Source organism: Lethenteron reissneri, chromosome 64 (genome assembly GCF_015708825.2).
Source record: "Lethenteron reissneri isolate LAM-NWPU_2019-01 chromosome 64, ASM1570882v1, whole genome shotgun sequence".
Classification (NCBI taxonomy): Eukaryota; Metazoa; Chordata; class Hyperoartia; order Petromyzontiformes; family Petromyzontidae; genus Lethenteron; species Lethenteron reissneri.
Genome location: NC_083842.1, coordinates 1,457,420 through 1,745,777, shown reverse-complemented (window position 1 = coordinate 1,745,777; position 288,358 = coordinate 1,457,420). Strand labels below are relative to the sequence as shown.

Here is a 288,358-nt window from a genome sequence, read left to right as displayed (position 1 = left end):
CATCACCCCCTCCCACATAGCTTGCAGCCGGCCCGGCTGTTAACCAACAACACAACCTAACGTCAATGCAGTAACAAAGAAACTCCACCTCTCAGTGTGCCCCGTAACGCAACAACAACAACACAACACTTAAATATGAAGCAATATACAGCCCGACGAACAACACAATAAAAGCGAACACCGGAAACCGAACGCGCCAAGTGTCTCTGTGACTAAACGCAGTGCCGAGGCGCTCCGGCTGCCTCGACTCCTCACGTGGCAGGTCACACAAAGTAGCGCGACCTAGCGCGAGTCCGTCTGGCCGGTCCGTCGTATGGGACGGGACGTTGGCGACCGTCCGGTGGCTCCGGCCGCTCAAGATCCGGCCGCCGGTGGTCGGCAGCTGTCAGTTCCGAGACACCTGGGAGCGGATCAGGCGGAGACATGTGAGGAGCAGGCAAAGACAATTCCCCCTCAGGGTCGCTGGTCACGTCACATGCTCGGCCCTCATGACACAAGGGGAGGCCATACGGAGGCGAGAACGGTTTCAGTCGGGAGGGGTGGACGTACCAACGGCGTTTTCCCCATTTTATCTGAACGCACTGGGGGCGTGCAACCCGCACGACCTCCACGGGTCCCCGCCACGGCTTCAACAATTTAGGCGACGTAGCCAAAGGTGCCTGCGGGCAATGCAGCCAGGCCCTGTCACCTGGTTCCCAATTGTGCACGGACACCTTCCGTGCCCGCAACCGCTCGTTTGCAATTTGGCGAGCCCGTGAATTAAGCCGTGCGGCCTCCCTTGCCTCTGTCAGCTTATGAATATTAAATTTAATATGCTCTGCCAATTTCGAATTTGCTCGTGGTGCAGACAGACCCAGCTGCGTTTCCATGGGCGGGTCGGCTTCCCGACCGTACATCAGATAAAACGGGGAAAATCCCGTAGCTGCATGGGGGGCCATTCTATACGCGGCGAGGACCCCAGGGACCTGCAGGTCCCAATCAACATGCGCCTCACACACCTGCTGGCACAACATAGAAGTCAATGTCCTGTTAAGCCTCTCCACCATCCCGTCCGTCTGCGGGTGGTACGGGGAGGTACGCACCTTCTTGGTACCCAACAGGTCGCACACCTCTTGCAGTAATTTACTCGAAAAATTCTTCCCTTGGTCAGTCAGCAAGCGTTCGGGAGCCCCCTTGTCCAGGACGTAGCCCTGGACAAAGGCGTCCGTCACAGCCGCCGCCGACTGGTTGGCGAGTGGCCACGCCATAGGCCACCGGGTAAAATATTCGACCCCCACCAACAGGTACTTATTACCCCTAGGCGTGACCGGAAAAGGCCCCAGAATGTCGAGTGCAACGAGCTCGTTAGTGCGCGAGACCTGGATGGATTGCAGCGGTGGATTAGCTGGCACAGGCGGTGGTTTCCGTCTGGCGCACTCAACACAACCCTTCAGAATGTTCACCACGTCACCCCCCATTCCCGGCCAATAATAGTCACGCTGAAGCAGGGCAAGCGTTTTGTTAACTCCCAAATGCAAGAGGCGTTCGTGTGCGGCCAAGACAACCTTCCCCCTCACAGCAGCAGGCACCACAATCGCATGCCGCCGGGACAAACTGTCCCATCTCATCAATAGGCCTTGCTTAAGCTCGTAGGAGCCAGTTCGGTCGTGGTTACCTTCGGAACCCCCCGTCTTGCGGCGCAATGCCAGCAGGGAGCTGTCCGCCATTTGGAGACGGCCCCACTCAATCAATGACATTGAGAGCAGCGAGTCCTGACCCCCAGGGGTAGCGGGACCATCCCCAATTGGTGTGCTCGCGGCCGCAACCAACGCCTCCCTACCTTCCGTAACCGGCGGTTTACAGCGCGCCGATCCCGATAAGCACGCACATTTGTGACAAGGCAACAACCGCGACAGGGCATCGGCATTTGTGTGTCGCAAGCCTTTACGGTACGTAGTCGTGAACTGATAGTCCTGGAGGACTTCCAACCACCGCGACAATTGGCCCGAGGGCTGGGCGACCCGCAATGAATACTGGAGCGCCGCGTGGTCCGTCCGGACCGTGAAATGACGACCATAGAGATATGGCCTGAATTGTTGTACAAAAAAAACAATGGCAAGCAGTTCGCGACGGGTGACGCAGTAGCGCTGCTCTGCCGGCGACAACACCCTGCTACCATAGGCGACCACTCGTTCGACCCCTCCAACGACTTGGGACAGCACTCCCCCAATGCCCGTGTTGCTAGCGTCCGTGTCTAGCAAGAAGGGACTCGCGAAGTCCGGATAGCGCAAGGGTGGGGCCCTAACCAAGGCGTCCCGGAGGGAGCAGAATGCAGCCTCCTCCTCCGGTCCCCATCGGAACTTCACTCCTTTCGCCGTTAGAGCGTGCAAGGGTTTTGCAATGGTGGCAAAGTGCTCAACGAATCGGCGATAATACGAAGCAAAACCGATGAAACTGCGTACGTCTGACACTGACGTGGGCGTTGGCCACGAACTGACACAGTCCGTCTTCGCAGGATCGGTAGAAATCCCCGAAGAGTCGACAATGTGACCCAAGTACCTCACGGATTTACGAAAAAGGTGGCATTTGGCCGGTTTAAACTTTAATTTAGCCGATCGCATTCGCAAGAACACCCCCCTCAATCGCTGGAGGTGTTCTTCAAACGTTTTACCGAAAACAATGACATCGTCAAGGTAAATGAGGCACGTATCCCACTGCAAGCCCGACAAAACCAATTCCATAAGACGCTGAAACGTCGCCGGAGAGGAGTGAAGTCCCATGGGTAACCGGTTAAACTGAAACAGGCCCCCTGGAGTCCGAAATGCGGTCTTAGGCTTAGACTCTTCGTCGAGTGGCAACTGCCAGAATCCGGATAATAAATCAAGAGTCGAAAAGTATCGCGCACCAGACAATGCGTCGAGAGACTCGTCCATCCTGGGGAGCGGATACGCGTCGGCCACAGAGATCTTATTCAGGCGACGGAAATCGACGCAAAATCGCAGGGACCCGTCCTGCTTTTTAACGAGCACAATAGGCGCTCCCCAAGGACTGGAGGAAGGCGAAATAATGTCGGCTTCTAGCATATCGTTAACTGCCGACTGAACATGTTCCTTCTCAGCAGGACTCAGTCGGAAGGGATTTTGCCTGACCGGTGCCGCATCACCCGTTTCAATGTGGTGGCGTAGCAGGTCCGTGCACCCAATGTCATACTTATGTTTACTGAAGACATCCGAAAATTCAATGAGCAACCCGCGCAGCGCACCCAACTGTACCGCTGATAAATCGTCAGAGTCCGCGCACAGCGAATCAACCCAATCGAGGTCCTCCTTCAATGTAACGTTTTTCGTGGGACTCGGATCCGCCTGCGCAACCAGCCTCTCCTCCGCAGGGACCCGCGCCGCGTGAGCTAGCACGGTGCCCTGCTGAATGACGGCCGGCCGCGCCCCAGCGTTTAAAACCATCACAAACGGATCCCTGTCAGCCCCCACCAAAGTGTGAGCCACCGACAAATCGAGACCTCCAACAGCCCTATTAGAAGGACCCAAAAGCATGCCCTGTTCCGAGGCCTCCTTCACCCATGGCTTCCGCAACCGGAGGGGAATTAACATTTGTGAACCCGGGGGCACGTGCACGGTCTGTGTCGCTAACGCCTGTATGGTAGCGCACGCCGTCCGAATTTCATTAGGGCTCGTCAAAAATGAAATACGGCGACCCGATGGTAGTTCAATGCAACGCTGATCAATGAGAATTTTGATGGGCATTTTTGCCAAAAAATCAGTGCCCAATAGACAAGGGACCGCCAGGGAGGACGAAACAAAAACGGGTCCCGACAATTTGATATCACCAATGCAAATGGATGCCCTAATCTGACCGATAATGCCCAACGATCCCCCGTTAGCGGCGTAAAATGGCACATCCACCGGAAGAAGCGGACGACATTGTACAGGGAGAATATTATAAATGAGATCCGATATAATAGTCGCCGATGCCCCCGTGTCCACTAACACCCTGACCTCGACCCCATCAATAGATCCGGTAACTACGGATGAACCCGCTGAGGCAGCCACTATTCTGTGCCCCAACTCCGACCATTTAATGTCTCCCCGGTCCCGGCCGAATCGCCCTCTCTGAACCGAATCCCCGAACTCTACTCGGCTCTCCCCCGCCGCAACGCAACGACCCATATGTGCCGAGTATGCGGGCCGAGCATGTGAGGTGCCGCGACTTGCCGGGGTTTGCAGGGACGACTTGGGGCCTTGGTCGTCGTCCAGCCGAGGTCCCATGGCGCGCTGACGTGGGGCGCGGCAACCGGAGGCCACGTGGCCCCGGAGGCCGCAGTTATAGCAGGTGATGACAGTCGTCGGAGATCTCGGTTGCTCCAGCTTGCGGGCCGCTCGCAGAGGCGAACGACCCCCCGATCTCCAGTCCCCCGGTCGTCCCGCGATGAACGCCTCCTCTCGTGGGCTGACGACTTGGGGCACGGTGACAACTGGGCCCGGAGTTGAAGCCACGGCAGCGTTGCAGACGACTCCCTGTTTACGTTGAAGGACCTCGTGCGCTTGTATGCTTGTGGCGACCCGTAAGGATGAAATATCGGTCTCATCGGCCGTGTTGATGGGGACCCCCAGGTCCTGCGCCAACTTGAGCAGCTGCTCCAAAACCATGGCATCTTGGCCCTCCTCGTCCATACGAGGGAACGCGGCGTCGGCGAGAGCAAGCAACGCCGTGCGGTAGGTGAGCACGGTCTCCGTGTCCGCCTTCCGTCTTGCATAAAAATGATGGCGGCACGCGGAGGGAGGACCATAGACCTTGGCCATGAGAGCCAGCGCATCTTTGAGCGTGGAGCGGTCCGACCTGCGTGCGGACGTGAAGGCCGCGAGCGCGTTGTCATCCAGCATGGCAGGCAGTGCCCGCAGTGCCGTAGCGTCGGACCAGGCGGACATCTCCTGATGCGCCAAAAATCTGCGCCGAAATTGGCTCCAATCCCCGCCTTCCGCCTTGAAGGCTGACAACGTGGGAAGGCGCTGCTGAAAAATGAAGTCGTCCTCCTCCTCGTGCTTCCTCTCTGCCGCCCCGCCGGTGTGTAAGATGGCGGCCCCATCGGCGGGTGTGTGATGGCGGTCCGCCGCGCGCGTTGGTGACGTCAGCGGGCGCGCATGGAGAACCGCTGCCACGTGGTGATGGCCGTTCCCGCCAAAAGTCGGTGCAGATGAAATGGCGGCCATCGCCAAATCGTTTTGGCGGGAATCTGCAGGGCGACCCTGCAGAACGTCGGCCGCCGTTCCCGCTCCTCCCGACGAGCTGATCTCCGCCAAGATGGACGCGGCGGCGAGCAGCAGCTCCGCCAGACGGGAGTGCGCTTCGCGAAGCACGGCGTCAGTCCCCCGTGGCTCGTCCGGCGCCGTCGGCGGATCCTGCCCCGTGGGCAACTCCTCTTCCTCACCCCCCGATGCCAGTTGACCCGCGTCGTCGAGGTTGTCCCCGTGGTCAATCCCGTGGGTCCGACGGTTCCTCCTTGTATCCATGCTTGGAAGACCGTTTCACTTCTGACGCCAGTTGAAGTATGGGAATTGACGGCAGGAACTTCTTGACGGGAACACACTTTTATTAAATCTTTACGTATCAAAATACAACGTGTAGTCTCCTTTCTTCCGACTTCACACTCCACTACTCTCGTGTAAACTCTAGGCCTCTGGCTACACACGATACCCTTCACTCGTGTAGACCCTACGCCTCTGGCTACACAATACACTCGACTCGTGTAGACCCTATGTCCCTGGCTACACAATACACTCGACTCGTGTAGACCCTATGTCCCTGGCTACACAATACACTGCATTCGGCTCGTGTAGACCTTACGCCTATGGCTACACACACTACACTCGCCTCTGGGTTACACAGAGTCCCGGTCCCGTTAGGACAGCAGGACTAGGTACCGCAGGGCCCTAGGTCTTCATCCCCGTCTTCATTCTTCGCTGGTTACACACTGCCCTCACGCCTGTGTGCATCCCCTTTTATAGCCCCTGCTCACGAGAGGCGGAGCTGATGCGTACTTCAACGTGAGCATCGCTCCTTAATGAACCAATCACGACGCACTCTCTCTACGATCCGTTTTCCCCAGCGCTTGTTAACACTCCTCCACCAATCACACCGCGCTGCCACCCGATCACTCCCTCTCAGCACGTCACCCGTCCACAGCCAATCAGTACCCCGTAACCCACGACCCCGCGCTGACCCCTGATCCTCCACCGTCAGCGCACATCACCACCTACACAGCCAATCATTACGCGCTGGCATACGATCTCTAATCCCAGCGCGTATCACCTCTACATAAGTGTACAGCCCTAATGACAGCACCTGGGAATAAAAGGGAGGGGGGGGGGGATGCAGCATGCCTGCACGGTGAATTTCATCTACGCAGTCGTACATGGGAAAACTGTGATGCTGGTAATCTTACCGAGGGAAACATCATGGGATGTTTTCAAAATAATCGCATTAAGAAATAAACATGTTTTCTTTTCAAATCTGGACATATATACTTGTTTACTCTACTTTTTAGACCAAATTTAGGCATTTAATAATTAAAATACCCAACATCTTAGCGATAAATTGCATGGGGAATTTAGTTTTTTTGCACTTACCACGTATTCCTATTTTGGTGATACTGTACTTACAGAAATGGTGATCATATATCAGGAATGTTTCCACGGAGAGAGAAAGTGGACTGCACGCTGTCGTCGAAATCTAAAAAGGCAGCCTTCAAAAAGAAACGCTCTTTATCTCCAGAGAGGGATTATGGGCAAAACAGATGCCCCGCTGCTTCTAGCTGCTGCTGCTTTTGTTTGCTTCTCTGGCTATGTCAAATAGAGACTCGGCGTGTTCGTGGCAGATGTCGCGAGCAGCAGGCATCTAAAGACCGTGACTGGGTGAATGCAGTTGTGGAGTATGTTTATTGATTACCCTTGATTAACCTAAATTAATTATCTCAAGAGTATTTACTGAAAGATGTGCTCGCGATATTTTGGTGAAAGAAACTTAAAACGTTGCCTCATATCTCAACTCACCAACGACAAAAACACAATAGCACTATTTAAAGCATGTGAAATGAATGTGCTTATTTTAATGAATATATTTTAATGTAGTCAAATGCAGATAATGTAATGGTAGAACGACATTTTACTGTTCAAACTAAACATGATGACATTTATGAAATGTATATAAATCAATACTCTGGGTGCTGAGGTTGGCATGGCTGCATATTTGATTCCCCTGTGATTACAGCATACAGTAACATAATACATCAAACCTGTGTCACCGAGCTCGTGGAATTGTAGTGCTTCCCTAAAGGGCACAGTGTGCTGCCACACGCCACAGGACCAACCTGATGAGTCTGCACTGGAGCATATTTCCACGTGACCCTTGCCTCGAGGCCCATTTATCGCTGGCTCGTGAGAGGTGACAGAGGCTTGGCGAGGCTTTCGTCCAGAAATGGATTGATCCAGGATGTCGAAAATGAGTTTATTCCTAACCCTCAGGTTATTTACACATAATCATGGAGCTATTGACACGTGACTAACTCACTCTCAAAACACGTGTTGCCATTGGCATTCTGGCGGTACCATTCAGGGGTGATAATCTCGGAAAGCCTAATTTGTCAGCACTGTAAGGGGAGCCAATTTGTCTAATTATAAAAGTGAGGCAATTTGACTTATATATGAAAAGAAATGTGTAAGGATTCCCAGAAAAATGAAAACATCTCAAAAACGGAATTAGCCTCAAGTTCAAGAAAATCAAATGAGCCAGGAAATTCGTGTAAGACTTAATACTCATTTTAGGATGTGTCGGAGCTGTTTACAGGATGCAGTAGTTGACGCATTGTTCCTAATCGCGTTTGCTGGAAACCACCCCACGTAGATTGCGAAATATAGTAAAACCTTGCATTGCGAGCATAATTCGTTCCGGAAACGTGTTTGTAATCCAAAGCACTCGTACATCAAAGCGAATTTCCCAATAAGAAATCATGGAAACTCAGATGATTCGTTCCACAACCCAAAACACTGTATTCATATAAAAATGATTAATACAAAATACCTTTTTATATTTTTATTATTTAAATTTAATATAAAGTAATCACATTTATTCATGTTATTTAATCGTGGCTGGTGTGAGGGAGACGAGAGAGAGGAGAGGAGGGTTTTTGTGTAGGACGACTTTCACTTGCAGTACAGTTACTAAAGAACAGTCACTACACTTGGACACAAAATAAAAAAAATGCTTTACGCACACACGCGTGGTCACAACACTATATAGTAAACAGTGTACGCCCGCACGGATGTTGACTATACGAGTGAGGCACGTTGACTGAGACCGAGCACGTGAGACGATTACCCACAATCCCGCAGCAAGAGAGAGAGAGAAGAACCATGGGCTCAGTTGTGATCACGTGACGCTCGGCAGACAAAGCATATACTACACGTACTACAGTACTCGTATTGCAAGACCTCGCTCGTTTATCAAATTAATATTTATTTAAAAAATTTGCTCGTCTTGCAAAACACTCGCAGACCAAGTTACTCGCAATCCAATGTTTTACTGTAGTTGAATGAAACCTGTTGCACTATTAAGACAAGTACAGGAGTGATAAAACATCCTTCCTATGGATAATGTAAATGCAGAGCAACAACTACAATTTCACATTGAAGTGGTCAAGCCAGACAACTGTGACAGGAACAGCAGAGTGTATCGCTGCGATGTCTGTTTAGTATTTGTGGATCAAGCATTTCATCCTTACATGTTGTATGGTCCGTTCTGGATGACCAAAGTCACACACTGGAGATGTTTACATTCATCCATCAGATATGCGTATCTCCTGTGCATAAAAATATGATGATGGCATTCGTCACAGTATCCGGTGCGAACAACGGACCAGATAATCCAAAATACCGCAATAATCATTACACTATACTCTTTGGTTCTTTCGGAAAAGTCACGTAGGTAGAAAAAATAACAGATCACGGTGTTTTGATTGCCACACAAGCAATCGTCCTCAGGTGGGATAGAGAAACAGGCTGCTGAAGCAAGTCCTTATATATATAGAGCCGAGAGGGGGAGGGGGGTTGCCGCATCGGGCAAGATGATGGGGGCTAGAGATTGTGCCTAAGCGATTGGGAAATCCAAAGATGGGAACCGAGATGGGGAGAGGGAAGGGGGGGTTGATGCGATAGCTGCGAGAGCTGAGGGGGTGGCCATTGTATTGTGAGAGATTAGCATGTCAATGTAAACGAACCAACGCAACGGTGGCTGTGCAAGTGAAACATCCAGCTCGTTGAAAAACAAACGACACCACATCGAGGAAAGGAGAGAGAGACACACACACACAGAGGCACACCCACGCACAGAGAGAGACATACACACAGAGACACAGAGAGAGACACACACACAGAGAGACACACACAGAGAGAGAAACACACAACAACAACAACCGTCATTCGCCACTAAGTGGCAGTGACGTCACCACGACGCTTGTGCCAGGCCACACACACAAACACAGAGAGAGACACACATATAGAGAGAAACCTTATCGAGTCGCTCGCCTTTCTGAAGAGATGCCGCGACACCAGGGTAATACCGATCGCCTTTACACTCACATCTGCTGCTGTCACTTCTCCTAACGCTAAACGGATCTTTTTCCGGGCTAGCCTAGCTTTAATCTCAGAGAGAATAAGACTGCTCCCATTTGAACTTGATAATTTAGACAAGACTCTCTTACAATCACACTTAGCATTAACAGATAAAATGTCCACATCTGATTGGGACCATGTAGATAACATGACAGTTTCTTCAGCTACTTCAATGTCAACCAAATGTAAAGTTAACCTGATTGCTAAATTCAACCTCCTGTAAAAAAAGAAGCCAAAGCCACACCTTAAAAAGTTAGATGTTAATAAAATTGTTTTCAATCACAGTAACAGCCTAATTTCAGAACAGCCTAAAATCAGAACTCGCTAAAGGGTTGAATTTCGCAGTCACCCCTAAACACATCCCAGTCGATGATATCATTGCCCAAGTAGACATAGCCCTCAAAGGTTTGGGACACATCCCGGAAGACGTTGCAAGATCTAAAATCGCTGCCATCCTCAAAAACGCTAAGAAATCCATTAGCAATATCAGCAAGGATGAGCGTTTTGAACCCGCTCAATTGAAAACGAGAGATGACATTGTCATCCTCTCAACCGACAAGGGCAATGCAACTGTCATCATGGATTAAACCACTTGCAACAACAACATTTAGGACCTTCTTACTGATGGCAGCTATACCAAAATCAATAGAGATCATACCAACCACCTGGCCACGAAAACCAACAATATCATCACTAATTCGACTTCTCTAATCGAACCGACCAAGCAGCTCTCTCTAAAACCTTCGGCTGTTACACCACCCAGATTTTATGGCCTTCCAAAAATCCATAAAGAAGGTACACCGCTCCGTCCTATCGTCTCCACCATTAACTCACCCACCCACAAACTGGCCCGATTTCTGTCTGAAACCCTGATTCCTTTCACGGGCAAGACCACCTCAGCTGTACTTAACTCAGCTCACTTGGTTTCTCTAATCAAGGACATCTCAATGTCTCCAGATGATTTGCTTGTCAGTTTCGATGTAGTCTTTCTGTTCACCAAGGTACCTATGCGTGACACCATTGCAATCATTGAAGACTTGGTTCAACAGGGTCTGAATCCTGATATACCAACTATGGTGAAGCACTGCCTTACCAACACTTACTTCACCTGGAATGGTACATTCTACAAACAAAATGAAGGTACCTTAATGGGCTCTCCCTTATCGCCAGTGGTAGAAAATGTTTTCATGGAGAAATTTGAGACAGATGCCAGACATCCACACTACGTAACTCCTTGTGGAAGAGATACGTAGATGACACGTTCGTCATCTGGTCACATGGCCTGTCAGCACTGAACCAATTTTTCAACCACATCAATTCCATACACCCATCTATCAAATTCACCATGGAAGTGGAAAATGATGGCAAGTTACCATTCCTGGATGTTTTGATCGAGATGAGACCTGATGGCTCATTGGGACACTGTCTACAGGAAAGCCACCCAACACGGATTCCTATCTAAAGCTTGATTCCCACCACCATCCAGCCCAGAAGAATTCCCTCATCAAAACACTAACCCATAGGGCCCATTGCATTTCCAACCAGCACCACCTATCCAGTGAGCTTGAGCACGTACGCCAAGCCCTCAACATGAATGGATATTCAGACCGCACAATCCGCAAAGCTGTATCCCCAACCATGGGTAGAGAACCATCTGAGGAACCAATCAAAACCATCACTTTGCCATACATAGCAGGGGTTATCAAAAATATTTCCAAAATCTTGAACAAACACAAGATCCAGGTTCGATTCAACACAGTACACAAAATCCATGATTTGATCCCATCTGTGAAGGATGTGATTCCTGACATGCAATACCCTGGTGTCTACAAACTAAGTTGTGCCTGTGGTAGCAGTTATATTTGGGGAAACGAAACGACATGTCTCGTACCGTGTTTGTGAACACAAGGCAGATTTGAAACACGGCAAAACCAATACCTTTGCCGTAGCTGATCACTCCTTGAACGCTGTGGGCTCACATGACATTGTTTTTTCCGAGACCAAGGTACTCTGAAAACCTTCGGGCTACCATCAAAGATTTGTTCATGAAGCCATCCAGATATATAAACACAGACATAACTTCAACCGAGAAGGTGGGTACAAATTGAGCAATCATTTGAAGGACGTTATTAACCAGGTAAAGCCTTAACTGGTTGTTGATGTTTCCATCCTATATGCCATTCATTGTCAGTAGTTCTTTCCATCTCTCTGAGTTACATTACCAATTTACATTACCAAGTTAAATGTCTTTACATTAACGGGCTAAATGTCTCACTAACAAAGCCAACGTTGCCCCTTTCCCTCGATGTGGCGGTGGCTCTCGTTTTTTAGCAGACTATAACTGGCTGTGATGTTGTTGTGTGTGTGTCTCTCTGTGTGTGCGTCTCTTTGTGTGTATGTGTCTCTCTCTGTGTTTGTCTCCCTATATGTCTCTTTCTCTCTTGTGTTTCTTTGTGTGTATGTGTGTCTCTTTCTCTGTGTGTCACTTTGTGTGCATGTATCTGTGTGTGGGTGTGTCTTTCTGTGTGTGTGTCTCTCTCTTTTTTTTTACGATCAGTGGAAACAAGAAGATGCTCGGTGTATTCGGCACTTTGTTTCGTTCATCATTTCGTAATTTTTTTTTTAACGGGGCTTTATGTAGCCCTCGCTCTCTCGCTCACTCTCTCGCTCGCTCTCTTGCTCTCTCTCACTCGCTCTCTCTCTCGCTCATTCTCTCGCTCACTCTCTCTCTCTCTGGGTGTATCCCTCTGTGTGTGTCTCTGTGTGTTTCTTTCTGTGTGTGTGTCTCTCTCTCTCTGTCTCTCTCTCTCTGTGTGTCTCTCTCTCTATGTGTATCTCTCTGTGTGTCTCTCTGTCTGTGTGTGTTTCTTTCTATAGGTGTGTGGGGCCGTCCATATATGACGTTACGCACCGGGGGGGGGGGGGGGGGTGTCAGACATTTGTGACGATGTGTGACGAGGGGGGAGGGTTTGAGAAATGTGACGTCACATCAAAATGCGCAACTTTAAATAAATATAGACAACGCGTTCTACTTAAATTTAAATAGACTTTTTAATAAATGTTTTCTCCAACAACATCAGAGTGCAGCGCCACATTAAATACACACTACAATGACAATAGTTTAAAGCAATTTGAAGCATGTTTTTTATTTGGGGGGGGGGGGTCAGAGCTTTGTGACGTCATATTTGAGGGGGGGTCTGACTTTTTGTGACGCCGTGTGACGAGGGGGGGGGGGGGTCAAAATCGTCCAAAATCGCGTGACGTCATTTATGGACGGCCCGTGTGTCTCTCCCTGTGCGTGGGTGTGCCTCTTGGTGTGAGTCTCTCTCCTTCCCTCGATGTGGTGTCGTTTGTTTTCTAACGAGCTGGATGTCTCACTAGCGCAGCTATAGAACAAAGTACTCACCAAAGTCGGTATGCACTGCTGTAACCATAGCAGGTTCCACCACAGTCAGTATGTACTGCTGTAATCATAGCAGGTACCACCACAGTATGCACTGCTGTAATCATAGCAGGTTCCACCACAGTATGCACTGCTGTAATCATAGCAAGTACCACCACAGTCAGTATGCACTGCTGTAGTCATAGCACGTACCACCACAGTCAGTATGCACTGCTGTAGTCATAGCACGTACCACCACAGTCAGTATACACTGCTGTAATCATAGCAGATACCACTACAGTATACACTGCTGTAATCATAGCAGGTTCCACCACAGTCAGTATGTACTGCTGTAATCATAGCAGGTACCACCACAGTATGCACTGCTGTAATCATAGCAGGTTCCACCACAGTCAGTATGCACTGCTGTAATCATAGCAGGTACCACCACAGTCAGTATGCACTGATGTAATCATAGCAGGTTCCACCACAGTCAGTATGTACTGCTGTAATCATAGCAGGTACCACCACAGTCAGTATGCACTGCTGTAATCATAGCAGGTTCCACCACAGTCAGTATGTACTGCTGTAATCATAGCAGGTACCACCACAGTCAGTATGCACTGCTGTAATCATAGCAGGTACCACCACAGTCAGTATGCACTGCTGTAATCATAGCAGGTTCCACCACAGTCAGTATGTACTGCTGTAATCATAGCAGGTACCACCACAGTCAGTATGCACTGCTGTAATCATAGCAGGTTCCACCACAGTCAGTATGCACTGATGTAATCATAGCAGGTTCCACCACAGTCAGTATGTACTGCTGTAATCATAGCAGGTACCACCACAGTCAGTATGCACTGCTGTAATCATAGCAGGTTCCACCACAGTCAGTATGTACTGCTGTAATCATAGCAGGTACCACCACAGTCAGTATGCACTGCTGTAATCATAGCAGGTACCACCACAGTCAGTATGCACTGCTGTAATCATAGCAGGTACCACCACAGTCAGTATGCACTGCTGTAATCATAGCAGGTTCCACCACAGTCAGTATGCACTGATATAATCATAGCAGGTACCACCACAGTCAGTATGCACTGCTGTAATCATAGCAGGTTCCACCACAGTCAGTATGCACTGCTTTAATCATAGCAGGTACCACCACAGTCAGTATGTACTGCTGTAATCATAGCAGGTACCACCACAGTCAGTATGCACTGCTGTAATCATAGCAGGTACCACCACAGTCGGTATGCACTGCTGTAATCATATCAGGTACCACCACAGTCGGTATGCACTGCTGTAATCATAGCAGGTTCCACCACAGTCAGTATGCACTGCTGTAATCATAGCAGGTTCCACCACAGTCAGTATGCACTGCTGTAATCATAGCAAGTACCACCACAGTCAGTATGCACTGCTGTAATCATAGCAGGTTCCACCACAGTCAGTATGCACTGCTGTAATCATAGCAGGTTCCACCACAGTCAGTATGCACTGCTGTAATCATAGCAGGTTCCACCACAGTCAGTATGCACTGCTGTAATCATAGCAGGTTCCAACCCAGTCAGTATGCACTGCTGTAATCATAGCAGGTTCCACCACAGTCAGTATGCACTGCTGTAATCATAGCAAGTACCACCACAGTCAGTATGCACTGCTGTAATCATAGCAGGTTCCACCACAGTCAGTATGCACTGCTGTAATCATAGCAAGTACCACCACAGTCAGTATGTACTGCTGTAATCATAGCAGGTTCCACCACAGTCAGTATGCACTGCTGTAATCATAGCAAGTACCACCACAGTCAGTATGCACTGCTGTAATCATAGCAGGTACCACCACAGTCAGTATGCACTGCTGTAATCATAGCAGGTTCCACCACAGTCAGTATGCACTGCTGTAATCATAGCAAGTACCACCACAGTCAGTATGTACTGCTGTAATCATAGCAGGTTCCACCACAGTCAGTATGCACTGCTGTAATCATAGCAAGTACCACCACAGTCAGTATGCACTGCTGTAATCATAGCAGGTACCACCACAGTCAGTATGCACTGCTGTAATCATAGAAAGTACCACCACAGTCAGTATGCACTGCTGTAATCATAGAAAGTACCACCACAGTATTGACTGCTGTAATCATAGAAAGTACCACCACAGTATGCACTGCTGTAATCATAGAAAGTACCACCACAGTATGCACTGTTGTCATCGTAGCAGGTACCACCAGCACGCACTGCTGTTATATTTTTAAGAGTAGTTTTGAAATATTTAAAGACCCGGGCAACGCCGGGTACTTCCTGCTAGTAGTAGTATAAATACAATTTAAAAAATTGTAACAAATTTTATAACATCAAATTCTGACCAACAATTGTACATCTTATCTTCCAGAATTTTTTTGCATTGCTCGCAGGTGAAATGAGGTGCCCAGGGTTTGTCTTGATCCCCGACAGACATGCCGAAATATGCCTTGTAGGCCTCACACATCTTAGCAGATGCTTCCACAGAGTACTTTTTCGCTCTTGTCTTGATAAATTGGCCGCAGATATAGCAAAATGCGTCTACCGGATGCTTGCAGCCTCTTGATGACATCTCAGAAAAGTGCAGATATGTATCCACATAGGCAGCTGGAACAAAACTGAACTGGTGGGCTTAAGGCCTCTGTATTTATATTACTATTTATATTACTGGAAAGTTATAGAATGTTCTAGAAGTTACTCCAAGTTTACTCAGCACTGAATCTATCAGGAATGTTCTGGAAAATAATTAAATAAAACATATCACTGTCCTGGTCACAAAAGCAAAGTTTGTGGGAAATAATATCCATTTTCTGTACTTTTGAGGCATAAGCAATTAGGAAATAACATTTACTACCCAGGCACAAAAAAAATATTTGTTATACAGAGACAGAGGTTCTCTGCAAGCCATCTGGCTATCATGAGAGATTCGTTCATGAGGCGATCCACATATACAAACACAGAGACAATTTCAACCGAGAAGATGGATTCTGGCTTAGCAATCATTGGAAGGACGTAATAAACCATTTCGGATCTTAACTGATTGTGTTCACGTTAACGGTGACTTTCAGACCGCGTTCCACTCACTGGCATGGTGCAGTGTGCAGAGTAATGTGTGGTGTCGTAATTGTACAGTAAACATATAGCAGTATGATACACATTAGGGTGGGTAGAATAATACATAGTGTTATATTAAAATGGATAAGGCAGCAAGTGCAGCAGCAGCAGCAAGTGCAGCAGCAGCAGTAAGTGCAGCAGCAGCAGCAAGTGCAGCAGCAGCAGCAACTGCAGCAGCAGCAGCAACTGCAGCAGCAGCAGAAACTGCAGCAGCAGCAGCAACTACTGCAGCAGCAGTAACTGCAGCTCCCTTTGATGCTGTTAATCCTGCATAATGCACATGCATATGCAGTACTAATTACATTCCTGCATTTCCCATAAATATGCTAAATTCCTGTTGATATGCAAATTCCTTTGTTAATGCGCCCAGCTTATATATATGCTCCAAGCCGTGTGCTGTTTCATTCAGACTCTGTCGCCTCGACGGACCTGGTTTTCACCTGAGGACGGCTGCTTGCGTTGTGGCCGAAACGTCGTGAGAATTGTTTTATTATGTTTTATTTTTATTATTTTATTACTTCCCTTCTACGTGACTTTACCGAAAGAACCAAGAAGATGAATCCCTGCAGTCACGAAAGCTTTAAATCGAAATTTAACCGCCTCTACGGGGAGGGTTTCCACATAACTTTGAGATCCTTCAACAAGCTCCGGGATAAGAAGGCTCAGCTAATCGAGTCTCTCACCTTTCTGAAGAGATGCCGCGACTCTAAGGTAATACCAAACGCATTTACACTAACATCTGCTGCTGTAACTTCTTCTAATGCGAAACGAATTCTGTCTAGAACTAGTTTAGCTCTTATCTCAGAGAAAATCAGACGTACGCGCACCGAACTAGATCAGTTAGACAAGACACTCTACAAATCACACTTATCTTTGAGTGTAACAATGTCCACATCGGATTGGGAACATGTGGAAAAAATGACTGCCTCTTCAGCTGCCGCTATGTCGACTAAATGTAAGGACAACTTGATTTCCAAATTCAACCGCCTCTCAAACAAGAAACCGGACCCACACATTGAAAAGCTAGATGTTAACAAAGTCGTAATTAATCGCAGTAACAGTCCTATTTCTGAAGGTTTGAAATCCGTTTTAGCTAAAGGACTAAACTTTGCAGTCACACCTAGACACATACCAGTTAATGATATAATTGCTCGAGTAGATGTAGCTCTCAAGGGCTTGAGTCACATCGCTGCAGACGTAGCAAGATCTGAAATCTCTGTAACCCTCAAAAACGCTAAGATGCCAGCTAGCAACATTAGCAAAGATGAGCGTTTTGAATTAGCTCAATTAAAAAAGAGGGATGACATTGTCATCCTCTCAGCCGACAAAGGCAATGCCACTGTCATCATGGACAAAATAGAATACAACAACAAAATTCAAGAACTACTCAACGATGGCAGCTATACAAAAATAAAAAGAGACCCCACCAACAGCCTCGTCTCCAAAACCAACAACATCATTTCTGCTTCAACCGCATTAATTGATCAGACCAAACAGTTCTCGTTGAAACCTTCTGCAGCCAGGCCACCAAGATTGTACGGCTTGCCAAAGATACATAAAGAAGATACACCTCTTCGTCCCATTGTCTCTACTATCAACTCCCCCACTTACAAACTGGCTCGTTTTTTGTCCGAAATCCTACGGCCTTTCACTGGAAAAACCACCTCTGCAGTACTAAACTCTACTGACCTGGTATCGACAATCAAGGGGATTGCCCTGTCCCCAGACGACCTGCTTGTCAGTTTTGATGTGGTTTCCTTGTTCACCAAGGTGCCTGTGCCTGACACCATCGCAATCATTGAAGACTTGGTTCATCAAGGACTGAATGCTGGGGTACCCCCCCTGGTGAGACACTGCTTAACCAATACATACTTCACCTGGAATGGAACCTTCTACAAGCAAATTGAGGGCACCCCAATGGGCTCCCCCCTATCTCCGGTTGTAGCCAACATCTTCATGGAGAAATTTGAGACGGACGCCATCCAGACTGCCACTCTACGCCCGACCTTATGGAAGAGGTACGTAGACGACACTTTTGTCATCTGGCCACATGGCCGGCCTGCTCTAGACCAATTTCTCGACCACATCAATTCCATACACCCAGCCATCAGATTCACCATGGAAGTCGAAAATGATGGCAAGCTACCCTTTTTGGATGTCCTAATCAAAAGGAGACCTGATGGTTCAATGAGCCACTCTGTCTACAGGAAAGCCACCCACACCGATGCTTATCTAAAACCGGATTCCCACCACCATCCATCCCAGAAGAATTCCCTCATCAAGACTCTATATCATAGAGCCCAATGCATCTCCGACCATGAACACATTTCCAGTGAACTCAAACACGTACGCCAAGCTCTTAAGGCTAATGGTTACTCCGACTACACAATCCGCAAAGCCATCACTCCAACCATCAAGAAGGATCCTGTTGAGGAGCCTTTTAAGACCATCACCTTACCCTACATTGCTGGGGTCACAAAAAAGATCTCCAAAATCCTGATTAAACACAAGATCCAGGTCCGATTCAACACAGTACATAAAATCCGTGATCTGGTCCCGTCTGTAAAAGATGTGGTTCCAGACATACAGTACCCTGGCGTCTACAAACTAAGTTGCCTCTGTGGTAGCAGTTACATTGGAGAAACCAAACGACATGTCTCGGACCGCATCCGTGAACATAAGGCAGACCTGAAACACGGTAGGACAAACACCTCAGCCGTGGCAGATCACTGTTACAATTCAGTGGGCTCACATGACATTGACTTCTCCAAGACAGAGGTTCTCTGCAAGCCATCTGGCTATCATGAGAGATTCGTTCATGAGGCGATCCACATATACAAACACAGAGACAATTTCAACCGAGAAGATGGATTCTGGCTTAGCAATCATTGGAAGGACGTAATAAACCATTTCGGATCTTAACTGATTGTGTTCACGTTAACGGTGACTTTCAGACCGCGTTCCACTCACTGGCATGGTGCAGTGTGCAGAGTAATGTGTGGTGTCGTAATTGTACAGTAAACATATAGCAGTATGATACACATTAGGGTGGGTAGAATAATACATAGTGTTATATTAAAATGGATAAGGCAGCAAGTGCAGCAGCAGCAGCAAGTGCAGCAGCAGCAGTAAGTGCAGCAGCAGCAGCAAGTGCAGCAGCAGCAGCAACTGCAGCAGCAGCAGCAACTGCAGCAGCAGCAGAAACTGCAGCAGCAGCAGCAACTACTGCAGCAGCAGTAACTGCAGCTCCCTTTGATGCTGTTAATCCTGCATAATGCACATGCATATGCAGTACTAATTACATTCCTGCATTTCCCATAAATATGCTAAATTCCTGTTGATATGCAAATCCCTTTGTTAATGCGCCCAGCTTATATATATGCTCCAAGCCGTGTGCTGTTTCATTCAGACTCTGTCGCCTCGACGGACCTGGTTTTCACCTGAGGACGGCTGCTTGCGTTGTGGCCGAAACGTCGTGAGAATTGTTTTATTATGTTTTATTTTTATTATTTTATTACTTCCCTTCTACGTGACTTTACCGAAAGAACCAAGAAGATGAATCCCTGCAGTCACGAAAGCTTTAAATCGAAAAATTGTTATACAGTGTTATCCAAACTGGTCCTAGGCCTCCCCGAGGTCGACTCAGCCTAAAATGAGTACCTAGTGCAGTGTGCAGTAAAACATCGCTACTAGGGAGGCAAAGGCCGTCGGGCGTGGTGCTGGCCACCCCACCCCCTCTTGTGTGCCTTGTGTCGTCCTTCATTTGGTGCTGCTCGCTAACTGCACTTTCCTCAACAGTCTATTGAGACAACACGGGAGATCTGTTTGGCTTTGGCGTCAGGAGCGAAAGTGTAGCGGTGAGCACTGCGTTCCATTCCCACACACGGCCACCAACAGTGGCGAATATCTAAACCGGTCCTGGGTTTCCCCTAGGTCGACTGAGCCTCAAATAAGTACCTGGTGTGGTGTATAAACATCGCCACTAGGGAGACAAAGGCGGTCAGGCTTGGTGCTGGCCACCCACTCTGTTGTGTGCAAAGGGGTGAGTGGCCAGCACCACGCCTGGCCGCCTTTGTCTCCCTAGTGGTGATGTTTACACCGCACTAGGTACTCGTTTGAGGCTGACTCGACTGCACACGATCACACAAGCAGTCACAACCCATGAATTGGCTTAGCTCTGTGATCTGCACCAGCTGTTTGGCATTTACCTAAGCTGGCCTCAGCGGCTTAGCTTTGGTTTCTACACACGATGGGCTATTGGCATAAGTAGGACGTAGAGCACAGCTTAGTTATCGGGGGCCTTGGAAGAGTGAATGGTGTGGTCACAATCAGGGTAAATTGCAATCAGGGGTCACTTCCAGGGAATGAGACAAGGAGTCTGATTCATATATCAATTTTGGCCGTTATTCTGCCACTCTTTAGCAGAATGATGGTCGTTTTCACAGAAAATCAACACCCGAAGGAATTGGTTTGTGTTTGAGCTGTTGCAGAAAACACCGGGCAGTAACCAGCAGCAGAAATTGACGAGCAACAAGCAGGGATGGATCCATACATCCAGCAATGACGAATATTACAATTCCCCATTTCGAGTTCGATACCTGATGAAGCTCAACGCAGTTTGAGCGAAACGTGTTTTTTTTCGATGTTAATTTTATCCATGAAAAGTCTTAAGCTGCCGGTGATAAGCTCAATTGGTCAGAATTTGATACGTATAAAAAATATTGACAAGTATAAATTACACCGCCAATAAGCACGGTTACCGTGTGGCCTCACGTGATCTAACTAAAAACAAATATGGAGCATGAAATTGTCTACGAAAACCTACGTTTCAAGTGTCCAACAACACCGTTCCCTCAACAAGTTGGTCTCACAGCCATCAGCGAGCAACTGCAGCATCAGCAGCAATGCGACACCCAATTCTTTGAGGACTGCAGAAGCGGTGTTCAGGGAGGCCGTGTCCCATAACCTCTCCCTTTTATCAGCCTCACCAGATATAAAGGGCTCATCTCACACGTTAATTATTTTCAAAGAAAAAGCTGATATTGCTCTTTGTATATATTATAAATCATGCCACCGTGGTCATTTTGCTCTCTCGAAAAGTTATTGAATCTGAGCCACTTATGTATCCATATTGAAAATTATATTTTCATTTGAGATATTTTATGTATATTTCCTCAACATCCATGCAAGTGAAAAAGTGCTGTATATAACAATAGAAGGTAATAATGCTTTTTAGATATATTCCATGTTTTTCATGTGCAAAGTTGGCACCTTTGTATTGTATAAAATGTTTGGAATTAAAGGAAATATACGTTAAATACATGTACAACTTCATTAAACAAATACCATAAGTCATGACATTAATAATATAAACACCCAACTTCACCTATCTGTGATGAACATGATGAACGCTTGAGAGAGAGAGAGAACGAGGCGATTCGGTGTTGATTCCCAGAATCAATTCCCAGAATCGATGGTCAATCAATACGTTGTGCCATACAACCCCTACTTTATGCTCAAGTACAATGCGCACATCAACGTGGAAGTGTGCACTTCCCTTCAAGCCATCAAGTACATCTATAAATACATCTTCAAGGGATTCGATTGCACCAACATTGCTCTCACTTCGAACGAACAGCCGGAACTGCGCTACGATGAAATCACCAATTTCATCGATTGCCGGTACGTGAGCGCTTCAGAGGCGATATGGTGGCTCCTCGAGTCAAAGATGCATGATCGCTCGCACATGGTGATGAGACTGCCAGTCCATTTGCCCAACCAACAGACGATAATGTTTGAAGCTGGACACGAGGAGGAAGCTCTGCTAGTAGCACAGACCGGTCGCACAAAGCTGGAATCGTGGTTCTTGCTGAACGGAAGCGATCAAGACGCATGTCAGTTGCTCTACAGCAGGCATGTCCAAAGTCCGGCCCGCGGGCCAATCACGGCCCGCGGGCAGATTTAATCCGGCCCGCAGCTTCGGTCTTATGTGTTATTTATGGCTCGCCAGCTCTGTCAGAATAAATACATCATAAAACTTATGGAAATGTAAGGTATTCTATACAGTTTGTTCAATGTTATCTGACTGAATGAAAGGCAGAATTGCGTTTTTAGAGTTGTTCACGTCTGCCTGAGTGGCTTATATTTGGTTACATTGTCATTTGAAAAAGAAAGGTAATTGTGACAATGCAATTTTTTTTATAACAGTGTGTATTTCCACGTAACTTTTGTGGTTAAAACAATGTCAAAAGGAACTATTGGCCCCCGGGCATCTTCACTTTATCAAATGTGGCCCTCTTCGCAAAAAGTTTGGACACCCCTGTCCTACACGGACATCCCGCAGCAATACGTCTACGTTCGAGGCAACTGGCAGGAGCGGCAGAGAGGAGCTGACAAGATGATGTCCCGCATGTATACGGTCAGCATCAAAGACGAAGAACGTTTCTATCTTCGAATGCTGCTGTTGCATGTTCGAGGTACGACCAGCTTTGAGTCGTTGCGGACTGTCGACGGAGTGGTGTGCGAGAGCTTCAAGGCAACAGCTTCAGCGTGAGGTCTTCTTGATTCAGACAACGAGTGGGATCGCTGCTTGACGGATGCCGGCACCTACGTGATGCCGAAGCAAGTTGCGCGAGATGTTTGCTTTCATCTGCTGCTTCTCTCAGCCCGCATCACCTCTCAAGCTGTGGGAGGACCAAAAATTTTGACTTAACTCTCGACGACATATTGCACTGTGCAATAATCGTATTATACAAAACGCGAACGCTTGTCCACATCCAGTGTTCTGATTGGCTTGGAGTGCACGGGCCGCCCACTGCGAGTTCTGATTGGCTGGAGGCCACGCGCCGGTCAGTGGGGGGCGGGGCCGTATGGGCTGAACAGGATGGGGACGCGGGGAGTTGACGTAGGGACCTTGGCTCCTTCCATTGGTGGAAAGAGGGATTAGATGATAATATAATGCTGCTGCATTGGCAGTGGTGCACAAGGCATAATCCGTCAACAACACTGTGGGCTTAGAAGAATAGGCTTAAGATGGAACATCAGGAGGATTTCTCCACAATTCTGGCTATCGCCTGATGAGTCTGGTTGTAAATTACCGACGAAACGTCGTTCTCGAATTGTAAATGTTGTGGGTTTACTCTTCAACACACCGGTGTGCTGAACTAGTAATTGGCATGTTTTGATGAAGTGACAAACCTTATTAATTGGCTGTCGTGGGTTTAAAGACACATTCATATTTATGCGATCTAACCCAAAAAAACCTGCATGTTAAACTGGCGACGTTTGTGGCAGTGGCCTTTTTTAATAGCGCATACCTAGAGAGGCCAGCAAGACAGTTCATTAAGGGTTGGATACTGCACTTACCATTGTGGAAAATGCATGCTGAGAATTTGCATTTTAAAAAATGTTGTCTGGTGACCAGTTTTCTTTATAATGCCATATGAAGTTACATAATAGTAGCTATTTAGTAACAGACAAAGCTTTCATAATCAAAAATATTCCTAGATAAGCTCATGTGTATTAAATAAGCTCATTAAATGTAACACAACATGTCGCTGGCACATTTACAGCAACATGAAGGTCAATTGGCCAAAGCGTCGCCTATTATAGATTTGTTTATTTTAAGGCCACACGGTTATTGACGATGTGTTCAGTTGTTTTTCTTCAATGCACATAAATATCAAGTTTACCCTAATGTATCTAGATCACTTGGGAAACATATAATCGGCATTAAATAATTATACTCTGGACAAATATAATGTATAATTTTAATGTAACATTATTACATTCTACATATTTGTGTGTTCCCACTGGGTACTAAATATACAATTGTAAATGCAGAGTGGCTCATGGCTGGAACAGTGATTTTGAACGTCTGACTGCAGTGGTTGTGGTTATGCTCACAAGTTACATGCATGCCCTGCATGCATGCATGTCATGTGACCAGCACATTTCATGTGCAATGCTTTTAAGCTTGTCCAAGCCAAAATCTTGGAAACAGAACATGTTGCCATATTATTCTATTGTGGCTACCAACTCAAAAAAAATAGAAAAATGTGGTCATCTCCAATAATCGGCAGTGAAATATAGACAACTATCGACCAGTTTCATTCTCATTTATACAACCCAATCATCAACATTCACTGCTGCTTGAAGGCTCTGGAAGCCCTATATGGAGAGGTCTGTTATCATTTAACAACAGGAATCTCATTAGCACGTGCCTAAGGCAACAATAATTTTACACTTTTTAAAACGGTAAGAAAATGTAGCACTTTTTTAAAACGGTTAGAAACACCATCACAACAGGATATGACGTGCAGGCTGGAAACAATTAGAGTTAATTACACACTAAGGTGTGCTCACAAATTCTCATCATACCTTGCATGCATGTCATGTGACCACCACATTGCACGCACAGGGGGCTGTATCTCAATCATCAGTTGTCGATGGGAGGGCCTTCTGATGCGTTGGGATGTGGTCTCACAACGTGGATGCATACTCGTTTCCACTCTGTGGTGCACGAGGTTGGTAGAGGACATTCACACACAGCAGCTCATGCACTTGGGAGACAGAAAGACCAGTGCCGTCTTGAAAATGTACTATTCATGGCCGTGTAAATCGAGAGATGTCCATCGCTGGGTAGCAGCTTGTGAAGATTATACACGTGACACATCACCCTCTCGTACTCCAAACATTCTCTAGGGTACATTAAATAGTGACCCTAGATATCCTGGGACACCTTCCCCACAACTCCTTTGGGGAATCGCTATCTGCTGGTCAGGGCAGATGACCCGATCAGTTGGCCAATGGTGTGGCCTCTACGGGACCAGAGGGCACAATCCATCACGGAGGCTTTTGTGAATGGGCATGTTGTGGATAAGCCCCCCCCCCCCCCCCCGCAAGCACTTGCTGACTGATCAGCTTTTAATTTTAGGGATCAATGATAACTATTATGGCTGGGATTTCAAGTTAGGGTTCTGCTGAACATTAGTGTTTGCTTTATAACGTATTTCAGATGGCACTGGAAGCTTGGAAAGCATGAACAGAACTTTCGATGTTTTTACACATTAAACCAATTCAGTTATTTAACCTTAGTTGTAGAAGAACATATTCTCTATGTTGGGTACTAAACAGCTGCATACTTCGCCTTACCACCAGCAGATGGATGACGAGGTTGAAACGCGGAATTGGTCTATTTTGGCCACACTAGGACAGGTAGCCAATGAAAAACAAAACGATTGGAATTTACATATTCTGAGGGTTCTCACAGCCTATACCTATTGGCCCCGCATCATGATTTGGGACTCTCCCCATTCTACTTGATGTATAGCCAGGGACCAAATCCCCCGATTGAGATTCAGCTGGGTCAAACATCGTCTGCGCGAGCTCCTGGTCGCCATTATTTCACAACACCCTAACTTCACAGGTACCGGATGGCACATCTGCCAATTGCATAGACCATGGAAGGGACCTGTTAAGGTTATCCAGGTTATGCGGTCGCAATGTGTCCGTATGAAATTTGGTAAACCGCCGTTGGGTTAATTAATCTCTCTCGCTTGAAACCACACTGTATGTTTACAAAGTCAGATGTCTGTCACTCATCGTCACCTTCCTCTAGGACAGGGGTCGGCAACCTACGGCTCCGGAGCCGCATGCGGCTCTTTACGGGCTGCTTCTTGACGATGAGTACGTATGTACTCAGATTCATTGCGGCTCTTGAAATACTAAATTTTGTACCGAATTGGAAAGAAATGGCTCTTCTTGTTATTTTGGTTGCCGACCCCTGCTCTAGGACATCTGTAGCCTCTTCAGGTTCCGGGGTGTCGCGTATCGCGCATCCGTCTGCTGGCACGCCAAGTTCACCTGCACATGTTCCATCCACAGGTCCAACTGTGAGTGACTTCCGGTAATGATCCCCGCATAGGCCCAGGCAAGGGGGATCTACCACCCAGCAGAGTGGCGCCACGGACTCTGCCGGAGCGAAATAGCCTCCTTTGGACATCCTTAGAAACCACCTGCAGTTGAAAAAAACACCCACACTCAGCGAGACTCTGCTCGGAGTGTACTACTCTTACATTCTGAGTTTCCATCGTTTTGCACAGAGTATAAAACAACCTTTGGCTCATTATTGATCTGAATCTCAAATGATGTCGGACGTCCTACCTCCATCTGCAACACCAGCTGCAAATGAGACCATCATCTATGCCTTCATCACTTTTGGACACAACTGCAACCCTTCTCTAAGCCCTTGGTAAATTCCTCCCCTGCAAACTCTCCATGTAAAAACTGCACCGTCTCTTACGCGCACAAATATGACATCACGTAAAAATTCCAATCCTACTAATGGTTCCTAATGCAATCCCAGATCAACTAGAAGCTCAGCCTAAGCATCTCCAAAACCCTTCACGGATATACCCCTGCCTGCTTCTCCACTCTTACCTCACTATACTGCCATTCACTTGCTCTCGGCCCCAACAACCAAGAACTTTCCTTTAAACCTCTAATCGAACTCCGAATCAATATATTCTCAGTGGGAGGTCACTTCCTCTCCGCTGGCTCGTGTCGGCTCCCTACTGCTGTGCAAATCAAAGTTCTAAACATTCAGCTTCTCTGTTGTTTGCCTATTCTATTAAAATGTCAACTTAAGTTTTGTGCACATACGCCTTTATGTTCCCTGTGATGCATGTATTCCTGCATTGTGTACTGTCTGCGGATGGAGTTGCATTAAGATTATATATTTGTATAAAGCCAAACATCCCCCGTATAGCCTTTAATAGGCTTTTGGAGCAAGTGCTCTTAGCGAGCACCTATGAAAGCCGGCATGGCACACGATGGGGTGGATGGCCACGCATGGCTGCCTTTGTCTCCCTAGTGGCGAAGTTCACACACTGCATCGGGTACTCATTTGAGGCTGAGTAGAACTAGGGGGAGGGCCAAGACCGTTTCATATAATCATCATTGGTGTTGGCCATGAGCGGGAATCTAACTTCGGGTCAGCGAATTCATAGCGCTAACCGCTACACTACCGTGTGTGTATATATACACTAGCTTTACTACCCGGCTTCGCCCGGGACTTTGATTCACCACGCCCGGCCGCCTTCGTCTCCCCAGTGGCGATGTTCACACACCACACCAATTCCTCGTTTGAGGCTGAGTCGACCTAGGGGAGGCCCAGGAGCGGTTAAAATAATCGTCACCGGTGGTGGCCGTGAACGGGAATCGAACTCGGGTCGCCGGGTTCGTAGCGCAGCGCGCTAAGCACTGCGCATGCGCGGGTCACATGACAGAGATGTGACGTCACAGCTCACTTGCCGTGCAAAAAAATGCATTATTGCGCCCCTCCAATAAAACACAGAAGTCTATTTTTTATCATTTTTGCATGGTGGACAGTCTGGAAAGTACCCACATGGCAAATTTCAAGTTTGTTGCATGTCGGGAAGTACGCTAAACATTTTGAACAGACACAATCACAACTTTGCCTTTCATTTCTATGGAGATGATACATATACACACATGATGCATTGTATTGTGTGGCACATAGCTCCAAATCGTTCCCAAGCTGAGTGGAATCCAGGAAACCCCAAATCTCATAATTCACTTGACTGGTTACTTCGGGACTCATATTGAACATGTTCCCGGTGGCCAGTTCCACTCAGTATTCTATTCAGGAAATGTCTATCGTGTCTAGAACCCGTGGCTATAAATTATCAAGTCCTTCATATGGGGCTGAGCATAGGGCGAAGCCAATGCGGGGATTGTGGTCATGTGTGTGTGAGTGTGCATTCAGTTGTCACGAGTGGTGGTGTTCAGCTTCAGAGGTCCACAATACATCACCAATGCTCTCCTTCACTTCAACTCTTGTCCTGCCTCTACCACTTTAAGTTCTGGCCTTTGCAAAAGGAATAATGATGAATGGTGGCCATGCTTGGGAGCCACAACGTGGTTTTCTCGGCTGGGTTGGTGGTTGTAGGAACACAGGGCCGTAGGCCTATCATTGCATTTCATAATCACTTTCCTCTCCGAAGACATCAAATGCTGACACTGGGGCAAGGCGACGGATGGTGCCCGCTGAGTAGTTTCAAAAGTTTTAGGACAATCTGTGTGAGGTATTCTCTTCATTAGACCTCCTTTGCCAGTACGCCTTTTGGCGTCCTCTGGTCTAGCACCAATTGAGACGAGGCTCAAAAGAAAGCCGTCTCTGGTGTGGACCAATCAGTTTCAGGGACAATGTATATATATCAGTGTGGTTTTTTTTGCATTTTGACCACAAGTATTGTGGTTAATGCAGACATGATTCCTTGTAAAAGGTTTCAGTTTTGTTGCCAGAAAAAAGGGGAAAAACTCTATTATTATTATTATTTAGTTATCCCTTCTTAACAAGATACAGACTCAACCTTAACGTGACCAGAGGACTGAATACAAATAAATGGACCTAGGCCGCCCTAGCGTAATTCAATAGTTTTAACGAGGCATCCTCATTGACGTACATCAATTTGCTGTTGGTCTCCTCGGTCCTTTGCATGTGACATTAACTCCTACATCACAGATTCCCATATCCCACTCACGCCAGCCCAAAACGTCAAGAGATGCAGCCTGCTAAAAAAAGAGTGTGCTTGCCGCCCTGACAATCCATACTGCACGGACACCGCCCCATGCAATCAACACAACCCTAGCCTGCCATCACGAAATCTCCTGATGCACACAAGAATGTCAGATCAATATGTACGTGCGTTAATAAATCTGACATTAAAAAAAAAGAATGTACACTTTCATTTTTAAAATTCCGTTAACAGAACATTTTCAAATGTTGGCAAGTTTGATTTTGAGTTTAATTCACATATTAGACGGTAATTTACTCAGGGATTAGCCTCCTTATCACACGTGCATCAGTGCCCTCATATAGACTCTAATCCTAATGCTCTTAGCCAGGGTAGTAATCAGAGGCACGCTGTCCCCCACACTCTGCATACGATTGTCAGACAACACTTGATCTCGATCTACGCCACATATTTCCATCAGGTAAGGCTTATATTGTATATCTACGACTCTTTCTCTGTGTGTCTATTTGTATATATGCGTCCCCGTTTCTCTGCGGACATCTCCGTGTCTGTGAGTGTATCTGAGTCTTTGCGTTGTGCCTCAATGTCTGTGTGAGTCTCCCTGTCTGTCTCCGTTTCTCTCTCTCTCAATCTTTGTGTCTTTGTATCCGGTTCTCTCTGACTCTGTATCTGTGTGTGTATCCGTCAGTGTGTGTCTCCACGTCTCTGTGTATCCGTGTCACCGTGTCTCTGTGTGTCTGTCTGTGTTGTCTGGGTGCCGTTTTGATCAAAACAGATGCCGCCCGCGCATATTGTTTGATCACAGCGCTTTCCAGTGTCACTCTCTTTCTCTCTGAGCATTTTATGTATGTAACACAAATGTGCAGATAATCCGTAAGTAATATGAGTTTTTTTTTATCCTGCGACTCCTCCAAACTGCAAGAAATATCGTGTAATTCAACGCCGTTCATCAAAGGATTTTGGGTAAAGTCGCAGATGATGCCAGATAAGTATTTTGAAGAATAGTGCCGCCCGGTCGTAAGAGTTTTCATAGATCTTACAGCAGCGCCTGTAGGCGAAATGAGTCGCGGGCAATAGGATAAGAGGAGATCCACAAATCTGGCTGTCGCCCGATGAAGCTAGTTGTAATTACTGGCGAAACGTTGTACTCAGATTGTAGATGTTGTGGCTTGGCTCTCTAACTAGTGACGAATTGGCCACGTTATGTTTACGTGACAACCCTTACTAGTTGGCTGTGTCGGGTGGTAGCGGGTTTTAACGACACATTTATATATTTACGCGATCTAACCCAAATACCTCTATTATGAAAGAGATCTACTGTAAGAAGGTTCATCATCGTCAACCATGATCAATCCACTGCACTGATGACGGTTTCTCCAAGCCAACGTACCCTCTCACGACCCTGTGATGTAAAACATAATCATAATAATACACTAAATTTCCAATCCATCATCACCTGCACTTGAACTGATTTCATCGCTACATCTTCTCGGTCGATGTCCCCTTCGGAATGATTTCCATTCTCTGGCTGCCACCCCATTATTATTCTCGACGACCTGCCACCATCATTGCTGGTGACGTGTCCTACCAAAGCCCACAAACTCCTCTTCGTAGTTTGGACGATGTCGTAAATCTGCATATGTTCTGTGATCCATGTGTTTTTCTGTATGTCTCTCGTTGTAATTCCAAGCATGCATCTCCTCGTGTTTGCTTTGCACACTTTACAGTTATTGTTCTATATTTATCTTTAATGACCGTGCTTTTGAACTATATGCAGCAGCAGGTCGTACGCGTTGTTTATAACAGTTCTTCTTTAGGCGCATTGCTTTGTTACTTTTCAATATCAAGTTCAGCTTTCTTAAATCACTTAAACCCGCCTGTGATTTCTAGTTATATTCCTCTGACAGATATCTCAAATTGCTTCGTGAATTTGTTGTACGTGACATTCAGTTTTGCTTATGTCTATCCTGAGCCCAACTTTGCAGCCTTATCTATTAAGTTCTGCTAGCATTTTCTGCAGCTCATTTCCATTGGATGTTTGTAATGGCCGTGCCACCAGCAAATCATAAATATTGAGATCTGAATATGTATGCACGTATTTCTCCAATAAAAATTCTGTCAATACATTATTATGCCGCTGTGAATAATCCAAACTGCCAGGGTCATGTGAGGTAACGTTGCCAATAAAGGCCTCAAAGCCACCAAAGCCATTAGGGCTAGAACTGCGCACAAAAAAATCCACAGGCAGCTTGATCTTGTATTTTGGAATCTGTGGAGTGCCATTATAAGTGATTTATTCATTTAAGTATTTATTTTAGATGACTGAGTGAAAGCTTTAAGTATCATTGCCGTCATTACCATCACTGTCATGTCATTACCGTAATGACAGTTTTGCTAGTAAATACAACTGCGGCATCATTGGCGATAGCAGAAGTTATATTAGTTTAGGGTTCATATTAAAATAAATATTTTGGTATACTTTTAGCCTTGCTAGCGCATTTAAAATTTTTTAAACTATGAATAGAAAAATCTGATTATGGGTGTGCAAAAGCGTTGTAATGTCATGCAAAACAATTGTACATGGACATTTGACGTGTCTTTAGACTGAAGTTTTAATTGGGCTACGGTAAGGACTGATGTATGTGCAGAAAAACAAGAATACATTAACATGTCTACTCGGTTGAGTCATATATAGAAAAATTTAATGTTTTATTATTTCGGGTTGCTTCCCTCAAAATATTCATCACAACACTTTCTCAATTTCATCACCTTATGACTGTCACTATCCCGTTTGAGATTACGTTGATCATGCGTTATTGTGCTTTGTAAGTCTCGAAATTGTCTTATTAGAATGCGATGTTTTTTGCTGATAAACAAAATCAATTGGCATATTGGCCCACGTGACAACACAGAAGGTGGCGGGGATCCTTCTGTGGCTGGGACCGTCTCGCATTGACATGCTAATCTCTCACATTTACATTTACGTACAAATTCCCTTTCTAGCTCCGCCCACTTACCCTTGGGTTGAGCCCACCAAAATCCGATATAAACTCTTGTTGTCAGCAGCTCTTTCTCCTCTGTCAGCAGTTCTCCTTGCTGTATCTGTTCCACCTGATGACGGTCGCTTGTGTTGCGATCGAAACGTCGTGATTTATTTTATTTTATACCTACGTGACTTTACCGAGAGAACCAAGGGGTATGGATTCCTGCAGTCACGAAAGCTTCAAATCAAAATTAGTGAAGGATTATAGTTAAAATTGGCATTATACCTACACGATCGAACCAACAATAATTTATTACGAATCATATATGCATTAAATTGTGCTTAAAATGTATTATAACCTGTTATTTACATGGAATGGGTCAGTAATAAATTGTTACCAACGGAATTGCATGACATACATTGGGGTTCTTTAAAATATTGATCCATGAAACACGTTGGTGGTCCCATGAGTCTAGTCTCGCCATCTGGATTAAACGTGTCGCCAGTGCACGCCTACATGGTGAAGCCGAGCAAATATACAATATAGCGATGTGTTACAGCAGTGAGCAATCAATGCGTTTATCTTTGAACACTTAGTGACGCTGCTGTTGTTGGGAGTGGTGCACAAGCATAATCAACAAAACACTCAACACATTCGATCATAACATTACCTGATGCTTTTTTTTATTTTAAGGCCGTGTGATTGACAAATGTGTTTAAACTTTATCTCGGAGCGCTGTTCACACAATTATAGCAAAACGATGCATCCTTACGCTCGTTTCTTGTAATAAAACATGTCTCAATTCGGAAGACAGGTGGCAGCACTGCACGAGACGGTAGCTGCTGCATGTGAAGCTGAGTCATTCTTTAAGCGAGCTGATAGCCCGCATTACTCAACGTAATGTGAAGTAAAACAGAATAAATGGGTTTTACTCTCGAGCCTCGGGGTGCTCTTACGAATAGTGTTCTTTATCCATATGAGCCCACGCATGTTTATGTTGCAATGGGAACCTGGTGGGAAACATTTGACATTATACTCTGCCGATGAACACTTCGAGGATCATCTCAAAATGTGGAATATAATACACTGCGGGCAGCTCCTGCATTTAACTGAAATGCCATTTCACGGCAGATGGCGCGTTTTTCGTACATTTACCGCAATTCCGCTCGACTGCTGAAATTTATCTTAACCCAGTAGTGGCAGTGATATTGACGAGCGGCTTGAGGTTTTATCTAATTGTGTTTGTGCACCACGACTAATGCAGCAGCATCACTAAATAACCGCGTGATGACCTCTATGCTATTCTCCTTGAACCACGCCGCTGAACGTATTATTGTTATTAGTATTACGGTATCAAATCACGTGTTTGGCATGAACCCTTATGTGTATGTAAGATCATAAATACATTGATTTTGTTTTTACGTTGGTACCGCTTTGAAGTGATTCCTACATCTTGTGCTACAATGACCCGTGGAACTTTGGAATTCAATATTAACGGATAAATGTATGAAATAAGAGTAAGCTACGCAAGCCTTCATTCTCTCGAAACATTACGAGTGCTGTCTGTCCAGTGCATCCGTGTTTAAGTGTAGAAGCTAGCTATAGCCGAAAGGTGTTGGTGCACACCTGTAACCAAGCACCGTTGCTGGCCAGGATAAGGCGGTATAGCAAACATGTGGACTCCATCTGTTCCTTCTGTATGCGATAGAGTGTTTCCTCCTCACAAGCCTGGGTTTTCTCCAGGCGATCTGGCTTCCTCCCAAAATGTAAACACGAATTGATTAGCCGATCACACCTTAACATATAGAGGACTACAAAGCTCGGGCAACTGTTGGTGGCTGCCTGCACATCGCATGACTGCCTTCGCCTGTGGTTCCTCGCGCCTCTAAATACTGTGCGGCACATTCCAAGTTGAAATTAGAACATGTGGAATCACGCCAAAGGGAACGTTTGCTTTCATGAAAGTATTTCCCAGTTGCACCGTGCTAATGCTTCTAGATTTGAAGCTTTCGTGACTGCAAGGATTCATATTCTTAGGTTCCACCTGAAGACGGAAGCTTGTGTTGCCTCCAAAACGTCGTGATTTTTTATTTTTATTTTATTATACTTTCATTAATTTTAATTTTTTACCTACGTGACTTTACCGAAAAAAACCTAAGAATACGTGCTAATGCTCTTCGTCTCTCGGTTTTCACAGCGGAGATGTGTGACCAGACGTTCCTGGTCGTCTGCTTCGGGCAGTGCGATTTGTGCTGCAAAGAACGGCCGCTCCGTGGCGTCCTCATCAATGCACAGTCTCAGAATGTGTGCACAAGCTGCGCAGAGCTGGTGGGTATTGGGACGGGCTTGACAGTCTCGGGTGAGACTAAAGTCGTTGGGCTCTTAAGTTAAGGGGCAGATAGGCACGGAGATATCTCACGGAACAAAGTGCTTTGGGTTAAAATGAGGCTCATTGTAAAGGTGAAGGTATCGGGGAGTCATTTTTTATTACGCTCGTTGGACACTAGGCATAGAGTTGTTCTGGTTTAACACGGAACGTGGGTTATAGGCTGTGTTGACATCAAGTTTTCATTGAGAAAATACCAGTTCAATTAATCGCCACGTGCGTGAATGGTGTACACGCCTAACTTATATGTTTAGGATACTTTGGGCTAGATATTATAGAGTATTTAATTATGTTATGACTTTATAAATATAACTGGTTTGGAAGTTATTTTATACGGGTACTGTGATTCTATTTTGTATTCAAATGAACATATGGTAAATATGAATAGTATCGGTGGTGCCAGCGCTAAATTAATAGCCTTGTGAAATATTTGTATATGTTTAATCTGACAAGGTGTGTTTGGAGGTGTCGGTGGAGTGAATTCGCGTTATTATGCCTTGTTGTTTTAAATATAAATATCTCCCGTATACAAGTGGACATGAACTCGGAGAAGAGACCCAAGCAAGGGAAGATGCAGCACACTTCACAGAGAACTAAAGATGCACACCAATTACTCCAACGCATCTCAAAAGCTGCTTTGTTTAAAATAAAGTTATTTCTGTTAATATACAGACTGTAGTATGTCTACATCCTTCACCTTCAAATTGTTTAAAAGCAGTAAACTGACAAAAGCTATTACAGCAAAAGTTCGCTCATTGTACACATAAAAAACCCTGCGTGAGTGCTCTTTGCCAAAGAGTAATCGTCAATTCACATGTTAAAGGGGGGAAAAGGGAAAAAGTACAACGTGAAGTGAAAATGTTATAAATTGCTTATACCTGCAAAGATTGACTCAGTACGTTACAATATTCATGATAACTTTAAAAAATCTCGTTTAAATATTAAACTTGTTTTTATTTGGGCGTAGAAATCACAGTTATTAGTAATGTAGTTATGAAGTAAATGTATGATTACCTTAGCAAGTAAAAAATGCGGAGGGTGGCACGGATTGTTGCTTTTTGGGGTTTTTGTGCAAACGACATGCTTAGTGGGAACATTTGAAATGTACTGTAATGATATCATTATACACGCCTCAACATGAGAGTCCTTTGCGCCCCATCGTGGCACGTTGCGTACACGTTTTCCGTTATCGAATCATCGCGATGTTGACTTCCCCAATACATTTCTAACATAAACACACACGGTTAAAACAGTTGCATTATTCACACGACGGGGGCTTTTTGTAAATCAGTAATAGGTGGACGGATATCCAGAGGGAAGCCACAGCATTTGTAAAGTGTTCTCATTCCGTGAGCGACGCCCTTCTTAAAGTCCAGCGACAACCACGGTCTTAGGCGAGCGTAGTCACAGCGAGCGTAGCACCGCGAACCAGCGGGCGCCCCGTGGGACATCGTGCATCACCGTGCGTCCTTCAGCACCGCGGACAGCGACCGCCGCGTGGTGCGGTCGCGCATTGCAGCACAACCCATGGGCTGCCTCCAGTGCCTCTCGCTCTCACTGTATTACAGTGAGAGATGCGGGCGGCCCGCTAGCGTACACATTCGCCCAGCTCCGGTTACGCATCGCCAGAGCAGGCAAAGGCAAGATACCGGCAGGCGGTTAACAACTCGGAAATAATAGCGATCCCGAAAATCTCGTCAAGGCTTCGCCTATTAATCTGTGCCGTCCGTATACGGAGAGTGGCAACGCGAAGACGCACTCATTCATGTTCTACCTGCGGCGCTCGCCTGCCTCTGGCTGTGCTCCCTAGGGTCTCTCCGCGCCGGTCCGCATCTCTGGCCGTGTGTCCGCCGCGTTCGTGTGCGATCCTCGTGTTGCTGCGGTGCCGCATTTCGTCCGTCCATCGTTATCCTGGCAAGCGTCGACTGAGTGTAGTCACTGCGCCTCTCTTTGCGGCCTCTGCGTGCTCGTGGGTGCTCGTGCGCCGGAAAGATGGCCTCCGAAGGGCTGCAGGAGAATGAGACCATCGACGGACTGCAGGGAGAGGCGGAGAACCTCAAGATCAAACTGGAGGAGGAGAGGGCCAAGTTGCACGACGTGGAACGTGAGTCGCGCCCGGCAGCAGCACCACAACTGCAGGAGAGACGGCGGCGATGGTGCCGGCCGTGGGGAGGGTGGTGCCCGTGGCGCGCCCCGGGTCAGGGCCTACGATCCCTGCTCGCTCTCAGCGTTGCTCGTGTTCAGGACGCGACTTTAAATGGGCATTCTGCTGCCACAAGCCGCGATTGGTTGGTTGTGGTTCGCCACATCGCAGTTGTAAACAATTGAAAGTAACCGCGAGTAGCGTGCGTTTGAGATGACGGTACGTGCACTGGTTACACGAGTGCACTTGGGAGACTGTTTAGAACACGTGTGCAGTATATGTGTACGGCTGCGTAATCTGAGTGTCTAAAATTACAGCTGCCTTGCTGAAAGTGAGAACATTTCTAGCGTCTGACAGCATTCCCTCCAGCGTTTCACCCTTGGGTGTAGGTGGCGTGACCTTGACTGATTTGGGCGCTTGCTCCGCTGTGTGTTGCTATTTCATTAAAGGCTATTGTTCGTGTAAAGGGCTCCCCCTGTACTGAACGACACGGGTCTATAATGTGGAGCCAGGCTTTGGCAAAAAGCTAGGCGTGTGATTCTCCGAATGTAACCGTTAATGTAACGTGAAGAAGGGCCATTATTATTATAAGGCAGTGCTGTTAACAAATGCGTTGAGTTTTTTGTTTGTTAATTGTGCTTGTGCACCACTGCCAACGCAGTATCACATCAATAATACGTTTTTTTACTTGAGGAATGCTATACTTACACCCACTATGGGGGTTACAGATTAAAAGGAAGCAGATTGCACGCCACTGTTTACGTCACGTATAATGTAGTTTTGCCCCAGGGAGATTGTTTCAAATGTGTAGATAGGTTGATTCTTCTCTGGCAAGTGAAGATTCCGTGATCTCAAATGACAACAAAAGTCAGGCAAAGACGACGTAAAACTCCGCGTGTTGCCTTTCGCAGTGGCTGTCATCTGTGCTTAACTTCTCCTACCCCGCTGACCAAAGAAATCATTCACTTTGAACGAGCACAATGAAACAGCACATTGTCTGCAGAGCGCCGCGCGCCGTAACGAGGCTGTTTTCACTCGGCACGTTTTCATCACCGGTAACCAAATGAAAAACATCGGTGAATAACGAGTTATCGGTTCGCCACTTATATCGACAATGTTCAGCGTAAATGTTTCACAGCTTTAACTGCGAAACCGACTTGCAATCCAAAGTTCGCCCGTTGGATCCCATCTCCCGGGGGTGGCAATTTAAACAACGGGGAACCGCTTCTTAAATCTCCCCCCCCCCCACGCCACTGTCCATCCAGCAGCGTTATTGGGTGACGACGCCACAGTGAAGTCCGGCAAACGGGTGGCACTATTTGACCGATCCGACCCGAACCCACAAATTGTTAATTTCAAGTCGTGTACGTCTTTGTGGTAGATGATCTGTTATTCTCGCAAATGTCAAAGCGCTCGCCTCCATTACGTTTAGAAGGTCTCTGCTCCTAAATTCGAATTGAAAATATTTAACCGCATATGGCGAAATCGTTTACCCTTGCGAATAGCATGTCGGGATTGCTATGTGCATTTTTGTATGTGTGTGTAAATGTATCTGTATTTAAGTGTGTAAATGTATCTGTGTGTGTGTAAATGTATCTGTATGTGTGTGTAAATGTACCTGTATTTGTGTGTAAATGTATCGTCTTTAACAGACCATTCGGGAAAGTGCTCTTGGCAAGCACCTATGAATGCTGGCACGGCACACGATGTGGTGGGTCGCCAATACCACACTCGGCCACCTTTGTTTCCCCAGATTGCACACAGAGAACAATTTGAGGCCGAGTCGACCTATAAGTGGCCCAGAACCGGTTCAAATATTCGCCACTGTTATTGGTGGTGAGCGTGTTTGCCTAATATGTCGTGCAGCGTGCTAACTACAAGTGGGAGCGTTTTAAGTGTCTCTGTAGTGTGTGCGTGCGTGTGTATATAAGTGCGTAAGTGTTTGTATGCGTTATATATGTGCGTAGAAGTGTAGTGCGTGTTATACAACTGTATGGACTGTGTAATATTACGCAGCAGTGCCCGTTAACAGGTACTATGTACCCATTTGACATAGGATTGTTAGTACTTGTACTCATTGTAAATGTTGACCCACTGGGCCTTGCCTCGGTAGTTTCTTCATACTGAATTGCTGCCACTGCTGTGATCTCGCCGTTGCTATTCCTTGTCGAGTTTAAATACCAATTTGACGAACGGCCAAATTTACTGGGTCGGCCCGTTGCGTGTCGGACTCTGCGGCTTCCGCCGCCAAGTCGTGCACGGCTCGCGATCAACACCGCCGATTTGGGATTAGTCACGACACTCCCACTCGGCGTTTCTGGCACTTGGCTCTTCTCCGCGATGCCCAAGGCACTCGCGGCGAACACGCGGCGGCGCCCATGCCTCGCCACTGCTAACGACGAGCGTGTGTCCCAGTTGTGTGCACCCGTCGTTCGTGCGAATTGCGACTCTCACAGTCGCTGAGCAACGTCATGCAAGCTGGAAGGCGGCAGGGCGGTCGTCCGGTCGTCCACACATTGAACCTTATGGCGGGACCCCGGGGTCTCACAAGCCCCCGGCTCTCGCAGAAACTGCCTTGCGACGTCATTTTATTTCTGTCGAAGGCGAACGACACGACGATCTATTCCTCTCGACGAGCTCCGCACGCTGCGCCAATCAAAGTTTCAAAGTTGTGTTTCTGACCTACGGCAATTTTGGCAACGACTGGTGCTTGGTGAAGAACGAGAGGATTGAGTTCTGATGGGTCTCGGCGTTTATGTGCGTGGTGGGATAGAGTCGCCAAAAATAAATTAATTAATTACGATTTGGACTTCCGTTTATTCGGGACCCCGGGGTCCCGCCATAAGGTTCACATTAAGATGTGTCCAGCCACTTAATGAGCGTTTGTACATGTGGGAGGAAACCGGAGTGGCCGGAGAAAACCCAAACATGTGAGGGGGCAACACTTGATCCCCGTACAGAAGGGGCGGATGATACGAGATGCACATCAAGGTGCCAGAGTATGGCACCTTGATACCCGTGCGAAATTCGTTTGGCAATATTTGTGCGATCCACCAATTCTCGCTGTCTTTCGCGGCGCAGGGCTACAGGCCACGTGCAGCGTAGCCACCACCACCACCCAGTAGCAACAATCCCCTCTCCGTGCTGCTGTACACGTACTCTGTCAGAGTGCCTGGTGTACTCATGAAGCCTGGCCCCCAAGACGGTCAGTGCGTCGCAACAGAATAACGAACGATGTCAACACTACCTCCACTGCCGGTGGTCGAGACTAACAACGGAGTGGCAGCCGAAGGAGGCGAACACGTCTGAAGCGACGTTCGCCGGGGAGATTTGAGCGATGAAATCGGCTCACGTGCAGGCGCTAGATGGTTTATGGCACCTCAAGAACGTTGGGTCTCCCTTGACTCTATACAAGCGGTTCCGGTCCAGGGAGACACGAGGCTGCACGTGTCTGGGGCCTCAGGTGCGGATACGCGCCACGTGTTATTGTATTCTCACCCAGCTCACGTGGCATGCTGGTGAATACACATAACGGAACAGACAACGTACCCTCCACAAACTTGACTCTTGCTCTCCCAATGCATTTGTTGTGGTGCATTATGCATCAGTGTTTTGCTCAGTGATTTTGCAAGAGGTAAATGTGGAAGGACGCCTTGGCCAGTCGGGCTAATAGCAGGGAGCCCTTGTCCGGTTATCTGAATAATTCGCCTTGCCGCCAACCTTATGAAAACCTCCTGAAAAAAAACAGAAACCCTGTGCGTATGTGCGAATGTATTATAGATATCGGTCTGTAGGTATGCATTCACCTCTAGAAACCAAAAAAATGCAAGGTTTTTTTTGCTGGATGCATTGCACGTTACGTTGTGTAACTGTAGGTGTTCGTGGCACACACTCCTGTCCACAATCACACAGACGCAGACGCCCTGTGTAGCCTCCACATGTTGCTGAAACAAGTACTATTAGCGAGTGCCTATTACGGCCGACACGGCACATGAGAGGGTGTTTTAGCCAGCACCACGCCGTTGTCTCCTTAGTGGAGATGTTCACACACCGCACCAGGTGCTCGTTTATGGCTGAATCGACCTAGTGGAAGCCCATGACTAGTCCAGATAACCAACAATGATGTTGGCCGTGAGCGGTAAACTAAACTTGAGTCTCCGGATTCATCGCGCAGTCTGTGAACATCGTGGTCAATCCACTGCTGGATGAAGGCCTCCCCAAGCCATCTCCACCTCTCACGATCCTGCGATGCAACACTCCGTCCAGCCACTTGTACACGAGCTGATCTCAGCGTTCCATCTTCTCCGTGGACGCGCGTCACGTTCGTTGGCTGCCGTTATTGTAACAAAAATGATTGTAACAAAAATTAAAAAAAGTCCATCCCATGTGTTAGTGAATTTTTAAATATTTTAGGCAGGAAATGAGTTTTGAAATGTACTTTTTTTATGAGTTGGGACCCCCAGACACCCTGGAAGATTTGGTCCCCCCCGAATGCTGACTCCATGGCTACGGCCTTGGCTAGCACCACAAATGTCCCTATTTGTCTCTGCGGTTATTATGTTATTTTAGAACTTTAGGAATGTAAATTGAACATCGAATTTGCCTCTCCTGTATCCCAGTGTTACGCTTTAGGGACATGGCAGCAGCTCTGCCCGTGCGCAGCTTTGACCACAGATTTGGATTTGTTGAATCCTAGAAAAGCCCCAAATCTAGACTCGTCTCGAATAAACACTCTTGCCCGTGTAATTTGTCAATTTGTATCTGCCTGTATTTGTACAATTGCACCTTATGTAACTGATCTTCATACACGTACCCACATGTACGGCGTTAGGATATGTTTGTACAGCTTGGCAAGTCGACGATCTCGTGCACTACGGAACGCGTGGCCTCGAATACAGTGAGTTATTTCTTGTAGTTCAGCTTGTGGACGTGTTGAGCGCCGGCCCATGTCTGTCTGTGTCATCTTGCGCATGTTCACATGCTCACACGTTCTTCACTCCTTGCATCCACACCACGGCATTGTGCCCACGCGCGTGCAGTTCACCAGGTGGCCGAGCGAGTGGAGGCGCTGGGCCAGTTTGTCATGAAGACGCGTCGCACCCTCAAAGGGCACGGCAACAAAGTTCTGTGCATGGACTGGTGCAAGGACAAGCGGAGACTCGTCAGCTCCTCCCAGGTGAGGAACCATTCATTGGTCACCAGGGAGCGCCACAAAGACTCTGGTCACCCAAACACTTCACCATGTGAATGCCATATTCTTGGTTCTTTCGGTAAAGTCACGTAGAAGGGAAACAATAGAATAATAAAAATATAAAACAATACAATTCTCACGACGTTTCAACTGCAACACAAGCTTTTTGTGATTATTTTATTGTTTCCCTTATACGTGACTTGTTTCCATTCTCCGTGACTTTACCGAAAGAACCAAGAATATGAATCCCTGCAGTCACGAATGCTTTAAATCGTGTGACTGCCATCAATTCTCTTCGTTGTCTTCATTTTGGCTCACTTCCGTGACATGGATGTGCAATTAAAAAAAATGTGTTTTTTTTATTTGCACTGCCAGGGTTGGGCCAGGTTAGAATTAGAATGGGAGACTGCTCGGGAACAGTTGAGGTGCTGTAGGGTTGGGCCTTGCTGTGAGGTAGCCAGGAGATGGAAACACAGCAATGGATTCTTAAATCTGTCAGTGAATGTCACCTCCCCCCCCCTTTGTGGAGGGTTTGCTCCGAGTTTTCCGATTTCACCCATGAGGACGCTTAGCACTCATCATTATTGGAGTTTACCAAATGTCTCAATCTAACGAGGCCCTCTTCAAAAGTCTTGAAACTCAGTGAGGCTTCCAATGGATTTATTATTGTTATTTTAAAGTGCAAATGACACATTAAGGCAATGTGATTATTTATTATCATCATCATCGTGTTGTCACTTTTGTCGGAAGAAGCCTTGGGCACGGCGTGTTGGCCCCGTGAATTATTCAACCACACTGCATCGTGCCGATGAGTACGGGCTGGTGACAGCCTTGTCATGTACCACCCCACCTGGCAAATGGACAATTCCGCAAGACCTGTCGCTGAGCAAGGGCGAGTACTGACGCTACGAGCGCCGATTCGTGGCGTTTGTCACCTGTGCGGGACATGTGTTGACGCTTGTTTCTCTGCCTCCAGGATGGGAAGGTGATCGTGTGGGATGCGTTTACCACCAACAAGGTGAGAACATGAATATTGTTTGTATCTACAAAAATAATTAATCAGACTATATACACAGCAATACCCCGATTTGCAGCCTCCACGTTTTACGTTCTTTCGATGTAACGTCCTAAACTTATTGATGCCCAGTCCCGTTTTACGTACTGTGCACCTCACCACAGCGTACTCGAGATTTACGAACCTTACCACGAAGAGCCAAATTCTTTTATGCTGCACGGCAACGAGCGGGTGCCAGGTGGTGCCCCCAGCATGACCATCCCTTGACGAGAGTCGTTTCTTTCCTGTGTGCACATACTCGATTCGTATTATTTTCCCCGCACATACCGTATTTATGGCGACAAGCGTAAACTGTTTTTCACATGATAAACAACTAATAGTACGTACAGTATAATCGAAAAGGAAATATTTTAACATACCAATGATGGTTGTAATTAATCGATATGCAATGGGTTACTGAGCATCCTCTGTTTAGGTACTGTACCACGTTACGATCCGCCATCCGATGTCTTTGCTTGTATTTAAGTACTTTCCATTTACATTCTGGTCTTCGGGAACGCATCCTGGGCGTAAACCGGGATTATGCCTGTATACGGACAGCGTTCAGATATTATAATATTATTTTAAGCTTGAAAACAACAAGGATCTAACTAATTACAAAGTAGACTTGCAAAAACAATGCATCATTTGACGTAACATTAATATCTATAAATAAATCACACATTATCTTGTGGTTATGTGAATACTATATTTATCAAAGTTGTATTCATAAAATAAACAATCCATCCAGCACTTGCACATGAACTTATTTAATCACTCCATCTCCTCGCTGGCCGTGTCATGGACGTATTCCATCCCTTGGCTGTCAGTCCGTTGTTATTCTTGACCATCGTCCATCATCATGTCGAGCGACATGTCCTGTTCAAGCCGGCTTATTTTTCTTAATCGTTTGGATGATGTCAGTAACCTGCCGACTAATCCACGTGTTGCTCTCTCTCTGATTCTCAATGTAATCCCGTGGATGGATTTCTCCATGCCTCTTTGCACACTTTTCTTTCTTCTATATATGTGTGTGTTAACCATTGTGTTTCTGAGCCGTATGCCGTAGCAGGTAGTACGCACCGATCAACAACATTCTTCTTCCGGCTGGTTTGCTATGTTCCCTTTCATCATCAAGTTCAGTTTTCCTGCCTCTTTATCATATTATTTAGATTTTTGTCCACCTTCAATAGCTGCCCAACAGATGCTGCGTTTTTAGTTGTGTCCCTCTGTGGCCTCCTCTTGCGAATGACATCAGGGAACATTTAACGCCCGCGAATCTCTGCAGCAAGCGGCCACTGCGCTACCACTGGGCGATGTCAACGCCCTGTCACGTCGGCTTGCAAGACTTCTGCTAAAACTGTATTTTACAGAGAGCTAATGCATTGCTGCTGCAAGTTCAAGCAACCTGATTTCACGATCCTTCTTCTTGAGTCTTATTCTATGCTGTTCTGGTATATGCTCCAGCCACTCCGGAGCATGCATGTAAACAATGGCACGGGAATCTGGAGGTTTTGTTGTTGTGGGCATATATGTAAAGCGACTCTTTAACTTTCTATTTGCTGAGTGGTGTTGGTGGTGGCGCACGCCTGTAGTCTAGCACTGTGGAAGACATGGTTGGTGGATCGCACAGATGTTGTGAAACTCCCTTTCCACGGGCGACGAGGAAGGAGCCACAGCCATGGAATTACAGGCAAAGGCGGTGAAGCAAAATGTCGACTTCACCTGTTCCAGGCTGAGACTAACACATTCCCGCGGAGGGAGCTGGTAGGAACGTTGGGTTGCTCGGTCAATGGCCAGGGTCAACGGCGGCGTGGTGTATTCCGCAAATATGCCCGACTGTGAGGGCGGGCACAAGCCGGCGTGAGTAGGTTAAACGTTGAGTTTTATAAGGGCACCACGGGGTGACCAGCCCGAATCCCCACCCAGCCCCACCCCTCCCACCCCCACCCAGCCCCTCCCCACCCAGCCCCTCCCCACCCTCCCCACCCAGCCCCATCCTCCCCACCCAGCCCCTCCCCACCCTCCCCTCCCCTCCCCACCCAGCCCCTCTCTGCACGACGGACGGACACAATAATCTCATGTGGGCTGGTGTAATCAGGAGGTTCCTACTAGTATAAACCTGTCTTTTCCATTTCACAGTGCTTGTTAAAGATGCATTTTAAAGTGCTTCGTCATACGCGTCCAAGTATCGTAATATTGTAACCAATGCCGTGCCACTCGTTACTTGACATCGTGGTTATCTGCAGCTTCTCATTGGCTCTCTTTACTACCGACGGTAACATTAAGAGTTCTGTTTTTAGATACAATATTCAATGAGATTCGAGGTAGTGTGAATGAAAGAGGTCATTAGGATATAATTACACCGTTGTATAGCTTTGTCTTTGTCAGCGTAATCACGACGGCTGTGTGAACCGTGTGATTGGCTGCGTGGTAACCGTGGGCTGGGGATCATTTCCACGTGGTTGGGTGCCCTCTGAGTCCCCCATGTTGGGAGGGGATATCCTCACCAGCTCGTGTTGACCAGCGTGGTGAAGTATGGTCGCATGTTTTTTTCAGTTTTCAGTTTCATTTATTTGGTGTAGCCCTGTGAGCCATTCGGCTCTTGAATCGGGTGCAACCGCAACAAACAAAAGACAAAAACATGAACAAGAAAACATCTTAAAGTGATCTTCTTGGTTCTTTCGGTAAAGTCACGTAGAATGAATAATAATAAAATAATAAAAATAAAACATAATACAATAATTCTCACGACGTTTCGGCCACAACGCAAGCAGCCGTGACTTTACCGAAAGAACCAAGAAGATGAATCCCTGCAGTCACGAAAGCTTTAAATCGAAATCTTAAAGTGACTATGTGACTAAGTGCAAACAGAAAATCCAGGAAAAAAACAGCAAAATATTCCAGAAAAAAGCACCGTACACCAACGCTGTGTGCAAAAATCCCAGTGGGATGCAAGTCAAACAACAACCACAAGACAACTTAGATTAAGGCCATCAGTCTAACTCCGTACTCCAACAAACAAACATGGCCAAACCAAAAAACGCGTATCTCCCATTGGAAGTGCCGCTTGAAACGCCTTTCTTGAGTAACGTGCAACTCAATTTTGGAGCTTTCGTGACTGCAGGAATTATTCTTTGGTTCTTTCGGTTAAGTCACGTACAAAGATAAAATAATAAATTAAATAATAGCGTACTACGACGTTTCGATTGCAACACAAGCAATCATCATCAGGTATAAAAGAAATAGCAACAAAAATCTAACCAGAAAACTATAGACAGAAACACAAGTAGACAGACATCATAAGGACACACAGAGAGAGAGAACACGTATCGGCAGAAAGAGAGAGGTCGTCTCTGTGACGGGGCCTTAAATATAGAGAGGGGGGCGGGGGCGGAGAGAGGGAGGGGGCAGAGAAAAAATTTGCATGTTGTGTGTCTGTCTATAGTGTTTCTGGTTAGATTTTTGTTGCTATTTCTTTTATACCTGATGATGATTGCTTGTGTTGCAATCGAAACGTCGTAGTATGCTATTATTTAATTTATTATTTTATCTTTATACGTCACTTTACCGAAAGAACCAAAGAATAACGTGCAACTCTGCTGCGATGCCAACAGGGCGGCAGCATGGTAGGCAGTGAGGGATGTCACGAATCACTGGCTAAGAACAGGTCGCCTTCTCGAATGACCGTCGACTCTACCTGCTGAATCAAACTCTGTTGAACTGGAGACGGAATTGGAATAAATAAATTGGGTCTTAGTTGGCATTTGTAATGCGAGAGGCAATGGGGGAACTCCACACTCATACAGAGTGGGCTAATTCTAGATTTGAAGCTTTCGTGACTGCAAGGATTCATACTCTTAGGTTTTTTCCGGTAAAGTCACGTAGGTAAAAATAATAATAATAGAAATAAAATAATAAATCACGACGTTTCGGAGGCAGCACAAGTCTCCGTCATCAGGTGGGACCGTCACAGCCAAACTTCCTGCATCAAAAGTAGCCCCCCATGAGGAGAATTGACGGTAATTTTATATTGGGCAGTGAGTTTGATAGCATCGTTGTCAAATGTAAATAAAGTTGTCCGTCTCAAGAGTTGTTCGGACTCACACTAAGGCTCTCAAAAGACAACCATTATTCAAGTGTATGCTCCGACACAAAGCCATGATGAGGATGAGCGAGGAGATGAAATGCCTGAAATAACATCACTCAAATACTCAACGAGCTCACAATGCATTGCAGCATAGTCAGTCGGCTAGGGGAGATTATTTTTTACTGATCATAGTAAAATTACAATTATTTACAGACACATTCAACAGATATAGGGCAACTATTGACTTTAAAAGTAGCTCATGGTTCAGAGATGAAAGGATGGTTGACAATCTCAACATTGGAGTGAGGAATGAGAGAGGTTTGCATATTCTAGAATGTGTAGTCAGCAAAGACGTTAAACAAGGAATATTTTTTTTAAGAACGTTTCTCTGAAATGGACGTGGAACAAACAGATTTTCAGAGAAGTCTGTGTCTAAACAAATGTAACACATTTCCATGGGCTAGTGAGGTCCAAGGTGCGGTCCAAATTATACAGGGAGGGCAATGCTAATTACAGGCCAATTCGAGATATTTAACGTACCAATTGTAGGTCACGAGGTAACCGTTTTTAATCATTATAAGCAACAGATAAAAATTTCCTAGATCGGGAACGTGGACGTTGAGAGAGAAAGTTGCATGAAAGCTGAAAGTTGTGCAAATTTTATTTTAGACTGGAGGAATCCGATGAGTTATAAAGCTATTTAACAGATGTCACAAGGGGGGGACGAGGGGGGACGAGGGGGAGGGAGGACACGGGGGAGGGGGGGGCACAGGGACACATGGGGACTATGAGAGAGGGAGACATGGGGGGGGGGTCTTCCCACAATGCCTCACTTCACCACCCTCCCCCACACATTTTAAATTAAAGAAAACAGGCAAGTAAGAAATATATTGATTGTTAAGAAAAGTAAAAAAAAATCAACGCATTCGTTAATAAAACTGTGGCCTTAAAAGGGCAATGCAAATAATAGACGACGTTTCGGGCAACGTCTACTTCCCAGCACACCGCGAGGCCACGGAGAGCTTCGGATTTGGATTGCAATCTACACCAATGAGCCTCATGAATTTTTTTTTTTACAAAAAATCATCCGCGAGAAGGGATGATAACCAGCATTGGCAAGTAACAATGGAGTGGCAGCTACAGAAGGTACTCCGTCAAAGGCAATGCCCGCAGTGGAGACGGAGGCGATGATAGATGTGTGTGTATATACGGGGAGCGGTAGTGTGTATACGTGTGCGTGCAGCTAATGGGGAGCGGTAGTGTAGCGGTTAGCGCGCTGCGCTATGAACCCAACGACTCGGGTTCGATTCGCGCTCACGGCCAACACCCAGTGACGATTATCTAAACCGGTCCTGGGCCTCCCCTAAGTCGACTCAGCCTCAAATGACTACCTGGTGCGGTGTGCAAACATTGCCACTGGGGAGACAAAGGCGGTCGGGCGTGGTGCTGTTCACCCACCCCCTCGTGTACCGTTCAGGCCTTCATAGGTGCTCGCTAACAGCACTTGCCCCTACAGTCTGTTAAGGCTACGTTGCTTTCTTGTTTACCTGTGCCAGTGATAATGCACGCGTATTGATTTACGCGTATGGGTATGTGCACGCGTGATAATGTGTCTACGTGCTGTTTGTGCCAATGCCTACATGTGTATGTGCATGTGTGGGTGCCAACAGGAGCATGCAGTCACCATGCCATGCACGTGGGTCATGGCGTGCGCGTACGCTCCGTCTGGGTGCGCCATTGCCTGCGGGTGAGCATACTCAATATACACTCACACACACACGCACAATACACACAATACACACACACACACGTCCCATCACACACTCAATACACCCACACGTCTCATCACACACACCTGCCATCCCATCACACACACACACATCATCCCATCACACACACACACACACACCATCCCAACACACACACCATCTCATCACACACATCATCCCATCACACACACTCACACACCATCTCAACACACACACACACACACCATCCCATCACACACACACCATCCCATCACACACACACCATCCCAACACACACCATCCCATCACACACACACCATCCCATCACACACACAGACCATCCCATCACACACACAGACCATCCCATCCCATCACACACACACACCATCCCATCACACACACCATCCCATCACACACACACACCATCACACACACGCCATCCCATCACACACACACCATCCCATCACACACACACCATCCCACACACACACACCATCCCATCACACACACACCATCCCATCACACACACAGACCATCCCATCACACACACAGACCATCCCATCCCATCACACACACACACCATCCCATCACACACACCATCCCATCACACACACACACCATCACACACACACACACACCATCCCATCACACACACACTCCATACCTCTCCCTCGACACGACAAAGACCCTCCCCCCCCCAGAGCCCTTAGCAGGCTGTCTGGGCAAGTGCTGTTAGCAAGCGCCTATGAAACACGAGGGGGTGGGTGGCCAGCCCCATGCCTAGCCGCATTTGTCTCCCCAGGCCTGATGTTTACACACCACACCAGGCACTCAGATCCGGTTCAAATACTCGCCACTGTTATTGCTCGTGAGCAGAAATCGAAGTCGGGCCAGTGAATGTGTGATGTGAGTGCACTTCCCACTGGACTGCGTCTCCCTCCACCCCCACGCACGCTCACACACAAAAACATAGGAGTCTCATCTTCCCTTAAACGCAACGTGCCGTTCGCAATCGCCTATTCGGGCCAACGTGACGCCTAACAGCAGACTGTTGTGGCGAGCGCTGCTGTTAGCGAGCAGCACCTATGAAGGCCGACACGGCACACGAGGGGGTGGGTGGCCAGCACCGCACCCTCGTGGCGAGCTTTGCACGCCGTACCAGGTACTCATAGAGGCCGTGGCCGGTTCAGATGATTAATCGTCAACGGTGTTGGCCGTGAGCAGGGAATCGAACTCGGGCCGCTGGGTTTGTAGCACGGCGAGCGAGCCGCTACAAAGTGGAGAGGTACTCTTAGTTATTTCGGTAAAGTCACGTAGGTAAAAAATGAAATTAAAATTAATAAAAATAAAACAATAAAAATCACGACGTTTCGGAGGCAACACAAGTCTCCATCATCAGGTGGGACCGTCACAGCCAGATTTGCTGCATCAAGTGAAGGAGGGATTAAGGATGTAAGCTCTTAAGTACCAGTTACTTCACTTGATGCAGCAAATCTGGCTGTGACGGTCCCACCTGATGACGGAGACTTGTGTTGCCTCCGAAACGTCGTGATTTTAATTGTTTTATTTTTATTAATTTTAATTTCATTTTTTACCTACGTGACTTTACCGAAAGAACTAAGAGTATGCATCCTTGCAGTCACGAAAGTTTCAAATCTAGAATTAAAGTGGAGAGGTATGGACGGCGGCCTCGGCGGCCAACTTTACGCGTCGTGTTCGCATGCCTCACCTCGTACTTGTATGTAGCAAACGTACTGGATGGCCGGACTGGGTGCATTTACACTCCCCCCCTACCGCCCCATGATCTGCACTTCCACGAACTTTGCGATTCACCCCCCTCGATGCGTCACATGCGCAGTGTGGTCCGTGCCCGTCTTGTTCCATTGGGGGAACTAAGCGACATGTCTCGGACCGTGTTCGTGAACACAAGGCAGATCTGAAACACGGAAGGACCAATACCTGCGGCCGTGGCTGATCATTGTTTTAATGCGGTGGGCTCACACGAAATTGATTTCTCCACGACGAAGGTACTTTGCAAACCCACTGGCTATCAACAAAGATTCGTTCATGAAGCCATCCAGATATAAATAATACACAGACACAATTTCAACCGAGAGGATGGGTACAAACTGACAATCATTGGAAGGACGTTATTAACGAGTTTAAGTCATAACTGGCTGTGATGTTTCCATCCTGACCTTCCGATGTTAGTTGTTATTATCTACTCTCTGATTTTACATTATGGGGCCGTTCATAAATGACGTCACGCACCTAGGGGGGTGGGTCAGACATTTGTGACGATGTGTGACGAGGGGGGGGGGATTTGAGAAATGTGACGTCACATCAAAATGCGCAACTTTAAATAAAAATAGACAACACGTTCTACTTAATTAAATATACGTTTTAAGAAATGTTTTCTCCTACAACATCAGAGTGCAGCGCCACATTAAATACGCACTACAATGGCAATAGTTTAAAGCGATTTGAAGCAAGTTTTATTTGGGGGGGGGGGGGCAGAGCTTTGTGACGTCATATTTGAGGGGGCGTCTGACTTTTTGTGACGCCATGTGACGAAGGGGGGGGGGGGGGTCAAAAATCGTCCAAAATCGCGTGACGCCATTTATGGACGGCCCCTTAACAGGTAAAAAATCGGAGGGCGACTTCGATGTGGAAGTCGCCCTCCGATCTTACTAATTTATCACTTTAACATCACTAGCCCCGCCCACTTCGTTTATGATCCTTGGGCTACACCCATTTCAGACCTTTAAAACAGCCTGCCTCAGCAGCTTTCCCCTCCTTTTTTAAATCCTTTATAGTTAAGTTCGCTTGCTTGCTTGCGTGCTTGCATGCTTGCTTGCTTGCTTACGACCGTGCAAATCTTTCGGTCGTTTTTTAACCCACTTCCCGTGATCCAATCGAGCTGACATTTTGCACACAGACTCGTTGTGTGTGACAATTAATTTTCGTGAATTTTTTTCTCCAAAATTTTACACTGTTTAGGGAATTTTTTTAAAATATTTAATTACCAATTGCTTAATGCTGGCAGACAATCATCTGACCCATAGGTGGCAGCCATCTCAAGCCAGAGGACGAGAGGACTCTAGCCGCCAAGCATATAAAGGATTTAGAGTGAAAAACTTTGTTTTTACGGGTTAATTTTTTCTTCCTGAAGACGATTGCTTGCGTTGCAATCGAAACGTCGCGGTTTTTTGTAAAAAAAATTGCTCTACGTGACTTTACCGAAAAACCCAAAGAATACGAATTCCTGCAGTCACGAAATTTTTAAGTCAAAAATCTTTAAATCTTGACTTAGATTTTTGACTTAAAGCTTTCGTGACTGCAGGAATTCATATTCTTTGGTTCGTTCGTTAAAGTTATGTAGATGAAAAAAAATTAAGTTAACAAGTATAAAATAACAATATTAAATAAATAAATACCACTAATGTAGACTGTTGCATGGTTTTAATTCTGAGTGAGTGTACTGGCAGTCTATAATGTAGACTGTAGCCTGGTTATTAAGCTGGGTGAGTGTACTGGCAGTCTATGATGTAGACTGTAGCCATCGTTATTAAGTTGAGTGAGTGTACTGGCAGTCTATAATGTAGACTGTAGCCTGGTTATTAAGCTGGGTGAGTGTACTAACAGTCTATAATGTAGACTGTAGCCTGGTTCTTCACCTCGGTGAGCATATTGGCAGTCTATAATGTAGACTGTAGCAATCGTTATTAAACTGAGTGAGCGTACTGGCAGTCTATAGTGTATACAGTAGCCTGGTTCTTAACCAGACTGAGCGTACTGGCAGTCGAAAATGTAGACTTATTCTTGGTTCTTCATAACCATTGATACAGTCTACATTATAGACTGCCAGTACACTCACTCCCATTAATAACCAGGCTACAGTCTACATTAATTGTTATTTGTTTTTTAGTATTTAGATTTTATTATTCTTTTCGTTCACTTTTTAAAATGAGTTTTCTAACTACGTGACTTAACCGAAATAACCAAAGATGATTATTATAGAGTTAGTATAGCTACTACTACAGCTGTACACACTGCTATAGAGTTAGTATAGCTACTACTACAGCCAGTACACACTGCTGTAGAGTTAGTGTAGCTACTACTACATCAGTACACACTGCTATAGAGTTAGTATAGCTACTACTACAGCTGTACACACTGCTATAGAGTTAGTATAGCTACTACTACAGCTGTACACACTGCTATAGAGTTAGTATAGCTACTACTACAGCCAGTACACACTGCTGTAGAGTTAGTGTAGCTACTACATCAGTACACACTGCTATAGAGTTAGTATAGCTACTACTACAGCTGTACACACTGCTATAGAGTTAGTATAGCTACTACTACAGCTGTACACACTGCTATAGAGTTAGTATAGCTACTACAGCAAAAATGTGGACTCCACTAGTCCACTCTGTACGGGATTGAGTGTTCCCCCCTTGCACGTGCGGGTTTTCTCAGGTTCCTTCAGTTTCCTCCCACATGTAAACACTCACTACTTTCAGGGTTAACTGAAACGTATCAAAACTGTAGATGAATTGGGCCCAGAAATGGGCAAAGAAAAAGAGAGAGCCTTGTGTACGGATTTGAACAAGGGCAGGGAAGTTGACAGCATATGAGAGAAGCAGAGGCGAAACAGCGACCCGTCACTGAGTGAAAGTCGACTGAGGGCTTCTACAGAAGGCCTTGGTTGCTGGAGTATAGCTTGTGTGCAGGGGCGGTTTCTTCATTAGGGCGATTGGGCGACGCACCACCAATGTCATTCAACCACAGAGTCACGCTAGCCGTCACTCTCAGCCTCTGGATATAGTCCAATCAGCGTCATGTCACGTTCTGTGGAGTACCGCCTCTTTTGGGGCGATTTCACTCCGGCTAAGAATCGCCCAGAGTGGCCCCATAGACTTACATTGAAAGATGTTTTTTTTCGAACGGGGGCGCTCCAATGCATTCTCTATGGCTTCCGGGAGGGCTCGCACTAACGTGCTTACGTCATCATACGTGCTAACGTCATCATACGTAAGCACGTTTCATCCAACAATATAATTTATCGCTACCTAGTGGAATCTTTAATAAAATAAACTTGAGTGGTTTGTTTTAATAGTGAGTATATAAACAAACAAGATGTATTGTAAGAGTCACTTTATTTTTCATTAATATTAAAGAAGTGAAGTTGCCTTTACATGCTTAAGCTGTTAATTTATTCATTGCATGGGTGGACCTTATCCTTATCAATCATCCAGACATTTGCCCCCCCTGAGAGATTTTGCAGGAGCCGTCACTGCTTGTGTGGAAAGGAGTAGATTGAGATGGTGTGAGAGAGGTAGGCAGAGTCAAGTCGATGGATGATCTTGAAGATGGTCGTTTTGATATTGAACTTGATTCAAGTTTGGATTTAGGGCCAGTGGATATACTGGAGTGTTGAGGCGATGTGGCCATGTTTATGATTTCGATACAGTCTGCATACACGATGACGTGTCTTCTTATATTTTACAACTTCTAGATTTGAAGCTTTCGTGACTGCAATGATTCATATTCTTAGGTTTTTTCGGTAAAGTCACGTAGGTAAAACATCAAAATTAAAGAAAATAAAATAAAATAAAAATCACGACGTTTCGGAGGCAACACAAGTCTCCGTCATCAGGTCGTGATTTTTATTTTATTTTCATAAATTTGATGTTTTACCTACGTGACTTTATCGAAAAAAACCTAAGAATATTTTACAACTTCCTCATCTCCCACGTACAAATTCTGTGGTGGTTGTTGGTGGTGAATTGTTGCAGTAGTGGATGTGGATTGCGTTGATTGGTGTTTTTTTTATGGAGAACTATCTGTAGTACTACCCAGCTTCGCCCGGGATTTGGATTCACGACGCCCGGCCACCTTTGTCTCCCCAGTGGCGATGTTCACACACCACACCACTTACTCTTTTGAGGCTGAGTCGACCTAGGGGAGGCCCAGGACCGGTTAAAATTATCGTCACCAGTGGTGGCCGTGAACGGGAATCGAACTCGGGTCGCCGGGTTCGTAGCGCAGCGTAGCGCTAACCACTACGCCACAATGCGTTACGCTTCCACGTGCGCGGGTCACGTGACAGATTTGACGTCACAGCTCACTTGCCGTGCAAAACATTACCTGCATTATTGAGCTCCCCCCCCCCCCCCTCAAAAAAAGTATATTTTTATAATTTTTCCATGGTGTACAGTCTGGAAAGTACCCACATGGCAAATTTCCAGTTTGTTGCATGTCGGGAAGTACACTAAACATTTTGAACAGACACACATAATCACAACTTTGCCTTGTATACATATGTGGAGATAAGTAATTAATTCGAAGTAATATTGACTGAAATAGTTATGTATTCATTAGAGATTCAACCACAAAATGGACACGTTTGGAGACTTCACAGCTTCACATAAATAGAAGTGCACTGAATAGAACATCACTGTGTTGTATTATAATATCATCACAAGTCTATATTCCAATTATGAGGCACAAAAATAACCAGCCACACGTGGGACGAGTTGATTACCCCGTAAAACTGAATCCCAGAGCCGCTATGGTGTGCTGCCAACAGTATAATAGTTCAATACCTTTACAATTGTGCGGCTAATTATTAATATTGCTATAACATGTTCTGAAATCTAGAAGAAATTATTTCTTACAGAGATACTATCTCTAGCTTTTTATACCGGCAGCTCTTGATTATATTCGGGGTGCCAGTGGACAGCGATGGCCTGGTTAATGCAACACATTTACATTCGGATTAAATGCCCATAAAAATTGCGGACTAATGTAGCAAGGGGGTGGTGCGGACATAGACATTCATCTGGTTTTGTTTCTTCTACCGACCCACTTGTGGTCACGTGGGCACTGGATCGCGAGCAAGCAGCGGCTCGTAGTTAAACGAGTCCTGCTCAAGATGTCATGGTGGCCACAGCTGTTGACACCACCACACCTCGCCAGCGCAGTGGACACATAGCGACCTCCCCCAGAAAAAAAAAAAAATCTAAATTTGAAAACTCATTTCTTGCCTAAAATATTAAAGAATTCACTAACACATGGGATGGATTTTTTTTTTTACAATAATGTCTAATAGTGTATTGTATTACATTGCTCTGTTTTTACTTTTTTACCTTTTCTTGTTTCACTATATGTAATGGCAGAGATTAGGGATTCATAAAGTACAACCATAACCACAATCATATCAACAGAAATCTATGCATTGTAATATGAAGACAAGTCCAGATATTGTGGCCAAGGTTTAGCAAATTGTTGTTTTTATTTACATAGCATAGCAATTTTAAAACAAAATATTGTTTATAGCAATATATTGGGGGGGGGGGGGGGGGGAGAGATTTTGAGCATATTTGAATATATATATTATAATTACGGCCTTGATTTACGCGATCTAACTAAAAATAACCTTTATGGATTCTGAATGCTGCTTTTATTGTCATGCATTCGGGTTAATCTAATATAAAAAAAATTGTTACCACTTTTCAAATAAATGCACTCGTGTCGTGAAATTCGTTTTTACATCTTTAAACCTGGCCCACGTTTTAATTTGGACGTTACAGAATATAAAAATCATTAAAAGCATAACTTTAAATAAAGAATGAATTGTTATATTTGGTTTTTAATACAAAAAAAATCCTCTTCTTTAATGGCATTGTTTTATTTGATGATTAAGTCAGGTTGACACTGACAGCTATTGTAGCTGGATTGGTAGAGGGGTCTCCTCATGGCATAAGAGATCAACTGGCTCCAACTCAAACCCACAGACAATTACCCCTCAGAATCCACAAGCACGTCGGCAAAACCTTTTGACTTTCAAGTCTTTTTCAACAGAATGCGCAATCCTAATTGAGTAATTTGCCGGCAATATTTTTTCATCATTTGGATTTTTGGCCAATACCAGTTACATCAAATGCTTCTAATAGCTATGGCAGGAAACCAGAGAGCCTGGAGGGAACCCACACACACCAGGAGGAGAACATACAAACTCCATACAGAAAGGTGGCCCAATCGGAAATCCAACCCCAGACCTTGATGATGTGAAGTACAGCAGGAAGGGGCTGGGTTCCCCAAACCTATGCAGTGTTTTCGGCGAAGCTGTCAAGCATTGGAGGCAAACTGCAGGTGTCCAAATACAGTTGTTTGACAAATAAATCACACGCCAGTTGTATGGAAGACGATTTATCAGTGTTACGCAAATATAATTGAAACTGAATATCTAGCGATGCCGTTGATACTTCTTTAGCAAGTGTTTTCTTGTGGCTCTGTGTCTTTGTATGGACAGGGGCCTTGACAACAAGTGCTCTGTTTACCCACTGAGCATGGACAAGAATGAAAATCTCGCAGCTAAGAAGAAGTCCGTGGCCATGCATACAAACTACCTATCTGCCTGCTGCTTCACCAACTCCGACATGCAGGTGCTACGCGTGCAGTCACATCCAGTTGCGTACTCCGGGGTACCATAGCACCCCGGCTCTCGCGTAATGTCCGTGATGCAGTCTGATCGAGAGTGCTGAGAAAGGCAGAAAATGCCTGTGTTGCACACTCGAAATGAAGGACGTTAGGCAGGTGCTCCAAATTGAGGGCAAACACATTTATTGTGGTTAATCTATAGAATGCAACAGCACGTGTATCACACACAGCAATCCTCAGCCGAGTCGCCATTAACCACGTGACTGGTGTACACGTCCGGTTAATCATTAACCCTGGCAGCCCAACCCCCCACAGGCCCAACTCAGTCATCACATGCTGGTGTACACACGTGCATTTATGTACTGCACAGCATATATGGACTTATTAAAATAGTGGTCCTTTCCTAATGTGCCACACCTGGATTCCCAATCACCAAGATCCCACCCGATCAACTGGTGCATAGGAGCGTTCAGGGGTTCAGCGCAATCGTCCTCGCTGCATTTCGACATCGCGGAGTAGCACTGATTTCGGATTGATTGGTACCCCAGTCGCGAAGTTAAGTACACCCCTGGAAAAAAGTAGTGTCCCAGAAATAAAATAATTATTAATTGCCTCGGCCATTTTGTATTATTTGGTACATGGCCACCTAATGCTTCAAGTGCAGCCCAAGTGACTGTGGCTACCTCCAGCACGGGGATTTCCAGGATAATTGTCGTGATGGTGGTAGGCGCAACGCCTGTAATCCAGCACTGTGGAGGCCATGGTTGGTGGATCGCATAAATGTTTGGAAACTCCCTTCCTGAGGAGGCGCCTTAACCCTGGATTTCCAAAAGAATGCAGTGCAGGATAAATGTGAACTTCACTCGTCCCATCTGTATGGGATTGAGTATTTTCTCTGGGTTCCCACGTGTAAACAGCTTGATATATAGAGGACCGCAGAGCTAATTGTTGGTGCTGGCTCACCACGTGGTCACCTTTTCCTACTTGTCTGTGGCTGCTCGCGCCTCTGAGTCGTTCTCTCGATTGAAGAATGATCGACTACTGTGTGGGTTACAAGTTGAAATTGTATTACCATTACATTTGGCAAACAACACTTTCGACTTTACTCTTTGGTTCTTTTGGTAAAGTCACGTAGACAGAAAATAAATTAAATAATAGCATACGACGTTTCGATCGCAACACAAGCAATCGTCATCAGGTAGAAAACAAACCTAGCAAACTTAGAAATATAATGCAATACAACACAGAGAGCCGGCTAACACAACAGTCAACACCCTCTGTGTGTCTATGTGTGTGTCTCTTTCTGTGTGTCTTTGTGTTGTCTCTCTCTCTGCTTGTGTGTCTGTCTATGTGTCTCCGTGTCAGTGTTTTGTCTCTCTCTCAAATTTAGCAATCTTTGGAAGAACGTAATCAACCAGGTAGGGTGTTGACTGTTGTGTTAGCCGACTCTCTGTGTTGTATTGCATTGTTTTTTTTAAGTTTACTAGGTTTGTTTTCTACCTGATGACGATTGCTTGTGTTGCAATCGAAATGTCGTATTTATTTTATTTCTACGTGACTTTACCGACAGAACCAAAGAGTAATTCCCGCAGTCACGAAAGCTTCAAATCAACTTTCGACTTTATTTAACACTCGCATTGGAGCCATTGGAAACAGAATGAGCTCAGGCCAAGCAAAACATGACATGTTTGACGACGATGAAAATAAATATCACACTTGATACAACGCCTGCTGCAGGATGGAGATACTCATGACACTCACTTTCAACATGCAAAGTATGACGCAACACTCACAAGGCAGTGCTCAAACTAATGACAGCATATATACAACACGTGCGTAAGCTCGAAAGAGTGTAGGCATAGCATGAAATAAGCCTTCAAAAACACACACGAGTGATACGGCAGCTGCATTGCAGGTACAAACTCGAACAGGTGAGTTATTACACGACCTTTAGAAAACTCAAGACACTGGAGACAATGAAGACGTGACCCTCCTCAAGGTAACCATCACAGCACCAGACAGTCAAGGTCGCATAACCGCCTCAAGGCACTCAAAACACTAACGTCGGTCACTCTACATTCGTAGTGCCGAAACACTCGTGGCAATATATTGAAGCTAGAACAGAAGATGAATGTATGACACTTGGGATGCACTCGAAACGCTGGAGATGTTTGTGACACCCAGATGATAAATACACTTGGGACACCACACTCGAGGTGCCGCCACTTGATGCGTAGATTTGGGAGACTCGGTGCAGATCACTCACAGTATACAAGAGTCGGTGATGCTGGAGAAAACCGGGACGCAGGGGACATTTATGCTGCTAAATACACAACTGTGAGTCAGAACACGCTCCAGTCAGACTCCAGTCAGAGCTCAGACACTTCCGTGGTTGGTGACAGCTGAGGTTAGGGGTCAAATTCATGAATTGGTAGCTTGTGAAAAATCTGAGTGGAAACTTGAATTCACGTCGTCGGGGTTCTCCACAAAACGAATGCATTAGGGGCCGTCCATAAATGACGTCACGCGATTTTAGACGATGTTTGACCCCCCCCCCCTTCGTCACACGGCGTCACAAAAAGTCAGACGCCCCCCCCCTCAAATATGACGTCACAAAGCTCTGCCCCCCCCCCCCAAAAAAATAAAACATGCTTCAAATCGCTTTAAACTATTGTCATTGTAGTGCGTATTTAATGTGGCGCTGCACTCTGATGTTGTAGGAGAAGACATTTATTAAAAAGTCTATTTACTTAAGTAGAACGTGTTGTCTATATTTATTTAAAGTTGCGCATTTTGATGTGACGTCACATTTCTCACCCCCCCCCCTCCTCGTCACACATCGTCACAAATGTCTGACCCCCCCCCCACCCCCTAGGTGCGTGACGTCATTTATGGACGGCCCCTTATCTAACTGCTGCTTTGCAAAGGGGAGAACAATGCATAGTGGGGGGTGGGACTAGTGAAGAAGCCAGCGTAAGGGCTAGACAGTAGGGATCACACCACAACACATCTTGGTATGAGCGGTTGGGCAGTTTCGGTAGGTTTGTGCGGGTACGGAAGCGATGCCACAAGAGGCGTGGCGCGGGAGCGGACGTGGTGTCGGTAGTGCCGGTGTAACAGGCCGTAGTATACCCGGGGTTAAAACGGCCTAGGCCAATTTATACTCTGGGGTATATTATGGCCTCGGTCAAATTATGCCCCTCTAGGCCAATCATACCCCCATGATAGTAATAGGGTTGAGCGATATATACATGAATTACTAAATTTTTCCAACATTTTATTTAAAATAGACCTTGATTGCTTAAACCAGAAAAACTGTAATAATAACCCTATCCCGAAAAATGCTTCAATTGATCAAATTGAGATTCTTACTTCCATTTAAATGCTTTTTATATATTGATTGAAGTTCGTTGTCGGCTGTTCTCTGTATGGATAATTGCCTTTGAACTTTCACATGGGACATATTCTGGACTGGAGGGGGGGTATGGTCTGGCCCAGTCTAGTTTAACCCCCCGGGGGGTATAGTTTAGCCTAGGACACTTTATCTCCCCGGGTATACTCTGGCCTGGGCCAAACTATACCCGGGTTTAATCGGGGCAGGGGTTGTTTTAGCCTGTTACACTGGCGCTCTGCGTGATCGCTGAGTGCCACCACAACCGCTAAGTGGTGGGGACACTGGCAAAAAGAGAGCGGCAGATAATGTCTCTGTAAAAAAGTAATTGGTTATTATTTTCGAGGCTGCTTTTGCCTGGGTAAAGCTCAAAATGTTGCTGAAGTTCAAATGAGGATATTCATATTGCAGCAACAATAACAACGTGTGCTTTTCCCTGTTGTCACTCTACGTTTATTAATGATCAATGCGAGCATCATTGCTGTACCCCCTGAGTGCACTGACCACTGGGCTGTATCCTGACTGAGGCCATATATATATAAATAATATTACAAATATTACATAGAAACATAGGGGGAACATGGGCATGGAGTAGGGAGAGAGGGGGTAGAGAGAGGGGGGGGGGGTAGAGAGGGAAGGAGTAAGGAGAGCGGAGCGTGAAATCTTTTGTGATATATTTCATTTAACAAGGGGGGAGGGGGTTAACATAAAGCAAGCTTTAAAAAAATGAAATGATGAAAGAAGCAAAGTGCCGACTACACCGAGCATCTTCTTGTTTCCTCTGATCGTAAAACAAATAAGTATAACCCGTAAAAACAAAGTTTTTCATTCTAAATCCTTTATATGCGTGGCAGCTAGAGTCCTCTCGTCCTCTGGCTTGAGATGGCTGCCACCTATGGGTCAGATGATTGTCTGCCAGTATTAAGCAATTGGTAATTAAATATTTAATTTGTTTTCCCTAAACAGTGTAAAATTTAGGGAAAAAAATTTCACGAACATTAATTGTCTCGCACAACGAGTCTGTGTGCAAAATGTCAGCTCGATTGGATCACGGGAAGTGGGTTAAAAAACGAGCAAAAGATTTGCATGGTCCTAAGCAAGCAAGCGAACTTAATATAAAGGATTTAAAAATATATTCGCCTGTGGAGGACGCGGGGATCGATCCCGCAACCTTTGGCATGGGAAGCAAGGGCGCTACCAACTGCGCTACTCCGCCACGGCCTGTGGAGGGGTTACGCTCTGGGCTCTTACACTGTGACGTTCAGCCAAAGCCATGAATGAGTTCTATTTGAATATATGTAAAATAATTGTTTTTTGCCTAAAAAGTGTAAAATTTTGGGAATTTTTTTTCACGAACATTAATTGTCTGTCACAACGAGTCTGTGTGGAAAACGTCAGCTCGATTGGATCACGGGAAGTGGGTTAAAAAACGACCGAAAGATTTGCACGGTCGTAAGCAAGCAAGCAGGCACGCAAGCACGCAAGCAAGCAAGCACGCAAGCAAGCAAACTTAATATAAAGGATATAAAAAGAGGCTGTATCGCAACTGCAAACCTGTGTTGCAGCTGCGAGGTTGCGTCTAAGTGTTGTGGCTCCGTCGTGGACGTTGTGGAGCTCTCTTGCGATGGTTCTTCTTCGTGTGGCTGCGTTAGATTCTGACATCGAGTGGAGATGGCACTTGCGCACTGTGGGACGTGGAGAGTGGCCAGCTCCTGCAGAGCTTCCATGGGCATGGAGCTGATGTCCTGTGCCTCGACCTGGCTCCATCTGAGACTGGAAATACATTCGTGTCTGGGGTAATCACGACACCAACACAGCCAGCGACTTCCCGGGAAACGTGGGACGTTATTGGGCCAACATTGGCCAACGTTGCATGTTTACTGGCTTCTATGGAGGACCTGCATGCTTAAACGTACCACGAGTTATCAAACATAATTGTCAAACAACGACTTTGGTTCGATTTCTTTCTACAGAGATTCTCCATTTCAAGGGTTTCCAAAATCCATTCACTGCATTCCCTCTCATATCGCTCTCTGTTAAATCATTAAATGTATCTTCTTCTTCTGCATGAATTAGGTTTTTATTTAGCTTATTAAATGATACACATTTAAAATGTAACCATAAGAGGTTGCATGGACAACTAGCCTATACGATATACACGAGATGTGGTTACATTTGTTGTAAGACTATTACAAGTAGCATGACATAACGGTGATAAACGTTATTCAAAGAAACCCCCCGCGAGATCAAGACGGCCCTGTAACCAGCGCACGGTTATTTCACTTCTACTCAGTGTGCCTGGAGATTTGACAGCTTGAACCCCATAGTTTGGCAATATTAGACATTATTATAAAAAATGGGTATATTATACATTAAATATTACACGATATCATTCCAACCATGAACTAAATGTGCCCAAATTACATAGAAGTACTTAAGATTAAAATAGTTTCTTCAGTTTCAGTTTCATTTATTAGGTGTAGCCCTATGAGGCATTCGGCTCTTGAATCGGGTGCAACCGCAACAAACAAAAAACATGAACAAGAAACATCTTAAAGTGACGACGTGCAAACAGAAAATCCAGGAAAAAACAGCAAAAACTTCCAGAAAAAGCACCGTATACCAACGCTGTGCAAAAATCCCAGTGGGATGCAAGTCAAACAACAACCACAAGACAACTAGATTAAAGCCATCAGTCTAACTCTGTACTACAATAAACAAACATGGCCAAACGGTGGCTTCCCAGGATCTCTCGTTTGCAAGTACCATTGAGGTTGAATATGATTGCAGTGTTGTGTTCCGTTCGAAATTGGATGTAAATCTCAAGCTATTATCATGGTTAAATCAGATTTAAAAAAACATACCGATGTGCCTAAAGTAGAAATGCTTTAATGAGTGCAGTTTGTCTGTTATGACATGGATCAGAATAATAGGAGATTGGCAAAGATAGAAATGTGAAACATAAACTGAAATGCGTGCAAATAAGTATGGCGTGGTGCATACTAGAAATTGCACTGAGAATCAGAAAGAGGAGCGGATTGTATAACGCATCAAATTGACGTTTAAAGTAAGAGGAGTTGAGCCGGGCCTGTCGCTAGAAGGCATGGGGGGTCTGTGGTCGAGACGAATGACAGACTGGCAGCCAAGGGACGGAGCTGTGATGTTAGCTCGTGTGCAGGTGCTGTTACATCACAAACCATGATAGATAATGACAGTTTAAACTGGACTTTATCGAGCAGTGGATTGATCGTGGCCGAAGATGATGATGGTCATGACAAAGTAGTATATTGTGAATGACAGTGGTGTTAGCCCTAAACAAAATCAGTGGTTCTTCCCCATCCCCATCCAATGTATAAACTTCTAGAGAGATGGCAGCAGATAGGTAGACAAGAGATAGATACACAGATGGGAAGTCCAGTTGTAAGATGACAATATGCATTTTGATGAGATGTATTCAGGAGACTGAAGACAAATAGGAGAGCTTTTTCAGAAGGAGTAGAAAAAAAAGGAGAGAGATTATGTTTAGAAGAGACACAAATGAACGCAATGCTCCTTCTTCATAGCACTTAGACATAAAGAAGGGTCATTGCCCTTCTTACCCTTCATCGCCCATGTGGAAGCGCCAATAACCCAAAACGTCCCCCTGTTATATATATAGACTGTATACCACCAGGTGATTTGTTTCATTATCTGAGCAGCAGAGTTTGTGCGACTCCAATTTGCACTGGTGGATCTGTGTCCTTGGTTGCCCATGACCTGGCACTGTGCTTCACAGGGCTGCGACAAGAAGGCAATGGTGTGGGACATGCGCACAGGCCAGTGCGTGCAGTGCTTTGAAACGCACGAGTCTGACATCAACAGCGTAAGGTCAGAGCTGCGCGCTGCGCGGGGAAATCTACGCACCGCGCGGGGAAATCTACGCGCCCCACGTTGAGCCCTGTGACATACGGTATTCCCTCGTTACTCACGAGGGTGCTGTCCGCGATTTTGGCCATCCGCAAATCGCATCGGGAATTCTACGCGGCTGCATCGAGAATTAAAGTGGCGAGATAAAGTGATGCGATAAAGTGATCAGGTATATGATGATGTTTGTCATATTTTTTATAGCCTATTAGCATATTTATTTCAGGCAAAGAATTAAAATGATGGGTCTTCAAAGGCCAATATCATTATACGTCAAATTTGCTCTTCAAGAGCATCTCTGGAATGTGCCCCTCACGAATAATAAGGGAATGCTGTCAGCACTGCCCGGCCACTTGGGCAGGTCCAGTTTCAGGAGATGCTCTTTGCGGGTAAATTGCTTTGGTGGAAAAACATTTTATTTTAGTTAAGTACACAATTTCATTCATTTACAGGAAGAAAAATGCATCAATTTATTTTGTGTGGTTGTGCTGAATACACTGGCAGTCCGGGCCAAAACGTAAACCACATCTGGGCCTGCGCAGTACATTAATGGAACGTCCGTTTGTTAGAATGAGAGCCGATTGAGCCACAATGTTGCAATTTGGGAAATGTTTTCTACATCAGTTTTACTCCATAACTCTGATTCGCTACATTTGTGAGTAGCTGAATATCAAGGCCATGGCCTTGAGCAATCGTACGAATGCAATTGTCCAGAATTGGCAGAAAATATTTTTTGGGTGAACATTTTTTTAATCACTTGACCATCGGTTTCATTTTCTTAAATTTCCATCATTTACACCTAGCGATAGATGACAACATTCAAATACAAAATTTTGTGTTCACGTCCAGTGGTGTTTAGAAATATTATATAATCTCTTAAACTGTTCTTCTGAAGAATGTTATGCTGTTCTGCTTGTCCAATGGCCTTTTGGTGTCAGTCATCTATCATGTTGGGATTTGCCATTTCCTGATTGACTTAAATTGCCAAAAATGTTGGCGCTTGTTATAGATTCGTATTCTCAGTTATCTTAGTTCAGCGATTCTCAATCAATGGGAGTAAGGGTGTAGGCCGCAACATGGATACTGTGCAGGATAAATATTGAATGTGTGCTACGTATGTCAGCAACACGCTCCCACGACATAACACTCGAATACACAATGTGAAACACAAGCAAAGAATTACCAAAGCGCTAAACACTACCAAACAACGTGTTATAACTATCGATTTAAAGCTTTCGTGACTGCAGGGATTCATCTTCTTGGTTCTTTCGGTAAAGTCACGTAGAAGAAAAATAATAAATTAATATTGTGTTTTATTTTTATTATTTTCCTTCTACGTGACTTTACCAAAAGAACCAAGAAGATGTTATAACTAAACATACAAAAAACAGAACTCCTCAGAATACTAAACAACAAACAAACCTGCTAATCGTCTCAATAACAGCAGACCTCTTGCTGATGTGACCAACCAACACAGTAAATAGTTTGGGCATCACATCAAACATGAGGGTACATTTCTCAGAACACATCATCTCAAATCACAGAAACCAGACACTACTATCTACGCACCATCAAACGCATAGCTTCATACATCTCCATTAGCAACAGGCCATCCCTCATACATGCATCCGTGACATCTCGGCGAGATTATTGCAACTCACTATTGTTCGACATACCTCAAACACAGCTACAACGCCCACAAATCATCCGGAATAATGCCGCTAGACTAATTTTCAACCTCCCGAAATCATCCCACATCTAACAAACTGTAAAAAAAAAAATGTACACCGGTTCCTAATCTAACGTAGAATGCACTTCACAAATACATCCTCTTACCATGCAAAGTAACACACAAGCAAGCTCCACCTTGCACCACAAACCTCATGCAGATCAAGCGAAACAGCAGATCACTTCACCCCCCCCCCAACTCAAACACTCCCCCAGCCATGAACAACTTAACACACGGAACCATGGGGGACAGATCTTCCTCATTTGCAGCGCCACACCTTTGGAACAGCCTCCCTGAAGCAATCGGCACACTCGACTTCCATCACGACAACTCAACAACGCTTCTCTTCGCACTTGCATGCAACGACAAACTCACAACCACAACCTGCTTCATTGTTTTTATATTTTAAACAACCGCAGATAGTTTGTAAATAGAAATATATTTTTTCCCATCGTTGAGAATCTCTCTCATGTTACGTAGAGTTTGAGTTTTCACGTTGATGATGGCGATTTGAGTGGAAGATTTGTGCCAGCAAGGCACCATGCATGTAAACTAAAATAAAATTCACTTCACTTTACTTACTAACTCAAATTCATTTTAACACACAATATAAAACATATGCCTTACTAACACAAAATAATTTAACAGACAACATAAAACACATGGCTTACTAACACAAACCACTCTTATACACATCATGAAACACAACCCTGACTAACACAATCCTCTCTAGGGGGCCGTCCATAAATGACGTCACGCACCTAGGGGGGGGGGAGGGGGGTCAGACATTTGTGACGATGTGTGACGAGGGGGGGGGGGGTTTGAGAAATGTGACGTCACGTCAAAATACGCAACTTTAAATAAATATAAACAATATAATTGTTGTAACAACACACATTTTTGTACATTTTCATTATTAACTATTTGATTATTTAAATTTACTAAGGTCACCTTTTATTTATTCCATGAATGAGCATTTTGCTTCTCCATGGGAGAATGGAGAAGCATACATTTTGTACTTTTTTTGAATGATTGTTATTAAACATTTTGATTTTAATTATTCTACCAGGGCTTTTCATTCTGTGGAATGAATAAATGATAGTAAGAACTGTACTCTCCATTTTGCTTCGTTCTACTACAAAGTTTCAAGTATTGTTTTTATAGTTATAATTACTTTTAATATTTTATAATTATAAGAGAATTTCAATATAATATTCTGAACATCTGCAGTTTTAGTTAGACGTTGAATATTTTCAAGTGAATTTTATGCAAAATTTCACCTTTCCGATGCCTCCTTTTTAATACATGTTTTCTCCTACAACATCAGAGTGCAGCGCCACATTAAATACGCACTACAATGACAATAGTTTAAAGTAATTTGAAGCATGTTTTATTTTCAAAATGGAAATATGGTTTTGGGGGAGGGGGGCAGAGCTTTGTGACGTCATATTTGAGGGGGGTCTGACTTTTTGTGACGCCGTGTGACGAGGGGGGGAGGGGGGTAAAAAATCGGCCAAAATCACGTGACGTCATTTATGGACGGCCCCTTTTAAATACACATCATGAAACACAACCCATTTTAGGATCTGCTCCGTAGGCGATTTAAACACACAATGCGTTTTTTGTCCTTTTCTCTGTAAGAGGACTTGTTTATTATTTATTTAAAGCTATTTATTTATACGCGCCTGTGTTTAATCTGGACTGCATTCGAATGATCCCACTGAGACTGCCTATCCTGAACATGCCCAGTGACCTCCGACCTGACCTTGACCTCCTTAAAATATTTCATTTTTCGAATGTGTTTGTCGCCCATTTTTATGCTTATTTCTATAACGCAGTTGTTCAGAATCTGCTGATGTATTTATGCAAAATGCACCGAGGCTGAGATCTCTTTTTACACATGTTTTGTGTTGTTTGACACCTGCAGACAGAGAATATGATGTCAATGCCGCACCACCCCTGTTGGACTAACATTAGTGGCCCGTAAACCATTGTCTTCGTGTGTCTGGCAATGCAATGTTGAACAATCCTCGCCAGACTCTTTCCCAGTACAATGAGGATGGAAATGCCCCCCCCCCCCCCCCCCCACCATTTCTGCTACAATCAGTGTGGTTTGCCTTCTAAATAAAGACCACCAAAACGTCCCTCTCCATCCCTGCAAAACCTGTCCGGCGGTCCATGCATTTGTCAGAATGTGATGCGGGGCTGCCTGCGGCACGATCGCTCGCCCCACTCGGCTGTACGTGCGGGACGCCAACCCCTAACCCCGTACGCGTCACCATCTCTCCGGTTCCACATCACTCATCGGTTGGCAGATGGAAGATTTAGCCAATCACTTACAGTTGGAGGTTACTCTACGCTTACCTTCGAGGCTCCCGCCAGCCCCCGTGGGGCCAGGTCCAGCTCCCTGTGGCAGCAGACCGTAATGACGCGGAGTGTTGTGAGCGATGCTGTCAGGGGAAAGGCTTTCTTCGTTGGCTGATTATAACCTCACACCAACCACGGCGGTGGATGCCGGGGACTCTGGCCCGGTGCAAGGGTACTGGGAAAGTCTTCCCTTTAAAATAGTTAATTAGTTAAATCAAGTCACCAAATAACTTAGGTATATAACGTCTAAATGAGCATGTGCTCGAGGCGCCAAGTGGAGAGGCGTCTATGACATCCAGTACCTGCAATCAAACACACATTGACATTATACACACACACACATAATCATCAGGTATAGCATCATCAGCGTCATTAACATAAGCAGACGTAACGCTAATTGTATCGTCGTCATTCATCGTCATCCATCTGGGATGTGTACAAAAACCCTCAACTCTGTTTCACGACACGGACGTCCTGAAGGGAGATTGGTGCCCGGCACGAGAATGTGGAAATTAGCGCCGTGGCTCGGGCCCAGCGATGCCGATGAGTGCCAGCGGTTCACCAGAACTGTCATGGGACGTTCTGCTTCCTTGTGGGCTCCACCAGTAGTTTGCAAGGCCAACAGGCTAATGGACTAAAATCGTTGTTTTTCGTTAGTGTAAGTCTATTTTGTATATAAATATATATAGAGAAAGAACACATTGTCTTCGCCATCCCAGATAGGAAGGGTGTATTAGCAGGCTTGGGAAAGTGCAGCCCAAGCGATTGTGGCTACCTCCATCACGAGGATATCCAGGAGGATTATCGTGATGGTGGTAGGCGCAACGCTTGCAACCCAGCACTGTGGAGGTTAGGCCTTGTGGATCGCATACATTTTGGGAAACTCCCTTCCTGAGGAGGCGCCATAACCCTGGATTTCCAAAAGAATGCAGCGCAGGATAAATGTGGACTCCACTCGTCCCATCTGTATGAGATTGAGTCTTTTCTCTGGATTCTGCGGTTTGTTCCCACGTGTCAACAGCTTGTTTGTGGATTGCACAAATGTTGAGAATCTCCCTTGCCACGGGCATCGAGAAAAAAGTGAACTCCACCTGTTCCATCTGTATGGGATAGAGTGTTTCCCCCTTGCACACATGGGCTTTCTCCAGGTGATCCGGTTTCCTCCCCACATGTAAACACTCATTAATTGTTTAACACGTGTGAGGCTTTCGCGACCAATATTATTCATAATCAACGTTTTTGGGTCAGATCGCGTTATTTATAAATATGTCGTAACCCTCCACTCAAATATTGTAAATGTTGTGGTTTCACTCTTCAACACACCGGCGGGCTAAAGCAGTGAACTATTTGTCTTTTGTCAACGTGACACTTTTTTTGCTGATTGGCCGTGTCGGATGGTGGAGGGTTACGACACGTTTATAAATAACGCGATCTAACCCAAAAACGTTGATTATGAACTCATTAATTGGTTGATAACCCCGTGATAGGCATGGCTGCCGTTCCTGCTTTTCTGTGGTTCCTCCTCTAGCCTCTCAGTCGTGTTTTATCTCTCTACGAGAGTGAGCGAATATCGTAGGGCGCATTAACCAGTTCGAATTACGTCTCATTATACGATACCACACACAGAAAGAGAACGATGGGAGACATCCCCCACTTTCTTGCTTGATTAGCAATTATTCTGGCGTCGACAGGCAAGCGCGCTGTTCTTCGCTCGGTCGGTGTTCCACATTTCGCAAGATCGGGCTTGCCAGTTGTTTAGCAAGCCCTTAATTTTTGATGGAAAAAAAAGGTTTTTTAAAATCATTTTTATAGTCGTTGGAATGCAAACATTTCGTGGATGATGGACGCTTGTGTTGCGCCCGAAACGTCGTGATTTATTTTATTTCATACTTACGTGACTTTACCGAAAGAACCAAAGAGTATGCTGAAAGCGGTTGAACTATTGTCGCGTGTCACTGTATGACGGTCGTCATCACTATCAGCATTGCCATTGCCGTTGTCGGTACGTCATCGTCAACAGCAGTGGCTGCAGCAGCATTGTCATACTGCACGCTGCGCTTTGCCATGCGGTCTTATTCTGGCGGCGTTTCTTCCTGCAGGTACTACCCAAGTGGAGATGCGTTTGCCACAGGCTCGGACGACGCCACGGTAAGAATCAATAACCCGAGGCCATTAAACATTATATAATGCACTTTGGTTTTTTCGGTAAAGTCACGTAGGTATAAAATAAAATAAATTAAATCACGACGTTTTGGGCGCAACACAAGCGTCCCACCTGATGACGGATGCTTGTGTTGCGCCCGAAACGTCGTGATTTAATTTATTTTGTTTTATACCTACGTGACTTTACCGAAAGAACCAAAGAGTATGGATCCCTGAAGTCACAAAAACTTGAAATCTAGATTTACTAATGCGTCTTTTTTCCACTGGTTCGGGTGGTTGAAGGGAGTTTATATTCGCACGAAGCGAGAGTCCTGCCAATACATAGTGCACTTTGTAGACGAGGGTTTGAGAGCTGCTGTCGGTGAGGTGTAGCGTGCACAAAGTGGTCCTCTTGGCCCAGGGGGTTGTCTTCTCTGTTCTCGCTGCTGTGGTGTGAACACCAACAGGAGAGTTTGTCAGTTTCTATCAGACTGCCTTCCTTCTCTGTTTGAAAGGATAATTCGATTTTTTTTTATTATCACAGATACCAAATGCAGGCCTGAAGGCCTATAATTCAAAGTGGCCAGGATACACTGAGAGTATGAGTGATAGTGTATACAAATACAACAACATATTTATATTCTTGGTTCTTTCGGTAAAAAAATAAAACAATAAAATTCTCACGACGTTTCGACTGCAACACAAGCAATCATCATCAGGTGTGAAATCCCTTCTACGTGACTTTACCGAAAGAACCAAGAATATGAATACCTGCAGCCACGAAAGCTTTAAATCAAAACAACATTTATTTAATTGGTTATGAAAACCTGTGAAGGCCAGTTCACTTATTCAAATGTGGACGTTTGAAAAGCAGGCAAACCAGATGGTATAACTTTCGACCTCGTCAAAGGAGCGAGACCAATTATTGGATCAAAAATTAGTGCTCATGTTCAACTAAATGTTTACAGAGAAGTTAAATTATGTAATAATGGGTTGATGCCACATTCGTTATTCAATTAACAAGGGTATTGAAATTGACTTGAAGATCTTTGTGAACTCAGATTTATAAAAACCGTCGAGGCCGAAGAGGTGACAGCACAGGGTCGAGGAAGCATTTCTCTATCCTCGATCACAAAGACAAAAACCCCCCGTATAGCCTTAACAGACTGTAGGGGCAAGTGCTGTTAGCGAGCACCTATGAAGGACGGAACGGTACACGAGGGGGTGGGTGGCCAGCACCACGCCCGATCGCCTTTGTCTCCCCAGTGGCTATGTTTACGCACTGCACCAGGTGCTCATTTCAGGCTGAGTCGCCCTAGGGGAGGCCCAGGACCGGTTCAGATAATCGTCACTGGTGTTGGCCGTGAGCGGGAATCGAACCCGGGTCGCTAGGTTCATAGCGCAGCTCGCTAACCACGACACTACTGCTCTACCACGTACGCTCCTCCACGTACGCTCTACCACGTACAATCTGCCATGTACATGCAATGTGAAGACCATATGACATGCATGCAAGACCATATGACATGCATGCAAGGCATGGTGGGAATTTGTGCCTCCCTGCTGTTTGTGAGCACACCTCTGAGTGCTATTAAACATCATCGCTTCCATCCCTGTCGGCAGTTTGCTGTTGTGATGGGGTTTCTCACCATTTATCGAAAGTTTTGGATTGGAATATATATATACTTAGGGCAGTTGTTGAAGATGGAATGTGAACAAAACATGGACACTGTTGAGTGCCTATAAGTGTGGAGTGGTGCACATTTGGAGTTGCAACGAGAGAGAAAGAGGATCACGTGGCTGAGAGAAGAGACACAGTGAGTGGACTTGGGCCAGAGCGCGTCGCACAAAGGGTTGGATAGAATAACAACAGCGTGGCAGCCGAGGGAGGGAATGCTCCCGAGAGGGCATCCACCACGGAGATGGAGCGAAGAAACAAGCTGTTGGGCAGGTGCTCGTGCATTGTTACGTTGCAGCACCGTACGAGATGGTGATGGTTTGTAGAGTTCTTCTTCCGTCAGCGGATTGATCGTCGCCAACGATGATGATGATGATAGAAACTTGGGGCAAAGAGACGATGGGGGGGGGAGGTGTTGCAACGTTGAGAGTACAGGAAAGAGGATCATAATTCGTGTGTCCTACAGCATGGATGAAAACTCCATCTGGTAGAACACATCCTGATCCAGTGCCTCCAAAGCATTTGGCAGCTTCAGTGGCCAAGGGTGATGATCATGAGGTTGTCACACTCACACGCACGCATCCACTCTGACGCTCACAATACAAAAGTCACCCATGTAGCCATTAACAGGCGTTTGTGGTCATTGCTGTTAATGCATCCCCGGCACACGAGTGGGTGATGTGGTTAGAACCACACCCTTTGTCTCCCTAGTCCTGATATCCACACGCGATACTGCGTACTAGTTTAAGGCCGAGTTGACTTATAGGAGGCCCAGGACAGGTTCAGATACCCATGACCATTCACGTGTGCGTCTTCCACGTTATAGCAAGAGTGACATCACAATGACCTAATTCCTCTCTTTGAGCACACAGAAACGACATGCATCAGCAGCAGCATTGATTGTATAAGTATTTATACTGCACCTCCTATGCAGTAGATCTCAAGATGCCAGAGCAAAGCAGTATTTGAAAGAATCACTCATCAAGGAAGTGAACGCAGAGCAAATACAATGTTCAAACACAATACAATGTGTGCAATATACGCAACAAACAAGAGATGAACATACTAATAGGGGTTTTCTCCTTTTTTCTGGCAACAAAACTGACACCTTTTGCAAGGAGTCATGTTTACATTAACCACAATACTTGCAGTCAAAATGAAAACAAAAAACAATGCTCTGGTAAAAAAAGGGAAAAACCCTATTAGTATATTTTGGTACTGGCAAAGGAGGCCTCATGATGAAAGAGAAGAACACTTAAAAGGGAATGTACTCGTCACTGCTGGAACAAAAAAACTGGAATGATCGTAAATGATAAATCATTTTTTGGGGATATTTTTCAGTTGTCACGTATGTGATGTATTACAGTGGGACTCCTCAACCGTGCTCAATGGGGACTTCGGATGGGAAGAGGAAGAGGCACTTTACAAATTTCAATTAATTTAATTATCTGTATTTGTTTGTGGATTTGCCCCCTCCCCTCCATGTGACTAATAATCCGTGTGGATAACGGCGATGGCGCGTTTGTGGGAGACCACTTCAGGGTGGCTCACAGCCCTAGAAATTTTCGGGTCACAGGGAGTAATTTGCCACTCGGGTGGACTTCTCCACAAATCTGGCTGTCGCCTGATGAAGCTAGTTGTAATTACTGGCGAAACGTCGTACTCAGAGTGTAAATGTTGTGGCTTGGCTCTCCAACACACCGGTGTGGTGCTGTACAAGTGACGAATTGGCCACGTTCTTATTCTTGGTTCTTTCTGTGAGGTCACGTAGATATAAAACAAAAATCTAAATTAAAAGCAAAAAACCCACGACGTTTCGATCGCAACACAAGCGGTCTTCAGGTGGAGAGAAAAGAGGGGGCAAGCTTCCAAATGCAGCTGCCTATAAAGGGCTCCAGAGCGAGTGGGTGGGGGAAAGGGCTGGCACGTTCTGTTTACATGACAACCCTCACTAGTTGGCTGTGTCGGGTGGTGGCGGGTCTTAACGACACATTTATACATTTACGCGATCTAACCCAACAAAAAGCCTTCTACTCTGTCCTTCAGTCCGCGGTGTCATCATGAGCGGCGAGTCGGGGCAGTGGCAGAATGATCACCATCATCACCGCCACCATCGTAATTTGCCGCTCTGTGCTCACTGCTGAATGGAGGCAATTTGTGGCCGTCACCATCCCCGATTGTCTTGCACGGTCACAATCCATCTCTCGCGCACGATGAATGGGTCTCGGTGCTCCACATCTGCCGCGCGGTCGTCCTTTCCGGGGCACATTCTCGATGCGCCACGCTCTCGTCCGCGTGCAATGGGAACGATTTTCACTCGGCACGGCGGGGGAAGGCAGGGGACGAGTGCGACGGGAGGGCTGAGCGCGCGCCTCGTGGGAATGTTCCACAGCGATGTTAAAATAATACGACAACAATATTCGATTTTCTTTAGGTTTTTTTCGGTAAAGTCACGCAGGTAAAAAAAAAGATGAAAACAACTAAATTAAATCACGACGTTTCGGGCGCAACACAAGGACAACGTAGCGAAAGCACACACACTTAAGCGGCTGTGCTTTCACTACGTTGTCCCCACCTGAAGAAGGACGCTTGTGTTGCGCCCGAAACGTCGTGTTTTAATTTAGTTGTTTTCATTTATTTTGTTTTATTTTTTACCTACGTGACTTTACCGAAAAAAACAAACAAAGTATGAATCCTTGCAGTCACGAAAGCTTCAAATCTAGAAACAATATACGATCTTTTTCGTCGTCACCTTCCACCGACCCATTATTATCAGCAATCCGGTTGTCATATGACAGCACAATACCTAACAAAAATAACTAACAAAAATTATCAGACAAATGTTTCTCCTTCGCATATCCGTCCGTGTGAGCACAGCTTCTGGTGTGCGGCTCCGTGGATAATGGGAGGAATTTGCAGCGTGGCCACTGCTGAGTCTCTGCCCTGACTCACAATGTGTAAATGTGGGGCATGGACGTGCGGATCGGAGGATTTTCCCCAGATCAGTGGGTGCCCTGTATAATAGGAGTTGCAAGTAATACGAGCACGGATGAGAGGAGTTCTACTCTATTTGATACGTCTATTAGTTTAGGCCTGTGCGCTGCGATTGTATGGCGGTGTTATTTGCCAGGTTAAATCGATGAAATTGTTGTTAACTTCAAGAGAATTGACCATATTGCGGTGCCTTGAAAATACGTAACAGATGTATGTTACGTTAAATGATGAAAACGAGTCAGGCTCATTACTCTTTAAAAGCCCCGTTCCAACATTCACAGGTGCTGCTTTTAATAGCGACATTTACGGGGAGGTATTTTAAAATGAAGAATACGTTACTTTAAATGTTCATCGCAACTCTTGCTACGTTCGTGAGACGCATTTTAAATGTGATTACATTGCTTGGTTCGACTAGGCGAGGTCAAAATTCTTTTGAACAACGGACCCTATGAAACGAATTTAATGTGATATCGAGACAAAGCTTGTTTCAAACATTACTGCAGTAGTTTGAATATGGTACTAAATTCGGATTATTTTATTGAAAACTATATTTGACCCACATGATGCATTTATTTGTGTAAATACATTAACCGTTTAATTGCATTCAAAATATCGCCAAATCAAATGTTATTAACTGCCCGAATTGGCGTCTCTAGTTTTGGATCTCAGGAAGCTGGATCCATTAGTGGACTGAACCTTCGGGTAATATATTGAACATGTTCAAGAAAGCCAAATCCACTTCCATCCCAGTGTTGGCACAGGTCGATATCAAAGTCTTGAGCTACATGCCTTTTACTGGACATCAAAGACACCGCAATATCACTCAAAAATAGACAGTTGCGTTACAAATGTATGGTTCCAATGCACCTACATTTACAAACTATACACAACTTCTACAATTAAAATCAAGTCCATTTGCTCGGCTTGCCACGGCTCAATATTTCCTGCACAAGAAAGCAATGCGCGAACCTAAGAACATCCGACCCGAACGGAACTGTCGTACGGCAGATATGTGCGACGTGAATTATTTGAATTTTGATTTAAAGCTTTCGTGCCTGCAGGGATTCATATTCTTGGTTATTTCGGTAAAGTCACGTAGAAGGGAAATAATAAAATAATATATGTTTAATATAAATATTATTTTATTATTTCCCTTCTACGTGACTTTACTGAAAGAACCAAGAATGTGAATTATTTGGTCTTCTTTGCAAGAGCCTTGTCTCAATGGGCTTGCGTGCCTGGTTGTACTTGACTTGATTAATGGTCGTGCCAGTGTTGCGGTGAAGGGGCATGCGGTGCATGAATTGTCTTGTCACCGGTGCTCTGTGCGGGGCAGTGCCGGCTCTATGACCTGCGTGCGGACCGGGAGGTGGCCGTCTTCTCCAAGGAGAGCATCATCTTCGGAGCCTCCAGTGTCGACTTCTCACTGAGCGGTAAGCGTCTCCTTCAGCTCCACTGAATAAAATATAAAAAATACTTTTTTTAAAGACGCTTGAATGAAATGTACTGTCCGAGCTGCCCCTCCCCCTGCCCCCTTCCCCCATCGCCCCGCCCCCTCCTTCCACATCCCCCGCCCCTGGGCGTGGCTCCCCGTGGCTTGCCGTGACGTCAGGGACCACGTGGTGATTTACAGGCAACGTGAGTTAAGCGTCGACAATTAGAGCCGTAAAAAATAATTGTTTAAAATATATCTTTTTTATTTTCAATGATAGAATATAGTATTGTCATCAGTATGACACACCTATACCAAGTTTGCAGTCGATACGACATTGGGAATACGGTTGAAATTGAGTTACAAGATTTTTGAATACAACACATACAGTAAATTAAATAAAGTATATAAAAAGTTAAAAATATATGTTTTTGATTTTTTATGATAGAATATCGTGTTGTCATCAGTATGACATACCTATACGAAGTTTGCAGTCGATAGCACATTGGGAAGTGTGTAACAATTGAGTTATACGATTTCTTTTTTGAGGCTACAACAGAGTTAAATAAAAGCGTGTAATAATAAAAAGGGAAATCGGTGCATAATTCACGCCGTCGTTCACACATCAAGTTGCTCTTCCTATGACTACTTCTTATGCGTGTATGTATGTAGACCTTCTTTCGCACCGTACGTAGCCACCTGTGCTAATCGTAGGTGTCTGCTATGTCATTAACCAAATATTATGCAGCTGCATAATACTTAAACTAGTATATGCTTTAGAAATGTAATTCAATAACAAAACCCTTTGGATGTCATCATCAGCTCGGTGAGGGTCTCCCCACGCTGTTTCCATCCCAATTGGTTCTGTGATGTAAAATTCACCAAGAACCTGCGCTATCGCTGATTTCATCGCTCCATCTCCACGGTGGACGTGTATTGGGTGCTTTCCCTCCCTTGGTTGTCACTGTGTTGTCTCTTCTAGAATCGGATTGATGGTTATGCATGTGGCAATTGGTGGAAAAACCTTTCCAAAACCCGCTTGTTCATGTGTTTGGTTAGTCCCTAAATGATTTGTTATTCTGTTCACAATGGTCTTTGTGAACAACCTATCCACATATGATAGTTAATTTTATTTATTAGGTATAGCCCTGTGAGCCATGTGGCTCTTGACTCGGGTGCAACCGCAACAAACAAAGACATGAACAGAATATCTTAAAATGAAAACACGCAACAGAAACATCCAGGAAAACCAGCAAAATCTTCCAGAAAAAAACACAGTATAACAAGGCTTTGTGAAAAAAATCCCAATGGGATTTAAGTAAAAAAAATAACAACCAAAAGACAATTTAGATTAAAGTTATCAGGCTAATTCAGTACTTCAATAAACAAACATGGCTTAACCGTAACGTAATAGGCTGTTATAGAGCTAGCTGTACATTGCAATATTCCATTGCTGTCAAGTATTATGGTTCAATCTTTCTCCCTAGGGCCTAACAGTTGTGAATTGCCAATCATCAAGCCCCTTTTGTGCTGCTTTCATGCTCACATTTTCAATCACCTTTGTTTCGTAGTCTCTGATCTCTTATTCTATTACTTTCCTGATAATTTTGCAGAATTATTAGACCTCAGTGTTTTGTTCAGCATCTACATTTTTATAACGCTCCTCTTCCTGCAACTGCTGCCAAAGGTGCCGGGATGTGGTCGTCCTCGTTGTTAAAGAGCTGCTCAGCTCAACGCCAGCTGAACATCTATCACTATGTTAGTTAATATATGATTTAAATTAGTGACATCCATTTTGTCATTTTGATCCGCTAGGTGTTTAAATCTGTCGCTTTTAATTCGTCTAAAATAGGCCACCCGCTGACCTAGATTATTTTGCTATCACTACGCTAAAAGCTCTTGAACCTGGACGCGAGTAAGCTGGAATTTGGGGTCAGCCAGAAAGGTCGCTGCGGGAAATACAGTGAACTCCGTTAACCTGCGGTGGGGGTGGGGGCCTCCCCGCAGATCCTGCAATCTGTGGCGATATGCAAAATAAATCCAAAAATCCATGATGTCAGATATGTGTATTCTTTCGTGGATTTTAGTTTTGGGCTATGCGGCTCCGTTAATTTGCGGTGAAAATTTTACTTATAGGAGGAGGACGTGACCTGGGGACTCCATTGTTCATCGTAAAAAATTGTGGATCGTAGGAGCCCCGCCATTTTTTTTCCTGAAACCCAAATGGAGCATATGTACCACTTTGGTCTCTTGTCAATGTCTTTTGCATGATAAAAAAATAATATCCACGTCTAAAGCATGCACACATGATTAACTGCTCAAAATATCACGTCAGCATAGTTAGTTTGTGCTACATAAACCTAAATCATAAATATAATTTTAAACAAATACATTTTATATTCTTAGGTTTTTTCGGTAAAGTCACCTTAGTAAAAAATTAAAATTAATAAAAGTAAGATAAAATTAAAATAGAATAAAAATCACGACGTGCCTCCGAAACGTCGTGATTTTTATTTTATTTGACTTTTATTCATTTTATTTATTTTTACCTACGTGACTTTACCGAAAAAACCGAAGAATATGAATCCTTGCAGTCACGAAAGCTTCAAATCTAGAAAAAATACATTTCTTCTCTCTATTTACATCTCCGTTTATGTATCTCCATCTATATTTGTCTCTTTGCAGCACAGTTTGTCTTTTTCTATCACGGGCTAGCTACTTTGAACCCTGCAATGCCTATTTTACTGTGTGTAAATATATACATATATATAGTCCCTTCGTGGAGACTTGCAGATATTAGGAGAGAAAAAAACAGCTCCTGAAATTGTGTAGTTCTGTTTTGCATAAGTACATAGACTATTGAAAATAAACCAACAGAGAAACCTCTGACCTGAACACTTATCACGGTGCTAATTAAGCTGCACCCACGAGGAGATGACATGTGTATTTGCAAGAGCAATTCGAAAGCTGCTGATGGTACTTATGACGTGTACTAATTCACAGACACTAGTAGCAGGTACTCTTTTTTTAAATCCTTTATATTAAGCTCGCTTGCTTGCTTGCTTGCGTGCTTGCTTGCTTACGACCGTGCAAACCTTTCGGTCGTTTTTTAACCCACTTCCCGTGATCCAATCGAGCTGACATTTTGCACACAGACTCGTTGTGCGAGACAATTAATGTTCGTGAAAAAAAATTCCTAAATTTTACACTGTTTAGGGAAAACAAATTAAATATTTAATTACCAATTAGTTTAATACTGCAGACAATCATCTGACCCATATGTGGCAGCCATCTCAAGCCAGAGGACGAGAGGACTCTAGCCGCCACGCATATAAAGGATTTAGAGTAAAAAACTTAGTTTTTACGGGTTATACTTATATTCCGGTCTTAGCCCGACTGTGAGTCGGGGCTCGCCTTTTATCCTGCCCAGCGTGGCCAGGCTACACCCTCGGCCCCGCACCCTTCTGGATCCCCCAGGAGGCTCCTTGCCTTGCCCACAGGTGCAACTGGTAGAACATGCTGCAACCCCTAATTCCACTGTTTACCAATCTCCCAGCGGCACGCGCTGCAGTGATTCATTCAATGTCACTACACTTATTTGTACTTATCTATGGAATTCAGTGAAGCTGCGGCACATTGTGGAAGATGTGTTGACATATAGAAGAGCTTTGATAAAGCAGACCCAGGTGCTAAGTGTGCCATAGACACACAAGTAGCCATGGAGACGTTAAAGATACACAGAGGGATCTATGTTATAAAACATAGAATTGTGCACAAACACAAATAACAAAAAGTTCAACACACTCGTCAATAACAGTCTTTAAAGTGACACTATATAATAGGTGACATTTTTGGCAATGGTAAATTTGCATAGCACATAGAGAGCACAGAGAGGCAGAGTTAATCCATGAAGCTTGGATACTATACTTAACACTGTGGGGCCTGATCAACATTACATTTGAATTTTTTTCTGCTAAAGTATTTTCTTAATTGGAACGCGAATGTGTAGCTATTGAGTAACAAACATTTCATGAATTCAAATTTGTTACTAAATAAGCTCATGTGTCGGAAAAGGAAAATGATGAAGTGTTGTGAGCTGTATGAGCTGGAGTTAGAAGGATGCACGAGGAGAGAAAGCGATTGGGAGCAGGTAGCCGAACCATCTCGGGAGCGTGACCTTCGCTGAGTCTATTGGGTCATGGAAGCAAGGGAGGAAGAGGTGTTTGGAAAGGTGGCAGATGACCATTTGTAGAACTTCTCCAGGGAGGAGAGGTCAGTTTAAAATAGGGTGATACATTTTCAGGAATGTCGGGGTCCAGGTGTGTGTGTTTCTTTAGCATCGAATGTTCGGCAGCGGTCGTGATCCAGCGTTGGGGGAGACTTGTTTTTTGTTGGAGATATTTGGAGTCCCGTTTCTATCGTGACAGGCTGGGGGATGTTAATGGAAGGTGGTGAGGAGGTAATAGGATAAGCAAAAGGATGAGCGAACAGAGTCAGACATCACAAAGCTCTTGATAATTGTATTGCCCCTTTCAAAGAAATAGGCCAATTGTTCACACTTGGCAACGACTGGGGTAGTGGAGGAAGCCAGGTTCGGAGGGAGCAGGAGGGAGTGTGCAGTGCTACAAATACATTCAGTATTCCCAGCAACCTTCTTAATCAGGACAAAGCAGTACTGACCGACTGCTCGGTCTTGGTGTGGATTTTCCATCTCTGGTTTTGAATCTCAATGCCAGATTTCTTCCATTGCCTCTCAAGTCTCTTCTCGCGCATAATGGGCCAAGAAGCTTCTCTTGATTGTGTGTCTCTGTGTGGTTGAAGGTATGCATGCATCTGTGGTCTGAGTGTATGTGGTGTGGATTTCTGTGTGTCGGTGTGTTTGTGAGCGTGTGTGTCTTTCTGTTTGTACACGCTAATGGGAGTGACGGCAAAGTGGTTAGTGCGCTGCGCTACAAACCCGGCGACCCGATGTTCGATTCCCGCACACGGCCAGTGACGATTATTTGAACCAGTCCTGGGCCTCCCCTAGGTGGACTCAGCCTCGAATGAGTACCTGGTGCGTAAACATCGCCACTGGGGAGACAAAGGCGGCCGACCTTGGTGCTGGCCACCCAACCCCCTTGTTTGCCATTCCGGCCTTCATAGGTGCTTGCTGACAGGACTTGCCCCAACAGTCTGTTAAAGGCGAAACGGAGGATTTTTGTCTTTGTACACACTAACAGCGCTTGCTCCAACAGTCTGTAAAAGGCTATATGGGGATCTTTGTTTTTGTATCAATGTGCAAGGTTTGTGAGCTCTCTGTGGTCCCCAGTAGACACACACTGCCACCCTCCCCACCAAACTCGAGTGTGTGACCGCAGGGGAATTCAGCCGTGAAATATAATGCACTCTCTCTCTGGTTTCTAATATGTGTGGCAGAGTCCGTGTTAAAGAATGATCTGACATTTCCATCGTTCTCCGGGAAATGGGTATGTGGGGAATCTGAACACCCAGGTGCACCATGAGATTTGGTGTCAAGTTACTCCCCTGTCTATGCACACATGGGGTATTTATGTTCATTGCATAGACACACAATGTATGAATGCTGTGATAATGCATTTTACACGTTTATATGCTGGTACAGGTGTTAATATGGTAAAATAAACCCTCATATGCCATAGGGCTTGGGGAGGCCCTCATCCAGCAGTGGATGAACAAAACGGCCGTACATGCATGAATACGTTTCACACACACCGACGCCTCCTCTGCCACGTGCACGAAACTGCCGGAGTGGGGAAATACTTGTATTGTTTTTGGATACGGATGGACCAGACAATGATACCTAATTCACACCTGAGTGGAAGTCAGTCCATTATCTGAGTTTTGGCTCCCCCCCCCTCTCTGTGCATGTACGAGGGTTGGGGCTGGGTCCATTGAGGGAGCGAAGTGGGGTAGGGTTCGGCGTCGTTGTTACAGCAGTTTCATCCGCTCGAGTAAAGACCCGAGAGTGAGCGCACAGAACGGTGGGTCTGCAACAAGCCTCTCAAGTCAGCAGTCTGGAGTGGGCCAAATGAATGGGGCGGTCACAACGACCCAGCAGTAGCACATTCGCCACTCCGTTGCAGAGCTTTGTGGTTCGAATCCAGCAGCCGCCCTGTGTGGAAACCCCAATTGGGAACCCCAATAGGGGTTCCACATAGCGACTGCTGCCACCTACTGGGAGACTAATGCCCTCTTGCGGATCAGTGCTAAGTCACCTTGTACGACACAGGGAGAGAGGCCGTGAAGGCCCCCCATCCCCCTTAGGCGTTTGTGATGAGGTGCGAAGAAAGGCGCTTTGAGTGGCTTAGGCCATTAAGTGCCAAAAAACGCAAAGTAAAATACTAAATATTTCATGAGAGAAACGGCATTGGTTGGGCCAGGGCCTGATTAAGGTTCCTGTAGGCCCTAGGCATTTGTTTCGTAGGCCTTCGGTGATAATTTTCGACAGTTGGTTACTGCTGCCCCATGTTACTACCACCGCTGTCACTCGCGTGTTTCGTGCGGTACTTTATCCAGCCGCCGGACAAACGTCGTTTCTGATGCGTACATAATTTAGCCTGTGCCCAATTCGATGGGAGCGCGCTGTGTGCCGCAGATAAGCAGATTTTAATTTGGAGAGAAAAAAATGCAAGGGAAGCCTAAAAATATTGTAAGCGAACATTTCTTCAGCTATGTTTTGCTATGATTATCATATCGGATGCCGTTAATTTTCATCGATAACATATTCAGTGTTTTGACAGGACGATCGTATGGTGAGCGCCATATTGCTTTACTTTAGTTTAAACTTAAAAGATTTGTTTGACTGTTATTTTAGGTGTAATATGTACCATTTGAAGATGTTATTGCTAATTTTTCAGTGAAAAAAAATCTCGAAAAGTTCATCTCCGGTGTTCATTTCTCTCACTTTGTGAAAAAAAACATGGACATGTCTGCCTATTTGTATGCACACAGTGGCTATCCTTCCTATATAAATATATTTATTCAAGAAGATATGTTGGTTACATTTTTTATCAAACAAAAAAACACGGTCACATTTTTTTCGTAAGCCCCAGGGCACAGTGCTTAGGGTACTTCAGGCCTATGGACTGTATTTCAAGCCACACACGTGCACTATATACGCACATGTGTGTATAACTAAGGCTATTAATTGCTGATTCTGTATCGCCGCCCATCGTGGATTTCTAACTGTGCGGCTTTTTGCTCCGCTGGATTTGAAACTTCGCGTTACTCGGGAGAGGATGCGAGCCTGGCATGCACGCTCGTGTGTTTCTAGAGGCTTCAGTGTGGTGCACGCGTCCCCGATGTGGTCAAGTGGGGGGGTTGCTGGGTGACAGCGCCCTAGCTTGGCCCCCTGTGAGTTCACGCATGCACAGAGCCGTCCATCCTCTTCTGTGTCAAATCAGCCTCAAATTGGCTCAGTGGGAGCATGCCATTCTCTTGCTGGCACACGTTGCCCACAACATCCCGTTTGATTTGTGTGCGTTTTACACGTGGGTACTGTGTACGGTGACGAGCAGAGCCTGGGTGTCCATCTGGAGACCACCTGTCCATTGAGGGCTGTCGATCATACACTTTTACAATTATTCTAAAACGTTGTGAAAATTGTATTTAAAGAAAGTAACAATTTGGTATAAAATATTGCAATGATTCCCAACGATCTTGTCATATATGCGTACACTCATCAGAACATGTATTAAATAATTTTCATTCCTTCAATACGTGGATTATAATAAAACGTGCTAAACGAGAGAGGCAGCGATGTGCACGGCTTTGTCACGTTCCAGACAAACGGGTGAGTGTAAGGCTTTCGAATCGCAGGTGTACACACGCGTGATCATGACCCCGCGTGACCATGCCCCCTACGTAACCAAACTAAACAATGTTTTATTTCACCAGGTAAGGCCCACTGAGCCACATAGCTCTTTGTCAGAAGCAACTTGGTCACAAATGATAGCTCAACGAAGTGGCTTATCATGTGGACATTTATAGCAGATAAATAATCTAAACGCGTGTTGCTAAATGTGGAGGGAAAAACCGGAGGACCCAGAGAAAAATCGAAGCTACCACGGGGAGAACACGCAAACTCCAAATATACAGACGTCAGGGTCAGGATCGAGCCCACGACCTCCTGTAGACCAGGCGATGTAGTTAACATCTCGCCACCACGGCCGGCCGTGTCCCCGCGTGACACCACCACCATTGCGTGATTCGTCTTGCACAACCGCTTAGAGTTGCCGCACGTGGCCGCACGTGACGTCCTTGGGCCAGACCAGGTATCAGTACCACCCAAGATAGCCAAACTTCAATGGTGCCATTTTATTTGTTACACCAACAGAAGTAGAATAATACGTAATAACCTTTCAAAATGAAGAGCTGTTGAATTTTTCTCGCAGGAAACCTGTTTTTGCACCTATCACAATACAAATTAAACATTCCAACACCTCTGCTGTTAATTAAGACAATAAATAATTTACAAAATGGATGTTTGTCCCCAAGGCATGTATTTCATACATATTATTGCATTTATTCACGCTTGTTCTTCGATTTAAGTGACTTATTTAAGTCTGGAATAGATTGGAGCTATCTTGTTTTATTTCTGTTTCTAGCAGCTTGTTTGCTCATCATCATTTACTGGCTGGTGAGGCAAGTACTGGTGGTTCTGTATTATTTCTGTGCAGTAAAGATATCTAAAGTGCTAACTTTACCCTCAATGTATTGTTAATGTACCTGTTAAGATTATTGGTTAAGGTCAGGTACTACAGGCAAAAATAATTACATCTGTTCATTTTGTCATATTTTATATTTTTTTATTTTCTGCTTCTATAAATTGTAAACTTTCATAACATGCACATAATTTTGTACAAACTTCGCCAAGTAAACAAAGTCTTAAGTTAGCGTTTTTTAGCATCTTTCATCGCAATTTGTCTCCGCATTATAAGAAATAACCTCGTGAAATTGCATATCATTGACAAGCTTATTCTCTGGAGCAGACGTCTAGCTTAGTCACATATGGCTATTTACTTTGCTATGCATAAATTATTGGGGGGGAAGTCACAATACCAAAAATCTCCTAGATTTGTGTATATTCATCTGGTAATTTTTCATTCTGATAAAAGGACATTAATTTTTTGTTGCCTATTCACCTGTAGTACCTCCCCTTAATTTAGTTACGATTAGTTAAGATGAATTTTACCCTTCATCAATGTTAGTTTGGCTTTTGGGTTGTAACCCTCTGCTGCCGTCAATGTGTAACCAAAGTACTGACAGATGAATTCAGGTTTTGCATCAAAGTAATGATGATTTCTGATTGTGCTGTATGGTACAGGTGAAAACTGACTGAATATACTGCATAGACTACTATGCCCAGATGTCTCAGTTGCCCATCACATACCCAGATGTGTACACGGAATTCATGCAAGGAGGCTTCTCAGTTCAACTGGGCTCCACCAATCCCGTTGGCCGAATCCCTGTTGACCAAGCTATAGAAGAAACGGTGAACATAGACACCCAGACAGCCAGAGGGACAAGGGGATTCAGCTTGAAGCCAGGAGCCGTGACCAAATATTACCTAACAGCTGAGTACAGAAGCATGTACCTCAGACAGCTGAGAGACTTGATAGGTCAAGGCAGGTCCAAACTGACCCATTCAGATCTACAGGGTCCAAGGATCAAGAGAGATGAAGCAGATGTCCATTCTCTCATTGATCTTATGGAGAATAACTTGATCAAGCCTATGTCCCATGATGAGACAGATCTCGTTAGCCTCTCTACTGGCACTATGGCTCCACCTGATGTGACCAGGGATCTCTTGAGAGCTCTTGAGATGGGAGAAGAGGCCTACCAGGTTATTCAAGCAAACAAGGTTAGATGAGGACCCACCAACTTGTGAAATTCCACGACAAGATGACCAAGCAAAGTCTGAAGACATTCTCTAATATGAGCACAAAAAACAGCACATGGAAAGAAAGCACAGGATGTGGTTCTGAAGGCAGATAGAAATCTGTTCAGCCACATGATCACCTGTCCCATCTACCAGAAGTGTGGGACACAGAACCGCACACGGTTTGTCGATATCAGCAATCTGGCAAGGTCACTAGGAGACAGCATCTCTGACAGCCTAATTGACTTACACGCCTTCACAGGCTGCGACACTGTCAGTGCATTCGCCCGTCAAGGGAAGCTGAATGCCCTGAAGATGGTGAGAAAGGACGCTTCCTGCCAAGAGACTTTTAGTCGACTGGGGCAGTCATGGAATGTGAGTGACGAGCTGTTCCAGAAAATTGAGCCGTTCACCTGTCGCATGTACGTTGCTAACAGCAGCATTGGCGAGGTGAACGAACTGCGCTGCCAGCTCTTCTGCACCAAAAGGGGAGAAGTCGAGTCCAGCCAGCTGCCACCATGTAGAGACTGTCTCTTCGTGCGTGTTCAACAATCAGGCAGCAATCTGGAAGTGCTGTCTGCAGGCTAACCCTGTGGTGCCAAGCCCTACTGAGTATGGATGGACAGACGATGATGGCAAGCTGGCCATTTACTGGATGCGCTCCGCACCCGCACCAGATATGGTCTTGGAACTGCTAGCATGCAAGTGTTCATGCAAAATGCCAAGCTGCATGTGCCTGTCAAATTGACTGACATGCACAGGCATGTGCAGGTTACAGATGTGTAGTAACCAAAAACTGCAGGATGATCCAGAACCTGACTTTGAACTCGGGGAGTCAGATGACGAGATAGACGAGCAGTTTGAGTTACAGAGGGTGGTGATTCTGATGATATTACTGTGGTAGTAGTACATTGATGCACAGTGTGGTGATTCTGGACTTGGTTACCCTTGTTAACACCATCTAAGTACACACAGAGCTTGATAACAATAATGTAACCTTCTTCACATATACCCATCACTAACGATATATGGGGTTACATGTATCATTGACTAAGTATATGCGAATGTCAATGTTTATAGTATTCAAGTAGTTCCTTACCTCACTATGGTATTCCTTATTATCCTCTGTTTTTATCGTGTATTTAAACCAATAAAGTCCGATCTTGAAGATTTCGTGACTGTAGGAATCCATATTCTTTGGTTCTTTCGGTAAAGTCAAATAAAGACCAGTTTGTGACCTAACTGGCTTTGGTCGAGGTAGTCTTTCAATAATGCCCATTTCATCATTCCGGACGCCTGTCATAGGGTATGGGTATAAAAGTCATGGTAACTACAACTAAGCTGCCACTCCGCAAAGGTTATCATATCAGAATATGTCCCACACACGTGGACTAGACTTTGACACCTAAGGTGGTACCAATAAGTGATTGTTTTCGGTCTGGGCCCATAGACTAGTGGCCCCAGCGGTGCTGTGAACATAACTGCGGGAACCGGTAGGGTGGTGATTATCCTGGTCGCGTACATCGGTGGCATCTGGAATCTTAACCTGTGCTGAGCATACCCAAGGGTGCATGCATTCTTAAACAAGTGACTGTGCCAGATGCAAGGTGGTTCATGTCTTCAGTTTTAACACGTAGGCTTCCTGCGACCAATATCATCCATAATAGAGGTTGTTTTGGGTTCGATCGCGTAAATATATAAATGTGTCGTTTAACCCGCCACCACGCGACACAGCCAACTAGTAAGGGTTGTCACGTAAATAAAACATGACAATTCGTCACTAGTACAGCACACCGGTGTGTTGGAGAGCCAAGCCACAACATTTCGATGAAGCTAGTTGTAATTACTGGCGAAACGTCGCACTCAGATGAGGTCCCACATATAATAGGAGTTGCAGATAATAGGGCTGCAGGTTAGAGGAGTTCGGTAATACAGGTAGTCCTCTACTTACGATGAAGATGCGTTACGACGACCCCATCATGGTAAGTCAAAAATATCGTAAGTCGAAGATGGCCTAGCCTACCCAGGAGTCTTAAAGAATGGTTAGAATTTAGCACAACAGAGCAATTTACAGTACCGTACTGTCTAAGCTATATACTGTATGTATTAATTGATTACAATACTGTATTGCACAGTAAAATGTGAACCAAAAAAAACAAGATAAATTCTGAGCCTACCTATATGAACTGCAATTTAATAGAAAGTTTCTCAGGAAACAATCCTATCTGCATCACACAAGGCGGGAGATGCGTACATCCCGGCAGCGTCCCAACGCACAGTATCGTACCTCGTACGCTACTGCGTTTGCCTGCCGCGCGAAGTGTAAAATATTTAACAATTTTGTCGTATCGCTCTCGCCATCGTAAGATCGAAATATCGTAAGTCGGACCGTCGTAACTCGGGGACTCTCTGTAGTTCTGTCGATACTTACTGTGGCTTGACAGGCGACATGTTTACACCCTCAGGTGATGTTCCACCTCTAATAGCTGCTCACGAACAGTGTTTTGCCCAGGAAAATATGTATCTAGTCGGAACGCAATTATAAAAAGCAACCTTTGTATTTGTAAATTTGTATATGACGTTGTGTTGGTACGAGTATACAAGTCTTGAGATGTGCATTTGAACAACAAAACGCGTTCATACGCCTTCGAGAGCATGTGCTTGGATTCATGAATGCGTGAACGTTTGTGCTTGCATTATTATTATTATGTATCTGTGTTACGCGTGCACTGGCCTGAGCGTGTGTGTTTGCCTGTGGAATTGTAACCGTGGTGTTCGCTAACAGCACTTGCCCCAACAGTCTTTTACGGCTAATCGGGGGATCTTTGTTGTGATTGTGGTAGTGCAACAGTTAATGCGCTGTGCTACGAACCCAGCGACCCAAGTTCGATTCCCGTTCACGGCCAACACCAGTGACGATTATCTGAACCGGTCCTGGGCCTCCCCTAGGTCGACTCAGCCTCAAATGAGAACCTGGTGCCGGTGCATGAACATCGCCATTCGGGAGAGAAAGGACGGTCGGGTTCGTGGTGCTGGCCACCCAGTGCCGGATTAAGCTAGTGCTGGGCCTGCTAGCATATGTTATAAAGGGGCCCTAAATAAAAACACAAATATTAAAGCACAAATGTTTAACTTGCATAGTAAAGTAATTGTATTTTTTGATTTGCTAAACAGCCAGATAATACGATAAATCGCAAACCTTAAACACCCAGTCGTTCGTAAAAGTTGAAGGCGGTATAGTACTATAGTAATAGAGCACGTTCAGAATCACTGAACCGGAATTGATAGCTTGAAAGCATTTAGTGCGGGGCCCGTAGCATATGTATCTACTTTTGCTACTTCGATAATCTGGCACTGTGGCCACCCACCCCCTCGTGTGCCGTGCCGGCCTTCATAGGTGCTCACAAACAGCACTTGCCCCAACAATGTGTTAAGCCTATACGGGGGGGGGGGTGGGTTCTTTGTCTTTGTTGTGACTGTGTGGTTAGGCCGCCTGCTGTTTTCCGGCTATAACGACTACACAATCAACGTGTGGGATGTACTCAAGGGATCTCGCGTCTCCATCCTGTTCGGTCACGAGAACCGCGTGAGCACACTGCGCGTCTCCCCCGACGGAACCGCCTTCTGCACCGGCTCCTGGGACCACACGCTCAGGGTAAGCGGCCTCCCTTCGAACTCAGATCTCGCGGCCACTGACAGGTGATGCACAGGTAACTGCACGCGAGCACACAAAGACAAAGATCCCCTGTATAGCCTGTAACAGACTGTTGGCTCAAGTGCTGTTAGCGAGCACCTATAAAGGCCGGCACGGCACACGAGGGGGTGGGTGGCCAGCACCACCTCCGGCCGCCTTTGTCTCCCCAGTGGCGATGTTTACACACCGCACCAGGTACTCATTTGAGGCTGAGTCGACCTAGGGGAGGCCCAGTGTTGCACACTCGAAATGAAGGACGTGGGAAGGTGCTCCAAATCGAGGGCAAACACATTTATTGTGGTTAATCTGTAAAATGCAACAGCACGTGTGTCACACACAGCATTCCTCAACCGAGTCGCCATTAACCACGTGACTGGTGTACAAGTGCGGTTAATCAATAACCCTGCACAGCCCCCTACAGGCCCAACTCTGTTATCGCATGCTGGTGGACACACGTGCATAGATGTACTGCACAGCACATAAGGACTTTCACAAAACCACACTTTACTCTCTTGCTGCACGAGGAAATAATTAGAAGAGTGGTCCCATTCCTAATGTGCCGCACCAGAACCGATTCAAATAATCGTCACCGGTGTTGGCCGTGAGCGGGAATCGAACCCGGTTCACAAGGTTAGTAGCGCAGCACGTTAACCGCTACACTACCGCACACCAGATCTCGCCAGCCACCGACGGCGACTCACGGTGGTAATGCGCCCGAGCGCACGCACACACAGTCACACACATCCTGGGGCCAGCAGCCAACGGCCACTTGCGACAGCCTCGTCAAGAGTTGTACCAGTGACCGCGAGCATTGCTAAATGGGCTGCAGGGTGGCGCACTGGTAGCGCTCGTTTTCTCACAGCAAGGGCCACCTAGGTTCGATTCCCGACTCGTGGGATTTGTATGTACACCTCCCTCTGTTGTGCATGGGTTTTCTTCCGTCTTTCTCCCATAACTTGAGAAACACACGATGTTAACTGGTACTGGCCAAATGCCCCAATGATGAAAAATGATCTGCAAATTACTCAATTGGGATTACACACCGCAGCTACACCACCCCGTACTTCGAAAACAACTTGGCAGAAAAAGAGTCTTCAGACTCGGGGTTTCCTGGGTACACGAACATAATCATTTGTCTCAATGTAAACTGCACTGTAGCGAGGTTGCTTATCAAACTGAATTCAACTGGAAGGATTAACGTTCTTTTATGCAAAGGGCATTTAAAATTGTTCCAATTCTCCTCTTGGAGACATGGTTTGTATCCTGGTTATTTGCAATGCACATTTTCCCAGCTGACAAGAAAGATGCAATTGCTATTTCTGAGCTCTTGGTCCCACATACATTGTCCCATTAATATGAATTACGTTATTTAACTCATGTTTAGACAAAGTAGGGCACGAGCAACTTCAGAGCTTATGCGAGGTCCTCAGATGCAGCACTGAAGCGTAGACACGGCTACAGTTCGATATTTGCTCATCTAATACAGGGGCAGAGCCAGTGTTGCGCTTGTAAACGGTGTGAGCAAGAATCGTATTTGTGGAAGGGCCCATTTGTGCCTGACAGAGGGCTCCGCTTCAGCAGAGCTCCTGGAAATCCACTAGGTGAATTGCCTTTCCACGCGGAATGGCCGCCTTGACAGAGAATTAATCTTTACTCTTTGCTTCTTTCGGTAAAGTCACGTAGGTGAAAAAATAAAAAGAACCAAAGAGTATGGATCCTTGCAGTCACGAAAACTTCAAATCTAGAAAGAATGAATCTTGCCTCGTGCTCTTTTCTCACAGCTTCATTTATCACTCCCACGAGGTGGGAATAATTGAAGGTAACTAAAGACGACGTGAAATTAATGTTTTTTTTTCTTCCGAGATCACATTATCCACACCTGGTGGGAGCGATAATTAAACAGTGAACGGAACATCTTAACCTGACCTCCCATGTTCCCTCGTATCTGTTAATTTTGTCATGTCACAACTTCTTAAGAGTGGGTGGTAACGTGCTTTTAAGTACAAAATACGGTCACTTGCAGCCCATTTTGTGACGAGGCCCACAAATGCTCAAAAGACCTCAAGTGTCAACTGATTCGGGTCATAGGTCATCGGTGTGAACATCACGGGGCCTGATTTGTGCAGCACATTTGATGGTCTATCGTCAGTCACCGTTCAGAAAGCTTCAAGTAACTCTGTGTTTATACTGAAATCAGATGAAATAGGGAGTGAAACTCGTGTCGCTCTGCTTGCTGAATGCCTGCTCTACGTTCTGCCTGGACACTGACGGTGCTCGTAACGCAACGGAAAAACTCAAAACACAGCACCGCTTTGAAACAGCAGTGTTGTAGCCCATGATATCTATGTTCTAATAAATCACGGGTTTATATAACGCCTATTATTGCAAAATATAATAAAGGACCACGATGTCCGACCGGGGCATAAGTGACACGGCGGTATGATTGCAACCATGCCTTTTTCACTTTAAGGAGGGTTAGTGTTCAGTGATAAAAAAAAGCCGCCTGCAGCTAAGGTATGACTGAGCAGTGATGTCTTATATAAGAATCGGTCGGTGATAATAACTCTTAAGAACTGTTAAGATTGCACAAAAACTACTTGAATGTTGGGGGAGTAACTTTTTACTACATTGCTGTAGTTATATTGTGAGTAATGTCCTCCACTAAAGTGGTTAATTAAATCCATAGGACTTAACAACAATGTATGCAACTTGCCAAAACTTTCAACGAATGTGATGGCCTGTTAGATGAGTTGTTATTGACTAATTAAATATTTGCTGGTGCAGCATTGGCAGTAGTGCACAAGCACAAACCACACAATTCAATACATTCGTCAATACGACTGTGTTAAAAGGAAATGTATATAAGTATAACCCGTAAAAACAAAGTTTTTCACTATAAATCCTTTATATGCGTGGCGGCTAGAGTCCTCTCGTCCTCTGGCTTGAGATGGCTGCCACCTATGGGTCAGATGATTGCATTGCACCATTAAGCAATTGGTAATTAAATATAATATTTTTGTCCTAAAAAGTGTAAAATTTTGGAAAAAAAATGTCACGAACATTAATTGTCACGCACAACGAGTCTGTGTGGAAAATGTCGGCTCGATTGGATCACGGGAAGTGGGTTAAAAAACGACCGAAAGATTTGCACGGTCCTAAGCAATCAAGCGAACTTAATATAAAGGATTTAAAAATAGGCACTGTTTTCGGCAATGGCATTTATTCATAGCACATGAAGAAGGGTCATCTCCCAAAACGTCACCTATTATATACTGTATACAGGTAACGTTTCTTTACATTAAAAACTATCAATTTTAAGGCAGTGTTATTGATTAGTGTGTTGGGGTTTTATCGTTATTGTTGAACGGTTTGTATTTTAATAAAAATGCATTTCAAGGTCATAATGTATTACTATGTTACTTTAATTACTTCCTGTCTTGTCGGATCAGAAGGGAATCGGACACGAGTCTGGTTCGTACTTTGGTGAATTAGGCGTTCAGCTGTTGCGTAGCCAAGTGGTGGCAGTGTTGAGTGTCGCCCTTGGTATGCTTGGGCTTTCTCCTGTACTCAAGTTTCTTCCCACCCATGAATGTTATTGGTCAAACATCCCAATGTAGGACCCTTCCCGAAGAAGGGTAATGAGACTGGGTGAGACTTTCCTGGCTTAATAATTGGCATTGTTATCGTGCAAAAATCAAACATTCCTCGACTGTACTTTCAAAGTACACTAAATGAAAAAAATATCTTGATGGTGGAATGTTAGCTCGTTTTTGAACGTTGCTTTGCAGTATATATTGTGTCAGGTTTGTGGAGAGCATAAGCTGTTTACATACAGTGGCTCTTAGACTCTAGTGTTTTCATTTCACCTGTAGGAAGAGACAGCCATGCTTCTATGCATATACTTTTGCATGCTTTTGTTCTGTACATATGTACAACTCTTTTGCAATCCTATTGCCAAATGGGTCGTGGGGATTGTTTAGTTATACTTCACCATGCTACTCAGTGTGGGTTAGTACCGATTGTAAATGTTGTGGCTTGGCTCTCCAACACACCTGGTGTGCTGTACTAGTGTAGTGAGTCCAACTGAGTAGCAGACGTTGTCTTGGGATCAACACTATTTATTATTACACCAACTCAACACACAGCATCACGTGATCTACACTCGGGTGTTGAACGCCCATCTAACCACGCTACTACGGCAGAACTAGACACGGTCCCACTATCCCAGTCCGGACCACGAGCTGGGTCCCGGACCGCGTGGCTAGAGGCTTCTTCAACCCGACGTGGGTGTTCACTCACCAACAGTCAAGAAAACCCCGAGCCCTACACGGGGCCGCCATTATATCGGCCCGGGCTGGGGCTGGCTCCGCCTCTCGTCCCACCCACCTTCTCGATCTCTCTGGCCCTTTCCCGAAGGCTCCCGAGAGCTCTTCTATACCACGTGACCACCCAGCGACCCCCGTCCACTGGTGGTCCCCTCTCCAATATCATCCGGTCACGTGTCGGCAGGTCAACCAGCGTATCATGCCCCAACTTAACCCTGGCTGGCTGACTCTCTCGCTCCATCACCGGGAGCCCGCACCGCACACTGTACGTGGTGCCTCTGCGCTAAACAGCACTCACCCAAGCCCTGCTAGGACAGGTACTACGCCCAGTAACCAAGTTGCACATAATGACAACACAATATCCGCCGTGGCCTCGCAAGCCCGGCACCAGACAGTGACATTCACAGTCACTACACTAGTAACGAATTGGCCACGTTCTGTTTACGTGACAACCCTTACTAGTTGGCTGTGTCGGGTGGTGGCGGGTTTAACGACACATTTATATATGTACGCGATTTAACCTAAAAAACATGTATGATGGATGATATTGGTCGCGAAAGCCTCCTGCGTGTTAAACTTGGTAAAGATGGGGAAGCATAGTACTGTACAGCAATAGATATTGCTGCAATGCCCTTTGCTGACAGCAGCATGGTGTGTGGTGGTCACCAGGCTCGGAGCGCTGATGAGATGAGAGGCAGATTGGGTCGAACGAGATTCAATCATGTGTTTCTGGATCATGACCCGAATCCAGTTCCAACATGATACAATCTGATTCTCTGTTTCACAGATCTGACCACAGAGTCCTGATCAAGCAGTAGATTACTCTTCCGCGTCAACGAAGCAGATACATTTTAATTATTGTGTAATAATGCACAATGGTTGTTCAATTGTATAGTGTGTTAAGTATTCATAGCCTATTAAATTATCTAAACTCACATTACTGTCAATTCAGTCATTTCACAACACTGTAGATTCACACGGCTGCAGATTCTATCGTTTTACCACTGTTGATGCTGTATTTGCATTACTGTGTGTAAACAGAGCGATGCATTAAAACAAATGTTACCCAATGTGCCGATCCAAACATAACCAGGTGTTAATCAAGTCAGATTCTCATCGATGTTATGAAAGGACAGCTGAACACTTCTTCAAATCAGTAAATGCATTTTAAACACCTCCTCGAGGCGTATTCGTGCTCTTTGGCCTCTAAGACAACACTATCGGCAGGCAAGCTCACTCAGGCGTATGCCTGCACACCTGCCATGCTACCATTTGTGTGCTCTGAAGCAGGCCCATTGCCCAAAACGTCACCCATTATATATTTTCCCCTTAAAGTCCACAGTGTTATTGCCGAATTTGTTGAGTTTGTGTTTGTATGTAGCCCTATGGAGTGGGGTGTGAGACACTAACGTGAAGCACAAGCGCTTACGCGTGTGAGTGATGTCATGCACTCCACCTATGAACATGAACAAGATGCCATAACAAGGGCATTGCTTTTATATACTCCAAGTACAGAGAAGACCAAGTAAACTAGAATGTGTGGGAGAAAGCGCTTGCACCGGATTGCTTGGCCACCTTGTTAAGAAATCATTTCATGGCTCTGACATGAATGTATTTCAACATTATTCAACGTTCCAAAAATATTAAAATACGCACAGTATTACAATACTTTATACAAAGAGTAACAAAAAGTAATGTATCTCCTTACCCCACACCCCCCTCTCTATCTCTTCCTCCCCTATTTTTCCTCCCCCCTCTCTTACCTATATAGCCTCTTGTTACAGCAACCCTTTTGCCCGCTTCAGCAATTGTTTATTGCTGTGGTTGTCCCACCTGATGACGGACGCTTGTGTTGCGCCCGAAACGTCGTGATTTAATTTATTTTATTTTATACCTACGTGACTTTACCGAAAGAACCAAAGAGTATGGATCCCTGCAGTCACGAAAACTTCAAATCAAGATTGAAATATCTCTACAAGTCTTTTTTTCAGTGGGACTTTAATTAAAAACCGACTGGGGGTCAATAGTTTACTGTGTTCTACTGCTTCACACCGTCGCCTATTCACCACCGCGATGGGAGTCCCTGATGCGTATGTGTGCGTGTGTGCGTTTTTTTCTCCCCACAGGTTTGGGCCTGACGTTTGTTCAAGCGAGAATGGACAAGGTGCACCGTCTTTTTTTTTCTTTTCTCCAAAGTGTTTTTTTCCAGAGATTCATGTTTTGCATGTCTAGCTGTCAGTTTTCCCTTACCGGCACAACTGCTTTCTGTGGCTGTCGTGATGATCGTAACGGTGCAGTTATTATTTTATTTGGAACATCCGATTTTTAGGATGGCACCAAACAAATGTCAACGACTCATCCCTCCCGAATTTTAAGATTTCACCTTTCACGTTAATCTCAAATAACCCTGAATGTGCACCAACTCATAATGAAATAAATCCTTTCCGTGAGACTGTGACGTCTCCTGTTAATGTTATATCCAAACAATGTTCACTCTTTGGATAAAAAGAATCCAGCCTAGTTTACTTGCATCTATAAACCTGAGATGAACCTATCTCCAGGGCCGGACTGACACACGGGCTTTTATGGCCTGCAGCCTGGGGCCTCGAATATAGATGGGCTGCCCACACTATATATACCATGTAGAATACAATATATTGCATAAATAAGTAGCGTGTTACTGTGTGGAATCGGAACAGCTGTATTCAGCCGGAGCAGACTGCCTTAGCTGAAGAGGGGCTTCAAAACCAAATCGATTACAACCACGGGTTTTACCCCTCACACGGATCCCGGCAGGGCCCATCCATACATCTTCCCAGGAACAAGATCTATTCTAAGCATATTCCGGTAGGAAGAGGTAAATGTCTTCCTAAAACTGATGTTGTAACTCCGAAACTCTGAAAACTGCTCAAATGTAGCGATGTATCTGGAGTGAAGTCTTCCTCCATTGTGGCCAGTGTCTATCGTGCAATTAGAAACATGCTGAGCTCTAGTAGTTGCAGTAACGCCAAGAGCTCACTGAACCAGTCTCTGTTGTCTTTAATGTCATCACTGCTGCTTTATTCTGCTATCACTATAATGGCACAGCCATAACGAGTTTCATGGATATGTTCTGGAAAATCTAAAATTTACTCAATCAAAGTGCGACCAGGTGGAGGTCAGTTTCCGTGCAGTGAGGCAGTGGTGTTAAATCTCAGGGCACAGTCACACCTTGAGGTCGACACAGCAGTAAAGTAGCTAAATAGTGATGAGGCAGTAGGAGGAGAAATAGAAGTATGTGGCTTTGTTGCTGAGATGTTGACCAAAGCGGGGTGGGGGGTGGGAGATGAACTGCACAGATAACGATGCTAGGAGCAGGTAACAGTTCCCACATGACTGACAACAACTATGATACCATTAACAATAGGGATACATACTCTTTGTTCTTTCGGTAAAGTTACGTAGGTATAAAATAAAATAGATCTTTCCTGAAAATTTTGCAGAAGGAAAATCAAGCATATTTCTATAAGATACCAGTGCTTCAGGCAGACATATCTGCTGTCGGGCAGTTAATAGAGAAGAGCTGTGAGTGTGGAAATTCTATTTTTACTTATTTTGTAGGGATTAAACCGGCGTGTGATTCCATTGACAGAGATAAGCTATGGGAACGTATAGATTGCTACAACCACTCCATGCAAAATAAGCTGACCGCTGCAGAATGTGCACACCAGAACGAATGCCGAGTTTGTTGTTTGAAGGAAAGGCATGGATTGAGGAAAGGAACAGCTGTTTACCAGGTGCCTACTTTACCTCCATCTTCATCAGTGTCTTTACGGGGTGTGTATTCACGAAGACAACGGATAGGGCAGACACTGTAGACGGCCATCATTAAAAAAAATGCACTTCAAAGATTTGGGGCTCAATTGAGGTGTTTTTGACCATAATTCCACATTGTTTGCTTGAGTTACAGATGTTTTTATGGAAATATGTTTTGATTTCAACATTTGCTATTAATTCTGGGTAATTCCCATAATTAGTAAACCACATTCGCTCCACTTCAGTTTTCCTTGCGGATTGTGTTGAAGTGGCCATCGTGAAGCTAAATAATCGCAGGAACTTTTCACACCTTGTGTGCTGTGATTCCAGCTCCAAACTGGTGAAAGTGGCCACTCTGGGGCAAACAGTTTGGGCATGGTGGCTGACTCCCCTGTCTTCGTGTGTGGCTGTGGCGTGCACACATCCTGCAAACACATGCAGAAACCACAGCATTACACGAGCTAGAACCTCTCACAATGGCGTCAGAAGCAGATGAATTGTTGCAACCCAGTAAACCTGAAACGTTGGGATAACATTGGTCCAACGTTTCCTAGCACATGCCAACGTTGGCCCAACGCTGCATGTTTACTGGGAAGCACACACTGATGACGATGCTTGTGATGATGATAGGGATGAGAAGTATTGCCATGTATTTCTCAAGAAAAGCCTCTTTGATTCTCAAAACTTTTTTTAGGAGAGACCTGCATCGGGATGGTTGGCCAAATCCATTAAAAAGTGTTTTGCCTGTAGGAGGAATTCAGGTATTCAGAGAAAACTCGCGCATATAAGGGGATAACGCTGACATTTCCACAGATGGGTTCACTGACCCAATTGCTATTTTGTAATATCCTGGCAACCTTGTGAGTTTTACAAATCTGCACGACCCACCAATATGCTGGATTAGGCAGTCATGCACCACGAGGCTTGCTTGCTGTTGCTGTGCTGATGTCCGTTCATGTAATGACGACGATGACGCTGAGGATATAATACAATAACAAATGAAGGATTTTCAGTTTTTCATCGCTTAAAGACAAATAGTACCTCAACGTGCTTGGCTATACATTGATAAAATACAAAGCCCCGAGTGAAAATTTTGAAAAATACGGGAAAGATATAAAAATAACAATGAAAGATGACAATTTAGGATAAAACAATTGAGAATGAATTAGTTCTGAATGCAACCACATCTTAAAATGCTGTCGAGAAACAGTGGCTATTTAAAACAAAATTAGAGCGTCTAACACATCCAGCCAGCTTAAACCCGGGATGGATCGCAGGCAGGCCAGCATGAATGTTTAAAGACGGCGCGTGTATTTCTGTAAAGGGGTCCACTTTTCGTAAGCGGAGAGCAGGAGAGGGCATAACTGTGGCCGAGAAGACCTGAAGCTTCGTGTGGAGCGACGTGCCAGGCAGCTTCCACACAGCGTTAAGCAGCCGTTGTGGTGATTTTGTTGAGAACAGACACATCTCTGACAATGTAGGGGGTTGTCCATTCGAATCAACGCGGTCACCGTGTCTATTTACTTGATGCCTGATTTATATATATATTGAAAAAGGTATTTATTTTATATCTGTCTCTCCTCACTGTGAACTCTAGTTGATGCTCACCTCCCACGTTCCCTCTTCGAATGCCAAATTTACCAATCATGTTTTCGTCTTTATAACTTTCACCAGCTTTTACCATGACTGTCGCCCATTACGATGTTGTAATGCACTTCGCTCTCGTTTAGCAGTCGTTTCCTTATACATTTTTGTCTACATCCTAATCACGGTGGCTTTCTGTTGGAGCGTATGCATGATGAAGCTTTACCCGCAGTGTTTTGAGAGCCTTTTGTGTGGTGCGTTAAACAACTCCGGACGATTCGTGAGCTCTTAAACTAATTCCGAGTTGTAAGTAGGAATCCCTCTCCATAATTACGAGCATATCTCCCTCTTATAATATACAACGTCGCTACTGTTGGCTGAAACCGACCACGCCCCGGTTTGTTCCTTAATTTATCTTCCGTCCATACTCTTTGGTTGTCCCACCTGATGACGGACGCTTGTGTGTTGCGCCCGAAACGTCGTGATTTAATTTATTTTATTTTGTTATACCTACGTGACTTTACCGAAAGAACCAAAGAGTATGGATCCCTGCAGTCACGAAAACTTCAAATCTAGATTCTATTCTGTCTCCAATTGAACGAGACGTATTTTCCACACGCAGTCTCCAAAGTGTTTGCGGCAATGGTTAATCACCCAGTGATTCCTCGTGTTCCTTACGCGTACACATTTCCTATGCTATGCTGCCATTAAAGATGAGGTCGGAGTTGTTGTTGCCGGAGGCCCCGGGTTTCAGGCTGCACTCCACCCGTGGGACAACGTGTGACCTTACTTCACCACGCTGGTTCAGTGCGGGTTTGGTTCAGATCCTCGCCTGGCACGTGATCCAGTCACACGCGAGGCACAGCGTGACATAGGCGTACTTATTTTCTTGGTTCTTTCGGTAAAGTCACGTAGAAGGGAAATCACAAAATAATAAAAATAAAACAATAAAATTCACCTGATGATGATTGCTTGTGTTGCAATCGAAACGTCGTGAGAATTTAATTGGGTTTTTTATTTATTATTTTGTTATTTCCCTTCTACGTGACTTTACCGAAAGAACCAAGAATATGAATCCCTGCAGTCACGAAAGCTTTAAATAGGCGTACTTGTTGTGTATCCGTGACGGTATGTTATCATGTAAAGTTAATTTAATTGACTCATTGGTTATGTTAACTCTGTGCATGTGTCAACAAATTGTTTTTGTTGCATCATCATTATTTATGTTTGGGGAAAAATGAGTAGCACCACTTAGCGAGAAATCAGTCCGGATTTTTCCGTGAGAGTGGAAGCAGTGATGAGACCGTTTCACGCGTAGGCTTTCGCGACCAATATCATCCATAATAGATGTTTCTTTGGGTTAGATCGCGTAAATATATAAATGTGTTGTTAAAACCCGCCACTACCCGACACAGCCAACTAGTGAGGGTTGTCACGTAAACAGAACGTGGCCAATTCGTCACTAGTACAGCACCACACCGGTGTGTTGGAGAGCCAAGCCACAACATTTACAATCTGAGTACGACGTTTCGCCAGTAATTATAACTAGCTTCGTGGCCTGTCCAAATGAGGCTCAGTTTTACTTGAGGATCTGCAGTACAATCTTTCTACATCACGCAACGAAGTTGTTATTTTTAGACTTAAAGATGAACACAATTGTCTGCTATCTGACGTGCAGGGCCGAGATCTGTACAATTTTGTTTTTAATCTAAGCCTGTTCCAGTGGTCAAAGGAAAACAAAATGTGAAAGGTCAGTTCTGAAATGCTCTGCTATGAGTGCACACAGGGTAACTGGGATTATTGACATTCATGGCAACACGCCGAGGTACACCAGCCTCTGGGTAACATGCTTCACCTGCAGTATGGAAGATCAGCCATCAGCAGTGTGTCCCCGCCGTAGCAACAGAACCCAAGAGAGCCCGTCAAGGATAAATAACAAAAAATTCAACACATTTGTCAATAACACTGTGGCCTTAAGAGTATATAATAGGCGACATTTTGGGCAATGGGCCTTCTTCATAGCACACGTACACAGAGCCCAGAGAGGTTAGCTGATCAAGGATACGTCATCAAACACAGGTGTGGAACGGGGACAGCGGTTATATAAAGAGGTCAATGTCCGTACGGACCCAACAGACTCTGCATGGGGGAACATTGACGTCATGTCCCACTTAAAACAAGTGTCTACCCCAACCCTATCGTATGTTGTTCATAGGAAACCCCCACAGATTCAACAAGATGAGTTTGCATGATGAAAAGGATAGATTTGTTGCAGAATTCCTGATTCAACTGCTATTATTATGTATTTTTTTTATTCTAACAGCCAAAAATTGTGCAATGTATCTGCAATTGCAGCCTATCACGGATGCTCATTGCTCAGCGAATTTTACAATTACAAATGAATGTAGAATTTTAAACATGATCATGATACTATTAAAATGAGCACGTTAACATGTTTTACCTGTTAAAAGTCACCATTTGATGATCGACTGATCAGGTGTGATCCAGTCCAGTTGATCACTCTGTGATTAAATTCTCATCGGACCACCAATTATCGAATACGAGGTCAATTAATGTGAACCGAAGCGTTTTTTTTTTATCCAGATAAAAGATCCGTTCCAAAAACGGGTATTGGCATCACCAATTACGATGGGTTTTACCGATAAAGATGTATTTAAGAGATTCATGTCTCATCGGATTCTTCCGGTCTAAACAAAATATTGCGATGCTCTGCGTCAAAGTCACCCCCGCCACACGCTGCCGCTGCTGCCGCGTGCGTGACACCGTGTGGAGTGAACGCCGTGGTGCAGGTTTTACGGCCTTGGAGGGTCGTCCATAAATGACGTCACGCACCTAGGGGGAGAGGGGGGGGTCAGACATTTGTGACGATGTGTGACGATGGGGGGGGGGGGGTGTTTGAGAAATGTGACGTCACATCAAAATGCGCAACTTTGAATAAATATAGACAACACGTTCTACTTAATTAAAAAGACTTTTTTTATAAAAAATGTTTTCTCCTACAACATCAGAGTGCAGCGGCACATTAAATACGTACTACAATGACGATAGTTTAAAGCGATTTGAAGCATGTTTTATATTTTTTTTGGTGGGGGCAGAGCTTTGTGACGTCATTTGAGGGGGGGTCTGACTTTTTGTGACGCCGTGTGACGAGGGGGGGGGGGTCAAAAATCGTCCAAAATCGCCTGACGTCATTTATGGACGGCCTTTTGGCCGTGTTTGATTAATTATACAAAGACAGCTCCGATAAGCACGGTTGACTATGTACGGTGCGAAAAAAGTCAACATACTAAATGTAACATCGTTGCAATTTTGCACTTGAATGTCCATTGTGCTAAAGATATTTATGTTTGTTGTGATTAACATATTTTATCATTGACTACATTTGAACAATATTTGACAACTCGTTTCATGTAATCTTCTTTTAAGATGATTAACTATTAGTTTATTCCCCCACCACCTTTTACTAAAATTTTCTATGATCATAAAAAAAATCACGGAAATTGTATTACTAACCTGAACATATGGTCGTCGAAATAGCATCTACACTTGCCAGCAACAGCAGATCATTTCCAGTATAATTAGGGGACCAATTCACGACAGTAAAACACCATTTGTGTACATACTATATATGTGATTACATGTATATTATTGGTTTTTTCGGTAAATTCACGTAGACGGGAAATAATAAAATAATAACAATAAAAAGATAAAATTCTCACGACGTTGCGATTGCAACACAAGCAATCATCAGGTGTGACAATCACAGCAAGAAAAAACGTCGCGAGAATTTAATTGTTTTATTTGTATTATTTTATTATTTCCCTTCTACGTGACTTTACCGAAAGAACCAAGAATATGAATCCATGCAGTCACGAAAGCTGTAAATCGTGAAGCTATTTGGAGTTATAATTGAAGATAACCATTTATCCACATAAATTATAAATAAATGCAAATCCTGTATCCATTCCCTTGAATATATGGGTATCATTCCTGCAATGAAAATGTGAAGTAGAAAATGAGCAATTGATTGAAACTGAACTATAAAATAAAGTGCAAACTTGACTTTAAATGAAATTTGAATGTAAAAATAATCGACTTACACTGAATGTTTATAGAGTTACATATGTACACTCTTGTAACAGCAGCGTGAGAGCAGATGGGAATATTCATTTTCACCCCCCCACGTATCAAAGCATTGACAACAGGCTCTGTTCCCATGCAAGCAACGAGCTGATGTAACTGCAGGAACTGTTGTAGCGATGGATACATGCGTCGCTTGATGAGTGACCCAGTCATATATGGATGTAGTTGTGATATTGCTAATCAGCCGCATGATCAATTAGCCACTTAATATCATTGCTCTTAAGTTAATTATGGCTACGTGCACATTCTAACAGTCATGGTTCACTGCCATTACAATTCACCAACGTGTGAACTGGCTGAAATTCGTGAATTGGAGATAAAGGACTTTCAATGGAAACAAATATATACTGAAATTCATAAATATACTTACTTTAACAATTCAACAATTATACATGCTGGGTAAGTGCTCGGATAAATGACATTTGTTGTTGATGAGGTTTTTGCTACCAGTTACACCCGTAAAATTCCGTCTTGATAAGTGGATGTGCCGGGCGAGATGATGTGGTGCGGCGTTTTATGACCACTGGTTAGCCTGACACGGGCGAGGGGTCTTGAGTCGCATAATGCAAACGCTCTTTTGGCGATCTGCCTCTCATAGGCACACATCTCAGAAACATGGGTTCGGATTGGTCAATATGTAAAAATGGTCAATTATAAATTGAGAGGATGTTGAAAGTATAACAAAAATGTTGTGGATATTTTTAGTTGTGTGCCCATTGATGGTTGAACAAGAGGTTAGCGATGTTACCGCTCCGCTCGATGACAGTGGCTGTCTTGGTGAAGAGAATCATCAAAGGTGATAGCAATTTAGATTTGAAGTTTCCGTGACTACAGGGATCCATACTCTTTGGTTCTTTCGGTAAAGTCACGTAGGTATAAAATAAAATAAACCACGACGTTTCGGGCGCAACACAAGCGCCCGTCATCAGGATGGGACAACCACAGCAAGAAACAATTTGCTGTAGTGGGCAAAAGAGTAGCGTGTGACAAGAGGCTATGTAAGGCAAGAGAGGGGGGGAGGAGCCAGGCAATTGCAAGTGATAGCAATTGCACTTAGCCCAACACGATCCCCTTTACTAAGGCATAGCGATCTACTGGCCCAGTTACTATTGCCGTACAGACAAGGGTACTTATTATTGTCTGTCCATCACATTGGCTTTTGTCTATCACAGAGTTTCAGTCGTACACCCGCTCCGGTTTATCCCCAGCTGTATTTGCAACACAGCATACGAACACGTGCGCATGGTAGGCACTGGATGGAGTGGAGGAATTGTAGTATGCATGGTCACATTACATGGGGGTTACGATATATAGAGCTAGACGTTCATGTATACATGTAATTGTGCAGTTAATAAGGTCCTTTCGAGACGGAATCAATTGCAACTTAACTGTGATTCTAGTTATGAAAATCAAGATTATATGAGAAATACTAAATATGCATATACAATATGGTAGGTTGGCATGATAGCATTACCTACAAAGCTAATATATACAAATATATTGAAATTAGTTTAAATGTATTTAACCGTATATTTATAAATCATGCATATAATGCATTCTATGTAAGCAGTATTTTATAACAGGGACGTTTGGTCATGGATGGTGCTGCCACATGTTTAGTTTTACAATCACGAAAATTACTATCATCTAAAAGCATAGATTCATGGCTTTCTCACTAATAATAAGTAAACGTGTGCAGAGACTGAAGGTAGCCAGTCCGGTACCTTCACCACTAACTGGCGTTCCGAAAGGCTCTGCTTTGTCTCAATAAATGACTTCTCTTCCACTCACAATATGTTCCACTCATTTGCAGATGACAGTACCCTTCATGCATCACATTCATTTAAATCATTTACCTGAAAGTGAATAGGCATGCATCTGCCCAATGCTCATATACTTCACCATCAATCACCACCCACTTGGGAACAATTATTGATTGGGGTGACAAAAACCTGGTCACGTTAAACAACATAAACCTAATCACAGCTCCACCCCCCCCCCCCCCATCGTGTTCAACAAACGATATTCTGAGCCAGAGTAAGACATTTAATCAGCTTGGTACACAATCTCAACAGACCTGTCATGGAATATTAAAATCCCATCAGTCTATCAATCTCATCGGTCTTGTCATATGAAATAATAAAGCATGCATTTACCATGTTTGGTTTTCTTTTCCGTGCCAAAGCCTTATTTAAATATTTTTTTATATAAAAAATATGCACATACAATACTACGATTCAAAGCACAAATTTGGCCAAAGTTGGAATACTTTCGTCACATCTGGGGTGGAACATCCTATTCCCACCTCACTCGCACTTGATAGAATTCAACATAAATCAGTCACATTGATTGATTCGTGATCCAGCGCTCGCCCACTTACTGCAACAACAACAACAACCGCCATTCGCCACTAAGTGGCGGTGACGTCACCACGACGCTTGTGCCAGGCCATGTGCACCTTGAGGCCACGTGAAGTCACTCGCTCACCAGCAGCTGCCTCCTTCCGTCACTTGGCAAGTTCACCGTTCCCACGAACTTTGCGCCTTGATCATTCCGCCCATGTTGAGGACTGTCTACCAGGCTCACTGTTTCGTCTCATCCATCGCACCGCAGATCAGCGCGGTTGGCTACGTACGGTGAAAAAGAAGTTGCACACACATGCTGTGTTCAACCACCAACACCCCTCTTTCGGATTCTTACCTCGCACTGCACGATTGTGGAATTGCCTCCTCCCATGATGTATTCTCCCAAGTTCACATCACCTTATTCAACACGAGAAATGTGTTAACTCGTATGTTATATTTTTATTTAAAGCTTTCGTGACTGCAGGGATTCATATTCTTGGTTCTTTCGGTAAAGTCACGTAGAAGGGAAACAATAAAATAATAAAAATATAAAACAATTAAATTCTCACGACGTTTCGATTGCAACACAAGCAATCATCATCAGGTGTGAAAACCACAGCAAGAACATTTCTGTATTCACTTTTTTCAAATTTTCTTGCTGTGGTTTTCACACCTGATGATGATTGCTTGTGTTGCAATCGAAACGTCGTGAGAATTTTATTGTTTTATATTTTTATTATCATATATCACACTTTCAACAGTGCTGTTTTGTCACTGGCTACTTAGCATTTTTGGGCCTGTGCTCAGCAACCGTGACATATATAAAAATAAGAAACTCTCTGTTTTCAGCATTTACAAGTATGTTATGGGTAAACCCAAGAAGTTGTCTGTCGTCCATTCAATACGGGGAGAAATGTACGCCTTGAGTTGAGACACTGGTGAAAATTGCACGTGCAGTGCATGTCTGGCAAGATGAGTATAAAACGCAACTTTCACAAAGATAGGAATTATTTCTGCTCCTGAAAAGCGCCCAAGTCACCGCTGGTATGAATCAGATGTGAATGTCAGCCTGGCACCTTATCGCACTTTGGCCCCAACAGATTGCCGAAGAAAGCCTCTGTCCACCAGCATGAAAGAGGCTGAAAATTGCGATGTTTTATTATTATTTTAATGGGATTGATTAATGCACTTTCTTCTGTATTTACTTTGAACTTTTAGAACACTACATTAAAAGTTATGTTTATACGGTCTTATGTATGATTTTTTTTACGTTCCATAACTGGAAAAATTTTAGTTATCTGTGGAAAGGGGCCGTCCGTAAATGACGTCACGCACCTAGGGGGGGGGGTCAGACATTTGTGACGATGTGTAACAAGGGGGGGGGGGGGGGGTTGAGAAACTTTAAATAAATATAGACAACACTTAATTAAATATACTTTTAAATAAATGTTTTCTGCTACAACATCAGAGTGCAGCCACATTAAATACGCACTACAATGACAATAGTTGAAAGCGATTTGAAGCATGTTTTATTATTGGGGGGGGGGGGGGGGAGAGCTTCGTGACGTCATATTTGAGGGGGGGTCTGACTTTTTGTGACGCCGTGTGACGACGGGGGGGGGGGTCAAAAATCGTCCAAAATCACGTGACGTCATTGTAGTGCGTAATAATGTGGCGCTGCACTCTGATGTTGTAGGAGAAAACATTTATTAAAAAGTCGATTTAATTAAGTAAAACGTGTTGTCTATATTTATTTAAAGTTGTGCATTTTGATGTGACGCCACATTTCTCAACCCCCCCCCCCCTTGTCACACATCGTCACAAATGTCTGACCCCCCCCCCCCCCCTAGATGCGTGACGTCATTTATGGACGGCCCCTTAAAATAAATCTGTACAATTTTCTCATGAACTTTGGAGATGAATTGAAACGGAAATCTGCTCGCAAAGCCAAGAAAACTCAATCCTGAGGCTGACACCCTCTTGCAAATGCATCTGTGATTCCACAGGCGTGGAATCATGATAATTTGATTGACACTAAATAAATTATCAAAATACGTGTCATATTTTTGTGTCGACAATGCAGACTGTTTTTATCCAAGTGTTTAAAAGTGTGAAAGGTTTGGGGTGGGAGCTACGTTTATTTTTAAGGATTAACCTTCCTCGGTAATCGAGTGAAGGGTTAGCTTGTTATTGTTTTGTAAATGTACACTCAATATGATCATTCGTGGTAATAATTGCTATATTATCCGCGTACAATGCTCACCAGCAGGGTTTAAAATACTCTAAAATATTTAACTTTTTTTTTATTTGACCAGGTAAGGCCCACTGAGCTACATAGCTCTTTATCAGAAGCGACCTGGCCACAAATGATAGCTCAACGAAGTGGCTCATCACGTGGAAATGTATAGCAGCCAAATAACCTAAACCACGTGTTTCTAAATGTGGAGGGAAAAACCGGGGAATCCGGAGAAAAATCTACGCGACCACGGGGGAGAGAGAGAGAGACACGCAAACTCAAAATATGCAGGCGTCAGGGTCGGGATTGAACCCATATTTCCTGTGAACCAGGCGAGGTAGTTAACATTTCGCCACGATCATGCGGTAAAAGTCAAATTTAAGTCGTGGAAAATGCGTTGTTTTTTTAATTTCCTTCGCGGAGAGAGTTTTCATTTAGCTACAACGAATATCTACTATACTTGTAAAACCAGGTTCTGCTGAAGAGAAGTTAAACACATAAAAGGAGAATTCTCAATGATCACATGGCATCGGACTTAAATTCCCACGAAATTGAGTCGAAATGTTACACCCATGGCATTGTCTCTTCGCGTGATTGTGCATCACGTAAACCGCGTGTTCATAAAGTTGCACACGGCATCGACTCCAACGCATTTTGTCGATGTGACGACGTCGGTTTACGAACTCCCCTATACACGATGCAGTTCGCAGAAGGCGCGCAGACACATTTACAGACGCAATTTCTTCACCAGGAGACTGCCGCGTGTGCTTTCTGGTCTTCTGTAGCTCCGACTGGTTTTCTTTTCTGAGTCTTCTCCACTCAATGGCCTCTTTTGGTCTTTTTTTCTTTCAGTTTTTTTCTGTTTGATGCAGTTTTGGCCAAAATTTACGCTGCGGCATCGTTCCCACAAATGCTCGTCTTCTCCCCTGACAGTGCGCCGTCAAATTGTTTTGAGAATGAGCCCGAAAGGTTGCATCAACCGTGTTTCTTTTTCTATCCTGCAGTGCAGTGACGTCCATAGTCACTATCGAGAGGTGGGAAACCGCATTCAATTTACGATGTTTGACATCCCATGCTCAAAATGTGTTGACCACCAAAATGTAATTTATACACACATTACAATAATAGGCTGAATTACGAATGAACGATAATCACGTTTTGAGAAATGGCATTTTTAAAGTAATCATTCATTTAAAAATATACATCGTGATTATTAATGGAACGAACAAGTGTATGCCTAACAATTTGAGGTGAAAGCATCTAGAGAGACATTGAGCTTGCTGCAGGCCTCTATAGGGAGGTGCCAACACTGTTAACCCCACAGGGAACTGGCGTTCCGACTGCAGCTTTCATTGCGATATAAACGAACAGAATTATGGCATGCGTGTCGCCCCGCATCCGCACCTACAAAGCCATCTGGAATAGGTTCAATGTCGGATAATACATACAGAGTGTAACATACGACTCTTGCTGGCAATACAACTACCATTGTGCCTCTCGCAACATCTTGTTAGCAGCGTATATTTGAACGGTGTGGTCAATATGGATAGGTTTCCACTAATAATTCTTCACTCATGACAAAATATCTATTCAACTTTGGTGGAGGTATTTTTTCGTGAATGTACATTCTCAACAGCTAAATCGATGCTAACGTCAACTCTCTGTTGGTCTCGTGGTGTTTTGCATGTCCATTAAATATCCAACAACACTGAAACCCGAGACAATCATTGCTCCTTCAAAACCTTGATTTGTTTTATTAAAGGGCATGCACGCCGGTGAAGTGAACCATTTTATCAGAAGGATTCATGCTGGCTCATGTATGTTTAAACAGGGCTTTAGGACTGGAAACTGCAGCAACTATGTTCCTAGCTATTCCATTGATTTTATGAAGCAGATATATATTGTATGTAGCCCGTCCTAACTTTTTTCAAGAAAGAGGGTGTAATATATTGAATTTATATAATCATAAACAACTAAAATACTCGTGGGGAGGCATGCGAAGGCCGAAATGTATTTGAGAAGTGACGAACTGAAGCTTGTGTCGTCATGTCTGCTGCCAGTCAACGCTGTTTCCCACAATGTCCATGAAGTTTCTGAAATAACACGTTCCACTAACTCTCGTACAATCTTAAGAAATTGTTTGTCACAACGTGTGATGTCGTTGGCTGGGACATTTCCATGACTAACAAGTATCACGAAATGTCCGCATGTACATGCTGTATATATCTCTGCAAGGGGTTGTCAAACATTTTTGAGACTGAGATATTAAATTAACAAATTTTGCTTCCATACAAGATCCCCTCGTAAAGAATGCAGTCATTGTCCTCTGAGCACATCACGATGTAATTGTTAAACAAAAAGGCTAACATGAGGTTAGTTGGGGGTTTTTGTTGTTGTAGAAATCTTCATTTTTTTAATTGCTAGTATGTTGATACACATCTGGCAGTCTCTAAAATGTGACATTCTCAGTCAAACCGTGAGTTCTCTGAACAGCTCCTACATTAAACCGTATAAAAAATGTATTAAGATTCATATAAGGTTCGGTGCGTTCAATGTTCCCAAACATACATGCAGTTTAAATGTTTGCTCACTGTTTGTCGTTATACTCGCAAAGAAACTCAAACGTCACTTGACAATTAAAACACATTCCTGCGGAGGGAGCTGGTAGGAACGTTGGGTTGCTCGGTCAATGGCCAGGGTCAACTTGCGGCGTGGTGTATTCCGCAAATATGCCCGACTGTGAGGGCGGGCACAAGCCGGCGTGAGTAGGTTAAACGTTGAGTTTTATAAGGGCACCACGGGGTGACCAGCCCCTCCCCACCGAGCCCCACCTCTCCCCACCCAGCACGACGGACGGACGGACACAATAATCCCCTGTGGGCTGGTGGAACCAGGAGGTTCCTACCAGTAACACGTCGCATCTGTAGTGCATGCTAATTATTTCAGCCGATAGTTGTAATAACATTTTAAAAAACAATGCAAGTAATGGTTACGATGATGCTTTGCGTGCTGCGCCGGAGCAAGATTCTGGTTGTAGTTTTGTTGGATAATATTTACAGCAGATAAACCCATGAGTATCCATTTATGTTGATACTTTATACACAAACCATACATTATTTGAACGCTTTTGTCTTTCTGTTGTGTGATATTTGTCAGATACGTTATTTCACACTAATGCGAATTCCATTTGGAAGTAACTGTATGAACTTTGAATGTTATCCCCAAATTCAGTTCATGCAGGATTATCCAGTGTTACTTATACAGGGCTCACAAAGCCTCAACAGACACGCAGCATAGTGGCCGGAGAACAGCGAGTGATATATACACGTTACGTTGCTTTGTGTTTATTTTAAAGTCATAACAAAGTCCCTCTTTGTTTCTCATGGGCCTACGTGAGAAAGGTTGTAGCACAATGAATTACTACCAAATGCATCGTATATTAAATAAACACAATTATGTCATTAAATCGTGCATGTTGTGTAAATGTTATTTGTCGTCTCGTAGCAAAATGCACACGACAGCACCATTCAATAAGACATGGACATTCAACATCGGACACGAATCACAAATGTTGCCACTTTCCCATATCACCGGAATTCGTTGTTTTGCTATTAACGAACATTCAAGTGCCCAACCCTGGCACATGGGATGGATAAGGCGTGTGCTCGGGTTACGCCATCGTAGTTTTGCACTTTGGACAAGCTGCAACGTGATGTGGGAATTCCTACCCATAAACGAAATTTATCCGTTGACATTTCTCACTCACCGACACGTGTCCTCTTACCCCTTCATGAGACACTTCACTACGAAGTGAACCTGTGGCTCTCATCTCTCCGGGCGTTTCTGAGCAAGCAGTGGAAATTCCCATGGTGAGGGCAAATATCTCTGCAGGGCGATCACTGCTATAACCTTTTCATAGTGAGGCTCTCATTTTATCCATCACAGATTACGCTTATAAACTTATCAGATTTTAAATTGACCAAAAACATGGGACACCGATGGAAAAGCTCGCAGAAAAGCAGATGCGTGCTTAGGATTACACCGACATAAAATTGGACACATGGTTTCGAGAACATGCTGGTTAACTGTTCGAAATCAAGTGGTTGTGGGTAAGTATTGTGCAGTGGAAGTAAACGAAATGCATATCAGCTTGTGCACAGGTTGTTACATTACAGAATAACGGTGAATGGCAGCAGCAGCGGCCTTCATTCAGCAACGGATTGATCGTGGCCGCTATCGATTAGCTTTTTAAAAATTGAGGTAACGCTATTGCGAATGGAAAAATGATCAATGTGTACCTACGTGGCAAAGCAGTTTTCACACTGCGTTCCTACCTTGTGTAGCTTATCTAAAATCTTTTTCAGGAGGGTCAGGTACATTGGGATGCTTGGCTTCTTGTGCGATGAAACCAGGTGGCCAAAGCAAAGCCATCATGGGGCAAGCTCTGCCGATTTATTAATCTACTATACTTGTAGCTCCTGGCACTGGAGAAGCCAGCCACAACAGCTGGTGTTTCAAAGCACTCGTGCAATTTCGAGCCACTCAATCCTAGTATTATAAATTCTAAATATTTCCTGGTGGGTTATGAATGTATCCACTTTGGGGATGGCAACTGAAAGTGCAGCCTAAAGATGAGAGCCAGATACATTTCTTCTATCAAATCATATACAAATTGACAAAATTACAAATGTTATCGTTTGGGTTGTTTTGAAAGCTTCATATTTGACCGGCATCAAGCTATTCATAGCGGCGAGACGGTGAACACTAAACAAAATTTGACATTTTTCCTCACATTTACTTTCACTTCACACAAATGTGCAAAAGGTTTTTACTGGTAGGAACCTCCTGGTGACACCAGCCCACAGGGGATTATTATCCATCCAAAAATGGGAGGGGTGGGATTGGTCACCCTGTGGTGCCCTTATAAAACTCAACGTTTAATCTACTCACGCCGGCTTGTGCCCACCCTCAGTTGAGCATATTTGCAGAATACACCACGCCAGCCGTTGACCCTGGCCATTGACCAAGCAACCCAACGTTCCTACCAGCTCCCTCCGCAGGAATGTTTGTGCTGCATCTACCCATTACGGTCATGTAAACTGCAGGGGTCAGGGGTTCAATACTGCACACATGCTTTTATGCAAATAGCTATTTCTCTTCTTACACCTCATCTGAATGCATCTCCAATCCCCGCTTCCATCACGTACTAATACATTTATTATCAGAAAACATCCCCCTATTAGGCTAGTTCATTTGCAAAACCAAACCAGCTCAGTTCTCAGTTGTTATGAGCAGTGAGGGCACCAGGGTTTCCAATTGTACTGAAAACAGTTGGTCCCCAATCCGACTTGGTAATACTGTAGGGCCCAACTGCATGCAAATGTACAAAGCACTTTGGCTGAAAAACCACCACACCAAATGAGATTTTCATTGTTTTATTTTTCACAACATGAATGCGTTTTAGATCCGCGGTGACCGGAAGGCCATGCCCAGAATCGGCTGAGTGACCTGCAGGTTGGGCAGGTTTCCAAAGTCCTGCAGGGATAAAGTGGGGAAAAAATGGGCATGATCACCATTGGTGCAAATTCAATAATAAACGTGCAAAAATACACAATTACATTAAAATTCACTCAGCTGCACGAGTCATTAAAGATTCTTACCAGCACTTTCAACATCTCCTTGGTGTCCGGATCAACCTCAATCACTTCATGGTCGAGGGCCGATACCTGATGAGAAAGGAGCGGTACATTAGGTTAGAACATCGTAGCTGAATAACTCGGTGCCGGTGTTGCAACCTGTGAGACGCTGGGTTCAATCCAAGGTTTTCACCAGAATAGAAACTTGGTTCGTTTGAGGTCTCAGTGAATGACCATAAACCACATGGCTTCATATGCTTCAGACCTAAAAAGCATAGGTATTTGGCAAATCTTTTCAGTACTGAAATTATTGAAATCCAAACGTTTTTCACTTAATTAACTTGAATAGTCTATTTCTGATGTCTTCAGTTTGAAAGTTCACCCAATTATGAAAACATTACCAAGAGTACTATTAAACGCTTATGTTCATTTGGCAACGAGTCAGTCATTTAATGATGCCATTAAAGTCACAACCAAGAGCAAAAGCTTGCCCAAGAACCCATTAAAATGACCCCTTGACCTTCCATCCAACTACCATGAAGCTTCTTTGAAAAAAGCATCCATATGCAAACCACCACAAATGCACCATTGTCCAAGCAGCTACTACTGGTGCTGTGATGGTGCTCTTTCATTTTCTTGACGGCCATCTATATATTTATACACAATACTGAGTAGCTTCCAAACCGTTTTTTTAAAGGGTTTATCATTTTATTCTTCTTTGATAGTAGGATACACATTTTTGAAGGTATTATTTTTAATCCTACCAATTTTTAAAAATTTGTTTGCAATGCTAATCTGGCCAATAACTTTTTTAAGAACTGCGAAGGCTGCTGTGCTTTGAAAAATAAGAACCACGTCTTTGTGGTTGCAAGAGTTGGCGATAGATACAAAGACCCGCAGAGGCAAACTTAGACAAACAAATGGAGATCCATTCATACATTTTTGGTTAGAGTTTTTTGGGGTTTACATCACACAAACATTGCCAACATGATCTGGTAAGTAAATGATCTTTGCATTTTTGTATACTTTCATATTTATTATGGGGGGGGGGTGGTCCCCACATCACCATGGACAATTGGTGTTCTACTGTAGAGTAAAAATATACAGACATTGGCTTATATGACCTGTGTTGTAACCGATGTCAACAGTAGCAAGTTACTAAGTACAGAGATATGAGATTAAAGTTCTATATATCAAGGATAACACCCAAGTCACAGATATTATAAGGATCTAATAAGCAAATAGGAGGTTCATGATCAAAGGAAGACTTCTTTCCAAGGAAAATATTTTGAAAATACTCAGGTGTAATAATACAAACATATCCAAGTTGAGAAATAGAGGCATCAACAAAAAAAATCAGATGTGAAGCAGGAACAATGGAGTCAAAATGGCATTGGTAAAGAAACACGACGAGTTTGCTTAAGCTGGAAATCATTTTGCCCAGTGTTAAGAACTAAACACTGAACTTTATACGAATTGCAAAAACAAATCCAGTTTTATACATCAAAGATACTGAATGGAAAATAAAGGTTTACCCTGTCATAAACACAGGTGTTTAGATGGTCAAACAACCAATTGTATGTTTGTTGAACTTCTTTCGCACCGTACATAACTGTGCTAAGCATAGGTGGAGGAAGACACCAATGAATGACTTATTTTTTTATCATTCAATATCTTGATACTGGCAAAAAGGGTCACACGTAGCTATCACCTTGAAGAGCCGACAACTGCTGGATAAAAGCAATTCTTTATGCTCTTTTACACCTACTGAGTCATGGACACTCCATGGTAATGTCACTGTGAACAACACGAAAGTAGTCCATGCATGTACCTCGGGCACGTAGTTGTCACGTCGCTCCCTCTCTTCCTCCTGCAACTTGATGGAGATGCCACGGACAGGGCCGCGCTGGATACGCTTCATCAGATGGGTCACATACCTGGGCACAGAAACCCAGTTCACAAATGTAACTCAACATAATCATTGGAAGTTGTGAAGACTAAACCAACATTAGATTAGCAAAGTCTCCTTCATATCTACATTTCCACATTAAAAAATAAGTATTTTTACACATACCACCAACCACAAGGATTTCTAGGAGCACCCAATATTCTGACGCATTTGTTCAATACAAGCAAACTCTGGAACATTTGCATCAATTATCAGCCAATTCCAATAATGTCTCATAGAATAACATGATTAAGAATGAGTAGATGTTGGGCATGCAGAACTAAGACCACAATTTAAATACTGATTGCAAAAAGATATGACTGGGATAAGGCTTAAAATTACTGGTATTATTGTACAACCTCTTGTCAATCCAAGGTTTTCACCAGAATTTTCAATGCAATATACTAACGGTACAAAGCTAGACTTCATTTAAAGCAGTTTATTATGATCCTGACAATGCATATTGCGGATGCTGGCTGGACATACAAAGTTTGAACGTCACATTTAAATTTGACTTCAAGCAACAACATTGTTAATTAATACCTAGACTCTCAAAATCCCCATTTAGGAACCAAATACAGCTTTAAAGAACCGACATATGCCATTTTAGAGAAATCTGGTGGCCATCTTGGGATATGGTCATCAAGGATTATTTGCCCCCATTTTTTTGAGTCCCTTAGCACCATGCTTAAATTGGCTAGATTGCTATTGTTATCCCTTCAAGAACGTTATCTTTTATTTAGGGAATCTTGTTTACTTCCTTACGTTTGCAGCTATGTTGATGTGGTTTCAATGCCCCTTGATATGCAGCAAAAATATCAACATGTTTCCCCACAAACATTGTTAACCCTAAAAACCTCGATTATCCATCCATAGAAAATGCAGTTAACTATCTCAATTATTTAGCATTGGCGTATATGCAGTTTAAGTATTGGAGGAATTGTGGTGTGGTGCACGGCACTTCGAACTAGGCAACTAGATTTGAATAATTGGCCACGGCTAACATTAATGACATGTAATATCAGAACTGGCCCTGGCCTCACCAACCCGCATTTACGAGCATGAAGTACGGTAAAAAAAACCTTCAGATTGATAAAGGGGCTGTAAAAGTCCTTACTTTTAAAGAAGAACATATAAGGCGTAGACTTCCCTACTGAGATATCAAAGTATTATGGTGATTCCCTAGCATTAAAGAATGGAACCATTCAATTATTTGACAAGTAAATACCTAACTTTCTATTTTCCGAGTATTCCCAGTTGGACGTATTACGTATACCGCACTTTGATCTTAATGCCACACGGCCTATTGCATTATAGCACCATTACAATTTAAATACAAGCATTATAGGTTACATTTTTCATTCAAATCTTGCAATATATATGGTTCAACTTTAGTGTACCATTCTCTATACGAAACTGTTTCATATAAAGGACTGCCTGCTAGATTATCAACTAGGCAGCTCTGCCATTATAGAGAAGCACAGCAACTAATCTGGTTAGGACGGCCCAGGGTACTTCTACGCATCGCACTGCGGCGATTCAACCACTAAGGGAGCGGATGTTCATCACAACGAACCGACACTCACACACGTGGGAGCTCCTTGGGGCTGACCGCACATCATTCAAACATTACCACCACGTGGGAGGGTTGCTAGGAACATTACCTACTTCACTAAGACGGCGAGTTAAAGAAAAAGACTAATTTTGTCCATGCAAATACTTTTATAATCGGTTAAGCCACGTTACTTTGTACCGCCATGACGCCCGTTGTCCTTTGTGTGTTAAGCCGATACTCTTTGGTTCTTTCGGTTAAGTCAAGTAGGTAGAAATAAAATAACCACGGCAAGAAAAAATTGCTGAAGTAGGCGAGAAAGCTGCCGTGGAAAGAGGTTAAATAGGCAAGGGGGGAATGAGAGGCCGATGAAGATCGCTTGCGTTGCGATGTTCTATTTAATTTCTACCTGTGACTTTACCAAAATAACCAAAGAGTATGGATTCCTGCAGTCACGAAAGCTTAAAATCAAGATTATCAACCCGATACTATACGCTGCACTGCACTGTTGGTTATGAAACCCACATCACAATGTGAGAACGTAGACCACGAACATCCCCGTTCTCTCTAAAGACAACCGTGCTTGTAAAAAAATGCTGCCTTTGTAAGTTAAAGCCTTTTCTCTCAATCCGACTTCTTATTTTAGATTTTTAGAATTTTAAAAAATCTATTTTCCGCGCGCGTCTCGGGCTTTGCTTCCTTCATCAATCCGACGGCGCCTGGGCCTACCCCGCGATCTTGTTACGGAGCGGCTTGCTGGGGATGATGGCAATCTCCTCGCACACGCGCTTGTTCGTGTGGAAGTCATTGCCCAGGCGGGTGTAATACTTCTCGATTATCACCCGCGCCGCCTTCTTGATCGTCTTGGTACGTACGCGACCCTGCGGGGTGGGGAAGAAGCAGAGAAGGGGGTGAGGACGGCGAGAATGGGAGGCTCCGAGTAACAACTCAACACGGAGGCGTTCGCTACACGCGCCGCGATGAAATAATGGGGCGCGAAGTGTAGCACGGTTGTGTTGGTGGCCGCGCGGCCGCCGCTGCGGGGTTTGCGGCGAGAGGCAGGCGTGGATGGACGCGGATGGCGGAGTGTAAGGCCGGGAGCGCTGCGAGAGGAACCCACCATGTTGCCTGCGCGCCGAACGAGAGAAGGGGCCGAGGTGGGCGCGGCGCGTCACCCGCGGTACCGAGGACCCCTCCCGCGAGCTGCCCGCTGGCAGTGCCTGTTTAAACATAAATATATCGATTGCTTTACAGATTTATATAACGGTTCGCTTCTAAAAAATAAAAAAAATCTGCACGAGCGTTCAATATGTTTTGGGGTAATGTACTATTGAAAAATCTTGATTATTGTATGAATGAGCGAATAATTTGGCGTAAGCACAGGCATATATTGGGCGACTGTGGCGTGCCAGAGCCTCGTGAGGACCCAAGGGAAAGTGTGCTTGAGAATGGCTCCTAAGCGCATGCGCACAAACAACCTCCACAACTACTACAGCAGTCGCCACTGCACCCACCACCACCAATACAGCAACCACTAAGGGGCCGGACATAAATGACGTCACGCACCTATGGGGAGGGGGGGGTCAGACATTTGTGACGATGTGTGACTAGGGGGGGGGGGGTGAGAAATGTGACGTCACATCAAAATGCGCAACTTTAAATAAATATAGACAACACGTTCTACTTAATTAAATCGATGTTTTAATAAATGTTTTCTCCTACAACATCAGAGTGCAGCGGCACATTAAATACGCACTACAATCACAACAATAGTTTAAAGCAACGGTCGGGAACCTATGGCTCGCGAGCCATATATGGCTCTTCCAGTGACGGCATATGGCTCCCAGACAATTTTGAGTTGAAAAAAAAATTGTTTTGGAACTGATTTTAAAATACTTGTGATATTGCTTAATAATGCTGTGTCATTTTAAAGTAAACAGAAATTAGTTTTTAATATAAATTTCACGGGTCACGCCTGCATGAAGCTCAACCTCACCACGTATGAACCAGACTACAAGGCCATCAGCAAAACCATGCAGCACCAGAAGTCGCATTAAAAGTAAGACATTTAATTTATTATACGTTAAAAATACTATATGGCTCTCAATGAAATATATTTAGAAATATTTGGCTTTTATGGCTCTCCCAGTCAAAAAGGTTCCCGACCCCTGGTTTAAAGCGATTTGAAACATGTGTGTGTTTTGGGGGGGGGGGCAGAGCTTTGTGACGTCATATTGGAAGGGGGTCTGACTTTTTGTGACGCCGAGTGACGAGGGGGGGGTCAAAAATCGTTCAAAATCGCGTGACGTCATTTATGGACGGCCCCAAACTTCAACAGTCAACTGGTACAGCACTGGGGCGAGCGGCAGGGTTGCGAGGGAACGCAGCGAGGTCACTGCGATGTGGCGACGCCACGATAAGGGGCCGTCCATAAATGACGTCACGCGATTTTGGACGATTTTTGACCCCCCCTCGTCACACGGCGTCACAAAAAGTCAGACCCCCCCCTCAAATATGACGTCACAAAGCTTTGCCCCCCCCCCCCAAAACCATATTTTCATTTTGAAAATTTAAAATGCTTCAAATCTCTTTAAATTATTGTTATTGTAGTGCGTATTTAATGTGGCACTGCATTCTGATGTTGTAGGAGTGTTGTTGTAACAATTAGTGTTGTTATAACAATTCTATATTTATTTAAAGTTGCGCATTTTGATGTGACGTCACATTTCTCAAACCCACCCCCCTCGTCACACATCGTCACAAATGTCTGACCCCCCCCCCCACAGGTGCGTGACGTCATTTATGGACGGCCCCTAAGAGTGATACGAGACCCGTGATAATCGAGTCGTCCGTTTTGAAAAATGCTGTATCGTGATTGTGGTGGATCGTTTCATTATAAAAAAAATCCTTTAATAATTAATGTTAAAAGAAATAACTTCTAAGAGCACGCACTATTTTTTGTACACGCTTTATTTTAACTCACTCTGTCTGTTGTTGTCGTTGTGTCTTCAAATCTTGTAACTCAATTTTAACCCACTTCCCAATGTGGTATCGACTGCAAACTTGGTATAATTATGTCATACTGATGACAATACTGTATTCTATCATTTTAAACATTATTTGTATATGTTATGTTTCGGCTTGGGTCTAATTGTCCACGCTCAACTGACGTTAGCTGTAAATCACCACGGCCCCTTACGTTATGGCAAGCTTCGGGGCCACTTCCTGGAGTTGTGGAGTTCTGCCATTACTAGTACACTTCATAAAAGCGTGTTTTTAAAAAAGTTATTTTAAATATGACTTATTATTCCGTCGGCTTGCACCACCAACATGATTTCTAACTGCCTTCTTTTGGGTTAAGTCGCGTAAAAAGATGCCGTAATCCCTCCTCCACCCGACAACAGATATGAGCTGTTAACAACAACCTGATGGTGCTGGATGTAATTTACACCGGAATGTCGTACTTATTATAAATGGTGTGAAATTACTCTTCCAATACCGACAGTGCTGCTGCTGCTGAAGCGGTAATACGTTTTGCACGTTTGATTCGCGTGATACTTTTATTCATTGGTTGTGTTGGGTGGAGAAGGGTTTATGACATTTGAAGACGATTTAACCAAAATAAACCAATTAGGAATACAAAATTACGATTAAAAATACCAAATACAGTTACGTGACTTTAGCGAAAGAACCAAAGAGTATGATGGATTCTTGGGTCCATCCATAGTCTAAAGATCCTGCTCTGAGACAACATTAGCGTTGATCACCATTTGCAATCCTGAGCAACTGGTATATCTGGAACCAACGTCTCCTTAAACAGCAGAAACTCTAAACTGCACTGCGCTCAAAACTGATAGACTGATGGAAAGGTGCATTGGTTAGTGATGAGAGAGCGCAGATGTGTGACAAATGCGCTTTGAAGATCACAATAGAAATATGGAAAAACGCACGTGGCCTTTGTGCATTATGCAAAACCCCATCAAGAGTTCCTGAAGAATTGCATTGTGGTTGTCTGAGGTTACCAACAAACTATTTTGAGCAAATATGACCGACTGACACCAGCAATGAGAAAGACGACAGACGAGTTTCATCCATATTAAGACTCATCAGTACAGTATAGTCACCAATGCTAACTGCTGCAATGCTTCACGTCTGGAAACCAAATATGTAGTTTCAACTTCTGAATAAAGAGGCCCATTAGCCTGGCTAATACCAACAATAATCAAATCTGTAAATGATGAAAGATCAAACCGGTCTACAGGTTGTCTATCTCACGTCTGCCTCTCAGTTATATTTGCTTAAATGTAATTTTGTGGTGACCTAAGACGACAGCTAAAATGAAATGCTTCAGAAATGACTATTGGTTTGTACAAAGGTTGAGTGCTTTTTGTACGCGTTTTTGCATATTTGAAATTTATGCATTGCCAGCCTGCACGCTTTTCTCTGTTATAGGGTTTGTCATAGATTTGATCACGAGTGACCCAGGCACAGCTACGCTACATCAAAAGTCAACCTCCTGACATCTGAACACATTCCTGCGGAGGGAGCTGGTAGGAACGTTGGGTTGCTCGGTCAATGGCCAGGGTCAACGGCGGCGTGGTGTATTCCGCAAATATGCCCGACTGTGAGGGCGGGCACAAGCCGGCGTGAGTAGGTTAAACGTTGAGTTTTATAAGGGCACCACGGGGTGACCAGCCCCTCCCCACCCAGCCCCACCCCTCCCACCCCCCACCCAGCCCCGCCCTCCCCACCCAGCCCCTCCCCACCCTCCCCACCCAGCCCCTCCCCACCCAACCCCTACCCCCATCCCTCTCCACCCAGCCCCACCCCTCCTATTTTTGGATGCCACGACGGACGGACACAATAATCCCCTGTGGGCTGGTGTAACCAGGAGGTTCCTACCAGTATATTGCTGTGGCTGTGGAGGCAGGCCCATTGCCATGGCGGTGGCAACTCCAGTTCGGGACAACAGGTAGCAGAAGTGGGATGTGCACTGATGGACAAAGTCATCACGTGCTGCAGCCAAAGAGATTTGAATTGTCCCTATATTAAGTTGATTCGATTAATCAGGCGAGAACTCATTTGCAAGAGGTGACGTGGGCCATTAACATGACAAGGGCAACACAAAATACAGCAATACAGCATATGTAAGACATCGTAGCAGTGTGCACATATATGCAACGTCACACAATCAGTTGACAAAAAAACTCAGACATGTATGCGTGTATGTGGCATTGATTAAGGTATGATTAGTGACCCTCCAGGTGATATAGATTGTTCAGACACTTAGTCATGAATAGTGGGAAAACTCCATAAAGAGTCCACGTGGCACAATTTTGGTCAAGGCATCGCACGGCGTATGGTCACGCAAGGAAGTGTGAAGTGGGCTTTACAAACCACACCGCATTCTTGCAATTTCAGTATGCCATTCATCATTCTGCTTGATGAAGGCTTCTGCAACATGCCCATCTCTCATGGTCCTGGAATTCAACAATCGAAATAGTATCTGCACGTATGTTGATGTCATCAAGAATGGACATCTTCTCGAGTGTGCTACCTTCCTTTGGCTTCCACTGTTCGTTAAGTCTTGATCAACGGGAACCATCACTTGTAGCGATGTGTACTGCCCAAGTTAACTTACCTTTATTAATAGCCAACGTGTCTCTCTTACGTGTGTGTTCTAATTTCTGACTCTCTCCCCTCTCCCTGGACACGTTTGTAGTTCCAGGAAAATGTGTTCTCAGTTTTCCTTTTGACCCTTGCCCCCTCATTCAACGCATCGAACGATTACTATGCTAGGTAATGCATAGTAACTATCTTTATTTTACATTATTAGACCTCCTTTGCCAGTACCAGAATATAATAATAGGGGTTTTACCCTTTTTTTCTGGCAACAAAACTGAAACCTTTTTTTACAAGGATTCATGTCTGCATTAACCACAATACTTGCAGTCAAATGCAAACAAAAAACACAATATGATAATATATGCATTGTCCTTGAAACTGATTGGTCCACACCAAGGGACGGCTTTCTTTTGAGCCTCGACCCATTGGGTGCTCGACCAGAGGACGCCAAAAGGCAGTACGCCTGCAAGTATTGTGGTTAATGCAGACATGAATCCTTGTAAAAAGGTTTCAGTTTTGTTTCCAGAAATAAGGGGAAAAACCTTATTATATCTTTATTTTGCTTGTAATTCATCTTTTGTGTTTCTCCAAATGCATATCTTCATCACGTTCATATATTCGCAAGGTGGGCCACTCTACAAGACACCTTTCTCGTTACTCATTCCAAATGTGCCAATCATCTCGTTTATGCCCCAATAATTACCTGCTCTTGTGTGCAGGGCACCCATCGTGCTGTTGGTATTAATTGAATACATGCTCTTTGGTTCTTTCGGTAAAGTCACGTAGGTGAAAAAAAAAACAATAACAATAAAATAAAAATAACTAAACTAAAATAATGTCATTTTTATTTTTGTTTTTTATTATTATTTATATTTTCACCTACGTCACTTTACCAAAAGAACCAAAGAGTATGTATCCTTGCAGTCACGACAACTTCAAATCTAGAATTAATTTAATACAATTCCAGTATTTGTATTCAATTCAGTATTGTGGGAGCCTTAGTGTAAGCTGAACAACTCAATCTGAAGAACTGCAAGTGAATACTAGAACGCTATGTATAACTCCCTGAGAGATTATGATTGCCACTCCTTCATAATTACTATAACATTTTTCCTGTATAATACATTTCATTGTTGCCACTATTCAGAAGTAAGCAGTCATCCCCCTTCTCATCTCTCTGTATTTCAATATTTTTCTATCCATTCACTTTCCAGTTTAACAAGGTTTAATTCACCAGAGTCTTTGTGTTGTATGTAGAGATGATCGAATCCTGAAGGTGCCCTGCTTGACCCAGTGATTCTAAGCGTCCCTTGCTCGTTCACCTGCCAAGCTGGTGGATCCAGAGCTGCTTGGGATTGGGGGACATGTTTTTGATGTGTCGGTCATGGGGGATTTGGCCATACTTCACCACACTGGTCAGTGCAGCTTGACGAATGGAACACATTTTGTCTCGCCTCTCGCCGAGTACTTGCCTGATATGAGTGCCCCTATTCAATTTCGATTTAAAGCTTTCGTGACTGCAGGGATTCATCTTCTTGGTTCTTTCGGTAAAGTCACGTAGAAGGGAAGTAATAAAATAATAAAAATAAAACACAATAAAATAATTCTCACGACGTTTCGGCTACAACGCAAGCAGCCGTCTTCAGGTGAAGAATGAGACACTGCCAAGATAGGAGCTTATATATAAGCTGAGTTGGAGGTGTAAGAAGAGCGCCTTAACAAAGGAATGTGCATATCAAGAGGAATTCAGCATATTCATGGGAAATGCGTAGGAGGTGGGCGGGGGGGTTTCAAAGTCATATTATGCCCATGCATTATGCAGGATCAGCAGCACCAAAGGGAGGGGGCAGGGGGTAGCATTAACAAAGGGAGGGAATGTTAATAGTATGTATAAGCTCCTAGCTTGGCAGTGTCTCATTCTTCACCTGAAGACGGCTGCTTGCGTTGTAGCCGAAACGTCGTGAGAATTATTTTATTGTGTTTTATTTTTATTATTTTATTACTTCCCTTCTACGTGACTTTACCGAAAGAACCAAGAAGATGCCCCTATTCAGTAAAGATACTCCATTGCTGGATGGAAGCCTCCCCAAGTCATGTTAGTCGTGGGGAATATCTGTATTTCGCTACGCGTGTCAGTGCGGTTTGGTGAGGAATGGCCCAAGGAGGGAGCGTGCATGACTGGTTCAGATATCACTCACAACTGATGTTAGCCATGGCGAAGAATTGAACTTAGTTACTGGGTTCGTAGGGCAGTGCACTATCCATGCGCCACCACTACCCCTATCTTAAAGTTACTATATTTTAATATCACAATTATGACTTCAATTGTAATTTCACTCTAATAATTGTTTCTATTGGAAAAAAACAAAATTACATGAACATTTAATTATTCCCCACTGATGTACTAATTGGGCTGCTTTTAAGTTACCACTTTTGATTGTACTATATAATGTAATTGCAGGGCTGTTGACTTTTGCACGAATTGTACTCAACTGTAGAATGTCTTGTAACAGAAGGGTCTTCTAAAATATGACTCTATATAGACATTCATTTAATTGGGATTATAATACTGTATGCACATTTACAGTTTACAAACTGTTATTCCAGTATATGTATGTTCCACAAAACGTCGGGAGTTACACGATAACATTCCAAGATCTTAAACCTGCTGGAATGCGGTTATTTTGCATGTGCGAGGAAAGTCCGTGGAGAAAACCCAAGCATATGAGTGGTTAAAACTCAAAGTTGGGTTAATTAATCCACTTTCTGTACTGCGATCCAAGGCCGTAATCATAATATATATTGGGGGGGACACATCCCCCCCCCCCAATATTCAAATATGCTCAAAATGTCCCCCCAAAATAGTGCTATAAACAATATAAAAAAAACATTTCTATGCTATGTAAAACACATTCCTGCGGAGGGAGCTGGTAGAAACGTTGGGTTGCTCGGTCAATGGCCAGGGTCAACAGCGGCGTGGTGTATTCCGCAAATATGCCCGACTGTGAGGGCAGGCACAAGCCGGCGTGAGTGAGTTAAACGTTGAGTTTTATAAGGGCACCACGGGGTGACCAGCCCCTCCCCACCCAGTCCCACCCCTCCCACCCCCCACCCTGCCACACCCACCCCACCGAGCCCTTCCCCACCCTCCCCACCCAGTCCCTCCCCACCCTCCCCACCCAGCCCCTCCCCACCCTCCCCTCCCCACCCAGCCCCTCCCTGCACGACGGACGGACACAACAATCCCCTGTGGGCTGGTGTAACCAGGAGGTTCCTACCAGTATAAAAATAACAATTTGCTAGACCTTGGCCACAATATCAGGACTTGTCTTCATATAACAATGCATATGTTTATATGATTGTGGTTATGGTTGTACTTTATAAATCCCTAATCTCTGTCATTACATACAATGAAACAAGAAAAGGTAAAAACGTAAAAACAGAGCAATGTAATACAATACACTATTAGACATTATTGTAAAAAAAGAAATAAAAAGTCCATCCCATGTGTTAGTGAATTTTCAAATATTTTAGGCAGGAAATGGCAGGAAATTTATTTTCTAAATTTAGATTTTTTTTTCTGGGGGGGGGCCTAGACCCCCTGGAAGATTTGGTCCCCCCAAATGTTAACTCCATGGCTACGGCCTTGGTGTGATCTCATGATAGCCTCAAGCCACCAGAAGTGTCACGAATCTGCGTCATCCACCATCACTTGCCTCCAAAGTGCTCCATCATAAGCATGAACATGTTATTCCACGAATTCCCACCAACACGTGAATTGGACAGGAGTAGATAACTGATGCCTCTACATTATAGCAAGGCCGAAGCCATGGAGTCAACATTGCGGGGGACCAAATCTTCCAGGATGTCTGGGGGTCCCAACCCAGAAAAATATCTAAATTTGAAAACTGATTTCCTGCCTAAAATATTAAAAAAATCACTAACACATGGGATGGACTTTTTATTTATTTTTTACAATAATGTCTAATAGTGTATTGTATTATATTGCTCTGTTTTTACTTTTTTACCATTTCTTGTGTCATTGTATGTAATGGCAGAGATTATGGATGAATAAAGTACAACCATAAACACAATCATATAAACAGAAATCTATGCATTGATGTATATGAAGACAAGTCCGGATATTGTGGCCAAGGTTTAGCAAATTGTTGTTTCTATTTACATACCATAGCAATTTTTTTTACAGCAATATATTGGGGGGACATTTTGACCATATTTGAATATTATAATTACGGCTTTGTATTATAGTACTGTACTGCACTTGAGATTAACATTATAACAAAGTCTGCTATATAAAATAATAAACTGACATTCATTCTGCAGCTATACAAACATAGCATGTGTTAGTCCATCAGCCTGCTGGCCTTCAAAGTACCTTCCATGTAACTAAATACATAAGCAGAGAGTTTTAAACAAAAGTATTCTTTAAACAACCGATCGGCCACACGGAATTCGAGGAGTGCATAATTTCAGCAGCACTGATTCTAATCTATTCGTACCCTGGACTACTTTCGACACAGTGTCTTATCAGCAGTCAGGCTTGCTTTAATCACTGCTGGTAAACTTACCATCGACTCTCTCTTTACGATATGGGGAAGTCGACGCAAAACGATTTTAATACATCACACAAAATAGGCTGGAACAACACACGTGTGTGTTTATCATGAAGCTGGTCGGCTGCTGTGTGACCCCCCCAGAGTTGACTGCGCGTGGCGGGGTGAGGAGGGGGGAGGTGAGGCGGGTGGGAGGGGGTGCGGGGGGTGGGAGGGGGGGTGCGGGGGGTGGGAGGGGGGGTGCGGGGGGTGGGAGGGGGGGTGCGGGGGGTGGGGAGGGGGGGTGCGGGGTGTGAGAGGGGGGTGCGGGGGGTGGGAGGGGGGGTGCGGGGGGTGGGAGGGGGGTGCGGGGGGTGGGAGGGGGGTGCGGGGGGTGGGAGGGGGGGTGCGGGGGGTGAGAGGGGGTGCGGGGGGTGGGAGGGGGGGTGCGGGGGGTGGGAGGGGGGTGCGGGGGGTGGGAGGGGGGTGCGGGGGGTGATAGGGGGGTGCGAGGGGGTGGGAGGGGGTGTGGGGGGGTGGGATGGGGGGTCGAATCGCGAGCACTGCGAGGCGGAGGAACGCGGCTTGGGACGGAAAAAGAGGGGGAGGGAATAGACGGTGGGGGGGAGAAGGGGGGGATGGGGGAGAGAAGGGGGGTGGGGAGAAGGGGGAGGGGTAGCAGAGGGGAGGGGTAGCAGGGGGGGTGGGGGGGAGGGGGTAGCAGGGGGGAGGGGTAGCAGGGGGGGGGAGGGGTAGCAGGGGGAGGGGTAGCAGGGGGAGGGGGTAGCAGGGGGCGGGGTTAGCAGGGAGGGTGGGGGGAGGGGTAGCAGGGGGGTGGGGTAGCAGGGGGGAGGGGTAGCAGGGGGGGTGGGGGGAAGGGTAGCAGGGGGGTGGGTAGCAGGGGGAGGGGTAGCAGGGGGAGTGGGGGGAGGGGTAGCAGGGGGAGGGGTAGCAGGGGGAGGGGTAGCAGGGGGGAGGGGTAGCAGGGGGGGTGGGGGGGAGGTGTAGCAGGGGTGTGGGGTAGCAGGGGTGTGGGGTAGCAGGGGGGGTGGGGGGGAGGGGTAGCAGGGGGTGGGTTAGCAGGGGTGTGGGATAGCAGGGGGGAGGGGTAGCAGGGGGGTGGGGGGGAGGGGTAGCAGGGGGGTGGGTAGAAGGGGGGAGGGGGTAGCAGGGGGGAGGGGTAGCAGGGGGGGTGGGGGGGAGGGGTAGCAGGGGTGTGGGGTAGCAGGGGTGTGGGGTAGCAGGGGGGGTGGGGGGGAGGGGTAGCAGGGGGGTGGGTAGCAGGGGTGTGGGATAGCAGGGGGGAGGGGTAGCAGGGGGGGTGGGGGGGAGGGGTAGCAGGGGGGTGGGGTAGCAGGGGGGAGGGGGTAGCAGGGGGGAGGGGTAGCAGGGGGGGGTGGGGGGGAGGGGTAGCAGGGGGGTGGGTAGCAGGGGGGAGGGGTAGCAGGGGGGGTGGGGGGGAGGGGTAGCAGGGGGGTGGGTAGCAGGGGGGGTGGGGGGAGGGGTAGCAGGGGGGGGGGGGTAGCAGGGGGGGAGGGGTAGCAGGGGGGGTGGGGGGGAGGGGTAGCAGTGGGTGGGGTAGCAGGGGGAGGGGCAGCAGGGGGGGGTAGCGGGGGGGGTGGGGTAGCAGGGGGAGGGTAGCAGGGGGGAGGGGTAGCAGGGGGGGGTGGGGGGGAAGGGTAGCAGGGGGGAGGGGTAGCAGGGGGGAGGGGTAGCAGGGGGGTGGGGTAGCAGGGGGGGAGGGGTAGCAGGGGGGAGGGGTAGCAGGGGGTGAGGGTAGCAGGGGGGGGTGGGGAAGCAGGGGGTGGGGGGGTAGCAGGGGGAGGGGTAGCAGGGGGGTGGGTAGCAGGGGTGTGTGTGTGGAATAAGAGCGCGAGTAAGAGAAGCCAGAGTTGGGAGAACGAGAGAAGGGCGAGCGAAGGCAAAGACGAAGAGGAGAGGGAGCTTTATATAGATAGCGAGACAGAGAGAGGCGAGACGGGGAGCGGTGATAGAGAATAGGGGAGCGCAAACTAGAGAGACGAGGGAGGTGAGAAAGAGAAGAGAGAGAGGAAGAGGAACACGGCGGGAGTGACGGCTGAGTAGGAGGGAGGAGGAGTTGCCACGCTCCCAAGTTCCTCGCCTGGCAGAGGGGCCCCTCGGCCGTGGCATGGGAGCCCGGGGCGACCGCTGGGCCTAGAGATGGGGCCGGGCTCGCCGCTGCTGCTGCTGCTCCTGCTGCTGATGCTGTGCGCGTCCGTGGGCCGTGTCTCTGCAAGGTGAGCCGGGAGCCGTGCCCTGTGCCATGCCCCGTGCCCTGTGCCCTGTGCCATGCCCCGTGCCCTGTGCCCTGTGCCATGCCCCGTGCCCTGTGCCCTGTGCCATGCCCCGTGCCCTGTGCCCTGTGCCATGCCCCGTGCCCTGTGCCCTGTGCCATGCCCCGTGCCCTATGCCCTGTGCCCTGTGCCATGCCCCGTGCCCTGTGCCATGCCCCGTGCCCTGTGCCCTGTGCCATGCCCCGTGCCCTGTGCCATGCCCCGTGCCCCGTGCCCTGTGCCATGCCCCGTGCCCTGTGCCCTGTGCCATGCCTTGTGCCCTATGCCCTGTGCCATGAGCCATGAGCCGTGCCCTGTTGCCCTGTGCCATGAGCCATGAGCCGTGCCCTGTGCCCTGTGCCATGAGCCATGAGCCGTGCCCTGTGCCCTGAGCCATGCCCCGTGCCCTCTGCCATGAGCCATGAGCCGTGCCCTGTGCCATGAGCCGTGCCCTATGCCCTGTGCCATGAGCCATGCCCCGTGCCCTGTGCCATGAGCCGAGTGTGGGAGCCCCACCATGTTCACCCAACGCGACCCCTCTGCTGCTGCTGCTGCCCTAAACGCCTGAGAACGCAAGCCTCTGGGTCATGAGTTGCAAAGAATAAAAATAATAGTGGGGGGCAAAAAAACATCCCGCGTGATTGTGGCCAAGAATTATGCACAACTGCGATTAAGGCATTAATTATAATAAATATTGGGGGGGGGGGGCATATCCCCCCCTCCCCAATATTCAAATATGCTCAAAATGCCCCCCCCTCCCAATATATTGCTATAAAATCGATTTCTGTTTATATGATTGTGGTTTATGGTTGTACTTTATAAATCCCTAATCTCTGCCATTGCATACAACGAAACAAGAAAAAGTTAAAAAAGAAATAAAACAGAGCAATGTAATACAATACACTATTAGACATTATTGTAAAAAAAATAAAGTCCATCCCATGTGTTAGTGAATTTTTTAATATTTTAGGCAAGAAATTATTTTAAAATTTAGATTTTTTTCTAGGTTGGGACCCCCAGACCCCCTGGAAGCAGGGGGAGGGGCAGCAGGGGGGGGTAGCGGGGGGGGTGGGGTAGCAGGGGGAGGGGGTAGCAGGGGGGAGGGGGTAGCAGGGGGGGGTGGGGGGGAAGGGTAGCAGGGGGGAGGGGTAGCAGGGGGGAGGGGTAGCAGGGGGGTGGGGTAGCAGGGGGGAGGGGTAGCAGGGGGGAGGGGTAGCAGGGGGGAGGGTAGCAGGGGGGGGTGGGGAAGCAGGGGGGGGGGGGGTAGCAGGGGGAGGGGTAGCAGGGGGGTGGGTAGCAGGGGTGTGTGTGTGGAATAAGAGCGCGAGTAAGAGAAGCCAGAGTTGGGAGAACGAGAGAAGGGCGAGCGAAGGCAAAGACGAAGAGGAGAGGGAGCTTTATATAGATAGCGAGACAGAGAGAGGCGAGACGGGGAGCGGTGATAGAGAATAGGGGAGCGCAAACTAGAGAGACGAGGGAGGTGAGAAAGAGAAGAGAGAGAGGAAGAGGAACACGGCGGGAGTGACGGCTGAGTAGGAGGGAGGAGGAGTTGCCACGCTCCCAAGTTCCTCGCCTGGCAGAGGGGCCCCTCGGCCGTGGCATGGGAGCCCGGGGCGACCGCTGGGCCTAGAGATGGGGCCGGGCTCGCCGCTGCTGCTGCTGCTCCTGCTGCTGATGCTGTGCGCGTCCGTGGCCGTGTCTCTGCAAGGTGAGCCGGGAGCCGTGCCCTGTGCCATGCCCCGTGCCCTGTGCCCTGTGCCATGCCCCGTGCCCTGTGCCCTGTGCCATGCCCCGTGCCCTGTGCCATGCCCCGTGCCCTGTGCCCTGTGCCATGCCCCGTGCCCTGTGCCCTGTGCCATGCCCCGTGCCCTATGCCCTGTGCCCTGTGCCATGCCCCGTGCCCTGTGCCATGCCCCGTGCCCTGTGCCCTGTGCCATGCCCCGTGCCCTGTGCCATGCCCCGTGCCCCGTGCCCTGTGCCATGCCCCGTGCCCTGTGCCCTGTGCCATGCCTTGTGCCCTATGTCCTGTGCCATGAGCCATGAGCCGTGCCCTGTGCCCTGTGCCATGAGCCATGAGCCGTGCCCTGTGCCCTGTGCCATGAGCCATGAGCCGTGCCCTGTGCCCTGAGCCATGCCCCGTGCCCTCTGCCATGAGCCATGAGCCGTGCCCTGTGCCATGAGCCGTGCCCTATGCCCTGTGCCATGAGCCATGCCCCGTGCCCTGTGCCATGAGCCGAGTGTGGGAGCCCCACCATGTTCACCCAACGCGACCCCTCTGCTGCTGCTGCTGCCCTAAACGCCTGAGAACGCAAGCCTCTGGGTCATGAGTTGCAAAGAATAAAAATAATAGTGGGGGGCAAAAAAACATCCCGCGTGATTGTGGCCAAGAATTATGCACAACTGCGATTAAGGCATTAATTATAATAAATATTGGGGGGGGGGGGGCATATCCCCCCCTCCCCAATATTCAAATATGCTCAAAATGCCCCCCCCTCCCAATATATTGCTATAAAATCGATTTCTGTTTATATGATTGTGGTTTATGGTTGTACTTTATAAATCCCTAATCTCTGCCATTGCATACAACGAAACAAGAAAAAGTTAAAAAAGAAATAAAACAGAGCAATGTAATACAATACACTATTAGACATTATTGTAAAAAAAATAAAGTCCATCCCATGTGTTAGTGAATTTTTTAATATTTTAGGCAAGAAATTATTTTAAAATTTAGATTTTTTTCTAGGTTGGGACCCCCAGACCCCCTGGAAGATTTGGTCCCCCCCAATGTTGACTCGATGGCTACGGCCTTGACTGGGATCTTGAATCTTAACCACCTCGTAACACATGCAATGCAGCTTATAAACTCGTGGAACTTATTGTACAACTAGCTTGTTTGCCCGTCCTAGGACGGAAGCTGTAATATTTACGACAACATTGAGCGGAGTATAATTGCGTCTTGTGGAAATTTAATGGCAGTGAATCTTGCACGAAAGTATGTCATCAAACACCTCGCTTCATGTCACTGTAGCACTGTATATAACTGACCTTCAATTAGTTGAAATTCACTGCTCTGATACTTTATTTTCTTATGCTTTCGGTCGCTGGGGTTGAAATAAATTGGAATTCGATACAATATCTGGAGAATCACCGAGAAATGTCTATATTACCATAATGTAGAAGCATAAATGAGACTTACCTTTTGCCTCGAGTGCTGAAGAATTAAATACACCAAATCTACTTTTTTGCTTCGTAGAATTATTTATTAGAGTCCCTTTCAATGAAGAAACGTCAAACTTTAAGCAAATTTGCGTGAGTGTAAAATCCACCCGCTCATGAATATTAATGAAGGGGGTGCGGCATGTGGAGTGACGTCACGCGCGGGACACACAGACATTCTTGGCCATTATAGTAGTAATACATCAATACAAATGGTGGCACTACTAAAATAGTGCCATGCGTCACCAACATTATCGTGATGGGATTACTATAATAAGCCATTCCAAAAAAGAACTTAACACATTCGTCAATAACACCGACTTTTAAACGGAAAAAAATGTACACGGTAATAGTCAACGTTTCGGGCAATATCCCTTCTGCACAGCACGTAGAGAGCGGTCAGAGAGGTTTGAGTCTGGATCTCTCTTGTGAAGAATGTCTGTGTCCAAAACGTCGCTTGTAGAATTTGTTTTCTTTTCAAGGCCGCTGTGATTGACAAATGTGTTGGGTTGTTGTTTTTCGTGCGTGTGCACCACTGCCAAGTCGGTGTCAACAAATAATGATCGGAATGAGCCATGACCTGTTGTCTACTGTTGGATGGAGGCACCCCAATTACGTCGCGATCCATCACGGTCTTGTCACGCAACAATCCGTCTCCTGTGCACGAGCTGATTTCATCGCTCCATCTCCGCGGCGGCGGTGGACGTACCCTCTGGGACGTGTTTTCTCACTTGTCTGCCACCGTGTCGTTAGCCTTGACCACCAGCCATCGTTTCTTCTCGCGATGTGCCTGGCCCATGTCCACGAACATGTGTTTTTCTCATTCATGCGTTCCTCTTCCTGTCTTTCGGCCTAATTCCAAGCATGTGTCTCTCTACGCTTATTTCAACTTTTGTTTTCCCCGTTTCTTTGGAATTGCTCATGTTTCTGATCGATATATTAGCAGATAATACAACAGTTATACACTTATCACCATGCTGTTTTTAAGCACACTGTTATTAATTTCATTAAGGTATTTTTTTTTATCCCAAAATCAATTTAACCTGAACTTGTCCACCTCTTTATGTCATTACTTTGATCCTAGTCCACATTTAGTAATTGCCCTATGTGTGCATACTCTGGTGTTTGTGTTCCGATTGTATCACTCGCATAATACTCTGCAATTATGTAGTGAACATGTACGTATGTACATCAAACTTCTTTCGCACCGCGCTAATCGGAGGTGCGGGGAAGGTTTTTATGAATATTTTTGAGACGACTTTGCAGCCTTCCCGATGACATTCTTCGATGATTTTGATGTAGTTGATTTACATTAGTTGTTATATTGACTGTCGTCAGCAAATATGAGATGGTTAATGTATTTTTACATTTCTTTTTGTGCGTGAATTATTCCAATCCAAACTCTCTGAAATCATCTTCTCAAGTCACTGTGAAAAACAATGTTGCTAGCATGTCTCCTTGTCTGTTTTTATGGAATGCCAGTGTCGCTGTTGCCTTTATGTAAATGTTGTGCATTAACAACAGATTTACACCTTAGGTTTTTGAGAGCTTGGATGACTGCATCAATGTACACGGAGTCTAGTGCCTGTTAAGTCTACAGAGGCTAGGCATAATGGTAATTGTTATTTATTAGTGAAATTAGAATCCTAATTGTCATTGTAAGATATGATTGATAACAAAAATCAACACAGGAAGAAATTGCAGGCTGGTGCCATGAAAATTGCACTTCATTATCGCCACATGTCAGGAAAAAACGATAGTTAACATTGAAAACCTATTCCAGGAGGTAGCTGATTGTTGCTTAGACTAACTCTAGACTCACTCTAAGCAACAATTAAATAACTATGGGGACAATATTTATGAAATAGATGTCACCACTGTAAATAATGCAATGACCACCATCGTTATGGTGGATAGTGTCTTGTAAGTGGACAGATGGTAATGCACCCGGATAACATGTGAAATCTCCAAAAAAATGTTGAAGAAGACATTTCGACAGGTGTTAAACTAACATTTGAATATGCAAAACTGTAAAATTATTTGTAAGAGAATGAGAGGCAAATAGAGAACCAAGCCTAGCAATGATTTAAGACTGTCATAAGCAACAGGAGCATGAAAGCAGCAACATGGATGTTGATGATTGACAATTAGAAATGGTCACTCTTTGTGGAAGATATGGAACCATGACACATTTAAAACGATTTAAGTAGAATTTATTATTTTATCTTTATACGTGACTTTACCGAAAAAACCAAAGAATAATTCCTGCAGTCACGAAAGCTCCAAAATTAAGATAGAATTAGTGGATTAGATATACGCATATTCTAGGAAAAAGACCACTTTTCATATGAAGAGTAAAACGTTCAAGATGTGACACTTTGAATTCATGAAATGTGCCCTTTACAGTGTGCTCTAATTATAATTAGACCACGTGGTTCAGGAGATTTGTCTTATAATTAGACCGTCTGGTTCAGGAGATTTGTCTTTTTTTATCGACGTTATCCACAGCATAAAAGAAGCGTGACCAGTTTGTGTTGTTTAAACAAAATTAATAAACGTTTACCACATTGTGAAAAATACATGAAATACTTGATTAATGAAATAGCACTTCCTTAATTCTTCTATTCCAAAAGGGTGAAAAAATTGTCTCACAATTATATACCCACTTTAGCAATTGTTTCTTGCTGTGGTTGTCCCACCTGATGACGGACGCTTGTGTTGCGCCCGAAACGTCGTGGTTTATTCTATTTTATTGTCTACCTACGTGACTTTACCGAAAAAACCAAAGAGTATGGATCCCTGTAGTCACGAAAACTTCAAATCTAAATTATATACCGATTAGCCTGCTAATCTACCACATTTATAGTATACAAATTGTTCACTAACATAAAAGATAACCAAATAGTTTAAATGTTTTGGGTCAACTATGATACATTTATATGCCTGTAATTCTATGATAGTTATAGCAATATTATGCAATAAACTTTTATAATTACACTTTTATTTGCCAAGTAGTCTAGGGATACACTGAGTGCTTTATATGAATCATTATGTTAGTTAAAAGTTAAATCTACATGGCACAAGGCACAATCACTCAAGAAACACAGAAGTCAGAACTGCGCCTATAGAGCTGCAAAGGCAAACTCCTTCCTGCGAATCACATTATTATAAGCGGAGAGGAGTTAACACTTTATGGGCACGTACTGTTTAAAAATAAAACGTTAAAGATCTCCTCGCTATTTCTATCTTGAAGACTGTTCTGCGGTGTGCTGATAATATTTGTTGGCCTTGCCTACAGGGAGTCGCCCTCCAGGATTTGGTTGCCAGCTATTAAGGGTGGTCAAAAGGCTCGCTGACTGAAATGTAACTATACTGTATAATAGGGTTAAGTTGCCAGCTTAATCTCACATTTTATATTACAAATTGGTACTTAGGGGTGAGTGGAATATGTGGAACTCTTTTTTTTCTCTCCATCTCACATCATTCATCGAGAGATGTTTGTCATTCCGTCGACAATTTTATAACCAAAAGTGGTATTAAGAATAACATAGGTCAAAATCAGCAACGAAGCAGGTTTACCTGTAGAGCGGTTGGAACGTTCAGTGGAGTATTTGGTGTTATTATTGTGGTGACCCAAGTTGGTCTTGCAAAGGAGACTATCCTGGCCTGTTGAGCTCTCACCTTGATAAACAAATACACGAGACTTGGTGGTACAGTCATCTATTTGTAATTCTATGCAGTACGACTGCTGTATATTTAACGAGAGGAACGCCCATTAAGACATATTACTACGAGGTATGTATTTAAAGTTCTGAGTAAAGTACTTCATGCCGAGACATGCACATAGAGTACAACTGCAGGACATTATTCAGTTGGTTGTTATACTGCAGCAGATCATCGGTGTCGCTCAGCCACCGAAGGCACTGCAGTGGCGGAGTTTTAAACAGAAAAGTTGAAGTGGACGTTATTCAAGCGGAAAGCCTTGATTGAATTTTCAGTGGATGTGTTGTGAGGCTGCCTATATTTATGGCAGATTGCGTGCTGTATTAGAGGTGAACACCTGCATGTATGCCTCTTTTTTTATATCAGTACGCAGGTCAAGCTATTCAAGGTCGGTGAAATGTACGTAAGATAAGCCATAAATGCATGGAAAGTGGAGCAAATTAAGGAATAGTTAATTGAATTGTTGTTGAATTGTACATGCTGTGCAGAACAAAAGTTTAAATAGTGAAATGTTTTTTAAACGTTAAATGTTCTATTTATCAGGGACTTTTGCTATACAAAACATGGCCCTTGGGACAACAGGTGCCATGGGTTGACTGACAGTTATGACTGGCAGATGCACCACCTGTGGCCCTTACTGTGCTAACTTGCCACGTTTTAGCCGCCTGGTGCTCCGCTCGTTGTTGTGAGCATCGCTGCTCTGCCCTCCGCTGTTGTTGGAAAGCGACTGCCTCCAACTGCCCAGTAACCTCCTCCACAGAGGCCGATCTTGACACCGCTGGTACTAGTCATTGCCAAGTCCACTCAGCTCCATATCTTCTCGTACCACATCAGTCCATCTCTATGCATTGGCTGGGCATGTTGTCTACATGACCTAGCCAAATGTGACTTTGCCTGTCGGAGGAGCTAGCCAATGGGACTGTGTCCATATCTTTCAGGATTTGTGAGCTCCTCACGCAATCCAGCCTTGTTAAACCCAGGATGGATTGGAGGCATGCTAGCCTGAATGTTTCTAACTGGCAAAGATGTTCCATTAGGTGAGTCTATGTTTCGCAAGAAATAAGTAATGTAGGCACCAGAGGACATCTCTGTCGCATCCAAGGTGAACAGGGAATGGCTCTAACTCTCGGCCACGTAGCTTTACTTGGCTTGCCCACCATCCTAAAGGTCTGTAATGATTGTGAGCAGAGATTGATACCATGAATAGGCCTTGACCAGGTCAATAAAGCAGAGATGTAGGTCCTTTTGGAATTCCCTATACCTCTGCTGTAGCAGATGGACAGAGAATATGGTATCTGTGTAGACCCACCCTGGCCTCTTTGAGTGTCTCCTCAGCATGCCTGGCAAGGCGATGCTCAATAATCCTTGCCAGCACATTTTTCGGCACACTCAGGAGGGAGATGCCCCTGCAGATGTTACAGTCTGTGTGTCTCCCTTGGAGGGGGCATCCTTCCAATCTTGTGGAACCCATCCAGTCGTCCAGACTGTTATAATGATGTCATATAGGGCAGTCTGCACACAAAAACCACTCTCCCTCAGCAATTCACTTGGAAGATCATCTTTGCCCAGTGCTTTTCCTGGTCTCAAACTGTGGATCGTCTTCCGTACTTCAACAGATGGCACCTCAGCCAGCCACTCGCAGGGAGCGACTATTTCTTAAAAAAATTGAGGCACCGCAGCCTCAGCAGGGTCATCCCCCCTTTGCCCAGCGATGTTTTCTTGGCTGAGGGATTTCCCCTCCCCCAAAACCTCACAGAAATGCTCTGCAAACCTGCAAACCTGCAAACCTGTTCCTGGAGGTTGGAGATCACATTATATTTCTTTCTCCTAAGAAAGGTGATTGGTGTGATGCTGCAAATGACGGATTCCATCTCCTCAATAACCCGCGACCACCGCTCATCCTTGCAGTGCCGTACGGCTCTCCAAACCTCTGAACGAAGGTTGCGGTAAACCTCCTCATTCTCCGACATGGGATGCTGTAGCCGGTTAGAGTGGGCCTGTCGCTTCTTCTCAGCCAGTTTGAACACCTCCTGTCAGCCAGGGTGTCTGGGGAGGTTTGGACCATGTACCGAAAGCAGCCATTGCAGCTGCATGAGCCACAGACCTAAACGTCACCCATTTCCCCATTGGCATCGGGATGAGGGGGGGGGGGGCTATGCAAACCCTTGTTGCAAGTGATTAAATTCTCGCTTGTAACTTTCATCGGCTAGCTGAGACCAGGCCACTGGGGGTCCGAATTGGGTCCTAGATGGACATCCATCAGTGCAGTGCATTTTACAGATAAGTCAATAGTAGGTAGATCCGCTCCATGCTAGGACGTGGTGTCAAAGACATGGGCCCGTATCCACTGTTCCATCACTATATAGTCCAGAAGATTTTCGAGGTTAGACCCGCTGTAATTCTATGATGTGTGGATACGCCGATGCCGGATCAGCGTGTCGGTAATTAAAAAACCCAAAGACTGCACAGAAATATAACAGCCTTCTATCGTTGTTATTGAGCTGATGTGGCTTACTCCAGCCCAGGTGCCAGCGTCATGACCCACTCGGTGATTACAGTCACCCAACAGGATGACTCTATCCCGAGGGGCCACTTTAGCTAGTACATGTGACAGAAGTCATAGAAGGTATTTGACAGCCTTGCCTGCATCCCTCCACTGATGTTCATCTTCGGTGGGAGCGTAAGCCACCACCAAAGTTGATGGGGAGGCGAGCCCACAGTAGCCTGAGACGTACAGCTTCCCACACCTCACCGCCACGCTCCCACACTCCCTTCATTCTGTTGTTCAGAAGAAGAGCCACTCCCTCTTGTTTGATAGTCTCCTGCCAGAACCAGGCCACCAGGCCTCCTGAATACTACAGAAATCCAGGCAGCACCGTTTCAGCTCCTGACAGAGCAGTGGCAGCCTCTCATCCGCAGTGAGCGTTCGAACATTTCACACGGCCACTCAGTGGCTTTTTGACATTTCTGGAGGAACCCCGAGGGTTAAGGATTCAGTCTCCTGCCTCTGCTAAATGGGGGTTGGCCAGGAGAAGTCCTAGATGCCTGTCCCCCCCCCCCCCTCGGCCTCTGGCACAAGCTTTGTTTGATATTTCTCACGTGGTTTTGTGGTAATTGAATTGAAGGTGTAGGAAGGGGATATACCAGCCCCTCGCACCTGCCCAGAGCCCCATTGGAACGCTGTGGTGGCAACGAGCGGAATGTGGAGAACAGCCGATTTGGTATTGGCCACCTTCCCACATGGCGTTGCTCACAACCACCACGGCGTTACCATCCGGCAACCACCCGATGAGGTAGGGGGGGGGTTGTTTTTGTCGGAAAGTGCAAATAGCGTCGCTTTCGTTTCGACATTTATATCGTTGTAGTTTTTGTTTAGAAATGAATCAACAGTGCGTGCATCTTTGAATTAAGTCATATAAAAATCACGTGATCATTCCTCTTACCAGTGGTATTGTCACTCTAATCACTGTGCACTACATATATATATTTATACACACACCCATGTGTTGCGCTTGCATGCTTAGAGCATATAATTCAACATATGCTGTACATCAATAATGTGTTGCCTGTACATATTTATACTTTACATATGTGAAATTAGCACACACACTAGAACTTGCGGAATGGGTTCTTCATATTGCGTAATCTGTCCAAAACATGTGGAATGAGGTAGTTTTGCTGGCTTTGACCAAATTCTGGGAGAGAAACGCATAACAAAGAACCATTGTGGAATTTTTACCAATGTTATGTACAGTAATCATAGCGAATGACAGTGTGAATAGAGTCTGACGGTTGCCAACTCTCCCAGTCCGCGCAGTCCTATCCACCACCCCGCTGATCGCGGTTCTTCCACATTAAGTTTGGATTGCGTATTGCAGGGACATTACACATCCTTTCGGGCATTGCCCTGATTCTGCCCTATGTCCAATGTGACCATTCTGCCATACGGCAGTTATCTTTGACCGGGCCGAGACCTGTAACGTTTAATGCTCGTGCATTTCTGTTTATTTCAAGCGAGTGCCTCGTGATTAAATCCAGGGTCCTCGGTGTTGCTGGCTGTGTTGTGTGACGTGCCACGAGCAGTATTGTCCTCGAGCTCGGCAGGCCACCTCTCCTGACAGGTTATATTTGGATGTTCCATTTTAATAACAGTCTGCACACGTCCAGTTTCTGGATCCGCACAGATTATCGTGAGCTAAAGCAGTAAGCGCGATTTTAACTTTGCCACTGAGAGTGGGAATGGTAACGTGATCTTGTTAAGGGGTTTTCCAGGTGTGAGCGATGGTGAGGCACAATGCGTTGAGCCGAGTAATTCTGTATCTATACTACAAAATAAACTGCTGTCATAGTCTATGCAATGAGCTTGTGTTCATTCTGTTTCGAAATTAGTTGCGTTTAATGTTGTATGCGTTCCTCGGTAATGATGTGTGGTCTTTGCAAGGCCATAATATATTCAAATATGCTCAAAATGTCCCCCCCAAATATATTGCTATAAAATATAAAAACAATTATATGCTATGTAAATAAAAACAACAGTTTGCTAAACCGTGGCCACAATATCTGGACTTGTCTTCATATAACAATGCATAGATTTATGTTTATATGATTGTGGTCATGGTTGTACTTTATTAATAGCTAATCTCTGCCATTGCATACAATGAAACAAGAAAAGGTAAAAAAAGAAAAACAGCGCAATGTAATACAATACACTATTATTGTAAAAAATAAATTAAAAGTCCATCCCATGTGTTAGTGAATTTTTTATATATTTTAGGCAGGAAATTAGTTTTCAAGTTTAGATATTTTTCCTGGGGGAGGGACCCCCAGACCCCCTGGAAGATTTGGTCCCCCCCAATTTTGACTCCATGGCTACGGCCTTGGGTCTTTGAACACTAACTTGATCGCATACATAGCCAGTAGTGGGATAATTAAGACAATGGTGGTACGTGGTTACCATCGTCCGTAATATACAATGTAATCAAACAAAGCCATCATCGTCGTGTCAAGTTTACACTTCACCAGAATCGGAGGCATAGACTGAGATGTAGAAAATGAGAGTGCAAATAGTTTTGTTTTTAATCTATATTTGAAGTTTTCATGACTGCAGGGATCCATACTCTTTGGTTCTTTCGGTAAACTCACGTAGGTAGAAAATATATAATAAATTGCTGCGGTTGTCCCACCTGATGACGGACGCTTGTGTTGCGCCCAAAACGTCGTGATTTAATTTATTTTATGCCTACGTGCTTTTATTTCAGCTTTTATATTGTTATAGTTTTAAGTTAATTTACAATGCATACGTCTGAATTCAGTCACATACAAATCATGTGATTATCTCTCAATTACCAGTGGTATTATCACTTACTATCCTTGCTAATAGGTAATTTGTAATATAAAAAATAGTCAAAGTGGTATTCCAATCAAATGAACATGAGCCAATGGTCATCTGGTTTATAGCTCTTGAGCCAGTGGCTTAAATTCCACATTCTTATGCCGAGGGGAATTAAAGCTATCGGAACAACCACATCTAGATTTCCCACAAAGTGGGATTTGATCAAACCCAGAGGAATGAATGGCTGAGTCTACCCCTGAATATGACTTGAACTTGCAACCTCCTGATGTATAATTGTACACTGTATCCTCTGTGTTAGCAGTCTCAAACTGGTTTCTTGTTAAGCACCACACAACCGTCTGTGCAAAGAAGTATATAATTTTTTTAAATGTCTGCATAAGAAATTCAACATTTTAAGCTGGCATTTTGTTTGACTGATGTCGTGATTTGTTCAGCTGCTGACCGCAAGGCTCTAGAGTAAGGATTCCTGTAAACGAACTGCAGATTTGAAAGAAGGGCACCCAATGCCCGTCCACATGCGCTCCGATCGCTTTCATCGGAGCCTGGGGCACAGAGTGAACTCGAGTTGCTGTGTTCATGATCCATCGGCAAAATCACAATCTTGCTTGCGTATTATTAGTACAGTAACCCTCTCTATTCTCGCGAATGCAGAATTCGCGAATGCAGAAACCTCGTTTCAAATGGGAAAAATGGGCTTACGAGTGAACATAGGGTGGGAAATGTTAAATGTTTAATAACAAATTACTACAATAAATAATACATTATTAAGATTTTTTTAAATAATTCCCTTTGATGACGATGATTTGACAACGATACAGGTGGTGGTGATGGTGATGAATTCAGGAGGATGACTCCTCGGGGGATGCAGGTGTTTTATAAAACAACGCACAGTTGTTATCATTTTTAGCACTCTGAGGGAGCGCTAAGCTGCAACACTTTCCCCGATTCGCATTCACGTTCTTTTTTGAATGGACCTCAAAGTCGACTCGCTTGAACCACAATGTCGGCCTAACGCTTTTGCTTTTTCACTCAAACGCATCACTTTCTTCTGCCTTTGTTTTCAGCATGACGCACTTTTCCTCTCGTTTGGACGCTTGGGAACCACGATCAAGGGCAATTAACGTATCGAGTAAAAATGCACAATAGCGAGTTCAGAGCGGGATTACTGTGAGACTGAGGACTAAGCGGGCAGCAGCCGTGGGGGCGAAGCTGCATCTTCCGAGATGGTTTCAGATGTCACCTCCCTTGTGTCGGTGATCTGACCCGTACGCTCGCGAATACTGGAGTCCAGCGAGTCACGGTTGGTGCATTGGTGTACATTTAGTAACTTGCGAATATGCAAAACTCGTGAATCCAGAACTTGAGCATAGCGAGGATTTTATTGTACTCTCATTAGCTCAACACAAATCAAGACTCTCAGTATGAAACAGATCTGATAAAGATATACATGAATGTGTTCCTGCCTAGCTTGTGTCTCCTATCCACCATCAATCGTCCTGTCAGGTGTAGAACAGTTGTAGGGGACCCATTTATATTAACATGGATGTAATGAAAATATTTAAAAATACTTTTAAAAAAAACACGCTTTAATTAAATGTACCGTACGAGGAATGGCAGAACTCCACGACTCCAGTAAGTGGCCCGAAGCTTGCCACAGCGTAAGGGAGCGTGGTGATTTACAGGCAACGTGAGTTTAGCATGGACAATTAGACCCGTATCTTATTTTATTTAAAAATATATAATTTAAATTTTCAATGATAGAATATAATATTGTCATCAGTATGACGTACCTATACCAAGTTTGCAGTCGATTCCACATTGTGAAGTTGGTAAAAATTGAGTTACAAGATGTTTTGAGGATACGACAACAGACGGAGTGAGTGAAATAAAAGCGTGTAAAAAATAAATATTACCTTAAGGTAATATTTTAATATTACCTTCAACTTGGTTCTGCTCTTCGCGCATACTTGTAACAAAATGAGATTGCTAGCTGGGCATGGTTTCCCAGATCATGCTGCACCTTAAAAAGTGGTACATGTTGCTGATCGTCCATTTGACGACATCGCTTTGTCCCTGTGAAGATGTGGCCTTGTGGTTTTATTTTTATCGTCGTTTTTGTTCTCAAGGTTTCTGCCAACATAATAAAACACATTTAATGAAACCTATCAAGGCTTGTGCTACATTCATGGCTTCATTTCTCACGCAAATATTTTCTAGAACGCTGCCAGGCTTGGCTTGGAGTTTGGGTTACCGACGTCCGGCACTTTCACGAGTCGAATTTATTTCGGTTAGTCACTAGTCAGTCTCATCCATTGGCCATCATCTAATCTAGCGATTCTGTTCTTCCCAAGTAAATTATTTGTATAAGTCAATATGTCTCTAGTTTCAATTTTCTCTCTTGTTTGTTGTGGTATAACAATTTAGATTTGCTCAGGTGTTGCGTCTTTTGATTTTTTCTTTTCTTCATAATACATTTCCTCGTGGTTTACAAAATTATGTTTGGTCTTTTCATCGTCTTTTTACACATCTTTTTCTTAATCTAGTTTTTTTTCTTCGTATCACTTCATGAACTAATGAAAATGATCGTGTATATTGCACTTAAAGTTTGGACAAAGTAACACACACTGAAAACAAGCTATCTTATGTGATTAATAACGGTAGCTTCAGCTTTTGGTGAAATGTGCATGAAGGCTGCCGTGGTCTTACCCAGATTTGGAGCAACGGTCAGTCTGCAATTAGCAAAGAATGTGTTAAACATGTGCCGTCCTTCTCCACCCACAATAATCATTTATAATACGTTTCAAAGTGATACTGGTAGGAACCACCTGGTTCCACCAGCCCACAGGGGATTATTGTGTCCGTCTGTCCGTCGTGCAGGGAGGGGCTGGGTGGGGAGGGAGGGGCTGGGTGGGGAGGGAGGGGAGGGTGGGGAGGGGCTGGGTGGGGAGGGAAGGGAGGGTGGGGAGGGGCTGGGTGGGGAGGGGCTGGGTGGGGAGGGGCTGGGTGGGGAGGGTGGGGAGGGGCTGGGTGGGGAGGGGCTGGGTGGGGAGGGTGGGGAGGGGCTGGTCACCCCGTGGTGCCCTTATAAAACTCAACGTTTAACCTACTCACACCGGCTTGTGCCCGCCCTCGCAGTCGGGCATATTCGCGGAATACACCACGCCGCCGTTGACCCTGGCCATTGATCGAGCAACCCAACGTTCCTACCAGCTCCCTCCGCAGGAATGTGTTCGCACAGAGCACAGCATTCGCTCCCACTCTTGGTAGAGAGAGAGAGTGAGCAGCTCGGAGGAGCAAGGAACCACAAACGAGCGTGAAGGCGGCCAGGCAGTGAGCCTGGCCCAAAAGCCCCAGGACACATCGGGTTATTGAATTTATTTTGACACCTTGTGTTTAAACATTTTAATTGTTTATTCTATAATTTGCTATTTTAGCTTTCATGATTAATATCTATTTTTCTTCCTGTGTGGTCACCTAAAATTAAACCGCGCAGTTTAGAACGCTCGACTAAGAACCCTGAATGAATTGAGACATAATTGATGAATGATAATTGATTATCATGTTTTGCTACTGGCAAATGAGGTTCCAATGGTGGTATAATTGATGAATGTTCAAAGATTAAACCTGGTAATTAATTAAAAAAGAAAATCCATGCATGCCTTTACGTTAATAGAAGTGAACGTCGAAAAAAAAACATAACCCTTTGTAATTTGTCTAAAATCAATATAATAAACCCTAATGTGTCCTGACTTTTGGGCCAACCTTTATATTTATGTGTTTTCAGCCAATTAATATCCGAGGAAACCGAAGCACTCCGAGACAACCCACGTGCGTCAGGGGGGTAACACTGCATCTCATCCAAATGGAACAGACGCAGCCCACTTTTTCTGTACCAGCTCCTCTCCTCGCAAGGCAGGATAAGGACGTTTCCACAACTTGTGCGATCCACGAACCCTCGCCTCCACAGTTCTGGATTACAGGCAGTGCATAGCCACCACCCCCTGACAATGGCTAGCTAATGTGTGGGCATTGACGACCTCTGACCCACCTGCAACATCTTCTTGGTTCTTTCGGTAAAGTCACGTAGAAGGGAAATAATAAAAAAATAAAACAATAAAATACAATTCTCACGACGTTTCGGCCACAATGCAAGCAGCTGTCCTCAGGTGAAGAACAGGGCTGTCGGAAAGACAGCGTCTGAGGACGGCTGCTTGCGTTGTGGCCGAAATGTCGTGAGAATTGTATTTTATTATTTTTATTTTTATTATTTTATTATTTCCCTTCTACGTGACTTTACCGAAAGAACCAAGAAGATGAATCCCTGCAGTCACGAAAGCTTTAATACGAAATTCCACCTGCAAAAGTTGTGTACATCCAGCTACTGTACAGTCACCAGAGGCCTTGCACTTGAGTTATGAGCGTCGTTGCACATTGTGCCATTGGGTTCTAAATGAAGGATACATGTACTTGATAATTGGTTCTTTACCCTTCTATCTGGCAACAAAACTGACACCTTTTGTTGCCAGATAGAAGGGTAAAGAACCAATTATCATATTTTTACTGGCAAATGAGGTCCCCATAGTATACATGTACTTCTTCCTAGCGTTGTTCCCGCTGTGGCGCAGGGTCCGCTTTTCGGCATTGTCTTCTCCATTTGGCTCGGTCCAGGGCATCTTCAGGGGATGCGTTGACCGTCTTTATGTCTTGCTTTATTCGATCCATCCATCGCTTCTTCGGACGTCCGCGTGGACGGCGGCCCTCTGGCTCAATACGCACGGCAGTCTTGGCCACTGATGACTCTTCACTTCGCATCACGTGGCCGTACCACCGAAGCCTTGCCTCAAGCATCTTGTCCGCAATGGAGGCCACACCAAGTCGCTTCCGAACGTCTTCGTTCATGACACGATCCCATCGAGTCAGTCCAAGGCTCCATCTGAGCATCCTCATCTCCATGGTATGGAGGGCTTGTTCGTGTACAGTTGTGGCTGGCCAGCACTCGGATCCATAGAGTGCCACCGGTCGGACGATGGTCTTGTAAATTTTTCCCTTCAGCCTATCCGGCATTTTCCGATCACAGAGGACTCCGGTGACTTGCCTCCACTTCATCCATGCCGTATTGACTCGTGACCTCACATCAGTCGTGATGCTACCATCTGAGCTGATGGTGGAGCCCAGGTACTTAAAGTCCGTCACTTTCTTCAGATACTGATAAATGGGAGAAACGGTTTCTTTGCTGTGCTAAAATCTCATTTTGTGAGCATGCAGGAATGGGCCTGCCTTCATCACAAACACTGCCAGCTGCTTGGCAACTGTTTTCCAACACAGGAAAGACAGCCTCTTGCGTTCCACATCAGGATAAATAAGCAACACTCCTTACACGGAGCACAATTTTGTTCGACAAGGAATGTATTTAATGAAGCATCAACTTCTTTCATAATTTAGGTAACATGTATAGACTCGTGTTCCAGTTTCCATAGCATGGCGATGCACTTTTCAGCATTTGACTTGTTGATGTAAACAGACTGTTTGAATATACAACATGGACATTATTTCGTGGCATATATCTTACAGGAGAAGGGCTAATGGAATCGGCAGCAGCCGTGCTTGCCAGAGAACATTCCCTGCAGCGTGCAAAGGCCAACTGTGCATGCAGATGAGTGTTCGATGCCAGCCCCCTCGTCCCGCACGCATTCCGCACCGATCCGCGAGCTGTCGCGTAGCCGAACTCGCCCTGGAATTATCAGCACACGTGTGCTTTAGAGCAGCTGCGGAGACGATCGCTAATGGACCGTCCGCTAGCAATAACAGAGCAGAGGAGTAGGTGGGGATCTGTGGTGATGACAAATGATGGTTGGGGGGAAAAGTAGTTGTCGATCAATGTTCCTGGTTTGTATCCTCTAATTGCCTCGTGCTGAACACAGACATCGATTCACTCTTGCGGTCTGGTGCATTCGCAGATTATGGCGACGATGAAGATTGTGGGATAGAATTATAGTGTATTGCGTTAGAAACCTTCCACAATATATGTACGAGCGGACTAGTCTTTTTTAAATACTGAAGGGCAGTCTTTACGCCTTCAAATGTGACGTTTGGAACGTCTTTCTCTACATCTGAGAGCCTGTTTGATTCCTGGCATACCCTCGCTACACGTGAGACCACACGTTTCATCGTTACCGGTGCCCGTGAACCAAGCGCTCACTGCATGTGTGTTCCACCAACACAAGCCTGTATTTATTCACACAGCTGTGTGCGTAAAACCACGGGGGTTTCGATCTTTGTTACTTTGTTACCGTTTTTATATTTTTGGCCTTCAGCGTTTTTCAGTATTTTTTGAGGCACCTGCAGGAGCCACGTGGTGCCAGTAAAAGAAAGTCACAGCTAAACTGTGCTGCCGTGTGTTGCCTTTCCACCATTAAAAAAATATATTTGTTTAAAACCGAGCAGCTACACGTGCCAATAACAGCATCCTTGTGTTCCTAAATACTACATTGTGCATGTACTGTGTACAGTGCCGGATTAAGCTAGTGCGGGGCATGTAGCATCTGTTATGAAGAGGCCCGAAATTAAAAAACACATCAATATTAAAACACACATTTTTAACTTGCATCGTAAAGTAATTGTATTTTTTCATTTGCTATACAGCCAGATAATACGACGAATCGCTAATCTTAAACACCCAGTCGTTCATAAAGTTGAAGGCGGTATAGTACTATAGTAATAGAGCAAGTGCAGAATCACTGAATTGGAATTGATAGCTTGAAAGCATTTAGCGCGGGGCCCTTGAAAGTGCGGGGCCCGTAACATGTGCTCCTTTTGCTATTTGGATAATCTAGCACTGACAGTGTACCACGTTTCTTCAAAGATTTTGACATTATTTTGAACTTCCTCAGCCATGCCTCCTCAAATTTTAAACAACGGTTCAATGTAAAATACAGTTTTCGCAGTCATCCATTATAGTACATCAATTTACATACCACAAACATTCGTGAATTGCACAAATTCCATCTGTTCACTTTTGGAATAACTGCTACATTTTGAACCAAGTGATAATATTAGGCATAGTGCATTGTGTCGTAACATGCCAGATGTCCTGGAATACCATTTTCATAATGACAGATGGACAGCTCACCAAAACTGACCTTATCACATTTGAGAATTGGCAAAACAAACATATTTTAGAAAATACAAATCATGCTGGTGTTTATAGTTTAAGTTGGTATCGTTTACAGCTTCCCTGCAGATTCTTTATCTAGAACTTTACTCGGTTTGTTAAAATCATGTTGTTTTTCATGACTGGTAATCATCACGTGAAGAACCGGTAAGAACGGTCACGTATTTGCTGCAACATACAGAAATGTCTCGAGCCATGATAATACCGTGCTTTTTCACATTTTAACTGAGAAACGAAGTGAGCTGCCGTAATGTAAAGGTAACACACAGCAGGGTCACCGGTTCGGTCGCCTGCCGTGGCAGGGAAACACCGGCATAAGTTGCTTAAATCTCCCACCTCTGTCCATTCGGCAGAATAAATGGGTATAGCGCAGTTAGTCGGTCGACAGGTCACATGCGGCGAGGTCAAATGTGGGTACGCCAACCTATTCAAATACATGCGGTCGGCATGGAAGACGAGTCTAACTACCCCTCGAATCTCCCTCTCGTGGAGGCCCTAGTACCAGTTGTGGTGTGAGCAAGCCATTGTCTGGCTGCACCTTTTCACCGAGAGGGCAAATACACCATGCGGTGACTTAGGCCTGCCGCTGGTGCCTCATGGCGGCTTGCCGCTGACACATCAGAGTCGAATCCATAAGGCAGATTGCTGGTTGATAAACACAAGTGCCACTTTTAATAACTCGAATCTTTAGTTGTGCTTCACAGCCCAAATGTGGCATGTGGAAGCAGTGATTGGGGGTAATGGAATGGTTACTCATGGTAATATACACGGTATACAGTGGTACCTCGGTATACGTCGTTAATTCGTTCCAGAAGGTAGGACTTATACCGAAAATGACGTCTACCAAACTAATTTTACCCATAAGAAATAAAGGGAAAGAAAATAATCCGTTCCAGAGTATAAGAAATTATATTTTATATGGCATGTCATACATTAATGGGGTTGTATAAAATAATTTAGAAGCTACTTATTACTAAAATGCATACATAAATTAAAATAAATGCATAAATAAATTGTAATAAATTGAAATAAAATGTAACATCACTTTACCTTGCTGAGAGGAGTTGATAGCCTACGAGGATGGTGGTGAGGAAGGGGAGGAGGAGGAGATGGTATTTTTTGGAAGGAGAGTCCCCTTCCATTAAAACTTCAGGAAGCTGAAATTCTGGGGTTTTTTCTCTTTTTCTTTTCTGTCTCTTTTTCTTGACTTGGACCTGGTTGAGGCTCACCAGGTTTGAGTTTTACTAAAAACCTGTCCATTGAAGTTTGTTTTTGCCTTCTTCTAAGAATGTTCCTGAAGTGTGACATTGTCTGGTCATTCCACACGATACAGTATTGTGTACGCGGGTACTGTACGCGGTGACTCATCCCGACCCATACAAGTTCTAGCAAGCGCGTCGTATCCCAAGCAAGACGTCGTATCCCAAGACATTTTTTTGTCGTCAAAACACGACATATACCAAACTCTACGTATTCCGAAGCGGTCGTATACCGAGGTATGACTGTATGTTACTCTTTTGGTACAAAATACTGGGACAAACTGTGCTGCTGGAATGAAGTATTGTATAAGAACAACGCGTACCATGATACTTGTTTTTGTACCCTTCTATCTGGCAACAAAACTGACACCTTTTTACAAGGAGTCATGTTTGCATAGACCACAATACCTGCAGCCATAATGCAAACAAAAAACACAACTCTGATAATGTGCACATTGATAATGTGGGATGAGGTATTGTATAAGATAATGTGCACATTATCAGAGTTGTGTTTTTTGTTTGCATTATGACTGCAGGTATTGTGGTCTATGCAAACATGACTCCTTGTAAAAAGGTGTCAGTTTTGTTGCCAGATAGAAGGGTAAAAAAACAATTATATTTTTACTGGCAAATGAGGTTCCAATGGTGAACGCGTACAATTTTCATTGCTTTTAATACGAATAAGATGATTTTTATTCAGAGTAAGGTAAAACAAACCCACCGTGAGTATTCCTAATGAGCGTATTTATCTGTTGGCCGCTTCTATTGTCATGGGGAATTTTTTTTCCACTGGCTCAAGGTAAAAAAATTAAGATGGACAACATCCAACACATATGGCGACAGAGCGTTCGAATGTGTATATTTGAACTTAGATGTTTATGATTCTTTGGATTATTATAATCCTTATTGTGTAAACACAGTCGCAGGCTTTCTTGAGTTACTCATAAAAGAAATGTGAGCCAAATCCACCCGAGTAAAATGTCAACACATTCATCACGAACACTGGCCTCTGGCCTCTCTCTGTTCATGTGCTATTAAGAAGGGCCATTGCCAGAAATGTCACCTATTATATATTTTTTCCTTTTAAGGCCACGGTGTTATTGATGAATGTGTTTGAGTGTTTTTGTGATTTGTGCCGGTGCACCACTGCAACCTCTAGCATCATCTAATAATTAGTTTAATACAGTGAAATGTACTCTTTGGTTTTTTCGGTAAAGTCATGTAGGTGAAACTTTTTTTTATAAAAAAAAAATTCGCCTACGTAAATTTACCGAAAGATTCTTGCAGTCACGAAAACTTCAAATCTACAGTTAAATGTATTTTCTTATACAAACCTGGGGCAGTATTTGTCCTTACTGCTGCGGTTTGTTATTGTTATTTTAGAGTTGTTGCACTGTTGTGGTAGTGGTGACACACACGAACAGGTGATGGTATGCATTGATCTCTTGTGCTGCGTTATTCATAGCCACAATGAATACCCAACGCTGAGACGTGGTGTGAAGTTTGCATTCCTCGTCCTGTGTGATCTAAAGTCCCATTTCTCATCTGATAAAATAGAAATTATATACAGGACTATGTTTGTGAAGTTAAAATCTTTGCCCTGCAAGTAATGTAGTCAACACACTCTCTCGTGCTTCCAAAAAGAGTTGGGAGCAGTGCCGCGAGACGTCCAGAATTTGACTGACTGCAGTGGTTGGCCTGTATAGATGTTTTATGGATCTTTTGTGTGGATACGAATCAGGAAAACACCTTCCATGAGAATATCCATGCATGTAAGCAGACACAACCGCAAGAGTCTGCAAAGGAAGATTGCGACTTGCCGTGCTGACGTCTACTATTTCATGGTAGGGTTGAATAGTTAATCGGATAGAGTTGTCCGGCTTGTACTAAGTCTCTCAAAACACGACAAATTGAAGATCATCCAGGTACATACGCTCCAAAAACAAGCCACGATAATGTAGTAGTCGAACAAATTTGTAAGCATAAGTAATATAAAAAAACACTTTTTTTAAAACACGCTTTTATGAAATGTACTAGTAATGGCAGAACTCCACGACTCCAGGAAGTGGCCCCGAAGCTTGCCATAACGTAAAGGAGCGTGGCCAATTACAGTCAGTTGACCGTGGACAATTAGACCCAAGCCGAACCATAACATATATAAAAAAAATTAAGTTTAAAAATATAATTTTTTTATGATAGAATATAGTATTGTCACAAGTATGACATAAGTATACCAAGTTTGCAGTCGATACCACATTTGGAAGTGGGTTCAAATTGAGTTACAAGATTTGAGGATACAACAACAGACAGTGAGTTAAAAGAAATCGTGCCTGAGAGTAAAACACCTTACTACACCATAATGGGTAACTGTAATAATGTACAAGTAGGTAAAAGGTGCACAGGCCATAAGTTTGGCATTTAGGTGAGGAATGAAAGATGCGAGCGTCTATTAGGGTTCGCAACCAGCATAGGCATGAAAATATTGGGCACCTTTTTTTGAAAAGAAGGGATGTATGATATTGATGTGAACGATATTGACTTGATTTTAACGGGAAATCCCCAGATTGTCATCAATCTCTTTGAGCTCAACAAATTCAACACAGCAAGTCATCACACACTGGTGCTATTATGCAAGTTGTCTTTCAACATAGCCAAGGATAGAGCAGAGCTAGTTACAGTCAAAACCGAGATTGTCAACATCTAAACTCGAGGCTAATATTAGATAAACGCTTAGCAATACAATAAAATGCGTAGAGGAGCAAAATTATTAAATAGATGTCACCGCTTTAGATAAAACATTATTGAGCATAGTCCTGAATAGTGCATGCAAAGTGGGGGGAGATTAGAGAGCATACAGAGGCAAATTGCCTAAGACCACAAGAGACATATTTAGCAATAGGAGATATTTAGACTTGCATCCCACTGGGATTTTTGCACACAGCATTGATATACGGTGCTTTTTTTCTGGAAGACTTTGCTGTTTTTTTCCTGGATTTTTCTGTTGTGTGTAGTCACTTTAAGATGTTTATTGTTCATGTTTTTGTTGTGGTTGCACCCGATTCAAGAGTCGAATGGCTCACAGGGCTATACCAAATAAATGAACTGAAATATAAAAAATTAAATGCTAAAATAAAGATTTAATATACAGAACTCTGGCAATCAATCAGGAAAAGAATGAGAATTTTAAATCAGGGAATATAATACAAGCATGGTATACTGGACATGTGTGTGAAAAGAGCTTCATAGCTCATTCGATTTGACCAGGATAAATGAAGATTCTGATTCTGAAATTAAAATAAAGATTCTGATTTTGATGACATCATTGCAAGCAATGGGAGCATGAAAGCATGAAAAGGGAAGGCAGCAGACATCGCGGCTGTCGCGATTTTCACCTGAAGACGATGGCTTGTGTTGCTATCGAAACGTCGTGATTTATTGTGTTTTATTTCTATCTACGTGACTTACCGAAAGAAACCAAAGAGTATGAGTAAAGGGGAGGTTGTTGATTGGTCGGAGGCCCTGGAGAAAAATATACGCGGCCACGGGGAGAACATGCAAACTCCTGTATGCCACGGTGGCGCTAGCGCAGGTTAGAGACATGTTGACTGTCCAAGAAAGCCTTAACTGTTGTGGTTGTTTCCGTCATACCTGCTGGGTACTAGTCTATTTCTCCAAGTTCCCCCCCCCCCCGTTCCCCAGCTTTCCACTTCAAGCCCCGCCTACTTCCTCCCCCAGCCTCACTTCTTCTCCCCCTAGCGCTCACGCAGCCCACCTCCTTCACCTACCCTCCCTCTCCCCCCTTGCTCCTCCCCCCCTTTCTTACCTATATAACCTCTTGCCATGGCAGCTCTCTCGCCCACTTCAGCATTTTTTCTTGCTGTGGTGTTCCCACCTGATGAGGATCGCTTGTACTCTTTGGTTCTTTCGGTAAAGTCACGTAGGTAGAAATAAAATAAAACAAATCACGACGTTTCGATCGCAACACAAGCGAACTTCATCAGGTGGGACAACCACAGCAAGAAAATGCTGAAGTTGTCCCACCTGATGAGGATTGCTTGTGTGGCGATCGAAACGTCGCGATTTGTTTTATTCTAGTTTATTTCTACCTACGTGACTTTACCGGAAGAACCAAAGAGTCAACTGACTGGGCTTTTGCCTTACACATCGCTCGAAGCGATGATGGCCAGTCGGCGAGAATGATGATGGATTGGCAACCAATAGATTGAACGCCTTCAAAGGAAGGGGCCGCTGTGGAGATGGAATGACATAATCGGATAATTTGCAGGTGCTAGGTAGATTGCTACATCACAGGACCATGAGTGATGGTGATGGCTTGGGGAGGCCATGATCCAGCAGTGGATTTGTTATGACTGATGATAAACATCTGAACAAGTCACAATGTGATTAAGCACTATATGGCATCAACTTGATTTGAAGCTTTCGTGACTGCAGGAATCCATACTCTTTGGTTCTTTCGGTAAAGTCACGTAGGTATAAAATTAAATAAATCACGACGTTTCGATCGCAACACAATAGCGGTTGTACTCGGGCGGAAAAAATATAATCCAGCAGTGAAACTGCTGAACTACCGAGCAGAGGTGGGACAAAGTCATTGTTATGCAAGTCCAAGTCGAGTCTGAAGTCATCAAATTCATGACTCGAGTCTGACTCGAGTCCAAGTCACATGACTCGAGTCCACACCTCTGCTACCGAGAGAGCTGCTACAACAAGGTTACAGTATATACGTGGCGATGGGCAAGCAAGCGGGGTCTGAGCTGGAAAGAAATTCCACCCGCGGACGCAAGCAATCCGTTCTGTTGGAATGAATGAATGAATGTGATTTTCGTTATTTTTCGAGGTGCATGAGCATTGCACAGAAAGGAAAAGTTTACCTCTGTCCATTCCAATAATTGTTGCGTGTGCATGTTCCTGTTTCATTGTAGCTGGATTAAAGCATGCACTCTATGTCCGTGTATCCTTTGGTTGTAACAGTGACTACACGGTGTAATAGATTATCATAGAAATGATTGCTTTTGTTAAGTGTCCTAGCGGCTTGCCAGCCGTGAGATTGTCCCTGGTTTTCTCATGTCACTTAAAGCTCATTCAGCATTGAGCACAAGGCTGCTACTGTGAGTCCGAGGAAAGTGCTTGCACTGCTGGCAAATCTCCTAGCAACAAAGCACAATCAGTGGCGCTCTTTGTAATCCTCATAGCAGATGTTGAATGGGCACCAACGTTTATTGTGGTCTGCAGTTGCCACGAAGTGGTTTTCACAAGCTGTAAATTTGTATTAAATTTGTATTTAAATTAAAGCTTTGTGTTTTAAAGAATGCAACTGCCAAGAATATACACCAGTGGCCTCAAGTATAACAATTACCTGGAAGGCACACATAACCCCAAGCATGATGATTATGGTAATTGACTTTGATACACCAATGCATCCCCTGACACTGCAGGCCTGGCAGAGTAATGCTTATTCATACCGAGGCAAAGAACAAGCACATACACATGTTATAGAATAATAATATATTGCTCGGTCCACTTTGTAACCCCACCACCCCTCATGCTCCCATGATGCAACAACGATCCACTCAACGTCTGCAAACTTGCAAATCTCATAGCGCCATCTCTGCGGTCGACGTGTCTCTCGGTGCGTTCACCCATTTGGCTGCCACTCGGTAGTCTGTGTCGCCCAGCGGCACATCATCACTTCTCGTGACGTGTCCTGCCAAAAGCCCACTTGCTCTTCTTCATATGTAACCCAGTGCCGGATTATCGTAGTAGCAAAGTAGCGTATGCTACATGCTTTTAAAGCTATCAATTCCGTACTTAATTTGGAGCTTTCGTGACTGCAGGAATTACTCTTTGGTTCTTTCGGTAAAGTCACGTATAAAGAGAATTTAATTTATTATTTTAATTTATTATTTTCTCTTTATACGTGACTTTACCGAAAGAACCAAAGAGCTATCAATTCCGGTTCAGTGATTCTGCACTTGCTCTATTTCTATAGTACTATACCGCCTTCAACTTTTATGAACGACTGGGTGTTTAAGGTTAGCGATGTGTCATATTATCTGGCTGCATAGCAAATGAAAAAAATACAATTACTGTGTTTTAATATTTATGTGTTTTTATAATTTAGGACCCCTTTATAACATATGCTACAGGCCCACACTAGTTTAATCCGGCACTGATATAACCTGTGTGTTCTGGAATCCATCGTGGTCCTCTTTCCCTATCTCCCAGTATAATCCTAATAATCCATCTTTTCCATCCTGCTTTGCACATGTGTTTGCTTCCGATCCTGTCTTCAATAGCTGCCTTGGGTAGCCATGTTGTGCTGTATTTTCTAGTTGTCGATCGGATAATATCTCTGATGAACTTGTTGCAGCTGATTTTGTTTGTTTTTATTTATCCTGGGTTTAACTGTGAAGCATTGTTTCAATACGTTCCAACATTTCCTGTTGTTCATTCCCTTAGCATTCATATGTTTATGATATCATCATATGCTGCCTGTATACGATACATCATTGGGTGGCGTCTCCTCCTAATAACTTGGGGGCTTTGTGACGCCGCGGTGCACGCTGGGAACACGAGGGTGGTACAGCGGCGTGGCCGTGTGTTTGTCAGCCCCTCGGTTAATAAGTAATATTTAGAAATACTTTTTTTTAAACACTCTTTAATGAAATATACCGTACGAGTAATGGCAGAACTCCACGACTCCAGGAAGTGGCCCCGAAGCTTGCCATAACGTAAGTGACGGTGGTGATTTGTAGCCAACGTGAGTTGATCGTGGACAGTTAGACCCAAGCCGAAACATAACATATAAAAAGATGGTTAAAATTTTTATTTTTATGATAGAATATAGTATTGTCATCAGTAAGACATAAATATACGAAGTTTGCAGTCGGTACCACATTGGGAAGTGGGTTAAAATTGAGTTACAAGATTTGAAGATACGACAACAGACAAAGTGAGTTTATCAAAAGTGTGTAAAATAATGTTTTAAAATATATGTTTTAGATGTTTTTATGATAGAATATAGTCTTGTCATCAGTGTGACATAAGTATACCAAGTTTGCAGTCGATAGTACATTGGGAAGTGGGTACAAATTGAGTTACAAGATTGTTTGAGGATATGACAACAGAAGGAGTGAGTTAAATAAAAGCGTGTAAAAATAAAAATAAAAAACGGCGTCTCTCAGCAAGGTAAGGACGGGAGGTATCACCGCATTTATAGCAATGGAGACTGCTTCCATTCCTGGGTTTAGTATATAATTAGTTTGTATTTGCAGTTAAAGTTCTTTTTTTTACTTGCAATTAATACCAATTGCCGTGCTGTAATACGTTTTCGTCATCTAAGTTTTTTTTTATTAACTGGCAAATATACCGACATTATTTCCCCAAACATGTTCCGATTGTATATTCTTCATTTGTCGTTATGCGAAGACCCCTTTTGCCCAATCCCCTCTGTGTGGGTTTCACCACCCTGAGTTTACATGCCCCCACAAAACCACGTCGCATCAAAGGAATGCTCTCAAAGGTTATGCCATTTCATCCTCTCAAACATGATCCATTCCTCAAAACACGTTTAGACTCGGACTCGTAGCTTAGGATGCCTATGAAAGGCCACCTTGTTGGGCTTCTGAGACTGGGAAGAACACATCGAGTCAAAGGAACACTGCACAATACTCTGTTACCTTTTGTGAGAAGGACACATTACAACAATGGCTTGCTTATTCACCAACATCAGAGTTGCTATTGTTACAAAATGTGTTTTTACTGGCAGTTCAGTTCGGGGAACTGTAAGCTACAGGGAAATGCAAAGACTCCCAATGTAAATAAATACGAAGTTGTTTTGTACAAGTACGTGTATTGATAGATATGAACTGTGGTTTACATTGTGTGCAGTGTATGCTGTGTTACTGTGTACATGCCGATTATACTGGTAGGAACCTCCTGGTTACACCAACCCACAGGGGATTATTGTGTCCGTCCGTCGTACATCCAAAAATGGGAGGGGTGGGGCTGGGTGGAGAGAGTGGGGCTGGGTGGGGAGGGTGGGGCTGGGTGGGGAGGGTGGGGCTGGGTGGGGGGTGGGAGGAGTGGGGCTGGGTGGGGAGGGGCTGGTCACCCCGTGGGTGCCCTTATAAAACTCAACGTTTAACCTACTCACGCCGGCTTGTGCCCGCCCTCACAGTCGGGCATATTTGCGGAATACACCACGCCGCCGTTGACCCTGGCCATTGACCGAGCAACCCAACGTTCCTACCAGCTCCCTCCACAGGAATGTTATGTAGTAACCCACTTGCATTGCTATGCATCTCTCACAGACTTGGGTTTGGAACAAGGTGGAAGAATTTCGAGCGAGACTTTTTTTTATACGAATGTAATCCATCAATTGCAGTGAAACTCGATAATTATGCGGTGATATGGCCAAGAAGTTTTCATGGATCCAAATGTTTGCGACTTACGCAGTGATAATTTCAAAATGTAGCTTTACAACGACAATAATCCAAGCAAATGATGCATATTGCATGAGTATCTTGTCACGTAACAAAAATAAAAATAAATCGTACACTTTAGTGGTTTTGACATTTTTATTGGCAACTGAAATGGAGCAAGTGTGTGCTTATGTGTTTACGATGGTAATTACATTCACTTATGAATCCATACCGAGTGCAGGCAGTCTCCAACTCTTATCCTCTCTACCTCTGTGGCCTCTCTCTTTATGTGCAATGAATAAGGACCATTTTCCTTTTAAAGACTGCAATGTTATTTGCCGAAAATATTTTTGTTATTTAGGCAGTGTTTTCGCCAAATGTGTTGCTTTTTCTTTTAGTAAGTACTCGTGACATCGTCTCGTTCGTGAGGCCGCGTCTGACGCGTGCATGCCCATGCAGCACATGGACGCGGATGGATGAGCTAAAACTGGAGCATGATTTACTCCAAGGCGTTGTCTGCGTGAGCCACTGGGTGCCTTTTGAAAGTTACCCTCCAGTAGCGATTCTCTAGTGTCCAATCTGCATGTCAATACGACTGGCAAAGAGAGCAACTGCATTTTTCAATCCCTCATCACTTTTTCCAATAATGGATCCACATCCAGTCCTATAGCAGCCTGGCACTGAGGTGTCATGTGCAAAACACTCATTATTGGCCAAATGTTCAAGTGCTGAAGAGCCCTGAGAAATGTCTTGAGGCTCGGGGAGGCATTTGTGAATGCGGAAAACTGTTTATTATTATTAATGGAAAGTTTGAAACCAATGAAGAATATATTTATCTACTCACAAAATAGCTCTTTAAAAAATAGTACACTGGTATAATTCAAGATGTGTGTCTCAGTCATTAAATCCTTTATATTAAGTTCGCTTGCTTGCTTGCGCGCTTACGACCGTGCAAATCTTTCGGTCGTTTTTAACCCACTTTGTGATCCAATCGAGCTGACATTTTGCACACAGACTCGTTGTGCGTGACAATTTATTTTCGTAACATTTTTTTCCAAAATTTTAAACATTTTAGGAATTTTTTTAAAATATTTAATTACCAATTGCTTAATGGTGGCAGGCAATCATCTGACCCATAGGTGGCAGCCATCTCAAGCGAGAGGACGAGAAGACTCTAGCCGCCCGTTTCAAAGACCAATGTGGGCTGGGTTGTGGCCCATTGAAAACGTACTGTAATTTATTTGCCACGCATATAAAGGATTTATAGTGAAAAACTTTGTTTTTACGGGTTAATTTTTTTTCTGTAAACCAGTCTCTCTTTTTATTATTATTACTACACGCTTTTATTTAACTCACTCTGTCTGTTGTTGTCGTTGTTGTATCCTCAAATCTTGTAGCTCAATTTTAACCCACTTCCCAATGTGGTATCCACTGCAAACTTATGTCTTACTGATGACAATACTATATTCTATCATTAAAAATAAAATACATATTTTTAAACCATCTTTTTTACATGTTATGTTTCGCCTTGGGTCTAATTGTCCACGCTCAACTCACGTTGGCTGTAAATCATCACGGCCCCTTACATTATGGCAAGCCACGGGAACACTTCCTGGAGTCGTGGAGTTCTGCCATTACTCGTACGGTACATTTAATGAAAGTGTGTTTAAAAAAAAGTATTTTTAAATATTACTTATTATAAGCAGTTTGCAGGCATATATATTTTCACCTGCTGGACTTCTCAGGGCTTCCATCTGCCTGGAAACCACTGCATTCACACTTTCTACAGACATATGCCATATATGCCAAACTACATGCCTGAATAATGACAATTTTTCTCTTGATAGTCTCCTTGAACACTCACTTGATATTCATAACTGCAAAAGCCCCATGCTATTGTCCCAAATCCAGTTGACTTTTAACATATAAATAAATAACGTCTGTGTCGCCTCATTTAGAAAATGGAAATAACTTTAAGGTGATGTTATCTTCTATCATGAGGAAAAGTGGGCCAATGCCTGACCTCGTTTTCTTTGACTCGGTGATATAAAAAAACAAGTACAAGCCTTTTAGGAGCATGGGGAAATATTACTGGTAGGAACCTCCTGGTTACACCAGCCCACAGGGGATTATTGTGTCCGGCCGTTCGTCGTGCAGGGAGGGGCTGGGTGGGGAGGGGCTGGGTGGGGAGGGTGGGGAGGGGCTGGGTGGGGAGGGTGGGGAGGGGCTGGGTGGGGAGGGTGGGGAGGGGCTGGGTGGGGAGGGTGGGGATGGGCTGGGTGGGGAGGGGTGGGGAGGGGCTGGGTGGGGAGGGTGGGGAGGGGCTGGGTGGGGAGGGTGGGGAGGGGCTGGGTGGGGAGGGTGGGGAGGGTGGGGGGTGGGGAGGGGAGGGGCTGGTTACCCCGTGGTGCCCTTATAAAACTCAACGTTTAACCTACTCACGCCGGCTTGTGCCCGCCCTCAGTCGGGCATATTTGCGGAATACACCACGCCGCCGTTGACCCTGGCCATTGACCGAGCAACCCAACAATAATCCCCTGTGGGCTGGTGTAACCTGGAGGTTCCTACCAGTATAACTCTCCAGATTGGCCATGGCTTATTGGTAGATCCCCTGTAATTGTAAATTCATCACAAATGTATCTGATTATCTGCATAATAATTATTTTATCTCGGTGATATGTTTGTGAATTCATTTAAAAATTGACAGCTTGCAGCTCAGCACACGGCAGATGCCTGCGCAGGGCGACTCACGACCTCCTCTTGATACCAAGATCCAGGATGGTCACGTCTATGCGCCGCTTCTCGGTGGCAGCCCCAACAGTCTGGAACGATATCCCTCTGCACATTCGCAGCATCACCTCAATCGCCTCCTTCAAGAGAGACTTAAAAACTCACCTCTACAATCATGCTTTTGAGCGACTCTGAGCTTGGCTCCGCGCCTCTGAGTTGCGGCCACTACGTCTGCAAATTTGCGCGCGTTACAAATTGAACTATTATTGTTGGTTACAAAGATAGTTATTATTTTTACATTTTAGTTGTGAGTAAATTTGAATACTAGTCCTTAAATGTTGTTAAATATAAACGAAAATTACCGGGTGGCTGTAGGAATCATACTTTCAACATTCTGTGTAGTGTATTTGCTGAGTATAGGACATGCTGACCAAGTCACGAATCTGGTCATATGACCATGAAGAGCCATTTATGAGGCTGTTACCCTCTGGGAAATGTATCTCATATCCAAACAACTGGAACCATAGCCAGAACAATCAGGCAACAGAGGTTTGTCCTTAGAATTATTTACCTGCGGTTAAAGAATACTGCAGTTAAATAATACTGTCGTCATTTTCATGCAGGTTTGTGTCTGCATAGTTTAGATCAATTCGGCCACTTTTTCAATTGGTGAAATCCCTAATCGTAACAACTTTATAGTAAAGTATTGTTCATATTGGATCATTTTGATGTGTTGTCATCCACAGACCGTGATGAGACGGTGGGGCCAGACTAAGGCTCTAATAGGGTTCGGTGTTAATCCCCGAGGCTCAAGGAGCCAGAGTGAGACTAACATTGGGTTCAGTTTTCATCACTGATGCTCATCGAGTCAGGCTCAGGCTGCAATGGGGGTATATGTTAATCACTGACGCTCAGAGATCTAAACGAAGGTTTCCACAGGGTTCAGTGTTAATCACCGAGGCTCGTAGTCCCAGACTAAGGCACCCATCGTATCAGTGTTAATCCTCGAGGCTTAGGGGCCGTCCATAAATGACGTCACGCACCTGGGGGGGGGGGGTCAGACATTTGTGACGATGTGTGACGACGGGGGGGGGGGGGCAATGTGACGTCACATCAAAATGCGCAACTTTAAATAAATATAGACAACACGTTACTTCATTAAATAGACTTGTTAATAAACGTTTTCTCCTACAACATCAGAGTGCAGCGGCACATTAAATACGCACTACAATGACAATACTGTAGTTTAAAGCGATTTGAAGCATGTTTTATATTTTTTTGGAGGGGGGGGCAGAGCTTTGTGACGTCATATTTGAGGGGGGGGGGTCTGACTTTTTGTGACGCCGTGTGACGGGGGGGGGGGGGGGGTAAAAAAATCGTCCAAAATCGCGTGACGTCATTTATGGACGGCCCATTACGGAGCCAGACTAAGGGATTCATATAGTTCAGTGTTAATCACCGAACCCCGAGTTAACCGAGGTGAGGCCCAGGACAAAATTCAGTGGTGCTACATTCTGCCCATTACTGAAGTGGATCATCTTTTACACTGGTTTCTGCAAATTTTGGGCACCCATTTGATTTAAAGTGGCTGGTTTTTTCATGAGGACAAGTCCCAATTATCCACAAATCTTCACGTGAAATTGTATTTGTATTGCATCGTCTTTAGGAGCGTTATCATTACCCTCCGTTACCGACAGATGGACGGACAGACGGACGGACAGACGGCCAGAGATCATTGCTTTTATGGCTTTAGTTTGGCGATTTCGAAAACGTTTTTTGGTTTGGCCATGCTTGTTTGTTGTAGTACGGAGTTAGACTGATGACCTTAATCTAACTTGTCTTGCGGTTGTGTTGTTTGACTTGCATCCCACTGGGATTTATGCACACAGCGTTGGTGTACGGTGCTTTTCCTGCAATATTTTGCTGTCTTTTCTTGGATTTTCTGTTTGCACACAGTCACATAGTCACTTTAAGATGTTTTCTTGTTCATGTTTTTTGTTTGTTGCGGTTGCACCCGATTTCAAGAGCCGAATGGCTCACAGGGCTATACCAAATAAATGAAAATAAATGAAAAAAATTACAAAAATTGCCAAACCATTTCATAGCCCCGCACCTCGTCCAATGCTGTCTACCCTTCGCCAATCCAACACCAGCTGCTGCTGCACGGTAAACACCTCACTTCAATACTTGCCCCAACAGTATCTCACGATCTTCCCTTTAGTCTCCAGACTTTTGGAGACCACTCCAGTGCCTTGGTTACCAAACCTCCTTCATCCTACGCACAAACTGTGTGTTCAATCTGTGTGTTACCGATAATTCATCGAATTACCTATTCCATACCACCCTAATACATGCCTCTACTCATCCTACTTGCTTCCCACTAGGACATTGAAGTCCCCAATAGTAGGAGATCATCACACTTAGGCAACCATGCCCAAAACACCATACTGTAGTCTATTGTATAAGTGCTCTTTGATATCGCTAAGCTACTGTCTCTGCATAAGCTTCCACCACTGACATGTCGTAATGTATAATCCATAGCATGTCTAAATAAACTGCTCGTCCACTGGCACAAGATTGGTCACGCACTTCGCTATCCAGTTACTGATGGCAATCCCTGCTCCTGCCTAATGCTTTCCAGCCTCTCGCTATACCATGTAGAATCATCCCCAATGCCGATCTGACCAAAGTCAATCCGAGATTCACTTGTGCCACGAATTATAATGCATCATTTTTGCTCCCCAGCAAGCATCTTCTGGCCTTTTTGGCTGACATACAGTACTGTCCTGATATTCCAATGCCCTCTCCTGGGTTTTGCCTTGCCGTTGATTGCTAGCCTTCCCCTTGGATTTCCTCACTTGCTTGCCTCATCTGCGTTCGTTTCAGTAGCCGCACTGTCGCCACCCAGACCTGGTTCCACAGCTGGGAACGCAGGGCCCGGCTAAGCCAACTTTGCCAAGCAGCCACCGCGTGGTGCCGCCTGAGTGTGCTGCACAAACCTTGCTGCTCATCTGTAATACCTTGCTCATCGCGAAAGGCCTACGTGTTAAACTTGCTCATCTGAGCGAAGTTTGAGCCAGCATGGAAAACTCTGCTGTCATTTTATAAAGGTTGTGTAGAGGTGATACGCGCTGGGATTAAGGATCGTATGCACAGTGCGTGATGATTGGCTGTGTAGGTGGTGACGCGCGCTGACGGTGGAGGATCAGGGGTCAGCGCGGGGTCGTGGGTTACGGGGTACCGATTGGCTGTGGGCGGTGACGCGCTGAGAGAGAGTGCGTCGTGATTGGGTCATTAAGGAACGACGCTCACGTCGACGCCGCATCAGCTCCGTCCCTCGTGAGCAGGGGCTATAAAAGGGGATGCACACAGGCGTAAGGGCAGTGTGTAACCAGCGAAGAAGGAAGACGGGGATGAAGACCTAGAGCCCTGCGGTACCTAGCCCCGCTGTCCTAAGGGGACCGGGACTCTGTGTAACCCAGAGGCGAGTGTAGTGGGTGTAGCCATAGGTCTACACGAGCCGAATGTACTATGTGTAGCCAGGTCATAGGGCTTACACGAGTCGAGTGTATTGTGTAGCCAGAGGCATAGGGCTTACACGAGTCGAGTATATTGTGTGTAGCCAGAGGCATAGGGTCTACACGAGTCGAGTATATTGTGTGTAGCCAGAGGCATAGGGTCTACACGAGTCCAGTGTATCGGGTGTAGCCAGAGGCCTAGAGCTTACACGAGATTAGTGGAGTGTGTCGGAGGAAGAAGAGAGACCACACGGTGTATTGTGATACCTAAAGGATTTAATAAAAGTGTGTTACCCGTCAAGAAGTTCCTGCCGTCAATTCCCATACTTCAACTGGCGTCAGAAGTGAAACGGTCCTCCAAGCATGGATACAAGGAGGAACCGTCGGACCCACGGGATTGACCACGAGGACAACCTCGACGACGCGGGCCAGCGGGCATCAGGGGGTGAGGAAGAGGAGCTGCCCACGGGGCAGGATCCACCGACGGCGCCGGTCGAGCGACGGGGGACTGACACCGTGCTTCGCGAGGCACACTCCCGTCTGGCGGAGCTGCTGCTCGCCGCCGCGTCCATCTTGGCGGAGATCAGCTCGTCGGGAGGAGCGGGGACGGCGGCCGACGTGCTACAGGATCGCCCTGCAGATTCCCGCCAAAACGATTTGGCGATTCCCGCCATTTCATCCGCTCCAACTTTTGGCGGGAACGGCCATCACCACGTGGCAGCGGTTCTCCATGCGCGGCCGCTGACGTCACCAACGCGCGCGGCGGACCGCCATCACACACCCGCCACTGGGGCCGCCATCTTACACACCGACGGGGGGGCAGAGAGGAAGCACGAGGAGGAGGACGACTTTATCTTTCAGCAGCGCCTTCCCACGTTGTCAACATTCAAGGCGGAAGGCGGGGATTGGAGCCAATTTCAGCGCAGATTTTTGGCGCATCAAGAGATGTCCGCCTGGTCCGACGCTACGGCACTGCGGGCACTGCCTGCCATGCTGGACGACAACGCGCTCGCGGCCTTCACGTCCGCACGTAGGTCGGACCGCTCCACGCTCAAGGATGCGCTGGCTCTCATGGCCAAAGTCTACGGTCCTCCCTCGGCGTGCCGCCATCATTTCTACGCAAGACGGAAGGCGGACACGGAGACCGTGCTCGCCTACCGCACGGCGTTGCTCGCTCTCGCTGACGCCGCGTTCCCTCGTATGGACGAGGAGGGCCAAGATGCGATGGTTTTGGAGCAGCTGCTCAAGTTGGCGCAGGACCTGGGGGTCCCCATCAACACGGCCGACGACACCGATATTTCTTCATTACGGGTCGCCACGAGCATGCAAGCGCACGAGGTCCTTCAACGAAAGCAGGGGGTCGTCTGCAACGCTGCCGTGGCCTCAACTCCGGGTCCGGTTGACACCGTGCCCCAAGTCGTCAGCCCACGAGAGGACGCGTTCATCGCGGGACGAGCGGGGGACTGGAGGTCGGGGGGTCGTTCGCCTCTGCGAGCGGCCCGCAAGCTGGAGCAACCGAGATCTCCGACTACTGTCATCACCTGCTATAACTGCGGCCTTCGTGGCCACGTGGCCTCCGGTTGCCGCGCCCCACGTCAGCGCGCCATGGGACCTCGGCTGGACGACGACCAAGGCCCCAAGTCATCACTGCAAACCCCGGCAAGTCGCGGCACCTCACATGCTTGGCCCGCATACTCGACACGTATGGGTCGTCGCGTTGCGACGAGGGAGAGCCGAGTAGAGTTCGGGGATTCGGTTCGGAGAGGGGGGTTCGGCCGGGACCGGGGAGACATTAAATGGTCGGAATTGGGGCACAGAATAGTGGCTGCCTCAGCGGGTTCATCCGTCGTTACCGGATCGATTGATGGGGTCGAGGTCAGGGTGTTAGTGGACACGGGGGCATCGGCGACTATTATTTCGGATCTCATTTATAATATTCTCCCGGTACAATGTCGTCCGCTTCTTCCGGTGGATGTGCCATTTTACGCCGCAAACGGGGGATCGTTGGGCATTATCGGTCAGATTAGGGCGTCCATTTGCATTGGTGATATCAAATTGTCGGGACCCGTTTTCGTTTCATCTTCCCTGGCGGTTCCTTGCCTATTGGGCACTGATTTTTTGGCGAAAATGCCCATCAAAATTCTCATTGATCAGCGTTGCATTGAACTACCATCGGGTCGCCGTATTTCATTTTTGACGAGCCCTAATGTAATTCGGACGGCGTGCGCTACCATTCAGGCGTTAGCAACACAGACCGTGCACGTGCCCCCGGGTTCACAAATGTTGATTCCCCTCCGGTTACGGAAGCCATGGGGGAAGGGGGCCTCGGAACAGGCCATGCTTTTGGGTCCTTCTAATAGGGCTGTTGGAGGTCTCGATTTATCGGTGGCTCACACTTTGGTTGGGGCAGACAGGGATCCGTTTGTCATGGTTTTAAACGCTGGGGCGCGGCCGGCCGTCATTCAGCAGGGCACCGTGCTGGCTCACGCGGCACGGGTCCCTGCGGAGGAGAGGCTGGTTGCGCAGGCTGATCCGAGCCCCACGAATAGCGTACCATCAAAGGAGGACCTAGATTGGATTGATATGCTGTGCGCGGACTCTGACGATTTGTCAGCGCTACAGTTGGGTGCGTTGCGCGGGTTGCTGATTGAATTTTCGGATGTCTTCAGTAAACATAAGTATGATATCGGATGCACGGACCTGCTACGCCACCACATTGAAACGGGCGATGCGGCACCGGTCAGGCAAAATCCCTTCCGACTGAGTCCTGCCGAGAAGGAACATGTTCAGTCGGCAGTTAACGATATGCTGGAAGCCGACATTATTTCGCCTTCTTCCAGTCCTTGGGGAGCACCTATTGTGCTCGTTAAAAAGCAGGACGGGTCCCTGCGATTTTGCGTCGATTTCCGCCGCCTGAATAAGATCTCGGTGGCCGACGCGTATCCGCTCCCCAGGATGGACGAGTCTCTCGACGCATTGTCCGGTGCGCGATACTTTTCGACTCTTGATTTATTGTCCGGATTTTGGCAGTTGCCACTCGACGAGGAGTCTAAGCCTAAGACTGCATTCCGGACTCCAGGGGGCCTGTTTCAATTTAACCGGTTACCCATGGGACTTCACTCCTCTCCTGCGACGTTTCAGCGTCTTATGGAATTGGTTTTGTCGGGCTTGCAGTGGGAGACGTGCCTCATTTACCTTGACGATGTCATTGTTTTCGGTAAAACGTTCGAAGAACACCTCCAGCGATTGAGAGGGGTGTTCTTGCGAATGCGATCGGCTAAATTAAAGTTTAAACCGGCCAAATGCCATCTTTTTCGTAAATCCGTGAGGTACTTGGGTCACATTGTCGACTCTTCGGGGATTTCTACCGATCCTGCGAAGACGGACTGTGTCAGTTCGTGGCCGACGCCCACGTCAGTGTCAGACGTGCGCAGTTTCATCGGTTTTGCTTCGTATTATCGCCGATTCGTTGAGCACTTCGCCACCATTGCAAAGCCCTTGCACGCTCTAACGGCAAAAGGAGTGAAGTTCCGGTGGGGACCGGAGGAGGAGGGTGCATTCTGCTCCCTCCGGGACGCCTTGGTAAGGGCCCCACCCTTGTGCTATCCAGACTTTGAGAGTCCCTTCTTGCTAGACACGGATGCTAGCAACACGGGCATTGGGGGAGTGCTGTCCCAAGTCGTTGGAGGGGTCGAACGGGTGGTCGCCTATGATAGCAGGGTGTTGTCGCCGGCAGAGCAGCGCTACTGCGTCACCCGTCGTGAACTACTTGCCATTGTTTTTTTTGTACAACAATTCAGGCCATATCTCTATGGTCGTCATTTCACGGTCCGGACGGACCATGCGGCGCTCCAGTATTCATTACGGGTTGCCCAGCCCTCGGGCCAATTGTCGCGGTGGTTGGAAGTCCTCCAGGACTATCAGTTCACGACTACGTACCGTAAAGGGTTGCGACACACGAATGCCGATGCCCTGTCGCGGTTGTTGCCTTGTCACAAATGTGCGTGCTTATCGGGATCGGCGCGCTGTAAACCTCCGGTTACGGAAGGTAGGGAGGCGTTGGTTGCGACCGCGAGCACACCAATTGGGGATGGTCCCGCTACCCCAGGGGGTCAGGACTCGCTGCTCTCACTGTCGTTGATTGAGTGGGGCCGTCTCCAAATGGCGGACAGCTCCCTGCTGGCATTGCGCCGAAAGACGGAGGGTTCCGAAGGTAGGACGGGATGGTGAAGAGGCTTAACAGGACATTGACCTCTATGCTGTGCCAGCAGGTGTGTGAGTCGCATGTTGATTGGGACCTGCAGGTCCCTGGGGTCCTTGCCGCGTATAGAATGGCCCCCCATGCAGCTACGGGGTTTTCCCCGTTTTTTCTAATGTACGGTCGGGAAGCCGACCCGCCCATGGAAACGCAGCTGGGTCTGCCCGCACCACGAACTAATTCTAAATTGGCAGAGCATATTAAATTTAATATTCATAAACTGACAGAGGCAAGGGAGGCCGCACGGCTTAATTCGCGGGCTCGCCAAATTGCGAACGAGCGGTTGCGGGCACGGAAGGTGTCCGTGCACAATTGGGAACCAGGTGACAAGGCCTGGCTGCATTGCCCTCAGGCACCTTTGGCCACGTCGCCTAAATTGTTGAAGCCGTGGCGGGGACCCGTGGAGGTCGTGCGGGTGGCACGCCCCCAGTGCGTTCAGATAAAATGGGGGAAACGCCGTTGGTACGTCCACCCCTCCCGACTGAAACCGTTCTCGCCTCCGTATGGCCTCCCCTTGTGTCGTGAGGGCCGAGCATGTGACGTGACCGACGACCCTGAGGGGGAATTGTCCTTGCCTGCTCCTCACATGTCTCCGCCTGATCCGCTCCCAGGTGTCTCGGAACTGACTGCTGCCGACCACCGGCGGCCGGATCTTCACGGCGGGGCCGGTCCTTCCAGGCCCGACCCGTGCCGTCTAGAGCTGCCGGAGACACCGGACGGTCGCCAACGTCCCGTTCCATACGACGGACCGGCCAGACGGACTCGCGCTAGGTCGCGCTACTTTGTGTAACCTACCACGTGCGGAGTCGAGGCAGCCGGAGCGCCTCGGCACTGCGTGGGTCACAGTGACACTTGGCGCGTTCGTTTTACGGTGTTCGCTTTTATTGTGTTGTTCGTCGGGCTGTATATTGCTTCATATTTAAGGTTGTGTTATGTTGTTGTTGTTGTGTTACGGGGCACACTGGGATGTGGAGTTCTTTATTACTGCGTTGCGTTATGTTGTGTTGTAGGTTAACAGCCGGGCCGGCTGCAAGCTATGTGGGAGGGGGTGATGTAGAGGTGATACGCGCTGGGATTAAGGATCGTATGCACAGTGCGTGATGATTGGCTGTGTAGGTGGTGACGCGCGCTGACGGTGGAGGATCAGGGGTCAGCGCGGGGTCGTGGGTTACGGGGTACCGATTGGCTGTGGGCGGTGACGCGCTGAGAGAGAGTGCGTCGTGATTGGGTCATTAAGGAACGACGCTCACGTCGACGCCGCATCAGCTCCGTCCCTCGTGAGCAGGGGCTATAAAAGGGGATGCACACAGGCGTAAGGGCAGTGTGTAACCAGCGAAGAAGGAAGACGGGGATGAAGACCTAGAGCCCTGCGGTACCTAGCCCCGCTGTCCTAAGGGGACCGGGACTCTGTGTAACCCAGAGGCGAGTGTAGTGGGTGTAGCCATAGGTCTACACGAGCCGAATGTACTATGTGTAGCCAGGGCATAGGGCTTACACGAGTCGAGTGTATTGTGTAGCCAGAGGCATAGGGCTTACACGAGTCGAGTGTATTGTGTAGCCAGAGGCATAGGGCTTACACGAGTCGAGTATATTGTGTGTAGCCAGAGGCATAGGGTCTACACGAGTCCAGTGTATCGGGTGTAGCCAGAGGCCTAGAGCTTACACGAGATTAGTGGAGTGTGTCGGAGGAAGAAGAGAGACCACACGGTGTATTGTGATACCTAAAGGATTTAATAAAAGTGTGTTACCCGTCAAGAAGTTCCTGCCGTCAATTCCCATACTTCAGTTGTGGTGGTTTGTGGCCAGAGCAAGACTACTAATAAACAGATTACCCAGGGTCCCACGAGTCTGTCGTGAGTGCTGCTGCGTTATCACTTTCAACCTTTGTTGCATAGCGTACAAAATTATTATGAGCTGCAAAGTGTGATGGATTCAAAGTACACCTTGAACCCCTTTTCACGAAAAAAATTTAGGTTCTCAGCAAGAAAGCGTGCAACTGTACGTGATTTATAAACTGAACGTGCTTGGTCTTCTGCGGACATCGTGAACTGCAGCATTCCCATCACTTGGCACCCTGTCAAGTGTTTAACCTGAACGCACTTACAATGTGGAGAGAGCTTGCGGCTCTGCCTAGTTACAGATGTGTGTGTGTGTGTGGTGATGCTCCAGTGAGCAGTGAAATGCAACACTCAGCATTGTCGGAGCGCTACGTGATCTTGCTCAGAAATACTGCCTCGTGTGCGTGACCTATCCTTGCGAAACACATGAGGCGTGCAATCTGTGTAAACTCTATGCTTGTTAAAAAAAGGGCTTTAATGTTTGAGGTGTCAGGATATAAAGAATTGTTTTGAGTTAAAGTTGCATGCACGCTAAACATTTTGAACATACACACATGATCACAACTTTTCCTTTTATATATATGGAGATGTGGCGATTGTCAAACACCTAGATACGTAAATTGTGACGGCAATGGCGCTTCCAAACCGAGGGTTCACATCGCCCGTGCCGAGTCGTCAGAAGTGAAGCCGTCAGCACAGCTTGGTGATGCACTGCTGCTGAGAGAGGCTGCTGTGGGTTATCGCGCGTGACGATTATGAAGTGTGCCCACAGTTCAGTGGGCTTCAATTGCCAAATGCGGGACTGGCGATGCACTGCGAGTTACTCGGAGTGCCTTCATTTTTATATTTTAAAACGTGTCGCCGAAATGTAACGGGAAACGTTGAAGTAACTACGTGTGAAATCCAAATAAATTATCTTTCGAGCTGCGTTGTAGGAACTGTGTACACATTTTAAATCCCACGCTCAAGTGCGCTGGGCATTTGTAGCGCGTGGAACGTCGCGGTGTTGACGGAACGTTCGTGGCCTGTCCCGGCCCCTCCTACCACGTGTGTGTCAACTTGTGCTGTTGATAGATGAAGGTGGCAGCTGGAGGAGCCCCGAGTGTTGTATTCGAAGGCGTGACTTGGAAGATAGCGCGGCCTCCAGTGAAGCATGCTCTGTTTTCGTATCTCTAAGGCATTTTGTTTGAAAGTAAGGAAATGCATTTAATTTCTTGGTTCAAGGAATAAAATAAGCATCAACAAAACAAACAATGTGTGTAGATACCTAACAAACATACGGTGCAAGACATTATTAAATGGTATATTGGAGGATATGAGCGAGGGTTTGTTTTAATCAACTTTATAACGTGAGTAGTTAAACAGATAAGTGATTTCGATTTAAAGCTTTCGTGACTGCAGGAATTCATCTTCTTGGTTCTTTCGGTAAAGTCACGTAGAAGGGAAGTAATAAAATAATAAAAATAAAACATAATAAAAAATTAAATAATATAATAAAATAATATAATATAATAATAATATAATAATATATTTTATTATGTTTTATTTTTATTATTTTATTACTTCCCTTCTACGTGACTTTACCGAAAGAACCAAGAAGATAAGTGATTCTTACCGCTTGCCAAGTTGGCCCACTAAGACATGCAACACATCCTCCACTGCCTCCCTTCTCTGCAGCATCATTTTATGGGGCCAGCTACGTAGAGCTGCCACTGGCAGATGCAACGAACAACAATGAGATCTACATCCGCTTCAAGACCGCCAGGCGCAATGGGCTGCTGCTTGCAATCGGCGGGCAGACTGACTACATCCTGGTGGAGCTGCGGTCGGCCCGCCTGCAGGTATCTCCTGACGGAAATCCCATCCCCCAGTACGATAAGCCTGCTTCGGCAGTAGCGTGAAGGGGAATGGCTGTCAAGGAAAATACTTTGCCTCTCCCAGCTTCTTTCAAGGATTTTGGGAAAAACTTGATTTGGAGCTTTCGTGACTGCAGGAATTATGCTTTTGGTTCTTTCGGTAAAGTCTCGTAGAAAGAAAAATAAATTAAATGATAGCATGCGACGTTTCGATTGCAACACAAACAATCATCATCAGGTACAAATGAAAGAGAAAACAAACCTAGTAAACTTAGAAATATAATGCGATACATCACAGAGAGTCGGCTAACATAACAGTCAACACCTTATCTGGTTGATTATGTAATCAACCAGGTAAGGTGTTGATTATGTTAATCAACCAGGTTGTCCAGACAAACTAAACCTTCACCAAGCCAGCAGCTGATTCAAGTGGCGTTGAGCGTGGGACAGCCAAGCTCCGTGAGCGGCTTGCCATGCATATACCGAAGCTACCGGTGCCACGGCCCAACTATGAGAGGGAATGTGATATGGATATAGGCAGAGTTATCTGGAGTAGTGGGAAGGCCCCATGATTACACTGGGCTAAATGAGCCCCTGTTCCATTATAATCAGATATTTTCTCACAGCTGCCTCGCTCTAAAAATAGCAATCACTGAATACGCTGCCTCGTGCCACGGCGTTTAATGGGGAACCAGCGCGTGGAATGCTAGCAACAGCGTCCTGCTTGTGAAATTATACTCCTTAAGTTTGCTTGAAAAATCTATGCTCGGTTTCACGGTGGCAGTTTATCTACCATCAGTGTTACATGGAAAACCTTTGGCCAGATCTATTTTGTCGCGAGGATTTGGCTCATGCTAAACTTGTGAAGCATTTCTGTGGTAAATTTGAGTGAATATTCGTTGGATCTATTTCTCTTCCCTGTGGCATTGTGGGAGATGCGCACTAATGGGGGATCCTCAGGAATCCATCTCCAGTTTCAAAGCCTCAGAACCAGCTGTAACTGCTAACGAGGTTTCCCTTTGGTGCGCAGTGCGCTTGAGTTAAAGAGAATGAGACCATCAATCATCCAAACAGTAAAGCACTTTTATTTTTACTTTATAACCCTCTCTTGCCTGCATTAAAAGTGCCCGCATTGTTATATTTTCGTATTTAGTTTGTGTTCGTATTTGGATTGGGGATATGCCAACACTACACGATGTCCAGCTTTCCTAAATGATACCACAGAGTTTTTGGCATCCATAAAATGCCTAAAAAATAAACACCTGTTGGCTGCAGGAGATGAGCTGAAGACTTTATAAAAAACTGTCTCCGTTGCAAGTGCATTCACTCCTTGGAGTTTCAGTCACCTTAAAATACAGCTGAAAAAACATATAAATGATAGCTAGGATAATGCAACTCAAGGGACCATGATTCCCTATTTTAACAAAATTCTCTTTCCAACGAACTAGAGATAACGGTCCCACTCTCCCTTGTAAGCGGCCACTGTTCCACCAGACATTGTTTGTGTAGTTAATTCCCCGTCTCTCCTTCAGGTTCGGATGGATTTGGGTTCCGGGGAGGTGATCCTGCTTTCTCAGCCAGGCCTACGTCTCAACAACTTCCTGTGGCATGACCTGCAACTCACCCAGGAACGCGAGAGGCTCGTCCTCACCATTGACGAGCTCTTTCCGCTGTCGCTGCGCTTGCCAGGAACTCGTTTCGAGCTCAACGTGCATCACGGAGTCTTCCTGGGGGGGGGCGCGGCCCGGCTGGAGCAGCACCCCTACATGGCGGGGGTCTCTCCCGGGTTTCGTGGATGCATTTCTGATGCGGTCTATAACCAACACGACCTCCTTTCGGTGCTCGCCGGTGAGGCTGAAGAGACGGACCTGGTCCACGAGGTCACGCAGGGCTGCAGCGATGAATTTTCTGCCTTTGAAGAGGATCCCATTCACTTCCTGAATCCTAGGTCATATGTGGCATTTGATACATGGTCAGCCCGGGAGGTGGGGGTATTTGAATGTGTGCTGCAAACTGTGCATCCGCAAGGAGTGCTGCTCTACCACAGCAACAGGCAGACTGACTTCATTGCCATGGAGATAGTGGATGGCTATGTCCAAGCCCTCATTGACAAAGGAAATAGAATTAGGAAAGTTACATCAAGCGTGAAGGTTGACGATGGACAGTGGTATAAAATTAAACTAAACTTGACAATAGCTGAATTGCAACTCACCGTTGGAGCTGAAACTGTAAAGACCTCCCTTGGTCACAAACGGAAATATTTGGACCTCACTGGTCTAATGTTTGTAGGAGGAGTGGAGGATATCAACATGGAGGAAATTTTGACTCGGGGAATTGTGTCTCTGTCAAGGCCGGGCGGACATGGAAGCTCCTTTCAGGGTTGTATGCGAGATGTGAGGATCAACCTACAGAAGCAGAGTCTCCAGGATGCTTTAGTCACTCGAGAAATATCTATAACTTGTGGAGAAGAGCTGGACGAAGAGGATCTTTCAATAGACACCCCAGATTTATTGTTGATTAGTCCGTCTCCTGCAGCTAATCTGCATGGAAATGATGACGATGATGAGGATGATGAAGTTGATGAAATGAATGAGATGCAGAACAGTGATGCCATAATAGTCTTACAAACATTAGTAGTGCAGGAAGGTGGAGAAAACATATTGAATCCAGACAATATGAACATCACTGTGGACTTAAACAATGTGGGACTCCGACAGTCCCAGATATTGTTCAGGATCACCAAAGAGCCACGGCACGGTCTCCTTAAACTCGATATCCCAGGAGCCAATGAGAGGAGGGCATTCACTCTTCTTGATATTGGACACAGACACGTCATTTACGTCCACGATGGCTCCGAATCCCATTCGGACAGATTTAAATTCCGTATCCTCATCCACAACAAAAAGGAGCTGCCTATGTTGACGACGAAGGAAAAGGAGTACACCTTTAGGATTTCCATAATGCCAGTCAATGATCCTCCAAAGTTGAACTTTCCAAATGGTGACTTGTTCATGTTGTTAGAAAACACAAGACGTCAGATCACAGAGAATATCATGGAAGTGTCTGATGTGGATTCCGATGCGAGTAATTCCTTTATCCACGTGACCGATGGCTTGAGCTCAAGCACTGGCTTCTTCTCGTATCGGGACTCCCCTCGTATAAATATCACGACGTTCCGCTACTCGGAGGTTCAGAAGGGCGTCGTTTATTACGCGCACCGAGGGGAGCGCAGCACCCGGTTGGAGCTGCAGGCCAGCGATAGAGATCGCCGGAGGGGGAAGCCCATCTGGCTCAGGGTTATGGCCGTTCCTGTTGAGCTCAGCGTTGTGAACAACACAGGTCTGCTGGTAAACCAGGGCGACGCAGCCATTCTGACGGCCGCAAACCTCTCGGTGCACACAAACGCTGACAAACAGCTGGTTGATATTTGGTTTACAGTTACCGAAGGGTGTCGTTACGGGAGACTACAAAAGCGGTATTTGGGCAGAGAATGGAGACCATCTCACAATTTCACTCAACACGATCTGCAGCAAGCACAAATTCGATACGAGAGCACGGACACATCATACCACTTTCAAAACATTACAGACAGCTTTAAATTTACTGTTACCATTGGAGAGTTCACAACAGACGAACACGAATTTATATTAAATATTTCATGTGGCACCATCAAACTGATTAGACACGAGACTCTAACTATTGCAAGCGATAGGAGAGGAGACATCACAAATGATCACGTTCTGGCGGCAGTAGGCGATGGGCGTCCTCCAGCCTCCCTGTTTGTGTACACAGTTCTTACTCTGCCGACGAGGGGCCGATTGCTTTCCTCTCGAAACGGCCTCGAGCTCGATTCCACTTTCACTCAGCTGGACGTTGAGCTGAACAGAGTTTCCTATGAACTTTTTGGTAGAGCGAGGAGCGATCAGGAGGATAGCTTTCAGTTTAAAGTTAGTGCCGGTCATAATCGGTCCCCACGATATACGTTTCGTATTAAAATTGAGCGGGATCCTTTGAGTGTCATTTTGACGAATGTGGGTCTAAGCGTCGAGGAAGGACGGAGCGTGCCGATTACCAGCCAAGGGCTCTTTGCTCGATCCAAGGTCACCGACGTGTACCGCTTCCATGTCGTGGGCGGTCCACACCATGGGGCGCTGCTGAGAAACGACACTGCTGCCTCCACTCGGCTGGAGAATGTCACACACTTTACAAACCAAGACATACTGAACAAGCGGGTTGTCTATGTGCACGACGACTCGGAAACTGAAAAAGATCAGTTTGTAATCGTAGCATCTCCAATGGGCAACAAACGTGTTTCTGACGCATTGCTAGTGTACAATGATTCGGATGTCGCTCAGCTCCGTAGCGAGGTTGATATCAACGTAAGGCCTATAAATGATCAAAGGCCGGTGCGTGTTGTGGACAAGGCTTTCCACGTAGTGAGGAGTGGGAAAAGATTGCTAACAACAGCAGATGTGTGTTACCATGACCCCGACTGGGATTTTCAAGACTCGAACCTGGTCTACAAACAGCAGGGCACATTCAGTGGGCAACTTGTTTCTGTGAATGACTCGGCTCACAACCTTACGGAATTCAAACAACAAGACCTTGAGAATGGCCTCGTTTTATTCGTACACCACGGAGGAGACGCTAGTCATCTTGCACTGATGGTTTCTGATGGACTTCATCGAGTGTCCGGTCTGCTGGAGATCCGAGCTTCAGAAGCCTTCCTCAGAGTGACGAGTCCCATTAGTGTACTTGTAACACAGGGGCAGAGCTGCACTCTCACCGCACTTCACCTCGGCGTCTTCACAAACATGGACATCAGGCACGAGAACGAAATCCAGTATCGCGTGGCGACTCCGCCGATGCACGGCCAGTTGATCATCGGAGAGGTCGCCAGCGACTTCTTCACCCAGAGCGACGTCACCCGGGGCAGGGTGGTGTACGAGCACGCCAACGGCTCTGTGCCCAGGGACGTGATCGGCCTGCACGTGGCGGCGCACGGCCTGGAGACGCGGGCGGAGCTGGCGGTGCGCGTGCGGTTGGCGGCGCACGGCACCGCCCCGGTGCTCGTGCACAACAGCAGCAGCGGCGGCGGCGTGCTGGTGGAGAGAGGCGGGGTGGTGAGGATCACCGACAGCGCGCTGCTGGTGGGTGGTGCAGTCCTGCGGGGGGGCATGAGTGCCACAATCGCACCCCTCATCAGTCTTTGCTGTTTATTAAACTTGGCCAGAAGCAGAGGTTGCAACCGGGTACCCGATACCCGTACCCTACCCGATACCCGGCTACCCGTACCCGGCCGGGTACGGGTACCCGTTTGCGACCCTGGTGCGGCCGTGTACGGGTACGGGTAGGCCGTGAGTCACTGGTGAGTAACCGTTTGTCACTCATTTCGGGTAGGGTACGGGTACGGGTAGAGAACGGGTACCCGTATCCGGCCGGGTACGGGTACCCATTTGCGACCCTGGTGCGGCCGGGTACAGGGTAAGGAATCAAACCCCGTTTGTGACCTCTGGCCAGAAGCATTTGAGATTCTGGGTATATGTTGTATACATATATATTCTAGATTTGAAGCTTTCATGACTGCAAGGATTCATACTCTTTGGTTTTTTCGGTAAAGTCACGTAGGTAAAAAGTAAAATAAAATAAATGCAAACAACTAAATAACGTTTCGGAGGCAACACAAGCTTCCGTCTTCAGGTGGAACCGTTGCGGCCAAAGTCACTACTTGGCTGTAACGGTTCCACCTGAAGACGGAAGCTTGTGTTGCCTCCGAAACGTCATGATTTTATTTAGTTGTTTTCATTTATTTTATTTTACTTTTTACCTACGTGACTTTACCGAAAAAACCAAAGAGTATACATATATATTTTGCAAGCTATATCTTAGTGAATAATTATAGCAAATTACGTCGTGAATTTTTCGCAAGTGAGTTGAAAGTAGTGTTGTTATTATTAGGAACCTTGGCAGTGACACTCACGCGTAGTGATCTAAATTTACCCACGGATTGTGGGTAACGTTGAGCCCATAGTACCCTGACAAACATACACCGGCCCACTCTCATCTGTTTCACAAGCAAGCTCTTTAACAAACAACATGGCACCGTTTGTTAATACTCCACACAAATTACAGTAAAACTCTTATCCCAGGCCCGATGCCTCCCGCTTTCCACGCACACCACAAGCACCGCGCACTTTCCTGTCATCTGTGTGCGCTGCATTCTTGCTGTTATCCTAGTCTTTCGTGGACAAGAGTAGGGAGCTTAGGAGTCGCACCAATATCTTCTTGCTATCCGAGCCCTTGTGCAGATTGGAGGAAGTGAATCTGGAAGTAATGGCAATGTAATTCTATTACCCGAGCCGTTTTCCCTGGGTGAATCGCCTAGAAGGGTCTCTTTGAAGCAGCCACTCTTTCCATTACCCCAGAGCCTTTGAGAGTCGGGTATTACTTATGCAGGATTCTGCCAACTGAGTCTTCAGAATTTGTTTCTGAAGGTCCAGTTTTTAGGATTTGGAGCTGTTTCCTTTAGTATTCTACACAAGAGATAATGCAAAAGTAGGAATAGATAGAGCAGCAGTTGGCTGTTATGCCTAATTTAAGGCAGTGCAGTACAGCCCCCCCATTTGAGCCCCCCATACTGAGGGGTGAGTTAACATGCCCTTGGAGAAGAGCTGGAAAGCTCTACAGAAATGTATCACGGTACCCGTTTAATGGGAAGTTACTTGTAAATAAAATATTTAAAAATTCTTTTTAAAAACACACTTTAATGAAATGTACCCTACTCGTAATGGCAGAACTCCACGACTCCAGGAAGTGGCCCCGCAGCTTGGCACAGCGTAAGGGACCGTGGTGATTTACAGGCAACGTGAGTTGAGCGTGAACAGTTAGACCCGTAAAAAATATTGTTTAAAAATATATCTTTTACATTTTTTCAATGATAGAATATAGTATTGTCATCAATTTGACATACCTATACCAAGTTTGCAGTCGATACGACATTGGGAAGACGGTTGAAATTGAGTTACAAGATTTGAGGATACGACAACAGACAGTGAGTTAAATAAAAGCATGTAAAATGTTTAAAAATATATATTTTTTAAACATTATAAAATAAAAGCGTGTAAAATGTTTAAAAATATATTTTTTAAACATTTTACACGCTTTTATTTAACTCAGCGTGTAAAAGAATGTTTTAAAATGTGTTTTAGATTTTTTTTTATGCGAGAATATAGTCTTGTCATCAGTATGACATAAGTATACCAAATTTGCAGTCGATGGCACATTGGGAAGTGGGTAAAAATTTAGTTACAATATTTTTTTCAAGGATACGACAACAGACGGAGTGATTTAAATAAAAAGTGTGTAAAAATGCTCCTGCGGTGGCCTTGCTACCATGAATATTTGTGATCTGGAGGTCAAATTATCCAAGGAAATCCTCGTTTAGCATTATCATCCTGTGTGGTACTGATAAGCCATGCTCGGCGCAATGTCTCAAGGACCAACAATAAATTGGATGTCCCTTTTTCTACGTCCATTTGATCGTTATGCCCATCACGTTGTTATACGTCACCCATTCCTGCTACGTCTTCACTTGTTAATTTTTTGTAAGGTGACGAGTTTCTCTTCAGGTTAAAAATAATACAAAAAAATACAATAATGTGTCTAAAACTGCATGTTATGTAAAGGGTTACATAACACATAACCTTTCTAAATGTTGTAATGAGGGCTAAATAACTGCTCCAAAATAACATGTAATTAACTTGCCCATTGAGTTTATTTTCTTATGGTCACAGTGCATTAACTGTTTACACTGAAGCTAATGGATTGTAACCCACGCTTGGGAACTAATGGCACTCTCTCTCCCTAGCCACCATTGTCTCGTGTAATCACGTTCACCCTTTACTGGGTACAACTGTACACATGTGTTGCTTTACACTTTCCCCCCTTGTTGAATTTGTCTAAGGTCTCGCATGAAGCCAGTCTCCCTTCCGAAATCACGTTCACCGTCATAAGACCTCCGAAGCATGGATTTTTGAAGAAGCGAGATGTGACCGTCCCAAAGTCACCAACGCGGAAGGCCGAGGGCCTCGTCTCCTTCACCCAGCAGGAGATCAACGAGGAAATGATCGAGTATCTGCACACCGAGCTGCCCGCGACAGAGGATAGCTTCACAGTGGATTCGTCCAATGGCTTCATGGAATTGCGTGGGGTGGACATGTGTATCAGTGTTATTCCATCGGAGATTGAGCTGACCATTCAGAACCTGACCGTCGCCGAGGGAGGGCTGGCGGTGCTGACGCAAGACGACATATCCAGCACGAATCCCTTGTTTGACCGTCTGAGGTTGCACTACGTCATAGTGGAGCAACCCAAGCACGGACACATTCAGAACGCTCGCAAACCGGACATGCGCCTCGCCGGATTCTACGGGTGGGAGGTAACGCATCGCAGGATCGTTTTCCTCTCGCGTGCGGGGTGGAATGTTCCGTGCGGCATTGAGAGCGCAGAATCAGGTGGCAGGGTGTCACGGAGGCCTTGAATGCCCTTTGGATTGCGTTTACTGCTGCGTGGACGAATGGGTTTAATAACCTTCAAGCTACCACTCTTAACATATTCGTACTAATAAAAGCTTGTAACATTCCCTAGACACAAGTTCAGATTAACATATATATGGAATTCATTATAAGTGTGTATAATCATGTTAAGTCAATTCGTTGCTCGTGTTTATCCAGTTAAGAGACCATTAGATTCTTCACCCGTTTTGTGAACGAGCCCAACGTTATAAAAATTACGTCGAGATAATTATTTCTGTTTATTTATTTTACATTACAGTTGTTTAAAGCAGTTTTAAATGCGATGTGGCCTATGAGACCCAAACGTTATCATGCTCTTGCAACATATTTCGGTCTCGTTATGTCCGCGTTACAGGAGATGTCATGCTTTCCTAATTACCTCTACCAATGGTGTTAGGGTTAGGGGCCGTCCATAAATGACGTCACGCACCTGGGGGGGGGGGGTCAGACATTTGTGACGATGTGTGACGAGGGGGGGAGGGGTTTGAGAAATGTGACGTCACATCAAAATGCGCAACTTTAAATACATATAGACAACACGTTCTATTTAATTAAATGGACTTTGTAATAAGTGTTTTCTCCTACAACATTAGAGTGCAGTGCCACATTAAATATGCACTACAATGACAATAGTTTAAAGCGATTTGAAGCATGTTTTATATTTGGGGAGGGGGGGGCTGAGCTTTGTGACGTCATATTTAAGGGGGGGTCTGACCTTTTGTGACGAGGGGGGGGTCAAAAATCGTCCAAAATCGCGTGACGTCATTTATGGACGGCCCCTTATGCGAATCATACAGTCTATGTGAACTGGCTCAATTACGACTGATTGCAAATCCATCCATCTTCCCGTGTACCTGTACTCCACACATCTCCCGCACTGCGTGCTGCACGCTTCTGTGTGCCAAGTCTCTGCTTGCGCCACTCCCCACATCTCCCACTGTTCTCATCTACACCTTTCTCGCTCCACACATCCCCCCCCTGCTCCTTGACACGTCTACCATCTCTTACTCGTGCGACTATCACTCTCGCCGCTCCGCACATATCCTGCGTCTCGCAACGGTCGTCTCCCGCTTCTCGCTGCATGCAAACGCTACCCCTCGATATCCGATTTCTCCACGCATCCCGCCACCGCTCGCTCCACGCGTCACCGTAACGCCTGGGCGGCTCTACGCGCTACCGCAAAGCGGCTGCTGCAGCGCGTCGTCTGTGATCACCAGGCTAAGCGGAGTCGGAGACTTGTTGTGTGCGAGCGGAGAGAGGTGTGGAGTGAGGCAGGGATGGACAACGGCGCAGGAGATGCACGGAGCGGGGAAAGCGGCACCACTGACATGTGACCGATGCGCAATGTCTGCCGCCAATGTGGCAAAGATTTGGACGTTTAATGTAATAAGTAATATTTAAAAAAACTTTTTTTTAAACACGCTTTAATGAAATGTACCGTACGAGTAATGGCAGAACTCCACGACTCCTGGAAGTGGCTGCAAAGCTTACCATAATGTAAAAGACCGTGGTGATTTACAGCCAACGTGAGTTGAGCGTGGACAATTAGACCCAAGCCGAAACATAACATATGAAAATGAATGTTTAAAAATACTTTTTTTTATTTTTTATGATAGAATATAGTCTTGTCATCAGTATGACATAAGTATACGAAGTTTGCAGTCGATACGACATTTGAAAGTGGGTTAAAATTTAGTTACAAGATTTGAGGATACGACAATAACAACAACAGACCGAGTGAGTTAAATAACAGCATGTAAAATGGGTCGGAGGGACATTATTGTTTCATGATACATGTGGGAAATCGGGGGGGATAATTGAATTGAGGAATGTAACGTTGAGTTCGTGGGGATTTTTGGGGGGTCTAAAAAAGTTGATGGATGTGGGAGAACGTGAGAAACGGAAACTTAACACTGAAGTTTCGCTCCGCTTCTGTACTTTTACATTGATGGAAAGAATTGCTGATGTCACAGAGGACGGTCACACTTGTCCAGTTAATTGCATGAATGTCTCCACATTGTGTTTTACTTTGCAGATACTGAGCGCCAATGTGTCGGTCCCACTCGCTGTGTGGCAGTTACTATTTGTTGACGGTGCGGGGTGAACTCAAGGGAATCCCCGAATGCTTTTCCTCTGCAGGTGGCACAGGGACTGATGGAGTACGCGCACGATGGCAGCGAGACCGCCGGTGACAGCCTCGTGCTGATGGCCAATGACTCGCACCTGCACAAGCACAGCCGGCCACTCACCCTGCCCATTCTCGTGGTGCCCGTCAACGACGAGGCGCCTGCCATCATCGTCAACAATGTGCTCAAGGTGAGGGCTTGGCCGGTGGGTCGGGTAGCTGGTGGCACAACACAGAGAGCCACCGATTATCCTGGCTTACAATCCTGGGTGGCTGCTTTGCGGTAAATGCAAGTGCTTGGCTTTTTGATAATTCATTACATTCGCTCCGTCAGCAGTGAATGCTCAAAAATATATTTTAAATGGTATTGCATCTTTGAGAGGTAATGAATAATAACGCCGTATCTTATTTATCCCGGGGAGCCTCTGCACTGAGTGCCAAGGGTCTTTATTAGGGAGCTTGTGCATTGCAACGTTGGATCAATGCCAGCATTGACGAGTTTTGCATATGGGAGGAAACCACAGTGCCTGAGAGAGACCCACACGTGTGCAGTAGGGCTACAGTCAAGGGTCTGCGAGGACAGGTTCGTGACCTGATTTGCTGTACAGGTTTGGAATTTCACAAATTGACTCGATATTTATTTTGAATATGGCCCATCTTGGGGATATATTTGTTTATAGTCAGCAAACATTCCATGACAGGTCAGTTGAGATTGTTGTGCCAAACAGGATAATGGTTTTACTATGATAAGAATATCTTTGTTAAATATGATGGGACACGCTGTGGAAATTGCCAGCCGTATGTGATATCAATCATCGACTGAGTTTTTTTTAGTTGAATGTGGCCAGGTTTCTGCCACAGCAATCAAGGATTGTGCTCAAACCAGCGGTGATTGATGGTGAAGCATCTGCACCTTGGGCAGCTCATTGTCAACGACTTTCAGCCTGTGATTTAAATAGGTATGACGCATGACGTTTGCTGTCATCTGCAAAGGAGTCGATCGTTTTGTGAGTGGAAGATAATACGTCCCTTAAGAAGATAATAAATAATGGAAGAAATTATATTGTATAAATGCAATTGGAGCGCTACTCCCGCTGGTAGAAAGCTATAAATATAAGCTTGCAGATTAGATCGGATTCCAAATGATGGTGTAGCTGGGAATATGATGTAGGATGCCAGACAGTCAGGTGCTTTAGAAATGTTAAGGTCTTTGGTCGTAGATTTGTCAAGGCTTTAACCCGCAATACGAGTCATATAGACCGGTAACTTGTAGATCACGCTTGACGGAATCCGGTGTTGATGACCGCTGTGATGGTATAATAGCTTCAAGTGGTGGAGGAGCCGATTGTTGATGATCGATGTTATTACTTTGCAAAGTAATGAGATCAAGGCAACAGGACCATAGTTACTCATATGAGACGTATTTTCCTGTTTTACCTATTTACTGGATTTCGCACAGAAATTAATACCTCAATTACGGAGTGGTATCTTAATCGCTACTCTATTCAAAGAGGAGATAAAAACAGATTTGAATAATTACAGCTCGAGTCTCCTCCTATCACGCACAAAGACAAAGATCCCCCGTATAGCCTTAACAGACTGTAGGGGCAAGTGCTGTTAGTGAGCACCTATGAAGGCCGGAACGGTATACGAGAGGGTGGGTGGCCAGCACCACGCCCGACCACCTTTGTCTCCCCAGTGGCGATGTTTACACACCACACCAGGTACTCATTTAAGGCTGAGTCGACCTAAGGGAGGCCCAGGACCGGTTCAGATAATCGTCACTGGTGTTGGCCGTGAGCGGGAATCGAACCCGGGTCGCTAGGTTCATAGCGCAGCGCGCTAACCGCTACACTATCGCTCCCCACGCACACACGCACACAAACACACATTATTCTTGAAACTCTTAGGGAACTCAATTACGCAACATTTAAAGGGCCAACCAACTATGCAAGCAATCTGGCTCAAGGACGCATTCTTCACCATCGATCACGTACGTACATACGTACAATCGCACATCATTATGCCTATGTTATCAAAAGGAATTTAATTTCGTGAAGATGATTGCATTCATGAAAGTGCTCAGCAATTCAAGGCCTAAATATAAAACGTATTCCTGCAATGCTCCCACCCCCTCGTGTGCTCGGAGCTGTGGCCCAGCCAGGGCTGACAAGTTCTCTGATGATGATGATGATCATGCTGATCATGCTGATACGAGTACTGCTTATAATGTTAGTGTTCACGATGATAATGGGGAGGCTATCCCTGCAAGACAGTGTGTTATCCACTTCTTCTATGCATGGGTTTTCTCCAGGTATGCTGAGTTATTTTCATTTGTAACATATTCGGTCATAAATTGGCCAAACATTCCTTATGAAAAAGTTTAGAGATTCAGTGGGGCTTCCAGAATAAAAGGACATCTTTAATATTAATAGTGCATATAATGGATTATTGATTTAATTCATTAACATTGAGCTTCGACTTTATAATACATACATCAAATCTTCGGTGTGAGAATGCATTATTTATAGGAGATATAATGGCCAAGACTTGTCTTGAGAAAGTAATGCCCGTTTTTTATTTGAATATGACATAGTCATTATAATAACAAATGAAAATTATCATTGGGAAATTATCTAAGAACTTTATAAAAAAAAAGGCTGAAAAGTTGGCCTCAATTCAGTTAAGTTCATTATTAGTTTCAAGGACAATGAATATTTTATGATAGTTTTTTTGCATGCTGACCTCAAGCATTGTGGTTAATGCAGACATGATTCCTTGTAAAATGTTTCAGTTTGGTGTTTTAACATCTTAACACCTGTTTTGTTGCCAGAAAAAAGGGGAAAAACCTATTATCATATTTTGGTACTGGCAAAGGAGGTCCCATGATGAAAGAGCAGGATGGCGCTCCTTTATAAAACCGAACTTGATTATTAAAATCAGCTGAGCAATGGGCCCAGAAAAAAAAACGCTTTGAATCGGCGCAGATTATTATTGCTGTGGGTCACAAAATCCCACAACCATTTGAGCAAAATCTGCAAGGTACACAAAGAGTGCATGGGGATGGGTGCATGCTTGGGTGTATACGGAGAGACAGAGAGAGGAGCACATGGAGCCAAGGAACCCATGGAAAAATACCTACGTGACTTTACTGAAAGAACCAAAGAGTATGGATTCCTGCAGTCACCATAGCTTCAAATCAGCGAATAAAGTTGACTGTTCAAAAAAGTAATTGGGCTTGAGAAGGGCATTGTCGATTTAAAGCTTACGTGACTGCAGGGATTCATATTCTTGGTTCTTTCGGCAAAGTCGCGTAGAAGGGAAATAATAATAAAATAAAACAATAAAATTATCACGACGTTTCGATTACAACACAAGCAATCATCACCACAGCAAGGAACATTATATCATCATCAGGTGTGAAAACCACAGCAAGCAAATTTTCTTGCTGTGGTTTTCACACCTGATTGCTTGTTGCAATCGAAACGTCGCTGAGAATTTTATTGTTCAATATGTATTATTATATTATTTCTCTTCTACGTGACTTTACCGAAAGAACCAAGAATATGAATAAGGGCATTTTCGCTAAAAGGGCTGATGGATGAGACTGGTGACAGAACGGCAGCCGATGACGATATTAAGTGTACCGTGTCGCCCATTTGTGTCGTGCAGGTGTGGTTTGGCTCCGTGACCCCCATCACGACAGCAGAGCTGAGCGCCCAGGACCTCGACTCGCTACCCGAGGACGTGCTCTTCACCATCTCGCCCCCCAGCAGTGGATACGTGGCGCTGGCCGCCTCGCCCAGCAGGCCAGTGCTGAACTTCACGCAGGCGGACGTGCTTCGTGGGCGTGTGCTGTATGCACATAGAGGTGGGTGGTGGTGTGTGGTGGTGTGTGGTGATGTGTGGTGGTGTGTGGAGGTGGGTGGTGGTGTGTGGGGTGGGTGTTTGTGTGTGGAGGTGGGTAGTGGTGTGTGGTGATGTGTGGTGGTGTGTGGTGGTGGGTGGTGGTGTGTGGTGATATGTGGTGGTGTGTGGAGGTGGGTGGTGGTGTGTGGGGTGGGTGTTTGTGTGTGGAGGTGGTTGGTGGTGTGTGGGGTGGGTGTTTGTGTGTGGAGGTGGGTAGTGGTGTGTGGTGATGTGTGGTGGTGGGTGGTGGTGGGTGGTGGTGTGTGGGGTGGGTGTTTGTGTGTGGAGGTGTGGAGGTGAGTGGTGGGGAGTGGTGGGTGGAGGGGAGCGGTGGTGTTTAGGATTGGTGTTTGTGTATGGAGGTGGGTGGTGGTGTGTGGTGGTGTGTGGTGGTGTGTGGAGGTGGGTGGTGGTGTGTGGGGTGGGTGTTTGTGGGTGTGTGTGGAGGTGAGCGGTGGTGTGTAGGGTGGATGTTTGTGTGTGGAGGTGAGTGGTGGTGAGTGGTACGTGGAGGTGAGTGGTGGTGTGTGGGGTGGATGTTGATGGGTGGTGTGTGGAGGTGAGTGATGTTGGTAGAGTGAGTGGTGGTATGTGGGGTGGGTGTTAGTGAGTGGTGCGTGGAGGTGAGTGATGGGGATGGAGTGAGCGGTGGTGGTGTAGGGGCTAGCGGAGATTGCTGGGCTGCTGTATTGGGTGAGTGGTAATAAGGAGTCACTGGTGTGGCGTTGAGGTGTGCGGATGGTGTGGGGTATAGGGGGAGGATGTTGGGGATTGTTGGGGGCTGTTTGGGGAGTGGGGGTAGGGGGGGTTATCTCGGGTAGCTGGCACTCATGTCCACTGCTGATCCTGAGCAAGTGGTGGATATTCCACATTGCCATGGTAGGGGCAAGTCTGCTCAGGACAACCAACATTGAATGCCCACAGTGGCACTCATTATACCCGAGCGGGCTGATGGGCTGACTTCACCAGGGTTTTCAGTTTTACTCTATTCAATGACAAGTCAAATACTCTAGATCTACATAACTATGGTTTATATTATTGGTTCTTTCAGTAAAGTCACGTAGAAGGGAAATAATAAAATATATTAATATTAAACAATACAAATTCTTTTTTGAGAATTTTTATTGTTTTATATTGTTTTATATTTTTATTAATTCTTTTTTGATAATTTGTTGTTTTTTATTAATATTATTTTATTGTTTCCCTTCTATGTGACTTTACCGAAAGAACCAAGAATATGAATCCCTGCAGTCACGAAAGCTTTAAATCAAAATATAACTATGGTTGTTTACAAATGAGTAGCGGTATATTAATTGCCTTTGTTTTTTCTACCAGATTAAGGTTTCACATTACCTAGCTATATGCAATAATAGCATCCACTTCAGTGGCATTTTTTCTGTTTAACGCGTAGGCTTTCACTGACCAATATCATCCATAATAGAGGTTTTTGGGTTGGATCGCGTAAATATATAGATGTGTCGTTAAAACCCGCCACCACCCGACACAGCCAACTAGTAAGGGTTGTCACGTAAACAGAACGTGGCCAATTCGTCACTAGTACAGCACACCGGTGTGTTTGGAGAGCCAAGCCACAACATTTACAATCTGAGTACGACGTTTCGCCAGTAATTACAACTAGCTTCATCAGGCGACAGCCAGATTTGTGGAGAAGTCCACCTGTTTCGTTCCTTATATAGAGGCATAGATGTGGTGACCACGCTTCTGCTGCTCTTACACAATGTTGGGGGGGGGGGGGGATTACTGACGCAGCGCACATTATGCATGTGCATTATGCGAGCCCTTTGATCTTGTCCTTCCTGTCTATTGTGTTTATTAAAATAGCCGTGTCAACGGTAATCCCTATTGAAGTACGCTGCCCTTTGTAGGCATGCATTTAAATAATTGTATTATTTGATGATTCGCTTCCACGCAGCACTAAGGCAATAGCTATTCGTACGGTTAAAAATATTTTGATTTCTTTAAATTTCGTTAGATTATCTAATTAGTCTCGGCCAGTAGTAGCTAGTTTTGCACAAAACTTCAACATTATCAAGATGAATTGAGTGTCCTTGTTGGCACGCGTGTTCTGCTACTGCTGACAGTTGTATTTGGGATAATTTAATATTTCTCTGATGTTCTTTTAGTCTCGTGCTGATCATTCGTCATGTTTGCCCAACATAGCATTTGCCACACGTGCAGTTAATGCCTGTACACACCTTCTGTTGATAGCTTCGGTAATACATCTTTCGTACCAGATATTAATTTCTGTATTTTATGTACCGTGCCAAATCTGACTCGGATGTTTTGTTTTACCAAACATCTGGCTAGTTTATCAGCGACTACCGCAATCTACTATATTTTGATCATTTTAATTACTTGAGCAGTTTCAGTGCTCTTGTTATTTGATTTGGTTTTGGTATTCAATGCCCTGTTGATTTGTGCATCATTCTAACTGTTCATTTGCAGCGCTTCTTTAACATGTTGAATTTCACTTCTCAGACTGTCACCATCTGACACTTTCTTAGCTCGATGAATGAGCGTCTTGATAAGAGCAGATTTCTGTGCGGGGTGATGGTGTGACTCTGCATTCAGATCGTTCTCGTTTCAAACTCTGCTGGGCCCGTAGGACCTCACACCTGTGTCCTGGCAACATCTGCCACACCCGCTATCTCCTTACATCAGCTGCCACAAAACGCCAAATAGTTACTACTTCAGCCCACAGGGGTGTTGGAGAGTAAATCCACAACAGTTTCAATTTGAGTAGTACGACGTTTCGCTGGTAATTGCATTCATTTGGCGTTTTGTTTACGTGACAAATCCCTTACTAATTGGCTGTGTCGGATGGTGGAGGGTTACGAAACATTTATACTTACAAGATCTAACCCAAAACACCTTTATTATGAATAATATTGGTCGCGAAAGCCTACGTGTTTAAACTATACTGAAACGTCGTGATTTTTATTTTATTTTACTTTTATTAATTTTAATTTTTTTACCTACGTGACTTTACCGAAAAAACCTAAGAATGTGTTAAACTCTATTCAAGCCTTTAGCACATGTTGACTGCACGACTACAACTTTCTCAAATTCCTCACTGACACACTTCAGATGAACCCAAGTGCCACGGCCCATAACCTTAAATCTGAACCACATCATCCCAACACTGATCCCTCGGTCCAATCCTTGAACAACGTCGGTCTTGGCCTGGCTGTCTCTAAAGTCCTCAGTTGCTTTCTCTCTTGCTCTACACCCCAGCTCTTAACTTCAGCAACCAGTGTATTCTATTGAAGGAACCTTCAGTAAGTGGGAGGTCTGTCTCCTTTGATGCATTCAGTGGATAGCTGTATAGCCAAGTGGGCTAAGACCACAGCACCTCTGTGACCAAAGATATGAGCCCTAGGAATTCCACCAACATAAATAGGATCTCATAGTCAGTGATCCTGGCCGTCTTCACTTATTCACTTATTCACTCATGACTTCACCCAATATACGAAGGTTAATAAGGTAAAGTTCAGTCCTTGTCATAATATCCATTGAGGTTTTAGTAAAGGGCCGTGGGTAGATCTGTAGGAGAGTCTTTTTTATGGGGGCGTCTGAATTTCAGAAGATGTAGCTCTCTGCCGAAGTGCTGCGCGTTAAGTGCACTCACCTCGCCATTACATATAAGCACAGCTGCACTCACCCGGTCATTTATTCGTAACCAAAAAAAAAACATTCCCTCTCTCCGTCCGTGTGGAAATCTTGCGGACAGATTCCATGGAGGTGGAGTTTGCTTTCCACGTGTCGGATGGGCAGCACAGGAGCCCGACGGAGGTGTTCCTCATCGCGGCGCAGCGCCTGATCATCACGCTGCACGGAAGCCGTGTCCTGCAGCTCTACCCTGGTATCGTAAACCCGCGATCACCATCCCCCATTGCAGCAGTGGCATTCTGCAGCATTCGGATATCGATGTGATGAACCATTCAAAGGGCTCGACATATTCGTCATTAAGACTGCCTTAAAAATAGTATATTATGAACGACATTTCGGGCTCATTATATATACTTTTTCAGGCAGCCTTATTGACAAATGTGATGCAGTAATTTTAGCTGTGACGGTCCCACCTGATGACGGAGACTTGTGTTGCCTCCGAAACGTCGTGATTTATTATTTTATTTTATTTCCATTATTACTTTAATTAACTTTTAATTTTATTTTTTACCTACGTGACTTTACCGAAAAAACCTAACAGTATAAATGTGTTGAGGTTTTTACATTGTTTGTGCTTGTGCATCGCTGCCAATGCAGTTTCGCCAAATATCCAGAGTAGTGCAATGTCGTCCCGGTGCGCGTGGCAATTGCACCCCGCCACGCTTCTCCTCTATGTCACGAGGTTGCACTTTCTATCTGTCAGTACTCTCTCTCTGTTCTCTTGCCCGTCACGTTGTGTTTTCCAGTTGTGTTCCTGTGACAGTTGCAGTGAAATGTATTATAATGTATTATAAATATGCAACAGCTTAAAGAATCGTGAATTATATTTCAAGATAATTTGGCACGAAATACAAATTTAACGCAATTACAGGTCGCGTCCAAAATCGCGACATAATGATGTAGATATTACATGGCAAACCATCTCAAAAATACCTGGCGGCTAATAATTAAATATTATCACGACATAGCCGTAACATCAGGATACAGCAGATGCCAATCTAATCTCGTGACATTTCAATAGCAGACAGAAAAACAATTCCAGTGATTTATATTTGTGGCTTTACAAGTAATACGTGAGTCGAGGTGTGATTATGGAATTGAAGGGCAGCTCCCTTGTGAGTGGAAGGTATCTACCGCTGAATTTTAAAACATTTCCTAGCGGGGTGCATTCACATTACTGTGCAATATTGTGTAAGCTGTGTTTTGTGCAATAAGTACAGCGTGGTTTTTGATGTGCATTATTTGATGCATATTGTGGTACATGCAGTGCAATTTATTGTCTGCATAGCGTCGTGTAAAGCTCTTCGTTGTGGAGCGTGCACAGAGTAAGTGGCATTGCAATGTCTAATGTTGCGGAGTTTATTTTGTTGTTTGTCGTTCGCGATGCAAGGTGTGTGTTGTGAGGCCGTGTGCCATGTAATGTGTGTGGAGCAGAGTGAGCTGCATGCGCTGTGGCCTATGTGGTGCATCGTGCGCTCTGTATCGCGGCCTCTGAGACATATCCCCCGCACCATGTGTGGTCTGCACTGCACGCCGTCGCCCCTCCTTAGGTGCCACGCGGACCATTGGCAGCCAAGAGCTACGGGCGTCAACAAACGACGAAGACCCATTACGCCACCGCCGCGTATTGTACTCCGTCAGCCGGGGACCTCGGATGGGAGCACTCGTACGCGCAGATGCCCCCCACAACCCCATCTACAACTTCACGCAGGAGGAGGTATGATTCCTCGCTTGCTTTTGCCCATGCGGAGAGCACAGAATCCAACATGACTACAGCAGAATTCTCCTCATCCAAGGAGACATGGAGGACGAAGATCACGGGTCTCATTAGCGTGGTTGTCCGCAAATTTATGGAAATCATGGCCAAGGCACGGCTTTGCCACAAGGCTCCACTTAGCCCTGAAAATGTGTGCAGAGTAGTAACGATGTTGTTTTCCCGAAGTGAATTCCAGGAAAAAGGGACACTTCAAGACCTGCGAATAGGATGAACTCCACTTATCTGCAAAGAAAAAAAATGGCAGCTACTTGGTTAGTGAAATGTTTCATTGCTGCTGTTGTGACATGATGCAGCAGCAATGTAATTCGCAGCAGCAATGTAATTTTTATTTAAACTTTGACCTGTCCGGTGACAACAAATTGACAGACCATCACAGCACAGCCACCAGATCCAAACAACAAGAACACAACACTAGCAAGAGCATTGCGTACGTGAATTAGTTTTGTCCAATTAGACAAATAAGTGAGCATATCCATCCTCCAATGAAAGTACAAACTACAAATGTGATTGACCTGATTTTAACAGACACATTCCAGATCGTCATCGGTATCTCTGTCCGTCCACAAAATAAGCACAGCAAGAGACCGTTGACCGGTGCTGTGATGCAAAATGCACTTTGTCGGAAGACCCCAAAGCAAGATTCCCCGACCTGCACTAACACGTCCCCGAACGAGGAGAAAAGGTGGGGATCGGCCATCATTGTTTGTGCCCTGTGGGCCGAGCGCTCCCGCTGGGCTACAGCTTACACGAGTCGTGGGTCGACGCGTGGAGACATGGGCAGGCTGCACTGGAGGAGGCTCGGGACTCCTCGAGTAGGTCCCCTCGCTCCACCTGGGGACCGCACGAGAGGCACGGGCTGCTGTGTGAAGACGCCGGTTGAGCAGAGAGGGGCCCTCCTCCGCTCCACAACGCCAGCTGTGAGAGATTATTCATCGGGGGAATAATTATTGGACGTGATGGATTTTCCTGCAGTGCAAAATGTAATCAGCAGAAAATCATTCCAACCGGTGATTTGTTACGTGTGTGCTTACTGGGCGCAGTGAAGTGCGATCATTGCCCCCGGAACGGGCGAGACGCGAGCTCCGTTTTGCTTGAACGAATCAAGCCGAAGTGAGAGAATCCATCATCGTGGCATTCGCGCAAAATCGCCGTCTCCACGTAGGGGATGTCCAGTCAGGCTCCGGTCTGTGCCACACAGATATTGGACCCATCCTGCAAAGAGCGGAGTGGGCAACGGGTCACATGGTGTCCGCATTTGTTCATTCTGAGGGAGTTAAAAAAAACGGTTTTTCAAAGAGACCGAGGCCACCGAGTGATATTAAAATGAGAAGCTGCACTGAAGGGCCCTTTATTTAAATCAAGAAAGGGAACCTTTTCTCTACAGAGCAGAGCCTGCGTCATCTCAGAATGTTCATACAATAGCTGGGTGTGTATTGACACTGAGAGCACATTATACTGTTGCCTTCCTGAAGTTAAGTTAATTTGAAATTATTATTACAATTTGTGTAACCAGGTGAACATGCAATAGACCAGGATATTGAATGAAATAAGTAATATTTTAAAATACTTTTTTAAAAACATGCTTTAATGAAATGTACCCTACTCGTAATGGCAGAACTCCATGAACCCAGGAAGTGGACCCGAGGTTTGCCACAACGTAAGGGACCGTGGTCATTTACAGCCAACGTCAGTTGAGCGTGGACAATTAGACCCAAGCCGAAACATCACATATAAAAATGAATGTTTAAAAACAATTATTGTATTTTTTTATAGAATATAGTATTGTCATCAGTATGACATAAGCATACCAAGTTTGCAGTCGATACCACATTGGGAAGTGGGTTAAAACCGAGTTACAAGATTTGAAGATATGACAACAACAACAACAGACAGAGTGAGTTAAATAAAAGCGTGTTTAAAAAGGCTATACGTTTTCTGGAGTAAATACAGGTGTTACGAGGCTCAATTACCAAATAGACACCGATTGTATATCAGTCACCATGTGTGCGTAAAGACACATGGGACCAGGATAGACGTGGAAACGGACCGTACGTTGCGGCCTGTGTTGATGCCCGCAGGTCGACTCAGGGGCTGGTTGCCTACAAGCACGGCGGCTTTTCGGATCCGCGCTGGGAAGCCGAGGATGACTTTGAGTTCACGGCGCTGTCACCCCCTGCACGGCCGGAGAAGCAGAACCTTCACTTCTCCATCTCCTACCGGCACACGGACTCCGAGCACCGCAGCAGGCTGCTCGCCAACACAGGTTCGTTCCCCCCGTCGCACCGTATCGCCCTGTGCCTGCTCAGGACACCGAGTGGTTACTCGTAGAACCGTTATCTTAGCTTATGACCAGATTCATAGGCCATCTATGGACAAATGGATAAAGTTAAATGGTAAAAGTAGAGGTTTTCCAAAAGTCGATATCAAGCTGCAGTTTGCTGTGTTACAGACCGTATTCATACGTAAACAGTTTTATGACCCACATCTGTTTGTGGGTCGTATTTTTTACGCCAAATTTTTTGTCAAGAACCCTCCACCGCCTGATACGATTGTCACGTTTACAAAGACGCTATTCGCACGTGGCCAATGTATGGATCGCATTCTGAGAAATACATCTCCGCACAGGTGGCTTCAGCCTTTTCATGACTGAATTTAACACGGAATTTGGGGGGGGTGGGGGTGGCATTGGATAGATGAAGCTCGTAAAATAAGAATTATCCAATAATTAAATATTTATGTATTCAATTGGTATTACATGAAGCAACATTGCCTCCTACTGAGAAAACTTGGCAGGAGCCTCCTGAAAATGAGTCTTAAGGCTCAGGTGAGGCTTCCCTGGCTAAACAAGCCATGATAGTGATGATGCTGATGTTCAGGCTGCAGCGCAGTGCCACGGGGTTTGGGAGTTTCACCAATCTGCTCGAGCCAACGACCCTTTCATTCAAAGTGCTAGATTACAGCCGTGTGACAATGTGCCTGGAATCAATTTATTGTTATCACTTTGTCAAAATATTGACACTTCTTCAATCTACAATACATTTGGTTCAACTCTCTAACGTAAAAACAAAAGTAAGATATACAATAATTCTAGATTTGAAGTTTTCGTGACTGCAAGGATTCATACTCTTTGGTTTTTTCGGTAAAGTCATGTAGGTAAAAAATTCTAATAAATTAATTCACAACGTTTTGGGCGCAACATAAGCGTCCTTCTTCAGGTGGGGACAACTTAAGTGTGTCTAGACACACTTAAGCGGGTGTGCTTTCGCTAAGTTGTAAGTGTGGAGACACTTAAGCGGTGTTGTGCTTTCACTAAGTTGTCCCCCACCTGAAGAAGGACGCTTGTGTTGCGCTCGAAACGTCGTGATTTAATTTATAAAAAATAATGTACCTACGTGATATACAAATTTAGACTTGTGTATGTGAACAATTGTCACGACGATTGTCTTCCCATTGCAGGAGCAAATGTGACGCAAGGGGGAAGCGTCACGATCGACAAGACGAACCTGGACGCATCAAACGTCCTGACCAAGTTTCCACCCGACGAGCGATTGGATTACGAGGTCACCTTCTACGTGACGCGGTTGCCAAAGTTTGGCCAGCTCTCCGTCGGCGCCAGAAACATCTCTCAAAGTCGACCGTCCTTTTCCCAGCTGGATGTGGAGAGGCATGGTCTCCGGTACACGCAGGACACGCGCGCGCTGTTGGGAGACGGAGGAGCTGCAGCGTCATTGAATTTTAAACGGAAGGAGCCCGGTGCTGTAGCCTTTAGAGGAAACGCTCGCATAGCAGGTGACAGCGCAGCAAACACGGGAAGTGATTTACGTCACGCTAAAATGCACAAGGAGATGGAGCTGAAGTTTTGGACCGACAGCTTCAACTTCAGTGTGCGGTTGACGCCACGTGATGACCAGGCAAAAGAATCTGAGGACATCAGTGTGATCGCGGGAGAGACCTTTATTGTTCGCATTTTCCCATTGAACATTCACCCTCCGGTGTTCCAGATGCAGCAGCCCACTCTCCAGGTGGTGTTGGGACAAGCAACGCTGATTACATCGTCGCATTTGCTGACTACAGATAAAGACAACCACGCACAGGACCTCGTGTACACGCTGATCACTCCTCCCACCAATGGATGGCTGGCCTTTGCAGACAACGCCACTGCCTCCGTCCAACAGTTTACTCAGGAGGACATCGACACCATGCAGCTTGTGTTCGTGCAGAGCGGCGGCTTGAGATCACCGGGTGGATTTGACGTGAGCATCAGTGATGGGAAGCACCCTCCGCTCACGCAACGCATTGTGGTCGAAGTGGTTTTACCGTCCATATCTCTCTCGAACAACACGAACATCACGATCCTTCAGGGTCAAACATCGGTAAACGTCACCAATGCAATGCTCGCTGCAGTTACAAACGTGAGAAATGTGGCACTGCGCTACCACATTACAAAACCGCCAACGCACGGCATTTTAATGAAACGCGGAAAATCCGTCGATACCTTTGAACAGGAAGACATCGATGGAATGCATCTGATGTACACCATGGTAGACTTAACATCTCCTAATGATAGCTTTGTGTTTGACGTTCATTCCAACAACGTGAGCATTTCTGGACAGGCAGTGAACATCTTGGTCCATCCCTTGGTTAAGATCGGGCAAAGGCTGCAAATCAGTCCAGGCAGTGAGGTGCAGCTCGGAGAGGATCACTTGGACTGCAGCCCCCTTGCGCTCTTGACTCAAAGTTCGCCCACATTTCGCATTATTAAACACCCGCAGCATGGCCAGCTACTGTGGAAAAACACGACGCTCAGAGCACCTAGGGAAACGGACATCTCCCCGGTTGCCTCGGGAGATCGGCGTGCGAGGTCGCGTACGGCTGGGACGAGGATGAACAGACGCGCTGAGCAGGTCTCGACTGTTCACGCAAGACGACCTGCATCGTGGACGAGTTCTCCTGAAGGTGGCAGAGAGTAATGTAATTTTGATTGACAATATGACAGTGGACTACTTTCAGTACGAGCTTTCGGCACAAGGAGTGCAGCCTGCCATTGGGCAATTTGTGTACGAGATTTTATTCCCGAATCGCGATCCGTTTTCCAGCGTGCTGACAGCGCAGATGTTTTTCCCTTTCAACGATTCAAACTCAGCCGAAATTAATATAACACATTTAGTTGAAGGGTACATAATGAACGGAGTTGCAACAGAACAAGATCTAACCATGCCTACATTTAGTGTGGATTTAGAGAACCCAGTTCCAGGAACATTTCACAATTACTATGGGATTTCAGAGAAGACTCTGTATTACATAATTCTTCCCACTTTAATTGTAATTGCCATGCTGGTCATTGCTATCATCGTCATGATCACATACAAGAAGAAGAGAGCAAAGGGCCTGGGTCAGAACTTCTCTTGCGGTTTCAAGGTGGGGAGGATGGAGCGCTCCCCGGCCGTGCCGTCGGTGACCGTGACCCCCCTAGACCCGGGGCCCGCCGAGGTCTACCTCTACGAGCCGGTCCCCGACTCGTGCATCGACGACGCGGCACTCCGCGCGCACAGCCCAGAGGCGACGCAGGGTCCGGCGCCGGGCGACGACGACTCGCCAGAGGACGGGGACACCGACATCTCTGCCGCTCCATGCGACTGGAGCCTCATGGACCCGGAGCTGCTGCAGCACTACCGCACGAGCAGTCCCGTGCTGAAGGAGAACCAGTACTGGGTGTGAGACAGACTGCGCGTGGTTTCGCCCGCACGGAGCGGCCGACCGACCGACCGATCTATGTTCGATGGCTCTTTATTGGGGGAACGCATGCGACCGGTCTTCTTGACGAGAACACAACGCTTTGCCAGGTGTGTGTGGCATACACCTGCAGTCTAGCAACAAGGATCGGTGGTTGGTAGATCGTGCTCATAACGTGCGCATGAAGTGTTCCCCTAAAACGGCTGTAAGATGGCCATAGAAGGCAACTTTGCAAAGTTTGAGTGTTATTTTCTGCGTGCATTTGTCATGTCTGGTTTCCTCACACATGCAAAGATTACTCAAAGGGATCACCCAAGCATTCCAAAATGAAAAAGAGTCTCCGACAGATATGAATTAATCTGACAGTTTAGATCACGTATCCACCGTGGCTACAACTGGAGTTGTGGAGTTAACCCCCCTAGTGCACCGTAGATGCGTGTTTTGTTACAAACGTAATTTGGGTCATTTTAAGAATGCTCATTTAAGACCAATGATAATAATGTTTGGAAATTGAAATCAAACGCAAGTAGAAAATATGGCAAAGAAAGGTGAACTACATCAAATTCTAAAAACAAGCAGAGATTGTGTGTGTGATGTTTGGTGCGTTGGGGAGTGGTAATGGTAGCGGTTAGCGCTACGCTGCTCTACGAACCTGGTGACCCGTGTTCGGCCAACACCAGTGACGATTATTTGAACCGGTCCCGGGCCTCCCCTAGGTCTACTCGGTCTCAAATGAGTACCTGTTGCCGTGTGTAAACATCGCCACTAGGGAGACAAAGGCGGCCGGGCGTGGTGCTGGCCACCCACCCCCTCGTGTGCCGTGCCGGCCTTCATAGGTGCTTGCTAACAGCACTTGCCTCAACAGTCTGTTACAGGCTATACGGGGGTCTTTGTCTTTGTTTGGTGCGTACAAACGAGAGGCGTGTTGGGGGGGGAGCAGTGATTGGGGGAAGGATCGCCACGCCGTGAAACACACAGGAAACACCCCACATTTGAGATATAGTTTTTTTTGTAATGATTGTATGAACTTAAACAATTACGACAGTGTCATTTTGTGCCTCGTTGCTTTTAAAGTAATTGTAATAAAAGGTTTCTGAATGTTTTCCTCCAGTTGAAATCAGACTTTTTTAAGAAGCCGTTTTATATTAAAATGGCAACTGAATGTAAAGGTACAGTGCAATGTTATGAATTGCATTTTAACTCTTATTCAGGACTGTTCTATTTTTGTTACGTAATGGTACATCATATTTATGGAATATATTGAACATTAAATGCTAACACAGTTTACGAGATATAAATGTAACGATTTGGTACGAATTTCAAAATGTTTTCCATGCTAGTTTTTGAATTCCACTTTGTGCTTTGACATGCATTATATTAAATTAATCCTTGCCACCTTGTTCATTTATTGTTGAATTTTCCCAACATTTCCAATAAAAAGTACAATATATTCACAATTACATGTTTCCTATTGTGTGTGATTGCATGTCTGAGTAAGAGTACATTCAAGATAACGATGCCACCGCACCATCTGCCAGATCTTGCAGCTGCTGCACAGGAGACCAGGTGACCTCCTAAGATCTGCCGTAACAGTTTCAGTTTTCAGTTTCATTTATTAGGTATAGCCCTGTGAGCCATTCGGCTCTTGAATCGGGTCCAACCGCAACAAACAAAACACATGAACAAGAAAACATCTTAAAGTGACTATTCGCAAACAGAAAAATCCAGGAAAAACTGCAAAGTCTTCCAGAAAAAAAAGCAACGTACACCAACGCTGTGCAAAAATCCCAGTGGGATGCAAGTTAAACAACAACAACAACCACAAGACAACTTGGATAAAAGCCATCATTCTAACTCCGTACTCCAACAAACAAACATGGCCAAACCAAAAAACTTTTCGAAATCACCCAAATAAAGCCATAGGCAATGTACTGCGATCATAGGAACTGTGACCGAAATTTCACAATAAACGGTCTCCCACCATCGGTATGAGGTGTCTCCCTTGGTCACTAGAATCATGGAGACCGTTCTACTTGCCGATTGTGATTAGGGGGCCCTCCTCCATGCAGCGCACGTTCCACCCAGAGCAACCATATTTGCATATTAATATCGACAACCTGTGTTTAAATGGCAGCAACTGCGTATTTCTGAATGTTTTGTCTAGTTCTAACGCTACTATGATAATCCGATTTTTATTTGACCAGGTTAGGCCCACTGAGCTATATAGCTCAAGTGATAGCTCAACAAAGTAGCTTATCACGTGGGAATGTATAGCAGCCAAATGCTCTAAAACGCACGTTTCTAAATGTGGAGGGGAAAAAACCAGAGGACCCAGAGAGAAATCCATGTGATCCCGGGGAGAACACGCAAACGCCAAAAATACAGCAGGCGTCAAGGTTGGGATCGAACCCGCGACCTCCTGTATACCAGGTGAGGTAGTTAACATCTCCTAGCCATCGTGGTGCCCCATCAGTTCTCTGGTTCAGACAGGCTAGACGGCACTCCTGCCTCAATCACCCTTTTCACTGAACTTGGACTTATCACTCTTCTCTTCTCTTTGAAGTGTTATCGACAGTCCACCAAAGCCCTGTCCTGTTCTCCAGCTTTGTACCTCTCGACTACCTCCTCACAGCCGTCTCAGCTGCCCAAGTACACAGTCCTCATGCGGCCCAACCTTCTACTGGGACTTGTGATCCTACTACATTGATGCATTACTAGTAGCGAAGCTTATTTTATGAACACTGTGTTCAGCCTCACTCTCTTAAGTCTGCCAACAGCCGCATGGCTACGGCCAAGGTCCTAACAAACAAACCTGCATCATTGCTTATTCCTCGTCCCACACATTCATATTACCTGTATTTATTCCAGAGTCTTCTGCTGAGTTAACACCTTTCGTGATTTTAGGGAATAGTCAAGCGTAACATCACATGACGTGTGAGACGACACAACGCATCAAACCACTCAAGAGGTGTCGCCAATTCATCATAAGCCGGAGTCTCAACTGAGTTTTTTTAAGCGGCCGACTTATCTCACCTTGGATGCCATAGCAGCCTGGCAGTTCCTACAATCTCCCACCACAGTCGCCCTCCATCCGTGTTGGCTTCACAAGAACTCCAAACCTGTTCTTAAAGTTTCCCTGAAATTGTTGTCACACCTCGAGGATCTTTAGCTTGGCCGTGAGCTTTGCTTCTGGGAGGTGTTACAATGCACCCAATATGAAGCCAACTCACTTCGCAGTGTGACCACGAGGTGTACCACAGCTTTCACCAAATACGCAAAAATCATCTAAGCATTCATTCTAGATTTAAAGCTTTTGTGACTGCAAGGATTAATACTTTGTTTTTTTTTCCGGTAAAGTCACGTAGGTAAAAAATTTAATAAAATAAATGAAAACAACTAGATTAAATCACGACGTTTCGGGCGCAACACAAGCGTCCTTCTTCAGGTGGGGACAACGTAGCGAAGGCACAACCGCTTAAGTGTGTCTAAGAGATGGCTGTGACGAGGAATTATATAGTTGCGGGGGATGGAGGGAGGGGAGATGCCATGGTGAGTGTGTGGGCGGAGCTGTGGACTGGGAGGCAACGTTGTGAAAGCAACAGACGCTGGGAGGCAACGCATGTAGTTCAAACTGAAGCTTTGTGATGCATGGGGCAGAAGTAGATAAGAAAGCTAAGATTAAGCATTGCATCACACCACGTTTCAGCAAAGTGGTTACCGTGTATAATGTACTGCTGTAACCACAAACCTGTCCCCAGCCACGCGATCGAGGTCGCTGTCGAAACAGCCGGATCCCGAGACGAGTACTGCTGCAGATGGAACAGATGCGGTCACCGCCGTCTTTAAAAACCCTTCCCCATCATTGAAGTGCAATAACTCTCACAAAACTTCAATCCACAGGGTTAAAATAATAACAGCGAAAAGCCGAGGGTTGAGATTTATCATAGCACGAGGAGCTACATTTCCCTGATTTCAAAACGTATGAAAGCTCAGATGTGTGCATTGGGAAATGCGGCTTTGCAATTTTATTTTCGTCCAGCCAACGCCGGACATTTACGTGACCGTGTTTTAAATCGAGGAACAGAAAGCACGAGTGCGATAAATCATGCTTAATAATGAATGCTGCAGGCTGCCAAGCGTTATAATTTGACACGAGCAGTCGCGCAGCCCCTTCACATGCCCGCGGCAATGCACGCGACGGGCGCCTTTCCATCAGTCGCGCTCCCCGCCAGCCTCGGACACCGTGGCCCGGCAGGCCCCCTCGGGGGCTGCGAGGATGACGCCCAATCAGGTCTGGTGGTGGCCCTCGAGGGTGGCTTGAAGAGTCCCGATTCTGGATCCGCACACCTGATGGGCATTGGGGGGGCACGCGGGTCCCAGACGCAAGTTGGCTTCCTCGTCCACCACCACCATCATCATCACGCACGCACGGGTGTGCTGCCGCTTCAGCTGGGCCAGGAACACCAACACACACATTTCTCTTCGGATATATTCCCATCGTTTGCCTACCTTTCTCTCTTCGTCGGCACAAGCCGGCGTGAGTAGGTTAAACGTTGAGTTTTATAAGGGCACCACGGGGTGACCAGCCCCTCCCCACCCAGCCCCACCCCTCCCACCCCCCACCCAGCCCCACCCTCCCCACCCAGCCCCTCCCTGCACGACGGACGGACGGCCACAATAATCCCCTGTGGGCTGATGTAACCAGGAGGTTCCTACCAGTATTACTCCAGCTTAAGTGGATATACAGAATTCAGATTACCGTTACCTATCATGCATGAATTGATTACTTTTTTATCATGACACTCGGGTTTTTATTGTACTTTAAATGATCCCAATTCGTATCAGCAGCATGCAACGTTGCTGGGAGTCGTAGCAATCAATGCAATATTATGCCACAAAGCCCAGGTGCTATGGGAGCCGTTATTTCCGAGTTTAATTCCACCAAGTACTATTTTACATAAAGTAATAATGGGGGAATAATCTCAGCTCATGAATCACGGAGCAGTAATGCAATTTTTGGGATTATACCCAAATCCCTTTCCGAGCCCACGATCCCTCTGGTCGATTCTGCCCCGCAGAACGAGGCACAGCGGAATGTCTCCACGGAACGGAGGAGTGAGTCTGGCGAGCTGGCATCGACCACCTGGACTGGAATGATGGCTCAAGCGTGACGTGAATCGAACTTGAGTGAGACGTTCAAGCAATGGTGGAAATTGAGATGTCAGTGGTTGATGCATGCCGAGTACTCGAATTGTAAATCTTGTGGGTTTATTCTCCAGCACACGTGTGTTGCTGAACTAGTAACGAATTGGCTCGTTTTATTTACGTGACGAACCTTGCTAATTGGTTGTGTCCGGTAGTGGCGGGTTTAACGACACGTTTATATTTACACGATCTAAACAACAACATAAAAGCCCTCTCATGGATCAAATACACTTTGTACTGAGGCCACCTTGACTCTGGCTTTGTGATTGCAACACAAAAGCCGCTATCTCACGTGTTCTACCGTTTCACAAGAAACCACTCAATGCAGTTTTACGACGTGAAAATGGGGCACACAATGACTTGTGATACTTTAAACATAAATATTTCAAGTGCATGGAAAAGTTCGGTTTAATCTCACCACTGCGCACTGTATCCAATTGTAAATACTGTGCTCTGCAGTGTGTGATCCGGAAATGATCGACGAACACACTCACAACGCATTTATTTAAGTTGTTAAAAGGCACACGAAATAATCTGCAAGAGGCCGATCCAGTGGGAATTCATATCCGCTCAATCATTTCCCAAAATGCCTTGTGAAATGCGGACACATTTCTAATTCTGTCTGGATTTGTGACGGTCTTATAAACAATCTTTCACTCGAGCTGTTTACCGTCCACAATCAATCTGCACTTGAATAAGATTTGATTATCTCCATTGGTGGGCAGAAACCAGAGGTCATAGTTTCCGTGCTGTTGACAGATCCATATCATCCACCGTCAATCTTCTTCAAAGCAGGATGCACCGGACGTAAGAATGTCCAGCAATTAAAACAGCTCTCCTACACCACGTACCCAAATATTTCACACGCAGGCTTTTGCAGCAAATGTCACGATAAATAAATGATGTTTTCGTCGGCCAAATTAGTAAAGCTGTCACGTGAAAACATGCACCAATCTATTCCTTGCTTCAGCAAACTGTGATGTGGAACAGCACTCCACACACAGTTGACAATTAGGTACGATGCTTCGCTGGGAGTTGCAACCAGCATAATCAGGTGATTGCCACAACTGTGTTGTCATCCATTATTAACGAATTCAAATTCGACAGCGGTTTGAGCCTGGTGTGTATGACTATACATACACACTCGGTAGAGATCTCGAGAGAGAGTGGATCCAGAGAGAGGGATAGTGGATCCGAGAGAGAGTGGATTTAGACTCTCTCTCGAGAGAGTGGGAGATTGGGGTCTCATCCCTTTAAAAGTGCACGTGCCCACCAGGGGGCGATGGCACCACAAGACGTATTGAAGTTGGCACGTCATCAAGGTGTGCACCAGCTTCTGCCAAGATCACCCAATATTTTTAGGTTAGTAACAAGTATTACCCGTAAAAACAAAGTTTTTCACTATAAATCCTTTATATGCGTGGCGGCTAGAGTCCTCTCGTCCTCTGGCTTGAGATGGCTGTCACCTATGGGTCAGATGATTGCATGGCAGCATTAAGCCATTGGTAATTATATATAATATTTTTGTCCTAAAAAGTGTAAAATTTTGGAAAATGTCAGCTCGATTGGATCACGGGAAGTGGGTTAAAAAACGACCGAAAGATTTGCACGGTCCTAAGCAAGCAAGCAAGTGAACTTAATATAAAGGATTAAAAAAAACAACCTTCAAACTAATTATAATAGTTTTATAAAGACACCTTAATATACACCCGAGAAAGTGTACAATGCTTGCAGTGTCATGCCAATTGCTTTACATACCCTGGTTTCAGACGGGTTAGTCTCTGGGAGACCCGCTTGTATTTTGATGTCACCACTTAAACACATTTCGATTTAAAGCTTTCGTGACTGCAGGGATTCATCTTCTTGGTTCTTTCGGTAAAGTCACGTAGAAGAGAAATAATAAAATAATAAAAATAAAACATAATCAAATTTAATTCTCACGACGTTTCGGCCACAACACAAGCAGCCGTCCTCAGGTGAAGACAGAGCCGTCTGAAAGAGAGCGCTCCAATGAACACTGCTAAGCTTGGCAGCGTATTTTAAGCTACTCCCATCCAGCTTAAAATACGCTGCCAAGCTTAGCAGTGTTCATTGGAGCGCTGTCTTTCAGACAGCTCTGTCTTCACTTCAACACAGTTACGTTGCCTTGGGTGCACTGTCAGGCATGCTCAGTGTTTCAGCACACGTCCTAAAAAAATCACATCTGAAATATTCACCAACAGACATTGAGTTTCAATGTGATTTCTATCGGGTCTGGTTCAAGGCCGTAGCCATGGAGTCAATATTGGTGGGGACCAAATCTTCCAGAAAAAAAATATAAATTTGAAAACTCATTTCCTGCCTAAAATATAAAAAAATTCACTAACACAGGATGGATTATAATAATGTCTAATAGTGTATTGTATTACATTGCTCTGTTTTTTTACCTTTGCTTGTTTCATTGTATGTAATGGCAGAGGTTAGGGATTAATAAAGTACAACCATAACCACAATCATATAAACAAAAATCTATTTTATAGCAATATATTGGGGGGGGGGGCATTTTGAGCATATTTGAATATTGGGGGGGGGGGGGGTGTCCCAATATATATTGTAATTACGGCCTTGGTCTGGTTAAACAATTGTTTTTCATAACCGGTAACCACATTGTAAAAAAAAAATGTCAATGAACCTGTTAACAGTTTACCGCACGTGCAATAATGAATAACAAACATGAAAATTCAGCCCCGTGTGCGTTCGTCATCGTCCGTGTGGGTGTCCTGGTCGACACACTCGACTTGCAACCCCGAGATCGTGGTTCGACGCAGCCTCGCGGCTCTGCAGCCGAAACGGTGGAGCGAGTTCCTGAAATCCACCACTGCCCTCGTCCACCCATCAATACAAAGGGCACTGCAGTCAACTGGCAGGTTTCGTGTCGTGGGGTAAAGTGTGGATTCACACGAGTACCTGGTGCCATGTGTAAACATCGCCACTAGGGGAGACAAAAGCGGTCAGGCGTGGTGCTGGCCACCCACCCCCTCACGTGCCGTGCCGGCCTTCGTAGGTGCTCGCTAACAGCACTTGCCACAAGTCTTTTCAGGCTATACGGGGGATCTTTGTCTATGGTGCTGGCCACCAACCCCTCGTGTGCCGTGCCAGCCTTCATAGGTGCTCGCTAACAGCACTTACCCCAACAGTCTGTCCAGGCGAAACTAAGCAGATCTTAGCTTTTTTTTCAATGGTTTTACTTAACTTGATTCCTTTGTTTGTCGTGGTCAAATCTTGTCATCAAAAGTTTGTCCACTTACCGTTGTCCAAGCAATTCCACATTTTGCACACGTGCTCATATCCGGTGACAATACATGCCTGTATCAAAATCGGCATCAATTAATTCGCTACTTTAAAGCAATGTATGGACGGCTTATTAATAATATTTTTTTGTTGTCAAAAACGCCGCGGTCATTAAACTGTGGAATCGGCTCGCACAAAACGCAGTCGCCGCGTGTCTCAGGCACCAATGACGCACTTCTCGACCGTGAGTCAAACGAAGTAGTTAATAAAACCGTTGTTGTAAAAAAAAAAACTTTTTTTAAGGAGTTTATTTGTCATGGGACGAAATGTGCCAAGGGCAGAACTCCTCATTCTGCTGCAGCGGCCGCAGAGAGAAGCAGCAGCATCAGCTCACGGTCTACCCCAGGCGACGCTGCTGCTGCTGGGACGACAGAAAGAGGCCAGATACGTGGCCCCTCCAGCTGCGCACGAGGGAGGAGCACTGCACAGGAGAGCTGCGAGCGCTGGGGGGGGGGGGGCATCTTGACTTTGGTGGGAGGGACAGGGAGAGAAAATAGCCGCCAGAGTCAGTCGGGTTAGCTTGGGGGAAAAATGCTCTCCGCTGGTGGTGCGTTTTTGATTGCTTGTGAGCATCAATTTGGCACAATTTTATTTCACTAAATTGGTTTGGCGAAAAAGTGGATGGAAAAATAAACCACGCATCGACATTAGACCAGAAGTTGTTTTTTTATTGGGCAGATGTAAATCCACCGAGCCTGCATTATTCAACAGTTGTATTCGTGCAACCACCCAGTGGATAATGCAAGGGGCAAGACACGCGCTTGAAAGTCGACATCGCAAACCTTCTCACATTGCCCATGGTTTACGGTGCAGTGCAGGGAAAAATGGGTCATACGCTCATTTGCTGGGCAATGGAATCCAGGCACTTAGGGAAATTGTGGGAAGTGGTCAACAGAGATAACAAGACGTACATTGTGCCCCTCCCCAAAACCCTTGTGGGCCCTCAAATATTACTGGCCCATGTCTATTCACCTCCCAAATATCAATATCGTTCTCAGGCCCATAATAAACTAGCACGGCCACATCAGGTATTCTTTTGGCAACTGGAAATTATTAAAAGGCATCAATCATGTGGAGTGGTACACTGCCAAACCCACACATTGCCTGCAATAACTGCAAATGCATTTCAGTTTAAAACACTGTATTTATCTGGTTACTTAACAAATAAAAAGTGAGAATTCTTAAAGATTGCTTATTTTTCTAAAGTAAAACATACTGATGACCGTGACCTATTGCTCTCACCCACCCATGCACTATCACATGCACATTATGATATGAACTCATGTCTAACATGACACTGGCCATTCTGTAAGGTTTTTACTCTTTGTATGTACTCTACATCCCTTTAATTAGCTCTCACATCATGCAAATCATTTGTATGCAAAAGCCGCGAAAACACATAACTGGCGTTTATATAAACATTTAATTTCCCCTGAATATTCACCACATTTTACAGACCTGTTAGGATCCAAGCAGAGAGGCCCTATTCCATCTGGCATGGCTGTGGGATCAGGTGGTCGTGCACTCAATCTTACTTTATCCACCCACCAGCACACGACAGCAGCGTAGAGAAGCGTGCGAATTGCCGTTTGATGCCACTTACTCCTCAGAAGCTACACTTTTAGAAGACAGCGGCAACCAAGAGTGCATTATTTAATCCCCCGGACTCTAGTTTTTAAAGCGGTAATGATGTGAAGGTCATGAATAATACTGCACTGATATACCCACACGTAGAATACGCGTGGTACAAATGACACCGCACGATGGCAGATAAAAGTAATATTTATGCAGCGCTGCTAAAAAAAGGCGTTTTGCTTAATGAAGGAAATTCCATCTGCAGCTTTGTGCCATCCAACGTGAGTTATAGTAAACAGTGGCTGCGCGATTTCCCTGTCGTGGAAGGTGCCATGCAGTGAGTGGAAGGTGCCATGCAGTGAGTGACACGCTGGACGTTGGTGCGTCTTGACGAGTGACGCTCCCCCACCACCACCACCACTTCTTTCACTGCCGGGTGGAGCTACGTGTGCCCGCGAGTCTCAGCAGCGGGTAGTCTGTGCTGCCCCCAGCCGACATCCTCCTGCACAGCAGTCACACAGGTTTTTTTCATTAAATTTCATTTATTTTGTATAGCCATGTGAGCCATTCGGCTCTTGAATCGGGTGCAACCGCAACAAACAAAAACAAACATGAACAATAAAACATCTTAAAGTCACTATGCGCAAACAGAAAAATCCAGGAAAAGACTGCAAAGTCTTCCAGAAAAAGCACCGTCCACCAACGCTGAGTGCAAAAATCCCAGTGGGATGCAAGTCAAACAACAACAACAACAACCACAAGACAACTTAGATTAAAGCCATCAGTCTAACTCCGTACTACAACAAACAAACATGGCCAAACCAAAAAACGTTTCGAAATCACCAAAATAAAGCCATAAAAGCAATGTAACAGCGATCATAGGAACTGTGACCGAAATTTCACAATAAACGACATAAATAACATGTACCACCAAGCACAGGGGGCCACACGACAGACGCGACACACGCACAGAGTTCCTCCTCTCTTCACTCCTTCAGATCACAAGTGGCCGATCACAGCACACATTGAAATCAGAACGGCGCATGTATGTTGAATTTCTTTCGCGCCGTACATAGCCAACCGTGCGAACATTTACAGAATCGGCACGAATTGTTTATTAGCAGAGACTGTATGCCCGTGTATGTTTTGTTTTTAAATGTTGGGTTATTGAGGTTAGGAATTGAGGTTATGGATCTGTGTTTGGATAAAAAAAAATCATAGTTGTTGGGAAGAGACCCAATGGCTCAAACTGCCAAGTGGATAGCAGGAAACAGCACTGTTTGAGGTGGTAGTGGGGGAAGAACAACAAACTAAACACAAAAGGCAGTTTTACAGAAATTTGTTTTCAATCTAGCTTTAAAAGTGCCATAGCTCCAGTCGCATCCTAACATCGGAAGAACATTCCAGACGGCCACAGAAGCACATCTGCAAGCACGCGATGCAGTGTCCATCTCTGCTCGACGACTAGCCAAAAGCCGCTGTGAGGATGACCGGAGTCCGCGTGACGGTTGATGTTCCTTGATGACAAGAAGAGGTATGAAGAGGTGGTTATGAGTGACCAGCATAATAGACCCACTGCTGATAAACGCAGACTGCACCAGCGACTCATTTAAAGCCGAGTGTTCAACCCAGGGGAGGCCCAGAATACATTCAGACCCCGATGGCCAATTACCTTGCTCATGGTTAAGTGGCCCAACGCGGTGCCCTTTGCTTGTCGTGTACCCCCCCCCAACTCGACCCATCAACTGTCCATGTAGCCCAACCAGCATATAGGCTTCATATGTTTTTTTATTAAATAATTGAATGGTTACTATACTCTTTGCGTCTTTCGGTAAAGTCACGTAGGTAGAAAAATAAAATAAAAAATAATAAATCACGACGTTTCGATCGCAGCACAATCGGTCGTCCTCAGGCGGAAAAAATAATCCAGCAGTGGAACTGTTGATCCAGCGAGAGAGCTGTTACAACAAGAGGTTATATATGTGGTGATGGGCAAGCCAGCGGGGTCTGAGCTGGAAAGGAATTCCATCCCCGGACGCAAGCACGTCAGTTGTGTTAATGGGGGAGATTAGGGAGAGAGAGATTAGGGAGAGAGATTAGGGAGAGAGATTAGCATGAAATAAGCTTCCGTCGCCACATAAGAGTATCATGCCCACATATGCGCACAACAGCAGTGTTAATGGGAGACTAGCACTATATTGATGGGAGAGATTAGGGGGATTAGCAAGTTAATGTCATGTCTATGTGTAACACAAGCTGCGGCGCTGCCAACTGCGCTGTGAGAGGCAAGCGCGTCCACGCAAGAGAACCACCGTAAGTAACCATGGTCACGCCAGTGAGACACACAGCCCATCACACAGCCAGAACATCGAGGCTAAGGGAGCAGAGGTGGCCATGTTAGTGAGACCCCAGCCCGTTAATGCAGAGGCACCTAACAGGGCAATGCTAAATATTTTAAATAGTTCGTTTATTTTTGACTAGATCGAGTAGGTAGAATGTAATTTGTAAACTAAAACCTTCCACCAGTTGATGGAGCCGATCAAATGAAGTTGTCGCGTGCGCTATAACACCAATTGATTTCCCGTTTTAATGTCGGTCAAACAACGGTGTCTCAGGGTAGGCAATCTTGATTTGAAGCTTTCGTGACTGCAGGAATCCATACTCTTTGGTTCTTTCGGTAAAGTCATGGAGGTAGAAAATAAAATATACCTACGTGACTTTATCGAAAGAACCAAAGAGTATGTGTTGTCTATATTTATTTAAAGTTGTGCATTTTGATGCGACGTCACATTTCTCACCCCCCCTCCCCCATCGTCACAAATGTCTGACCCTCCCCCTAGGTGCGTGACGTCATTTATGGACGGCCCCTATTTTCAAACGACACTTTTGTTTTGCCTCGTCGCACAAGTGGGTGGGGAACCGGAGCCACCCGGAGAGAGAAACCTCCCCAACACGAACGAGGGGCCAACACTCCATCCCTGTACGTGTGGAAACAAAATGGCGCTTTAGTCCACCTGCCTCCTCCTGGCGAGCCACGGCAATGGCTCCTCCTTGACAGCCACGGGGAAGGGAGTTCCACATTGGTGCGATCCACAAAACCCTCGCTGCCTCGGCAGTGCTGGGTTGCAGGCCACGTCGAGAACGACCAGTTGATTTGCCTCCAGCAGAGCCAACTTACATCCGATTTTCTGTCCCTTTTTCTCGTGCACAGCTTTTCTCATGCAGCGCTATCAACTCAGCACTCTCATCATTAGACCTCCTTTGCCAGTAGCAAAATATAATAATAGGGATTTCCCCTTTTTTCTGGTAACAAAACTGAAACCTTTTTACGAGGAATCATGTGTGCATTAACCACAATACTTGCGGTCAAAATGCAAACAGAAAACACTCTCTGATAATATATGCATTGTCCTTGAAACTGGTGTGGACCAATTAGTTTCAAGGACAATGCATATGTTATACTGGTAGGAACGAAGTGGACCAGCCTACAATAGATTATATCGTCCGTCCGTTTGTCCGTCCATCCGTCCGTCCGTCCGTGTAGCAACATCGCCCCCTACTGCAAACACTTGGCATGACCCTACAAAAACCTTTAGACTCGGTGACGCTTTCCTGGCTAAACAAGTGTAACATACCCTTATAATTCCCTCAGATAGCTTTTAATTAAAACATTTAAATTAATGAGGCTTTCCTGGCTAAACAAGTGTAACATTCCCTTATAATTCCCTGAGATAGCTTTTAATTAAAACTATTAAATTAAAATTTAACTCACAGCGGCCTAAAGCCTACAGCTAGGCCTAAAGCCTCAAACTACGCCTCAAACTCTCCCTTCGTATCGTTCCCCCGCATGTGTGCAAGGGAGTTAATGTTTAACAATGTTACATTCCCTGATGCTTTTAAATAGAAACAATTAAATTTAAAGCTTTTACATAAATAATAAAAACATTTAAATTTAAAATTAACTCACGGCGGCCTAAAGCTTACAGCTAGGCCTAAAGCCTAGAACTAGGCCTCAAACTCTCCCTTCGTATCGTACCCCCGTGTGTGTGAAAGGGAGTTAATGTTTAACAATGTTACATTCCCTGATGTTTTTAAATAGAAACATTTACATTTAAAGCTTTTACATAAATAATTAAAACATTTAAATGAAAAATTAACTCACAGCGGCCTAACGCCTACAGCTAGGCCTAAAGCCTAGAACTAGGCCTCACACTCTCCCTTCGTATCGTCCGATTCGGTGTAGCAACATCGCCCCCTACTGCAAACACTTGGCAGGACCCTACAAAAACCTTTAGACTCAGTGGGGCTTTCCTGGCTAAACAAGTGTAATGTTTATATTCTTTGGTTATTCGTTCCTACCAGCCCACCCCGCAGGGTCCTGTTCAGTGTTTTTTGTTTTCATTTTGACCACACGTATTGTGGTTAATGCACACGTGATTCATCGTAAAAAGATTTCAGTTTTGTTGCCAGAAAAAAGGGGAAAACCCCCTGTTATCTCAACACTCTCACTTTATTATCTCTGTCAATCACCACGCGACCCCCCGAGGGTTATGCACGCACACACGGCAATGTCTGTTTTCATTTCATGCTGTGACAGGTAACACAAGTCGTGTATTGAACAGAACATCAAAGCATTAATCAATGCATGTCGTGCCCTCTTGCCTAACAACATTAACAATCTCTAATTGTGCGTGCACAATCCGTCCCCTGTTAACGTTGCCGTGGCGCTTACGAACCTTGCCCAAGCTACAGATGCATAGCCAGGAGATATTTTGACTGCCATCTGTGCTCGGTGGTAGATTTAAAGGAGTTCCATGGGGGGGAACAGGCTCCCTCCGAAGACGCCCAGCCAAACAATCCCGCATCTGCCGGTGTCTGTACCTCCTCTCTCTTGTCACGCTTGGGAAGCGGGCAAATGCGACGGGACTGTCTGATGCTACGCTCAAGAAAGCACAGCGCAAGCTGAGCACAGCACAGCGCGGTACATTGTGCAGAGACACGAGGGTCAGAGGTGGAGCCGGCACCGTGCAGAGACATGCGTTGGACGGGCGGCATGGGGTCAATGCCCTGTCCTTTGAGCAATTTCCAGGAACAACAAAAAAATAATGGCAAATGTTCTTCCCCGGGAATAATTACACCCGCATTGAGTTCCTTTTATTTATTTTTATTTCAACACGTATTCTAAATGTTATTTTAGTGATGCTATCAAATAAAACCCATTCGAATTTATAACCTGGAAATTATCGAATGTCGACCGTAATCATGCAATTCCATCGCCATGCCGGGCCGTGGACTTTCTCCCTCGGCGACATCGCATTCATCACAGCAGAGGCGGTGTCAACCTTCATTGTCCCTACAATTATACTATTAGCGTTTATCGCCGATTCCATCTCAATGTTGCTCGCGGCTTTTAGCTTACAGAGCAACACAGAAAGCAACCTTCATGGATCCACCGAATCACATCGCAAATATGTGCACGACTGGCTTGCTGTTTGCACATACACGCCGAATAATCCTTCACAACCGACATAGTTGAATTACGTGTAAGAGCACAATTTTGCAATGTTCTGCGTGTAGTATTGCGGACTGGGCTGAGACTATAGACTATGAACCAAGGCCGTAGCCATGGAGTCAACATTGGGGGGGACCAAACGAATTTCCTGCCTAAAATAGAAAAAAATTCACTAACACATGGGATGGACTTTTTATTTATTTTTTACAATAATGTCTAATAGCGTATTGTATTTACATTGCTCTGTTTTTTCTTCTATACCTTTTCTTGTTTCATTGTATGCAATTGCAGAGATTAGGGATTCATAAAGTACAACCATAATCACAATCATATAAACAGAAATCTATTTTATAGGAATATATTGGGGGGGACATTTTGAGCATATTTGAATATAATTCAAGCCTTGCTATGAACCACAGGCAAGCTGCCTGGGATATAACGCTAAGATGCGATCGTGTGGAACGTGGGAAGCGCTGTAGCCTGAGACTGGGATCCAACGCTAAAAATGCGACTGAGCTTCGAGAATCACTTTTACTCCGGACAAAAATCTCTCTCATCTGAGATGGATACAATCGGAGCTAAAACCATGGCTCTGTACTCATTTAGCCGTCAGCCTCTGAGTCCCCTCCACTTGGCTGGCCATCGATCAATGACGGCCACTGCATCGTGCGCTTTCAGATGCGCTTCTGCGGCCGTCTGGAACGCTCTTCCTCCCTATATTAGGAAGCCACTGGAGCTATGCACCTTTAAATCATCTAGATTGAAAACTCATTTCTTTAGAACAGCTTTTTGTGTTTAGTTTGTTGTCCTTCGTCCGCACCTCCGATTATCACGGTTGGCTGTGTATGGTGCGAAAGAAGTTCAACATACGTACCATTTAATATCCATAAGAGGTTTTTTGGGTGAGATCGCGTTAATATAAATATGTCGTTAAGCCCGCCACCACCCGACACAGCAACTTAGTAAGGTTTGCCACGTAAACAAAAAATGCCAACAACTCGTTGCTAGTCCAGCACACCGGTGTGTAAATCCACGACATTTACAATTCGGTCACGGAAGCCTACGTGTTAAACCGTACCCTTTCAAAGTCAAACCGTGCGACTAAATGAGCCAGAATTCGTACCATCTTTTGATTTCCTCTGTTACTCTGCCATGGAGCTCAGCATTGGGCGAGGACGTGAAACAGCGCCGCTCCCAACCGCACGCAAACTAAAGAGACAGCCAGAGTAGCGTGCACGCACCTCGTGTGTTACATTCCCAAAGGGTGCATCTGGAGAGAATTACACTCCTCGTATCTGCAACCCTCTTAACTGCATATTTTATCTTATTTAGAAAACCTCCTCTGTTACCAATGATTATTCACAGTTAACAGCGGTCATGAGGAGCGCTCGTGGCGGGTTCGACGATAAGAGTCGTGTGGAATGTATGCAATGTCACATGTCTGAGAGGAGAGAGAGATGGTGATGCCACCAACGTGAAGACGATCATCGTTACTCTTGCTGCTACTGAGTGATGATACTACGCTTGCTGATAATGTGATGTATTTATCCATACAAGCGTATCCGAGTCTCAAGATTATTTTTCAGCAGGATCCTACATTAAAAAGTTTGATCAATGCCACTTTAAATTATTTGCATGTGGTAAGAAACAGGGATGCCGTGCACAAAGCAACTAATACAAGATGATATCACTCAAATGTACGCACAGATGGGTTCAGGTATCCGCTTGCTCAACTGCCATTTCCTTGACATTTTTTTGCAGCGAAATAAGTTTTGATGTTTCGCCAATATATATCATTCACCAACGCCCGCTTGGACTCCCACACATAGGCACGAATGAGACACCGCAATCCTTTTGAATGCACACGTGTCGAGGCTGTGTGGGAAACGTGGCCAGGATTGAGTGTGGGGGTCATGTAAGGGACAAGGGTACCACGCCCAGTGAAATCATTAAAGAAGGGCGCAATAAAAACCACAAAAAGGTATAGATTGGCGGGAAAGAGGAGTGGAGGAGAGGGGAGGTGTAAGGAAGGGGGTGTGAGGCAAAGGCTCGGGGCACCGGGGATGAAAATGCTGGCCGTCAACAACAGTACTCTTAGGTTTTTTTTCGGTATAGTCACGTAGGTAAAAAATTATAAAAATAAAATAATAATAAATGAAAATAGATCAATTAAATCACGACGTTTCGGAGGCAACACAAGTCTCCGTCTTCAACAACAGTGTTCGTTCTCTGCAAGTGTTGGTGTTGATGGACCAACGACTCCTACACGAGTGCTTACTCTCTCATACACGCGCTCAATCTCTCATAGATATGCACGCTCACTCTCTCATACACACGCTCGCTCGCTCTCTCATACACGTGCTCACTCAGTGGTGTAACCCAATGTGTGATACTTGAGGCTGACCATGATTGGGCAAATATCTCATGCAGAGGCTGATGGGGCAAAAAGGAACGTCTCACCTGCATGAGGCAGGTAGCTGCTGTTACAGCCCCTTGCGGGAACTCGGCGGAATACACGTGGCTTGCATTGCTGCTTACGAATCACACCTTTTCGCGTGTATCTGAAGCGCTGCGTACAAATCTGGTTCCATAACGACTTTATCTCTTGCGATAATTCATAATTACATTGGTACATATTGCATCGATTCAGACTTTCTCGTTCCATGTTATCTGGCCAGCTGGTGGATATCAGGTCTGGGGCACTAGGGTGTTGATATGACTACCTCGCCTGGTATGCAGGAGGTCGTGGGTTTGATACCAGCCCTCAAACTTGTTGTATATTTATAATTTGCAGGGATTTTTCTCCGGGTCTTCCAGTTTTTCCCTCCACATTTAGAAACATGTATTTAGAGTATTTGGCTGCTATAAATGTCCACATGATAAGCCACTTCCGTTGAGCTATCATTTGTGGCCAGGTCGCTTCTGAAAAAAGAGCAATACAGCTCAGTGGGCCTTACCTGGCAAAATAAAAGAAAAGTTTTTTTCGTGATAGTTTTCGTGAGAACAATTGAGGAGTCTCTCACCGCATGGATGTGGAGTGGCCAGAACTCCACGATGAGGACTGCTCCCGCCATGACACCAGCGGGTGGAGAAGAGAGAGAAGACACGCGCGCCACCGCCATTAGCAACGTCGTGACAACAGGCGAAGCGCAGCTCCCTCACGTTGCGTTCACAGCACCGTGATCAACGTTGACGTCAAGGCACGGCGTGACAGTGAATTAATCACAAAGGGCATAGGCTCACATCGAGTAAATCGAAACAGGACAAACGACACTTCTTCATTCTGTGTAATTCTACTGAAATGAGCCACATTAAATGCAACACTGAATTTATACATTGGGGTTTTTTTTTAAAAACGCTTTCAACCAATATAGAAGGTGTTGTCCGTAAACGAATGACTTCCGTATAAAGTTCTAATGCTATAAGGGATTTATATGCCTTCAGTGTAAAGCTGTAGTGCCATTAGGGACTTGCCCGACTGAAAACTGGCCAAATCGATCTAAAGGTTGCCCAAAGCTTGCGAGACACGAAAAGGCCCCTTCGCTCGATGGCAACGCGTTACCACTCGACGCCACCATCGGCTTGGCATCTCTCTCCCGCACAGGAACCACCCTCGCCTCTCCATCTCCTTTGAGGTCACCCTCCTCCCAGGTGCATTCTCTCTCCCTCCGGCGGCCAGTCCATCAGCAGACTTGTCCATCCGTCATCATTCCCTTCTCGCAGTGTGTTCTGCCCAAGCCCATTTTGCTTCCATCGACCATCAATTTGATGACACTAAATTTCGATTTAAATTTCGATTTTATTTCATTCACCTGAGGAAGGCTGCTTGCATTGTGGCCGAAAGGTCGTGAGAATTTTATTGAATGTTTAATTATTATTTTATTATTTCCCTTCTACGTGACTTGACCGAAAGAACCAAGAATTTGATGCCACTAATTTGCCCTTCCATTGTAATGGTCAGCGTCGATGTTTCCGATCCGTGCTGTGATGGTGGTTGATGTGCAACGCTTGAAAACCGTCTTCGTTGGGCACATTCGTATGTTGTCGTTTTTAAATCGAATTGAGCTTGGTATAATCAATCCATCTTGCCGTTGTCTATTAATGGTGTTGTTTTCAAAGGGGGGCCACTGCCTGCTGGTGGCAAAGAATCTTGAGAGCCTTGAAGACTCAAGCAGCTGTGGCAGTATAAATTTCGATTTAAAGCTTTCGTGACTGCAGGGATTCATCTTCTTGGTTCTTTCGGTAAAGTCACGTAGAAGGGAAATAATAAAAATAAACATAATAAAATACAATTCTCACGACGTTTCGGCAACAACGCAAGCAGCCGTCCTCAGGTGAAGAACAAGTCTGTCGGAAAGACAGCGTCTGAATGACGTCTGTCGGAAAGACAGCGTCTGAATGACGCGATCTAACCCAAAAAAAACTATTATGGATGATATTGTAGCTTGTCAATTGTACAATGATATTGGTCGTGAAACCCTACGTGTTAAACCTGTCCATAGTCTGCTTGTCCTGAAACAATGCTGTTAAAACACTCCCACAAGGCCACGCGGCTGATGGCTGGTGGAATAAATACTTTCAATGGATTTATGTGGAGATGGATATGTGGAGGAGACACGCCGTTTATTTATGAAACTCCACTTCCAGTTAGGTGATCATCGGTAATTCAGTGGTTCAGGAGAGAGCTGGTGCAATGCGTGTACTGTGAAAGAACTGGGATTGATGAAATTGGAGCTCGCAAATTACAGTTAAATCGAGCTTTGGTGATGCTAAGGGTGAGGAATTTGCCTTTCAAAATGTGTTTGGTCGAAGAGACCGATGCAAAGTCACGGCCATCATTCCCCACCATCATTCCCCACCTCACCTGCGCCTGCAGCTTTTGCAGCTGAGCCCGAAGTTCCACGCTCTCCTGCTCCTTCTCATCCAGCTGATGGGGCAGATGAACAGTCCTCAGTTTATACCCTCAGCACATGCTTCGAAAATAGCAATACAATCATTATCAGCTTGCGGCCTTGCACGCACAACATATGCCGCCTTCTATTATCAGCAGAGGCACGGGATAACGCTTAAGGAACTGTGTTGGCACTCGGAGATAATTTTAACCGTGACTTTGTCCATTGGCAATGGCGGAGCCAGGATTTTCAAGTAGGGGGGCAACCCCTCTAGCAATGAAAAATGATAGGAGTTGTTAGTAAGTAAGGACTTGTCCCTTGCTTTTTGTTCGACGCGTGTGCGGCGATGGCGCAGCCATCGATCGAGGGTCGAATTCGAACCGTGAGTGATCGGCATCGCGCTCGCTGAAGGTGAATGCCTTCAGGGAAGTCGTGTACTGTAAACGGAACTGCGTACAATTCTGTGAGTCACTTATAACTGCTTTGCCGTCACTTATTGCCAATTATGGACTCAGACTATTGTCCAATCATCTCATAGAGTCCCTGGCACGTAATAATATGCTACACAGTGGCAGTGGGGGTCGCAAAATGCCGATTTACTACTAATAAACCCCAATGATCCGATCGAAATTAGGGATTTTGATCAGATTATTAGAGGGGCACGTGCCACCCCACCCTGATGGCATCATCCGTCCACACCTTCTCATTCGCTATCAACACTGACTGCTGTATTCACTAATAGATGACGAGTATCTGTTACAAGAGACGAATACCCTTCCTGGACCACCTGGTTGTCCATGCAAGCCAGGTGTTGTAGTCTGTCAATGTTACATTGAATGAAGTGCAGTCCGCATCGGGTGCATGTCGATTGGGCGTGCGCGAGAGCACATCCTGCACGGATTCTGCTCAAGCAAATAAATCCAAGTGATGTTTGGATCAATAACAATCTTGGCTTTGCTTTGTATTCGACATTTGCTGCAACGTCAGCGATGATATATTCAAGCGTGTTTAACAGTACTTCTATATGTATAAGAAGTAGCACTACAGTAAAAAGTATATAATATACAGAAGTATATTATATATTATAAAAGTACAATATTACTTCTAGATATAGCTTTGTATAAATACACACTTGCAAGCAGGCATCCTAACCCATCTGTAACGTAGTCACATTTGCAACGTAGTGACACTTGGGGCGGTCTGCAGGTGGGACGCACAGCTGCTTGCTGAACGAGCCGAGGTCCGCCCCCGCACACTTTGCACGTCAAACACAAGCGCAGCGCGCCCCGTGTCGTTTGCGTCCGCGGTGACGATCCACACCTACGCTCAGCATGGTCGCCACCGGTCTGTGGAACTTCAGGGTCGGAGGCCACAGCCATATATGTCCCGGCTAAACAAGCACTCCTGCACCGCTGGTTTACAACCCCACATCTGGAATATGCCTTTTTTTACTTCATCTTTAAATGGTGCAATATGGCAATAGCCCGGTTTACGTCAAGGATGCGTTTCTGAAAAGGGCGCCGAATATTGAAATGACGTAAATCGGAGTAATTTACAGGGCAGGTGGAGGCGGAGGCCGAGGCGACGGATACGAGAAGGGACGGGTGATGCTGTCAGCGACAGAAGTGTTTTTTTAAGCATTACACTGTTTGAGGATCACAAACGTAGAGGTTAAATTTCCCTTTTGTTAAGCAAACCTCACCAAATCACTGTGAGGTTGGAAAATCAGGCAGGCAGAGCTCAAAAAGCCGCAAGCTGGTTCAACAAAGCACATTGCTGTGGCAGGCGTGCACACGCCAGTGGCAGGCACACGCAACAGAGGCTGCGTGTGGCTCAGCGCGGTGCAGCAGCCCGCGGCTCACCTGCTTATGCAGCACCATCATCTTACGGGACTGTGACTTGAGCAGCTCGTCCATGCCCTGCACCTTCTCCCGCAGGGCCGCTGCCTCTGCTTGAACCCTCCCGCAGCTGCACCCCAACACGGGCAGAGAATTAATTTAGAAACGAATGGATTCAATCCGTCTTTCGCCTCTGCCAGTGCTACAACTCACGGTGAACGTCGCCACCCCTGAACGTGTACCGAAGGCATTGGGAACTCCCCGCATTATTGGCGATGAAATGAAAAGGCAAGGTTCAAGGTGAACTCGGCAATGTATTGCTCACATCACTGCTGGTAGAAGAGCCCCCCACTAGGGGGAGATCTAGAGAGCCCTATGGAGAGGGCATTTTAGTCAATCGAGTCTTGTGGATAGCGTGTCGCGCCGAGCATTGCGATTGATCCGAGTGCACGAACTGCTCCAAAAAATAACCATCTCGATCAGAACATCAGTGGCAATCGATGTCATTACTTGGGCCGCAAATGTAATTGGAAAGCTACGATGATTCATGTGACTATTAACGCGTTTCGTTGAGGCAAGTTTTGGTGGAACGCCGCAGTAGGTGGTGGTTTTGGTGGAAAGCCGCTCTTTCGGTAGCAAATTTCTTCTGGGTCCGCACAGTAACGCGTTGCGGCTCTGCACAGACGGCAGACTATCTGCTCACTCGGGCCAGGCGGCTGCGTCGTTATTACTGGCGCGCAATGACGCCGCCCTCTAAGCCCTGCCACCCTAGGGGGACGACCAGGTGGATCTTTGTCCACGACACCCGCACACTCGCCGCTGAAGGGTACCTGGCATGGTCAGATTCGGCACCTGTTGATGGCACGGGCAGCCTCCAGCATCCACAAAAGGTGCAGAAAGGAAATAAAAAGTCGGCTCACAGCTACGAGCAAAGTGTCGGAGCAGATAAAGGGTAACATCGTGATGCGTCTGCCAGCCACCTTCATCTCACGCCAGATGACTTCTGTTTTATTTTCAGGGGTTTAGTTTTTTTTGACATCTTTTATTTTGAAGTGGTTTATTTTAAATCGAGCCTCCATCACTCTGCATCGCCTCAACAGGTACCCAGCTTGGCACAAGAGCCATGGCGACGTTGGTGCCACCGAGCGGTAAACCGTAGCTCTTGTGGCGACGGCGCAGGAGGGGCAAAGCGTCTCACCATTCGGACTTGGCCCCGTGCGAGCCATCGCCGACCGCGGTCAGGTCAGCGTCTCCGAAGGCGTCGAGCTTCGTCGAGCCGCTCGACGTTGCCCACGAACGGCCGGCATTGAGCGCCCCCGACGAGGTGGCCTGCACCGAGGCCTCGCTCGCATGCTGCCCCTCCGCCTGCAGGGAGGTGGCCACGGGGTGAGACACTGCGGGAGGGGGGGGGGCTCTTGCAACACGCACGTACGCACGCACGTACAATGGACACGACGTGCGTGTGAGGGTTGCTTGCCTGTGCACTCCCGCTGCTGCCAGACGTGTTCGAAGGCCTGTAGGCGGGCGGCAGTGTGAAGTCCCAGAGTCCAACTGGCATGGCGGTCGTTTTGGTCATGGCACTCTCCTGTGGCACAGAAGCGGCACGAGTGGGGCGAGCTTTTCTTGCGCGTCCACAACCCACTCATGGACATCACTCGACCGATCATCATTGCCCAGTACTGGCACCGCTTTTTCAAGGCACAGAATGGAGTATTATGAATACAGAGTTCACATGTGATTACAATGAGAAGTGAGTGGATTCCATTGATTAGGTATACTCAGTACCAGGATATGTGTATGTATGTTGAACTTCCTTCCAACCGCAAGTAGCCAACCGTGCTAATTGGAGGTGCGAACATTTACAGAATCGGCACGAACTGTTTATTAGCAGAGACTGTATGTCAGTGTATGTTTTTTGTCTTCAAAATGTTGGGATATTGAGTTTAGGAATTGAGGTTATGGATCTGTGTTTGTATTTAAAAAAAAAATCATAGTTGTTGGGAATAGACCTAAAGGCTCAAAATGCCAAGTGGATAGCAAGAAACGGCACTGTTTGAGGTGTAGCAGATGAGATTTTATAACTTTGGCCAAGGTTATGCAAATTTGCGAAAATGGACACGGGGAGGGGATTCCCAAGTGCAGCAGGGGGAGGAATAAATCTGCAAGAGAAGCGTTTGGACCTGCGGTGTGCGGAGGAACACCGCGTGCATCGGATGACACAGTCTGGCTGAGTCCTCGTCATGGGCGGAGGATTCAGAGTTAGGTTCATTGGAACAGTAGCCACGGTAGTAGCAAGAGAAGAGTTATAAGGAGATGACCGACTGCCAGTGAGTGAATGGAGTGACCCAGTGAGCACTGGATCATCAATCGGACTGCTTGGCGTTTCAACTTCAGGCAAATTTGCGCTTTGAATTGCAGTAGTAATAATTGTTCATCGTCAAAGAAGGCTTTTGACGTGCACAAGAAAACCACACTTTTTCAATGCTTCCTGAGCCAGATTAGTAGTACAGCTATTATATGACAGCTCAGGTGAGATTGTTGTGCCAAGCAGGTGAATGGTTTCGCTCTGCATGAGAACATCATCATTAAACAAAACAGGAGGTACTGTGGCAGTGCCATCCTTACGTAATATCATCATTGACTGCGGTGTTGTCCCTTGAACATGACCAGCAAAATTCCAGCGCTAATTGTGAAGGTGTCAAACCTTCAACGACTGCATATATTGACCTCTCAGTTAGAAAGCTAGAAATCCGAACTTGCAGAGGAGATTCCACATAACGGTATAGCATTGAGAGTGGTGTGCAGTGCCAGACATGACCAAAATACTCTACGAATGTCAAGGACTCTGACCATTCACTCTCAAATTTGTTAAAGGCTTGAGCTCTAAACATGAGATACATAAACCTGTAGATCATACTTGATGGAATCTCGACTGATGATCACTCAGAATCGCTGATGACTGCAAGTGACGTAGGAGCTGATCGTGGATGATATATCCCATCACTTTGTAAAGTCACGAGGTCAATACTCTTTGGTTCTTTCGGTAAAGTCACGTAGGTAAAAAATAAAATAAAATAAATCATGACGTTTCGATTGCAAGACAAGCAATCATCAATCGAAACGTCGTGATTTAATGTATTTTTCTACCTACGTGATTTTACCGAAAGAACCAAAGAGTATGGATCCCTGCAGTCACGAAAACTTCAAATCTAGATTTTTAACGAGGTCAAGGTGACAGGGTGATCATTATTGACACGGTATCGATCACCCTCTTTTCAGACCAGTAGGACCTTGAGGTCATTTCAAAGCGTGTTTAATCTGACTGTGGGAAGGAATCGGTAGAGATGAGATGTTATTTGGTCATCAAAGTCAAATTTGTCAAAAAAATAGTCGCCAAAAAGCTTGGCCTCGTATTTTACGTCGATAATTAAAGACCCAGATTCATCCCTTATCAGTGGAGAGAAGTTTAGCAGATATCGTTTCAAACAGTTTTCGCAAACTATCAAAGCATAGGAGAGGCAACTGGACAGCTTCCTGCATTTGCGATTTAACGAGGTATGACTGGATTTACTTTTCAGGTTTCTATCTTTTGTCTTGTTCATTGACCAGGCTTATTATAATGAAGAGCTTTAAACCCAAGTTTTGTTTTGGGGACATTCAAATTAGTTTAAATTGTAGGGATAAAAGTTATATTTCAGATGAAGTGAATTCTAAAACGAGCGTGCTTAGTGTAAAATAAATGTTTTGCTTATGCCAATGACAACTATTATGACTGCGTTTTCAAAGTCATGCGTCTGCTGAACGTCAGCGTTTGCTTTATAACACAGATGACACTGGAAGCCTGAAGGGAACTTGTCATGTTTTACAAACGAAACCAATTCAATTATTTTTACATTTGGAACAACAATACGTGTCACCTTGTCAAAACGTTTGCTTGATGTTAAAATGTAATTTCTGAAAAAGCTCTCAGGGTGTTAACGCATCAAAACTGAAATGAAACCAAAAACACATACCCGATCGGTCACAATAACCCTCAGCGTGTGTGCACGCGCATACATGCATACTGAACGGGCATGGGTACACCGCACTGCATGTTGCGTGTAGATGAGCAATATTGTTTATTTATGTGCTGCTTTGATAGGGGCTATGGCTGGTTGTGAACATGTTTGTGCGTGTGTGCGCTATATTTGCTAACGGATCTTGTCCCAACACTATGCAGATGAATCGGAGCGGTGGCGTAGCAGTTAGCGCGCTGCGCTACGAACCCGGCGACCCAGGTTCGATTCCCACTCACGGCGAACACCGGTGACGATTATCTGAACCGGTCCTGGGCCTCCCCTAGGTCGACTCAGCAGGTGTCGTGGGGTAAAGTGTGGATTCACACGAGTATCTGGTGCGATGTGTAAACATCGCCGCTAGGGAGACAAAGCCGGCCGGATGTGGTGTTGACCACCCACCCCCTCGTGTGCCGTGCCGGCCTTTATAGGTGCTCGGCAACAGCACTTGCCCAGACAGTCTGTTAAAGCTATACGGGGGATCTTTGTCTTTAGTCACTAACAGATCGTGTCCCAACACCGTGCAGATAAATTTGAACTCTTTGTCTTTGCTGTACGCTCTGCGCAGAGACAGTGCGGGGTCCCGTGGCACCTACCACAATCTCCTCTCTGGTGACTGACTCCAATTCCCCAGTGGCTTTGAGATCAGCCCAGCTCACGGCCTTGGGTTTCATTTCCTGTTAATGACATTTTAAGATTTACTTGAGATGAGAGAGAAACGCGTGCCACTAAGTACACCGATTTAAAGTCACACTCACGAGCATCACATTTAGATTTCATAACATTCCACAGATGTCTCTAACATTTCTCAATAACCTAGTTATGGTCTTATGTATGACTGGTCTCTCTGTGTGGATTAAAATACTCCAGAAGGTGCCTTTTGTGTTTGTCTACATGTAAGTTGCCTTACAACACTTGAAATCTTTTTGGCCACAATCATGCCGAGTCTTCTTGGTGCATCTAGGATGGATTGTGTGCTCAGAGATACCAGAATTATCTGGACAGGGTTCAGAGAAAACGATTAGGACAAAGTTGTTGGTAGATAACTTGTGTCGCTGGGTTGTGTAGCCTGCATATTAAGCCATCACACACCCAAACAAATTTGGGTGGATGAAGGAGATAAACTGGTGTGGAGATCAATCCAGCACAAGAACACGTGGTGCTAAATCGACTTGCTGCTGGCTGGTATCAGATTGGCTTTTGTGGAGGAGGCAGCATCCCAGTAACATATCGAATGGCGCTGCTGGGCAGCTGTCATCGATAACCCTCCAGAAACAACAGGAGACATGTGATCAACGTTCACAATATTAAGCAGAGTTCGGGATTGTAAAAGCATTTGAATTTGGCCAGTTACTGAAGTCTGGTGACCCATAACAATGGAGTCTGTTATATGACCTCACACCAGCAATCCTACACATGACTTAGGAGGCAAAAATGCTCATGATCTTTAAGCAACGAAGACTATCAACAGCAAATATCCACAGACTGAATTCTGTATAGAAAGTGCATTAAAATGAAGGAGTGAACGTTCTACGCATGTGCCACCACTACAGCCCAGTATTTGTGCAATGACGCATGAGGTGGTCTCTTTTTCCGAGCAGACGTCAAAGCATAAGGAACGTGTCATCTTGCACGTGGAATAAAAATGCCCCGGATTAAAAAGAGACGTCAACGGGCATCGTAGCCCTGCATTCCCATTCACCTCCAGGTCTTCTTTCCGTTCCTCCGGCAGTGACTGCAAAGAGTGAGAGGAGCTGGAAGTCACCGAAATCTGTTTCAACCACAAAAACAAATCACGTCGGTGAAACACGTTAGAGCTGCCTCCACGACAGCACGGCTCACATGACGCACAGGCTGGGCCATCGATGGATACCCCCCACTAAAATAGTAGGGAGACATTGTAGGAAAAACAATAGTGGAATTCAAAGGGCTCTGCGCAACAAATTATTTGGTGATGCTGCGTTGGCAGTGGTGCACTGCACAAACAAGAACAAACAAAAACCTCAACACGTTCATAAATAAAACTGTGGCCTCAAAAAGAAAATTGAAAAATCTACGGCGTTTCAGGCAATGGCCATTATTGCGAGCACACAAAGGCCAGAGAGGTAGCACATTTACCCACTTATTACATGATTACAATACATTGTTACATATTGTAATAACCGCTCTCCTGGTACATAGCCGGCGCGATTTGCTTTCAACATTCCATGATGCGTCGTCGGCTGAGGTTACGCATATCTCGCGGTTATTGTCGCGCGTGCGTGCCACCTCGGCCAATCGACGGCACACAAGTCACTTGTGACTGACCACGTACTACACGAGGCCAGGGTCAGTAGAAATGAGTCGGGTCGCTGTGAATGGGCGCCACGGTGGCGAGATGTTTACTACCTGGGCTGGTATACGGAAGGTCGTTTTTGCATGCCTCTCTCCCAGTGGTCACGTGAATGTATCTCTGGGTTTTCCCCTCCAAATTTAGAAACATGCATTTAGAGTACTCTTTGGTTCTTTCGGTAAAGTCACGTAGGTGAAATAAAATAAAATCTAGAATGCATTTAGAGAATGCATTTAGAGTATTTGGCTGCAATAAACTTCCACGTGCTAAGCCACTTTATTGAGCTATCATTAGAAGCCAGGTCGCTACTGAAAAATAGCTAGAAAGCGCTGTGGGCCTCACCTGTCAGCGTAGAATAGTATTAGTTTTAAACGGATCGGTGTATTTTAGTGACTATTCCTGCAGACAGAAGGGAACGTCGCAGGGCAAACGAGGAACAGAAGAGGGTAGGGGAGAAGAGACAGACGGAGGAGAGAGTGGAGAGAAATGTCAACAAGTGATTGAGAGGGGATGCTGAGAGATGAGGGAGGGAAGCGATGGTGAGTTTCACTGACGGCCCTCGCAATGCCAGAGGCACCGGGAGACGATTGAGGGCGGGAGAGGGACAAGGAAACATACATCCAACTGGCACGTTTAACAATTGTGAGGCTGAGCACGGTCACTTGATGAAGCCATCTTCCTGAAGCGTCCATGGATCACCCGTTTTAATAAGAACGTGACTATACTCTTTGGTTATTTCGGTAAAGTCACGTAGGTAAAAGATAAAATAAATTACATCACGACGTTCTGGGCGCAACACAAGCGTCCGTCAAAACGTGACGACATAAAAGATTAGTTGATTAAAAAAACATTCTTATATTCAGGAATGGGTAGGAAATGTAAGCCTCACCGCAACTAACCAGGGTTAGAGTCTTGGATTCAAAGGATTGAACAATTGTGATTGGACATACACATTCTGGATTTACAATTGACCATTTTTTTCCAAAAATTACATTATTTTATGCAATCGCCGGTGTTGGAGAAGCAAATCAGAGTGGATAATCCAGGCAGAGAGCAATGTGCGATGTGGCATGCGAGCTGCAGCCAGCTCTCCGTGAGCGTGGAACCACGGGGGAATGTAAAGTGGAGGGTTAAATCAGGACAAAATTACAATTTAACATTTATTCATGCGTTTCAAAATTATTTACGCTGGGAAGCCCTAAGTTATTGAGTTTTGCAGGGATGTCCCTCACTAAAGGGCACATTTTTTTATGATGATATTTTTTGTATATTTAAACATGTGGACAACTATACTGTCAATCAATAAAATCCAAGATAATCATGAAGGTTTAAACATGTCTCATCTAAAAGGGCCATAAAAGTGCATATTTAATCTGAACAAATATGGGGGAAAAAGTCACGATAATTAATTATGTTAAAATGTTAAAATACAAATGAGAGGCAGTGGCTGGGTGGCCCATGGACCAGAGCACAGCGCTGAGAGGCTGGGTTCACATCGGGGTTACAGTCACCTTGCCACGGAGCTGGTTGGCAAGTGCAGCGAGCTGATGATCGCAGTCACCCACGACTGCACCGAATAAATGTACATACAGGTAGTCCCCGAGTTACGATGGTCCCACTTACGATATTACAATCTTACGATGGCGATAGCGATAAGACAAAATTGCCATCAACAACCTAACATCGTTCAAGTATGCAGACGACGGACAGAATCTGAGTGAGTACAGTACAATATGATACGTTACGATACGTTCAATGCATGTGTGATACGTAGCTTTAGCGATTTAATTTTAGGGTTACCACGATACGATACGTTCAATGCATGTTAAAAGTTTTTATAGCAGATAGGATTGTTTCCTGAAAAAAAACTTTCTATTAAATTGTAGGTCATATAGGTAGGCTAAGAAGTTACCTTGTATTTTTACTTTACATTTTACTGTGCAATACAGTATTGTAATTAATAAATACATACAGTATATAGTTTATACAGTACGGTACTGTAAATTTCTCTGTTTTGCTAAATTATCACCATTCTTTAAGACTCCTGTGTAGGCTAGGCCATCTTCGACTTACGATATTTTTGACTTATGATGGGGGTCGTCGTAACGCATCTCCATCGTAAGTAGGGGACTACCTGTATTTAAATCCTTTATATTAAGTTCGCTTGCTTGCGTGCTTGCTTGCTTGCTTGCGTGCTTGCTTGCTTGCTTACAACCGTGCAAATCTTTCGGTCGTTTTTTAACCCACTTCCCGTGATCCAATCGAGCTGACATTTTCCACACAGTCTCGTTGTGCCAGACAATTAATGTTCGTGAAAAAAAATTCCCAAAATTTTACACTTTTTAGGCAAAAAAAAAATATTTTACATATATTCAAATATAACTCTTTCATGGCTTTGGCTGAACGTCACAGTATAAGAGCCCAGAGCGTAACCCCTCCACAGGCCGTGGCGGAGTAGCGCAGTTGGTAGCGCCCTCGCTTCCCATGCCAAAGGTCGCGGTATCGATCCCCGCGTCCTCCACAGGCGAATATATTTTTTAATCCTTTATATTAAGTTCGCTGCCACGCATATAAAGGATTTATAGTGAAAAACTTTGTTTTTACGGGTTATACTTATTTACTTACTTTGACTCCCCAGAATCTCTCCCCTGGGTATAGAGCAGCAGGAGAGATGGACCAGGAGGGGGGGGGGGAGAGGGGGTGCCGACCTTACAGAGCCTGGCCGCTCGTCCACCGTGGGGACGGTGCTGCTGACTCCGGCCCCGTGCCGGGCTGGCAGAGCCTGGTTCTAGCAATCGTCGGAACGCGGCACGATGTCCCCCTGCCCAAGGGCCCTAGGTCAGTTCCCATTACTGCTGGTATCCACGTTCCCAGGCAAGGGGCCAGTTTCTCCATGAGGATAGCAACCACTGACTTACCCGATGAAGTTCACAAGCCAAGTCAATCCCCTTCGATATTTTAGGGATAAAAGTTCAATTTTAGATTGAGTTAATTCTAAAATGAGTGTGCTTAGTGTGAAAATAGCTTTTTATATTCCGGGATGGGTAGGAAACGTAAGCTTCACCGCAACAACCAGGGTAGAGGCTTGGGTTCAAAGGTAACGTGTGATTGGACACGCATTCTGGACTATTGACCCTTTTTTGCAAAAATGAAATTATTTCATGCAATTGCTAATAACCAAATCAGAGTGAATAATCCCAGGCAGAGAGCACTGTTGGGACGTGGCATGCAAGCTGCAGCCAGCTCTCCATGAGCGTGGATATTTAGACCGGCAAACCTCACGATTCCGAGTCGCATGTGCCCGCCACGGTGCTACCCAGCCAACGTTTTGTTCGTACTTTACCCCAACAGAGCAGCGAAATAGAACCACTGACTCCATGCAGCCAGTGCCAGATGAAGCTAGTGCAGGGCCTGTATTAAAACACAATTATTTAACTTGCTTAGTAAAGTAATTGTATTTTTTCATTTGCTATACATACAAGTTGAAGGCAGTATAGTACTATAGTAATAGAGCAAGCGCAGAATCACTGAACCGGCGTTGATAACTTGAAAGCATTTAACTCGGGGCCCTTGAAAGTGCGGGGCCCGTAGCATGTGTAGCTACTTTTGCTACGAGGATAATCCAGCACTGTATGCAGCACAGCTTAGCGGGGTGTGGTTACGATATCAAGCTACCTGAAGAGGCAGCTAGGCAACCAACGGGGCTATTCGGTGAGCAATCAACACCGCAAGACGCTGCACATGCGGACATTTGTTGGTAGAATCGTACAAGACATTTTCGCAGCCGTTTGATAAACACCCGGAGCAGCTTTGGAAAACTGCAACTCTTGTTCAGTGAGCGGTCTATAGCCACTGCAGAACAATGCCCGTCCTTGCTCTGCCTATATATAGAGGACGCTAATGTGCAGTGTAATCACCACATCAATCTGACGTCAAAATCAAGGCAAGGGAATTACGAACTGAATGAGGTTTTTTTTCATGATAATGTATTGCAGCAGGACTGAGTGATTCACGTGCGTGTCTGGAGCACTGAGTGGCCTCGCTAAAATGGACTACAACGGAATTTTTACGTAGATTATTTTTGTCATCGACGGATATACCGCACAAAACACAGGTGCATTCTATAAAAAAATAACCGTGTTGCATATTTGCATTTTGCTAAATTTATGATACAATGCGGTTATGAGAAAATCGATCAATCATACTCTCTGGTTCTTTCGGTAAAGTCACGTAGATAAATATTATTTTTTCTAGTGAGTATGGATTCCTGCAGTCACGAAAGCTTCAAATGAAGATAAATCGTAACTTAAAATAAAATGTAAAAAACGAGTGAATGTCAACGCTAAAAATTGAAGGATTGCCATGGATTGCAATTCTGCTTCGGTTCGTAAAGTAACGCGACGAAGTAACATAATAAAAAATAAGCCTTCATATAATATTCCGACGTCCCCGCACTTGTGCCGAAAGTGAGTAATTTTTGTTTCATTTTTATTACACAAATAACCTCTACGTGACTTACCGAAAAACAGAAGGCAGATGTGACAAAGCCTAATTCGCTCCCCATTAAAGAAACGTGTCACAAACAGGCGAAGAAGCTGCCTTTTCAAAAGAGTAACTCTTTGTGCCTGCGTAATAGCTCTTTCTTCCAAACAGACACAGAGAGAGAGAGAAAGTAAAGAGACTTGGCACTGTCAGGGCCATGTGAGAGGGAGTGAGCGTGGCCCACACAATGGTCAAACAAGAAGCGTGTGTAGCCGTGACCCTCATATTCTATCAGCACAGAGCAAAAAAAATGTACCCGTAAAAACAAAGTTTTTCACTATAAATCCTTTATATGCGTGGCGGCTAGAGCGTGGACAATGGCGAGGCAGGTGGTGGTCAAGGCGCATCACGTTCGGCCGCGCCAAGGTCAAGTTCCACTGCCTATTATCGTCCGCGGCCATGACGCAGTCCAGAGGAGTCAAGAAGCAACCTCCTCTGCACACGGCTCTGAGTTATCCACAAAGTGGTCTCCAAAAGCGCCCCATTTCCTCACGGATTTAAGCTGTCACCCTGAAGTGCTGGCAATTATCCACAAATGTCCACGTTGGGGAAAAAGGTGCTTTTTGGTGAAGAGATCTGTGATGGGCACCCCTCCGTTACTTTGCTGCGATCAAGGCGGGTTTTGCCATTTACTTTGTAAGCCAAACACGCTTTGTTTTATCTTAATTCTCAGAGTGATTCTCTTTTCTATAAAATATGTAAAGTAAATCAGATTGTAAAATGCGCTGAGCAGCACAGCTACTTTAAGATTTGAATGAGTCCATTGCAAAGAAGATTTTATTAATAAAGAATGGCAGATGTTTACTGTATAAGTCCTGCCAATGATTATGTATGTAGCTATAATATTTAAAAAATTCTAAACACTAAATGTAATGTTGTGTGTGTGTTATTGACTTGCATTCGGTTCCCAGGAGGTGCTGCTGCCGCTGCTGCTGCCACTGGTTTGGACGGGCGTCACGATAATTGAGTCACGAGGAAAGCCGCCTTCCATCATCTTCACAGCAGAATAAAGTCGCTCCATCTCCGCCTGCCACCAAAAACAGAAAAAACGACATCAACACAGCCCCTGCACCCAGCACACAGCCCTGAGACCACTGCACCCAGCACCCAGCTCTGACTGAGACGTCGCTGCACTCAGCTCACAGCGCTGACTGTGACGCCGCTGCACCCAGCGCTGACTGAGAGGCCGCTGCACTGATGAAACTCGTAGACTTCGATGCAGGCCTCCGACATCACTATCAGTGGTGACGGAGGGAAACGTACAAGCGAGACCGGTGCGAGAGGCCATTGCGCTCTAGTAAACGCACGGCTCCATAATGTGTAGACTGCTTACTCTTGGTTCTTTCGGTAAAGTCACGTATAAAGATAAATAATAAATTAAATAATAACATACGACGTTTCGATTGCAACACAAGCAATCATCATCAGGTATAAACGAAATAGCAACAAAAAATTCTAACCAGAAAAAACTATAGACAGACATATAATCAGACAGATATCACCAAAAATTAAGATTGTAGACTGCTTGTAGATGAATTCGAATCATCAAGACATCAAATTAAACATTCACTGAGTGACGGACAATGCATTGCGTGGAACCACTGCTAATAGGGGGCAGATCAAGTTGGAAAGATTAATTGAAACATGATATATATATACACACACACCAGATGCGTATTTATTTGTGCGGCAGATATGACAACAGGCTTAGCTTTTAGATCATGGGGCATAGCCATGCTGAAGTATATATATATTCCTGCATTCAGCCTGCAAGAAGTGATAAGCCGTGGAAGTAATCACGTACATTGTGAGCATCTTCCACATTGGTGTGCATTATTTTGCACCATATCTCTTCCCGCACAACATATGCTGCCAGCTAATGGGGACTCTTATCTGCTGAGGCATTGCAAAATGAACAGCGATCTGTGTCGAGTAAGAACGTTCAACCACAGGCCCCTCTCACCTCGATCTCCTTCTGCTTGTTTAGGAGCTGCTGTTGGCTTGACTGGGACATCTCAGCCCTGCTGCTCTGCTGCACTTGCTGCTGTAGGCCGCAGTTGAATGACTCCGCATTCTGGCTGGACGGAAGCTTCAGGGCGCCTGCGCTGCCTCCACTGCCTTGATACTCGCTGGAGTAGGCACGGCTCGCTGGGCCTGCCGCTGAGCTGCTATTGAACTCGCTGGAGTACGTGGTGCTCATTGGTTTGGCGGACGTGCCGCTTTGATAATCAACGCTGGAATAGCTGTTCACTGGGCCTGCTCCTGCTGCGCTGCTATTGAACTCGCTGGAGTAGGTACTGCTTACTGGTCTCGCTGCTGTGCTGCTCTGGAACTCGCTGGAGTACGTGGTGCTCATTGGTTTGGCGGACGTGCCGCTTTGATATTCAACGCTGGAATAGCTGTTCGCTGGGCCTGCTCCTGCTGAGCTGCTATTGAACTCGCTGGAGTAGGTACTGCTTACTGGTCTCGCTGCTGTGCTGCTCTGGAACTCGCGAGAGTACGTGCTGCTCATTGGTTTGGCGGACGTGCCGCTTTGATATTCAACGCTGGAATAGCTGTTCACTGGGCCTGCTCCAGCTGAGCTGCTATTGAACTCGCTGGAGTAGGTACTGCTTACTGGTCTCCCTGCTGCGCTACTCTGGTACTCGCTCGAGTACATGGTGCTTGCCGGTTTAGCGGACGCGCTGCTCTGATGCTCGAAGGAGTAGGTGGATCCTGCCGGTTTAGAGGCTGCGCCGCCCTGGTACTCATAGGAGTAGGAGCTGCTGCTCGCTGGTTTTCCGGCTGCATTGGGTTGGAAGCTGCCGGAGGCGAAGCTCGAGCCGAGCGCTGAGCCGTTGGATGAAGACGGGTGGCTCGAGCCAAACGATGAAAACGTTTCTGATGAGCTACTATTCTTCTGCAGCAGCGACCCAACCTTCTTCAACTCCTCCTGCGATGCAAACAAACACAGTCATCCGTACGCAGGGTTTCGGGTGCTTCACAGGTGTGGTTTGAGGCTTTTGGGGCCTACCACAAATGGATTTGTGCTTACACCCACCACATGCACGGTTCACAAATCCCATATACAGACAGACTTCACTTAGCACTCAAGATGCGTTCCTGGACAAGGGAGCCCTTATCTAATTGGTGACAAAATGGGTCATTCTACCATTGTATATATGGGGATGCGTTCCCAACAGCGTTATTTCTTTCCCATGAGCAATATATGAGGGCTTCATTATGGTATTGGTAACAGCAAAAATAATACAGGTGGTGAACATTATTTCATAAATAATAATAATTTATTTTGACAGCATTTAGTATTATGTACTGCACTTAAGAGTGTATTCTACTGTACTCCCACAAGGCAGCGGTGGGAGACAAGGCTGGAGCTGCTGCACTTTCAATGTGCATCTTTTCTTGATGCCCTCAGTCGAAACTTCTGTGGTGAGGTTTCTCTTAGGTGGAACATAAAACTCTATCCTGGTCTCGTGAGTCCTCTCCTGGCAAAACGAAAAAATATTTTTTTTAAGGAAATCGTGACCACGAATCACGGTCTAGTTGGCTCAGCGTACGTCGCTCTCATTGGCTGAGAGAATGATGGGGGCGGGTACGTTTCCTCGGCCTGTGACGTTGTTCTCACTCGTAAGCACTTTGTAGATTTGTTTCTTTTCTTAACTTATTCATAACAAAAAAATTCGAGAACAAGCACTATAACGAATCGGCATTCTACGTGGTTGCGCTAAGAGAGGTCTGCCTGTGCAGGTAAAACTCTCCTATTATCCATGTCTCTGTATCGATCTGCAGATCTTCCTATAATACATGAAGTGGTTCTTCTTCTTATTATCCACACTTACCCACGGATAAGAGGTACAACCCAGAAGCTGATGACAAATTCACCTCATCATCTGCGCTAATCTGTTTCTTCAAGAGGTTATCAAAATAGCGTATGATATGCCCGTGTGTATGCTTAAAAAAGTAGTAAGGGATTTATGTAAATTATAATGTGTGTTTGTATGCTCATCAAGATATTTCAGTTATCTCAGCCAGTAAAGCCACAACACCTGGGTCTGCCCCATGACCTCCTGCCAGGAGCGATCCTTCCACGCCTCATGTGAGGTGTGGAAGTGCACCCAGCCCCGCACAATCGCTGTGGTGACCTCAACCTTCACTTGGGGGTGGATGGCGGCTATTGTTGTTCTTGTTGTGTACATATCCGTCAAGGTATGCATGCTCAGAGGAATCTGTACTGCTGTGAGTGCCATTGTATGCATGCCTTTGAATGTAAATGGATCTGTGTATGCTGTGTACACTTAGCAAGGTGAGCTGTACCTCTATGAATGCATCCGGCCTCCCATTACTCGAGGAGGACTCTGATGTGTAGGTTGACTTGACCGCGCTTGGCTGGTTCATGCTCCCGAGCATTGCTTCAGCCTTGGCAAGCTCCACCTGTTCACCAAGTATAAATGCAACCATGATGTCAACGACACTAACAGTCACACGATGTGACAGGGTCACACTTGCAAGGTCAGACGTAACGCAAGGGTCAGGGCACTGGTGGCCGTGCAGCAGCATCACGGCCCGGGCCTAGGTCCTCACACTGCAAATTACTCATCCTTCCTATTTCCTATCTCCATATTCTTGGGTTTTTTCGGTAAAGTCACGTAGGTAAAAAATCAAAATTAATAAAAGTAATTTTTATTTTATTTTATTTTTATTTGACTTTTATTAATTTAAATTTTTTACCTACATGACTTTACCGAAAAAAACCAAGAATATAAATCCTTGCAGTCACGAAAGCTTTAAATCTAGAATTATTTCCTATTTCCATGCTGTATTCCTATCTCCGTGATCTTACAAAGAAAAGTAAATTTTCAAGCAAATGTATCACAGGCATATGTTAGGTGAGAGTATATACAAGTACAATATTTAGCTTTCATAACGACTAAAGCTGTAATTTTTATTTATCACGAACTGGTTTTGGGATTGGCCTGGCTCTGAGCGTGGGGCACGGCCTGTGAAGTGAGCTGGGCCAGCGGCTTGTTGGGCCGATTGGGATCGTAACGCAGGCAGCACTTGGCGCTGTATGAGGGGCGTGCTCTTCGGCCCCGTCCAATGCAAACACCACGCTGCCAGCACAGCTCATGACGGCCGTGGAAATGAATAATTAATGGCCCAATTGAACGAAACTTTGGATTGGCACCTTTTTTCCAGCATTGCACCCAGCGGCGTAGATTCCTGCAGCTAAGTCCGTCAGGAATCATGTGGATATTTTGGCCACAGTTCACCGTGTGGAATGGACATTGAACAATTGTGCACTGTACGCCAGCAACCAATCAGCAGCTGGGGAGTGCAGAGGGCACTCGGGCACGGGCGTCCTGAGGTCATGGCGCTCGCCCCACCGACAGAGCAAGTCAACCAATCAGGCTCCAGTCCATCTCATGTCCAGTGTGCCAAGACAACAATTAAACTGTACAAAAAGCAACAATGATAACAGGGGTTTTTCCCCTTTTTTTCTGGCAACAAAACTGAAACCTTTTTACAAGGAATCACGTGTGCATTAACCACAATACGTGTGGTCAAAATGGAAACAAAAACAACATGTTGGTACTGGCAAAGGAGGTCTAATGATGTACAAAAAGCGTCAAATGTGACTTAATTGGGCAACTCCTCTATATGTTTATCAGTTGTCTTACAGGGGACACTGAATTCTATTTCACAAAAACAACGATTTCAGCCATCTGATATGAGTAGAGGGTTAGAAACTGTGTTTGTGATGAGTATTGAACCTTGATGGCATCGATGTCATTGTTCATTCTCGTGTCCTGCCCTCTCCCTCCAGTTGTTGCAAATGAACCAGGGCTGATGGAGTTGGACTGCGAACGCACACATAACACAACGCGATACAGCACGCCAACACACGCACAAAGATCCCGCGTTCTCACGGTGAGGCAGTTGCGACGCAACCCGCAAGTCAATCAAATGCATTGGGAGTGGTGCATATGACTGTCATTTACACTGCCTCACTGCGGACAATCGTACGACGTGGCTTCCACTTGGTGCCATGGCAGCCCTTTGCCTTTGTAAAGCCCACGAGACAAACAAAGAGGCTGGCGTGGCAGGCACCCACGCCCGGCTGCATTCAACTCCACACTGTCAATGCCAACGCTCTCGGGCACGAAGCACGGCCTCTGCTGCTCTTGGCGAAGCCCATGCGGAGTTTCGCACGGGCACACGGAGAAACCGTCGCTAGCCGGCACCGCTACCAGGGACCATCGGTGGACTGCTAGCGGTTAGGCGTCAGTGATATGTCATGCAGGCTGATGCAATACTCACACTCCCCCAGCTCGAAGACTGTCTGTACTCCCTAAACACAAAAAAAATGCAGCACAGAGACACAGTGAGTTCAGGTAAAACAGGTCTTATCTAACCCACAGTTTAAATACTTGTTTCATTACAGTACTCTAAAGTGCAACACTACAGCGGCAACAGCAACACACATTTACTCGATGTGAGCAGAGTTTGAACATGTGCTGTGACAATTATGGTCTCAATACCATTTACTGCCAGTTCATGAAACATACACCATGCAGCAAATACGCAACTCACACAAACAAAAACACGCTGCGTGATGTGTGTCTTTGACCAGCTTCCCCTGATTTCTCAATGAATCACAAGCAGAGGTGGACGCCAGGTAACAAGGCTGTGATTGGAGCCGACGTGTGGAGGTACCCACGGGACTTCACTGAAGCCCTACTCTGATGACAAGGGTCGAGTGCCCCACCGTTCTTATCTTATTTAATATTTCCACAGCACCTTAGCTCAAGGCACTTTACGTCGTTTAGGAAGCGGTAACAAAAACCGAGCGATTGAGATGACATGGGCGTGCAAGGGCCGAGGAATGAGTGCCGGCAACAGAGGGCCCATAGGGGTCACAAGACGGCAGGGGAGGTGCGGGATGGAGTGGAGGGCTGAGGGGAGTGACGAGGAAGGGAATGGGCAGTGGAGAAGAGGTGAGGCTTTGATTGAGGAACGAAAGGAGGTTAAATAAGCGACGTTAGCAGCACGGGTTCAATACAGTCAAAGAGAACCTTCTGGAGCCGCATGGCGTCAGGGTCATTTATTCGTCGCACGAGAGATGTTAAAATCACCAGCGATGATGACCTGGTATTTCTAGAGAGACGGGGCCGCTGGGTACTCAGTCAGCTCCGAGTAGACACCATCTGTGACAGATCCGCCTCTGTAGAAGCAGAATGAAGACCAGAGCGGTTGCGAGTAAAATGTAGCGATCAGGTTTGTGTGCAGAAGCGGGACAGATTGTGGGCATCACGAGACCGTGAGAGATGGCGTTTGCCAAACGGAGGCCTTCATGAAGCAGAGGACAGGACAGTGGCTGATGGTGGTGATGATGGATTAGGGGCCGTCCATAAATGACGTCACGCACCTAGGGGGGGTGGGGGGTCAGACATTTGTGACGATGTGTGACGAGGGGGGGGGGGGTTTGAGAAATGTGGCGCCACATCAAAATGCGCAACTTTAAATAAATATAGACAACACGTTCTACTTAAATAGACGTTTTAATAAATGTTTTCTCCTACAACATCAGAGTGCAGCGCCACATTAAATACGCACTACAATGACAATAGTTTAAAGCGATTTGAAGCATAGCGTGGTTCTAACTCATCAAAACTATCCGTGATGTGGTTCTAACTCATCAACACTATCCGTGATGTGGTTCTAACTCATCAACACTATCTGTGGTGTAGTTCTAACTCATCAACACTATCTGTGGTGTGGTTCTAACTCATCAACACTATCTGTGGTGTAGTTCTAACTCATCAACACTATCTGTGGCATGGTTCTAACTCATCAACACTATCTGTGGTGTAGTTCTAACTCATCAACACTATCTGTGGTGTGGTTCTAACTCATCAACACTATCCGTGGTGTAGTTCTAACTCATCAACACTATCTGTGGTGTGGTTCTAACTCATCAACACTATCCGTGGTGTGGTTCTAACTCATCAACACTATCCGTGATGTGGTTCTAACTCATCAACACTATCCGTGATGTGGTTCTAACTCATCAACACTATCTGTGGTGTGGTTCTAACTCATCAACACTATCCGTGGCGTGGTTCTAACTCATCAACACTATCCGTGGCGTGGTTCTAACTCACCAACACTATCTGTGGTGTGGTTCTAACTCATCAACACTATCCGTGGTGTGGTTCTAACTCATCAACACTATCCGTGGCGTGGTTCTAACTCACCAACACTATCCGTGGCGTGGTTCTAACTCATCAACACTATCTGTGGTGTGGTTCTAACTCATCAATACTATCCGTGGTGTGGTTCTAACTCATCAACACTATCCGTGGTGTGGTTCTAACTCATCAACACTATCCGTGGCGTGGTTCTAACTCATCAACACTATCTGTGGTGTGGTTCTAACTCATCAACACTATCCGTGGTGTGGTTCTAACTCATCAACACTATCCGTGGTGTAGTTCTAACTCATCAACACTATCTGTGGCGTGGTTCTAACTCATCAACACTATCCGTGGCGTGGTTCTAACTCATCAACACTATCCGTGGTGTGGTTCTAACTCATCAACACTATCCGTGGTGTAGTTCTAACTCATCAACACTATCTGTGGCGTGGTTCTAACTCATCAATACTATCCGTGGCGTGGTTCTAACTCATCAACACTATCCGTGGTGTGGTTCTAACTCATCAACACTATCTGTGGTGTGGTTCTAACTCATCAACACTATCTGTGGTGTGGTTCTAACTCATCAACACTATCCGTGGCGTGGTTCTAACTCACCAACACTATCCGTGGCGTGGTTCTAACTCATCAATACTATCCGTGGCGTGGTTCTAACTCATCAACACTATCCGTGGTGTGGTTCTAACTCATCAACACTATCTGTGGTGTGGTTCTAACTCATCAACACTATCTGTGGTGTGGTTCTAACTCATCAACACTATCCGTGGCGTGGTTCTAACTCACCAACACTATCCGTGGCGTGGTTCTAACTCACCAACACTATCCGTGGCGTGGTTCTAACTCACCAACACTATCTGTGGTGTGGTTCTAACTCACCAACACTATCCGTGGCGTGGTTCTAACTCACCAACACTATCTGTGGTGTGGTTCTAACTCATCAACACTATCCGTGGTGTGGTTCTAACTCATCAACACTATCCGTGGTGTGGTTCTAACTCATCAACACTATCTGTGGTGTGGTTCTAACTCACCAACACTATCTGTGGTGTGGTTCTAACTCATCAACACTATCTGTGGCGTGGTTCTAACTCACCAACACTATCTGTGGCGTGGTTCTAACTCACCAACACTATCTGTGGCGTGGTTCTAACTCACCATCACTATCCGTGGTGTGGTTCTAACTCATCAACACTATCCGTGGTGTGGTTCTAACTCACCAACACTATCCGTGGCGTGGTTCTAACTCATCAATACTATCTGTGGTGTGGTTCTAACTCATCAACACTATCCGTGGTGTGGTTCTAACTCACCAACACTATCTGTGGTGTGGTTCTAACTCATCAACACTATCCGTGGTGTGGTTCTAACTCATCAACACTATCCGTGGCGTGGTTCTGACTCATCAATACTATCTGTGGCGTGGTTCTAACTCATCAACACTATCCGTGGTGTGGTTCTAACTCATCATCACTATCCGTGGCGTGGTTCTAACTCATTAACACTATCCGTGGTGTGGTTCTAACTCATCAACACTATCCGTGGTGTGGTTCTAACTCATCATCACTATCCGTGGCGTGGTTCTAACTCATTAACACTATCCGTGGTGTGGTTCTAACTCATCAATACTATCTGTGGCGTGGTTCTAACTCATCAACACTATCCGTGGTGTGGTTCTAACTCATCAATACTATCCGTGGTGTGGTTCTAACTCACCAACACTATCTGTGGTGTAGTTCTAACTCATCAACACTATCCGTGGTATGGTTCTAACTCATTAACACTATCCGTGGTGTGGTTCTAACTCATCAATACTATCCGTGGTGTGGTTCTAACTCATCAACACTATCCGTGGTGTAGTCCTAACTCATCATCACTATCCGTGGTGTGGTTCTAACTCATCAACACTATCTGTGGTGTGGTTCTAACTCATCAACACTATCTGTGGCGTGGTTCTAACTCATCAACACTATCCGTGGCGTGGTTCTAACTCATCAACACTATCCGTGGTGTGGTTCTAACTCATCAACACTATCTGTGGCGTGGTTCTAACTCATCAACACTATCTGTGGTGTGGTTCTAACTCATCAACACTATCCGTGGTGTGGTTCTAACTCATCAACACTATCTGTGGCGTGGTTCTAACTCATCAACACTATCCGTGATGTGGTTCTAACTCATCAACACTATCTGTGGCGTGGTTCTAACTCATCAACACTATCCGTGGCGTGGTTCTAACTCATCAACACTATCCGTGCGGGTTCTAACTCATCAACACTATCTGTGGTGTGGTTCTACTCATCAACACTATCCGTGTGTGGTTCTAACTCATCAACACTATCTGTGGCGTGGTTCTAACTCATCAACACTATCTGTGGTGTGGTTCTAACTCATCAACAATATCCGCGGCGTGGTTCTAACTCATCAACACTATCTGTGGCGTGGTTCTAACTCATCATAACTATCCGTGGTGTGGTTCTAACTTATCAACAATATCCGTGGTGTGGTTCTAACTCATCAACACTATCTGTGGTGTGGTTCTAACTCATCAACACTATCCGTGATGTGGTTCTAACTCATCAACACTATCTGTGGTGTAGTTCTAACTCATCAAAACTATCCGTGAAGTGGTTCTAACTCATCAACACTATCCGTGGTGTGGTTCTAACTCATCAACACTATCCGTGGCGTGGTTCTAACTCATCAACACTATCCGTGGTGTGGTTCTAACTCACCAACACTATCCGTGGTGTGGTTCTAACTCATCAACACTATCCGTGGCGTGGTTCTAACTCATCAACACTATCCGTGGCGTGGTTCTAACTCATCAACACTATCCGTGGCGTGGTTCTAACTCACCAACACTATCCGTGGTGTGGTTCTAACTCATCAACACTATCCGTGGCGTGGTTCTAACTCATCAACACTATCCGTGGTGTGGTTCTAACTCATCAACACTATCCGTGGCGTGGTTCTAACTCATCAACACTATCCGTGGTGTGGTTCTAACTCATCAACACTATCTGTGGCGTGGTTCTAACTCATCAACACTATCCGTGGCGTGGTTCTAACTCATCAACACTATCCGTGGTGTGGTTCTAACTCACCAACACTATCCGTGGTGTGGTTCTAACTCACCAACACTATCTGTGGTGTGGTTCTAACTCATCAACACTATCCGTGGTGTGGTTCTAACTCACCAACACTATCCGTGGTGTGGTTCTAACTCATCAACACTATCTGTGGTGTGGTTCTAACTCATCAACACTATCCGTGGTGTGGTTCTAACTCATCAACACTATCTGTGGTGTGGTTCTAACTCACCAACACTATCTGTGGTGTGGTTCTAACTCATCAACACTATCTGTGGCGTGGTTCTAACTCATCAACACTATCTGTGGCGTGGTTCTAACTCATCAACACTATCCGTGGCGTGGTTCTAACTCATCAACACTATCCGTGGCGTGGTTCTAACTCACCAACACTATCCGTGGTGTGGTTCTAACTCATCAACACTATCCGTGGCGTGGTTCTAACTCATCAACACTATCCGTGGTGTGGTTCTAACTCATCAACACTATCCGTGGCGTGGTTCTAACTCATCAACACTATCCGTGGTGTGGTTCTAACTCATCAACACTATCTGTGGCGTGGTTCTAACTCATCAACACTATCCGTGGCGTGGTTCTAACTCATCAACACTATCCGTGGTGTGGTTCTAACTCACCAACACTATCCGTGGCGTGGTTCTAACTCATCAACACTATCTGTGGTGTGGTTCTAACTCATCAACACTATCCGTGGTGTGGTTCTAACTCACCAACACTATCCGTGGTGTGGTTCTAACTCATCAACACTATCTGTGGTGTGGTTCTAACTCACCAACACTATCCGTGGTGTGGTTCTAACTCATCAACACTATCCGTGGTGTGGTTCTAACTCATCAACACTATCTGTGGTGTGGTTCTAACTCACCAACACTATCTGTGGCGTGGTTCTAACTCATCAACACTATCTGTGGCGTGGTTCTAACTCATCAACACTATCTGTGGCGTGGTTCTAACTCATCAACACTATCTGTGGTGTGGTTCTAACTCATCAACACTATCTGTGGCGTGGTTCTAACTCACCAACACTATCCGTGGTGTGGTTCTAACTCATCAACACTATCTGTGGCGTGGTTCTAACTCACCAACACTATCCGTGGCGTGGTTCTAACTCATCAACGCTATCCGTGGTGTAGTTCTAACTCATCAACACTATCTGTGGTGTGGTTCTAACTCACCAACACTATCCGTGGCGTGGTTCTAACTCATCAACACTATCTGTGGTGTGGTTCTAACTCATCAACACTATCCGTGGTGTGGTTCTAACTCATCAACACTATCGGTGGTGTGGTTCTAACTCATCAACACTATCCGTGTTGTGGTTCTAACTCATCAACACTATCTGTGGTGTGGTTCTAACTCATCAACACTATCTGTGGTGTGGTTCTAACTCATCAACACTATCTGTGGTGTGGTTCTAACTCACCGACACTATCCGTGGTGTGGTTCTAACTCATCAACACTATCCGTGGCGTGGTTCTAACTCATCAACACTATCCGTGGTGTGGTTCTAACTCATCAACACTATCCGTGGCGTGGTTCTAACTCATCAACACTATCCGCGGCGTGGTTCTAACTCATCAACACTATCCGTGGTGTGGTTCTAACTCATCAACACTATCCGCGGCGTGGTTCTAACTCATCAACACTATCCGTGGTGTGGTTCTAACTCATCAACACTATCCGTGGCGTGGTTCTAACTCATCAACACTATCCGCGGCGTTGGTTCTAACTCATCAACACTATCCGTGGTGTGGTTCTAAACTCATCAACACTATCCGCGGCGTGGTTCTAACTCATCAACACTATCCGTGGTGTGGTTCTAACTCATCAACACTATCCGGGGCGTGGTTCTAACTCATCACACTATCCGTGGTGTGGTTCTAACTCATCAACACTATCTGTGGCGTGGTTCTAACTCATCAACACTACTGTGGTGTGGTTCTAACTCATCAACACTATCCGTGGTGTGGTTCTAACTCATCAACACTATCCGTGGTGTGGTTCTAACTCATCAACACTATCTGTGGCGTGGTTCTAACTCATCAACACTATCTGTGGTGTGGTTCTAACTCATCAACACTATCCGTGGTGTGGTTCTAACCTCATCAACACTATCCGTGGTGTGGTTCTAACTCATCAACACTATCCGTGGTGTGGTTCTAACTCATCAACACTATCCGTGGTGTGGTTCTAACTCATCAACACTATCCGTGGTGTGGTTCTAACTCATCAACACTATCCGTGGTGTGGTTCTAACTCATCAATACTATCCGTGGTGTAGTTCTAACTCATCAACACTATCTGTGGCGTGGTTCTAACTCATCAACACTATCCGTGGTGTGGTTCTAACTCATCAACACTATCCGTGGTGTGGTTCTAACTCATCAATACTATCCGTGGTGTAGTTCTAACTCATCAACACTATCCGTGGCGTGGTTCTAACTCATCAACACTATCCGTGGCGTGGTTCTAACTCATCAATACTATCCGTGGTGTAGTTCTAACTCATCAACACTATCCGTGGTGTGGTTCTAACTCATCAACACTATCCGTGGTGTGGTTCTAACTCATCAACACGATCCGTGGTGAGGTTCTAACTCATCAACACGATCTGTGGTGTGGTTCTAACTCATCAACACTATCCGTGGTGTGGTTCTAACTCATTAACACGATCCGTGGTGAGGTTCTAACTCATCAACACTATCCGTGGTGTAGTTCTAACTCATCAACACTATCCGTGGTGTGGTTCTAACTCATCAACACTATCCGTGGTGTGGTTCTAACTCATCAACACGATCTGTGGTGTGGTTCTAACTCATCAACACTATCCGTGGTGAGGTTCTAACTCATCAACACGATCTGTGGTGTGGTTCTAACTCATCAACACTATCCGTGGTGTAGTTCTAACTCATCAACACTATCCGTGGTGTGGTTCTAACTCATCAACACTATCCGTGGTGTAGTTCTAACTCACCAACACTATCTGTGTTGTGGTTCTAACTCATCAACACGATCCGTGGTGAGGTTCTAACTCATCAACACGATCTGTGGTGTGGTTCTAACTCATCAACACTATCCGTGGTGTAGTTCTAACTCATCAACACTATCCGTGGTGTAGTTCTAACTCATCAACACTATCCGCGGCGTGGTTCTAACTCATCAACACTATCCGTGGTGTGGTTCTAACTCATCAACACTATCCGCGGCGTGGTTCTAACTCATCAACACTATCCGTGGTGTGGTTCTAACTCATCAACACTATCCGTGGCCGTGGTTCTAACTCATCAACACTATCCGTGGTGTGGTTCTAACTCATCAACACTATCCGCGGCGTGGTTCTAACTCATCAACACTATCTGTGTTGTGGTTCTAACTCATCAACACGATCCGTGGTGAGGTTCTAACTCATCAACACGATCTGTGGTGTGGTTCTAACTCATCAACACTATCTGTGGCGTGGTTCTAGCTCATCAACACTATCTGTGGTGTGGTTCTAACTCATCAACACTATCCGTGGTGTGGTTCTAACTCATCAACACTATCTGTGGTGTGGTTCTAACTCATCAACACTATCCGTGGTGTGGTTCTAACTCATCAACACTATCTGTGGCGTGGTTCTAACTCATCAATACTATCTGTGGTGTGGTTCTAACTCATCAACACTATCCGTGGTGTGGTTCTAACTCATCAACACTATCCGTGGTGTGGTTCTAACTCATCAACACTATCCGTGGTGTGGTTCTAACTCATCAACACTATCTGTGGTGTGGTTCTAACTCATCAACACTATCCGTGGCGTGGTTCTAACTCATCAATACTATCTGTGGTGTGGTTCTAACTCATCAACACTATCCGTGGTGTGGTTCTAACTCATCAACACTATCTGTGGCGTGGTTCTAACTCATCAATACTATCCGTGGCGTGGTTCTAACTCATCAACACTATCTGTGGCGTGGTTCTAACTCACCAACACTATCTGTGGTGTGGTTCTAACTCATCAAAACTATCCGTGGCGTGGTTCTAACTCATCAACACTATCCGTGGCGTGGTTCTAACTCATCAACACTATCCGTGATGTGGTTCTAACTCATCAACACTATCCGTGGTGTGGTTCTAACTCATCAACACTATCTGTGGTGTGGTTCTAACTCATCAACACTATCTGTGGCGTGGTTCTAACTCATCAACACTATCTGTGGTGTGGTTCTAACTCATCAACACTATCCGTGGCGTGGTTCTAACTCATCAACACTATCCGTGGTGTGGTTCTAACTCACCAACACTATCCGTGGTGTGGTTCTAACTCACCAACACTATCTGTGGTGTGGTTCTAACTCATCAACACTATCCGTGGTGTGGTTCTAACTCACCAACACTATCCGTGGTGTGGTTCTAACTCATCAACACTATCTGTGGTGTGGTTCTAACTCATCAACACTATCCGTGGTGTGGTTCTAACTCATCAACACTATCTGTGGTGTGGTTCTAACTCACCAACACTATCTGTGGCGTGGTTCTAACTCATCAACACTATCTGTGGCGTGGTTCTAACTCATCAACACTATCTGTGGCGTGGTTCTAACTCATCAACACTATCCGTGGCGTGGTTCTAACTCATCAACACTATCCGTGGCGTGGTTCTAACTCACCAACACTATCCGTGGTGTGGTTCTAACTCATCAACACTATCCGTGGCGTGGTTCTAACTCATCAACACTATCCGTGGTGTGGTTCTAACTCATCAACACTATCCGTGGCGTGGTTCTAACTCATCAACACTATCCGTGGTGTGGTTCTAACTCATCAACACTATCTGTGGCGTGGTTCTAACTCATCAACACTATCCGTGGCGTGGTTCTAACTCATCAACACTATCCGTGGTGTGGTTCTAACTCATCAACACTATCCGTGGCGTGGTTCTAACTCATCAACACTATCTGTGGTGTGGTTCTAACTCATCAACACTATCCGTGGTGTGGTTCTAACTCACCAACACTATCCGTGGTGTGGTTCTAACTCATCAACACTATCTGTGGTGTGGTTCTAACTCACCAACACTATCCGTGGTGTGGTTCTAACTCATCAACACTATCCGTGGTGTGGTTCTAACTCATCAACACTATCTGTGGTGTGGTTCTAACTCACCAACACTATCTGTGGCGTGGTTCTAACTCATCAACACTATCTGTGGCGTGGTTCTAACTCATCAACACTATCTGTGGCGTGGTTCTAACTCATCAACACTATCTGTGGCGTGGTTCTAACTCATCAACACTATCTGTGGTGTGGTTCTAACTCACCAACACTATCCGTGGTGTGGTTCTAACTCATCAACACTATCCGTGGTGTGGTTCTAACTCATCAACACTATCTGTGGTGTGGTTCTAACTCACCAACACTATCTGTGGCGTGGTTCTAACTCATCAACACTATCTGTGGCGTGGTTCTAACTCATCAACACTATCTGTGGCGTGGTTCTAACTCATCAACACTATCTGTGGCGTGGTTCTAACTCACCAACACTATCCGTGGTGTGGTTCTAACTCATCAACACTATCTGTGGCGTGGTTCTAACTCACCAACACTATCCGTGGTGTGGTTCTAACTCATCAACACTATCTGTGGCGTGGTTCTAACTCATCAATACTATCCGTGGCGTGGTTCTAACTCATCAACACTATCTGTGGCGTGGTTCTAACTCACCAACACTATCTGTGGTGTGGTTCTAACTCATCAAAACTATCCGTGGCGTGGTTCTAACTCATCAACACTATCCGTGGCGTGGTTCTAACTCATCAACACTATCCGTGATGTGGTTCTAACTCATCAACACTATCCGTGGTGTGGTTCTAACTCATCAACACTATCTGTGGCGTGGTTCTAACTCATCAACACTATCTGTGGTGTGGTTCTAACTCATCAACACTATCCGTGGCGTGGTTCTAACTCATCAACACTATCCGTGGTGTGGTTCTAACTCCCAACACTATCCGTGGTGTGGTTCTAACTCACCAACACTATCTGTGGTGTGGTTCTAACTCATCAACACTATCCGTGGTGTGGTTCTAACTCACCAACACTATCCGTGGTGTGGTTCTAACTCATCAACACTATCTGTGGTGTGGTTCTAACTCATCAACACTATCCGTGGTGTGGTTCTAACTCATCAACACTATCTGTGGTGTGGTTCTAACTCACCAACACTATCTGTGGCGTGGTTCTAACTCATCAACACTATCTGTGGCGTGGTTCTAACTCATCAACACTATCTGTGGCGTGGTTCTAACTCATCAACACTATCCGTGGCGTGGTTCTAACTCATCAACACTATCCGTGGCGTGGTTCTAACTCATCCAACACTATCCGTGGTGTGGTTCTAACTCATCAACACTATCCGTGGCGTGGTTCTAACTCATCAACACTATCCGTGGTGTGGTTCTAACTCATCAACACTATCCGTGGCGTGGTTCTAACTCATCAACACTATCCGTGGCGTGGTTCTAACTCATCAACACTATCCGTGGTGGGTTCTAACTCATCAACACTATCCGTGGCGTGGTTCTAACTCATCAACACTATCTGTGTGTGGTTCTAACTCATCAACACTATCCGTGGTGTGGTTCTAACTCATCAACACTATCCGTGGTGTGGTTCTAACTCATCAACACTATCTGTGGTGTGGTTCTAACTCACCAACACTATCCGTGGTGTGGTTCTAACTCATCAACACTATCCGTGGTGTGGTTCTAACTCATCAACACTATCCGTGGTGTGGTTCTAACTCATCAACACTATCTGTGGTGTGGTTTCTAAATCTGTGGTGTGGTTCTAACTCATCAACACTATCTGTGGCGTGGTTCTAACTCATCAACACTATCTGTGGCGTGGTTCTAACTCATCAACACTATCTGTGGCGTGGTTCTAACTCACCAACACTATCTGTGGTGTGGTTCTAACTCACCAACACTATCCGTGGTGTGGTTCTAACTCATCAACACTATCCGTGGTGTGGTTCTAACTCATCAACACTATCTGTGGTGTGGTTCTAACTCACCAACACTATCTGTGGCGTGGTTCTAACTCATCAACACTATCTGTGGCGTGGTTCTAACTCATCAACACTATCTGTGGCTGTGGTTCTAACTCATCAACACTATCTGTGGCGTGGTTCTAACTCACCAACACTATCCGTGGTGTGGTTCTAACTCATCAACACTATCTGTGGCGTGGTTCTAACTCACCAACACTATCCGTGGCGTGGTTCTAACTCATCAACGCTATCCGTGGTGTAGTTCTAACTCATCAACACTATCTGTGGTGTGGTTCTAACTCACCAACACTATCCGTGGCGTGGTTCTAACTCATCAACACTATCTGTGGTGTGGTTCTAACTCATCAACACTATCCGTGGTGTGGTTCTAACTCATCAACACTATCGGTGGTGTGGTTCTAACTCATCAACACTATCCGTGTTGTGGTTCTAACTCATCAACACTATCTGTGGTGTGGTTCTAACTCATCAACACTATCTGTGGTGTGGTTCTAACTCATCAACACTATCTGTGGTGTGGTTCTAACTCACCGACACTATCCGTGGTGTGGTTCTAACTCATCAACACTATCCGTGGCGTGGTTCTAACTCATCAACACTATCCGTGGTGTGGTTCTAACTCATCAACACTATCCGTGGCGTGGTTCTAACTCATCAACACTATCCGCGGCGTGGTTCTAACTCATCAACACTATCCGTGGTGTGGTTCTAACTCATCAACACTATCCGCGGCGTGGTTCTAACTCATCAACACTATCCGTGGTGTGGTTCTAACTCATCAACACTATCCGTGGCGTGGTTCTAACTCATCAACACTATCCGCGGCGTGGTTCTAACTCATCAACACTATCCGTGGTGTGGTTCTAACTCATCAACACTATCCGCGGCGTGGTTCTAACTCATCAACACTATCCGTGGTGTGGTTCTAACTCATCAACACTATCCGCGGCGTGGTTCTAACTCATCAACACTATCCGTGGTGTGGTTCTAACTCATCAACACTATCTGTGGCGTGGTTCTAACTCATCAACACTATCTGTGGTGTGGTTCTAACTCATCAACACTATCCGTGGTGTGGTTCTAACTCATCAACACTATCCGTGGTGTGGTTCTAACTCATCAACACTATCTGTGGCGTGGTTCTAACTCATCAACACTATCTGTGGTGTGGTTCTAACTCATCAACACTATCCGTGGTGTGGTTCTAACTCATCAACACTATCCGTGGTGTGGTTCTAACTCATCAACACTATCCGTGGTGTGGTTCTAACTCATCAACACTATCCGTGGTGTGGTTCTAACTCATCAACACTATCCGTGGTGTGGTTCTAACTCATCAACACTATCCGTGGTGTGGTTCTAACTCATCAATACTATCCGTGGTGTAGTTCTAACTCATCAACACTATCTGTGGCGTGGTTCTAACTCATCAACACTATCCGTGGTGTGGTTCTAACTCATCAACACTATCCGTGGTGTGGTTCTAACTCATCAATACTATCCGTGGTGTAGTTCTAACTCATCAACACTATCCGTGGCGTGGTTCTAACTCATCAACACTATCCGTGGCGTGGTTCTAACTCATCAATACTATCCGTGGTGTAGTTCTAACTCATCAACACTATCCGTGGTGTGGTTCTAACTCATCAACACTATCCGTGGTGTGGTTCTAACTCATCAACACGATCCGTGGTGAGGTTCTAACTCATCAACACGATCTGTGGTGTGGTTCTAACTCATCAACACTATCCGTGGTGTGGTTCTAACTCATTAACACGATCCGTGGTGAGGTTCTAACTCATCAACACTATCCGTGGTGTAGTTCTAACTCATCAACACTATCCGTGGTGTGGTTCTAACTCATCAACACTATCCGTGGTGTGGTTCTAACTCATCAACACGATCTGTGGTGTGGTTCTAACTCATCAACACTATCCGTGGTGAGGTTCTAACTCATCAACACGATCTGTGGTGTGGTTCTAACTCATCAACACTATCCGTGGTGTAGTTCTAACTCATCAACACTATCCGTGGTGTGGTTCTAACTCATCAACACTATCCGTGGTGTAGTTCTAACTCACCAACACTATCTGTGTTGTGGTTCTAACTCATCAACACGATCCGTGGTGAGGTTATAACTCATCAACACGATCTGTGGTGTGGTTCTAACTCATCAACACTATCCGTGGTGTAGTTCTAACTCATCAACACTATCCGTGGTGTAGTTCTAACTCATCAACACTATCCGCGGCGTGGTTCTAACTCATCAACACTATCCGTGGTGTGGTTCTAACTCATCAACACTATCCGCGGCGTGGTTCTAACTCATCAACACTATCCGTGGTGTGGTTCTAACTCATCAACACTATCCGTGGCGTGGTTCTAACTCATCAACACTATCCGCGGCGTGGTTCTAACTCATCAACACTATCCGTGGTGTGGTTCTAACTCATCAACACTATCCGCGGCGTGGTTCTAACTCATCAACACTATCTGTGTTGTGGTTCTAACTCATCAACACGATCCGTGGTGAGGTTCTAACTCATCAACACGATCTGTGGTGTGGTTCTAACTCATCAACACTATCTGTGGCGTGGTTCTAGCTCATCAACACTATCTGTGGTGTGGTTCTAACTCATCAACACTATCCGTGGTGTGGTTCTAACTCATCAACACTATCTGTGGTGTGGTTCTAACTCATCAACACTATCCGTGGTGTGGTTCTAACTCATCAACACTATCTGTGGCGTGGTTCTAACTCATCAATACTATCTGTGGTGTGGTTCTAACTCATCAACACTATCCGTGGTGTGGTTCTAACTCATCAACACTATCCGTGGTGTGGTTCTAACTCATCAACACTATCCGTGGTGTGGTTCTAACTCATCAACACTATCTGTGGTGTGGTTCTAACTCATCAACACTATCCGTGGCGTGGTTCTAACTCATCAATACTATCTGTGGTGTGGTTCTAACTCATCAACACTATCCGTGGTGTGGTTCTAACTCATCAACACTATCTGTGGCGTGGTTCTAACTCATCAATACTATCCGTGGCGTGGTTCTAACTCATCAACACTATCTGTGGCGTGGTTCTAACTCACCAACACTATCTGTGGTGTGGTTCTAACTCATCAACACTATCCGTGGCGTGGTTCTAACTCATCAACACTATCCGTGGCGTGGTTCTAACTCATCAACACTATCCGTGATGTGGTTCTAACTCATCAACACTATCCGTGGTGTGGTTCTAACTCATCAACACTATCTGTGGTGTGGTTCTAACTCATCAACACTATCTGTGGCGTGGTTCTAACTCATCAACACTATCTGTGGTGTGGTTCTAACTCATCAACACTATCTGTGGTGTGGTTCTAACTCATCAACACTATCTGTGGTGTGGTTCTAACTCATCAACACTATCCATGGTGTGGTTCTAACTCATCAACAATATCCGTGGCGTGGTTCTAACTCATCAACACTATCCGTGATGTGGTTCTAACCCATCAACACAATCCGTGATGTGGTTCTAACCCATCAACACTATCTGTGGTGTGGTTCTAACTCATCAACACTATCTGTGGCGTGGTTCTAACTTATCAACACTATCCGTGGTGTGGTTCTAACTCATCAACACTATCTGTGGTGTGGTTCTAACTCATCAACACTATCTGTGGCGTGGTTCTAACTCACCAACACTATCCATGGCGTGGTTCTAACTCATCAACACTATCTGTGGTGTGGTTCTAACTCATCAACACTATCTGTGGCGTGGTTCTAACTCATCAACACTATCTGTGGCGTGGTTCTAACTCATCAACACTATCCATGGCGTGGTTCTAACTCATCAACACTATCCGTGGCGTGGTTCTAACTCATCAACACTATCCGCGGTGTGGTTCTAACTCATCAACACTATCCGTGGCGTGGTTCTAACTCATCAACACTATCCGTGGTGTGGTTCTAACTCATCAACACTATCTGTGGTGTGGTTCTAACTCATCAACACTATCTGTGGTGTGGTTCTAACTCATCAACACTATCCGTGGCGTGGTTCTAACTCATCAACACTATCCGTGGCGTGGTTCTAACTCATCAACACAATCCGTGGCGTGGTTCTAACTCACCAACACTATCCGTGGCGTGGTTCTAACTCATCAACACTATCCGTGGCGTGGTTCTAACTCACCAACACTATCCGTGGCGTGGTTCTAACTCATCAACACTATCTGTGGTGTGGTTCTAACTCATCAACACTATCCGTGGCGTGGTTCTAACTCATCAACACTATCCGTGGCGTGGTTCTAACTCATCAACACAATCCGTGGCGTGGTTCTAACTCACCAACACTATCCGTGGCGTGGTTCTAACTCATCAACACTATCCGTGGCGTGGTTCTAACGCACCAACACTATCCGTGGCGTGGTTCTAACTCATCAACACAATCCGTGGCGTGGTTCTAACTCACCAACACTATCCGTGGCGTGGTTCTAACTCATCAACACAATCCGTGGCGTGGTTCTAACTCATCAACACTATCCGTGGCGTGGTTCTAACTCATCAACACTATCCGTGGCGTGGTTCTAACTCATCAACACTATCCGTGGTGTGGTTCTAACTCATCAACACAATCCGTGGCGTGGTTCTAACTCATCAACACTATCCGTGGCGTGGTTCTAACTCATCAACACTATCCGTGGCGTGGTTCTAACTCACCAACACTATCCGTGGTGTAGTTCTAACTCATCAACACTATCCGTGGCGTGGTTCTAACTCATCATCACTATCCGTGGTGTGGTTCTAACTCATCAACACTATCCGTGGCATGGTTCTAACTCATCAACACTATCCGTGGTGTGGTTCTAACTCATCAACACTATCTGTGGTGTAGTTCTAACTCATCAACACTATCCGTGGTGTGGTTCTAACTCATCAACACTATCCGTGGTGTAGTTCTAACTCATCAACACTATCCGTGGCGTGGTTCTAACTCATCATCACTATCTGTGGTGTGGTTCTAACTCATCAACACTATCCGTGGTGTGGTTCTAACTCATCAACACTATCCGTGGTGTGGTTCTAACTCATCATCACTATCCGTGGCGTGGTTCTAACTCATCAACACTATCTGTGGTGTGGTTCTAACTCATCAACACTATCCGTGGCGTGGTTCTAACTCATCATCACTATCCGTGGTGTGGTTCTAACTCATCATCACTATCCGTGGCGTGGTTCTAACTCATCAACACTATCTGTGGTGTGGTTCTAACTCATCAACACTATCCGTGGCGTGGTTCTAACTCATCAACACTATCCGTGGTGTGGTTCTAACTCATCAACACTATCCGTGGTGTGATTCTAACTCATCAACACTATCTGTGGCGTGATTCTAACTCACCAACACTATCTGTGGCGTGGTTCTAACTCATCAACACTATCCGTGGCGTGGTTCTAACTCATCAACACTATCCGTGGCGTGGTTCTAACTCATCAACACTATCCGTGGCGTGGTTCTAACTCATCAACACTATCCGTGGCGTGGTTCTAACTCATCAACACTATCCGTGGCGTGGTTCTAACTCATCAACACTATCCGTGTTGTGGTTCTAACTCATCAACACTATCCGTGATGTGGTTTTAACTCATCAACACTATCTGTGGCGTGGTTCTAACTCATCAACACTATCCGCGGCGTGGTTCTAACTCATCAACACTATCCGTGGCGTGGTTCTAACTCATCAACACTATCCGTGATGTGGTTCTAACTCACCAACACTATCTGTGGCGTGGTTCTAACTCATCAACACTATCCGTGGCGTGGTTCTAACTCATCAACACTATCTGTGTTGTGGTTCTAACTCATCAACACTATCTGTGTTGTGGTTCTAACTCATCAACACAATCCGTGGTGTGGTTCTAACTCATCAACACTATCCGTGGTGTGGTTCTAACTCATCAACACTATCTGTGGTGTGGTTCTAACTCACCAACACTATCCGTGGCGTGGTTCTAACTCATCAACACTATCCGTGGCGTGGTTCTAACTCACCAACACTATCTGTGGTGTGGTTCTAACTCATCAACACTATCCGTGGCGTGGTTCTAACTCATCAACACTATCCGTGGTGTGGTTCTAACTCACCAACACTATCTGTGGCGTGGTTCTAACTCATCAACACTATCCGTGGCGTGGTTCTAACTCATCAACACTATCCGTGGTGTGGTTCTAACTCATCAACACTATCCGTGGCGTGGTTCTAACTCATCAACACTATCCGTGGTGTGGTTCTAACTCATCAACACTATCCGTGGTGTGGTTCTAACTCATCAACACTATCTGTGGTGTGGTTCTAACTCACCAACACTATCCGTGGCGTGGTTCTAACTCATCAACACTATCCGTGGCGTGGTTCTAACTCACCAACACTATCTGTGGTGTGGTTCTAACTCATCAACACTATCCGTGGCGTGGTTCTAACTCATCAACACTATCCGTGGTGTGGTTCTAACTCATCAACACTATCTGTGGCGTGGTTCTAACTCATCAACACTATCCGTGGCGTGGTTCTAACTCATCAACACTATCCGTGGCGTGGTTCTAACTCATCAACACTATCCGTGGCGTGGTTCTAACTCATCAACACTATCCGTGGTGTGGTTCTAACTCACCAACACTATCCGTGGCGTGGTTCTAACTCATCAACACTATCCGTGGCGTGGTTCTAACTCATCAACACTATCTGTGGTGTGGTTCTAACTCACCAACACTATCTGTGGTGTGGTTCTAACTCACCAACACTATCTGTGGTGTGGTTCTAACTCATCAACACTATCCGTGGCGTGGTTCTAACTCACCAACACTATCTGTGGTGTGGTTCTAACTCACCAACACTATCCGTGGCGTGGTTCTAACTCACCAACACTATCTGTGGTGTGGTTCTAACTCACCAACACTATCTGTGGTGTGGTTCTAACTCACCAACACTATCTGTGGTGTGGTTCTAACTCACCAACACTATCCGTGGCGTGGTTCTAACTCACCAACACTATCTGTGGTGTGGTTCTAACTCATCAACACTATCCGTGGCGTGGTTCTAACTCACCAACACTATCTGTGGTGTGAATCTAACTCATCAACACTATCTGTGGTGTGGTTCTAACTCATCATCACTATCCGTGGCGTGGTTCTAACTCATCAACACTATCCGTGGCGTGGTTCTAACTCACCAACACTATCTGTGGTGTGAATCTAACTCATCAACACTATCCGCGGCGTGGTTCTAACTGACCTATCCGAGCACAATTATGGAAGTGCCGCTACGTCTGACGTAACCGCTCCCTCCGGCTGTTTCCCGAGTTCGATTCTAAAGTCTAACGTGCCGTAGGCAGCCCGCCATTACCTGGGCTTCTCACAATGGCTGCTTCCATGCATAATGCAGGGAGCGCCACGGGGCAGCTACGCGTGGGACAGATGCCATCAACAGTGCAGAATACGTCACTGCCGTGTCCAACGGGCCCCGGCAAACAGTCCGTGCAGCGCCCCTCTCCACTTTGCGAAAGCTCACACCCTGAGCTTGTTAACATCCATTATCCATACCAATGAGAAACACGCATTTAGAGTATTTGGCTGCTATACATTTCCGCACGGTTGGCCACTTCGTTGTGGCCAGGTTGCTTCTAAAGAATAGTTATATACCTCAGTGGGCCTTTACCTGGTCAAATAAAAAAAAGTTTACTTTATTTACACGGATGTGCAAGACATTGTAAATAAAAACAGCACTTCTGAAATGTATTCACAAGAACTAACAGTTCCCTCGGTGACTACAGACTCAATGTTGTGAAATATATTATGACCTAATGTGGGTTTGAGCAATGCTCACATCTAGGACTTGGATTTCATTGGGATTAATGATTAAAGTTGAGCTATGAGAATGTAAACTCATTGGGAACCTTTTTAAACACATTCTGAAATGTCCATATGCGCATTTCCCATCAACGTTTTATTTGTGCAGTGCTTTCCACGGCACAGCAGCCGACACGTGCTCGCTACTCCACTGCCTTCGCCAAGGTGTGACTCAACAACTCCTGCAGCTGAGACACAACTACAGCAGCAGCCACGCTGTCCAATAACACATGTTCAATATGCCACTATGCCACGGTGTCCTATCTTCATAAGCAGTGCTTTTTCCTAGAAGATACGAGAATAAGTGATCTTTAGAACAAGCTTGAATGTCATGCATGTTTGCTTGCCAATAATTGACAAGTTAATTCCATAATTTTGGAGCCAAACGGGCCAAAGTACGCTGTCCATGATTGTACCGCAGGCGAACTAATAACTCAAGATTAAGCCACCTCAAACTAGACGTTGAAACATATATCTGCTGCTGCCCTCGTATACGTAACGTCTAATGCCTGTGGGGTGAGGCCAAGCCACAATTCTTCCCATTATCCGAGGCTCAGCACTGCTATTATATTTGATGTTCATGGATTAGACGAAGGAGTTGCAGTTTGCCTGCTAAATCCATTACGTTATGCGCAGTATACGAGGAGCGAGGAGCGCTGGTTGCGCCTATATTCCAGGATTGGTGGAGATGATACTGGATGATGATAATGATGATAAGATGAACTGCATGAACAACTTCAGACCATCATCTGCAGCTGTCCACGGATAACCACGACCCGTGATGTTGATGGTGACGATGGTTGAAGATGCTGAGGTTACTGTTGTCCTCACCGCTATCTCCATGAGCTGCCCATGCGGCCACAACCACCGTGTACACTGCCGCTCGGAAAAATTCAACCTAATATCCACGATTAGCCACAAGGTAACGAAAAGATGATTATGAAGAGGATTATTGAGGTGAAAATGAAGGCTGCAATGCACAAAGACAATGGAGGGTATTGACAAAAGGTAATGAAGATCGATAATGCGTGATACTTGTGACGATGTTGAGGCTGCTGACCATCTTGAGCCACTGCTGCAGCGGTGCGGTGGCGCACATTATGCAACATTTCACTGCATGACCGTCGTCTCAAACCTCTAGCACAGACTAAGGTTAACGTCCCTTATGCACAATTCTGCTTGACATAGTCGCCTTGGCCATTGCGAATAAGAGAACCTCCATTGCAGTTACAATCGTGACTGTATTATAATGAGAGAACGTGAATTCTAAACTTAATCCATCCCTTCAAGGCAGCAACAAAAATATATTGTCAGGATAAGGGTCTGTTTACACTCGTTCAGCATCATCTCAGTGGCGTTACGGACAAAGTTTAAATTGTGGAAGTTACCTGCAGGGGCACCGGGCAGAACAGAATTACGTCACCGTCAGCAAATAGAGAGAAACCTGAACAGAGAAGTAGGGACCCTCTGTCACGCGCGTACATTTGGCTGTGCAGGGGGATGTTGTGGAGGCTGATGCTCCGCGTAAATCTTGACCCTGGGATGTCCGAGTCCTGGGTCTTCTGCCGAGACTGAGGACCCAGGACAGAGGTGCAGGGTCAGTGCGGTCGCACACACTCCACTCGCCACGCACGACTCACTCAGCAGCACATTCCCACCATTGCCAAACGAACACAATCCAGACATGCGGAGCCGACACACTCCAGGGCTCGTCTTGATTGCTGTTGATTCTTTCGTCCCTACTCGGGCGCGACACAGCATTTGATACGTGGTGGGACCCAGTGTGCAAAGACCAATGGGTTTTGTTCACGTGTTATTGCAAAGGAAGTTTTCACCACAATTTGACTTGCAAACACTGTGTTAGGTTTAGCATATTCAGTCACACGTCTTTCAAACATGAGTAGAATATTTATTTTCATAAATATGTGCCTCGGGTCTTGAAAAGTGTACATGAATAGTAATATTATATGGGTGTTATTTACATTTATTAAATGATCAATGTCCTTTAACCATGTGAGAGGCCGATTGAGATTCAATATCTCTCATATCTCATGAAAGTGCAAATAACCGGCAAAACATCTCAAAAAGTGGAAACCTTATCAGCCTTTAACTTTCCTAAGTCATGATAAATCTTTATTATAAATTTTGAAAGGGAGATTTGGGACACAATAAGGACTATTTAAAATAGTGTTTGGTGATAATACATTGTCAGTGATGCACAAGCAGAAATAAGAAAATAACCCAACACATTCATCAGTAAAACTGCCTTAAAAATAAATAAACAAATAAATATAATTGGCGACATTTCTGGAGGCCAGAGGGGTAGAGTGGATAAGCATTTTAAGACAGCAGTTTATATACCTTGAGGCCTAAGAATTGAGTAAATAATATTTACTGATTGACATTTTTTTATATAATCCACTTGGTGATGCATTCCTGGGTTCAATTAAAATACAAAGCCACTATTTCATAAGAAAAAGTATAGGATACTTAAACGTTTTATTCGATTTTTAGATTTAAAGCTTTTGTTACTGCAAGGATTCATATTCTTGGTTCTTTCGGTAAAGTCACAAAGAAGGGCTATAATAAAATAATAAAACAATACAATTCTCACGACGTTTCGATTGCAACACAAGCAATCATCATCTGATTACGTTTTATTGGAGTTATGACATTGCAATATGACAACTCTTAATGACACCGTGTGGTCTTGAAGAAGTATTTTACAGAAGATGCCGTGGTTTGGTGTTTCCCGTACAAATTACGAGGAGTTTGTGCGAGTTGAAATGCCAAGGCGTAAACCGACTCGTTGACGAATGCAACAAACATCAGGCAGGCAGCCATTTTATTTAATAACGATACTGTTGAGAGATTATTGGACAAAATGGTTTAAACTTTAATGGGGGCCCAGGGAGTGGAACGTAGCGGCTTTGGCACATTTTCTGACGGGGCAAACGCAGCGTAAATCCCTCGTGCAACCACCCCGCAGTGCTGTCATCTCCATAATCTCCGATGACAACAGCTTACCCACTCCTCACTCCCAGAACTGCATTAATACTTCGCCATGTATAATAAGGGCCTGCTGCAATTACGCCTTGAAACAACCTTTTCAGAGGGGTTTTTTTAGTTAAAGAAACATACAAAAATAAGCTACAACTATGGGGAGAATGTATTTTCTGTATTAACATACTTTATTAAAAATATGAACATGAAAGACATTTTAATATCTGGATGCTGTTATAGTGTGTGAATAGGTAAAATTTGTACTTTAAAATTTTGTAACTGCAGGAATTCATAGATTCTATCTACATGACTTTAACGAAAGAACCAAGAATATGAATGTGAATAGGTTGTCAAATATAAGTACATTAATATTCATAATAACATCATCACTGCCATCACAATAAAATAATCACTGTCACTATCATCACAAATAATGAATGCTCTCACGCGCAAATTATTTAAGCTACAGCTGAACACGTAGGCTTTAAACTATGCAAACACGGAGCTGCAGGACAGCTTGTAACGAGCTTCTAAGATCACCAGGCTTTGAGTCGCAACAGGGGCACAAAGGGAGGCTAGTGGAGCCATCCCAGCCTAAGCAAAGTCCCAGTGACATTGGGTACAATATACAAACAGGCACTCATACATATTGGCTCTTTTTGCTTCAAATTGTCAGCCGGACTATGGCGCGGAATATTTGTATCATGAGACATTGTGATTTAGTACGACACACACCAGTCTCCTGTGAGGTTCAGGGAGAACATGTTTCCCGTGAAATAAAAACAAGATGATTCACCCGCGTGGTTAAAATAACGGATCGACTCGCCGTAAAGGTCCTGCATGGCTGGGCATAGCCAAAGGGCACATACATAATGCTGACGGGGCATCTGGGGACAACTGGGACACCCTGGGTTCAACGAGGGTGAATATTTGGTGAGGGCAATCGTTACTAACCGTACTAAGGTATATAACCGGTAAATTAAGGTCATGGAGAATTACATAACGGCCAATAACAGGACGAAAGACCACGATAAAAATGTTGATTTAAACAAAGGTGTGCTTTTTCTACGCTTGAGCACATTTGCTACTATAATGATCCAAGAATGTCTGTGTGTCCCGCACATGACGTCGCTCCACGTCAGGCCAGCCCCCCTCATTAATAATCATGAGCGGGTGACGTCACTCCACATGTAGCACCCCCCCCCTCATTAATAATCTTGAGCAGGCGACGTCACTCCACATCGAACAGCCCCCCTCAGTAATAATCATGAAGAGGTGGCGACTTCCAAATGAACACCCCCCCATCATTAATAATAATTAGCGGCTGACGTCACTCCACATGGTGGGGGGGGGGGGCGAGGCGCTTCCTCCACCCTCCTCGGCGTCAACTCACAACCCTCACTACAAAGGCAGAACCCTCACGTCACGCGATCTCCGTAACGCTGTTGAGACATAGAAGTAAAAAGGACTGTCATGATGATCAAGGGATTATAACCTTTAAATGAAATAAGTCTGTGTCACCAGCACCCTTACAAATTGCACACGAATTAATGCAATGAATATCACGTCGCAGGTATGCTTTTCGCTTGCAAGTTTCAGATTTACTGAAATACACCAGTCCTTGGACGGGCAAAAACGCTAGTACATTATCATAATCCAGTTTTAGAAAATACTCATGAAATGTTTGATTAATGTAGACTATGAAGAGCACACATCTGGTTATTAAAGGTAACATCAAAGACAAGACACTGCACGATTGTGGCCATGCAACCCAAACTATGGATGAGGAATAGCAAAACTACACAAACTCTCACCTGAAGCCCTCTCGTCGTGGCTAGCAGATCCAGACATTTCGCTCCTGAACATGTTGCCATATGCAAGGATATAATGCATTTTAATTGTCTTCAGTGGAAACCAATGGAGTCATCCGGGCTCTCACAAACTGAGGCCTTAGTTAAAATTACCAAAGCCATTCATAAACACGACTTTGCATGAATTTTCGTTAAATAGCTTAAAGAACCAAGTAGAAATCAGAAGAGGGGTCAGACCAGGAGATTTGATTGAGGGTAGCACCACTGTTTCAGTTTTTTTTCAGTTCATTTATTAGGTATAACCCTGTGAGCCATGCGGCTCTTGACTCGGGTGTAACCGCAACAAACAAAAACATGAACAAGAAACATCTTAAAGTGACTCCACGCAACAGAAAAATCCAGGAAAAAACAGCAAAGTCTTCCAGAAAAAAACACCGTATTTCAACGCTGTGTGAAAAAATCCCAGTGGGATGCAAGTCAAACGATAACAACCATAAGACAATTTAGATTAAAGTAATCAGGCTAACTCTGTACTACAACAAACAAACATGGCTACACAAAAACCTTTTAAAAATCACCAAAATAAAGCTATAAAAACAATGCAACAGTGATCATAGGAACTGTGATTCAAATTTAACAATAAACGATAGGGAGATGGTTGGGAGATTTTGTAGCGGAGTTGTGCTGGCAATTTTTTGTTCCATAACTTTAAGTAACAAGTTCCGTTTGTTTTCAATAATACTTCAATAACTTTCTTTTTCACAAGTCAACCAGCTTGTGCTCTTAATTATATAAACAGTTCTGAGGTGAATTCATAACTCATGAAACAGGTCCTAAATCCATTAGTATTTACAATACCCGATTATTCTCCTTTTTTTTACAAACAATCGTGATTAAAGCACTCTGCTGTTTCTTTACATAACAAACGCAACTAGAATAATTAACGCATACTTTGAAAAGTTATATTTTTTTCTCTCTTGTTTCTAATTTTAAAAAATCTGAATAAAGTTTTAACAAAATGTAACATGGTTTGATTTTTTAGAATACAAGTCAGACTTTTTGTAATAGTGCCCAAATTCAATGCAAACATGTTCCAATGTGAACCGAATGTAATAATCCTTGTTGGCTTTCTGCCTTGAGGTTAACGGCGGCGGTTTTAAAACTAATTATCGAGGTGCGACGATTTTCTTCCAATTAAAATTGCCGCAACGAGTTTCTGCCAGGTGTGGATTACTCCACACAAAGTATCCCCCCAACGGAGGCAAATCCAAGGCAGAGCAGTCGGTCCACAGCATTCCCTGTGCTGCCAGGATTATACCGGATGGCTCTGGCATCACGGAGTCATTAAGGCCATGTGACTCATGTCGCACACGGCTGCCTTGAGCCCCCAATGGTCTGCCAGGTGTCACCACGGGAAGCATGTTTGGGCTTGTTATCTTCACACATTTAGTACACTATGAGCTGTATTACCAAAAGTACAGAGGTGCAGACAGCATAGCAAACCTGAAAGCTTAAACAGGAAAGATGTGTTGGCTGGTTTTGGCATGCGAATCTTGTCACATTAACTATTACCGTACAGTATAGCCAATAGGCCCAGGCAATTATTTGCAAAGTGGGGCCCAACCTGCCAAAGCATTTTCCTGCACAGAAGGCTTTTTCAACACGATATTGAAAATAGTTTGTGGGTTCTGACATCCATCGAATTGCTTTGAAACTATCCCAAGGACAAGAATTGGACTAGGTGACGAAGCCTTTGCTGTTACAGCACCAACGTTTTGGAACAAGCCTCGTTTCCCTCCCCTTTACATCGTAAATCTCCCTTCAAAATTTTTTTCTGAAGCAGGTGAAGAACAGCGTCTGAATGGCAATTCATTCAGACGCTGTCTTTCCGACAGACCTGTTTCTTCACCTGAGGACGGCTGCTTGTGTTGTGGCCGAAACGTCGTGAGAATTTTATTTCGTTTATTTTTATGATTTTATTATTTCCCTTCTACGTGACTTTACCGAAAGAACCAAGAAGACGAATCCCTGCAGTCACGAAAGCTTTAAATCTAAAAAGTAAAATAAGTCAATATGCAAGCCAAACCTTTCCAGTGATCTATAAGTAACGTTTGGCCGCTGTGTATATACTATACTGCAGTACGAGTAATATCGTGGCATTTAAAGGCATTGTGGCCGTTTATTACGTAACCATGTGCTCCAAACAACCTTCGTCTGTCTTTACCCTGCCAGACGGGATGTATTTGCTCAGGTAAACAAGCAAGATGATTGCGGAGCATCTTTATTTGCTGGAGTGGAACTTAGTTTGCTAAAGCACAATTGCATGGTTCAGGGGCGCCACGGTGGCTAGAAGATGATAACGATCTCGCCTGGTATACAGGAGGTCGTGGGTTCGACCCTCACGTTTGCATATTTGGAGTTTGCATGGTCGTGTCGCTTCCCTCCACATTTAGAAACATGCGATTAGAGTATTTGGCTGTTGTACATTTCCACATGATAAGCCACTTACCCCAAGCTCTCACTACTCTGATGGTGCGTTGTCTTTGAGTTGTGCGCCTTTTGGCGTCATCTGGTCCAACATCATGTGAGACTGGGTTCTAAGAAAAGCTGTCTCGGGTGTGGACCAATCAATTTCAAGAATAGTGCATACATTATAAGAGTTGTCTTTTTGTTTGCATTTTGACCGCAAGTGTTGTGGTTAATGCAAGCATGATCCCTTGTAAAAAGGTATCAGTTTTGTTGCCAGATTAAAGGGTAAAAACCTATTATTATAGCTTGCTACTGGCAAAGGAGGTCTCATAATATAAGCCACTTAGTTGAGCTATCGTTTGTAGCCGGATCGCTTTTTAAAAAGAGCTACGTAGCTCAGTGAGCCTTACCTGGAAAAATACAAAAAGTTTAGTTTTTAGTTGAGGAAAAACAGTAAATATATCACCAATGCATATATTTTGTTTCAAATAAAAATACACTAATTACATTCAAACATATGTTATCTCAAAGCCAGGGTATTATTTGATGGGGGGGGGGGGGTTATTTATCTGACTTCTGGTAAGTAAATATTTAACTTAAAATGTAACCACCCCCCCCCCCCCAGATGAAAGATGCTTAAGTTGAGTCAGGTTATCACTTGAAAGGAAAGACTGCTTGGGAAGAGCAGGCACCTGTAGATTTGGTCCTTGTGCGACAAACAGCGCTCTGCTCAAAGCACACTGAACTGAGGCAGAGGGCCCTTCTGTCTGTCCAAGCTCTACCAGACAAACCACTCCATCTGTTCTCAAGCGAGGCCTGGTTATTCCCTCAACACAGATATTGTGCCCATTCACTGTAAAACACAAACACTCCATTGATGCATTGTTTTCTGTTTTCTTGTAAAAAAAAATTACTTTACACTGCCGGAATACAGATTTGTGCACGCACAATTTGATGCACACACAAAGACGCGTGTGCACTATCAGTGCATTTTGTTTAATCTTCTTGGTTCTTTCGGTAAAGTCACGTAGAAGGGAAATAATAAAATAATCAAAATATTACATTAAAATAAATAATAAAACATTTCCCTTCTACAGTGACTTTACCGAAAGAACCAAGAAGATGACTCCCTGCAGTCACGAAAGCTTTAAATCGAAATTTCAATGAATTTTGTTTGACCAGGTAAGAGCTTCAGAGACCAGGGTAGCATTAGTATGCCCATAGATTGCTATGTGCATAATCCCAATTGAGTAATTTTCGAGTTATTTAGAATTAGCAAATGTGAACCCTGATGCCGGCACACAAAGACCCACTCTTGCGAATGACAGTCCAGGGATCTTTCACGTTCACTGTGAAGCGGACTGCCGCGTATTGCTATGGTTGTCACACCCGTAAGTATTAATCAGGGCGGCCGCTAGGTTCCAACCGTGAACCTCTGCAGCGAGCAGCAAATGCGCTACCGCTGGGCCATGCCACCGCCCCATTCTGTCACCTTGACCACTGCAGTGGCGTCCAAACAAAACACCAGTCTCTACTCGTTGGTTCTTTCGGTAAAGTCACGTAGGTATAAATTAAATTAAATCACGACGTTTCGGGCGCAACACAAGCATCCGTCATCAGGTTGGACAACCACAGCAAGAAACAATTGCTGAAGTGGGCAGAAGGGGCTGCTATTTTATTTTCTACCTACGTGACTTTGCCGAAAGAACGAAAGAGCATGGATCCCTGGGAGTCACGAGCGCTTCAAATCTAGATTGAAACACCAGTCTCTCTCCACACGCTGAGCACCACGCAATTGCTCACGCCGGGCACGCAGCACAGCCTTGCCATGCTCCCCCCTCCACGGGCGACCACTGATTACGACTGCCAGCAGATAGCCTCCAGCACACACGCAGCAGTGAGTGCATCTGCTGCATAAAAAGAGAACTTTGCCCAGGCAAACAATAAAATAAACTTAACCAACAAGCCTCTCTTAAAAAAAACAAGAATATTATTTATATCCTGCTCCTACACCTACCCAATTGTTACAGGTAGAGTCGGGTGTTTTAAAATATGGTAAAGAGATGTTTGGTTAACTCTCAAGACCGTCAAGGGGTTAACGAACACGAGCACTTGCTGATGCAGTGACTGATGGATAGGGACGTGGTATGACCCGTGATACGAGGTCTACATGCGCCAGGTAACAGGGCTACAGTTGTTGCCCTTTTGTGTGTTTTTTCCAGACCCTGACACCACAGGCGTGGCAACATCGAAAGGAAAGAGGTACGGGGCAAAGATGATGATGATGATCTATATTAGAAGTTTTCGTGACTGCAAGTGGCCGCCCACTTCAGCAATTGTTTCTTGCCGTGGTTGTCCCACCTGATGACGGACGCTTGTGTTGCGCCCGAAACGTCGCGATTTAATTAATTTATTTTATTTTATACCTACGTGACTTGAACGAAAGGTCCAAAGAGTATGATGGTGGTGGTGATACAAAATCCGGGGCAATAACATCAAGGGCAATAATTGCAGCTCGGGCAATAACATTGGATCGAGGCCTAACACTGGACGTAACATCATCTGCACGCAATCGTGATCCGTAAACTGTCTGGGGTCAAACCGAGACGGGCGCAGCCCGTGTCACCGGGGCCCCCCACATCTGAGAAGCTCCATGGCTTCTGCGCCACTCGCCACAACGATGCTAAGGCCGCACGCCAAGCATGGAGAGCTCAGCCAGCCAGGGCCCAAAATGAGCGGCATCTTGAGAAGGCCGCTGATGAATGCAAGGGACTACAAAAGGGACAGATGCAGACCCAAATTCACCTGACTTTGGAATATGAAATAGCGTAAGTGTGGCATTATATTAGGTGATTGTTAGACAGTAGGGGGCTCTGCATAGTGTTAGGGTCAGCGTTAGAGATTAAGGGCTCTGTGTCAGTGTTAGAGAGTGGGGGGCTCTGCATCAGTGTTAGAGAGTGGGGGGGGGGGGCTCTGTGTCAGTGTTAGAGAGTGGGGGGCTCTGGGTCAGTGTTAGAGAGTGGGGGGCTCTGTGTCAGGGTCAGTGTTTGGGTATTTGAGCTACACTGCAGACTGGCTACAAAATGGTATAAAGTTTTCGAATGTCACGTGATCCTATATTATATTTCATTCTCAAAAAAATTGAGATGACATTTTAGTAACTCAATTACACCAAGGCAGCTGTGAGAACCAAACCAAACAGACGTGCGTGCAAGCTGCCTTGCTGGTCAGCCACGCGAAAACTTCAACGTCTATTTCACCCGCCGATATTTTCGACATTTTCACAGTCCGCCGTTCTGAAAGCTGATCATGTATTAAGTAGATTCATGGGGCAGGGCATCAGCGGGCCAACACCTCCTCCATTGAGGAGCAGCTGAAGGCACACCTAGCTGTGTGAAATAGCAGTGCCTCGCCGCACATGCTGATCCCAAATACGCTCGGTTGAATCGCCTACAGCAATCAATCCATTGCCCTGGCACGCGAAATGTTATTACATATTCTTAGGGTCTTTCGGTAAAGTCACGTAGATAGGTTCAAAGAAAGTAATAAAAAAACTCCGACGTTTCGATCGCAACACAGGCGGTCGTCTTCAGCGAATGTCTTTTCTTGAAGACGACCGCCTGTGTTGCGATCGAAACATCGGCGTTTTTTGTTATTTTCTTTGAACCTATCGACGTGACTTTACCGAAAGACCCAAAGAATATGAATTCCTGCAGTCGCGAAAGCTTTAAGTCAAAATGTTGTTACACGTGAACCCATGCAGCGTGTTCGCTGTAGAGGCTACACCGCAGCCAGGAGAAGTTCCATCGCCGTTCCTTTACTATGATGTCACCAAGCCGTGAAACTTCCTTGCGGTCGTACGCAGACACCCACACTCCTGTTTCAGACAGACCGTGGGTGTGGGAGCGCTAGAGCAAAGCACACCGGCATCCTTTGGCTGGTCCGCGTTGGCTCATCCGGCCCCGGGTCATCAAGTTCCCGTGGTAGGTACAGCCTTGTTTTTGTTGGGTTAGATCACGTAAATATATAAATGTGTCGTTAAAACCCGCCACCACCCGACACGGCCAACTAGTAAGGTTTGTCACTGCAAACAGAACGTGGCCAATTCGTTACGAGTACAGCACAAAAGTGTGTTGGAGAGCAACTCCACAACATTTACAATCTAAGTACTGACGTTTTGCCAGAAATTGCAACGAGCATCATCAGGCGACATCGACAAAAAGACCTGAATTATGGATGTTGGTCGCGAAAGGTGCGGCGTCTCGCGTGCCCACAAGCCGCAGTGGCACGGCATGGGTAGACACGGAACTGTGTGCCACCTTTCGCACTCGCAGGGAAACATGGGGCACGAACGAGACATCACGCACCTGCCGCGTGTGTAGGCAAGTCGACAGCACGAGCTGTGTGTGTGTGCAACGCAAGGCCGTAGGCAATGGAGTCAACATTGGGGGGGACCAAATCTTCCAGGGGGTCTGGGGGTCGCCACTCAGAAAGAAAATCTAAATTTGAAAATTAATTTCCTGACATTTCCTGCCAAAAATATTACAAAATTCATCAACACGTAAGATGGACTTTTATTTTTACAATAATGTCTAATAATGTCTAATTGTATTACATTGCTGTGTTTTTACTTTTTGACCTTTTCTTGTTTCATTGTATGTAATGGCAGAGATTAGGGATTAATAAAGTACAACCATAAACCACAACCATATCAACAGAAATCTATTTTATAGCAATACATTGGGGGGGGGGGGGGGGGCGGGTGAAATTTTGAGCATCTTTGAAGGAATTGTGGGATCTCCGTACTGAACGTGATTACGAGTCAAATCAAATCCAGCGGGCCACCCTTATCATCACCGCGGGTGTCACAACCGTAGTAATGACGACACGCCGTCTGCTTCGCTGTGGAAGTTAAAGATCCCCCGAGGTCAATTCGGCCTTTGTGTGTTCAATAAGAACTAGAACATTACGAAAATGGGATTATAGCAATAATCACCCAGTACTGGGAGACTCATTCCACAGGTCACTCGTGCAAATGAGACTATCCTACACACTCACTACTCACACTACTCACACTCACTACTCACACTACTCACACTGCACACACTCACTACTCACACTACTCACACTGCACACACTCACTACTCACACTGCACACTGCACACACTCACTACTCACACTACTCACACTCACTACTCACACTACTCACTACTCACACTACTCACACTGCACACACTCACTACTCACACTACTCACACTGCACACGTGCACGCTGCGCCCCCCTCTCGGCAACCCCCCCCCCAACCTGCCCCCCCCCAACCCGCACCCCCCCAACCCGCACCCCCCCCAACCCGCACCCCCCCAACCCACACCCCCCTCAACCCGCACCCCCCCAACCCGCACCCCCCCAACCCGCACCCCCCCCAACCCGCACCCCCCCAACCCGCACCCCCCTCAACCCGCACCCCCCCCAACCCGCACCCCCCCAACCCGCACCCCCCCAACCCGCACCCCCCCCAACCCGCACCCCCCCAACCCACACCCCCCTCAACCCGCACCCCCCCCAACCCGCACCCCCTCAACCCGCACCCCCCCAACCCGCACCCCCCCCAACCCGCACCCCCCTCAACCCGCACCCCCCCCAACCCGAACCCCCCCAACCCGCACCCCCCCAACCCGCACCCCCCCAACCCGCACCCCCCCCAACCCGCACCCCCCCAACCCGCACCCCCTCAACCCGCACCCCCCCAGCCCGCACCCCCCCCAACCCACACCCCCCTCCTCGCCCGTACCCGGAGCAAGTCGCCCGGCAGGGTGGCGAAGCCGAGCTCCGCTCCGCTTCCCAGAGCCCGGCCCAAGCCCCGCGTCCCCGGCTCCGAACTCTCCACTCCCGCCCGCCTCGCCGGAGTCGCCGGGGGTCTCTCCCCGTGCGCCCGAGGAATCTCCGCGTCCCCGGGACCCCCCCGCGCTCCCACCTGGACGCCGCTGGCGAGAGCCGCCCGGCCCCTCGCCCCCCGGCCCGCGGGGAGCCGGGCTCCGACCGTGGTCGAGGCGACTCCGCCGTGAGCCCCGGCGCGACGGACGCTCATCTCGGATGAGAAACTCGGCAGTCGCGGGGCCAAGGTGGAGCGTGAGAGCCCAACAGGTGAGGAACACCCCCCCACCCCTCCCCGCGGGGGGGGTGGGAGGGGCCCCTCCCCCCCCCACGGGGCCCCTCCCCCACCCCCCCGGGAGGCAAACTCCCCCCCCCCCCCTGCGGTGGCCCTTCCCCCACCCCCACGGGGCCCCTCCCACCCCCCCGGGGCCCCCCCACCCACACCCACCAGGTGCCCCTCCCTGAATCCCCCTCCCACCCCCCCGCAGTGGCCCCTCCCACCCCCCCGCGGTGGCCCCTCCCACCCCCCCGCGGTGGCCCCTCCCACCCCTCCGCGGTGGCCCCTCCCACCCCCCCCGCGGTGGCCCCTCCCACCCCCCCGCGGTGGCCCCTCCCACCCCCCCGCAGTGGCCCCACCCACCCCCCCGCAGTGGCCCCTCCCACCCACCCCCCCGCGGTGGCCCCTCCCACCCACCCCCCCCCGCGGTGGCCCCTCCCACCCCCCCGCAGTGGCCCCACCCACCCCCCCGCAGTGGCCCCTCCCACCCACCCCCCCCGCGGTGGCCCCTCCCACCCACCCCCGCGGTGGCCCCTCCCACCCCCCCGCAGTGGCCCCTCCCACCCCCCCGCGGTGGCCCCTCCCACCCCCCCGCGGTGGCCCCTCCCCGCCGGGCCCCTCCTCCCCACCACCACGCGTGCGACACTTTTATAACAACTTTGTTTTTAAAGTGTCACCAGTAGAATCGCGACGGCATTTGTGCTACGATAAGATCAAATGTCGCGCGTTAATAAATAACATGCTATCAATGTTGCTAGTTAGATTTAAAAATTATAGAGTAGAAATGTTTGCAAATTATATTTTATTGATTTCCACTTATATGCATTCATTAATCCCACCCACTTTGCTTGAGAAGGGCTCACAAGTGATGCCATCACAGCTCGCCCTCGATCTAAGGAACGAAACAGGAGGACTTCTCCACAAATCTTGCTCTCGCCTGATGAAGCTAGTTGTAATAACTGGCGAAACGTCGTACTTCAGATTGTAAATGTTGTGGCTTGGCTCTCCAACACACCGCTGTGGTGCTGTACTCGTGACGAATTGGCCACGTTCTGTTTACTTGACAACCCTTACTAGTTGGCTGTGTCGGGTGGTGGCGGGTTTAAAGGGCCGTCCATAAATGACGTCACGCGATGTTGGACGATTTTTGACCCCCCCCCCGTCCTCACACGGCGTCACAAAAAGGCAGACCCCCCCCCTCAAACATGACGTCACAAAGCTCTGCCCCCCCCCCCCAAAATAAAACAAGCTTCAAATCGCTTTAAACTATTGTCATTGTAGTGCGTATTTAATGTGGCGCTGCACTCTGTTGTAGGAGAAAACATTTATTAAAAAGTCTATTTAATTAAGTACAACGTGTTGTCTGTATTTATTTAAAGTTGCGCATTTGATGTGACGTCACATTTCTCACCCCCCCCCCTTCCTCGTCACACATCGTCACAAATGTCTGACCCCCCCCCCCCCCAGGTGCGTGACGTAATTCTTGGACGCCCCCTAATGGACACATTTATATATTTACGCGATCTAACCCCAAAAAAAACTTTGTTATGGATAATTTCTATGTTATCATTTTTGATTAACGCCGAGGTTTGTGAGAGCTTGGATGACTGCATCAGTCTCGACTGAATCAAATACTCCACGTTCAGAGTCAAAACAACCCAGGCAAAATGGTATTTGATATCAATTTGTCTTTTTCTAGGATGGGATGGACATTATATGGTCATGCTCTTTGGTTCTTTCGGGAAAAGTCACGTGGGTATAAAATAAAAGAAATCACGACGTTTCGATCGCAACACACAAGCGGTCGTCCATAGGCCTAAAAAAAATCATCCAGCAGTAGAACTGCGGCGATGGGCAAGCAAGCGGGGTCACATCTACAGCCTTGTTGCAGCTGCTCTCTCGCTAGTTCAGCAGTGGAACTGCTGGATGATATATTTTTCCGCCTGAGGACGAACGCTTGTGTGTTGCGATCGAAACAGTCGTGAGTTATTTTATGTTTCTACCTATAGTGTACGTGACTTTTCCCGAAAGAACCAAAGAGTATGGATTCCTGCAGTCACGAAAGCTTCAAATCAAGATGATATGGTCAATTGAAAATAACTTAAGCGAGCTTATAAGAATAGGGGTTTTTCCCCCTTTTTCTGGCAACAAAACTGAAACCTTTTTACAAGGATTCATGTCTGCATTAACCACAATACTTGCAGTCAAAATGCAATCCTCTGAATTGTCCATTATTCCAAGTGATTTGCGTAAACGAGACGTGTGTGACGTGAGGCCAAATGAGTCTTTAATTCTTCATATAAGTGTACAGCGCGTGTCAACCATCTGTGAATATCAGCATGACTGAGACATCATTAAAGGACTGAGGTCATTCAATATTGTACGCACTTAGTACAGAGCTATTCTACCGCTTTGATGATATCCAGTTATTCCATTTGCTTCAGTGAGTTTCTTTACATAGTGCAGGCAGCAGTGGTAACTCCAATTTGTACATCTGGAACACCATCCCAAAGTGCAGTAGTATGTGATGTTTTTTTCTAAATGTATCTGCATTACATTCCTCCACTCGTTCTATGATTCTGTTTCTATCAGCCACTGCGATTAATCTTGCTCTCCATGAGTGACCAGCTATGATTTACCAATACACTTTCTTTTGTGTTGCGTGAATTGCTAGCATTGTTAATTTTGACGCCTGAATTCAATCCACCGTTGTCCTCTGATTTCTGTTCACATATATAATATCCTAATGGGTGTACAGAGTTATGTGTATTCTCCTGTTTCGCTATTCCATCAATTTCGTATTTGTCAAGATACAAATCGAAGGGTCGTGGGAGTCGGGTCATTACATTTACATCAACGATAGATCGATTACCGTCATTTAAATGTATGCAATTAATATTTTAATGTAATCTCACCAATTATATCGCAATGCCGTAAGTGCAATTACGATATAACCCCGTGTAATAAGTAGATAGATACAATTACCGTTAATTAAATGTATGGAATTAATATTTTAATGTAATCTCACCAATTATATTAAATTGCAGTAAGTGCAATTACGATATAACCCCGTGAAATAAGTGCAATTATAACCCAATACATTATGTCCAATTACATAGAACCCAATGTATCTCCCCCGGTTTTGTCTACAGTTCCACAAGATTTAATTTAACTGAATTCGTGTTGCGTATGCAGCAATGGTGAAATCCAGAAGGGGTCTTTTATTCGTAGAATTCGGGTCGGAGTTCATGCTTGTAAACATGTAAATGTGCGGCCCTGCAAGCACTTGCTCATGCCACTGCTGGAGGAAAGATCTCCACTAAAGGGAGCTCTAGAGAGCCCCTCAAGCAGGTGTTTGGCCTACTCGTGAAAGAGGTGAAGGTACCCACACTAATCCCACCACACGTGACCTGCCGACCAACGGTGGTGTTCCCATTTATAGTCGTGGGTGGACAGTGGCAGGGGAATCGTGCCAGGAGGTCAAACCGACAACCCCTGGATTGTAATTCCAGCGTACTGACCATTCAGCATGGCAGCATCATTGTCCTGGCGTGCTATGGTATATTTATATTTTTTAAGATGTTTGATCGAGAAGAGACCTGATGGCTCGTTGAGACATTCGGTCTACAGGAAAGCCACCCACACGGATCCTATCTAAAGCCTGACTCCCACCACCATCCAGCCCGGAAGAATTCCCTCATCAAAACACTACACCATAGGGCCTGTTGCATTCCGACCAACACCACCTAGCCAGTGAGTTGGAGCACATACACCAAGCCCTCAGGATGAACGGATACTCGGACCGTACAATCCGCAAAGCTGCCTCCCCAGCAATGGGGAGGCAACCTTCTGAGGATCCAACCAAAACCATCACTTTGCCATACATAGCAGGAGTTACCAAAAATATTTCCAAAGTCTTAAACAAACACAGTACACAAAATCCGTGATTTAATCACATCTGTAAGGGTTGTGATTCCTGACATGCAATACCCTGGAGTTGTGGTTGTGGCAGCAGTTACATTGGGGAAACGAAACGACATATCTCGGACCGCATTCGTGAGCACAAGGCAGATCTGACCAATACCTCCAATACCAATACCTCTGCCGTTGCTGATCATTGTTTTAACGCTGTGGGCTCACACGAAGTTGTTTTTTCCAAGACGGAGGTACTCTGCAAACCTACCGGCTACCTTCAGAGATTTGTTCATGAAGCCATCCAGATATATAAACACAGACAAAACTTCAACCGAGAAGATGGGTACAAACTGAGCAATCATTGGAAGGACGTTATTAACCAGGTAAAGTCTTAACTGACTGTGATGTTTCCATCCTACCTGCCTATGTCAGCTGTTATTTCCGACTCTCTGTGTGTGTCTCTCTCCATGCCTCTCTCTTAGATCTCTCACAGTTCCTTTGGATTGCACTCTCATGCTCACATGTCCTTTGGATTGCACTCCCCTGCTCAAATGTCCTTTGAGTTGCACTCTCATGGTGCTAGTCTCTAATTAACACTGCTGTTGTGCGCATATGCGGGCATGATACTCTTATGCGGCGACGGAAGCTCATTCATGCTCATCTCCCTCTCTAATCCCTCCCTCCCTAATCCCCCCCATTAACACAACTGATGTGCTTGCATCCGGGGGTGGAATTCCTTTCCAGCTCAGACCCCGCTTGCTTGCCCATCGCCACATCTATAACGTCCTTGTTGGAGCTGCTCTCTCGCTAGTTCATCAGTTCCACTGCTGGATTATATTTTTTCTGCCCGAGGACGACCGCTTGTGTTGCGATCGAAACGACGTGATTTGTTTTATTTTATATCTATGTGACTTTACCGAAAGAACCAAAGAGTAACACGGTCCAACTAACTCGTGATAATTCAGAGACCGATTATATATCCAAGTTGCAGATTCACCATGTTTGCCAAAAACACAAGCCCTGATTTTATTCTCATCTACTCAGGGATTCAATACCCACATTACCGCCAACATGCTGGCATGGAAGTAAACCGATTGCTTTTGAGAAGCAATGAACAGATGCCACATTCTAGTCTTCAGACACAGTTAAACAAAACCGTCTGTTCAGCCGAATTTGCACGTGCCAAGTATTACCCGTGTTTTTCTTTTATCTGCTAAACCCTGGATAATAGAGAGTTGACTGATGTGTTCTAAAGACTATAAAGTACACACTAAAGGTTGTTTTTGGGGTTAGTTTGTCACATAAACAATTTGCCAATCGGTTACGACTTCAGCAACCGGTGTGTTGGAGAGTAAACCCACAACATTTACAATTCGAGTACGACGTTTCGCTGGCGATTACAGCCAGCTTCAGCAGGCGATAACCATCAGGCTAACCCACAACATTGTAAATGTTGTGAGTTTCATCTCCATCACACCGGTGCCACTTCTTCAGTGCCCCACTACGGACTGAAAGTCTCTCTCCCTGGCCATCCAGAGTGCTGCTTCGTTGAAGGACGTTCTCTCCATGTATTACAGACTTTCACTCTGATCTACACTTATCCGTTGTCTTCTCTCTCACTTCCCAATCACATACCACCATAGATCCTTTTCTCCTGAATTAAAATAACTTCATATTGATCACAACCCACCTCCTCCGACGCCCTCATTGACTCGCTTGCCACCCGTCCCTTTTCAGTGTCTTGATGTATGTTGCTTCTGAATAATTGCACCGTGCAATTCAATGGCGATGCATTGTATTTTCAGAAATCTGTTGAATGAAATGCATGTTGCCAGAGTCGTAGTTTGGGGGGTGATTCGTGAAAACTGCAGATAGCCGTGTAGAGTATAACCATGCGTCAGTGTGTTGCGTGGTTATCTGAGCCACAGTTAAATGCGGAATGTTACCCTGCAAGGTGCACTCGCCTGAGGTAATGACTCGAGGTTCTTTCACAGCGTACTCTTTGGTTTTTCGGTAAAGTCACGTAGGTAAAAAAAATTCAATAAACTAAATCACGAAGTTTCGGAGGCAACACAAGCCTCTGTCTTCAGGTGGAACACGCCACAGCAAAATCACTGTAGTGGATAAGATTTTGCCGTGGCGTGTTCCACCTGAAGACGGAGGCTTGTGTTGCCTCCGAAACGTCGTGATTTAATTTAATTTATTTTATTTTATACCTACGTGACTTTACCGAAAAACCAAAGAGTATGAATCATTGCAGTCACGAAAGCTTCAAATCTAGAATCCTTCACAGCGATCACGCACAAGTGAACCGTGTGTTCCCACCGAAGATTGAGCCAATATGATCGTGTAACGAAATCTGAAGAACACGACTCATATCTGCAGCAGTCGGCTCCTTGAACGCGTAACCCTCGAGTTAGCGCGCAAGTTAACTCGAATGCTAAGTGCAGTACACAGGGATTCCGCTACGGTAAATATCATGAGAAGCTGGCTGTTTCAGCGTAAGTGTTCACCGACTAGTTTGTGGGTGGTGAGAACACGTTGAAAACCACACATCGCACAAAACAAACAGGTTTGTCCACTGAGACGTCTTGACGATAAACGCATTGCTTAAACCACTTTACCGCAGGCAGGTTCTGCAAATCCTGAATGATGACTGTGTTTTCAGTGTGCAGTACCTTTACTTAACATGCATTGGTGGACAACTTTGTTTGACATTTTAAATGTTTCTACATTCTATACAAAACATAGTGGGGGGGGGGGGGGGGGACATGGGGGCGGAAGAATGGGGTGTGATGATTATTGTGATAATGCAACGGTGGTAGCACCCAAAGCAAACGCATAAAGCTATGAAGACAATAGCCAAAGAAGAGTGAGTGGAGTCAAATGCCAAGTTTATTGAAGTGAGTGTCTGTCATCGCTGCCTGTAATTAATCTTAAAAACATAGCCATAAAAACACTGGATATATATTTCATTAGAACCATATAATGTTCGGGTGAAATCTACATAACAAACCTCAAATGTCTATGTACATCGGTGACTTTGCCAGCCGGCCACAGCATTTATGTGAGTTAAGTAGTGGGGGGGCACGTGCCCCCCCCCCCAATTATCCGATCGAAATCCCTAATTTCGATCGGATCATTGGGGTTTATTAGTAATAAATCGGCATTTTGCGACCCCCACTGCCACTGTGTAGCATATTATTACGTGCCAGGGACTCTATGAGATGATAGGACAATAGTCTGAATCCATAATTGGCAATAAGTAACGGCAAAGCAGTTATGACGTGACTCACAGAATTGTGCGCAGTTGCGTATACAGTCCACGACTTCCCTGAAGGCATTCACCTTCAGCGAGTGCGAGGCCGATCACACAACGCGGTTCGAATTCGACCCTCGATCAATGGCTGCACCATCGCCACACGCGTCGAATAAAAAGCAAGGGACAAGTCCTTACTCACTAACAACTCCTCTATCGTTTTTCACTGCTGGAGAGGTTGCTCCCCCTATCTGCAAATCCTGGCTCCGCCATTGCAAGTAAGGGCTCACTACGAACAAAATAATCCAGGGATCTGTGGTGTACGACCTACGACTTTGGACACAGGTAATAAACGTGACGAGGTTATAATTGACATAAGTCCACCTGGTGGACAAAGCTCGGTGCTGCACATCATGTAAAACCTTGGTCGTTACGGCCGAGGTCAGAGGTCATAAGCATGTCCACCACAAATTGGGTTTGTTTATTTTTGTTTTTACCTACGGCTCCTGGTTTCAATCAGTCGGGGCAAACGGGGGCCTGGGGGTGGTGCGGCGGCGTGGTCACAGGGTGAGGGAGGGGTGTGGACTCACGGAGTCCATCTCACGACCTTTGCTGGCCACCGTTGACCCACCCACTCACCTCCCCACGCCTCCTGCACAGTTGGCGTTTCGCGCATAACGCAACGTGCACTCAACGTGTGTTGTGTGCAAGGATTGTGCTGTGTGTGCCGTCCGTAGCGGTTAGCGCTACGCTGCACTACGAACCTGGTGACCCGGGTTCGAATCCCGCTCACGGCCAAAATCAGTGACGATTATCTGAACCGGTCCTGGGCCTCCCCTCAGTTGACTCAGTCTCGAATGAGTACCTGGTGCGGTGTGTAAACATCGCCACTTGGGAGACAAAGGTGGCCAGGCGTGGTGGTGCTGGCCACCCACTCGCTCGTGTGCCGTTCTGGCCGTCATAGGTGCTCGCTAACAGCACTTGCCCCTACAGTCAGTTAAAGGATACACGAGGATCTTTCAATTTGTCTTTACAGTTCGCTGTAGGCATGTAAACGTGATATGTATGCGTGTGTAAATATGTAACGGATTATGCTGTACTAGCTTCGCCCGAGACTTGGATTCTTGTCTTGGATTAATACACGGTCTACGCGGAGGGTGGGGGGGAGTGACGTCAGCAGGCACACTGCGTGACGCTGTCGCATGCGGGTGACATCACAGATGTGACGTCACCTCTCACTTGCCGTGCAAAATATATCCATTATTGCGCCCCCCCCCCCACCCCAAATACAAAAGTCTATTTTTATAGTTTTTGCATGGTGTACAGTCTGGAAGCTACCCACATGCCAAATTTCAAGTTTGTTGCATGTCGGAAAGTATGCTAAATATTTTTAACAGACACGCACATTCACAAATTTCCCTTTTATATACATTATATAGATGTAAAACATTGATGTTGCATGCGCTAAATGCAAATATCGCAAGGGTTATATGCAGCGCAGTGGTACGATGAGCGAGTGACCACTGTTCAGGGCAACATTGCCCACCCAGATGTTTGATCCTGCATACTGATCACACACAATGAGCCCTTTGGAACAGCAACACCATTTCAAGTCTGTTGCAAAATTGGCTCAGACTCAGGGATAGAACATCAGCCAGGTAACGTGTTCTATACGATAGTGCCTGAGCACCGTGTGTAGTGGAGTCACAATGACTCTCGTACAGATGATCCAATACAAACACGATGTTAGTATATGTTTGTGTTACTATATGAAACTTAACGCTTACAGAAAACTGGGGAGCATTGCCCAGTGACGGAGAGATAACACGAGCGCTAAATAGGAAACCCCTTTTTCCATCGTGGTGATGACATCCCACGTGAATCGCCGCACTTTATCGTGTACTATTTCATTTGTTGACCAGGTAAGGCCCACTGAGCGAAGTAGCTCTTTTGTAACCTGGCCACAAACGAGAGCTCAACGAAGTGGCTCATCATCACGTGGACATTTATACCAGTAGCCAAAATAATGATGATGATGATGAGGGGGTTCTCTCATCACCAAACACAGAGCGCCGTCTCCGCAACCTCAGCGTGCCGCCGTGTGACTTCGTCCAGTTATTCGGCTCGAAAGAAAAAACATTCATCATCAGCTGTCATCAATCCACTGCTGGATGAAGGCCTCCCAAAGCTGCCATCTATCACGATGCCGCAATGTAATAATCCACGTGGTAACCTGCGCATGAGTCGATTGCACGGAGGATTAGGGGTATTGATTATGATTAGATTTTTAGGGTTTGAGGTTGAGAGGTTATGATTAATGGTTTGGGTTTAGGGCTAGAGATAGGGGTCAGAGATTAGTGGTCAGGGTTTACTGGTTAGGGTCCAGGGTGATCATTTAGATTCATAATAAAGATTTTTTGGGTTAGATCGCGCAAGTATAAATGTGTCGTAACCCTCCTCCACCCGACACAGCCAGCAAGGTTTGTCACGTAACCAAAGCGCCAATTAGTTAACGACTTTAGTCCACCGGTGTGTTGGAGAGTAGTTAACTAATTCGCGCGATGTTTACGCTGACAAACCTTACTGGCTGTGGAGGGTTACGACACATTGACACTTGCGCGATCTAACCCAAAACAACTTTATTATGAATAATATTAGTCGCGAAAGCCTACGTGTTAAACTGATAATTACTTAAGGTTTAGCACTAGCGACGAGCGTTCAGGGATTCGGGTTAAGGGGGTCAGAGTTCGGGTGAGAAGTTAGGGTAGCTGGATCCCAACCCATGCGGCACAGCATAGGTTGAGATACTGTGCAGGGGAAATGTTGACGTGGATACTGTGCAGGAGAAATGATGAACGTGTGGAATGTCAGCGCCACATTGCGGAGGCAGAGCACTGATATGCAACTGAGAGACAAATGCCTAACAACACATTGACTGGAGTTGTGGGCATGCGCTCTCTCTCTGTGTACTGTGGCCTTAGTCACCTGGGTGGGGGGGGGGGCACGGAGATCAATGTTGAGAACCACTGCGTTAGAGATTAGAAATGACCGTCAGTGGTAATGAGTTAGGATTTAGGGTTAGAGGTTAGAGTTTAGCATTTAGGATTAATGTTAGACGGTATAGTTAGGGTTTAGCGTGTTCACAGGGTTATATGTTTTGAGTTTATCATGGGTTAGAGGAATGGGGGTTACGATAGGACACGAGGTTTAGGATTAACATTTAGCATTAGAGATAGGATTAGGGTTAGATGTTTCAGGTTGAGTGTTAGTGATAGGGTAAGGAAGTTTAGGGTTCAGCATTAGTGACAGGGTTAGAAGGAAAGGGTGTAGCCTTGGGATAGGGTTAGAGGTTTAGGGACAGAGTTAGAGGTTTAGCGTGAGGGATCGGGTTAGAGGGTCAGAGTTTAGTGTTAGGGATAGGGTTTAGCATTTGGGATAGAGTTGGAAGGTTAGAGGTTAAGCATTTGGGATAGGGTTAGAGCATTAGATTTGAGCGATAGGATTAGAAGTTTAGCATTAGGGATAGGGTTAGAGGATTCGATTCGATGGTTAGGGATCAAGTTAGAGGTTTAGCGTTGGGGATAGTCTTAGGAGGTTAGAGTTTAGCGTTCAGGATAGAGTTATAATTTAGCATTAGGGATAGGATTACACGTTTAGTGTTAGGAACGGTGTTAAAGGTTTACCGTTGGGGATAGGGTAAGAGGATATTCTTTGTGTCTTTCGGTAAAGTCACGTAGATGTGTTGAAAGAAAAAAACAAAAAACGACGACTTTTCGATAACAACACGAGCGATTTTTTGTTCCTCCTGATGACAATCGCTGGTGTTGTGATGGAAACGTCATAGTTTTTTGTTATTTTCTTTCAACCTATCTACGTGACTTTACCGAAAGACCCAAAGAATGTGAATTCCTGCAGTCACGAAAGCTTTAAGTTAAGGGTAAGGGGAATTAAGTTTAGCGTTAGGGATACGGTTAACAGGTTTAGCATTAGGGTTAGGGGGTTATATGTTTAGCATTAGGGTGAGAGAGTTACATATTAAGCGTTAGGGTTAGAGGATTCGAGATTAGCATTAGGGATAGGGTTAGGGTTTAGCGTTTGGGATAGGGTTAGAGTTGAGCGATAGGGATAGGGTTCGGTGTTTCGCGTTATGGATAAGAACATTACAATATGGGACATTTATTGCCAGTATAAAAATGTAAGAATAGGTTTTATCCTTTCCGGTAATAAAAAAAAAACAGCTGTGTTAAGATGTTAAACCACTAAACAGAAACCCTTTTGCAAGGAATAATGTCTGCATTAACCACACATACTTGTGGTGAGCATGCAAATACAAAAACACACGGCTCTGGTAATATATGCGAAAGAACCAAGAAGAGAAATATATGCGTTGTCTTCGAAGCTGATTGGTCCACACCAGAGAGACAGCTTTCTTTATGGCCTAGTCTCAAACGAGAAAGCCAAAAGATTTGCATTCTAACGCTACACGTCCACAGCAAGTATCGTGTGTGGTTAATGCGGACATGGTTCCTTGCAAAAGGTTTCAGTTTGGTGTTTTAACACCTGTTTTATTGCCAGAAAGGGTAAAACCTAGGGGGCGTCCATAAATGAAGTCACGCACCTAGGGGGGAGGGCTGGGTCAGACATTTGTGACGATGTGTGACGAGGGGGGGGGGGGGTGAGAAATGTGACGTCACATCAAAATGCGCAACTTTTAATAAATATAGAATTGTTATAACAACACTCCTACAACATCAGAGTGCAGCGCCACATTAAATACGCACTACAACTGACAATAGTTTAAAGCGATTTAACGCATGTTTTATTTGGGAGGGGGGCAGAGCTTTGTGACGTCATATTTGAGGGGGGGGGGGTCTGACTTTTTGTGACGCCGAGTGACGAGGGGGGGGGGGGGTCAAAAATCGTCCAAAATCGCGTGACGTCATTTATGGACGGCCCCCTATTCTTATAAGGACAGTATTATTCCGCACCACATTTGCGGGGTGAGTAGTCTCAGCCACACGTTGAACGCCTTTGTGTTAATGCGTACCGTGTACACACACACACCAATGCGATTGATACGTCGGTAGGTTTGTGACTTACTGTTTAACTCGGTACAAGGATGTTCATTCATTATATACGCACAGGACGCTCATACTTGCGTATAGGTATGCGAAGCTATGCATTGTTTAATCTCTGGTACGCAAGGCACGTGTTTGTGTGTGGTGGGGGAGCGGTGGTGTAGTGGTTAGCGCGCTGCGCTATAAACCCAGCGACCCGAATTCGATTCCCGCTCTCGGCCAACATCGGTGACGATTATCTGAAGTGGTCCTGGGCCTCCCCGAGGTTCGACTCAGCCTCAAATGAGTACCTGGTGCGGTGCGAAATGAACATCGCCAATGGGGAGACAAAGGCGGCCGGGCGTGGTGCTGGCCACCCACCCCCTCGTGTGCCGTTTTGGCCTTCATAGGTGCTCGCTAACAGCACTTGCCCCAACAATCTGTTACAGGCTATACGGGGGATCTTTGTTACTCTTTGGTTCTTTCGGTAAAGTCTCGTAGAAAGAGAAAATAATAAATTAAGTCATAGCATACGACGTTTCGATTGCAACACAAGCAATCGTCATCAGGTACAAATGAAAGAGAAAACAAACCGAGTAAACTTAGAAATATAATGCAATACAACACAGAGAGTCGGCTAACACAACAGTCAACACCCTACCTGGTTGATTGCGTTCTTCCAAAGATTGCTAAATTTAAGAGAGAGAGAGACAAAACACAACCGGAGATACACAGACAGACACATAAGCAGAGAGAGATAACACAGAGACACAGAGAGAGAGAGACACACAACATAGGAACACAGGTTTTCTCTTTCTACGTGACTTTACCGAAAGAATCAAAGAGTAATTCCTGCAGTCACGAAAGCGCCAAATCAAGTTTGGGATATTTGTAGTTTTGTTGTTGTGCCGAGCGTGGTCAGGGCACAGCGTTTTACTGAGCCCATGGGTTTTGTATTCACTGTCCCGGTCACGATGGTCTTTTTCCAGAGTTTTCTCAGTTTGGATCTGGTGGGGTGTTCTGTGCGGCTGGGTTCAGGCTTTTGGTGACCGTGGCGAGGCCGTTGCCTCCCTCCCCACGTTGCTTTGAAAGACGCCGCCTTTGCCCGTCGCATATTTGCCGTGCCCGTCATTCCTGGCAGCCCTAAGCCCACCCGTCCAGACCACGGACACTGGGGAAGGGAGGGGGATTACCTAGTCGACAAAAAAAGGCTGGGCCGACCTTGGCATGCGGCAACGTTGGGCCAACGTTGCCATGTCGACTGATACCGCAGTTGCGCCAACGTTGGCAAGTTTTAATTGGCGCCACTAAACATGCAACGCCGGTTCCGATGTTCCATGCTTACTGGCATTCAATCAAGCCCCCCACATTCAAGACCCCCCCCCCCCCACTTAAAGCTCCCCCCCCATTAACTCCCCCATTAAAGCCCCTATTCAAGCCCATCCCATTCAAGCCCACCCCATTCAAGCCCCCCCCCATTCAAGCCCCCCCCATTCAAGCCCCCCCCCATTAAAGCCCCCCCATTAAAGCCCCCCATTAAAGCCCCCCATTTAAGTCCTCCCATTTAAGCCCCCCCCCCATTCAAGCCCCCCCCATTAAAGCCCCCCCATTAAAGCCCCCCCATTAAAGCCCCTCGCCCCTGCCCCCCTATTCAAGCCCCCGCCCCCCCCCAGGCCCAAAAGCCCAACTGAGGTGACCGAGGCCGCGAGACAGAGAGAGAGACAGAGAGAGAAACAGGGAGAGAGAGAGAGACAGAGAGACAGGGAGATAGACAGGGAGAGAGAGAGACTAGGAGAGAGATGTCATTCCCATGTCTCGAGCCAACGCGGCGTTGTTCGCAAGGCGCTCGTCTCACGGCGCGTCTCGTGCAGCTGTCGCTGCTGTTGTTGCCGCAACGGAGCGTGGACCGTTCGTCGCGCACGCTCACGAATTGCCCTGCACGGTCTCCATGCCGCCCCCCCCCCCCATCGTTCGAATGACAGCTGTCATTCGCGTGTGTGTGCCGAGTTAAGGCTGAGTCGACCCAAGCGATGCCCAAGACCGCGTTCGGAGGTCGTCGCCGAGCGCCGAGAAATCGGATCTTGGGGATGGGGAGTGAACAACCCTGACGTGCCCCCCCCACCACCTAGCCCGTGACCGGATCTCCCCATCAGTTTTCAGTTTCAGTTTCATGTATTAGGTATAGCCCTGTGAGCCATTCGGCTCTTGACTCGGGTGCAACCGCAACAAACAAGAACATGAACAAGAAAACATCTTAAAGCGACGACGCGCAAACAGAAAACTCCAGGCAAAAACAGCAAAAGCCTTCCAGCAAAAGCACCGTGCACCAACGCTGTGTGCAAAAATCCCAGTGGGATGCAAGTCAAACAACAACAATTAAAGTTATCAGTCTAACTCAGTACTACAACAAACAAACTATGGCTAAACCAAAACGTTTTCGAAATCACCAAAATAAACCTTCCCGTGCCCCCCACGTGGACCTCCTCGTACCTGCACGGCCGCTAGTGAGAGTCCACGCTCCGTGCCGCTCGCTCCGACGATGCAGTCAATGCCCTCCCCCCCGCCGCCGCCGTGCTCCGCTGCCCGTAGCGCGGTGCGATGTTCACGGTGAGTGCCAGACGCTGGCTGACCCCAGCGAGACGATGGGGAAGAGTGACGGTGGTGCGAGCGAAGGGCACTTTGTGGGAACAAACACGGAGGCAGTTACGGGCCGATCTCACCGCAGACAGCAGCGACGCCCCAGCGGTCACTCCCTCGATCCCCCCCCACACAGCCTCCAATCCCCCCACCCACACACATGCCTCGAACAAACCTCGTGTGAACACGCCCAGAGTGCCACCACACACCTTAAACTCTACACAGCCACTAATGCCACACATACATACGGAGTGCTACACACCTTAAACTTGACACACCCATAATACCACACACACAGAGCACTACACACGGACACACACTACATACACCTTACACTCTGCACACCCATCGTACCACACACACAGAATACCACACACAGACACACACTACATACACCGTACAATCCACACACCCATAATACCACACACCCATAATACTTACGCACCCAAAATACCACGCAACAACAACCGCCGCCATTCGCCACTAAGTGGCAGTGAAGTCACCACGGCGCTTGTGCCAGGCTACGTGCACTTTGAGGCTACGTGAAGTGCCGAAGGCTCGCTGACAGTTCACGGGACAGACCCAGGTGCCATGGGTTGCCTGATTAAGATGGCTGGGAGGTGCACCACCTATGCCCTCTACTGTGCCAACTTGCTGCGTTTTAGCCGCTCGGCGCTCTGCTCGTTGTTGTGAGCGTCGCTCTTCTGCCCTCCGTTGTTGTTGGAGGGTCACTGCCTCCAACTGCCCAGTAGCAGCGTCCTTCACGAGCCTCCTCCATAGAGGACGATCTTGACCCCACTGGTACCAGTCTTCGTCCACTCCGCTGCACATCCTTCTGTACCACATCACTCCATCTCTTACTCTTAGGTTTTGTTCGGTAAAGTCACGTAGGTAAAAAAATATATATATTAATATATGATTTCTATTTTTTTTACCTACGTGACTTTACCGAAAAAAACCTAAGAGTATGAATCCTTGCAGTCACGAAAGCTTCAAATCTAGAACTCCATCTCTTCTCTAGCTCGTGCCGTGCCCGTTTAGCCCCCTCGATGTCGCCAAACAGAAGCTGGCTGGGCATGCGGGCTACGAGACCCAGCCAACGCAGCCTTGCCCGCCGGAGGAGCTCACTGATGGGAACGTGTCCAGATCTTTCAAGGTATTGTGAGCTCACACAATCCAGCCTGGCTTAAACCCAGGGTGGGATCGTAGGCAAGCCAGCCTGCATGTTTCTAATCGACGCAGATGTTC

General features: G+C 45.6%; 4 protein-coding genes across 4 annotated transcripts; 2 read left to right on the top strand and 2 right to left on the bottom strand.

Annotated features, from left to right (window-relative positions):
- Window positions 1-33,928: 33,928 nt before the first annotated feature.
- On the top strand, window positions 33,929-102,578 carry GNB5 (G protein subunit beta 5). Its single transcript, XM_061577465.1, has 12 exons — window positions 33,929-34,056; window positions 36,107-36,218; window positions 41,297-41,433; window positions 42,425-42,466; window positions 48,263-48,339; window positions 56,661-56,793; window positions 61,832-61,975; window positions 63,955-64,046; window positions 70,278-70,326; window positions 76,329-76,425; window positions 89,814-89,980; window positions 96,471-102,578. The coding sequence occupies exons 1-12, from the start codon at window positions 33,931-33,933 to the stop codon at window positions 96,480-96,482; spliced, it is 1,188 nt and encodes a 395-aa protein (XP_061433449.1). The 5' UTR covers window positions 33,929-33,930; the 3' UTR covers window positions 96,483-102,578.
- An 11,309-nt stretch (window positions 102,579-113,887) lies between these two features.
- RPS17 (ribosomal protein S17) lies at window positions 113,888-118,880 on the bottom strand. The gene is made up of 5 exons (XM_061577356.1): window positions 118,725-118,880; window positions 118,334-118,485; window positions 115,936-116,041; window positions 114,129-114,194; window positions 113,888-114,003 (listed from the first exon to the last, which is right to left on the bottom strand). The coding sequence occupies exons 1-5, from the start codon at window positions 118,725-118,727 to the stop codon at window positions 113,929-113,931; spliced, it is 402 nt and encodes a 133-aa protein (XP_061433340.1). The 5' UTR covers window positions 118,728-118,880; the 3' UTR covers window positions 113,888-113,928.
- A 12,525-nt stretch (window positions 118,881-131,405) lies between these two features.
- On the top strand, window positions 131,406-200,706 carry LOC133359159 (chondroitin sulfate proteoglycan 4-like). The gene is given in 11 exon segments (XM_061577562.1): window positions 131,406-131,784; window positions 173,264-173,427; window positions 174,975-178,592; window positions 181,406-181,879; window positions 184,155-184,331; window positions 187,813-188,011; window positions 191,801-191,932; window positions 193,290-193,461; window positions 195,601-195,779; window positions 196,973-198,429; window positions 198,431-200,706. Coding segments are annotated over 11 exon segments (7,452 nt in total). The 5' UTR covers window positions 131,406-131,708; the 3' UTR covers window positions 199,235-200,706.
- A 7,731-nt stretch (window positions 200,707-208,437) lies between these two features.
- Window positions 208,438-272,179, bottom strand: LOC133358985 (mucin-3B-like). The gene is made up of 15 exons (XM_061577364.1): window positions 271,883-272,179; window positions 260,290-260,378; window positions 238,849-238,879; window positions 238,302-238,388; window positions 236,845-236,961; window positions 234,494-235,462; window positions 233,429-233,557; window positions 227,359-227,427; window positions 226,253-226,333; window positions 223,079-223,186; window positions 222,800-222,966; window positions 221,626-221,731; window positions 219,736-219,798; window positions 217,895-217,932; window positions 208,438-209,861 (listed from the first exon to the last, which is right to left on the bottom strand). The coding sequence occupies exons 1-15, from the start codon at window positions 272,177-272,179 to the stop codon at window positions 209,786-209,788; spliced, it is 2,427 nt and encodes an 808-aa protein (XP_061433348.1). The 3' UTR covers window positions 208,438-209,785.
- Window positions 272,180-288,358: the final 16,179 nt, after the last annotated feature.

Coding starts and splice junctions, on each gene's coding strand:
- LOC133358985 (XM_061577364.1), bottom strand. CDS start 272,179: ATGAGCGTCCGTCGCGCCGGGGCTCACGGCGGAGTCGCCTCGACCACG. Junction 238,880..260,289: donor ATCCCCCTGCACAGCCAAAT/GTACGCGCGTGA, acceptor TTTTGTGTTTAG/GGAGTACAGACAGTCTTCGA. Junction 238,389..238,848: donor AGTCTTCGAGCTGGGGGAGT/GTGAGTATTGCA, acceptor GTGCGTTCGCAG/TCCAACTCCATCAGCCCTGG.
- GNB5 (XM_061577465.1), top strand. CDS start 33,931: ATGTGTGACCAGACGTTCCTGGTCGTCTGCTTCGGGCAGTGCGATTTG. Junction 36,219..41,296: donor CAAGTTGCACGACGTGGAAC/GTGAGTCGCGCC, acceptor ACGCGCGTGCAG/TTCACCAGGTGGCCGAGCGA. Junction 76,426..89,813: donor TGTCGACTTCTCACTGAGCG/GTAAGCGTCTCC, acceptor CTGTGTGGTTAG/GCCGCCTGCTGTTTTCCGGC.
- RPS17 (XM_061577356.1), bottom strand. Junction 116,042..118,333: donor CTCCGTAACAAGATCGCGGG/GTAGGCCCAGGC, acceptor TTCTGTGCCCAG/GTATGTGACCCATCTGATGA. Junction 114,195..115,935: donor GTGACAACTACGTGCCCGAG/GTACATGCATGG, acceptor CTTTCTCATCAG/GTATCGGCCCTCGACCATGA.